This window comes from Melitaea cinxia, chromosome 30 (assembly GCF_905220565.1).
Source record: "Melitaea cinxia chromosome 30, ilMelCinx1.1, whole genome shotgun sequence".
Classification (NCBI taxonomy): Eukaryota; Metazoa; Arthropoda; class Insecta; order Lepidoptera; family Nymphalidae; genus Melitaea; species Melitaea cinxia.
In genome coordinates this window covers 1,012,383-1,293,874 of record NC_059423.1, presented here as the reverse complement: position 1 = coordinate 1,293,874, position 281,492 = coordinate 1,012,383, and the positions used below count along the sequence as shown (strand labels likewise).

Below are 281,492 nucleotides of genomic sequence, written 5' to 3'. Positions count from 1 at the left end.
CTTAGTTTTGCTTTTTCCCAAGACCAAGACTGCAAGACCAAGGCAGATTTTGCTCATCACCACAACTAGGCTTCAAATGGACTTTTGTATCATCATTATTACTGACGCTACCGTTCGAAACGGTAACAGTTTCATAAAAGTGGAGGCTAGGTTTTAGATTAAGAACTTCATTTTGAAATTAGATAGGTTAGGGTTACTTTTTTTTTGTAACCAAATTATGTCTGATTTGGTAGTTAGATAGGTTAGGTAGAGTTTATTTTGTAACGAAATTTTGCCGATAAACGGTCAAATTTGGAGCTTTATAGATAATTTGACGGTTCTTAATCTAAAGCCTTACCAAAGTGGAAAAAAGAAAAATTATATATTCACATAGATATGGAGTCGTTATGGCGTGACTAAAGGAAATAGGGATTCATTTTATTTATTCGAAAATATCATGATATGTCATTTGGCAGTTACCTAAAATATTTAGTTGCCTACCTAAGTAACAGACGACTCTGTATGTGACAAAATTAATTGTGTTTGCTCGCAAACGAAAAAAACCGACTTCAATTACATCGACAAGTAATACAACGTAGGTAGACGAAAAATAGTCAATTAAATACGCACTATCAGAGATTATTTAAAAATTAGTAATCAGATCTCGATGAAATTTAAATGGGACTACAGATCAGCTTTAGAATAAAACTAGAATAATCAAAATCGGTACACCCAGTGAAAAGTTATGCGGTATAATACAACGTAGGCCGACGGTAAAATAGTCAAATAAATACGCACTATTAGATATAGCTCGAAAAGTACTTTTAAAATATCAATTAGATTCAAATGGGGTCAAATCACGCACGCACCACCTTCGACCAAAAAAAAAATCATCGAAATCGGTCCACCCAGTCAAAAGTTCTGACGTAACATAAATAAAAAATAAAATCGAATTCAGAACCTCTTCCCTTTTTTGAAGTCGGTTAAAAAAGATATAATATGACCCATTTGCAATACGTTTTTACGTTCGGACATATGTGTTTACGTTTCAATTGTTCGATTGCGCATACGACTGTGTCAATATTACCGTATACAGAATTGTATTTTGCATTAATTAACTTTGTTACACTAATGACGTAAACTCTACGTATTGTTTACAAATTAAATACTTTTCAAATTCCTAATTTACATATTTACAATAGATTATTAAATATTAAAGAATTAAAAACATAAACAAGTGTGCTTTAGACCACACGACTGAAGTAAAAGTTCTTTAGCTAAATCTAACTTATGATATCTCCCTCTCAACTTCCGTTCGCCACGCCCGATCACACTTTTCGTAATGCTCTCGTCACGCATTCACCAGCTTACTCCCCAAGTCAAGCACGCGTTAAGAAGTTTTACTTCAAAATTACTTTGTAAAGTTAAAATACATATAATCATGCCTTTTTCCCGTAGGTGTAGGCAGAGACCACTTCTTTCCACTTGCTACGTTTCTTACATACTTCTTTCACTTCGTCCACTTTCATTATTCCCTTCATACATGCTCTTCGGCTCTTGACCTGGCCTTTTATAATATATATATTTTAATTATATAAGTTAAAATATATAGGTTTTTTCCTTTTCTTATATAACTATGTCGGCAAACAAGCGTACGGCTCACTTGATGGTAAGCAATTACCGTCTACAACACCAAAAGCATCGCAAGCGCGTAGCCGACTCTATCCCCATTTCCCCCCGGGAGATTTTGTCACCGTACTCACCACAGGAACACAACACTGGTTGAAAGCAGTATTATTTAGCTGTGGGCTTCTGTAAGGTCGAAGTACTACCCTAGTCGGGCTGCTCCATATTTTGAGCAGGAAATTTGCTATTGTGTCCTACCTCAGAGCCTGTGGTCTATTGAACGTAGTTATCTAACGAATAAAATAACAAAACGAGACCTAGAAACCTCTAGAGGCCTTCACCTTCGAGAACGAGGAGTTCTTACTAACATAGATCGTAAGTTATAAAAATTTTGTATACTTATTGTTGGATGTTTTTGGTAAGAAATATAAGGCTTTGTTTTTTTTTTTTTAATCTAACGAATAGCAATCAACAATCAAGCATCAAGTTATTCACCTTGAACGATGATATGTATATAAATATTTATTAGTTTTAATTGCTACAATTGTAGTGCGTCTTAGAATACATCGTATGAAGTTATTTCTATTTATAGTAAATTTCCTTACTCGTTTGAGTAGGGAAGTTATGTAACTCGTATTGTAGCACTGTGCCAAGTTCTGTTTCTTCTCCTCTATTAGGAGCAGGACTTTTGTCCAGCAGTGGGATGTTTACAAGCTGATTTATCTAAGTTCTTTATTTGAAAAATTTCTTTTTTTTTTGTCGTATATACAACAAATGTGGTAAACAGGGCAAAGGTAAGCGAATACCGTAGCATATGGGCGCCTGTAATAGTAGAATTGTAGGCCCCCATATGCTACGAAGAAATATGAAGGTCACGGCTAAATAACAAAATCATCAAGCAGTGTCGTGTTCCTGTGTAAGGTGACCAGAGCTTCCTGGAGGGCAGGGGTGATTTAGGCAACGAGCTTGTGTGGCTTCTGGTGTTGCAGGCGTCTATAGACTACTATAACCAGTCACTATCAGATGGGCACTACTAACACAGTTCCACTACCACCTTGGAACTTAAGAAGCCGACCGATGGCGGGATAACCATCTAACCGCTGGTTTTGAAAGACACAGGCTGAAGACGGGCAGCAGCGTCTTCGGTGCGACAAAGCCAGCCCTGCGGTCACCAACCCGCCTGCCCAGCGTGGTGACTATGGGCAAGACGCATTCACGACACGAGCACACGAGTTCACGCATTTTTGGCGCGAACTTGTTGAGGCCTATGTCCAGCAGTGGACTGCAATAGGCTGAAATGATGATGATGATGATCAGACGGGCAGTACGCTTATATGCCATGCATTTTCGTATAGAAAAAATGAAACCCAGAGCGAAAACTCCAGTCACTTTATATTAACGTCATAACGTATTATCTAAGGAAAGTTTCACCTTTTATTTCCGTGTACAAATATCATATTTAACGGCATTGTAAATTTTTAGAGTAGTACTCTTTATGGGCAATAAAATGAGGTTATGTCTTTTGAAGTCATAGAAATGTCTGTTAACCTATTTTAGGAATTTATGTGTTTAGGAAATATTTAGGTCTCTCAGAAGCTTGAAGCGTTTCCTAGACTATTTGGTATGTTTCTGTACTATTTTATTGGCACGGTTTTCTCTTGCTTTATTTTTATAGCTCTGCATTCAGATGTAATGGTGTTAAATCTTGTAATATTTGAACAAAAAGATAGCGAGAAAGGAGCGTTCTAAACATTAAAATTTCACACGTAAATGAGGCTTAGGCGATATTTTTTTATGCCATTATGATGGCAAACAAGCACGTGATCCACCTAATGGTAAGTGGTAACTGTAGCTTATGGACGCCTACAAGATGGGAGTACCACAAGCGTTGCCGGCCCTGCTCCTTTACTTAGGTATATTATTAAGGTGTGATCCTCTGTCTGTCCACCAATAGCCATTGAAGCAGACGTGTCCTGGAGTGGTGACCGCGTGTTGGCAAACGCAGTGTGGGACGTAATCCGACCCGCTGGATCGACGATCTACGTAAGATCGCTGGTGGAAGCTGGATGCGGACTGCGGAGAATGGAAAAGTTTGGCTCGAACTTGGGGAGGCCTACGTCCAGAAGTGGACTTTGATAGGCTGAAGCCAGCGATCCCTCTATCAAGCCCAGTAGAGCTATTCCAAATTACAAGCCAGATATTTACTACTGTGCCTTACCTCAACATAGACTAATGGCAAAAAATACATAACTGTTATGTATTTCAATATTTGTGACCGTAATATTACTAGTACCGTTAAATTACACATCATTCTTTATTAGTGACCTGTACACAAATTGGGCTAGGTCACTGATGGTGATATGAGACATGGATGGCGACTGTTGAATTCCTATGGCAAAATTTTAATACTCGTTCTGACCAGTTTTGGAATGGTCTAGAAAACGAAACTGCAGGAAAATTTCAAGTTGAATTTTATAATTATACAGCTTACGAGTTTTACCACAAATTATGTGGTGAATTTTTAAGCAACTTTTTTTAGCATCCTTGTCTTGCTAAGACAGATTTTAAAAACAGATCTGATGAAAATCCTTACTGAACTTTTAGGAGTATTTCATTTATATACATGACAACGTAAAGAAAATATTCTGCAAAATTAATCTATATTTATTAACCGATTCCACAAATAAGGAGGACATTATCAAATCCACTGTATTTTTTTGTGTTACCTAATAACTTTTTACTGCTTATTGGAGCTGATCCTAGAGAGGAGACCGCGCCTTGGCAAACGCAGTGTAGATAAGATTGCCGGTGTGGGCTGATTGAGGATTGCGGACAACCGGGATGTCTGGCGCGAACTTAGGGAGGCCTATGTCCAGCAGTAGACTGACTTGTTCGAGAGCTGATGCTTATAAATTAGCATCGGTCTTTTTATTTCACATCAAAGTCAAATATTTATAATAAAATAATACGGAGGTATTTTGTTTCCAGAAGATCTAAATTCTAGATTTTTTTTTCAATCAAAGACATTGGCAACCCTAGTCAAGACCCCATTACAAATTACAATTAAAGAAAGTCCAAGGTCATCTGGTCCTTATATAAAAAGCGGTATTCATTGTATGTTAAAATTTAATTCAATACAGTCGCAACAAGCTGGACTGAAATCTGACATACAAATTGTCTGTTTTCTATACAAATAAATATAATTGGAGTGTCTGTTTGTAATATTAAAATAACCGCTTTTGACTAAATGCATATTGATGTATTAAAGGGTGCATATACTAAAATAACATTTTTTACAATTTTTGTCTGTCTGTCTGTTTGTTCCGGCTAATCTCTGAAACGGCTAGACCGATTTTGACGGGACTTTTACTGGCAGATAGCTGATATAATAAAGAGTAACTTAGGCTACTTTTATTTTAGAAATTTGTTTATTTAATAACTCTGCGTACTGAAGGATAACTTTTTTGTTAAATTGCACGCGGATGAAGTCGCGGGCACAGCTAATCGGATATCGGAGTCGAGGCTTAGTCACATATCAATTTGACAAAAATGAATTTTATAATGAAGCCATGTAAATTACTATTTTTTTTTCTGTTTTAAATAATTATGTGAGTGTAGTGGTTACAGCGACCGATACATGTGCTTGCTGTCAGTTCAATGTCCGCACATGACAAATGTTTTAAGAGGGCATACAAAAGTTTGTGTATTTGGTCTGGTCCCTCGTCATTTATTGTGTTTCCGGAACCCAACATAGGAATCAAATCCTACAGTTGTTGAGTGTAAAATGTTTATTTATTATTTTGTAAAACATGTATTTTTTGTTATTGTTCATTTCCAGTATTAAAAGATGAACTATGAAATATGAATCAACATCAACAACTCTTCGGTAAGAGATGTAAGGACATATCCACCAGGCAATCATAAAACTAAAGACGTAGTAAATACTACAATATACTTAATACTTTATTCGCTTCAGCCTCTAATATCCCACTGCTGGACATAGTCCTCTTTGCCCATGTAGTAGAAGGATCAGAGCTTAATCCGCCACGCTGCTCCAATGCGGGTTGGCGGATAAACACTTTATTACTATATAATAAATTAAAAAATATATAAAACTACTAGAAAATAGTAATAGTAATAGTGAGTACAGTTAAAAATACTAACAATTAATAGGTTTTGAGAAGTAACGAATATAGAGATATGTTTGTACAATGACATGAGTGATCATACAGTGCATATGTGCTGCTACGGTTTAATTTTTTAATGGATGGTGTTGCATTCGAAGGGGTGAAAATTTTGCATGTACACGTATTAATCAGAATTCAAAGACTTTTAAGAGATCTGGTTTATTAAGTTTTTTAGATGGCCGACACGGGAGGATTCTCGTAACCATGGTTGCTATCTGCTGCGAACATGGTTGCCATCTGTTACTCCATGTGAGAAGAGAATAGGAAAAAGTTGTTTCATTATAATGAATAAAATTCGCGTAAACATTAGAAAAATATTAATAGTGGAAAAAAGTAATAACTACACAATTTTTTAAGCCCTTACCTAAGTCTGACGATAAAAATTAATAACTAATTACTGCAATGAAAATTGAATTTCTTAGTTCATTTTAATTGATTTTTCCTTGTACCTTAGGACATATTTCCCATGATTATATACAAAATACTATTCCACATTCACTGTCTATGTTTACAGCATGTTGACGGAACATGACCCTGCAAATAAGAAGCTTTTACTGTGGCTGAATGCAAACCAAAAAAATATGTAGTAACATATTTATACTTAGGTTTGCAGAACATCGAAAAAGTTTTTTATACCACAGGCAGGAAGGAAATGTATGGCTTGATGAGGATTGTTGAAAACAGGGATGTCTAGCCTAAACTTGGAGAGACCTATGTTAAGGCGTGGACTGCAATAGGCTGAATTGACTGACAGACTAAATATTTTACTGAAATTTTGCCAAATGATATACATATCATTCGGCATTTACCCAATACAGGCACTAATGTGCCTTCCTTAGGAAGGTTATAATTTTATCAGAAGCTTAAGCGCTGTTAATGTAGATTTATTTAGCACATGAATCATACAATCTCACACACAATATGTTACAAATAGAAAATAAAGCCTGCCTGGAGTCTTTAGTACACCTTAATAGCCAGTATATTCTTTTTCATTTTATTGTGACCAAGTTAGGGTTGCTGCATAACACTGGGTATATTACCTAAGTTTGTAATGTACCCTATGTTAACTTAAAGCCTAACATCAAGGCATCAGGCGGTGATAGATTAAGATGTCGCAATTTTTTAATGGACTTTTTTAATTCATGCTATTTTGAATTTTTGTTTTGTGTTAGTTTTTCGAAAATATGGATATATTTTTGTGTCAAAATAAATATTTTACTATCATGACGAGAAAATAAAACAATTATTCAAATTAAAAACTTCTGAAAAGATGAAGATGTTTATAAAAATATATATTAATGTGTCAATATAAGAAACAAACAGACAGATGCTACTTAACTTTAAGCATGCAACATCTTCCAAAAAAAAATAAGGTTCTGATGGGCAAAATGGGTTGTTTAAAACAACAATTTGTTTATATACAAACATTTTTTTAAAATAAATGTTACTTAAAACCTATTTATACTAATATAATAAGCTGATAAGAGTTTATTATAGGAACTACCAGTTCAAATGTTTTTTTTTTTGTTTGGATAGTCCATTAATGAGTCGGGCTATATATGTGTTCAGCTTCTAACTGCATCATTCAAATGGGGATTCTGTAGGTGTCATAGATCAAGTTCCACACCGAAAAAAAAATCCTTTTAAATATTACTTTGGCTTAATATTCGAGTTCCTCTGCTTACATACTTCTGCATAACCAGCGAATACAATTTTTCTTGGCTCTTACAAACATCGATAAAGTGAAATATAATATAAATACAAATTGCTGTATTAATAAATTATATTATAAAAAGAAGTCAATTTAGATTTTGGTCTCTATAAGAACATTAACTGCCACTTTCAATAATCTATCTAGCTCTGATTTTGCCTACTGGCTTGAAACTGGTCGTAAATACACTATAGTCACCCCATTGTGCCCTTCAGCTCCTCAAACACTCTTATTTTAATATACAATATTAGTTTAATATAAAAAAGGGTAAAAATCAAAAAGGGTTAAAAAAATAAAAAAGAAAGACGAACAACATACAGGCAACAATAAGACAGGCAGCTACTAGCCGCTCACATTCTGTCTGCAGAGCAGCCAGCCATCGGAGCACACGCCGAACACCTTCCTCATCATGGAACAATCGCACATTTTAATAAAACCGCCATTTGACTATTTAAATAATCATTCAACACTTTACACTTATATACAAATAATTTTAATTATTGCTTCAAATACACACAATCACTGCACATTTCCTTATAAACATTTTAAAACAATTTCGTAAGCGTATCGATTTCCATTCACGTTCTATTGGCACTGAAATGGGATTTTGGTGGCACAAAAAGTTTTCATTCCGTAATATTTTGCAACTTCACGCTCGAATAACACTGCAACTGAGGAAGAAGTAAAAAAAGACTAGCTGCATCAACAGATTTCGACACGAAAAATAATATTTACCGTGCTATATACGAAAATAGCTTGCCATAAGGACACACGCGTCGAATATGCAGACGTGAATTGAATATCTTCGTGTTTCGACGTCGTTCGATCGATTTTTAATGCTAATATCTAGCAAATTAATTCACGAAAAAGCTTTTTTCCAACGAAATTAACGCGAATCGTAACTCAGAGACTTAATTCGATTTGACAGCGCGCCCCTCCGTCCCGCTAGCAAATCTGCCCGAAAGCGGTCGATGGCGGTGTCGCCAGCGTAGATTTTTACCCACATTAAGTGAAGCTCACTTTTATATTGATTGGTTAAGTTACATTATTTAATTTTCGGTACTAAACAAAACAAATTGCGTTATTGATTTAGCAATATACGGATAGTCTCTAAGAGACCTTTAAAAATAAACAAAATAAGAAAGAGAAGCAATTTTTTTACACCGCATCGGTCATCATTTCCTCTTGGAACGGCTGACAATTGACGTTGATATAAAGATAGACAGAATAGATAGATATTCAAAAAGGTCTAATCGAATTTAAAACCTCCAACTTTTTTGGGAGTCGGTTAATAAATAAAAATCTTGCTTCTAATTAAGTCGGATTTTATTTTAATTAATTTATTTAATCTACCAGTGGCATATACATCGATACAGAGTAATTAATATAAATACAAAACAAAACTTAAATGTGCTGCCTTTAGGGTCACACGGCATTCATAACAATAATATGGATGTATAAATTAAAAAAAACTTTAATTTTCTTTTATTATTGAAGTAAAATTTCTTTACGCACGCTTGCGCGGGGAGTAAGCTGGTGAATACGCGACGAGTGTTAGAAAAAGTGTGATCGTGTAAAGCAAACGCAAGGTTAGAGGGAGATATAAGTTAATAAAGATAGAAAGAAAGAGAGTTACGTTTCGTAAATTTTACTTCAGTCGGTAAATGTGATCTAAAGCACTCGTTTCTTTTGTATTATATTGTTTCTTTTTTATTAGAATTTTTTTTATATAAAAAAAAAACTTCTTATAAATCGACAAGATAATCACTATTAGGGATAACTTAAGTACTTTTAAGCTAGTAGTTTTTTTTTCATATATAGAAAAAATACAGTGCCATTGATTTTGGAAAATCTCCTTTTTTTGAAGTCGGTTAAAAGTAAATAATATGTCAAGGGATTATTTATTCATTTTTTTTAAATATAAACAACAAAACAAGTAATGTAAAGGACGCACGAGTGTCTCGAGGCCTCGGCAGAGGAAATGAAATAATTAAAGAAAACAGGTTCGATATCCGTCGCCGTTCGAAAGCAAGCTAATTTGCAATCAATGACTTACCAATAATGTTGCCGTTAATAAATATTTCATTTGTTTATTGCGATTTAATTGATATAAATGTAGATAAAATTGTACTGGTTAAAAAATTATGCATACGCCAATTAAATAGTAACATAATTGAAGCATCATATATTTTTTATGATATATTTATGTAATAAAAAAATGAAGGTATTATGTATAGTGCCCCTTTAAATGTGCCTATCTTAGAAATATAAAGGTATTATAACAGTACATTTATAAAAACATAAATAATACATACTTAATTTTATATACAGCATTTCATACGCTTGATTAGTTTTAAATGACTGATTTTGTCGTGAATATGTCTCTCTGTTCATATAGAACTGTGGCGACATCTATCGCGCGAAATACGAACGACTACAAACTACGTAATTAGAGAAAAACTGACGTATGCTACATCGCGCTATCAGAGTTTTCAAAGTAAATAAGTATATATACAAGATCCCGACAACAACCTTTGGGGCGCAGTAGCCCGCCAGACTCAACCTCCGTCTGGTCGGAGGATCCTCCCTTTGCGATGGCGGACGAGGGACTCAACACCTTGTTCACACGCATCGCCAAACTGGTGACCCCGACGTGATCATCGGCGCAACCTTCATCGTCATCATCACTTCCTCAAGCTTTCGAGCAGCGAGTAGCATCCAGCATCTACGGCTTCAGCCAGCCAGTATTTACGGCTACTACGGGTATCCTGACTACCAGCATGCAGCGGACGCGCATTCCTGGTCATCGCCTACAGCCTTCTCAGCGACTTTGGCATAGCACACTGCACTTCGGCCGGTCAGCAAGCAGAGACGCACTTCTCTCCTGGTCGACGCAGCAGTCAGCCACTACGCAGCACTGCACCACTCCGACTCACTGGAGCATATGCAGCGTCACCGCAGACAGTTCCGACTCACCGTGAACTATGCGGCATCTGGTTCCGACTCACTGGAACACTCCACTGGCCCGGCAAGCATCACAAGATGAATGGACGACTTAACCTACTATCGACCTCCGGTCTCGGAGGGGAGTGATGTGGCGACATCTATCGCGCGAAATACGAACGACTACAAACTACGTAATTAGAGAAAAACTGACGTATGCTACATCGCGCTATCAGAGTTTTCAAAGTAAATAAGTATATATACAAGATCCCGACAACGACCTTTGGGGCGCAGTAGCCCGCCAGACTCAACCTCCGTCTGGTCGGAGGATCCTCCCTTTGCGATGGCGGACGAGGGACTCAACACCTTGTTCACACGCATCGCCAAAGAACTTATGCCAAAATTATATATTGTATCATGGGAGAAGTTGACTTATCATCCTTAATCCTTAACACATATTATACCATTTAAGATGTAAGTCTGAATTCATTTTTTTTCTTTTTTCCTTTTTTTATTATTAAACCCCTTGCATAAGTAAATTATGTAATAGATGCAACTTGTTAAAAATGTTTATTAAAATAAAGCTTATTATTATTATAATCAAACAATAAACAACACTATTTATTAAACAAAAAAACTATTTCTAATATAACAGTAAGACAAATACTAATGCATTTACGACAACTTTACAAAAATAATCAAAAATAAAATTTACAAAAATCTAAAAACGTAAGCGACAACCAATATTTGAAAGAGTTGTTGAGTTTTATCATTTATTTACATAAATGACGGAAACAGCCGTCTCGAATATCGAGAAAACTTTCAACATCGCTTCCTCTCTTGTTTTACAAAACGAACAAATAAAAGTATTCGGGTAACACGTAAAATACTTCGAATGTGAACATTTTACAATTAATGTGTTAAGGTTATGATTAATGTAAAAGAACAGAAATGGGAAAATGCGTTACGTTATTATTATTATTGAGATATTTAGAGGATTATTTTGAAAATTTACATTTGAATCGTAAAATATTTTGAATGTAGATTACTCGAGAAGTTTCTCTTGGAAGTCTCTAGAAACTAGGCATTTTTCCAAAATGTAAGGTAAACATATAACGGCCCCTAGTAGTAATTACTTGTGTGTCGGGGGTCCGGAAACAGAAACATAACACAAGCACAGACACCCAGACCAAAGAAAACATCTGTATGGCAAATAAAACGTTTGCCATGTGCGGCTAAACCCGCAGCCGCTAGCGAAACAGGCGCAAACAAAAACTCGGTACTCTTATATTTAATTTGAGGACCTAAGTATGATCGCAAATTTCATAAAGATCGGTTGAGCCGAAAAGAAAACAAATGAACTTACTTTCAATTTCATAATATTACTATCTTTTGCCCGCGGCTTCGGTCGGATTGATTTTTTTTTTAATATAAAGTATCGTATTTTACTTCTAATACCTCCAAGAATATGTGTACAAAGTTTCAAGATGATCGGTTAAGTTGTTTTCGCGTGAAAGCGTAACTAACGAACTTAAATTCACATTTATACAAAATATTAATAGGGATTAATCTGCTTTCAATTTTATAATATGATTATTATTTGCCTGTAACCTTTTCAGGTGTTTTCACGGGATAAGTTTGCTCTTTAAAGGTAAGTTTCAATGACGAATCTTCTTTATAATTATATAAAAAGACAAGTCCTGACTCACTCATCAACGCCCAGTCCAAACCCTTGGACCTAAAAAGCTGAAATTTTGCACAGAGTTTCCCTTTATGATGAGTACAAGGAATAAGGAATGATATTTCGAAATTCAAACCCTAAAGGCGTAAAATGGTGGTTCAAAATTTGTATGGCGAAACAATATTAAATAGATATTTCGATATCGAAACTTCGTAGGAGTACTCCCATAAATAAATAAGTAAATACGTCTGTCGTGATTATCAGCAAAATCAACCCCTTAGGGGATGAAATGGGGTAAATAAACCTAATAATCGACATGGGTGTCGTTATTTATGTTTTTTGGAACGTTGAATGGGAAAATGGTAGTTATTTCGAAGTGTAAGACGGCGGACATGATATAAAATTAATTTCAGCATAGATTAAAAAATAAAGTCTTTAACCCTTAGGTACTTCCTTAGGTAGGTTTTATTATTATTATTTTTTACATTATTTATTTGTCTAAATATATTGTATATGTTGAGGTAAAACTGTACACCTAAACTGTCTACATACCTATATACCATTTCCTTTACCCAACGGTTGCCTGGAAGAGATTGCTCATTAGCGATAAGGCCGCCTTTTGTACTTATCTCCTGTTTTTATTTTTGTATTTTTGCTCACTCTTGGTGTACAATAAAGAGTTTTTATTATTATTATTATTAGGTTTCCTGCACGAGCGCAGCCGCGGGCAAAAGCTAGTATTTTATATAATTATTAACGTATAAATTGTTAAATAAAATAAAAAATAACGATTACGTTTATCATAATAGAACACTATATTGTATCCATCGGTATGTTGATCACATATGCTTGACAAACGTTCGTAATGACGCAATTGTGTAATTGTCTGTGGGATGATTCTCGATGAGGATGCTTCAAGGTCGCGTGAATATGAACTTTGATGGCATATACTTAAGGACATATACTTATATTTCTTACATACAGTTATTTAGCGAACGAGTTAACTTTATTTATTTTTTTGGGTTATCTAATGTTCCATTAAATGCAGATGGTTACCATCTAATTGATTTCGAGTATAAAATAGGTATGTATTAGTTTTTTCTAGTTATAACAAGTCTTTTAAAAGGATGCAAACAAATAGCAAATCATAAAAGAAAAAACGAAGATGTTTTGGAAGAATAAGTATAATAATAGTTAGAAAGAAAAAGAATTCATTTTTTCAAGTAGGTTTAAAATCACTTTTGTATTGTCATTTTAGAAATTAAAATTATAATAATTGTTTTAATTAATTAATTCGTTGAGTGATGGACTGGCGAATTAAGCTCTGATCCTTGTCCTACACGAGGAAAGAGGCCTGTGCCCGGCAGTGGAAATTGGTGATGCCGTATATCATGCAATATCATATCAGCCTTTCGCAGTCTACTACTGGACATAGGCCTCCACAAATTCACGCTAAAAATGGCGTGAACTCGTGTGTTTTGCCCATAGTCACCACGCTGGGCAGGCGGGTTGATGACCGCAGGGCTGGCTTTATCGTACCGAAAACGCTGCTGCCCCTCTTCGGCCTGTGTATTTCAAAGCTATTCAACCAAAGTTGGATGGTTATCCCACCATCGGTCGGCTTTTTAAGTTCCAAGATAGTAGTGGAACTGTGTTATCCCTTGGTCGCCTCTTACGACACCCACATAAACGCACACTCTATAATAAAAACAATCTCGAACCTACAAAATACGCTGTAGCTATTAAACACTTTTTAATATAAAATTAATATTTCAATCAATTATATAAATTTAGAAGCATTAAGTAACAATTAAAGTTATCAAAATACGTAAATAATACACTGGACGAATACAAGTGATGGGCATTAAATGAAACTACATAATATACTCAAAATGAAACATCTAAAGTACTGCTGCTGGTTCTGGCTGACTGGTTCTTTGGCGCAGTTGGTAGTGACTATGCTGCAAGACGCTTTAGCTGTTTGGTTACGGTAGCAAAGAATATAGCCACCGAGTCTCTTCCCGTGGGTGTCGTTAGAGACGACTAAGGGATATCACAGTTCCACTACTACCTTGGAACTTAAAAAACCGACCGATGGCGGGATAACCGTCCAACTCCTTTGAAATACACAGGCCGAAGACGGCCAGCAGCGTCTTCGGTGCGACTTCGGTGGACTGTGATAGGCTAATGTGTGTATGTGTGTGTGTTGCATAACGTAGTTCGATTCCCGTCCTAAATATATTATTTATATACGTATTGTGTATTTAGTTTTAGAAGACTGTGTGTGTTAAATCTCTTTTACTGAAAAAAAGAAACTCGAAATATATGTGTAAACGTAATTTCGGGCAAGAACCAGTGTAAAATATGTGATACGTGACCGTCATCGTCAGCGCAATAGTCAGAGCAGTGACCGAATATATACAAATATTAATACATATGTAAATATTATACACAAACAAACAAAACCTTGACAAAATAAACGACAGCAAACTAAACTTGAACGTAAGATTAATCTTTTTTTATCATCAATTTGCCACCGGGTACACTTGTTAATTCCGAACCCACGCAGAGATACATCTCGAGATTTGTGAATTCATAAATTCTAAGACGCCCGTGACCTCAAAACAAGTCAAATATAACAGAGATGTTTAATGAAACAACTTTTTTCGGATTTTATCGCGGTTTATTATTATCTTTTGATTCCCGACGTTTCGGATACTTTACAGCAACCATGGTCACGGGGGGACTGAGGTGTCAGACGTCCCAACGTTACAAAGTTATTCGAAACTACCCGACATACATCAATATCTTATACAGTCCTATCTACGCAGAATGTGCTAATTGAGTCTTTAATCTGTGGTGAATTATGCTTGGTTTTTGATTTAATTATATTAATAATGGGGTCCCAAGCAGGTGGTAATTGCCAGCCATCTTCTCTATTGAAATTTGGATGTTTTTTAATTTCAATAGCCTCACGGATCATCCTTGGTTGGAATCGGTGTTCTTTTGCGAGGATCTGTGGTTTATCGAATCTAATATAATGGCTAGCTGTGTCTAGACTGTGTTCACAGATTGCGGACTTAGTATAGCGACGATGTTTTAAGTCAGCTATATGTTCTTTAACGCGAGTTTTAATCGATCGTTTTGTTTGTCCTATATAAGAGAGACCACAGTCACAATCAAGCTTGTATACTCCTGCATCTTGTAAGGGTATATGACACTTGACAGATGGTAAAAATTGACTTATCGTTTTTGGCGGCTTGAAAAAAGTTTTTATAGAAGCTCGCTTTAAGATGAAGCCAATCTTGTCAGTGACCCCTTTCATAAAAGGTAGCACAGCAGGTACTCGTTCGACGGTGGCTGGTTTCACACGTTCACTGCGATGAGGACGCGGTACCCGAAGCTTGTTGTCTCGCAGTACTTGCTTGACATGTTGAAGTTCGGTCTCCAAGTGTCGCTCATCGCAGATCCCTCGTGCTCTCTGAAACAAAGATTTACCCACGGTAGCTAACTGTGTTGGATGATGGTGTGATTCACCGTTTAAGTACCTATCCGTATGGGTATGCTTTCTATACACTGTATGGCTTAAGGTATTGTTGGGATTACGGATGACTAATACATCTAAGAAAGCTAAAGATTTATTTGCCTCTAACTCCATTGTGAATTGAATTTTGGAATTTATGGAGTTAAGATGGTGTAAGAATATGGATACTTTATCAGATGGTAATATTGTGAAAGTATCATCTACATACCGTTTGTAGAACCTGGGTGTTATGGGCGAGGTACGCAGTGCAGTCTCCTCGAAGTCCTCCATAAATATGTCGGCAACAACGGGGGATACTGGTGAACCCATCGCTACGCCATCTACTTGCTTGTAGAACTGATTATTCCACAACATGTAGCCAGATGTAAGGCAATGCTTGAGAAGGTCAGCATATTCTATCGGCATGTCATTTTCCTTCAACAACAACTTCGGGTACCGCGTCCTCATCGCAGTGAACGTGTGAAACCAGCCACCGTCGAACGAGTACCTGCTGTGCTACCTTTTATGAAAGGGGTCACTGACAAGATTGGCTTCATCTTAAAGCGAGCTTCTATAAAAACTTTTTTCAAGCCGCCAAAAACGATAAGTCAATTTTTACCATCTGTCAAGTGTCATATACCCTTACAAGATGCAGGAGTATACAAGCTTGATTGTGACTGTGGTCTCTCTTATATAGGACAAACAAAACGATCGATTAAAACTCGCGTTAAAGAACATATAGCTGACTTAAAACATCGTCGCTATACTAAGTCCGCAATCTGTGAACACAGTCTAGACACAGCTAGCCATTATATTAGATTCGATAAACCACAGATCCTCGCAAAAGAACACCGATTCCAACCAAGGATGATCCGTGAGGCTATTGAAATTAAAAAACATCCAAATTTCAATAGAGAAGATGGCTGGCAATTACCACCTGCTTGGGACCCCATTATTAATATAATTAAATCAAAAACCAAGCATAATTCACCACAGATTAAAGACTCAATTAGCACATTCTGCGTAGATAGGACTGTATAAGATATTGATGTATGTCGGGTAGTTTCGAATAACTTTGTAACGTTGGGACGTCTGACACCTCAGTCCCCCCCGTGACCATGGTTGCTGTAAAGTATCCGAAACGTCGGGAATCAAAAGATAATAATAAACCGCGATAAAATCCGAAAAAAGTTGTTTCATTAAATGAGTAAAATTCGCGTAAACATTAGAAAACAATATAACAGAGATGTGTTTATTTATAAACGCCAAAGGTCGATACACTTAACTTATTATAAGAAAACACATTTTTTTTTTAAAAGTAACTTCGGAGTTTCTTGCCGGATTCTTCTCTACAGAATCTACATTCTTCAATCATAATTAATTAATTAAATCGGTGATAAATATTAATTTTTGGATTTGGAACTGAATCATCCTGTATATATATATCCCAGCGCTAGTCAAAAGCCGTTTTCGGTGCGACAAAGCCAGCCCTGCGGTCACCAACCCGCCTGCCCAGCGTGGTGACTCTATGGGTGAAGCACATAAGTTCACGCCATTTTTTTTGGTGAACTTGTAGAGGCCTATATCCAGTAGTGCACTGCAAAATACTAATGTGACGATGATGTGATGAGTCAAAAGCTTTCTCTTTATATATATAGATGAAAAGTTGGAGCTGCATCCAGGGCCGTCTCAAACTAGGCTGGGGCCCTTGGGCACACACGAATTTGGGGCCCTTTTGGAAAGCAAAAAAAGCGAATTATAATAACATTGTTTTTATTGACCATTGATGTAATAGCGTAGTATATATGCCTTGTAAATATCTTCTGATAAGATTACTGATCTGTGAAAAAAGTGTAATGTGCCCGACAAAAATGTTTTGATAATAAATGTGTAAGAGAAATTGTCAGTCCTTCGGGGCCCCTTGAAGATTGGGGGATTTATGTACTATTACTAACAATCGCTCTTAGGTGTCTACGATAACAACCGGTAACAACGGTTTCACGCGCTTTCTGATGCACTATAAAGAGACCCACAAAGACATGTACAACCATAACAGAAACGACTGTTTCTACAGATATAGATATAGGATACTGCGAGCGGAAATCAAACTTAATCAAAAATCAATCATAATAATTGTGTTTGTGAGAAAAAAACCGACTTCAATTACATCGACAATTAATACAACGAAAAAAATAGTCAAGTAAATGAGCGTTATCAAAGACTCCTCAAAAGGTAGTTATCAAATCTCGAACAAATTCAAATGGGACTACAAGACAAGCATCTGCTTTCGATTAAAACAAGCATCATCAAAATCGATATACCCAGTGAAAAAGTAAATACGCATTATTAGATATAACTCGAAAACTACATGTCAGATTTCAATTAAATTGAAATGTGACCACATAACGCGAACCACCATTCGATTAAAATAATTGTGTTTGCTCGCAAACGAAAAAAAACCGACTTCAATTATATCGACGAGTAATACAACGTAGATAGACGTAAAAATAGTCAAGTAACTACGCGTTATCAAAGATTACTCAAAAAGTAGTTATCAGATCTCAATAAAATTTATATGTGACTACATGACAAACATCAGCTTTCGATTAAATTAAAAATTATTAAAATCGGTACATCCAGTAGAAAGTTATGCGGTATAATACAACGTAGGTCGACGAAAAAAGCGTCAAGTAAAAACGCATTATTAGATATACCTAACTCGAAAAGTAGTTGTTAGATCTCAAATAAATTTAAATGGGACTAATTGACACACACCACCTTTCCATTAAAAAAAAAATTGTCGAAATCGGTCCACATGGTCAAAAGTTCTGATGTAACATACGTTAAAAAAAAATACAATCGAATTGAGAACCTCCTCCTTTTTCGGAAGTCGGTTAAAAATCGGTTGAGTCACCGACCATACACGAGATTTTTATACACCAAAATTAGATAATGAAACTAATACTTGATACCACTAAACAAATTCAATGGTATACCGTTAACAGTCTTATAAAGACGTGTAATTTTAACTGTATGTCTATTACGTACATTTACCGTACATGACATCGCAAGTTCAATAATCATTGACACATAATTTACGCTCATTTAGTTAATTAAGACATTTATCAATTGGATAGCTCTGTCCGCCACTTTGTCCGAATGATGGATATTTACATGTTCAACGTGATTCTTTAAATTGGCATAACTTTTTTATTTATGATCCGATCGACATGAAACAAACACTAAATATTAAGTGAAGCTTACTACAATGTATTAGTGAAAATTACATCTAAATCGGATAAGCCGTTTCTGAGATTAGCATGCACAAACGCACAGACAAACAGATAAAAATTCTAACAATAATTTGGGTCCTATTTGCGTTGCATTATTTTTTTACATTTTTATTATATGAATTCATGATGACTAGTTGACTTAACGAACGTCATACCGACATATTTTTTTGTGAAGATATCGATTTTTTTTCTTGTACAAACCGTTTTCTGTAAATAATGTAATATTAATTGTTTTTTTTTTTTCTTAAACGAAAAAAAACGACGTCAATATTTATCGACGAATTTAGTACAATTGGAAATAGGTAGCTTACAATTAAGGATAACAAAAAAAACTCGTCAGATCTCGCTTATAATAAAAAATAATAATAATCAAAATCGATGCACCCGTAAATACAATAGATATTACCTAAAGTAAGACAAAAAAAAGTGTTTGTAGTTAAACTCCTCCGAAACGGCTTGACCGATTCTCATGAAATTCTGTGTGCATATCGGGTAAGTTCCCCTAAGTTATAAGGGGGGGGGGGGGGTTGAGAAGGTTAATAAAATATATGACAAAACAACGATTGCGGGGTCAGCTAGTTGTACATATATAAAAAAGGAAACATCATAGAACAAAGAAAACGCCATGCCATTCGTATTATTACAAGTATAGAATCGATACTCATGGAAATGCCGCATGAGGTATGTAATTGCTTGGAAGCGAAAAACCCAAAGATCCCTAACAACGATTAGAATCAAATGGGGTGGTGACAGAAGTTATAGGACAACGAAATATATTTTAAAGGTTTTTCAAACGACTTCAAAAAAAAGTCGTTCCCAGTTCGATTGTATTTTTTATGTGTATGGCGATTGTTTTTAACCGACTTCCAAAAAAGGAGGAGGTTCTCAATTCGACTGTATTTTTTTTTGAAGTAAAACTTCTTTACGCACGCTTGACTCGGGGAGTAAGCTGGTGAATGCGTGACGAGAGCGTGACGAGAGCGTTACGAAAAGTGTGAACGGGCGAGGCGAACGAAAATTGAGATTGAAGAAAAAGAGAGTTAAGAACGTTTCGTATATTAATGTAAGGACAATTAAAGAAGTTTTACTTCAGTCGTGTGGTCCAAAGCACTCTCTTTTTTGGTTATCGAAAGCTTGTACCTGTCGCGTGATCTTATTTAAATTTGACCGAGATTAGATCTTACATAACTTGTCGATGTAACTTCAACTTATCTTTTTTTCGTTTGCGATCAAACACATTTAATTATAGGAGACTAGTTTATTCATAATTTCATTACTAGTTCATAAATAATAATAATAATCATCATCATCATCATCATCATCACTTCAGCCTATCGCAGTCCACTGCTGGACATAGGTCTCCCAAAGTTCGCGCTAAACATTATGGCGCGAACTCATGTGTTTTGCCCATAGTCACCACGCCAGGCAAGCGAGTTGGTAACCGCAGGGCTGGCTTTGTCGCACCGAAGACGCTGCTGCCCATCTTCAGTCTATGTATTTCAAAGCCAGCAGTTGGATAGTTATCCCACCATCGGTCGGCTTTATACGTTCCAAGGTGGTAGTGAAACTCTGTTATCCCTTCATCATTATTACAGCCTGTACAGTCCACTGCCGGACACAGGCCTCCACAAGTTTACGTCAAAAATAACGTGAACTCATGTGTTTTGCCCATAGTCACCACGCTGGGCAGGCGGGTTGGTGACCGCAGTACTGGCTTTGTCGCACCAAAGACGCTGCTGCCCGTCTTCGGCCTGTGTATTTCAAAGCCAGCAGTTGGATGGTTATCCCGCCATCGGTCGGCTTCTTAAGTTCCAAGATGGTTTTGGAACCTTATTATCCCTTAGTCGCCTCTTACGACACCCACGGGAAGAGAGGGGGTGGCTAAATTCTTTAGTGCCGTAGCCACACAGCACTTCATGAGACAATACTATTAATACGTAATAGCGGGTCCTGGTGACAATACAATGGCAGGCCAACGACCTCGCATCCCGATTAGCGCTATCCTATAAGGATTGTTAGCCTTATTCTATACTAAAAGACGCGCGATTACTATACTAATGCTAGTTGACATTTATTTATTAATTTTATAGATATATTTTTGATGGATTTAATGTTCTGAAAGCCCTGTAACCACAAAACGGAGAACTTTAATGATTTAATATGATAAAAATAAAAAAGTAAAAGAAGAAAACATAAATAATTATTTTTAAAACAGAAATTGTTTAGATGAAATTTAGATATTTTATCAGATTTAGAAACTACCGTATTTTTTAGTGAGTTACATCATAACTTTTTACCGGGTGTAAAATATCGATTTCGATGATTTTCTCAAACGAAAGGTTCGTGCTTGTCGTGTGGTCTCATTTAAATTTAATCAAAATCTGACGATTACTTATTGAGTTATCCCTTATATGCGTGTTTAATTATTTTTTTCGACTACCCGCGTTTATCTTATCAATGTACATTGAAGTCGGTTTTTTCCGATTGCGAGCGAGTACCCGAAAAAACTGATCAAAAATTAATTAATGCCCATCTCTTTAGGAGTGTGTGGGTTCTTTCTGTTATTAAACAAGAATGCTCAAAATATGGAGCAGCCCGACTGGGGTAGTACCTCGACCTTACAGAAGACCACAGCTAAATAATACTGCCTTTCTAACAGTGTTGTGTTCCTGTTGGTGAGTAAGGTGACAAGAGCTCCTGGGGGGATTGGGGATTGGGTCAACAACGCGCTTGCGATGCCTCTGGTGTTGCAGGCGTCTATAAGCTACGGTAATCGCTTACCATTAGGTGAGCCGTATGCTTGTTTGCCGACCTAGTGACATAAAAAAAAAGAAAGTATCGGATATATATCGTTCATAGAATAACACTCAAATATGATTAAAAATCCTTCTCTTTCAGAAACTTCTTGGCAACTTCTAAACGTCTAAGAGGTTACAAGGGTTACCGTGTAAGTACTCTTAGGGCAGACACTTCGAATGCGAGGTGCTGTCGGCGGATGTGAGCGTCTTGAGGAGTTGGAGAGCAGCTTGAATTGAGATCTTTTTGCTTTGAAAGTTAGAAATACAGAATTTTTTACGGAGTTAAATTTATAGACCACAAATAATAAAAAACTTAAAATGTGTAAAACTGTCAACTTAAAAAGGATTGTCAGTTCGAACCATGCATAGTTCCTGAGATTAGCGCGTCTAAACAAACAAACTTTTCAGCTTTATAATATTAGTACAGATAGCATACATACTCATATACATACATACAAATTCACACTCAGTTAAATAATAGGAAACAATCTTCAATCCTACTTTTCTTAGATTGTCAAATAAAAGAAGAAGAAAAAAACGTAAATTGACTAACAATTGAAAACAAACAGCAGCAATATCGCATCGCAGTTGCAACGGCAACCTCAATCGCTTCACCGATGCGATAAGCTCATTTCATTAAACAATCGCTGACATAACGTCTAGTCGGACAGGTTGACTGAACAATTAAAACAATGCCTCTTTCATCTGTGACAAAACACAATATTATCTATACTAATATCATAAAGAGGAAAGATTTGATTGTTTGTTTGTTTGCATTGAATCGGCTCCGAAACTGCTGAACCGATTTGACAAATTCTTTCACTGTTGGGAAGCTATACTGTCCGCGGGTGACATCAGCTATATTACATTTTCAAAAAAATTAGATTTTTTTTATATTTTTGTTAAATACCTGTGCGAAGCCGGGGCGGGACGCTAGTATCATAACAAAAAAAATGCTGTCTACCCACGACTTCGTTCGAGTGAACTACACTAACCCTCTTGTTGACCTTACTTTACGACATCAAAAAGGAGGAGGTTATCGATCAATTCGACTGTATGTATTATTTGTGTGTGTTACCTCAGAACTTTTTAGTGGGTACACTAATTTTGATAAGTCGATAAGAGTTATATTCAATAACGCGCATTCACTTGAATATTTTTTTCATCTACCCACGTTGTATACTAGTCGTTGTTTTTCAAGTAGATTTTTTTTTCGTTAGCAAGCAGACACAATTATTACCCACTCATGGCAGATTTCAATAATTTTGATCTGGTTTTGTCTACTAGCGATAGTTTTAAAACAATTCGTATGGAACTTACGTCAAATTTCAATCTTTAGTAAGTAAATTTAATAAATAAATAAAATATTACAACTCTTTTTTTAGTACAAAAAGATCGCGCGCTCCCGACCCTACCCCCAATGGCCCCAATCCCTTAGGAGATTTGGTTACCTTACCCACACAAGCACACAACACTGCTTGAAAGCAGTATTATTTAGCTGTGATCTTCTGTAAGGTCGAGGTACTGCCCTACCACAGTTAAATTCGATAAAATTTGTCTCAATCAATCAACCTCCATTACATGTCACAATGTTATCATACTTTCAAATCTTTTCTTCCGTTCGAAACAATGTACAATAGATTACAAACACTTAAACGTAATGTAACCAATATTCTACAGAGCTAAGTACATGAGATACGTCACGTAGATACACGTAGGCAGTATTAACGCACGTTGTCAAGTTGTGAGATAAATGGTAAAGTAATTATTAACCAAACAAATAAATAAAATTGGAGTGTCTGTTTGTAATATTAAAATAACCGCTTTTACTAAATGCATGTAGACATATACCAAAATTACATTTTTTACAATTTTTGTCTGTCTGTCTGTCTGTTCCCTAATCTCTGAAACGGCTTGACCGATTTTGACGGGACATTCACTGGCAGATATTTGATATAGTAAGAAGTAATTTAAGCTACTTTTATTTTATAAATTTATTTTATATATTTTATTTTATTATTTTGTTTTTGTTAAATTCCACGCGGACGAAGTCGCGGTCACAGCTAGTTTTAATCTAAACTATGTAGGTAATTACTTGAACACGCAATAAATGTAATTTCCTGATAATAAATTCTGATTATGGCTTTCACTTTTTTATATCGTTATGGTGGCAACAATAGGGTCCACCTGATGGTAAGCGGTTACCGTAACCTATATAGTTCGTTTGTTTGAGCGCGCTAATCTCAGGAACTACTGGTTCGATTTGAAAAATTATTTCAGTGTTAGATAGCCCAATTATCGAGGAAGGCTACAGGCTATATATCATCACGCTAAGACCAATAGGAGCCAATGAAGAATGTTTCGAAATTGGGGTTTTTTTTGCCTTCCCCAGTTAGCCCAAACAAACTAGTGATTTATAAAAATATACAATAACTAGCTGACCCCACAAACGTTGTTTTGCCATATATTTTATTAACATTCTCAATCCCCCCCCCCCTCCCTTATAACTTAGGGGAATGAAAAATAATGTTGTTCGGTTCTCAGACCTACCCGACATGCACACAAAATTTCATGAGAATCGTTCAAGCCGTTTCGGAGGAGTTTAACTACAAACACCGCGACACGAGAATTTTATATATTAGATTATCGAATGATATAATAATAATAGCAAACTACAATAACAATCATAACGTACACTATACATTAGACACTGTATAGCCATCATACATAGACTATACATACAAGTCTTACGCTTTTTTGTTTAACGTTATGAACATTTTTACCGGCTAGGGAACCCCTCCGCAACGCCCCATAAGGAACTTCGTTCCAAAAAAGAAATTCCAAAACCTTTTTTATAGAAATATACCTGTAATATACTGTTACTTATACCAAAGTAATACAGAGTGAAAAGTAAACAACTTGGTATGTAAAAAAAATGTTTATTCAAAACCGTTTTAATTGTGCAAATTTGATTAACATAATACTACACTAGTTCTACTTAATTTTAAAACTAACTAAAACCCGTAACTTCGTCTGATTTACTTATTATATTATTTATCGCGTTATATAATTCATTAAACCACACGACTGAAGTATGACTTCTTTAGCAATAGGCCTGCTCTGTGTCTTAGATAAACGAAAAGAAACTGGCTATGAGAGAAAGGGAGAAAGAAACTTTGACTGAGGTAGGGCACAGAAGGAATTTCCTGCTCAAAATGTTGAGCAGCCCGACTGTGGCAGTACCTTACAGAAGATCACAGCAAAATAATACTGTTTTCAAGCAGTATTGTGTTCCTGTTGGTGAGTAAGGTGACCAGAGCTCCTGGGGGGGTTGGGGATTGAGTCGGCAACGCGCTTGCGAAGGTTCTGGTGTTGCAGGCGTCTATAGGCTGCGGTAATCTCTTACCATCAGGTGAGCCGTATGCTTGTTTGCCGACCTAGTGATATAAAAAATAATAATAATAATAATAACTTCAAAGTTAGAGGGTGTATCAACATAAATCTACACCAGATATTGGGTGAGACCCTCAGGGTCACATTTCCGGAAACCGCATTAAAGTTCATTTTATCGATTCTGCTTGATACCGAGACAAACAAAGAAACGAAACACAACGACTCTTTTTTTTTGTTATCGCAGGGGAACCCATTTACGGGTGATATCCAGGACGCCCGGGTAGGCAGTCCTAGACGGTATGTCGGCTTCAACACTTGGGGGTGTACTACCGACCAAACCCCTGCGGGAACATTCAGCCGCTTTAATTGGAGGGTCTCGGATCTGCAGGCAACAGGATCCCTCCAGCGACAGGCTGGCCTCGGCGAAAAGGCCAGACTTCTCCTCCATGGGGACTGTCCGGCTCACCTCTGAACAATCCCGACGACGCCATGCCTAGCACGACCGGGTTCCCATGCCGGCCCGACACGAGCACAGGGGCGTTACTGGAGGTGCATTAAGTAGCGCCTCCTACGCACCCCCGTAACACAGCGATTCTTAATAAGTTACACTAATTGTGTAGACTATAGCCTTACTCGGCAAAGGACTATCCAACACAATAATTGTGTTTGCTCGCAAACGAAAAAAAAACCGACTTCAATTACATCGACGAGTGATACAACGTAGATCGACGCAAAAATAGTCAAGCAACTACGCGTTATCAAAGATTACTCAAAAAGTAGTTATCAGATCTCAATAACATTTATATGTGACCACATGACAAACATCAGGTATCGATTAAATTCAAAATTATCAAAATCGGTACACCCAGTAAAAAGTTATTGCGGATTTTCAAGAGTTTCCCTCGATTTCTCTGGGATCCCATCATCAGATCCTGGTTTACTTATCTTGGTACTAAACTAGGGATATCTCCTTTGCAACAAAAAAAATTATCAAAATCGTTACATCCAGTATAAAGTTATGTGGTATAAATACAACGTAGGTCGACGAAAAAAGCGTCAAGTAAAAACGCATTATTAGATATAACTTGAAAAGTAGTTGTTAGATCTCAAATAAATTTAAATGGGACCAATTGACACACACCACCTTTCGATTAAAAAAAAATTTGTCGAAATCGGTCCACACGGTCAAAAGTTCTGATGTAACATACATAAAAAAAAATACAGTCGAATTGAGAACCTCCTCCTTTTTTGGAAGTCGGTTAAAAAAAAATTTCAATTCGTATCATCAGTTTCTAAAATTAGCGCGTTCGAACAAACTCTTTAGCTTTATAATATTAGTATGGATTAGATAGAAGTCATTAGCACGTTTCCGCACAGTTAAACAAAAACACAAAAAGTAGTTTTCAACATTTACCGTGTTAAAGATTTAACTGTTGAGTAATAAGTTAGGATGCTATCCAGTCTTGTCGAGAGGATATGGTCAGCCGCTTGAACGTCGCCCTCCAGGCAGTCTCCGAATGGGGCGATGCCAATCTGGTCACGTTCAACGCTACAAAAACACAGGCGTGTGTGTTCTCCTCTAAACGGAGCCCTTTACACCTGGCTCCGACTTTCCGGGATGTTTCTGTGGAAATTACCGACTCCCTACAGCTCCTCGGTGTAGAGCTATCGTCCAATCTGAACTTTGGGCAACACATCGAGTCCAAAGCAAAAACTGCAGCAAAAAAACTAGGTATTCTCTCTAAGGTCAGGCGATACTTCACTCCAGAACAGCTGCTCCAACTATACCAAGCACAAGTTCGGTCTTGTATGGAGTATTGCTGCCATCTTTGGGATGGATCCGCCAAATACCAACTGGCAACTTTGGACTCGGTGGAAAAACGAGCTAAGAGACTCATAGGTGACCCTACTCTGACAGACACCAAGTTGCAGAGTCTCGATCATCGGCGTAGGGTAGCTCGTCTGTCGGTGTTCTACAAAATATATTTCGGTGAGTGTGCGAAGGAATTACACGATCTAATTCCCCCAACAACCTTCCGCCATCGGGACACTAGGCGCGGTCGATCGTTCCATCCTTATGTCATCGATATGCCACCTACGCGGACAAAACGCTTTGGCTCTACTTTCCTGATGCGTACAGCTAAGGAATGGAACTCGTTGCCCGCGTCTGTGTTTCCCGAACGATACAATCTGGGTGCCTTCAAGGCCAGAGTGAATAGGCTGTTATTAGGCAGGCATGCTCCACCTTCGACCGCATCGTCACTTAACATCAGGTGAGATTGTGGTCAAATGCCTGCCTTTTTGTCGTAAAAAAAAAAAAAAAAAATAAGCGCTATTATACGCCGCAAAAACAAACTGTTCACACATTACCACACGCGGTTATTGTTGGTAAGAAAAGGGACGATTATTGCATTAAGTTGTTTGCACACGATTGAGGAAAATGTGTTTCCTGGCATCCATTTTTGATTCGGTTTCCAAATAAGCGTACGGTTCGGATGATAAGCGGTTACCGTAGGCTAATAGACACCTGCAGCACCGGAAGCATCGTGGGCCATTTGCCGACCCTACCCCCAACCCCCTCAGGAGGTCTCCACCTTACACACAGAGACACAACATTGTTTGAGAGCAGTGATATTTAGCTGTGATCTTCTGTAAGATCGAGGTACTTCCCCAGCCGGGCTGCTCCTCGTTTAGAGCAGGACATTCCTGCTATGTCCTACATCAGTTAAAGTTGCCTGGCATGAATTTAAAGTACCTATAACATTTATACAATTAATTTTGATTGCAAACACTTGATGGAAACTTGACTTGATGGAAAGCGGTTACCGTATGTATGATTGTTACACCAGGCCCCTATAGTCAATACAGTGCATCCCCAGGCCTTGGCCTTCTTCAGCACAGGAACGCAACCCTACACGAGAGCAGTGTTATTTGGCTGTGATTTTCTTTGAGTGTTCTCCGTCCCAAGTCAGTATTTTTAAGAAATTAAATCTATCAATATGTCAGTCAGATTTTGAGCAACCCAATTACGTCTTAGCTTTTGATACTATTATTTGGGAAAGGAATTATCTGCATTCTCTACATTTTCATGCAGTTTCGGGGGTTAAGAAATTGTAAAAGTATTCGGTCCAAAATAATTTATTTTCAGTTTTATGACACCAACCAATTTTAAACAAAAACTTCGAAATTTAAAACATTGCATCTTTTAAAACACAACACGATACAAAATGGACACAGACATAACGACCCTTCACTGGGAGTCGGTTAAACAACAGTTCGACATCTACCGCTGGTCGAAGATCAATGATGCTGAACGTCGATTCATCGATGCGTGGACGAGATGTGAATGAGACGTTATAGTTCCGCAAACACCGGGAAACTTACAACTAGACATCTATATAAGCAAAAACTTTGTACCCCTTTTTACGAAAATTGCGCGGACGGAGAAGTGTGTAATTTCGCACACTTATAGGTTATATAGAGGAGGCGTGCAGGATGCTAATATTTTTTTTTTAATTTATGCATAAAAATATATTAAATCAATTAAAAAAAAAAACATTACACACACCATGTATTTGACACACACACACGCATATATACTCTTTTGCTTATTGTTAAAGTCTGTGGTCAAATTGAGATAGATTATAAATTAATTAATTATGGTCGAATTTCGACCTCTGCGCGACCACTAGTAATAATATATCTCGAATAGAAAAAAACCGACTTCAATCAACGTAGACAAGTAATACAACGTGGGTAGTCGACAAAATAATTAATTAAATATCCATTATTAGAGATAGCTAAATCAAAAAGTACTCGTCATATCTTGGTTGAATATAAATGTTACCACACGACAAGCGCCTGCTATCGATGAAAAAAAAATCATCAAAATCGATACACCGAGTAAATAGTAATAAGGTACACATACTTATGAGGTAGAACACTTCGCTTCAGCCTGTAATATCCCACTACTGAGCATAGGCCTTTCCCATGTAGGAGAAGGATCAGAGCTTAAACTACGCTGCTCCAAATTCGGGTTGGCGGATATATTCCCTACTATGAGTAACGATCGCTATCAGGTGTACATGATAACAACCGGGACCGACGGCTCAACGTGCTCTCCGAGGCACGGTGAGGAGACCCACAAGGACTGCACAAACACCTAGACCACGGCAAACACCTGTATGGCCAAAACAAATGTTTGTCATGTGCGGGCATCGAACCCGCAACCGCCAGCGCAACCGGCACAATCCATGGCTGTGACCATTGCATTGCGTAGAACATAAAAAAAATTCAATTGAATGTAGAGCCTCCTCCTTTATCTCAAGTCAATGATAATTGTGTTTGCTCGCAAACGAAAAAAAAACCGACTTCAATTACATCGACATGTAATACAACGTAGATCGACGAAAAAATAGTCAAGCAACTACGCGTTATCAAAGATTACTCAAAAAGTAGTTATCAGATCTCGATAAAATTTATATGTGACCACATGATAAACATCAGCTTTCGATTAAATTAAAAATTATCAAAATCGGTACATCCAGTAGAAAGTTATGCGGTATAATACAACGTAGGTCGACGAAAAAAGCGTCAAGTAAAAACGTATTATTAGATATAACTCGAAAAGTAGTTGTTAGATCTCAAATAAATTTAAATGGGACCAATTGGCACACACCACCTTTCGATTAAAACAAAATTTGTCCAAATCGGTCTACCCGGTCAAAAGTTCTGATGTAACGTACATAAAAAAAAAAAATACAGTTGAATTAAGAACCTCCTCCTTTTTTGGAAGTCGGTTAAAAAATAAGGAAATTCGTTTCATGTTTCCTTGTGTATATCTATACTAATAAATGGAGTCGGTTTTTTTTGTTCGGTTGTACTGCGAAAACTACTGAACCGATCGGAATAAAACTTATACCATAAGATGCAGCGTGTTTCAACACATACCTATTGGCAAGAGACTTGAAACACACAGTACCATTTTAATGCCAATTGACTTTAGCTTTCTTTAAAGATTAAAAACGTACGGTTTCACTGCACGCCGGAGAAATTCAGAACGAAACCTGCTATACTAGCTGTACCCGTGAGTTTGCCTGCAGTTATAATAGTTGTGTTTGCTCGTAAACGAAAAAAAACCGACTTCAATTACATCGACAAGTAATATAACGTAAGACGACGAAAAAATAGTCAAGTTAATAAGATCAAAGACTACTCAAAAAGTAATCATCAGATCTCGTTTAATTATTGGGATCCAATTTAATTGGAACTACAAGACGAATATCAGCTTTCGATTAAAACAAGGATCATCAAAATCGGTACACCGATACGGAATGATGTTCGCCGCGTGATCTAGATCGATATAAAAATATATACGGCTTTTAAAATTAACAATCATTCTATGCAGTCCTAAAGAAAACTCTTTCCGATTTGATTACTCCTTAGATAAGAGCGAATAAATAGACAAACAGATCATCTCATTAGTTAATAAGAATTTATAACATGAGTTCACGTTCAAAAATATAAATACCATTTGCTAAGATACCAGCTAACAGAGACATAAACACACCTTTATATTGGTATCCACTCACGCCAAACCTTTCAAAAGACATATCATTTCCTGGGATACAAGCGAGCAGAGAAACAAATTACCTTATTAGTGATAAAGACTCATTCCCAACCTTTCTATGACATACCACTTGCTCCTAACCTTATTGTCCAATGACCTGACTCACCTGACCTTCGGGGGCCGGTAAAAGTAACTTGACCCCGATGTATTTGTCATACTCTCCGCTTTAGACCCAACGCATTTAGAAGAATTTACTCCTGTGTCAGGAACACAAACAGTACACAAGCACAAACGCCCAGATCACAGCTAACATCTGCATGGCCCATACAAATTTTTGGTATGTGTGGAGATCGATACCACAACCGCTAGAGCAACCGTCACAAGTCAGTGCTGTGACCGTTGCGCTAATGCTTCGTCGATATTAATAACAATCACTTTTCTATCGTCATCCCGCATGACGTGAACATTCGAAAAGTCGAAACAGAGAAGAAATTTTCTTAAAGTTCTGAAAGACACATACATTTTTACAAAAAAAAAATGTCCATGGCCTCCCGTTGTGCAATCATTGCTCATTTAAAAAATATTTGTATTCATTTATATATGTACTAGCTGTGCCCGCGACTTCGCCGCGTGGAATTTAACAAAAAAGTAGTAAAGTATTGTTCAGTTTGCAAGGTTATAAAATAAATAAATTTCTAAAATAAAAGTAGCCTAAGTTACTCCTTATTATCAGCTATCTGCCAGCGAAAGTCCCGTCAAAATCGGATTGTTATTTTGATATATGTACCCTTTAATACATCCATATTTATTTAGTAAAAAGCGGTTATTTTAATATTACAAACAGACACTCCAATTTATTTATTTGTATAGATGTATAGATTTTTTCTATGTATATTTATCAAACATAATGTAGCTATAACAGTCGACTGTTACCTATAACACAAGCATTAATTTGCTCACCATAGGAACAGACCGTGAGTGTATGTCATAAAAAAATTATATAAATCAACTAGCTGACCCCGCAAACGTTGTTTTGCCATAACACAAAATTTCAAATATTTTTCTCAATTTGATCGCAGCACCAACTGTCGGGACAAACTGAAATTAAAAAAGAATAATATTTAATATTTGTATTGTAGTTTGTAATATATTTGATGCTGCGATGGTAGCGCAGTCTACCGGATCCAATGTAAAACATTCCAAAATTAACAACTACTTATACTTATAAATGAAAAATTAATTAAATAAACATTTTCCAATGGACCAAATTGTGAATCAAAACCATCCTCGAATCCCCTTGAACTCACACAAAAAATTTCATCAAAATCCGTCCAGCCGTCTAGGAGGAGTTCAGTGACATACACACGCACACAAGAAATATATATATAAAGATTAAGCTCAAAAGTGAAGCCACCACCGATTCGTAATAAAGATACCGCAGAGAAGAATCGACAATTACAAAGTAATAACCGAATCCCATTCATCAACGGAGAGATATTAAAATCGCAATAAAACGGCGAGTGAAGTCGTTACCCAATCGTCTGTTGCAAACGAAAACAAAAGTGTTAACGATCTAAATAATCGACTCTCTTTGTTTATTTATGTTTATTTAATTCTATATTCACTTTTCAACTGAGTTTTACAGCAGGAAATGTTATGCTCAAAATCTGGAGCAGCCCAACACTGGCGTAGTGGGGGGGGCATCATGCTCCGAGCAATACTCACCACACCCCCAGTCGAAAACATTAAATGGTTTTCCAAATGGGGCTGCTACTATTACTACAGCTAAATACTGCTTTCAAGCAGTGTTGTGTTCCTGTGGTGAGTAAGGTGACCAGAGCTCCTGGGGGGAATTGAGGGTAGGATCGGCAACGCACTTGTAATGTTTGTATTATTGCTACGATATAGGCTACGATAATCGTTTACCATCAGGTGAGCCGTACGCTTGTTTGCCGACCTAGTTGTACAAAAATAAAAACGGCGTTTCTGATTTCCCTTTTATTGGGAGAATTTTACGACATGGCTACACTAAATATCCGTTACTAGCTGATGAATGTAGATTATGCAAAGAATGACAGTTATTCTTCAAAAAAAAAGAAGTGTGTGTGTGTACTTATGTACGCACGTAAGAAGTTATACTTCATTGGCTAGCTAACTTCACGTTGCTAACTTCTTCTTTGTTGACTTGCTAACTTCACGGTGTCATATTTTTTGTGACAATTTACTCTAATCATTTTTCCCTAGCGCGCCAATAGAAGTATAACTTCGAAACTGTTCTTTATTTTAAAACTAGTAATATCTTGCCTGAAATACACATAACGATACTAAATATTTATACAAATCTTACAACCTTCATCATGTGAATATAGATGTATTCTCAAAAAAAAAAAAAAAAATGGCGCTACGAAGTTCCGCCGTTTGAAATTTCGGATCAGCTACAGTTTATAACACACAGACCATTACCAAAAATACCCCGATAAAATGACATAAATCACCTTTTACGTGGGGAAGATTAGAATATACGCTGCCAACACCGTGACATTTAATTTCACGGCCTGGTCATGGCGAAAGTGAACGTAGCGGGTCCATGGCGCGTTCGTTAATAATCAACACCTTGCAAAGAGCGTAAATTTGAAATGTACCGTAGCTTATATACATTGTCTCTGTTTCAATAAAACACTAATTAGTTTAAGTTCTGTTAATTATACTTTTAAATTAAAATTATAATTATGTTTTGTATAAGAATCTGTATTTTTAATATTTTTAATCATCTATTGCAAATATATGTGTGTGGTATTAGAGATTTAATAATTATCCTAAGAATACATCCTAGATGTCATATAAGTCCCTGGTAGTCTTAGGAAAGACTCGTAGTACATTAATATCACTTTTATAAAAAATCTTATCAACCGACTGCCTAAAAAGGAGGAGGTTCTCAATTCGACTGTATTTTTTTATGTATGTTAACTCAGAACTTTTGACTGGGTAGGTTGACGATAGTCGAAAAGTGGTGGTTATCTTGTGGTCTCATTTGATCGAGACCTGATGACTACTTTATGAGTAAGCTTTGTTAACGCGTATTTACTTGATTATTTTTCCGTCGACCTATGTTGTATAATACCTTATAACTTTTTACTGGGTGTACCGATTTTCATGATTCTTGTTTTTTAATCGAAAGCTGATGTTTATCATGTGGTCACATATAAATTTCATCGAGATCTGATTAAAACTTTTGAAGTAATCTTTGATAATGCGTATTTACTTGACTATTTTTTCGTCTACCTACGTTGTATTACTTGTCGATGTAATCGAAGTCCTTTTTTTTTTCGTTTGCGAGCAAACACAATTATGTACATATTTTAGAACTTATTCAAGAAATACGTTTTTGAAGTATATTTTGACTTTTATAATTTATTGAAAGAGGTGCGACATTATTCTTAAAAACATTCTAATCATTTATGATTTCCTGGTACCTAGGTACTATGCCTACGCTTCGAATTGAAACATGAATAAATATCAGTACGCTTTAGCCTTTTATATCCCACCGCTGGGCATAGGCCTCTTTCCCCATGTAGGAGAAGGAAGAGAGCTTCAACCACCACGCTGCTCTAATGCGGGTTGGCCAATATACATACCTAATTACTATATTGAGAAGATATCGTAGACATTTTTTTTTTGTAATACACACAGACACACATGAAGTAAATTATGAATGAATTACTTTAACTGTTGTTATAAACCATTAATTAACATATAAAGTTTATTTATATTCAATATTAGCGACCTCTTTCCATCCATATTTTTTTACACGATAAGTGATCACCAACATATCATACACTAAAACCTTCTCCGAAACACGCTGCATCTTATGGTATAAGTATTATTCCGATCGGTTCAGTAGTTTTCGCAGTACAACCGAACAAAAAACCGGCTTTTCATTTATTAGTATAGATTGTTTGTTAATCGAGCTATAAAAATACAGTAATTACACGAGAATTACCTCAGTACTCACGCAACAGACGCTATTTCGCTACGGGTTGCAGGTTCACTTCCCACTCAGAGCAAATATTGTTACTGTACATATTGTATTTTCTTAACACAGAATTCGTAATCTTCTGGAATCCAGAAAAACAAGCCAGCCTACATCGTTACGCAAACTCGAAATCAGACAAAACCAGATGAACGATCTAGTCAAAATAAAACTCACTCAATAATTATACGGAAGTCGGCACCATTGATAATAATATATGTAACAGACGCATAAAATTACGTAATTATATTTATATGTAACGACAATCATTTATCTGACTACGAAGACGAAAGCGAAGTTACGTGTTTTACATAACATAACCGGTGCGTACTGCATCTAGTGTATAATTTATGACAATTTATTTCTAATTTAAAGAAAGTAAGAGTCATTTCGAACTAGCTTAATTGCCCTCGGCTACTACGCATGCGCAGAACATAGTCAAATTAATATGCGCTAATGTTATGCAAGAATTTTTACTAAGTACTAGCGACCAGCCCTGGCTACCGGCTTCGGGCGGAAGGTACGAAATTAGTTGGGTACCTTCTTGGGCGATCCCATAGAACATTACATAACAATACCTACCGCAGCTGTGTAAGCTGTATGGTTACGGCAGTAAGAATACAGCCACCCCCTCTCTTCCCGTGGGTGTTGTAAGAGGCGACTAAGGGATAAAACAGTTCCACTACCACCTTGGAACTTATAAAAGCCGACCGATGGCGGTATAATCATCCAACTGCTGGCTTTGAAATACACAGGCCGAAGACGGGCAGCAGCGTCTTCGGTGCGACAAAGCCAGTACTGCGGTCACCAACCCGCCTTCCCAGCGTGGTGACTATGGGCAAAACACATGAGTTCACGCCATTTTTGGCGCGAACTTGTGGAGGCCTATGTCCAGCAGTGGACTGTATTAGGCTGAAGTGATGATGATGATGATGACCTACCACAGTTACATAACAATCTGGTTGTTTCGGAAAGCTAAAGCAAAATTTAAAGTTTTTTCATTCAAGTAGGCTTCGTAGGTAAAGTTCAAATACCGATTTCAAGTTTGTTTTAAAAGTTTATTGTGAGTTTGGCGACGATAGTGTTTCTGAGAAATGTACAACTACACTTAAAAACTAATTCCTTTGGAAAATACGCCTTTCATTAGACTTTTATATTCAACAAAGTGCGAGTCGCACTGGCGCACTGAGGGTTCCGTACAAAAAAAAAATATTAAAAATATTTTTATTTCATGATGTAACTAAAAATTTATGCTTTTCGCAATTTTTCCTTTGTCTGTGCTATAAGACGTTGCTTCGTGCCATATTTCAAGATTTTTAATTCACAGCAAGTACCCTGTAGGTTTTCAATCATTAGAAACACTACATATTTACCTCAAAAACTATACCAGCACAGATTCGAACCGTTTTATTAATTAATCCAACTGGGCGATCAGGATTTGTGTTAAACACATAATTGCGTCAGGTTTGTGTGTCAGTTGGTCGCACACCGTTGATCATCATCAAGTGGCATGTGATGATTGGGTATGGTGTTTTTCTTAAAGCTAGTAGATTAATACATTTGAAATCAAGACTACTTTTTAACCGACTTCAAAAAAAGGAGGAGGTTACTCAATTCAACCGTATATATAGTTTTTTTATGTATGTTCGGGGATAACTCCGTCGTTTATGAACCGATTTTGATAATTATTTTTTTGTTGGAAAGGAGATATCCTAGAGGTGATACCATGATATGGAAACTAGGATCTGATGATGGGATCTCCCCACCGTGCCTCCGAGAGCACGTTAAGCCGTCGGTCCCGGTTGTTATCATGTACACCTGATAGCGATCGTTACTCATAGTAGGAAATATAACCGCCATCCCGCATTGTAGCTAATATCAGTAGATTACAATAAATTAAAAACACATTAAGACATTGCGGTTCCGCTTGTAGCATGCCTACTGCCTCCTGCTTGGGGCATAGGCCCCATTCTGAATATAGGGAGAAAGATTAAGGGAACTTAATCCAGACTAAGACACTACAAATAAAAATGTATATATCATTAACTAGCGCTCCGCGCCCCGGTTTCGCAAGGGGTATTTAACAAAAATTTCAAAATCTTTTTTTCTCTATTTTAAAAAAAATATAATATAGCCTATGTCACCCGCGGATAGTGTCGCTTCTCAACAGTGAAAGAATTTTTCAAATCGGTTCAGTTCGGTTAGTTTCGGAGCCGATTCGGATTTCGGATTCAATGCAAACAAACAAACAATAAAATCTTACCTCTTTATAATAATAGTATATATTAATTAAACGAGTAAAGACAGGTAACGTGGGTTAGTATCGTTATAGTTACGACTCGGGATGAGTGCATTACCGGTTGTGTTAAACGGCAAACCGGTCCGCTTTCTACTATAACACTGTATTTCGAAATTAGTTTTTATAACATAGCCGCTGACCGTAGCTTTGCGCGGATTTTGTTTGTGCAAACGCTAAAAATCTTTATACTGACTTTCTGAAGCCACATGGACGCCTGCAAGATCTGCATACCTCTGACTACTTCTACAAAACAAAACTACTTCATTCGAGCAGAAAACAATTCTACTAGAACGAAGTAGTCTTTAGTTTATTCATTACTAGCATCGCGCCCCGGTTTCGCACGGGTATTTAATAAAATAAAAAAAAAATATTGTTTTTATTTTCTTATTTATATTATCTGAGGATTGATTGGTACACTGCATTATATATATTACTGCATACATTATGTAACGAAAAGTAAGCTGTTACCTATATTTATCTTGCATTAAGTTCCCTACCTTAGGAACAGACGACCGTATGTGTTATAAGATATTTATATTTATTTATATAATATATAAATTTATATCAACTATTTTTGCAATAGAAAAAAAACATTAATATACAGGATTAATTACTACATTTTTAAGTTATGTACAAAACATCAGTCAAATCGAAGCAGGAGTCACGGCACAAGATATGTATATAATTGACAAGTTGTAACTGAAAACAAAATTCCTTCTATTTAACCGATATTTTGTATATCTTAATATATATATAAATTACGCGACACGTTGTTTGTTCGCGATGGACTCCTAAACTATTAAACTATTTAACCGATTTTAATCAAATTCGCACACAATGCAGATTGATCCAACTTGAAAGATAGGCTATATTTTATTTCGATATATGTAACTATTATATTAAAAAAATAATAATAAGGCGGTACGAAGTTCGCCAGGTCAGCTGGTATCTTATAAATGATATGTGGTATATGTCATTTTATTTAATATCACTCGCTTGTATCCAACTTTCATACATATAAAAAATTATGTTAATTCAAACATATTAACTTAAACATAAATGAAAGTAATATGAATGATATGTTATTTCATAATATGTTAATTTTATTATAATTTAAAAACAATAAATTATAGTTTAAAAAAACTAAAAAAAAGAATTTATAGGTAATCGAATAAAAAGTAGAAAATATAACTTTATGCAACGTCGTAGATAATATGCAGTCGGAGGCATGAAATTGAAGGATAAGTCAAATCATTCTCTCTTTGAAGTAAAGTAAAGTTTCGAAGGACTACCGTATTAATATATTTTAAATGTACAGCACAAAATGTTTGATATTGTTTCTATTTATTTCGCTGACTTTGTGTGCATATTGAATTTTTATCTTGTTCCAGCTTTTTCAGTTGATTTTCTATTAGTTGTTCTTCACGCAGGTGGGTTTTTTTTTTAATTATTATTTTATTTATGTCTTTTTAGTCAGACAAATTACGTAATCGGTTCAATTCATTAAAACAGTCATCAATTAAAATCATGTGGTTGATTAAGTAATTTTTTAGGGTCAAGAGAACTGATAGCAAGCCCGGAGAAAGATCTCACTCTGCTCAAAGCAACGTAAGCCTGACCTTTAGCAAATAGGTGACTACTTAAGTCAACAACTATTAGTTTTAATATAATGAAATTATTATTAAAATTATTTGTTTGTATTTGGTATTATGTATTTGTTATTGATTTTATTAATGTAATTGTAAATTGGTGTGACATTTATTAATTTTTATTTGTAATTTTAATTTTATGTTTTTTTTTAACCATTGTACTTTATTAGAAAGGCTACACCCCGAAGTTGATCGTCGCCTAGGAGGCGAGTTTGGCATGGCATAGGCGTGGGAAAGAGCAAAGTCCACATTTTTTAAACTTTAATATTGTATTTCTTTATTAGTATTACGGTAATAATAATCATGATATACCTTTTTAAAATCCTTGTATTGTGTCCTTCAATTTGATAACCATATTGTAGTATTCGAGAAAAAAAATTTCTTTTTTCATTAACTACAATGGCTTCGCGCAGCCGCCATGTTTGATTTTTTTTTAATGTCACCTATCTAAGAACACTTGGGCAGCTAAGACGAACCTAACGATACCTCAATTATGTAAATCCGTTCAGTGGTTCTGGAAATATGAGGTAGTAAAGAATATTACATACAAACATACATACATACAAGATACGCGCGAAAAACATAACCCTTCCTTGGCAGTCGGGTAATTACAAAGAGTTTATATTACAGTAGTAGAAGATCGAACAATCAATCATAATTAATTACTTCAAAATAAAATTTAAGTTAGTAAAAATCGTGGGGTGCATTTTACCATATTTTCGTAACTTTTTTCAATGTTTTTATAACTCTCCGCACACAGATAGTTGCAAGTAGAATAATTATTACGTTTAATATACCAAGCATTAGGTGAGCCATACGCTTGTTTGCCGACCTAGTTGTCTAAAAAAAACCCACAATTTTATACTTTAATTTTGAGTGTTTCTTTAAGAGTACTGTTATTAAAAATAAAAGATAAGAAAGAGATTAGACCAAACGAAGTTTGACCTTTTGTTGTGACCGTTACGAGAAAAAAAAAGCTAGGTCGATGACCCTTTCATTTCACTACAATATACTCAAGTATGCATTTAATGTATAGCAGAATTGTAATGTTTACTTACGCCAATTATTTTGTACTTGTTAACAATTAGCCTTAGTACTGGTATAAATTTATTTAACCGACTTCAAAAAAGGAGGAGGTTACTCAAATCGACCGTATATTTATTTATATTTTATGTATATTCGGGGATAACTTGCGTCGTTTATGAACCGATTTTGATAATTCTTTTTTTTTTGTTGCAAAGGCGGTACCAATGCCCAAGGGTGGTACCATGATAAGGAAACCAAGATCTGATGATGGAATCGCAGAGAAATCGTGGGAAACCCTCGAAAATCGTAGTGATGACTAGTGCGTTTGTTAATTTTTTTCGTCTACTCACGTTGCATTATTTGTCGATGTAATTGAAGTAAGTTTTTTTGGTTTGCGAGCAAACACAATTATAAATGCTTTAATACATGAATGAAAAGAGAGATGGACGCTGCTATTGCTTATTATTATGCTTATTATTAGTAAACTATTAATTGTCTTTGCTCGCAAACGAAAAAAAAAACCAACAAATTATTATGGGTGCGTTCAAGAAAGTCTTTTGTCCTTATTTTTCACAAACGTACATATGTGGTCGTTACGAAGTTTACCGGGTATTCAAATATTATATTCATAGAATTCACATGACATTTATAGACTTGTTTTGAAAGAACCCAAATTACCTAGTTTAAATACTCAGTAAAATAGAATCATTTGAACTATTTAGTTAAAAAACGAGTGTGGTTTAGACCACACGACTGAAGTAAGACTTCCTTAGCAATAGGCCTGCACTGGGTCTTAGATAAACGAAACGTTACTGGCTATGAGAGAAAGGGAGAAAGAAAATGTGTCCTAGCATCTCTCTTTCTTAACGTAACTCTCTTTTTTTCTATCTTCAGTAACTTAGATCTCCCTCTCAACTTCCGTTCGCCTCGCCCGATCACACTTTTCGTAACGATCTCGTCACTCGTACATAAGCTTACTTTTCAAGTCAAACGTGCGTTGACTAAGAAAGAATGAAGAATGAAGTTTTAACTACAAAAAAAATTAATTTTTAAATGATCACATTTGAGAACTATCCCCTGTATCCAACACTTTATATATCAGTCTAATTATAAGTGACTGTTTCGCCGGTTATGGATACAGTTAATCCTGCATATAAGTCACGAATAGACTTTAACAGCAGAAGGCAGAATAGGCATCTTATAAATATAGTTGATTTTTTTTTTTTTTTTTTTTTTCGAATTGAAGAGTGCTGTTGGCCCTAGCGGCCTTTACAGCGTCACCGGTGAGAGGGGCCGGGCACTTAGGCAAGCCGGCCGCGAAGGAAGAATGGGAGCCCTCTGGGAGAACTCGGGAGGAAAAAAAAAAAAAAAAACGCCCGCCCTAAGGGTGTCTCCTAGCGAGATCGCACCTCGGCTTAGAGCGTCGTCGGAGTGGAAATATAGTTGAATGCGACGGTAACTTTTTACCATCATATTCCTCTAATTCTATTGTTGTCACTGTTACGACGCGTTGGCGCAGCGGGCACAGCACTGGCTGTTGCACTAACGATCGCGAGTTCGATCCTCGCACATGGCAAACATTTATTGGCCATATAGATGTTTGTCGTGGTCAGGGCGTTTGGGCTTGAGTGTTGTGTCTGTTTCCGGACCCCCAACACAGGAGAACATCCTACTAAGGGTCGCCGAATGTGAAGCGTTCTTTTTTTTCACTAATACAATGTAGACTATCTGTAGGATACCGTCACCTTTTAAATAGCGTTATCCACAAAGGTTTAAACGGCCCTAAGGATCTCTATCCGAGGTTTCCAAACCAGGTCGAGAGCCTTCGATATAACAAGTGGCACGGCAAGTACCTCGATAACTTTACGTTAAGCGGGAACCCATCGATCCCAGTGCTCCCAGTGCTCCCAGTCGATCCCTTTGTATGAGAGCCACAGCCTTACTGCCCTACATAAGGTCCTGATACATCTTTTCTACGTTCGAAATAAATGTGTGTGTACTTATGTGCGCACGTAAGAAGTTATACTTCATTGGTTAGCTAGCTTTACGTGCTAACTTCTTCGTTGACTAGCTGACTTCAGGGTGTCGGCTTTTTTCGTCACATAATTTTTCCCAACAGCGCCAAAAGGAGTATAACTAAAAAAATATTTCATTTAAGTAGGCTTCAAAATTTTTTTGTCTTTATAATCTTAGTATAATATTTCAAACTCGCTGTGCCTGCGACTTCATCCGCGTGGAATTTAACAAAAAAAAAGTTATAGTACAGTTCGCAGAGTTATAAAATAAATCGATTTCTAAAATAAAAGTAGCCTAAGTTACTCCTTATTTCATCAGCTATCCGCCAGTGAAAGTCCCATCAAAATCGGTCCAGCCGTTTCAGAGATTAGCCGGAACAAGCAGGCAAACAGACTAAAAAGAAATTGTAAAAAAAATTTTTGGTATATGTACCATCCATCATACCATTGTATGTATACATCCATATATATTTATTATTTTAATATCACAAACAGACACTCCAATTTTATTTATTTGTATAGATGGTCGAAATGTTCTCAAAATTTACGACAAGTAACAGTCGACGCAGACAGTTAGACGTACGTGTCATCTAATATGTGCCTATTGTGAGATGATGACTGTTGCTTTTTGCTACTGTCACAGCGCGGGAACTTAATGAACTGTCACAACCTGACTGGCGCAAACTTTTTTTTTTTAATTTACAAGCTGACCCGACAACTCACTTAGGACTTAGGGTTTTTCATATTATAGAAATTACTATAGATGAATAGAAACCCCAAAGGTTGTCTGGAAGAGATCGCTCTTTCAGCGATAAGACCGCTTTTGTACATCTTTCATTTTATGTTATTATTATTATTATTATTTTATGGTGGACAATAAAGAGTATTATTATTATTATTATTATTATCAAACACAGTGGACCCACAACGTATCATTATTAATTCATCGACACCTCCGAACACAGCAGCAGTAGAAAGTGTCTGTCGATGTGAAAACGTTTAGTTTCTAGTTTAGAGTCTGTTCGTATGTGAAACGTTTTTAAGAACTTATTTTACTTAAAGCCATCATGCGCAAGAGGTGCGCGTCATTACTTAAGCGTTTCCGCGGCAGCCACAATAGTATTCTGAAAGTGTTTGTAGATCGATGGGAGAGTCCTATGCTGCGACATTGGATAAAGCTCCATGTAATAGAATGTAAATATAAAAATGTTATAAATTTTCAACCTTAAATTTTCTGAACTAACACTAGGTTATAAGAAATATTGTTACTAACACTATATGGGCTAGTCCTGAAATAAATGTTATTATTATTATTATTATGTATTTTTTAGTTATTTACACTACACACATCATCATTTCAGTCCGTTACAGTCCACTGCTGGACATAGGCCTGCACAACTTCGCGCCAAAAATTGCGCGAACTGATGTATGTTGTCACACCACCACCACGCTGGTCACCACGCCCACCACGTTGGACAGGCGGGTTGGTGACCGCAGGGCTGGCTTGGCACTACATACACACACAGTGAAAAATTATGTGATAATACAATGAAAAATGCAGTCGAATCGAGAACCTCCTCTATTTTTCGAAGTCGGTTAACTAGACAAACGTGATAAAATATATAGGTTTACGCGAATAACGTAATAATCATTTATTTTAAATGTATTATTTACCTTATTAAAAATTATGATATATTAGATAAATAAAAAATAACAATTTTTAATGATTTATAAGTAAAGAAGAAGCTATACGTAAAATTGGCACAATAATTAATAGCCCGGCTAGCTCAGTCGGTAGAGCATGAGACTCTTAATCTCAGGGTCGTGGGTTCGAGCCCCACGTTGGGCGGTAAATAATTTTGATTTTTTTTAAAATTAAGATTGATTTTTCATGTTTTATTTTTTTTTCTTTAAAATAAAAAAAATGTTTATAGTTTTATTCTGTACTTGTTCTATACTAATATTATAAAGAGGTAAAGTTTCTAGCTTTATTTGTTTGTAGGGGGTAATCTTCGCAAATACTGATCTAATAATGAAAATTCTTTCACTAACAGAAAGCTACACTATTCAGAAGTGATATAGGCTATATTTTGTTGTGATTGAACAAAAAATTCAGTGAAAAATAATAGTATATGTAAATCAAGTCGGATAAATACGAGCGAGACGAAAACTTTACTATACATTTGCATTACAAAAATAATTAACGCCAAGCGAAGTGGGCACAGTTTTAAATAAATTAATATAAACATAATAATAATAATAGTCGACATTCAAGACGAGAACACAATTTTAAAACCTCTTTTAAATACTCCAAGGGGGTGTTTTTCTTTACTGTATAAAACAAATAAATATTAACAGCACACGTTTAACAAAACACCATAAACCCCACTTCAGAAAAAAAAATATAAATGAAATAAATAAAATATGTTTTCAATTCGCAAAAAAAAAACACGAAATTTACAAAAATACATACAGACTGACAACCTTTTCTTTTATATTATGTCGATTTTATATTATTTAAATTATAAATAACCTAATTTCGATTAAAAAGTCTCTGATAACCAAAGTATAAATTAATCGGCAGATGATTACGTAAATAAAGATAACGTGGTCTATTAGCGTTGGCTTTCAACAGACTTTAAGAGGTTCTCGATTGGGTTTTATTTCTTTAATGTATGTTATCTCAGGATTTTTGACTGGATAAACCGATTTTGATGGGTTTTTTTATTCGAAAATTCGTGCGTGTCATGTGGTCCCATTTAAATTTAATTGAGATCTGTCAAGTACTTTTCGAGTTACATCTAATAATGTGTATTTACTTGAGTATTTTTTCGTCAACCTACGTTGTATAATACAACAAAGCATTGTACAATATAAAAAACAGCACATATCCTATTTAACCGACTTACAAAAAAAGGAGGAGGTTGTATTTTTCGATTCGATTGTATTTTTTTTTACGTATTGTTAGTTACCTCAGAACTTTTGAACATTAACATACATTAAAAAAATGCAATCGAATTAAAAACATCTTCCTTTTTTGGAACTCGGTTAAAAATAATCATTCAAAAGCTGCTTTTGAAACCGACTCAAATCAGTTTTTTTTTTGTTAGAAAAAACGCACTTAACACTTCAAAGCCAGCTTGTAATGTCAAGGGCTCTTACTCAAGAGATAAGCGGGGGGTTATGCGTAAGTGTGAAATTAGAAACGGTCAAAGCACGTGACTTTACTTAACAAGAGATTCGTAAAATTTTATTTGAACGAGTTTTGAATTGGGGTATATTTTTTGAAGTAAAACTTCTTTACGTACGGGAGTAAGCGAAGTTACGAAAAGTGTGACGGGCGAGGCGAACGGAAGCTGAGGTCGAGATATAAGTTGATGAAGATAGAAAGAGAGAGAAATAATGTCAAAAAAATAATATTCTTACCGGGTAACATTGATTAATACAGTGTACGGTGAGAAATGATTGACAACTATAAAATACAAAACAGCACTTTATATCACCGTAATAAGACATATAATTGATAAATAAACAATTGTAAACATTCAAAATTCAACCCCATCTCCTTTTTAATATGTCTCACATTCCTGTGTCCATTTTATGTAACATATGGTTAATGTAGTAGTATGTTCCTTTCTTGCTGACCATAATATGTGAAGGATGTTGAATTGGGCAAAAAAATAATAATAAAAAGAAATTATAATGTTTTAGATCGATATGTGTTTAAAATTATCTATAGGTATTTATATGTTTTTTTTTTCTTTAATAATTATATAAGTCTATCATATCGTAGTTTTTATCTATTTATTATTGATTTTTCCTCCTTAATTTGTGCACACGTCTAACCGCTGCTACTGTATCGTGTCCAGTACCCAAAGGTTATCTGGAAGAAATCGCTATTTAGCGATAAGATCGCCTTTGTACATCTTGTATTGTATCTTTCTTTATATGTGTCTGTATTTTGGTGTACATTAAGAATAAATAAATAAATAAAAATATAGGTATTTGAGATTTTACCACAGATGAAAAAAAAGGCAGATGTTATTTCCCTGTAAACTTCTGTAAGGTCGAGGCACTTCCACAGTGTGACTGCTCCAGATTTTGAGCGAGATAATCTGCCTATTTGAACTATTAACCACCGACGGTTACCAAAACCTGCCTGCCCTATGACTATGGGCAACACGCATGAGTTCACGCCATTTTTGGCGCGCGAACTTGTGGAGACCTATGTCCAGCAGTGGACTGCGATAGGCTGAAGTGTGCCAGAACTATTAAATGGTCTATTAGCAATTTTTATTAGAGTAAATTGGATCAATGCAGGGTTGATTGGGTCATTAAGGACCACAAAACCACAAAAAAAAAAAAACGAAATATTCCTATTAAAATCCTTTCCTTGAACAATGCTGTGTAGATTATTATTAAGCTCTAGAAACACCTAATATGCAAATTTAGTGTTTAATTATACTTACAGAAACTTTAAATCAAACACCATCATAATCGTTTCAGCAATTATTAACTGAAAAAATATAAAAAATATATTTTAGTTATTATACAATACACATATTAGTTTTAAAATAAAATAAATATTTTTCTTAATGGTTTTTCTTTCAATGCGAAAAAAATAATTAAAATTCAGTCAAATTTTTTAAACTTAAGATAACAAAAAATGCAAAGTTAGTATTATATCGATTTCAAGATGGCGTACGACCCAGCTTAGGGGTAAGCCATTTGGCTGGCATCCCATGGGGGAAGGGGATGTGATTCCATCCGTCTGGATGTCGCGACAGCGCGGCGCTGTTTTACGTATAATTTAAACATTCCCGGAATATTCGGGAAGGCTTTTAGTTCATTAATTTACTATGACACGTATATTATAGTTCAATTTAATTTTTCAGTTAAATCATCTTTGTAATACATTAGAACAATATTATTTACACAATTGTGTTTGCCAATTTATATCGACAAGTAAAGGTTAATAACATATATGGCAAAACAATACGTTTGCGGGGTCAGATAATACATAAATAGAGCAATGTCTCCCCTTAAGTACCAGGAGCCCTTAGGTGACTAAGAGTTCATTTATACACACATATATAAAATACATAAATAGTGAAATGTATGTTCTAAAAGTACCAGGAACCTATTGGTGACTAAGATCTTTTTATAAATAATCTTTACCCTTAATAACTAACTACATACTACCAAAATTCCAAGCGTAGTTGAGCAGTTTTATTAACAGCTCTTTGGTTATGAAACCCTTAAAATATGTTCTAACCTAATCTAACCATGAGACATAAGAATAGAAAAAAAAATCCATATAAATACTGCGACATCTCCCCTAAAGTACCAGGAACACAGAGGTGACTAAGATGTTTTGAGGATAACCTTTCCCCTTTACAGCACAGACGTCGTAAATTTACGAACTATTCATGACTCAAATGTAAAATTATACATTTACAGCTGAAAATAAATAAATCGCGAAGTAATTGGGATATCTTAAATTAATTTTGTATACCTATTTGTTATTCTTTACAATGATTCCTACTTAAAATTCTATTAAAAAATGTGTGTATGAGTCCGCTCCGTATTGCGAATGCCGTTTGCTCCTTATAGAATCAAATTATAATAACTCATTAAAATAATAAAATTTATGCTTGTATATCTATACAGTAGTGCTCTGACGTCGGTACAGTAAATGCTGGTATACTGCTGTCTTACGTAAACAGCTAAAACATTGTAAAACCTCGTTCTCATCGTTTCACATGATTTCACACACCCCATATAAGTAAATTCCAGTTAAAATATCATTCTAGAAAAATTACACGTAAAACCTTATTAAAAAAATAATTTGCGTTACATAAATGTATCATAACTGTACTTTCTCACGGACAATTTCATAACGGTATGTTACATATTAAATCAAATTTAGTACATAGTGTTTTAACATCATTACAAAACAAACAAACAAAATTATTCTATTTAATAAAAGTACATAAGTAGATAAAAATTTTAAGTAATTTTACTATCCCTAAATATCTATCCATCAACTGAGGTAGGGCACGGCAGGAAATTTTCTGCTCAAAATATGAAGCAGCGTGACCGGGGTAGTACCTCGACCTTACAGAAGATCACAGCTAAATAATACGTTTTCAAGCAGAGTAAGATGATCAGAACTCCTGGGGGGAATAAGGGATAGGGTCGGCAACGCGCTTGCGATGCTTCTGGTAATCGCTTACCTTCAGGTGAGCCGTACGCTTGTTTGCCGACCTAGTTATATATATAAAAAAAATCTGAAATACCTAATCATCAATCACTCAAATTTCCAGAAACAACATTATAATTATAACAATACAATTAAATAACAGGAAAATAGACCAAAAATAAATAAATCTCCTTCATTCATACATCTACTTCCCTTCCTTGACCTATAAACGAAATTGGCGCAATGCGTAACACAATTATGAACTTCGTTACTTGCCAAAGCCGTGCCCTTGTGTAATTTCAAGCGAGTTTTGAAAGGATGAGGTTTTCAATTTGACTGTATTTTTGAAGTGTATGTTTCTTTCTATATTTTTATCCGACTTCCAAAAAAGGAAGAGGTTCTCAATTCGACTGTATTTTTTTTTGTATGTATGTATATTTTGATGTGACTATGTATGTAGTTAAGTATATATATATACATATATTATATCACTAATAATAAATAACAAAATAAGTTTTGTGCGTTATTATTAATTTTAACTTTTTTGTTCGTTTCTTTTTTTTACTTTATCAGAATATATATATTAAAAATTACATTACAACAAAAAAAAAATATAGGTCGACGTCCCCATGAAAGTACCAGGAACCCATAGATGACTAAGAAGTTTCAGGATAATCTTTTCCCTTAATGACACACAGACTCCGGAAATGTATGAACGATGGATGTGTCAAATGTAGGAATACCTATTTTTACTTGATAGTTAGTGAAAATATATTTATAAAGTTACTAGCTGTACCCTGCGCGCATTGCTATAGGCTCTTTTTTTATGTCGTATCAACCCAGAAACCTTTGTGGGCTCATGCACAACACTTTGCTGAAGATCATGACATGATCAAATGCATATTTTACGATTCTATAAAGGACATTATTTATATATATAAAGAATTGTATTACTAACTGACATGACGTGACATTGTCTTGCGGATTGTCACCCCTTTCTGAAATTTTAGTTTTCATACCGTAAAATCCTTCAACAGTAAAAAAGTATAAGAAAAAAAAAACTATAGTTGGTATGACCATTCTCGAGTTTAGCGCTTAGCACTACATCTAGGGCGGGTTCCACCAGTTGTAGACAAACTGTTAAAGAATGACCTTGACCTATATTTTGGCGCATTGCGAAAAATTTACCGTCTGAGCTCCGAGCCGCTGCGAAAAAATACACTATTGTTCATATCACACACTAACGTTACCCCACTTTTATAAGATGAAATCTCTATACATCAAAATGAATTGCCGAAATGTATGTACTTGCATAACTTTCGGTTGACTGCGCCGAACTGGATTATTATTTTATTAGTGTTCGTTATTGTCACGATAAGGGTTGACCGATTCAGCCTGAAGCATCCCACTGCTGGGCATAAGTCTCTTTCTACATGAAAGAGAACCATTAGAACTATAAAAGAATTTTATTTTTAATACAACAAGGTCGGCACAAGCTAGGGTTGCCACCCGTACTTTATAATAAAGTATTGTATGTTATTTTAGCAAAAGCCAAAGATAGAAAACTTTGGAGTAAAATGGAGGAGGCCTTTACTCGAAAAGAGGTCCTTAATAGAGAAAGAATGGTAAAGCTTTAGATTAGGTAAAACCGAATTTCGGGACCGTGGGGGGATGGGGGGGGAGAGGGTGGGGAACGCTACCCCTGGTACCACTGTCACACCTCGGAACCCCATGGTTATGGAGATATCCATGGTTAAAGTTTTGAGGTTAGAAGAAGAATTTCGAAAGTTAGAGGGAACGCTTGGCTCCGGCGCTGCGGGAAGTGCAGCCCTTCCTCCGCGCCTCCGCGGCACAAAAAAAACACTCTAGGGGTAGGACAGACCAAGACCACGTGGACAGTGGGGTGCTCCGATTCGGTTTTGGGTATTTTTCGAATTTCTAAACCTATATTCTAGCACGCAATGTTACTAATTTTATTAGAATATTATGTCTGACGCGTTATTTTGTTTAAAAATGTCGATTTGTCAGTCGTTAAGCGTCAGTTCGTATCGTTTGTTGATCTTGCAATCGAGATCGTTTTTACGTAAATTTGTTCGAAAATAAAATGTGAAAGTTGGTGAATGGAGCATATGAGTGCACTTCCCGCTGCACCGGAGTTAAGGTGGAGTCAGACACGGAGCTCTAAGGTATTGTAATATCTCTGAATCACGTAAAGTTAACCCCAAAACTTCAAACACGATATCTTCGAAACCACGGGGTTTACGCGAAACGCACACTACGGGGGGCTAAAAAACCCACCCTCCCCACCACCCTTTACCCTCCCACCCCCATTTCACCCCGTAAATTGGAGGCCACTTAACTAACGATTGACCAATTCTTCTTCTAACCTCAAAACTTTAACCATCGATATCTCCATAACCATGGGGTTCCGAGGTGTGATAGTGGTACCAGGGGTAGTGTTCCCCACCCTCCCCTCCCCCATCCCCCCACGGTCCCGAAATTCGGTTTTACCTAATCTAGATCTTAGCCGAAAGAATAACTACATTTGCATGATTTACTAACAAAATTACTTATTGTATGTTAAGGATAAATAAATGGCTTAATAATAATAATAACGTTATTTAAGCTAAATGTACTTTATACTTTATGAGAGCAATAAAGTACAAGAAAATACTTTATTATGCATGATTTGATTAGGATGATTTAGGATTTTAAAAAGTGTAGCTGTCGTAGATGTCGCTACTCGCCAGCACCACATTACCTAAACACTCATTTTTGAAATATCTGATCTTTATGGAGAAATTGTTTTATTAAACCAACTTTATAATCAGATACTAGCTGACCCGGCGAACTTCGTATCGCCTAACACAAACTTTATCGTATGGTATTAAAGTTCAAATTGACTTTTAAGTATTATCACAAATCTTTTGTATATAGAAAAGTGTTGTTTTTAGACTTTTTCAGGAAATTTAAATTTTTTTTTTTAATTTTTCTCTCCGTAAGAACCATCCTCGTACTTCAAGGACTATTTTAAAAAAAGAATTAGCGAAATCGGTCCAACCGTTCTCGAGTGTTGCGCTTAGCAACACATTCAGCGACTCATTTTTATATTATAGATGTACTTCTGAGGGTTTTGCAGAACTATCGACTGCAAAAAAATGGCAGCAAGTATTTAATAAGAGTGATGACAGTTTAATAAACTTGTATAAAGTAATTTCATTCTTATTATCTATTCCCGTCACGTCATCATACACATAAAAAGTTTTTTTTTTCTGTGATGGCGAGACGAACAAAACAAAGCGTCAAAAGCGAACGAAAAAAATAATTTTATAAAAAATGAGTTACTTATTTATTTTAATTTAAATATATACTGTAAAAATGTAGTGCAATTGTTTAGTGGAGATACAAATTTGATACAAGCTGTAAAAAACAAAAAAATATGTTTTTAAATTTAATAAAAAAGAAAAATAATTTGTACATTATGTTGATACTGTATACTTTTTTTTCTTAAAAAAAAGGTGGCAACCCTAGCACAAGCGTACAGCTTATAAACGCCTGCGAGATCAGAGGCATCGCAAGCGCGTTGCCGACCCCCAATCCATCCTAGGAGCGTTGGTCGAGTGACTCACACAGGAACACAACACTGCTTGAAAGCAGTACTCAAATTAAAAAAAAATTAGCGTCTTATTTGCGTTTGACAGAGTGTTAATTGAAGAAGGTCAGTAGCATAGCAACTATTGTGGACGAAACATGCGCGATATATCTACAAAAACAAAAAAGTTTTATTCACTTAGTCACTTCCTAAAATTATGGTTAATATGAAAGCTATCGCCGATTCGGACTGCAGATTCTGCAAAGATTCGGCAAGAGAAGCCGCAGTTACAGACTTTTGAGATAAAGCAGTAAACTTTATCTTAATTAGACGTAATATTTTACAACGTAACCCCGCCCCACTCCTGTACCCGGTTTGTTTATAACGATCTATTTAAGACTTAGCTGCGCGTGCGCATATGTAAACAAGACGCGGAGAAACGTTGAGGGTATTTCTTTAAATTTGATTATTTATTCAAGTTTGTTAGATGGCTTTGTTTATAGAAAAGGTATTTACTAAAATATTAGAAATTTTATAATATTAATCGCTTTGAAAACCCTTTTTTATATAAACTGAGTAGGCAAACAAGCGTACGGCTCACCTGATGGTAAGCTCCAGGGGGGAACTGCGTCGACAACGCGCTTGCGATGCATCTGGTGTTGCAGATATCTATAAGCTACGGTAATCGCTTACAATCAGGTGAGCCGTACGCTTGTTTGCCGATCTAGTTACATAAAAACAAAAAACCTTTACCGTAGTTTAAGTTTTGCAAGCGCACAGCCGATCCTACCACCGATTCTCACCACGAGCTCTCACTTACTGACCCAGAAACACAACACTAGTTGATATTAGTATTATTTAGCTGTGATCTACTGTAATTTTGAGACACTTCCCCAGTCGGGCTGCCTTAGATAATGGAACCGGGCAAAGATGGAACCTGTGACCGCTAACGTCACAGCCAGTTGGTCTATCTAGTGTACCAATGCGTCTTTATGATCACTTTAACCGATGATATGATTATGGCATTATTTATTAACTGAGTGTTTTTTCAATAAATCGTAATCAGGTGAACTCACCCTCATTTTAGGGCGAGTCATAACAATCAGGGTGTGTGGCGTGAGTCACGTGACCTTTCAAGTTTTGTGCTTTAGGATAATAGAGTACTGCGAGCTATTTCTACGCGAGATTATTTATATAATACAAGCTAAATGAATTTAAATATAAAAAAATAATACATATTATCAAATTTTGTGCCTTAGGATAATAGAGTACCGCGAGCTATGTCTATGCGAGATTATTTATATAATACAAGCTAAATGAATTTAAATATATAAAATAATACATATTATCAAATTTTGTGCTTTAGGATAATAGAGTACCGCGAGCTATGTCTATGCGAGATTATTTATATAATACAAGCTAAATGAATTTAAATATAAAAAAACAATACATATTATTTCTAAAATATTAGTAAAAATAATTATGTATGTATATATTTCTACTACACTACTACAAACTACAAAGAGACGACACAAGGTCATCATAGGGTCATCATAAATGTGACCACATTTATGATGACCCCCCGTACCTTATGTGACGTCACACATTTTGCAATTTTCAAAATCATCATCAATTTATTCTTATTTTTATTATATTAATACTAACAATCATAATTATAAATTATATTTTGAAACGTCATGTAACAAAATTATTAATAACTAACCTATCCCCACCCCTTGACACACAATGTCACTTAGTGGACTCCCTGCCCCCTCACCTTAAGGTGTAGCTTATGGATGGTCCCTAAATAAACAAACAGTGTAGTACTAGCGCGGTAGTGGGGTTAGAACCTAACCGTCACCACACTCAGACCTTTTTTATACAACTAGGTCGGCAAACAAGCGTACGGCTCACCTGATGGTAAGCATGTACCGTAGCTTATACACGCCTGCACCAGATGTATCGCAAGCACGTTGCCGATCGCATCCCCAATTCCCCCCAGGAGTTCTGGTGACCGTACTCACCAACAGGAACACAACAATGCTAGAAAGCAATATTATTTAGCTGTGGTCTTCTGTAAGGTCGAAGTACTACCCCAGTCGGGCTGCTCCATATTTTGAACAGGAAATTTCATGCTGTGCCCTACTTGAGTCACAGTGTATGTTGACGGGGTGTAAACATGGTGGTACATCACGATCAGGAACCTCTTACTTTGCTTTGCTTTTTTTTACATTGCGCTCTAGGCAAGTATCCAAAGAACCGCCTTCTAGTTCCTGCCTGATCGATAAATCCTTAAACTAACCAATATTTCAACCAAAATTATTTGGTACAAAATTGTATTGATGAAAATGGTGTGTGTTTAGTGTATTTAAAGCTTCTTAGCGATTCTCCTCTGCAGAATCTGCATTTCGAATCTGTGGTTTCACCTATAATTATTTCAATAAAGCAAATATAATTTTAATTTGTAAAATAACGATTTAAGAGTGCTTTTAAATCCTACATTATTAAAGTAATTATTGATTTTGAATATATGACCACTATTTTATGAAAATCCGCCTATAAGTAACTATAATGTCTATGGGCCCCATTACCCTAAGTAATCCCTTGTCTGTCTGACTAAATACCTTGTCCCTCTATCTGTCTAAATATCGTGTCCCTAGGGTAAAGTAAAAGTCGGCCGCGATCGTGAAACAATTTCAGGGAATTGAAAGGTAAATACGGCAGGAATTTCCCAATGTGTATAAAGAATAATTGTGTTTGCAGGCAGGAAGAAAAACTGACTTAAATTATATCGACAAGTAATACAACGTAGGTAGACGAAAGAATAGTCAAGTAAATACGCATTATCAAAGATTACTCTAAAAGTTGGAATCAGATTTCGATGAAATTTAAATGTGACCACATGATAAACATCGGCTTTCGATTAAATTAAAATCATCAAAATCGGTACACCCAGTAAAAAGTTATGCGGATTTTCGAGTTTCCCTCGATTCCTCTGAGATCCCATCATGAGATCCTGGTTTCCTTATCATGGTACCAAACTAGGAATATCTCCTTTCCAACAAAAAAAGAATTATCAAAATCGGTTCATAAACGACGGAGTTATCCCCAAACATACATAAAAAAATATATATACAGTCGAATTGAGTAACCTCCTCCTTTTTTGAAGTCGGTCAAAAAATGAATACCGAACCGAAATGTATATAAACGCACAACTTTAGAACGACTGCACGAAATGTTTACTTTTTTGTTATTTATTATGTATTTTACGAAGTTTGAGAGGTCAGCTAGTAAAATTATACCATTACCCTCGTTTTCGAACAATCGGTTCGTAACTGTAATTTGCGCAATATTTCAATAATAAAAAAATAGAAATCCGATCAAGGTCGCGGCTATTCGATTACATTGCGAAGCCAGATAGTGTTCAACTCCGAGACCTAACAAACAAGACCTATCTCTCTGTTAGGATACCCGATCTGACCGCAATGTGGTTAAATTGTATATATGGTTGCATGTGCTGTTTTAATGGCTTCGAAACGGAAAATATCTTCTCGAATGTTCGTTGCAAAACTAAAGCAGAATTTTTTTGAAACGACTTGGGTGGCAAACATGCTTTCCACCTTTTTTTTACGTTGGGAAAATCCTCATGGATACCCTCTGGCGCGGGGGCACCGGTTTTTTATTCACAGGCAAGCGCGAATTGAACATTTAAACAAATTTGACACTTGTAAATTAGGTTCCATACAGATATTTACCGTGGTCTGAGTGTTTGTGCAGTCCTTGTAGGTCTCCCCGCCGTGCCTCGGAGAGCACGTTAAGCCGTCGGTCCCGGTTCTTATCGTGTAGCTATATTGCAATCATTACTCATCGTAGGGAATATATCCCGCAACCCGCATTGGAGCAGCGTGGTAGATTAAACTCTGATCCTTCTTCTAAATTGGGAAAGAGGCCTATAGGTACCCAGCAGTGGGATATTACAGGCTGAAACGAAATTACGGTGTAATAAATAAATAAATAAATAAAATAAATAAGAAAATATTAAACTAATTACGTACAAGTCAAAAAAAAAAACTATTTTGTATATCGGATGAGATTCTAAAAACTAAAGTAGGGCACGGCGTGACTATCCTATGTTAATTAATATAGTTGTACAGATTTGCATGCATGATAATATCGATTAAGAACGTGATTTATTATCAGCTGATAGAAAATTGATCGTGTTTTTGACTGCTGTCTGAGTAGTTTAATATTTTTCTCACTACAAAATTTACAAGTCTTCACTCCAAGATTCAAAGAACAGTTATTACAAATTAAATATCACCTCTGAGTGGGAATGTACCTGCGGCTATCTGTGTAAGCAGCTTCTCACCATAATGGACTACAACGGTTCATTATAACACAATTACTATAATTATATTGTCCATTACCAAGTTTGCAAGAGATCGCTCTATTAGTGATACGATCGTCGACTGCGTCTTAAGTATCGCTTCTCTTTGTTAAATTTTATTATTGATTACTAATTGACTCGGTGCCGTTGGCATACAATCGTCGAAATGTATGTACGATAACTTCCTGATAATTATTTTTCAGCGTTCATTACTGTCAGACAAATTCCATATAAGAAAATTTTAGGAGTAAAAAAAAACAATGTATGAATATTCATAATAATAATTTTAGTACATCGGATTTTATGGGTTTAAAATTGCTGTCAAAGATGTATTTTCCAAATGTTCTTAATATTTATGGTATGAAATTCGCCAGTATAGATATCTAGTAGTAACAAAATAATATGTGCCTACTATAAGACTTACTAAACGCTAATCGCATTTTTATTTACATACCATAAGATAGCACCATAGAGTACCCAATGCCCTAATTTCGGCTACTTAGTACATTAGCATTGACCAAGGTCCGCATTGAGAAGTCAGGCAGTGCGTCAAACACAAAATTAAGAAATGATTCACGGCGCGTTCATAGTTTCACTCACGCACCACTTTCTACTCACCTACACTTGCTACTGAAGGTCAGTCAGACCTTGTCGAATTGGCTTTTCGAAATTCTAGAAATCATCGATTCGGCCTGCAGTATTCTACTGCTGGGCATGGGTCTCTTTCACCATATAAGAGAAGGATTGGAGTTTAGTCCACCACGCTGCTCCACTGCAAGTTGGCGGATATATTCCCTACTATGAGTAACGATCGCTATCAGGTGTACATGATAACAACCGGGACCGAGAGTTTAACGTACTCTCCGAGGTACGGTGGGGAGATCGACAAGGACAGACACCCAAACTGGAAAGAAATATTTGTCGAATACAAATTTTCCCCCTGAGCGTGAATCGAACCTGCAATTTCCGGTATGTGAGCGACCACACGGTGCACGAGCCTCTTATAGGCATCCAATCTTGTAAACCAATAACAGCAGTAGGATGGCAGGCTGCTTCAATTTAGTTCGGTACAGAACAGAAGAGCAGAACGAAATAGCCTTCAAAATTTACGCCCAACTTTACCAGTTGATGCCAAAGTTAGATAGACATCCGGCATAAAATGATACATAACGAATAAAATTTCCTAGATATTTTCTTTTATTCCACCTTCTAACTTATCTTCAAGAGTGAGATATTTCTAGTAACCCACCAATCAAGTTGTAGTTTATCAGTAAAGTATGATAATTTTCAAATTTGATCAAATCAGGGAACCGTGAACCTAGAAACCTTTTAAACGTACCCATTTGTTGGTATTTGTACAAGTGCTACCTATTTACTATTATTTTCAAGATTGCATTGGATATGACTTTGGCGTACTTATACTTAAGTTTACCAGCAAAATCGTTTGCTTGGAATTTGACTTTTACTTACAACTAACTGTGCTCGCGACTTCATCCGCGTGGAATTTAAAAAAGTTATTGTTCAGTTCGCAAAGTTATAAAATAAACAGATTTCTAAAATAAAAGTAGCCTAAGTCACTCCTTATTAGATCAGCTATCCGCCAGTGAAAGCCCCGTCAATATCGGTCCAGCCGTTTCAGAGATTAGCCGGAATAAACAGACAGACGGACAAAAATTGTAAGAAATGTTATTTTGGTATATGTACCGTGTATACATCTATATAAATTCAGTGAAAAGCGGTTTTTTTAATATTACAAACAGAATTTCAATTTTATTTGTATAGATATACCAACCACACTGTAAAACCTATATTTTTTTCTCCTCCAGAACTCCGACATTCAATTTATTTTGACAAACATTACTTACATGATCAAAATTGACCAGACATTTATTAATATTTAATTTCATTCTCAAAGGATTATAGGTACTCGTAGCTATAATATATGCATTAAAAGTCCTTTGAGAATACATTATACGTATTATATTATCAACGTTTACAAATATTACGCGTACTTAATACAAATAGTTTGTTCGTAATATTTTAGGGTGTATCCATCAACGTTTAACTTACCTTGATGATAAACATGTCATATTTTACGATGACGAAAAATTATTGTTAAAATTTTTTAACTTTTGATTTAGTTCTCTCATTATATGGATTTTATAGCCTAATATATTATGGCCACATTTATGAGCAGTTTAGATCAAGTTTCTTTTAAATACTTTTAGTAGTTACGCGTCAATAAAAATTCCGCGAAAAACTATATATATATATATATATATATATATATATATATATATATATATATATATATATATATATTTTTTTTTTTTGCGTCAGTAACATTAGAACAATACAAAAATGATTCAGAAAGATTTTTCGATCAAACCACTCTTCATAATAACTTTTAGATTATGAAGAAAACTTTTCTTTCTTTGGGTACAAATGTCATCCCTTAACTTATAACATTACGATAATATAATTATATGGGCAAAACACATGAGTTCATGCCATTTTTGGCGCGAACTTGTGAGAGGCCTATGTCCAGCAGTGGATTGCGATAGGTTGAACTGATGATGATGATGATGGTGATGATGATAGAGTACAGTAATAAAAATACGGAACACGTGACTTATTTTTTTTTTCTAATAAACTGTTCTATGTAACTGTGTTTATGCTAATTTTGGAGAATGTAATTGTACCTACTTTGGCAACACTAAGATCTACTTCATCAAAGAAATTGTATAAATTGGTGGATGCAGTTTTATCAATAGTATCTTAAGATGATATTATGTAACTACATTAAAATGAACGTATAATAACATTGTCGAGTTAGAAGCAAAGAGAGCAAGAATGTTCCTTAAAAAAGAAAAAGAAAACTTCAAAAATATTCAATGTACAGAAGCCATCCGAAAAATATAAAAAATTAAATAAATCCACAAATTATTCGAATATAAAATTTCACACTTCAAAGCGAGCGACTCTAACCAACATTTCTATAAAACAATGGCATTCATTACACCAACCCATTGATACGTGATCGATTTAATGATTTCGTTCCTTACAGGACGAAAGAACGTGGAGGCAATACTTAATGACATCGATCATAAGTGTCATACTGTCATGTTGTGTGGCTTTGACAATAGTGCACAGATGCAGTGCAACAGGACGCTGGGTTTTAGGGGATGCCAAATGCGGAAGGGGCGCAAAATATATGTAGAACAAAGGTCAGTTGAAAACGCGACGAATCGTCATTAGAGCAGAGAAGTATTAATTTCATATGGAAGATATTTAATTCTGAACCGCCCTTATTCAACTCTGGTTTTCGCTTGTCAAAACTACCATAACGGAAACATATAATGGAATGGTCATTGGCCAAACTAAGGAACATTCCATCACCAATAATATTAACGGTTTGTATGGTTCAAAAACAAACAACTCGGGAACGCTCACGTATCAACAAACAAAGGGCTGACTTATCTAAGCATTACAATTGAGGGCAATTAGTGTAACGACTGCCGGAGATTAACAGAAATAACTAGGTTCCGTTTGTAACCACTGGAGCCCCTTGAAATATTACGAGATAATACATAGGATTCTAGTTTTGAATTGTTTGAATTATGTCGCACACTTTTAATGCCTTTTTTAACTTTTGGGGTAGTAAACAAGGACACAATCCAGCTGATGGCAAGCGGGTACCGTACTTAATGAGTTTCTGTTGCAGCCATGAGCGTTACTTGCGCTTGGCTGATCCTATCCCTGACCCTCCCCAGGAGCTCTCCCCCTTACTCACACAGGAACAGAACACTTGGGAGCAGTGTTATTTAGCTGTGATCAATATTATTTGCTTGGAATAAGAAGATAAAAATCTAATTGTGCAATCGCGAATCGCGCGAACTAAACTATAACATATATTTCTAAGAATGTATATATACAAAGGTTTTTTTTTATTAAATTAACATACTTCACAAGCGGTTACATACAATGCACATTGAATAACAGAACAAAAAATATGTATGTAAGTGTGACTAGACGTATCCCTGTGGTTTCACACGCTTCGTCTTGGATACTACGATCGTCGAACACGATTCGGGCTCTTGCGACCAAGTGCTGGGCATAGGCCTCTTTCTCTATGTAGGAGAAGGATCGGAGCTTAATCCACCACACTGCTCCAATACGGGTTGGCGGAGGAGGTGGCTACTATCACACATCAGCCTATCGAAGTCGACTACTGGACACAGGCCTCCACAAGTTCGAGCCAAGAATGCGTGAACTCATGTGTTTTGCCCATAGTCACCACGCTGGGCAGGCGGGTTGGTGACCGCAGGGCTAACTTTAGCCCAGTAACCACACAGCATATTACTACTATAGCCGAGATCAAATATAGCATAAATCTATATTAATAAAAAGTAGGTAATCGTCGAAATGTAAGAACGCGCATGTGATCCAAATGATCGCACAAATTAGAATATTTTTATAAGTCACGAATATTTTTTTTGAGGTAAAACTTCTTTACGAACGCTTGACTTGGAAGTAAGCTGGTAAAGGCGTGACGAGAGCGTTACGTGCGATCGGGTGGGGCGAACGGAAGTTGAGAGGGAGATATAAGTTAGTTTAGATAGAAAGAGAAAGAAGGAGTTACGTTTCGTAAATTTTACTTTACTCCTGTGGTCTGAAACACACTCGTTTTTTTTTTTTAACGTAAAAAACATTGACGCGGTCCGAAGTTCGATGGGTCTGCGAGTATAAATTTTTCAACATACAGATGGTCCGTTACTAAAGAATGTAATTTAATGCCTTTTAGGCAAGCCAGCTAATATAAATAAATAATAAATGTCTTAGTGGAGTGTCCCTTTTCTTATTAACTTATTCTGTATTTTAAATTATTTTTTTATTTTCTTTTGGATCGGGGGTATTACAGACAATATATTTTTTATGTATGTTACATCAGAACTTTTGACCGTGTGGACCGATTTCGACAATTTTTTTTTTTAATTATTTAATATTTGAGATCTAACAACTACTTTTCGAGTTATATCTAATAATGCGTTTTTACTTGACGCTTTTTTCGTCGACCTACGTTGTATTATACCGCATAACTTTCTACTGGATATACCGATTTTGATAATTCTTTTTTTGTTGGAAAGGAGATATCCCTAGTTTAGTACCATGATAAGGAAACCAGGATCTGATGATAGGATCCCAGAGAAATCGAGGGAAGCTCTTGAAAATCCGCAATAACTTTTTACTGGGTGTACCGATTTTGATATTTCTTTTTTTGTTGGAAAGAAGATATCCCTAGTTTAGTACCATGATAAGGAAACCAGGATCTGATGATGGGATCCCAGAGGAATTGAGGGAAACTCTTGAAAATCCGCAATAACATTTTACTGGGTGTACCGATTTTAATAATTTCTAATTTAATCGAAAGCTGATGTTTGTCATGTGGTCTCATATAAATTTTATTGAGATCTGATAACTACTTTTTGAGTAATCTTTGATAACGCGTAGTTACTTGACTAGTTTTTTGTCGATCTACGTTGTATTACTCATCGATGTAATTGAAGTCGGTTTTTTTTTTCGTTTGCAAGCAAACACAATTATTTTTTTGCACATGGTCATTTAATTTTATAGAAAGCAACTTAATGCTTGTGTTACCTAATACATGTGATGACAAATACACACATTACACTCAGGGGGCAGGAAAAGCCACAATCCTCAAAGCAAAGTGTCACTGGACACTGTGTTATTGGGCTAGTCTAGTCTAATATGTATATAAAATTCTCGTGTCGCGGTGTTTCTAGTTAAACTCCTCCGAAACCGCTTTACCGATTCTCATGAAACTTTGTGAGCATATTGGGTAGGTCTGAGAATTGAACCACATCTATTTTTTATCCCCCTAAATGTAAATCGTAGTCCACCCCTATTTTTTTTTAATTTTTAGATAAATTATTTATTATTTTTTTTTATTATGATGTGGCATTGAAAAATACATACAACCCTAAATTTTCACCCTTCTACCAACCCCTATTTTCAAATAGCGTTTAGCGGCAAGACAACGTTTGCTAGCTAGTCAATATATATTTATTCATTTTGTAGCAAATTTGAAAATTTTAAAAAAACTACAAAAAATTGATCCACATGAATTATCTAGGCGATCCGAACATTCTTAGAGTTTAAGTCGAGTCATAATTAGCGACTAATTAGTCCTAATTCCAGTAAATAGTTCATACGTGAAACAGATACAGGAGGTTACATTAATTAGAAACATTTCTATTAGCCTTTCGATTTTAACTCGTAACCTAAACAGAGTTTTTTTTAATTAACACTCTATTGATAACATTTCTAGGCAATTTAGGTTTTCAAATTTCTTTTTATGCGTTTTTGTTGACCCGGTGAACTAATTGCCATTTTTTTGGTGAATGTATCATGATTCAGCCTGTAACGTACCCCTGTTGGGCATAGGCCTCTTTTTCCATTTGGGAGGAGGGTCGGAGCTTGATCTACCACGCTCCACTGCTGGTTGATAGATGTGAAGATACAAATTTTTATTAAATTTTTCATTTATACACACCCTGTCCTGACAATAAGAAACTCAATAAAAGAATTATCCAGTGTAGTTCTTCAAAAGTTATGAATATAGGTTTCGGCAATTCATTTTTATTACTATACATTATATGTAAACACGTGGTCAGCTGTTTCTAAGCTTAACAAAAACTACTAGAAGTCCGGGTGATAGTCAACTGTGGGCCAAAGAATTTTTTTTTTTTAGTTAAATTGATAAATAGTTCCAAAACAAAAAAAAAAATTATTTAAAAGATCCACAGTTTATATACTATTAGTTTCTTTCTATATAATTTATTTAACATACTTTATTAATTTAAAACACACTTTATTTTAAGTAGGCTTTGATCATTTTTTTTTTCTTCTTTATTGGGAAACAAACAGCACAAAGAATATAATTCGTTCATGAGATACAAAAAAAAAAAAATAATCAAGCCAACAAAGTTTCCACTTAAAACGTCATTGATGAAAAATGTCTTAAAACATCATTTGATGAATATTTAAATTGTCAAAATAAAATTACCCTAGTTACTGCCTAAATACTTCTATCCTTAGGCATATTTAAATACATTTTTTATATTCAATATTTTACCTAATTGCATGAAATTTAAAAACCATGTAGGTTTTTAATTCTGATGCCATTAAATAATATATTTAAAAATAAAAAAATATTCGCATTATTTATTCTTATTATTAATATATCATAGTAAAAAAATATGAAGTCCAAATAATAATAGAAAGTAAAAAAATCTTAAAAAAATTATTCAAAAATAATTTTTAATATACATATTTAAAGCATTATACTAATAGAATTAATAGTTAAATAATCTAATATGACGCAGTGATATTGAAATTATTTTTACACCTACCTTCTATGCGGGGGGGTATTATTAACCACGCCTATGCGGAAAATCCATCACACACACACAACACACATTTTATTTCACACAAGCACTGCAGAAGCACATTCGTAATTTTGATTATAGTTAATTATTTATAAACAGAAAATAGTGAATGAAAAAAATTATCAGCAGTTCTTAACGCGTAAAAAAACTAATGAAAAGTTAAGGAAAACGACGAAAAGGTGTATTGCTCTTTTAAAAACAGGACGTAAGAAGCAAAACAAGGTGTACGTAAGATTCACGCATCAATAATTCTGTTTTTACGAACTAAGTAACTCAATAACACTGTATCCTGTTACTGTTGTAATTTTTTTTATGGCGCTGAACACTTTTAAGTCACTGACAACACAACATTGTGCCAATGAATGAATTATTGACATTAATTTGTTGTTATTGACGATCAAGGGAAGAGGCCTGAGAATTGAGATACCGTCGCAAGTCAACAACCGTTTGACAGCTGCCGACTGCCGTAGAACTTGGGTCACGGACGCGACGCCACAATGAAAAAGTTATTGCCACTATTATTAAATATTTTTCCCTACTTCAGTACAATTTATAAAACAACGAAAGTATTACATTATAAATTTAAATTGTGTTAATTTAATATCTACTTAGTTCTCGAGTTAGTTTATTTTAATTATTTTATGCAATATATGTATTTGTTTCTTACTATTTCTTTAATTAGAGACTTACGATTTTAGGAATTAATTTCGATGACAGATCATAGATGTCAATCACGCGTACGTGACTTAAAAATTACAAGTATTAAACATAGATGGCGCTTAGCAATAAATTGATCATCATAAGATTTTTATTAAAAAAATATATATATGACATAATGGTAACTACGTTCTAAATTAATGTTATAACATTCTGTATGTCTTGAAGATATGCGATTTGCCAATTATTGTTGATATAGTGTAGAATATCAGCCCATTCGATAGATAAGACTGATATTCTATTTGATTTCCTATGAAATTTTGTGTGAAATGCGATTCCCATATGTATATAAATAGTTTCTCACTGTTTGTAATAGTCTGAATTGTATCTCACGTGTCTCGTTTTAACTGAGTTAGGGCACAGCGTGAAATATCCTGCTCAAATCTGGATTAGCCTGACTGGGGAGTACCTCGACCTTACAGAAGAGCACAGCTGAATAATATTGCTTTCAGAAAGTGTTGCGTTCCTGTGGTGAATAAGGTAACCAGAGCTCCTGGTATTGGGGGTAGGGTCGACAACATAATTGTGATGCTTCTGGTCTTGTAAACGTCTATAAACTACGATAATCGCTTAAGTACCATCAGGTGAGCCCTACGCTTGTTTACCGACCGAGATCTATATCTATACATATAATAAAATGGTAGGAAAGTCAAAACTGCACATTGAATATTTTTTTTAAAAGAATACTTGGGGTTTGAGCAGCAATCGATACCGAAGCCAAAAATATAGTTTTTAGAATTTTTGTCTGTTTGTCTGTATGTATGGCCGGGATAAACTCAAAAAGGACAGCATGGATTTACTTCAAATATTGCACGAATATTATTAGGAAGTCGGGTCGACATATAGGCTACAAATTATCACGCGATCACCTACGGGGATCGAGCAGTGAACCTTTATTTCTTCAACGCATTCTGTAACAACGTGTAATCTAACGACGCATATTTGAATGTTGTTATTATGTTAATAACCATGCTATATAGCTAGCTTCACATGATAAAAATCACGCAACATAAGTAACTAAGCCGATAAACATAATTAAATGAATATAAGTAGACAAGACAATTTTAAAGCAGCGCCATCTATGAGTGTTTTCTGTAGATATGAAATGTAAAGATGAAACGGGTAAATGAATGTTGTTTTAAAAGGTATAATCGTAGGTATTTTTGGTGCTGTATAGCGTTCACGCAGACGATGTCGCGGGCAGCAGCTAGTATATAATATAATAATAATAATAAAAAAAAAAAACAAAGAACCCGCCTGCATGAAGAGCAACTAATAGAAAATCAACTGAAAAGGCTGGAACAAGATAAAAATTCAATAATTACACAAAGCCAGCGAAAGAAATCGAAACCATATCAAACATTATGTACATTACATTTAAAAATATCAATACGGTAGTCCTTCGCAATTTTATACATTGTAGGTACATAACATGCAGTCGGAGACTTGCACCAAGATAGAATGATTTGACTTATCCTTCGATTTCATGTAGTTGATTAAGTAATTTTTTACCGACGAAAAAAACAGAGGAGGTTCTGAAGTCACCACGTATATATTTTTTTATGTTTGACCATAGTTACCACGCCGTAACACAAGAATCCAGCTTACTAAGAAAGAATGGATGGAACATGGGAACAATAGAATAAGGGATTCAGCATTTTGATTGTTTTAGAATTTAATTACTAAAATATATTTTAAATCAGTCTTGTATCAACTATCTCAAAGAACAGTTACTTTTATTTTTAATTTAATTGTAATTTCATTTTATATTTTGAATTAATAAATATTGTGAATTTAAATAAAATTGTTTTTAAAAAGACTTTCATCGGTCGCCATATCATAACTGGCGCAGTCGGTAGGATTTGCGGCAATTGAGTGAATATAATCTTCGGTCAATTGAACGATTTTGATCGTTAAAACCGCGACCTTCTCTACAACGAATCTACAACGGCGGCATCGGTGAAGTCTTCAAGAGAAGATACAAGACCCGGAGAGGAGATGCAGAAGGCGCTTTGGTGAGTACTCTCTCAATTTCAAGTTCCTTTGCTATATTTCCTTCCGTATATGGGTCAAACACAAAAACGTTAAAAAAAGTGTTCAGGCTACATAAACTATAGATATTAATTGTTTTATCGTGCAGGCATTTTTTAAATTCAAGGTAAAACTTTGGACGATTTGATTTCTAAAGTTTTTCAGATCTGATGACTAAAATATTAATTTAAGGATCTCTTTAGAGCGAAAATGTCCCCTTCTGTGGACTGTTCGGATAAGACGTCCTTCAGTTTGACAGTGATTTAAAAATATTTAAGGATCGATTAGTATCTTATTTGAATTAAAGAAACATTTGGAAACTAAGCAATAATTTAAATATGTGTTCTTTAAAAAATCATCGTTCCTAAATTACGAATAAAAATATATAAACATGTTGTTCTGATATTTATAGTCTGCTTCTGTAGACACGTAAAATAGACAATGTTTTAAAAATTTGGAACCCATCCGATATTTATTTTTTTTATCGTATTGGCATTACTGTCTTCTCCAGTAGTCATTTCTTTGTAACTCTGATAAACGATTTTGGTATCGATGAAGAATATTTATTTAAGGAGTTACACAGGATTTTGGTCGAGTTTGGTGAGTCTTTCCTGTACTGCGTGTATGTTACTAAGTAGACTCTTTAAAAATAAATGAGACCTAAGCTTCTATGCATATTAAGTAACTGATTGCAAAATATAAATTGTTTTTATTCTAACTTCAATATGTAACACGCCATCTTTAATATATTTACAATTGTCTTTCCTGTAGACATATTTCCTGTAGATAAATTTTGCACATTTTAAGCGATGGTCCCTTAACTCCGCAACAAGTCTATGTTTTTTTTTAACTCGCTACATTATTAAGTAAAGAGTTTTCCGTTACAACTATTAATTGGCATTTTACTAAGCGAGGTCATGGAAAAGGTGCACGTGATGGTGTTGGTGGGTGTATCAAGCGCATTTGTGACAGTTATGTTGCAAAGAGAAATGACGTATCGAATTTAGATGATTTGATGGCATGTTTAAGCTTAAATTGTAGAGGTATAGAAACTTATAAGATCGACGAGTCGAAGTTTCCTGAAATCGATTAGGTTTTGTATGAGATTGCTTACACGTCCTTTTAAAGGCACGCTCGAAATACATCAAACTTTGTGCAGCAGAACTCAAATATTATCCGTGCTAGATGACTAAGCTGTTTAAACTGCACAGCCCATGAAGAATGTTCGCATTACGAACTAGGATAAATTCAAATACAGTTTAAACTCCCAAATTCCCTTACTAATTCTGTGTTATCTGAGCCTCATTTGGCCCATTTTTCGCCTGTTTCTTCTGAAGCAGGACCCTGAATCATCACGATAGTCCTGCTGGAGCTCACTTTATTCAGTATTCTGGTAGCCCAGGAACTAGTGAAGCTACTACTGAGTCAATAACACCCGGTTACTTTGAAAGATTAACACCTGATAACTTAATTCAAAACTTAAATTTACCAAGCCAAAGACCCCTAAATAGAGTACGTCGCTTCGTTTCAGAGACTTCCAATTCTTCCGTAGAAATAAAACCAAAGAAACGACGCCAGCCTATCATATCAGACGATTCTGACGATAAAAATATATATTTTTTTCTTTAATTTTTACCGGAATTTGTCCTTTGTGATGACATGACATGTGATGATTATTCATTATTTTCTAATATATACCAATTTTATAATATTATTTTCTTTACTATGGGCAATGACTTTATTTTGAACATTTGTTTTCAAGCGCACGATAACATTATTATTATGAAACGTTTATTTTTAGAAAATTAGATTTTTCTGTATAATTTCGACAGGAAAGGACAGGTCCCTTCTGTGGTTAACTTTTGATTATTTTTTAATATCTAAAATACACGTATTATCAAATGTTAACTATTTAGTGATGATAGCGAATATTGTTTTGAGCACATTTAATAAGACTTTTCAAATGAATCGTAATAATGTAAGTGCTTAAATAAGGTTTATGTTATCAACTGTAGACAAGTAAGTCTTTTCTGTGGACAGATAAAAATAAAAACTGTGATTCTTAGCGAAAGTGTGTAAGACTGATCTGTATCCATATTATTAACAATGATCAAAGAGTACAATGTAAATAAGGGCTGATTTTCAAAACGAAATTCGATGTTTTAATTTTAGGAAATTATGGACTACGCAATTTGTGTTTGACCCATATTTTAATTATACTTTTAAAGGTGTTTTTGTCTAAAGGCTAAAATCGCTGTAGGCATTTACTTCCTATTAAAATAAAATAGGTATTAATGTTAGTTGAAATAAATAAACACTATATTTTTAGGGTGTATATCTTAAATGTTAAAATCGCTATAGAGATTTACGTCCTAGTATAATAGTAATAACAATTAATAAAATAATGACTTTATTTATACAAAATATTATACATATTTACAATTCACAACTTAAGAACTAAATATTTACAGATAGTTTTGGTTATAAATCATGTCCGCGTGGAATTGTGCCAAGAATGCTGGCAGCATTTCCCCGTTGAATCGCTATGCCGATTCTCTGGGCAAAAAATGCACCAGCCCTCTTGTCACCAGTGGAGGCAATAAGGCGAGGTGCTATCTCATTTAAAAAATTTTTAGCACTGCTACTCCAAGGTCCAAGTGTTTCGACTGCAAACGGCACAAAGATGTAATTTGGAATTAGTGACGAATATTTGTGCCGTTTAGTCGTTTCAGCTTTTTCCGCTGCGGCTCCCGCTTTTAAGGCTGTTTCCCTGACATGAGACGGAGCAAGTGTGTCAACGCAGGTTGCGTCCCACAAAAGCGCCCGTCCCCTTTCCCAGGGAACCAACGTCAATTCATCAGGTCTCTTGCCATCATTGCGACTAATTCCAGTTGGCTCGATAAGAGCAGGAACGTCGATGGTAGCAAGAGCTCTTTTTATGGTATCGTTTAGGGAACCGTGGCGGGAAAACCTACCTGAACTCTTGTTACAGGAAAGGCCGTGTAGTCCGAAAGAATCGACCTCGTTTCCGCACGGACATCTGTGTTCAAAGCACAGTGGAGCTCCCAACCGGAGACCGAGAGAATTCTAAAACTTTCATTGTCTAAAAGTGTCCCAAGATTTCTTGACGGCATTGCGTGTAACCAGTGACCTGACTCTTTATTTGACACAGCTAGAAGCCTGGCATGGTTTTTGTCACTTGTAAGATTTTGCGTCAAACTTATATGAGTATTGTGAATTATTGGTATATCCCAAAGTTTTTGTAAATAACAATTTTGTACCACAAAAAAATAATTTGTCACCTGAGCAACGCCAGAAATGGGTTCAGTCCATGTTACCATGGAAGAATCACCCTTCATCAGGCAACTATAGACCACCAGCGGGAGGTTTTCAAAGAAACTTTCCCCAACAACAGGTAAGTCAGCCTAAGCAACAAAAAGTTTCAGACGTGACCATGAGATCAGTCAATATACCTCAAAAGCCACAGTTTGCGGTGGAAGAGTTATACTACACAAGTTCACACGAAGAACAGCCAGAAAACGAACAAGGTATATGTACCATGAACATTATCGATAGCGTATTGAATGAACAAGAATCATATTTAAATGAAGAGGTAAGTGACCAGCAGGTTTTTACGATAAGCCCAGACCCAGGAGAAGAGAAGTAATAAAATTAAACAACCAAGATAAAGACCATCTGCCTTATATAGAATTATCGGAATTTAAAGGTAAGTTCCTAATAGATACTGATGCTTCTAGATCATTGATATCCCCCGAGGTAATTATAAATTCTATCTTTCAATATTGTGTAGAATTTGAACCGTTCGAAATAAAGACAGCACATGCAACCACACAGCATAATTATGTAGCTTATTTACCACTACCTTTTAACACAGATATAGTTCATAAATTTCTAATATTTGACTTTGACCCGAAGTACAAAGGACTGGTAGGTTTAGACTTACTTAAAACATTATGTAGTAATATCGACTTAAAAAATAAGGTTTTACATACATCGACAGCAGACTTACCCATTCATTTTGACCATCCTAGTAAAAAATTAACCATCGAACCCAGATGCGAAAAAGTTATAACTGTAAAAACTAATTATTCTGACGCGAGTACATTTAGTCTAATGGTTTAAAATCACCCGCAGCAATAGTGCAGGTTAGTAGAGGAAAATTCAAAACTTCCATTATTAATTTTAATACAGTTAAGAAAGTAATATGTAATACGGAGAATATTCCTTTAGAATTCTGTAATAGTAACTTGAATATAACTCAATGTAGCTTGAATTCTCATACAGTGAACCCGGACTTAGACAAAGAGTTGTGTAATAATTTACGAAAAATACGCACAGACCACATGAATGACGAAGAGCGTCGCGAAATCACAAAGATTTGCTATCGGTACAGAGACATCTTCTACTCTGAAAATATTCCACTTTCTTTCACGCACGATGTTAAGCATAAACTTAGACTGACTGACCAAACCCCAATATTTGTTAGAAATTACCGACAGGCCCCACAACAGCGTAAGGAAATACAACAACAAGTAGATAACTTATTAAAACAGTGTATTATACGTAAGAGTATATCTCCATGGTCTTGTCCCGTCCATATTGTTCCAAAAAAGGCAGACTCATCTGGAAAGGTGAAGTGGAGGCTAGTCATCGACTATCGAAGACTCATAGAGGACAAATATCCCTTAACTAATATTAATGACATCTTAGACAGACTAGGACGAGCACAATACTTCACGACGTTAGATCTTGCTAGTGGGTATCACCAAGTGGAAATGCATCCAGACGATATCGAAAAGACAGCTTTCTCTACCGAGAGAGGACATTACGAGTTTCTTAGAATTCCGCTTGGTCTGAAAAATGCACCTAGCACTTTTCAAAGACTAATGGATCACATCCTTAGGGGTATAGAAAACGTTTTCACTTATTTAGACGATGTCATAATAATATCAACATCATTACAAGAGCACATTGAAAAAATTAAACAAGTTTTTGATAAGTTTAAGATTCACAACTTAAAAATCCAATTAGACAAATCCGAATTTTTTAAAAAGCACGTCAAATTCTTAGGTCATGAACTAACAGAACAAGGAGTCGTTCCAAACCAGGACAAAATTAAAGCCGTTTTGAACTTTCCTTTACCTAAAACCCCCAAAGACATTAAAAGTTTTTTAGGACTAGTAGGGTACTATAGAAAATTCATTAAAGATTTCGCAAAACTGACCAAGCCCATGACCCTATGTCTAAAGAAACATAGTAAGGTAATACATTCACCAGAATTCGTGGAATCCTTTAATAAATGCAAACAAATCTTGACTAATGCACCTATCTTACAATATCCAAATTTTGACCAGACTTTTATACTGACAACAGTCGCATCAGACGTAGCCCTTGGTGCAATATTATCACAAGGACCCGTAGACGCGGATAAGCCCGTAGCATATGCATCTAGGACTCTTTCTGACACCGAGACTCGCTACTCAACAATAGAAAAGGAATTATTGGCTATAGTATAGGCAGTTAAATACTTCAGACCATACCTTTACGGTCGAAAATTTATAATATATACCGATCATAGGCCCCTAACATGGTTAATGTCGTTAAAAGACCCCAACTCTAAATTAACGCGATGGAGATTAAAACTAGCCGAGTATGACTACGAGGTTATTTATAAAAAAGGACGACAAAATACAAACGCAGACGCTCTCTCCCGAGTAAAAATTTTCCATAAAAGCATCGATTCTCTTGCAGTAAATCTAGATGACAATGACGATGACGAAATAATAAATAGGATATTTGAGAATGTACGCCGAGAAGAAGAGACCGAAACGGAAACACAAGAAGAAATCCCTTCTGTAGGTAATAATACTAACATTGACGAGGACACAACACTTAGACATGACGAACGACCTCTTAGCATAGAACCTGAATCTGACAGTATGAGTGCAATTGACCCTGACAATCTCGTTTCGACCAATCATACCCAACCCGATAACGAAAACCAAGGAATACCAATTTTAGAAGATGCCATAGAAAGGTAACAACCCTGGTTCAACTTATAGGGTAGACTATAGATCAACAAGTTCTCGTAAAATTATTAAGGATGTATTCATCCCAGTGAATAATACTGAAAAAGAAATTATACAATTTTTAAAAGAGCATACCATAGCCGATCGAGTATTCCATTGTTATTTCTATAATGAAGATCTTTATCACGCATTCTCTAGATTGTATACAACGATATTCAATGATAGAGGCTCTAAGCTATTGAGATGTACTACACGCGTTACTTTGGTAGAAAATAAGACAGAACAACAAGAAATAATTAAAAAGTATCACGAAGGAAAGACGATTCATCGTGGTATCCAAGAAACGTACAAGAAAACCCATAGAAGTTACCATTGGCCTAACATGTTACTCACTATTCAAGCATTTGTCAATCTATAATATATATAAAAGCGAAAGGTCATTCATCATGAAATCTCCGAAACTATAACACCTAAAAACTTGAAATTTGGCAGGTAGGTTCCTTATAGAGCGTAGGCATCCGCTAAGAACGGATTTTACGAAACTCGACCCCTAATGGGGTAAAACGGGGGTTGGAAATTTGTATGAAAGTCCTATGTTTTTGAAGTAAGAGACTTGACATTTAAAATGTATGCTCTATAGATCACCATCTGATTGACTGGTGATAAGGTGTCCAAATAATGTATCTATAAAAATCAACTCCCTTTTGGGGTTAAAACGGGGGATGGTAGGTTGACTCACTCATCACAAAATCTTCGAAACTGTAACAGCTACAAACTTGAAATTTGGCTGGTAGGTTCCTTATAGAGCGTAGACATCCTTTAAGACCGGATTTTACGAAATTCAACCTCTAGGGGGTAAAACGGGGGTTGAAAGTTTGTATGAAAGTCCTATGTTTTTGAAGTAAGAGACGTAATTTAAAATGTATGCTCTATAGATAGTGAAAAGGTGTCCAAATAATGTATCTTTAGGAATCAACTCCCATTTGGGGCTAAAACGGGGTATGGTAGGTTGACTCACTCATCACAAAATCTCCGAAACTATAACAGTTACAAACTTGAAATTTGGCAGGTAGGTTCCTTATAGGGCGTAGACATCTGATAAGACCGAAACTCGACTCCTAAGGGGATAAAACGGGGGTTGGAAGTTTGTATGAAAGTCCTATGTTTTTGAAGTAACAGACTTGAAGCTTAAAATGTATGCTCTATAGATGACGAAAAGGTGTCCAAATAATGTATCTTTAGAAATCAATTCTCTTTTGGGGTTAAAACTGGGAATGGTAGGTTGACTCACTCATCACGAAATCTCCGAAAATATAACACCTAAAAACTTGAAATTTAGGAGATAAGCTTTATAATAGATTGTAAACACTCGCTAAGAACGGATTTTACGGAATTTGACCCCTAAAGGGATAAAACGCGGGTTGGAAGTTTGTATAAAAGTCCTATGTTTTTGAAGTAAGAGAGTTGAAATTTAAAATGTATGCTCTATAGATGGTGAAAAGGTGTTCAAATAATGCATCTTTAGAAATCAATTCCCTTTTGGGGTTAAATGGGGGATGGTAGGTTGACACGAAATCTCCGAAACTATAAGAGCTACAAAGTTGAAATTTTGCAGATAGGTTCCTTATAGGGCGTAAACATCCGTCGAGAATGGTTTTTACGAAATTCGACCCTTAAAGGTATAAAACGGGGGTTGGAAGTTTGTATGAAAGTCCTATTTTATTAAGGTAAGAGACTTGAAACTTAAAATGTATGCTCTATAGATGGTGAGAAAGTGTCCAAATAATACATCGTAATCTATATATATATATAAAAGAAGAAGGTCATTGACTCACCCATCACGAGAACTCAAAAACCGCTAGATAGTCCATCCATTCAAGATGGACAAAGATGAAATTTGGTAGGGAGGTAGCTTATATTTACTAGACGTCCGCTAAGAACGGATATTGCGATATTCTACGGCTAAGCGGGTTTAATTGGGTTGATAGTTTGTATGAAACATATACAGCAGCTATAAGTTCGCCTGATAGGTTATTTATACTGCAGCCTGAAAATAAAACTAAAAATGTGGTGTAGAGAGAGGTTTTATAAAAATAACTATTAAATTATACTAAATTGTGCCTTTTAAAAATTACTCAGCGTGATAAGCATTTCAAGTGACTGAAATAAAAAAATAATTTTCGCTAAGCATCTTAATAGTAATGCATATCTTCATAACCACGCGGACGTAGTCGCGGGCAACAGTTAGTGTATTATAAAACAAAGTCCCCAAAAGCGTATGTGATCGATTCCCTCAAAATCTACTGAACGGATTTTCATGCGGTTTCACCAATGGAGAGAGGGCTTCAAGAGGAAGGCTTACGGAACGGCTAAGCCGATTATGATGAGAGTTTCACTGGAAGTTTGCCGGAAAAACTTTGTGACAAACCGATTTCAACGCGGGCGAAGCCGCGGGCACAGCTAGTCAATGTAATATATGTTTACAAGATAAGTATGAAAGAAATCCCTTAAGACCCCCATTAGCCCTAACAGAAACCCCAACTAAACCTATGCAGCATCTATTCATGGACTTATATTCCACGGAAGGAGCTACTTTTCTTACTATCATCGATAATTTCTCAAAATATGCTCAGGCAATCCCTTTAAGTGCAACTTCTAGCGTACATATAGCAGAAGCCCTATTTGATGTTTTCTCAGTGTTAGGAACCCCTTTTAAAATTACAACTGACTCTGACAGTAAGTTTGATAACGATGTCATAAAGGAGATGTGTGCCTTACATGATATCAATATTCATTTCACAACTCCATATAATCCAAATCCAAATTCACCGATAGAGCGTTTTCATTCGACAATAGGAGAAATAATTAGGATTCAAAGAATGACTAATAAGGACGACCCCATACAATTAATCATGAAATTCTCTGTTATTGCATACAATAATACTATTGTTTTGAGTATGGGGAATGTCAATGAAATAGCCAATAACAGAGAAGCTCAAAACGGGCCTACGATCTGACACAGATATTTTAGTTCAGTATTATTTTATTATCATTTCAATTTATCAAACATACACTAAATCACATCTTATTATTATATATCTTCTATGTCATTATATAGTTTCATCTATCTTATTCATCTATATCATCTTATATCTATCTCATATATTTATCTTTTGTGTAGTTAATTATCATTTAAAATTTATAAGTTGTATATTATGATGGCACCGAGAAAGATTAGGATTGGTTTAATTAATCCTCGATCATTGAGAACTGGGCATGAGGAGTTTGTTGTTATGCTGATGAAGCATGACATAGATATTCTCGCAGTGAATGAGACGTGGCTCAAGCAGGGAGAGGAGGAAACCGCTCCGATTTTATTGGGTTATCACCTTCGTCACGTACCTCGTCCTCCAGGGCTGCGTGCTCGTGGTGGAGGAGTGAGATTTTATATAAAGCGTGATATATCTGTACGTGTACTGAAGCATCCTATTGCAGACTCTGTGGAGCAAATGTGGTTGGGTATAACTGTCCACTCTAAAAAGATCGCGATCGGTACTGCATACCGGCCGCCCTGGCTTAGCATTCAGGTATAAATGCGTTGAGTGATACAATCAGCTCGCTCTAATGGTACGACCATGTCATCCTATTGGGTGATTTCAATATAAATTGTCTCAACTCTCTAGATAACAGTTTTTTAGTGCTTGAGGATTTTTTATCTAACTTTGGCCTTCGTCAGCATGTTGCTGAGCCAACACATTTTACTTCAACCAGTGACACCTTGCTCGATCTCATTTGCACCGACGCAAATGTCTGGGTTGATCACACACCTTCACTAAGCGATCATGCGCTGGTTGCATGTGAGCTAAATATTCCGAAACTTAAAAGTCGACCTAAATCTGTATATTTTAGACCTATCAAAGATATAGATCCAGTTCATTTCAATGCTGTAATGTCATCTATTGATTGGAACGCTTTGAGTATGGGAAATGTCAATGAAATAGCAAATAACCTTACATATAATTTATTAGAAGTTTTTGATTACCTCGCACCGAAAAAACTAGTCTTTATAAAACATAAAAGTTACCCATGGATTACACATAATATTCGTCTAATGATAAAACGTCGTGATGAAGCCTATCGCAAAGCCCGCTCAACTAAGCGTCCCGCCAAGGTGGCGTACTACAATGAACTTAAGTCGATTGTTGGTCGTGCCATCCAAATTGAAAAGGCACATATTTTAAAACATATGTCAGCTCAAATGTACGAAACCCTAGAACTATGTGGAAACACATTAAAGAAAACGTTAATTTCAAACGAACCAATGATACACTGCCCACTAGTTTGTGTGATCCGGATAAGATGAATAGACATTTTCTCAATGTACCGGGGGATAATTCCGTAGCAGACTCACTTTTAGACTATTTCAATAAAAACAAATTTGGTTCATCTACATTTAAATTTCAATTTGTGACCGTAAGAGATGTAACTCAAGCTATGCGAGAACTAAGATCTAATGCAATTGGTATTGATGACATCTGGCTAGATATGTTGACTCTATCGTTCGATTATATATCGGGTACACTAGCAACACTTATAAACAAGAGTATATCGTCTTCCATCTTTCCGAGTATGTGGCGTGATGCTGTGGTGCGTCCTATACCAAAAATTTCTAGCCCTCTAGAGTTTAAAGACTTAAGGCCCATAAGTATCTTACCATGTACTTCTAAGATACTAGAAAAGGTTATCTGTAGGCAATTAGTGGACTATCTAGAGCGTAACGACATATTGCCCAAACTGCAATCGGGGTTCAGGAGGCACCACAGTACCGCTACGGCTCTTGTGAGTGTGCTAGATGATGTAATTCACGCCCAAGATGATGGAAAGGTAACCATAATGGTATTACTCGATTTTTCTCGCGCCTTTGATGCCATTAATATAGGCTTGCTTCTAGCAAAACTACGGTTTTATGGACTGGAGGAGGCCGTTGTCTCATGGTTCGCAAGCTATTTACAAGATAAACATCAAATCGTAGAAATTAGAAATGAGAGGGAGAATGTGATTTGGTCGCAGCGCAGCCCCCTGGTTAGAGGAGTTCCTCAGGGATCCATACTTGGACCCATATTGTTCAGCATATATTCGGGAGACGTAATTAAATCTATACGTAACTGTAGGTATCACATATATGCTGACGATATACAAATCTACCTATCGTTCAAGCCACATGAGTTGGAAAAATCATTGGAATTAATTAACAGTGACCTAGAACGCATTTTTGACTGGTCGAAATCCAATGCGCTGGTTTTGAACCCAAATAAAACAAAATACATAGTCCTTGGCACCCGTCACCAAGTGCAGTTAGTGAAGAGCAAAGCCCCTACTCTCGAAATAAACGGTAGCAGGATTGAGGGTGTATGTGAAGTACGGAACCTTGGACTATTGTTGGACGAGAATATGCGATTCGAATCGCACGTGTCTAATATAGTACGAACTTGTTTTTATAGGCTTAAAGTTTTATATCGCATCAGGGATTCTCTCAACGAAAAGCTGCGCATAGCACTATGTGAGACACTAGTACTCTCTAAGTTTAACTACATAGATGTCGTTATAGGGCCACGACTACTAGAGAGAACAAAAAAGTCCATACAAAGGGTTCAAAACGCCTGTGCACGCTACTGCTTCTGCATACCGCGGCGAGATCATGTCACTTCTTACCTGAATCAGGCGTCCATTTTGAAAATGGAGAACCGTAGGCGATTGCACTTAGCCACAATGTTATTTGGAGTCATTAAGCATGGCGTACCTACGTATCTGGTTGACAAACTTGAGTGGACACGCAACGTTAACACCGCGCACTGCACAAGGTCATCTCAGTATGCCCTGAGCTTGCCCATGCACCGTACAGCCGCTTTTCGCGGTAGCTTTAAATATGCTGCAACTAAGTGTTGGAATAACTTGCCACCACCGCTACGTAATTTAACAACCAAATCAAGTTTTAAAAAAGTCAATAAAAGAATCTTATTTCTAGGGCAACAAAATATTTAAAATTATAGTCTGATCATGGCAAACGTGATAAATTATATATATTCATTATCAATTTAGCAGCATTCGTTGATTTGGTCACCTGTGTTCAGTACTATTGTGTGCCATCGTATTATATAATTGTATGTGTGTGTGTATGTGTTCATGAATATGTGTATTGTGATGTAGGTTATATTTTGTCTTTAATATGTCACATATTATAATTTATTGTTTTCCTTAGTGTATTTATTATATATTAGTATAATTATTAATAATTAATATTTGTTTAACTTTAATTTCGCATTATTATTCAATTATCCTTTTTACTATTGCCGCCAAAATGGGAAAACGAATGGTGGTCCTGAAAACCAGTGTCAGGGCTTTTAGTCCTGAGAATAGCTGAGGTCCCACCTTTTTGTGAGACACACTGTTGCCGCGCTACTATCTTCTTTTATCGTATATTTTTTATTTTATTTATTTATTTTTTTTTTTTTTGTTTTCTTTATTACTCACATATTGTATTAGACCTAAGACTTTGATTGTAATGCCTGCCTCTGATGTTATATGTATATGCATATATTGTTAGGAACAGTGTGTTTTGCAAATAAATTTATTATTATTTCACTGAATGTCTGTTATTTCACTGAATGCACGGAGGCCTTACTGTCCACGTGTGGTGCGTGAAGCGCCTTGTAGAACCGTCCATGCAGTTCCTTCTCCATCCATACGGTCTCCCGGTCAGAGGTGCTCAGTACGACCGGTTTCTGCCAGTTCTCTTTGGCCAAGGCTAGGGGGGTTAGTCCTTTGTCACACATTGAAACGTCGCCATGCAAAGCGCTGTCCCGTCTCGTCTCAAAGTAAGCCCTGAGGCTGCACACCTCGCGGTTATGCATGGTCTTAGCGCTTAACATGCCTCGACCACCACACTTCCGCGGGATGTACAGTCTCATGACCGACGACTTAGGGTGATGCACGCGATGGTACGTCATAATTGTGCGGACTCTTCTGTCCAGGGCGTCAAGTTCGGTCTGAGTCCATCTGAGTATGCCAAAGGTGTACAAGAGAGTGGGCATGACCCAAGCGTTATAGGCTCGGACCTTGTTGGCTCCAGACAAGTAGCTCCGAAGAACTTTTGTCAGTCGTCCAAAAAAGATTTCACAAACTGCCTGTTTCATGTCCACTTCCTTCACCCCTATGCATTGTGACATGCCCAGATACCGGTAAGATTCAGCTTCGGAAAGGGTCTTGAATGATGTTAATTCGAGACTAAGCTGCGACGATTGAGTCACCTGACCCCTGTCCACATGCACGACCGCACACTTATCCACTCCAAGCTGCATCCTGATGGAACTGCTGAACTCCGTAGTGATTTTCAGCAGTTCCTGCAGGCGTGCAGCGTTAGGTGCCAGCAATTTGAGGTCGTCCATGTAGAGAAGGTGGGAGACTTTAGTACCTCCTCTCCGAAACTGAAAGCCTGTCCCCGAACGCTCCAGCAGGGTGCTTAGAGGGTTCAAGGACAAGCAGAACCATAGTGGACTCAGGCAATCACCCTGGAAAATACCCCTCCGTATCCTGATTGGGTCATCCGCACCCGTCAGTCGCTCGCCCTGGAGACATAGGATCGTGCTCCATTGCCCCACACATACTCCGAGGAAGTCTCGAACTGCCTGGTCAATCTTGTACAGCTCGAGGACCCTCAGGAGCCATGAATGAGGCACCGAGTCGAAAGCCTTTTTGTAGTCGATCCAGGCGGCCGAAAAGTTCCGACGGTTGCGTCTGACAAGCTGGCCCGCCACAGAGTCGATGAGAAGGAGCTCCTTTGTACCGCGACCGCCTCCACGACATCCGTTCTGAGCTGCAGACAAGATATTAAACTCACCGATATGTCGTGAGATCTTACAGCTCAGAACGGACGTCAGTGTCTTGTAGATGGAGGTCAGACACGTTATGGGGCGGTAGTTGGTGGGATCTGCGGTGTTGGTGGACTTAGGAGCTAAGTGAGTGATCCCGGTAGTGAAAAGGTTCGGGAGTGTCTTCCGATCTATTGCCTCTTGGTATTGTCGAGCCAAGGTCGCATGGCAGACCGAGAGCCCTTTCAGCCAGTAGTGATGCAGACCGTCGGCCCCCGGACTTTTCCAGTTCGGAGCCCGCCGGACCGCACCACTGACGTCCTCCGTAGAGATGGCGATTGGGTTCATCGGTTCGATTTTAGCACATGCGTCCTGAACCGCCGCAATCCAAGGGCCCTCCTCGTGCTCCACCTCCCCTGACCATATGTTGCGCCAGAAGGCGACGAGGTCAACCGTACTCGGTTTGAGGGAAGCAGAGCCCGATATCGGGTTCTCCAGCATTCTATAGAACCTTTTCTGATCACTCACGAAGAGGCGATTTTGTCGAAAGCGCTCAACTCTCTCAGAGTACCTGCGAATGCGCTTTCCCCATGCCGCGATTCTCTGCTTCAGGCCGTCGATGCGCTCCGTTAGTTTATCGGCTATGTCAGGCTGATCGAGGCTGATGCCTAGCCCGTCGAAGGCCATTCTAACAGAGCGCACAATCCTTGGCCTTGTGTTGCCCGACCTGAAAGCTAGCAGCCTACCAATGAGGGCCCTGGCCAGGTTGATACGGCGTTCTATTCTCCTCTTCCAGGCTGGTACGTCGCTATTCTTATGAGTAGCGCGTCCAGACTCCTGGGTCTTGGCTCCGACAAGGCGGTGCACCGCTAGAGCGGCGCCGAAGAGAATAGAACCCGTATCCTCCAAGCTGAGGCTGCCTTCCAAATAGGGCGGCAACAGTCTGTTGGCTGCCTCAATGGCATTCTGCGTCGCGGCATTGAGGGGGAGGCGAGAGAGTCGCGGTCTCATTTCCAGAAACGAACGCCTTCTTGTTGCGTCGACACTTCGTTGCGCACCGTGGACACGGGTTCGACTTCAGGAGCAGCCTCACGTCGAAATCGTTCGAGCTCGGCGGCGTCAAATATGCCCTTTCGTTGGATGTACCGAGCTCGATCTGCCAGGTTCTGTTCCGTAACAGTTAGCGTAGGCTCAAGCAGTAGGAACTCGCGGTGCATTACTGCCCGGTAGCCAGTCCGCCCGGTTTCACGTCCTACAGCCCTATAGTACGCACGCATGACACTCTCGTTCATTTTCGGTGTCCATCTCATGCGACGTACTCCACCAGCGGCGGGCAACGAATGCTGAGTCCCTTGGGACTCTGTCGTATATTATTATTATTATTATTATTATTATTATTATTATTATTCATTCAGCAACAGAATACACCCCACATGAGTTACTTTTTGGACATACTGCATCTCGAAACCCCTTAGAGCTTCATTATACTAAGCAATTTTACCAAGATTATGTACTTAAACATCAAAAAAACGCTGAAGTCGTACAGGAGTGTGTTGCAGCAAGCATGTCAAAGCACAAGGGACAAATCATAGCAAAACGTAACCAGACAGCAGAGGAAATAACATTTAAGGTAGGTGAAACAGTTTTCAAACAGGTCGCCAAAACCGCGAGAAACAACAAAACGAAGCCGGTATTTAAAGGCCCGTATAAAATCATCCATCTTCATCCCAATAATGTAGCAGAAATTATAGGTAACCATCCTAACTCTAAGTTTATAAGAGTTCACTTCAAACTTCTACGTAGACCTCATCTTGTTCCAGGGTCATCATCTTCATCACCGGATCCTTCGTGTTCCAGTCAAAATCCGACGTAGCAATACAACCCATTGATAACATTAACGAAATTCTACTACTTAAACAAGGTCATATCATTAAACAAATTGATTCCTTTAACCTTGCCTGCACTTACAATATAACTCATCTACATGAAGTTTCCACTAAACTGATGTCCCTATATGCAAGTACAAAAGCAGCCGAAAACATGACTCCATTAGTAGACCTACATAAAACCTATAGGGATCAGATCGAACACAATCTGAACCTTATTGACAAAAAGTTAAGTTTCATGGCACCTAGAAATAGAGTCAAGCGCGGTCTCATTAACGGTTTAGGTTCCTTAGTAAAAGTTATCACTGGTAATTTAGATAACGAAGACGCGATTCGTATAGAAAATGAAATTAATAATATCCGTTCTTCAGTCAATAAAATTAGCAACTTCCAGAAACGAACAGTGTCATTAGCGCAGGATACTATTAATGAATTTCTATTCAGGTAAATAAGATAAATGAAAATGAAAACCGAATAGCTTCTATGTTAAAAAATATTACCGTAAATGCAAACACTGTTATAAATCAGTTGCACTTTTTAGAGATATACGTACAAATAAGTTTTAGTTTGTAGTTAATTTTAGATAAGCTAATGTTGTTAGAAGATGCTATGTCATTCTCGCAATTAGGCATAATGCATCCTAGTATTATAAACCCACGAAATTTAATTTTAGAAATAAATAATTTGCAGAAAATTTCATCTTTCAAACCAGTTGTAGAGATTTCTATGGAAAATATTCATAAAATAGAAAAGCCTATTGTCGTAAAAGCCTATAGTACAAGACATTCTTTAACTTTCATATTGGAAATCCCATCCACCGATGATAATATATATGATTATATCCATATCTATTCCATCCCTAATAAACAAAACCTTACTATAGTAAGTAAGTATTCCTAAGTCCAAATTCCTTGCACTTGGAAGAGATGAGTACGCATACTTAGAGGAAGATTGCAAGAAGATCTCCGATGACACCATGCTTTGCAAATCGTTGGACACAAGAATAATAGAAGATTGCATCATCTCTCTTATCAGACAACAAGCTGGAAACTGCACGCATGCTCGTCTAAACTTGAAACGGGGAAAGCTTCAGAAGATATCAGAAACTACGTGGCTAACAATATTAACTGCACCTGAAATCTTAATAATTCAATGTGGACCCAAAACAAAATATTTGAAAACGTCAAATGTCTTTCTCGTCACCGTCACAGAAGATTGCCAAATTAATTTATTGAACAGAACGTTGAGAACACATAAAAATATTATCAATATCAATGAAGTTATCCCGTTACCTAATCAAAACATCATACATGAAGAAGAGGTCAAGTACGATTTACATTTAGACGACCTTTCGTTGGACAGCATCCATGAACTCATGAATAAAGCAGAAGACATTCAAGAACTAGAAGAATCCAATTGGCTCAATACTATGCTAATTCCGAGTTGGTCTACACTACTCCTCTATGTCTTGATAGGAGGCGTAGTCGCGTGGAAAGTATAGCAGAAACAAACAGTCAGATGTCAGAACAGAAAGATGTCGCGAGGACGCTCCTGGAAGCTGCATTACTAGCTTCCATCTTAAGGAGGGAGGAGTTACCACGCCGTAACACAAGAATCCAGCTTACTAAGGAAGAATGGATGGAACATGGGAACAATAGAATAAGCGATTCAGCATTTTGATTGTTTTAGAATTTAATTATTAAAATATATTTTAAATCAGTCTTGTATCAACTATTTCAAACAACAGTTACTTTTATTTTTAATTTAATTGTAATTTCATTTTATATTTTGAATTAATAAATATTGTGCATTTAAATAAAATTGTTTTTAAAAAGACTTTCATCGGTCGCCTTATCATAACTCCATGTATTACTTTTTACAGAGTAGTCTAAATTTGATAATTCTTACTAAACGACTTCAAAAAAAGAAGGAGGTTACTCAATTCGACCGTATTTATACACATTTTTTTTATGTATGTTTGGGAATAATTCCGTCGTTTATGAACCGATTTTGATAATTCTTTTTTTGTTGGAAAGGAGATATCCCTAGTTTAGTACCATGATAAGGAAACCAGGTTCTGATGATGGGATCCTATAGAAATCGAGGAAAATTCTTAAAAATCCGCATTACTTTTTACTGGGTGTAACGATTTTGATGATTTTAAATTTAATCGAAAGGCGATGTTTATCATGTGGTCACATTTAAATTTCATCGAGATCTGATCACAACTTTTGGAGTAATCTTTGATAATGCGTATTTTCTTGACTATTTTTTCGTCTACCTACGTTGTATTACTTGTCGATATAATTGAAGTCGGTTTTTATTCGTTTGCCTGCAAACACAATTATTTTATTAGAAAGGCTACACCTTGAAGTTGATCGTTGCCTAGGAGGCGAGGAAGAAGTGCGGCTCGCAGTTTGCTTGGCATAGGCACGGGAAAGAGTAATTCCACAACATGTGAACTTTCTTATTATATTTTTTTATTAATATTACGGTAATAATAATCATGATATATCTTTTTGAAATCCTTGTACCGAGTCCGTTATTTAGATATCCATATTGTAGTACTAGCTTCTGCCCGCGACTTCGTCCACGTGGAATAGTTACTTTGGGCTAACGCTAACTTTAAACTGTTTACGCAGTGCACGAAGCGGAAGCTCTAAAAAGGTAAAAAACCCGCCTTTGATACATTCTTTATGGGTGCTACGCTCCTATTGGTCACAGCGTGATGATATATAGCTCTACAGTTCTAACTCTTCAGCTTTATAATATTAGTATAGATTATCGATAACTACAATGGCTTCACACAGCCGCCATGACTGATTTATTTTTTAACGTCACCTATCTAAGAACACTTGGGCTGCTATGATGAATCTAACGAAACCTCAATTATGTAAAACCGTTCAGCGGTTCTGGAGATATGATGTAATAAAGAATATTACATACGTACAAGATAGGCGCGAAAAACATAACCGTTCTTTTGTAGTCGGGTAAAAAAACAACCATCAAAATGGGAAATTGGTAATGAAATACAAGTCTTACATATTAACATAAGTTATAATTTTTTTATTTATGATAGTGGGAGATTATATAAATATTATTGTTATTTAGTCATAAACTAACTGTACTGTGTGGCTACGGCACTAAAGAGTTTAGCCACCCCCTCTCTTCCCGTGGGTGTCGTAAGAGGCGACTAAGGGATAACACAGTTCCACTACCACCTTGAACTTAAAAACCCGACCGGTGGCGGGATAACCATCCAACTGCTGGCTTTGAAATACACAGACCGAAGACGGGCAGCGGCGTCTTCGGTGCAACAAAGCCAGCCCTGCGGTCACCAACCCGCCTGCCCAGCGTGGTGACTATGGGACAAAGCACATGAGTTCACGTTATTTTTGGCGTAAACTTGTGGAGGCCTATGTCCAGCAGTGGACTGTATAGGCTGTAATGATGAGTCATAAATAATAAGACAGCTAAAATTGAAACAAACTGTGAGTTGCGAACTTCTTGGTATTTATTTATAGCCACAGTTTTGGATTTCGCCAGTTATGGATAACGCTAATTGGAGGATGACAGTATCCGACAGTATAAAGGTTTTGATTCATTATTCTTTCTTACCATCGAATTCTACTATGAGTGACTTACACGTAGTAATTGGAATCAATATAGCGATAAATGTATACTATACGTTTACGTTATGGCACTGAACACGATTACAATTAGTAAGTAACTAAAAATTTTATCGATCTTCAGTTGATGTTCGGAAAAAAAAACAAAAATTATTTTTGTTATACGGTGAATAATTTTGTCTTCAAATCTGTATATCTGTGATTTCAGCTACATTTTCGTTGTAAATTAGAAAAAAGGCCATATGATTTTGATTTATTTTATATTTGTTTTAATAGAATATGTTTAATATTATTTTTTGATATATTTGTGATTTCTAGGAATTATCAATCAATAAAAATGTTCGATATAACGTAGTTAAGTATTTAATTTGTGTAATTTGTGTTTAAATTGTAAAATAATGTGTGTATCAAGCTCTGATCACCGTGATATTTAAAAATTTTAATTTTAATTGTAAAGAATCAAATTGTAAACTGTAATTGTAGTTGCTGTTACAAATATTAAGTGTCGTTTAAAAAAAGTCTTAACTCTAAAATTGAATGAAATCTTCGATCAATTTTTTATTCTTATTTTAATAGCTTTATAGAGCGCTTAATATACTAACGCATACTACTTTATCATTAGAGTATTAAATTTGATCAATGTGATCAAACTGTAGGTGTATTAATAATCGATATTTTATTTATGTTACTATGAAAATAAAACAAATCAGATCAGCATGTTTTTTTTTTTTTTTTGCTAAGTAAAGTCTTTTTCTACAAGGCAGTAAATGTCTAGCGTTGAATGTCTACATAACACACAGTCACATTTTGCTTACAAAATAAAATAATAATAATAAAATATACATGAAATAAATAGGCACTTACTTAATATAATATTCCGTAACATCTTTGATTTAAATAATGTGATTACATTGTAATCGTTCTAATTGAGAAGAAATAAACAAGGAACTTACTACATTACACATCATTACTCATCATTCATTTATAACAAAACTTATAATAAATTAAAATATCAAATGGCCACTTATTTTATAAGAAAATATATAATAACACATTAAGCAGGCGTTGAAGAGGTATCTTGAGGCATATGTAACCTGAGGTAGGGCACAGCGGGAGTTTCCTGCTCAAAATATGGAGCAGCCCGACTGAGGTAGTACCTCGACCTTACAGAAGACCACAGCTAAATAATACTGTTTTCAAGCAGTATTGTGTTCCTGTTGGTGAGTAAGGTGACCAGAGCTCCTGGGGGGGATTGGAAATAGGGTCGGCAACGCACTTTCGATGCTTCTGGTGTTGCAGGTGTCTATAAGCTACGGTAATCGCTTACCATCAGGTGAGCCATACGCTTGGTTTCCGACCTAGTGACATAAAAAAACCTCTAAGATAGATCTCTGAAATACTCGTTTTATAGGTACATGTCTTTAATCAGTATTATTACATCACTTTAAACATTACTTGTAACTATTGAATTGAAGAAAAATAATTTGGCACAATAAAATTCTACATTTTACTTCGAAGCTCTATCAGAACTAATTCTAATTATGCCAAAAGGCTTAAGGAATTTCCAAAGCCATCAATTTAGAATACTTTGTGTCTTGCTCTACGCCAGGAAATCTGAACCCTTGTTTAGCAAGATCTTCATAGGATATCTTGAACAGGTCTTGGAAACCGGCCTTCTTAGCGACGGCTTGAGATGCTGCGGCGGTGAAGACTGTAGCTGTTACCTTTATACCGAGTGCCTTGCAGAGAGGAATTCTAAATGGAAATCGAATGATTTTAGTTAAAAACTTTTGCACGTAATGTTTACCTGTTAGATATCGATATAAGTCAGGAAATCTTTTCAGCAAGCAGTGAAGTGGTACCTAAATAATTGTGTTTGCTCGCAAACGAAAAAAAACCGACTTCAATTACATCGACGAGTAATACAACGTAGATCGACGAAAAAATAGTCAAGCAACTACGCGTTATCAAAGATTACTCAAAAAGTAGTTATCAGATCTCAATAAAATTTATATGTGACCACATGACAAACATCAGCTTTCGATTAAATTAAAAATTATTAAAATCGGTACACCCAGTAAAAAGTTATTGCCGTTTTTAAGAGTTTCCCTCGATTTCTCTGGGATCCCATAATCAGACCCTGGTTTCCTTATCATAGTACTAAACTAGGGATATTTTCTTTCCAACAAAAAAAGAATTATTAAAATCGGTACACCCAGTAAAAAGTTATGCGGATTTTCGAGAGTTTCCCTCGATCTTTCTGGGATCCCATCATCAAATCCTCATCATAGTACCAAACTAGGGATATCTCCTTTCCAACAAAAAAAGAATTATCAAAATCGGTACATCCAGTAGAAAGTTATGCGGTATTGTATTATACGAACGAAGGTCGACGAAAAAAGCGTCAAGCAAAAACGCATTATTAGATATAACTTGAAAAGTAGTTGTTAGATCTCAAATAAATTTAAATGGGAACAATTGACACACGCCACCTTTCGATTAAAAAAAAAATTGTCGTAATCGGTCCACACGGTCAAAAGTTCTGATGTAACATACATAAAAAAAAAAGAAAAAAATACAGTCGAATTGAGAACCTCCTACTTTTTTGGAAGTCGGTTAATAAAAACCAAAGTGCAGTGTACGATTATATCTCAATTGAATCGATTTCCTTTTAGAAATAACTAAAGTAAACAAATTTCACAACAAAACTATTCTTTTATTAATTAAAATATTCAAAACTCAATTAAATTAATATCAAAACTTATTTTTATCCGTTTTATCAAGTCTACGCCTCTGTTTACAATCAACTTTCACATTTTTTTCATCTGGCAACACATTTCTCTTTATATGATATATTGGTTGCGGGCAACCGAAGTCCATTTCATTGTAATATAGGTGTTTATTCCGATCTGCGGGGTTAGGATAATAAGCTGCATGAAGTACACCGTCTATTTCATATAGTTTAACATCAATCGTATGTTGAAATAAAGCTCCACTCGCTAACATCCGCTCTATAACCTCGCAACTCACATGCCCTATTTTATTACCCCATAAATTCAAAAAACGTAAATAATACGCCTTTTTTAACGTATTTAATAAACTGATAACACCTTCATCCGTAAATTTATTATTACCCACATCTAGGGCACGAACTTTTGAATATGGCAGCCCAAAACTTAAGGCTATTGCTCCAGTGTCGTTAATGCTATTTCCGGCGATATTTAGTAGTATTAGCTGTGGATTTCCCCTCAAATATTTTCCTAATAACTCCGCACCGTAATCGCCAAGTTTATTGTAACCTAAATCTAAGTATAATAAGGTTTTATTGCATTTTAACCCTCTTACAAAGTATTCCATATCATGGCCAATCAGTTCATTCTTTTGCAAGTGCAATTCTATTATAGTTGAATTCCTTTCCAACAATAATTCGATATGATATGCCAGCCATTTCGTTTCATACGAGTAACGATTATAAAGAGGTATAATACGGCTCAAATCAATTATTTTTAATGTGTCATTCCCGCCATAATCGCTCCGTAGAGAAGCAACTATCTTAACCATACTAGTCAAAGTCTGATTAGTTTCCCCTAAATCGCAATATTCGATACTTTTATTATATTTAAAAAACTCAGCAAAATTTTCTCCACTCGATTTTAAATCGTTACCGTTCATTCTTAAACATTTTAGTTTTAAAAATGTTGAATACTTCGACAGATTCAAAATTGACGCATCTGTCAAATTATTATTCATAATATTTAAGTTAATTACGCTCGAACGGCCTTTAATGAGAACTTTCTTTAATAAAACAAAAAAGCCTTTGTCTGTGATATTGTTGTAGCTCAAATCGAGAAGGATAATTCTTCTAGAAGATTGTTGTATATACTTGCAAATAGCTTGTATGTCTCTGTCAGTGATGCGACGCTGATATTTGTCATAAATATCTTTACCTTTTAGAACCAAGCAGGCAGTTTTGTTTGAATTTCGTTCAGTGAATAATTCTAGACGTATTTTGTTGATTTCATCTGCTTCTAGAGGTTCAGGTTCGCCTGTGATCTGCTGTAAAAGTATTATTTTGTTGCAAATACATTTACGAGACTTCTTCATTTTCTTGTTGTTGATATATGATTTACAAACGTTGATATTCAATATATTTTAGATTTTAGTATTATACGCTACATATAAATAAAATTTAGATTTATTGTCAATTAAATAATTTAAATTATTTTACAAAGATTAAATTGATAAACATTATAAAAATATGAAATCTATCAAATTGACGCTGTCAGTTTTATAAATTATAATACCAACACATAAATAAAACTTGAAAATGCTTAAAAAAATAAAAAAAGAACTTGTACCTATTTACATTTTTGTATAACGCTATATTGATTACTTATAATTTTAAATATTAATACTTAATTCTAAGCAAACTATTATTCTGTTTCCATACGAAATAATTGTGTTTGCTCGCAAACGAAAAAAAAACCGACTTCAATTACATCGACGAGTAATACAACGTAGATCGACGAAAAAATAGTCAAGTAACTACGCGTTATCAAAGATTACTCAATAAGTAGTTATCAGGTCTCAATAAAATTTATATGTGACCACGTGACAAACATCAGCTTTCGATTAAATTAAAAATTATCAAATTCGGTACACTCAGTAAAAAGTTATTGCGGATTTTCAAGGGTTTCCCCTCGATTTCTCTGGGATCCCATCATCATATCCTGGTTTCCTTATCATAGTACTAAACTATGGACATCTTCTTTCCAACACAAAAAGAATTATCAAAATCGGTACATCCAGTAGAAAGTTATGCGGTATAATACAACGTAGGTCGACGAAAAAAGCGTCAAGTAAAAACGCATTATTAGATATAACTCGAAAAGTAGTTGTTAGATCTCAAATAAATTTAAATGGGACCAATTGACACACACCACCTTTCGATTAAGAAAAATTGTCGAAATCGGTCCACCCGGTCAAAAGTTCTGATGTTACATAAAAAAAAAAAAAAAAAATACAGTCGAATTGAGAACCTCCTCCTTTTTTGGAAGTCGGTTAAAAATCCGGCTTCAATTCCATCGAGAAGTAATAGAACGTAGGTGGACGAAAAAATAGTTAAGTAAATACGCATTATTAGATAAAGTTTGAGTTGTTATAGCAGCAAAATACATACATAATTTGTGAAAATTTAAACTGTCTAGCTATCGCGGTTCTTATAGCCTGGTGACAGACAGACGGACTGACGGACGGACGAACTGATAGACAACGAAGTCTTAGTAATAGGGTCCCGTTTTTACCCTTTTGGGTACGGAACTCTAAAAATACCAACGAATTATGAACCTCCTTCTTTTTTAGAAGTTGGTTAAAAATTGTGTCAAAATAGTACGGATGATAACAGGGCCAAATTTGAAATTTCCTTTTGAATTTGAAACATTGTTGGCCACAAGAGGTCGTTAATAAATTACTTTACACATTAAGGGAGTAAGGTAGTAAGGAGTATGATCTGAGTTTACCTTCATTAAAATAGTGTAATTAGAAGTAAGAAAGACTATGCTGATTCATAATATTAACTAACTAGCTGTGCCCGCGACTTCGTTCGCGTGGAATTTAACAAAAAACCTATTGTTCAGTTCGCAGAGTTATAAAATAATTAAATTTCTAAAATAAAAGTAACCTAAGATACTCCTTATTACATCAGCTATCTGCCAGTGAAAGTCACGTCAAAATCGGTCCAGCCATTTCAGAGATTAGCCGGAACAAACAGACAGACAGACAGACAAAAATTGTAAAAAATGGTTTTTTGGTATGTTGTATACATCCACATGAATTTAGTTAAAAGCGGTTATTTTAATATTACAAACAGACATTCCAATTTTATTTATTTTAATAGATGTAATGTATAGACCTAGAAGAAAGTTGTGAAAAAAGTAAAACCAGCTCCAAAAACGCGGTATTTCCTTATCGTAGGTAAATACTTAAAATCTTCAAGTAAATTATAATTAAGCTAATTAAAAGACAAAACAATAAATAAAAATAACAATTTTATTAAATTATTATTTATTGTAAAAAAAAAATCTGAAAATAAAAAGAATTTTTATCAAAATAACATAAAACACAACATAGACAAAAAAAACACAAAAAAAACTAACATAACTTTACAAATTAAAACATGTATCAATCTACTTTTTTGACTGAATCTGGAATCTAGGGCAGCCCGACTGGGGAAGTACCTCGATCTTACAGAAGAACACAGCTAAATAATACTGCTTTCAATCAAGAATGGGCAATGCTTCTGTTGCTGCAGGCGTCTATAAGCTACGGTAATCGCTTACCGACCTAGTTGTATAAAAAAAAATACTGAAGTCCGGCGATAAATACAATTCTTAATTAAATATTTTACAGAAATAACATAAATTCACTCTCAATTACAGAAAATAACTTCTACAATATAAAATAGGAATCACTCAATATATAAAATTCCCGAGACATAATCGACTTGAGATATGTCAGACGCGACGCGGAGGTATGCCCATTATCCAACAGCAGATATTTCCAATTTTCTATCCAACGGAATTCTATTAAACGGGAAATAGATTTTCAATGGCGTTTAACAATTAGTATGAGATTCTGAAACGGTTTTCGGAATCACGGAAGCGGTTGAGACGAATATTTCAGAATGGGTTTAAATTTTTTTTTATAATAAATGTATTAAGGTCAAGTTTATTTTGTTGATACTTTTTATTTAGCAAAGAAATATAAAAAAAAAACTTATACACATTGACCTGATGGGTCTGTCCGTCTGTATAATGTATTTTGAAGTAATATTTCTTTTGAAACTTTAAGGAAAAATTATGATAGTAAATTTTTACGACACGCGCGCACATCGTCACATAAAACCGACACCCTGAAGCTAGCTAATCAACGAAGAAGAAGTTAGCAACGTGAAGTTAGCTAGCCAATGAAGTATAGCTTCTTACGTGCGTACGTAAGTAGACACAAACTTTTTTTAAACATTGCATGATGGTAAGCAAATACCGTAGCCTGTGGACGAGTGTGACACAGGAAGCGTCTCTAGCAGATTATCCACACTACTCACGACCAACCTCAGCAGCTTTGGACACCTTACTAGAGATACTCTTAATACTTGTGAACAGTATTATTTGGTTGTGTTCTTCTGTAAATTTGAGTTGTCAAAAATATCCATTCTGTCCTTGTCCAAAAGAATCGTGTTCTCTTGTTTGACCTTGACAAGAACTTGATAATTAAATATGAAGTAAAACGTGTTAATAAATTATGATTTTTTTTGAGAACCTTATTTGCTTTTTTTTGAACTACTCGTTGTGTAGTATAGTCTTTCTAAAACTGACTGTTTGAAAGATTTCATTAAAATATAAACAAATAAATTATATCAGAAAACATTAATTAATTCAGGATACATTAAACATTATTTTGTAAATACAGTATTGGCATAGGAAAGTTACATCAACCATTTTGTCTTATGCATAATAGTACCGTCTTTCATCGTACTGTCCCAGTTACATGCCAAACATCTAATATACCTTGCCAAAAGTATCTCTTTTCCGATATTACAGCCTCTCCACTTCGGGTCCACAACCAGACCATACGCTGTCAAGTACTGTTCTACTCCAAACTTGGAAAATATGTCCACACTGCGCGTCACAAAATCCACAGCACCAAACAGCTTCGCCCAAATTTTGTCTTCCGTCTAAAAATATAGTAAAATAATAATCATGATATACCTTTTTAAAATTCTTGGATTGTGCCCTTCAATTTGATACCGATATTGTAGTATTCGAGAACAAAATTTTTTTTTCATTAACTACAATGGCTTCGCGCAGCCGCCATGTTTGATTTTTTTTAATGTCACCTATCTAAGAACACTTGGGCAGCTAAGACGAACCTAACGATACCTCAATTATGTAAATCCGTTCAGTGGTTCTGGAAATATGAGGTAGTAAAGAATATTACATACAAATATACATACATACAAGATACGCGCGAAAAACATAACCCTTCCTTGGCAGTCGGGTAATTAGGTTTTCTTGGGAATTAATAAGAATTAGAAGAATGGTTTGTGTATATATAATTCAATCATCATTACAGCCTGTACAGTCCACTGCTGGACATAGGCCTCCACAAGTTTACGCCAAAAATAACGCGAACTCATGTGTTTTGCCCATAGTCACCACGCTGGTATATATAATTCAATATTAATTACATATTAATGTCTGCAATTAAATGGTTTTGGTTTTTCAAAGTTTTGTTGATAAAACGTAAAAATTAATTAAAAAACTATTCAAAATAAATAGTCACATGAGCGTAGCGTAACATCCATTTTACAAATCTCTTTAAACCTACTACTAGGTACACTATGTTGTCATCGACTTGAGCAAAATGTTAAAAAAAGGCCTGTGAGTGAGCTTTTACCAGAGCAGGGTGGTAAACAAACTTACGACTCACTCAATGGAAGTAGTTACCGTAACCTATAGACGCAACACCAGAGGCACCGCAAGCGTTGCCGACCCTTACCTGGAGAGCCCCTACTCTGGCCACTTTACTCATCAGAGACAATACTAGTTGAGAGAGATATTACTTTTTTTTATTTTTTATTTTTATTTATTCGGAAAACAAACAGTGTTTCATTACAAAAAAAACACATCCAAATTAAAACAATACACCAATTACATGTTTTCACAATTAAATTACAAAAGCTTGTTTACTTGATACAGTTGTATTAAAATAATAAATGCCACCTACGGATCAGTTCGAGAGCCGTCAAACCAAGTGTTCGTCAAAGTAGTTTTGAAATGAAGTGTTGAAGAAGTAAAGAGATCAAGCTGAGTGGATGCCACCACACTGTTTAAATTGGGAACTTGACCGAAAAACAAAGCCCATAGTTTTTTTAGCCTTTTTACAGTAGTACTTTGTTTGTGATCTTTCCAGACGGGCTGCTTCAGTTTTAACACGATATTTCCAACTGTGCTGTTGAAGCCGCTAACCAATATTGTGTATAAAACAATATTGTGTTGTAAAAGTTGTCCAACGCCCGACAGATGTATTGTGGATCAACATAGATCGCATTAAAAAATGATTTAAACGATTTAGTACCTGTGTAAAGTTAATGATTTAAATAAAAGGTCGGTGTTAGTCGGTGTCGGGGGTCGATAAGTAGATCAGAATACCGCCGTGGTTTTATTTATTCAACCCTTCAAGTAGTTCACAACTAGATCAAAACTCGACTCGTCAGATGCTATACACAACTTACTTACCTACCTCAGAATTACTGACCTGAGATTATGATACCATAATTTGGTCATCATGGTGATTTATAAAGCTTAAAGTATATTTATCAGATTACTTAACCTGATGAAAGCAAATGCCAACCTTAAAAACCTCTTCCTTATCAGTGTTCGCGACAACAGTGAGAACATTGACACCAATTATCTCCGTGGCATCGTCTCTGTCCTCCACGCAGACGACAGAAACTCTATCTTTAATCGTATCTCGCCAGAGTTTCTCCAGCTCAGCTAACGCAGTAGGGTACTTTTTAATTTCTGTTAAAGAAACACAAGTATTAGAAAAGTTAATAGAGGCAGAATCGTACCATATTATTTTAAAACTTTCCTTCTTATGTTGTGAATTGTAAATATGTATAATGTTTAATTATTATACATTTTTGTCATATTAAAAAAAAGAAAAAGAAAAAATATATTTTGTCTTTAAAATGGTAATAGCGTGTATAGAAGATAAAGATTGTGGTGAGAAAGCTCATTTAATATAGGTATTATCATCGCATCCACACGTTTCCAGATTAACCCAGGTTAACCAGATCAAATAACATTTGATCCTTCGAGCCTGGATTTTTCGGAACTAACCACGGAGACTTATTTTAACAAGAAATAAAATTAAGAGTATTTAGGATTCGTTATCAAACAATAAGCAACAGTATTTAAAATTAAATAATATCACACCTATAAAAAGTTTAGTAACATTTAGAGAAATTATAAGTGTTTTTAAAGAAAATTAAAATTTAAAAAAAAAATAAAAATAATTTGTCTACTCTATAGCACACATAAGACTAAAATTATTGTATTTGAAGTAAAGAAACAGAATTGCAAATTATAGGTAGTCGAATTTTAAATGATATCTTCCTCAATTTAAGCTATTTATCTATACATATAATAAAATGGTAGGAAAGTCAAAACTGTACATTGAATATTTTTTGTAAAGAATACTTGGGGTGTGAGCTACAATCGATATCGAAGCAAAAATATAGTTTTTAGAATTTTTGTCTGTTTGTCTGTATGTCTGTTTGTCTGTATGTATGTCCGGGATAAACTCAAAAAGTACTGCATGGATTTACTTCAAATTTGGCACGAATATTATTAAGAAGTCGGGTCAACATATAGGCTACATATTATTACGCTATCACCTACGGGGAACGAGCAGTGAACCTTTATTTCTTCAACGCATTCTGTAACAACGTGTAATATAATTATATCTATATTTCTAATATATATATAATCAGTATTTGGTTCAATCATGTTCCTTTCACGAGTAGTGCAAGAAATTTTTGCGGATCGTATAATAAAGAATGTTGAAATCGAAATTAGGCTGTCGTGAGATTGAACCATGAGTAATAATTATTATAACGGATATAAGCACTAAGCAACTTAAATAAAATTAACTTTGGTAACAGTTAAGTAGGGCTAGATAAAACAAAATTATTTAGGAAACAGTTGAGTATAAAATTAGAAACAAAATATCTACTATATCTTACCTATATACTTGCACGGTGGCTCATCAGCTGTAAAATACTTGACAAGGAGTTGGACTGCCGGTTCCACCTGCTCCTCAGTAAGATCTTGAACCCGCAGCTTAGTGCCTCTTGCGATGAAGCGGTGCCATACCGTAGGGAAGGTGATACTGGAAGGGCGGGTGTAGACCATCTGAAAGAGGTTCAGATCTGAAATATCTGAAGATACCTCGCTTGAAAAAAAAAAACGCTTATAAAAATGAACTAAATTGAAAAGGCAAAAGCACAGCGGTCATTTTTCCACGTTAAAGAAGAGGAGACCTAGCTGTTTCATTGTGAGGTGACCATCACTATCTACATTGCGTACTAGCTACGTTTTTTGGGACTTTACGTGCTTTTTAACCGACTTCAAAAAAGGAGTAGGTTACTCAATTCGACCATATATATATGTATTTTTATATATTATATATAATTATATATAATACTAGCTGCCCGGATAGACTTCGTTCTGTCAATAGTAAATTTTTTTTTGTATTAACACCTTCCGTGGGCCTTAAGGAACATACAAAAAAATAAATTAGCCGAGCCATTCTCGAGTTATGCGCTTAACAACATTCATTTTTATTTATATAGATAGCTTCCGCCCGCAGCTTCGCCCGTGTGGATTTCGGACTTCAAAAATGGAGGAGGTTCTCAATTCGTAGGGATGTTTTTTAATATATGGTGCGTATGCAGGTGGTCCCATTGTCCAGTTAGGATCTGATGATGGGATCCTGGTGAAATCGCAGGAACTTCTTAAATATTATTGGCAAACCTATGACGATTTTGGTATTTTTATGTGTAACTTGTTTGTCTGTTTTTAAAAATACGATGATCAGGTATATCATATCATCGTCGAAACTCCGCAATAATGACTATGTTTCCCTATTACTTCGAGGCCAGTGTATCGACTTGGATAGTTCTTATTATGTTTGAAAGAGTAAACATTGCAGCTGGTCCTATAGTAACCAGGTCAGGATGTGGTGATGGGAGCCTAGAGTAATTGAAATAACTCCTCGCATATTATAGACACATCCAGTGTTTTAGGTATAGATAAAGAAGTATATGTGATGACAAAGATATCTACACATTGTTGATGATGAAGCTGTAAGGTAGGCACCGGATATTTAAAAGTGAATACTTTTTACTTGAAACGTTGTGTATAAGGAATATTTCTATTGAAATATTTCCTTATACACAACGTTCATTACTTCTGACGGATTGTTAGTAAACACAAACAGATTATTTTTACATGTCACCCTTGAAAGGGCAACATATAACTGGCCGTGAGAAAAACATTGATCAGTTAAATCTATTCCTGCAACTTTTAAAGTTTGGCCTTGTGCCTTATTAATAGTAATACCAAAGGCTAATTTGATTGGAAATTGCAGTCTTTTGAATTGGAAGGGTAATTCGGAGGGAATCATCGGTATTCTGGGAATTAAAACAGTATCACCAGTACCACAGCCAGTTAAAATAGTGCATTCGATTAGAAAGTTTTTTAATTTAACTATTTTGAGTCTCGTGCCATTACACAATTTTGGGGGATTTAAATTTCTAAGTAATATCACTGGTGAACCCACTTTTAATATTAACTTGTGTGGAGGAATTCCGGGAGGAACTAAAGAATTCAAAAATTCAGTTGGATAATGTACTGCCTCTGCGGTATCCAAAACTGTATCAACTGAATAGTATATCTGTGATGGTGCTTCAAACTTGGAAATAATTAAATGATTAATTTTATCAACCTGTTCATTAGTAGGTGCCAATATAGCCCTTTCCTTAAACCAACATAAAGTCTTTGTAGTTATATTAGTAATATCGGGATATACGGTCTCAACCAATTCTTCCACATTTTGAACCAAAGCACATAGGTTACTAAGATTGATTTTAACATTTCCGGATTGAAATGCACCATTACCTATTTGAAGTAAGTTATTTGAAAATTGTTTATTGTCTTCACTGGAGGACAAAATTCTCATATTTGTATTAAGTTCACATTTTGTAATATGTGGCCAAAGATAAGATCTTTTGAGTGATGCATTGACTTCGTCAGCTCTAGTCCCCCTTGCTATGACTGGCAAAATTTGACGAAAGTCTCCAGAAAACAAAACGGTGCAGCCACCCATTGGGCAATTTCTGTTGCGTAAATCGCGCATTGTCCTGTCTAATGCCTCAACTGATGCTTTATGGGACATGGAAGCTTCGTCCCAAATAATCAAGCTACAATCCTGCATTAATTTACCTGTTTTACTCTGTTTTGAGATGTTACAAACGCTAGAGACGTCGTCACTGCAAATTTTTAAAGGTAGTTTGAAAGTGGAATGTGCAGTTCGCCCGCCTTTCAAAAGTGTGGCTGCAATACCGGACGACGCCACGGCAAGAGCAATTTTTCTGTCAGACCTTACTTTTGCTAATAATAAATTAATTATAAATGTTTTACCCGTGCCCCCGGGTGCATCTAGAAAGAACATTTTCCCTTCATTACTATTAACTGATGACAATATTTGGTCGTAAACAATTTTTTGTTCTGGATTTAAGCGATGTTCATCTTGAATTGTCTGTAAGAGTTGGGTGTAATCATAGTCAGTCTCTCGTAAATCCTCGATGTTGTTCATTGCATAAAGATTTGAATTTAACGGCAAGTTAAAACCAAAATCTTTTATACTTTTACCTGATAGAGATTCGACCTCTTTATTTAATTCATTTAAAGCTTCATCAAAAATATTTTGGTCGTACTCTAAATCATCTGATGACAGTTCTTGTCGTCTGCGTTGCAGTATATCTTCGGACATACTTTCCTGATAGTTTTGCCAAAGAAGATGCGGGTCCGTGATTTGGCAGAACGATATCATAATGGCAAAAAGGCACCTAAGTGATTTTGGTGAACAGCATATGGCTGCTTCAGAGAGCGTACTCTCCCAGTGACTGTCATCTTCGAGGAGGCCCATAGCTTTGCAAGCCCCTTGGAATGTGTCGTAAGTTACACCTTCAAAAGTGCGGAGACTTCTAAACGAAGTAGGGCCTTTTATAACGTGGAGTAACAACCGCAAATGAAAACATTCTGCATTATTAGGGTGTACCACGTACACCCTTCCAAGAGCATCTGTTTTTCTCACGCCAGGGTACCCGAGAACTACCGCCCCCTGCTTTCGTCGTTGGAATTTTTTCGTATTTTGATTCCAGGTATAATAGGCAGGCACCTTGTCGTAGGTCAGAGTTTTTGCGAAGTCGTCCTCTGCACATAGTTTGAAAAACGCTGTTAAAGTAGTATCTCTTGGATTATTCACAATGTCATTTACATTATTTTCAGTGAAATACACCCGCTGTCCGTTTTCTAAATGAACAGCGAGGTGTGTGACAGTTGGTGCTCTTTCATGAATATTGAAGGACATAATCCGCCATAGTGCTTCAGAACTACAAATGTAGCGGCCAGATTGAAATTGTTCTACTTCATTTGTAGAATGTAAACTAAACGTAGCCTGGTTACTTCCTTTATTGATGTATTTAGTGACATATTTTATTGATTTCACGGAACTGCAAAGTTCTACATAACATGCGCCTCGAAAATTTTTAATAATAGTTTATTGTAAGGCACTACCCATCTGTTATCAATTTCGTAATTACGAATAGCAGCCTTGCGTCCTCCTTCCTCTGGTGATAATCTTCTATACTTTGGATAGCCATCATCACCAGTTGAAGTTTGACTCTGATATGGTTTTGGGAATTTTTTTGAACATTTTCCCTCATGCATGCATGGCGAGTTAGGGTTTAAAGCTCCACAGGGTCCGTGAATCATGTTCCTTACCACGATGTCATACAATGTTGGGTCTTCGTCTTGGTCTGGTAATTCTGCCGTTATAACTGTGTCAATTTGGTCGGGCCTGATTTTATTTGTCAGCCACAAAAGCAAATGTATATGTGGCAGCCCACGTTTTTGCCACTCCACCGTATACATGTGACAGCGTGTCGGACCAAATACGTTTACCTTATTTATTAAGTGTAATAGTTTTTGTACTTTTAAATGAAACACACGATTTAAAATGTCATATCGGTCTTGAGGTGTTGCGGTGGAATGTAGATTATCTTTTATTTCTTTCCAATTAGGATTACAGGTCATAGTAATGAAGAGGTCAGGTTTCCCGTAATTCCTGACATAGGTCATGGCATCTTGAGTTTTTTCGTGTAAGTATCTTGGTCCGCCAGTAAAAGATGACGGTAATATTACCAGCTGCCCAATATTGTTTGTCATGTGTTCATTAGAATGTAAAGCATCCTGTAAGTGTATATAATTTTCTGCGCGTAATTGTGTTTGGTTATTTCGTATAAAAGCTAAACGTTCTGATTCTAGTTTAGCATACTGATCTACAACATATTGATTCAGTAACATTCCGTACCTTAGTAAAACATTATAATGATTATGGCGTTCCATTAAACGATAGCAATAATAATTCATACATGAAACTTTCTTCTGTACTCTGTCTCCTGTAGAAGGATTAACTTGGGGAATATCAATTGTGTATCCGTCTTCACCTCGACAAAACATCAATGGATATTGAAGACTGTCATATGAACGATGTAGTTCGGAAATTTTGTGGAGATTTTCGTCGCGGCTTCGAAGAACGATATCCCTTTTGTCAAATTGTTGTCCAGCAATGACAACTGCTACTTCACTGGTAGAAGGAGCATTATACCGTCCACGGTGTTCACCGTCAGGTACCCTGCTGGCATGAATTACTACATTGTAATCTGGGACATCGAGAGAGATACTTTCCATTGCAGTTTTAAAAGATTGTACGTATCTATTATGCAAATGCAACATGTTTTGCAATGACCTGACTATAGAGTTATCAAGTGGTGTTCTTGAATTACTATTACTAATATTACATCGAGTCGTTGCTTGAACTTCAGGATCGGAAATAAAATATATCTGCAAAAACTTATGGTCGTCAGGAACTTGTGGAAGAAGACTACCTGCAAGGTGGTAAACCTGGCCCTGGACTTTAAATGTTGGCATGAAGCCGTTTTCAACTACTCGTTGACTTTTGAATGAAGTCATCTGGAACGCATTATTATACCGCCGAATATGACGCATAAATTCTGTATGCTTTGGATGACTTTCATCAAGTAGAGAATTTAAAGGTTCAGGTGGAGCACCTATTTCATCTAATTTTACCTTACCATTTGAACAACATAAACCTTTTGACTCATCTTTCCATCTCAGTGCCGAACAGTATTGACAAACAATGGAAGGAGAACCTATACAAACAATACGATAATTTTGATAATCAATTGTTGTACTGCAATTCATTGCCGAGTACTCTTTATTGGACCATCTATTATTATTTTGTGTTCCATTAGTTGGCATATTATTCCTAAAATTTATGTGCCGAATACGATCGTTTTGTAGTCGGAGTTGTCTTCTCTCAGATGTTTCAGTTTCCATTAAAGCATTGTGTCTATCACGATCTAAAGATAAACGTAGGTTACGTTCAGCAGAGGATTCGCGTAGCCTCTGAGAAACATGTCTTTCGCGATCCAACGACAAACGTAAATCACGTTCCGCCGAGGATTCGCGCAGTCTTTGCGAAACATACCTTTCACGGTCCAATGACAAACGTACGTTACGTTCAGCAGAGGATTCGCGCAGTCTTTGTGAAACATGTCTTTCACGGTCCAACGACAAACGTACGTTACGTTCAGCAGAGGATTCACGCAGTCTTTGTGAAACATGTCTTTCACGATCTAACGAAAAACGTACATCACGTTCCGCCGAGGATTCGCGCAGTCTTTGCGAAACATACCTTTCACGATCCAACGACAAACGTACGTTACGTTCAGCAGAGGATTCGCGCAGTCTTTGTAAAACATGTCTTTCACGGTCCAACGACAAACGTACGTTACGTTCAGCAGAGGATTCACGCAGTTTTTGTGAAACATGTCTTTCACGATCCAACGACAAACGTAAATCACGTTCTGCCGAGGATTCACGCAGTCTTTGCGAAACATACCTTTCACGGTCCAACGACAAACGTACGTTACGTTCAGCAGAGGATTCGCGCAGTCTTTGTGAAACATGTCTTTCACGGTCCAACGACAAACGTACGTTACGTTCAGCAGAGGATTCGCGCAGTCTTTGTGAAACATGTCTTTCACGATCCAACGACAAACGTGCGTTACGTTCCGCAGAAGACTCTCGCAGTCTTTGCGAAATATGTCTTTCACGGTCCAATGATAAACGCAGTTCTCTCTCTTCATTATTTTCACTATTCCGATTCAAACGAAGTCTTTTAGCAGCAGACGTAATGCGTCCTATATTTGGCCTTCTTCTCGGCATGATTATCTACCTAAGTTTAATAAGAAATTGAATAAAGAGGTACTTAATAGAAACAGTTTAATGAATCTAAATAATATTTATTTACAACAACTTCCCTACAACACCCAAGTAACAAAAAAGTAATATACATGAACTTAAATAGACTCACGAAAATTATTTACAAAAATCTATTTATAACAACTAAGTACGGAAAAGTAAAGTACTTGGTTATTTAAAAAGTAACGAAAGAACCAAACGAAAAGAAGAAAGTAAACTGAAAGGTTTCTTACACCACCTACTAAGTATGAAAATAATTAATTAAGGAATATACATGAACTTAAATAGACTCACGAAAATTATTTACAAAAATCTATTTATAGCAACCAAGTACGGAAAAGTAAGGTACTTGGTTATTTAAAAAGTAACGAAATAACCAAACGAAAAGAAGAAAGTAAACTGAAAGGTTTCTTACACCACCTACTAAGTATGAAAATAATTAATTAAAACTAACAATAGCATAATAATAGGAACCAATAGCAAGATTTAATGCCGAACAGCAATACCCGTAGTAAGCCGATGACAGTCGATATACGCAATGCGTTCAGTTGCTACCAAAGTCTGTTTACTATGGCGGATCGCGCGCTACATCGCCCGGTTTATATAGCTTGAGCAGGCGGTCGAGCGATGCGGGGCAGAGGGGATGGACTCGCCGTAGGCATCTCAATGCTCGCCAAGCATTAAAAATGTTTCGCTACTAATTACTTCTAACAACGATATCTCAAAAACTATTCATCTGATTGATTTAGTGTAAAGAGCAATTTTAATCTGCATTAAATGACTAAGCTAACTAACATATTCATTTGGATAAGGATTAATACCGAACTAAAGAAAATAGCTTTGAAATTAACGTAATGTTTTTAATTAAAAATGTTAACATAAAAGTGGTTATTGTAAGTCAACCGTAAGAGATAGAGATATGCTATCGCGGACTTTTTTGTAGCATTTTTATAGATTTTGAATTCTCTAGTACATTACTTAACTGTATCTTTGCTAGTTTACGCGGCGTTCGCGTGGAAAGTTCCCATTTGGCGAGATTTTTTGCGACCTCTTCAACATTTGTCGCCGTATTTCAGCAAATTTACATAAAAGCATAATAAATTATATACCTAAACCTTCCTCAAGAATTACTCTTTCTATTGTTGAAAACCGTATAAAAATCCGTTCAGTAGTTTTCGAGTTTATCGCGTTCAGACAGACAGGAGGACAGACAGGAGGACAGACAGGAGGACAGAAAGACGCGGCCGGGGGACTTATTTTTATAATAAGTATAGATATAAAAGCGAAAGGTCATTCATCACGAAATCTCCGAAACTATAGCACCTACAAACTTGAAATTTGACAGATAATTTCTTTATAGGGTGTAGACATCTGTAAAGAACGGATTTTACGAAACTCGACCCCTAAGGGGGTAAAACGGGGGTTGGAAGTTTGTATGAAAGTCCTATGTTTTTGAAGTAAGATACTTGAAATTTAAAATGTATGCTCTACAGATGGTGAGAAGGTGTCTAAATAATGTATCTTTAGAAATCAACTTCCTTTTGGGGTTAAAAAGGGGGATGGTAGGTTGACTCACTCATCATGAAATCTCCGCAACTAAAACAGCCACAAACTTGAAATTTGGCAGGTAGGTTCCTTATAAGGCGTAGACATCCGTTAATACCGAGTTTTATGAAACTCGGCCCCTAAGGGGGTAAAACGGGAGTTGGAAGTTTGTATGAAAGTGCTATGTTTTTGAAGTAAGAGACTTTAAATTTAAAATGCATGCTCTATAAATGGTGAGAAGGTGTCCAAATAATGTATCTTTAGAAATCCACTCCCTTTTGGGGTTAAAACGGGTGATGGTAGGTTGACTCACTCATCACGGAATCTTCGAAACTATAACAGCCACAAACTTAAAGTTTGCAGGTAGGTTCCTTATAGGGCGTAGACATCTACTAAGAACTGATTTTATGAAACTCGACCCCTAAGGGGTTAAAAGTGGGGTTGAAATTTTGTATGAAAGTCCTATGTTTTTGAAGTAAGAGACTTGAAATTTACAATGTGTGCTCTATAGATGGTGAGGAGTTGTCCAAATAATGCATCGTGATCTATATATATAAAAGAGAAAGGTCGCTGACTCACTCATCACGAGAACTCAAAAACCGCTGGATGGTCCCATCCACCCAGGATGGACAAAGATGAAATTTGGCATGGGGGGGGGGGGTAAATTATAGTTAGTAGACTTCCGCTAAGAACGGATTTTGTGATGTTCCACCGCTAAGGGGGTTTAATTGGGGATGATAGTTTGTATGAAACGTATACAGCAGCTATAAGTTCGCCTGATAGGTTATTTAAAAAAATAATTTGCGTTAAAAATCTTAATAGTACATATCTTCATAACTATGCGAACGTAGTCGCGGGTAACAGTTGTAGTAACAGGTATTATAAAACAAAGTCCCCAAAAGTGTATGTGATCGATTCCCTCAAAATCTACTGAACGGATTTTTATGCGGTTTCACCAATGGAGAGAGGGCTTCAAGAGGAAGTTTTACGGAACGGCTAAGCCGATTTTGATGATAGTTTCACTGGAGGTTTACCGGGAAAACTTTGTGACACACTGATTTCAACGCGAGCGAGGCCGCGGGCACAGCTAGTATATATATATATATATATATATATATATATATATGTTCGGGGATAGCTTCGTCGCTTATGAACCGATTTTGATATTTCTTTTTTTGTTAGAAATAAGATATCCCAAGTGTTACCACACCTGGAAATAGGATAATTCCATGATAAGAAAACCAGGATCTGATGATGGGATCCCAGAGAAATCGAGGGAAACTCTCGAAAATCTGCATAACTTTTTACTGGGTGTACTGAAAATCATTAAGATTTTTGATTTAATCGAAAGCCGATGTTTATCATGTGGTCACATTCAAATTTCTTCGAGATCTGATTACAACTTTTGGAGTAATCTTTGATAATACGTTGTATTACTTGTGGATGTAATTAAGTTTTTTTCGTTTGCCAGCAAAGAAAATTATCTAACCTCTAGCCAGGGTGTATGTCTTCTGTGACTCCACTCTATGCTTTGGTTATCATAGACATCTTATTGCAATAATTACTCGTTATAGGGAACTTATCGATCACCAAACTGCAACACGCTACGGCAGTAGAGCAGCGTGGTGCATTAAGCTTCGATCCTTCTCGTACACGGAATAAGTATAAGACTTACGCCTAGCAATGGGATATTTCATAAGTTATATGTACTCCAATCGTTAATCTTAATGAAAAGGCCTGAAGGCTACCTTATACCAGCTGTCGGACGTTACAGGCTGAGTATATGAAATAATCAAAATCAATACATATACCTAATAATAAGTTCGCTGTTTGTACATGGAAGGTATATGAGAAAAAATATTATTGGATTTTTTATCAACGCAAATAGCACCCAAAACAATGATTGTTAGAATTTTTATCTGTTTGTTTATGCTTTTGTGCACGCTAATACGACTTATCCGATTTATATGTGGTTTTTAATGATTTATTGTGATACGCTTCACTTAACATTTTATTGTTTGTTGCATGTCAATCGGTTTTTAAATAAAAAAATGCCAATTTAAAGAATCACATTCAAGTTCATTCAACATGTAAATACCCAACGACGACGGTTATAATCTAAAAAATAAACCAAAATCATCCATAAAATGCTGTTTAAAGTTACTATTCCACACGGACGAAGTCGTGGGCTTAGCTAGTAATATAATAAAATAATATTCCGTATTTATTACGTTGACGCCCAAAATATGAAAAGGGAACTAACGTTCCCTTATTCGTTAATTCAACTAATCTTAATAGAGAATCACATATAAATTAAAACTTGAGATTGAATTTCATTGTTTAAACTTCGTGTGCGTTTGGACAATAATCGAATCACCCAATTCTCCTAGTATATAGGTATAAAATCAAGATATAATATTATTTTATTACAAGTAGGCTTCAAAAGCACTTCTGAATCGTCAATTTACAATTGTATTAATGTTAGTACTAATTACATTTTATATGAAATTGCACATTGGTAATGTACTGCAGAGAATAATCGCCAAAATACTCCACGGTAACTCTTTAAAAAAATGTTAATAATATTATAAATTTAGTAATATATTGCATGAAATACAGCGTCACTAAATCCAAACATTTAATATAATTAATATAATGCTAAACCGAATAACATATAGTTATTAAATTATTTTAATAGCGACCTCTGTCTGTCTATATTTTTTTACACAATAAGTAATCACCAATATATCATTATACTAAAATCTTCTTCGAAACACACTGCATCTTGTGGTATATATATATATATATATATATATATATATATATATATATATATATATATATATATATATATATATATATATATATATATATATATATAGAATATTAGTATAGATTAAATTTATTTTCAAGCTTACCGTAAAGTTAGTGCTAACTTGATTTTCTTGAACCTGTCGACGTGGCTCCTATCCTGAGACTGAACGGATAGGGGATGACGCGGCGTGTGGCACACTCGGAGACGTGTTAAGAGAAATATTCAAGATATTCGCCTTATTACCGATATACCCTTAACTATTCTTATATCTGAGGGGTAAAGAATTTGAGCTTGGAGTTTTGTGGTATTTTTATAGGAATATAAAGACAGTTATGATATAAAAGTTTTTGAACTATTAGGGGCTATACATTAATTACGTAAGGATGATTTTGGCAATTTTTGCCCTCCACCGGGTGGTGGGGTAGTAAGGTTTAAAGTAAGGTTTTTTTTTATGTCACTAGGTCGGCAAACAAGCGTCCGGCTCACCTGATGGTAACAGATTACCGTAGCTTATAGACGCCTGCAACACCAGAAGCATCGCAAGCGCGTTACCGACCCAATCTCCAATCCCCCTAGGAGCTCTGGTCACCTTACTCACCAACAGGAACACAACACTGCTTGAAAACAGTATTATTTTGCTGTGATCTTTTGTAAGGTTGAGGTACTACCCCAGTTGAGCTGCTCCATATTTTGAGCAGAAAATACCTGCTGTGCCCTACCTCAGTTCAAGGTAAGTGAAGGTAAGTAAGATTTTTCGAACCCGTTCCCCCAATTCTTACATAAGATTTCATTTCGTTCAAAGTAATATAATGTTTTTAGAAAAGCAAGTCGTGGTCATGGTCAGGGGTGCACATGTAATTTGCAACGACGAAAATTGTAAAAATCCTGTTTTGCAAATAGGTACGTCATAGAGCTTGTGTCCCCGACTCACTCTTTTGTATAATTTTCTTATAAATAGACTACTGCATAGTGTATACCTTGACTATTAGCTGTTGAAATTTTTTTATTTTAGGTGTTTGCCGTGATCTGGGTGTTTGTCCAGTCCTTGTGGGCCTCCCCACCGTGCCTCGGAGAGCACGTTAAACCGTCGGTCCCGGTTGCTTTCATGTACACCTGATACCAACTCATTTTGTAACAACGTGTAATCTAACGACGCATATTGGAATGTTGTTGTTATTATGTTAATAACCATGCTATAAGCTAGCTTCACACTATAAATAAAGACATTCTGTAGTATATTTAGTAAAAGCATTGCACCCGTGCGAAGCCCGGGGCGGGTCGCTAGTATATATATATAACTCGTTGTGACCCCGACTCTACGGTAATCGCTTCATAAGCTAATCTAAACCGCTAAGCGAAATTTAAATCCAACTTAATCTATACGATTTGTCGTAACGTTGTTTTAGAGACAATCTTAACAAATGTGAATAAAACTGAATCTACAATTTTAAGGCTACAGAATTTTTAGGGTACAGAAGGAAAATTTTGCTCAGACGCTGGAGCAGTTCGTCTGAAGAAGTACTTCCACCTTACAGAAGAGCATAGCTAAATAATATTGATCTCAAGCAGTGTTGTGTTCTCAGAGTGCTTGACTCTTGGGAATGCGTTGTGTCGACAGCGGGGGATGTGATTGTGATGGTACTTGTGTTGTAAGCCATATGCTACGGTGACTGTCTAACTTTAGGTGAAACATACGCTTGTTTTCCACCCTAGTGGTATAAAAACCAATAAAACTAATTAGCCATAATTGTCCACTGTCTGTAACTATCTTTATGCTTTGTTTGTAATCTATTTGTGGTGTGCAATAAGGTATAAAATGTATTCATCAATCAATCAGCCTGTGCTGGGCATAGGCCTCTTTCTTCACGTAGGAGAAGGATCAGAGCTTAATCCACCACGCTAATCCAATGCGGGTTGGCGGATATCAGGTATAAATAAAATTTACGCTGATACGATATCTTTTAATACTAAAACTGAGGTAAACAAACGCACATTAAACTTGACGGCAAGCGTTTGCAGCAGCATATGGACGCCTGCAATACCAAAAGCATAACAAGCTTTGGCTACCTTACTCACCAAAGGAAAACAAACTTGCTGTATTATTTGTCTGTGATTTTCTGTAAGTTACTTCCATAGTCGATCTGCTCCTGATTTTAAGCAAAATATTTCCAGTTGTGTTTTTCCTTTAATAATGATGACGACGTACAGAACAATGTCTGCCGATGTCATGATCTGCCGATAATTTCTATCGTATTGTACTCGAAAAACCAAATATCATCAAGCCCCACAAAATCACAGGTACTAATTATCGGAAGCCGTTATATGCACGCTATGCCACGCTACGCATGCCTATTAACTTATAATATTCTTACCGTGACTTATATTGGCGTGCCAATTATGTATGTCGATACAGCAAAATATCTGGGTCTTCATTTTAGCCGTGACTTGTCCTGGTCCAAACTATCAGTGAGATTAAATAATACTTTCACTAATCCCTCAACATGAGCCCGAACGCTATCAGGAAAGAAAATGACCTAGTCTGGTCTTCCCGCGTATATATTTGACATTTTTCTCGTAAGATCCAGTTTAAACGAACTTTTATTGAATACCCGTAATGGGATCACCAGGTTTTAGCAAATCATAACAAACAATACTCTTTTTGTTCGACCAGATAGATACACAATATTACCTTAAAAACGTTGATAATTGGTTTTGGTGCTGATATTGGAGCTGATAACAACGATTAAAGCCCTTAAAGGGTAAGTCTCTAGATTATGACACGTCGAATAAAAATATCTACCCTAACCTATCTAAGCTAAAAAGCTGACCATTTATCGGCATAATTTCGTTACAAAATTAATTCGACGGCTCTTAATCTAAAGACTAGCCCCCCCCCCCTTACTAATCTTTTTCTTCTCAATTTTAGATTTAATTTTTCGTCACAAGCAAATAGCCAAAACCTTTCTTTTTTACATTTGAAGCATTTGTTCACAAGTGCAAAATCTCCGCCCTACGAATCTCTTAATCTATCTTCTAAGGCTTCAGTCAATAAGGCATACGTTACCTTACTTTTAAATCATTCCCATATATTTTTCAGACAATATACAAGGTTTCATCTACATATCTATGTAATTATATAAAAATCTCGCGATATGTTCGTCCGGGCTAAACTCCGTAACTACTGGACCGATTTTGATAAAATTTCATAACTATCTGTACTTTACCCAACTTAAAAAATAGGATAGCTTGTTTCTATATTATTATTATTATTCTGAGGAGGTACGAAGTTCACCGGGTGAGTTAGAACAAGTCAGACAAGTAAAAAATAAATAACTTTTCTTTCAAATATTCAAGCTATATAGCTGAAGCGTATCAACACAAAAATCCACGCCGAGCGGGAATCGAACCCGCGTCCGTCGGTCTTTTGGCACCATCGACACGACACACGCACCATTACACCAGAGCGGTCGTCAAATATATTAAAAAGTATTTACTTGAGATACTTGGAAGCAATAAAAATAAAACCAACAAAATGTTTACGACACCAGGTCATGTTCAAATGTTTACTAATATCGTTATGGTAAATTTTTGTTTGTATATCATGTTTAATTGTTATTTAGTGAACAATTGTTTTAACTGTTAATTACTGTTTACTTTATGTTTAGGTTTTTTGTTTTTATCATGGATTGTCAAGTGTTTGTTATAATTTTATGTGGAAACTTGATTGATATGTGTTATTCTTGTATTGGATTTATTAAAGAGTGTTATGATAATTGTTTCCCAAAAAAAAAAAAATGTTTTGGTGTGTATTTTCGGATTAATGCAGGTAAAACAGCAAGGCTAGTTATAGAAATAAAACAACAACCATACAAAGTTTAACAATTTTTATTACATAGCAAATCCCATATCACAATCGCTTTGGGCTCGACTGGACGCCGACGACGCAACTGGTTGAGCCACAGGCTATCGTACGAGACGAGTTACAAAAATTAATCAATAACAAAACATTTTCATCCCTATTACGAACTAACTGTACACATTATATAATAGAAACATAAAAATAGGAATGTATACGGTCATACACTTGACATTTTGTGACAAGCTTTTGACGATCCTTTAAGCTTTTTCACGTGAAACGCATTATTTACCACGTTTGATGTTGGTATATTTTTAATTCCCCGATAATTTATCAATATTAACATTTCGCAAATGCACAATTTTTATATAGTATTAAAAACAAAAAACAAATATATTTGTGATATGTTACAACTACCCGCGATCCTGTACAAACAGAAATGCATAAATTTTGTGCAAAAATAATAATACGAAATCAGAAATATACAATTATCTTTTAAAAGTTAATATATAACAGAGTTAAAGATAACATATCTCACTTAAAAGATGAAGTTATATTGAAAAAAGCCTCAAATTTGAATGTATAAATATATAATTTATATAAAGACCAACATATACATCTGATTTCCTATTAAGGCTCCTATGTACATACATGTTAGTTATAAATCAAATTCCGCCAACCCATAATAATACAAAGTGATGGTTTTAGCTCCAATTGTCCTTATTAAATGCCCAATAGTGGGACTAATAAAGTAAGTTAATACAGAACAGTAACCATATATTCATATGTTAGTTTAATAAATAGCTTTAAACAATAACAATTATTACATTTCTTTGATAATTTTTCTTGGAAAAATAATTATAAATTTTTAATTTGTTTTCTGATCTTCAATTACATATAGTCACTTTTATATGTCTATATAAAAAATATATCCAAATAACAGAATTCACTAACAAGTATTATTTTATTTTTTGTGATAAATTTGTAATTGGAGCCTTTATAATATTCTATACAATTCATTTTAAACATGATCAACTAAAATATATGATATTTATTCGAATAAAAATGCAATTTTAGCGGAAACTCATTCCTAACGTACAAACAAAATGAAATTAAAATTCCTAATATAAATAAAAAAAATTACCCCAAATATTGACTATCACACAGCGTTAAATAAATTAATTATTAATTTTATTCGATTTTATCCGACTATATATTCTTTAATATAATTATAACAAAAAAAAAAAAAACATTTTATTTGTAAACAAAAATCTTGTTACAACATGTTAAATCATCGGACGGACCTATATTGATGTAACGTTTACATTAAAATAGGCAGCGCTTAGAGCAAAGGTTCCCAAAGTAAGTGTACTTTCCCATTCAATTTCAATTCCAAGGGCTTATTAGGATAGATTTTTGATAAAGATTAACTTTAGAAACTGAGATATAGCAAAATACATTTTTTAAATTAATATTTTTTTTTTCATATAAATTAATATCAGTCATAAGAAACCATAATATCACGTATTTTACCCAATCAACAGAAATTTAAGCCCACGTTTCACTGACTTGAAGTTATGCGTCAAATATATAGTCCTTTACAGGAAGCCAAATATATAGTAATTTTTAAATATACAAAATAGCTTAGAAAAAAACATTGGATGTCAAAAGCACGTTTTTGGGGGAAAGCATCACTAAGTTTGAGAACCAGTGGCTTAGGTATTGTCTACTTATTGTTACGTAGATTGTCATGGTATAAACAACAGGTATAGCCTTACAGCGACTAACAATAACACTAACTAAAAATAATATTTCTTATAAAAATCAACAATTTTGAAATCATATTTTTCCGTCATTTCAAATAAATTTAATTGTTCATCATTGCAGCCTTTACAGTCCACTACTGGACATAGGCCTCCAAAAGTTTACGCCAAAAATAGCGTGAACTCATGTGTTTTGCCCATAGTCACCACGCTGGGCAGGCGGGTTGGTGACCGCAGGGCTGGCTTTGTCGCGCCGAAGACGCTGCTGCCCGTCTTTGGCCTGTGTATTTCAAAGCCAGCAGTTGGATGGTTATCCCGCCATCGGTCGGCTTTTCAAGTTCCAAGGTGGTAGCAGAACTATGTTATCCCTTAGTCGCCTCTTACGACACCCACGGGAAGGAATTTAATTATTCAATCATGAATAATATTAACTTTTACAACTTCACTCGAGCATCAGTAAAAAAATGTACTTTTACAAGTCGTAAAAAAAGTTTCTCATATTTCTTAATATTCTAAAGAGTATTTATTTTGAAAAAAAAAAATACAGTCGAATTGCCAACCTTCTTTTTCTTAAAGTCGGTTAAAAATACAAAGTACCACTTTATAACGAGTAAAGTCACAAAAAAACGTAATAAGTGAACTAAATAAAAAAATAAATAATTTTATTTTATAAATTCCCACGATCCTTTGACGATTCAACTTATACTAAATCATGTATTTTACACATTTAAAACTAATATTCGTAAATATAGGATCAGTTTTTGAAGTCCTGTTCCATCTCCAAGGCCGTGATCTTTCTCACAAACTCAGCGCGTTGGGACGGCGTTAGTTCCTGAGGGGGAAAAATACGAGCACATTTATTATAAAAAAAAATGGAACGATGTTCACGGTAGCTTTTTATATGAACACGAAAGCAGGCATCTTTATCCATGTGTTTTAGGCTTGATTTATATTCACTTTTTTTTTAAACGGATAAATAAGAATAATAAAACATAATTAAACACAGATTCAATGTGAATCCATTAAAGTTAATTGTATCTTAATTATAAATATAAAATTATTCCTATAACATCTTTTTTTTAAATGGTTTTCTAAATTAAAGAAAATAGATAACTGGCGGCAACAATTTTACTAGATTATGTTTATTTTGCTGATAATTTAACACGTATGCAGGGTTCATATACTCAAACAACGATTAGTTTTATTAACGAACCGTTTTTTTAATATAAGAACCAGACATACATGTATATAGTGATAGACACACTAACCATAACAAGTCGATTGACAGTCTGCAGCACAGCATCCTGCTTGATCGCTCTCAAGTTCCTCTCGAGCACAGAGTCGTTGTCGTCCGCCTGGGCCTCCAGCCACTTGCAGACGGCTTCGTTGTCGTGTTCCCACTGGTGGGACTGGGGCCAAACGCATCTCGTATTAAAAATGATACCAGAAACTTTAAATTGCATATACTGTGTATTTTTTAAGTAAATACAAAAACCATCAATCAAATTAAAACATGCCACGCTGTGGTTAAATCTGTTATTATTTTTTGTTCGTTCTAAATTTTCGAAATACGATACCTGCTTTAGCAAGCTATAATAACGAGGCATAATGGAATTTTTTTCGAATTTTATACTTCGGGGAACTTTGTACACAATCAAAAGGTGTCTTTCGATATAGTTTGAGAATAGCTGGATTAATAAACAAAATAGCTTTGTTTTAAATCACCAACTGCAATTTTAATCCAGACTAACAGCAGGCTGACCACTGTCTAAGCCCTGATTTAGGGGGTGGGAACGTTGTTCTTTAACGTTCTCTGTGGGTAGTCCACAAATCGATTATATGTGATTTTAGTTTTACTTGACGGTAAGCGACGGTCTGCCGTTATACGTAACTTATACGTAACTCGATGTGACCTGTCCGTGACTCGACGTGACCGGTTACCTGCGTCTCCTCCTGGTCCTCGCCGTCGTCCGAGCGGCTCTGTCACTGCAGGTTAAGTAGCTCGATGTGACCTGTACGTGACTCGATGTGACCTGTACGTGACTCGACGTGACCTGTCCGGACTCGACGTGACCGGTTACCTGCGTCTCCTCCTGGTCCTCGCCGTCGTCCGAGCGGCTCTGTCACTGCAGGTTAAGTAGCTCGATGTGACCTGTACGTGACTCGATGTGACCTGTACGTGACTCGACGTGACCTGTCCGGACTCGACGTGACCGGTTACCTGCGTCTCCTCCTGGTCCTCGCCGTCGTCCGAGCGGCTCTGTCACTGCAGGTTAAGTAGCTCGATGTGACCTGTACGTGACTCGATGTGACCTGTAAGTGACTCGACGTGACCTGTCCGTGACTCGACGTAACCAGTTACCTGCGTCTCCCCCTGGTCCTCCGCGAACCACCGCCGCAGTGTGGCGGCGGCGGCGCGCTGTCCGAGCGGCTCGGGCGCGGCGGCCGCCTGTACTCTGCGCTCTTGAGCATTCTGGCGTAGAAGACGTTTTAACCTCCAGTATAGCATCTTGCGTGATTGGCGCCACGGAATTATATCCTACGCGACAGAGAAAAACACGTAAATATAATACACACCAGAAAAAACAAAAACTAAAAGATTAAACTGATATTATATATATCCTGCTCAAGATCTGGAGCAGCCTAACTAGGGAAGTACCTCGACCTCATAGAAGATCACAGCTGAATAGCACTGCTATCAGTAGTTTTACGAGTGAGATAGGAGCTCCTGGATAGGATCCAGGTGGGGTCAGCATAGCACTTGCGATGCTGCTGGTGTTGCAGGTGAGTCGTACGCCGAGGGCTTTGGAGAGAGTGCAAGCAATGTTGTGTTTCTATGATGAGTAAGGTGACCAGAACTCTTGGGGGGGATTGGATGTAAAGTTGGCCACCCGAACGTCTCCCCAGCCGTATTCTTGTTTGCCGGCCTAGCTGTAATTTAAAAAAATATAAACAATTTTAGACATGATTACTTACAAATATACAGCCCTTTTCTAACATCCTCTCGGCCGTGTCGTGTAGTTCAGCGAATTGGACGGCAATCTGTTGGAAAGACAAATATAAATCTAGGAATCAAGAGTGCCAAAGTCACACATCATTTCTCATTTTCGGAGGTGGAACAGATAACGAAGAGGTTACTTTTAGCCAATAGGCAGAAGCGTCTATCTATTAGAAGAAAACAGAGATTGCTAGAGTCGAATGTAATCGAGTAACGGAACTGGTGAAACATTTTTTATTTATACAAACAAGTCGGCAGTGCACCAGTATTTTAGTCTACGATATATCTATGGAAGTCACCTCGTGGTATATCGGCGCCAGTTCCTTCTCTCTCTTCTTCATGGCCTTATCTGCAGCTACCAGCTCGCTCTCCAACTCTCGGACTCGAGCTTCAGCTGAAAATAATAATAAAAACATCATATTATATAAATAACATTAAAGTTTACTATGTACTAGTATACTACATACAATGTGAAATTATGAATAAACAAGGTTCTAAACTGGACCGCATAGAATAAGGGTCGGTTAGAAAACCTTTAATATCTTCAAAAGTACCTGACCAAGATTTATGAAATAAAGAGTAAATTAAACAATATTTTAATGTGCTTAAATGATTATTAAAAAACCAAGCTTTTTAATTTTTAATAAATAAATGTGTAATAAATAAAAAGCGTAGTTTTTTCAGTTTTTTCGTAAATGTAGATTCCGGTTGTAGATTTGCCGCTTTCACGTATTTTTGTACTTTACGTTGCCTCCGTGAGCTCACACTACTGTTACGCGATTTGGCATACTTTCTACTAGGTTTTTGAGGCGATGCTGCGGAATATTCTGCCATACCTCTATTAGAGATTATTTCATTTCCCGAAGCGTGATTGGCGGTGACTTCCGTTGACGTACACGTCGTGCCAGTTCGTCTCATGCATGCTCAGAGGGGTTTAAGTCAGGGCGGCGTTCTGGCCATTCCATGTGTGTGATACCTATTTCTTGAAAATAGGCAAACACTATCTGAGCGGTATACGGACGGGCAGTGTGCAGTACATTAAAATGATAATCTCACCCATGTCCACTAAAAATGGACCAACGTAGTCATTTCGAATTTTAGTGGCATATCTTTCTGCAGGTAAAGTTCTGTTTTCTATCAACACTAGTTCAGTACGGCTTTTGGAAGAAATTCATGCCCACACGTGAACAGAGCCTCCGCCGTATTTTTTCTTTTATACAGGCTTGGTTATAGCGCACTCCCGGTCTCGTATACAGTCTTTCCTTGGCCAGTCATTCATAGTCCAATTCTCGTGTTCTATACCATGACTGAACCTTGAGTTTCTGTGGTGCCTTTCTAGTTTTGGCCCATTTGCAGATCTCAATAGCTTTAAATTTGCCTTATCGAGACGCCACCTCACTGAATCCGTACTCAGATTGTTTCCTCCAGCTCGTAAATGATGATTCTTTAATTCAAGAGCCTTTATAGAGCGAATTCTCAAAATTTTTGACACCATATAACGATCCTCCCACGCCGTCGTACACCTTGCTCGACCTGTTCCTGGTCTTTGAAGATTGGATGTAATTTCATGACAACGCTGGAGTTCTTGCTGAACTGTTGAAAGAGTCACACCAACAGTTCTCAAGCATCGTCAGGATCCTGGTACATTCTTCAGGGGTTAACAGCATGTGGACTTCAGAATAATAAAATTTATAAGGCAAAGACACCATATTTATAACTATTCATTGCAAAACAAAACGAACGCGAAACAAGTTATTTGAATTTTGTTGGAACTAAATCCCAAAAACGACCATTATTTTACATTTTCCTATTTGTATATATATATAATAATCAAAAATACATGAAAAGATTTTCTGTATTATTTTATGTGGCATTGAAAAGTCTTTAATTTAGTCTTTATTTCATAAAGCTAGGTCAAGTACTTTTAAAGATCCGGGGCGAGGTGGCGAATGCTAGCGCGACTCCATCTCGCCCCACCCAGGCGGACGACTGCTCACGCGTGGTGATTTTTTAGTCAGTAGGAATCTGACACAACCCTCTGGCACCCCCGCGCCGGAAGGTATCCATGATGGATTTTCCCCACGTTAAAAAAAATACTTTTGAAGATATTTAAGATTTTCTAACCGACCCTATTTCATTGCGGTCCAGTGTATATGTAACGGGTTTTATGACAGTGAATGAAGTGGCGCAGGTGCATTCTAGACAATTCTACTTGGAATAACTACTTTCAAAAGCTATATAAAAATAAATGAGATTCATTTCTGATTTCGTTTGCAACAAATGGATGGATGTCCTGCCCATTAAGTGCTGATTGTCAGGTTTTTTCTAAATGAAAATTATCCGCGCCGCTGGATCGGTCGACAAGGACTTGTTGGGTGGCCGGCGCGTTCCCCCGATCTTACCCCTTTAGATTATTTTTTTATGAGGAACAATGAAGCAAAGGGTGTACAGCAGTCCCATAAACAGTGAAGTGGAAATTAAAGAAAGAGTTTTGCGTGTTGCAAACGAAATCAGAAATGATCCCGAAACGATTCGTAGGGCATAGCAGCAAATTGGGCTTCGCGCTACAATGTGTTTGCAACAACGGGGTGGTCATTTTGGACAATTGATGCATTAGGTCAAAATGATAAGCTTATTGGCAAGGCTATTTGATTTTAATTTCCTAAGAATAATAAATGATTTATGTAGATACATACTTTTGTTTTATTCCTACTTCGGTGTTTAACTGTGTTAACTGCTTTATTTAAACGCTGATTTAAAATGTTATATTTGAGTAATGATTGTGCAATTTTTACTTTTAGAAAGCTAATACCATGTATAATAACTTAGAAATAAAAAAAGTAGGGTAATTAGGACTATGTTTTAAGAAATTTTAAAATTAATGTAAAAATGACGAAAAAAATAACAGATTTTCATCAAATTCTTCTTTATTCTAAATTTATGGCATTAAATTTCTAGGATATTTTTACTTTATGAGCATAGCCTATTATTAGCAAACATTATAAAATTTACTCCATCGTGATAAGACATTTAATTTAAAAGCTACACCGATTTATTTAAATAGGGCAAGCAGCTGCAATTAATTTTTTAAAAATATTCATTAAAAATCAAATATTATTATTATTATTTTTTTGATATTTTTTTCATCGATGAAATAGGGTGTAGTTTCTCTGATTTTGATATGTGCACTTTATGAAGACTCACCCTGTATAACTATATACATAGCTTTATATGTACACACGTTTTGCCTTAGCGACTGCTTCTAAGGACTGATATCTTGTACATATGTTTTAAATGGTATGTAATGTATGTGAATTAATTAAATTCCTCCCTTGTGTTCACATCTAATAAATACTATTGATATAATTGGTTTCTACTCCATTGTATAAACTTATTACCATGCAGTTCCTATGAAAATTCAATGATTTTTCTAACACAAATGAATGAATGCTACGTATCAAACTACACGAAATTGTGAAACTGAGTATGTCAAACTATTATTTTGATAATATTAATGATTATGTCCAAACATATTATCATATTTCAATATTACTCACTTGCTACTGAATCGATCAGCGTTGTAAAAAGAAATTATTATTATTTATTTTTATGGATTGATCAGAACATCGCAATAGAACATTTAATATTTCTACAAAAAACGAGGGCACTTAGACCACATGACTGAAGTAAAACTTACGAAACGTAAGTCTCTCTCTTTCACTAACTTATATCCAACTTTCGTTCGCCTCGCCCAATCACAGTTTTCGTAACGCTCTCGTCACGCATTCACCAGCTTACTATCCAAGTCGGCGGTTTTACTTCAATAACTTCCTTATATATATCGAACTCGTATATATACAAAGATTCAAGTACTTGGTATCAATATTATATTGTCTGTAATATATTGGTCCTTCGGAGCCGAATTATTTCAGTATTATCAATAATAATAATTTTGGTAGTTAATAATTGTATTACTCTTGATAGAAACACCCATAAGAATTTTTTGCTGGTTTAAAAAGAAAGTAGTTATCAAATGATCTGAATTATTTTCTGTCACGTGACGCTATTACGAATTTTGGATTAATTAGTGTATATCCTATGTCTACTAATTCCACATAAATATTGTTAAAAATACTATTAAATAATTAAAAGGCTTTTGTTTTTTGTGCTAACCTTGACGACCCGCTTCGGTTTTGATGAGAACGTCGTCTATAGAGCCTCGACGATCTAAGTTCTTTGAGATATCCTTCATTTGATCCTTGAGTTCTGCAACAAAATATACAAAACATGTAAATAAACGTTGGCGCAGCGCTCACGGTGTTTTATTGTACTGGTGGTCATATGTTTAATGCAACCTGACAAATCTATGTATTAATACGTAAAGCGAAAACTTTGTACTCCTTTTCACGAAAATTGCGCGGACGAAGGAGTATGAAATTCGCTTCGCTTCAGCCTGTAATATCCCACTACTGGGCATAGGCCTCTTTCCCCACGTAGGAGAAGGATCAGAGCTTTATCCACCACGCTGCTCACGCTGCACGCTAATTATATTCCTAGATATATTTATATTGTGTTGTAATGTTTTTCTTATTGATTTAATGTCGTTTTTACGAATAATTTAGAAGAAATATTAGCATTCTACACTCATTCTCTATCTAAACTTTAAGTGTGCGTAATTTCATACTCCCGACGCTCTCGACTCGACGCCGCGTTGGCGCAACGGTCACAGCCATGTATTGTACCTGTTGCGCTGGCGGTTGCGGGTTCGATCCCTGCACATGACAAACATTTGTATTGGCCATACAGGTGTTTGCCGTGGTCTGGGTGTTTGTGCAGTCTTTGTGGGTCTCCCCACCGTGCCTCGGAGAGCACGTTAAGCCGCCGGTCCCGGTTGTTATCATGTACACCTGATAGCGATCGTTACTCATAGTAGGGAATATATCCGCCAACCCGCATTGGAGCAGCGTGGTGGATTAAGCTCTGATCCTTCTCCTGCACGGGTAAAGATACCTATGCCCAGCGGTGGGATGTTACAGGCTGAAGCGAAGGTAAATAAAGTCTAGACTCACCGTTAGCCCTGGCGCTCAGTCTGAGTAGCTCGGGGTCCAGTCTGTGCATCGTCTTCAAAATGTCCCTTTGTTTGAACTTAACCTCGACAATACCCTCGGCTTCTAGGACTCCGCCTCTGTGGACAATGTTCCACGAGGTTAGTTTGGGAAACTTTTAATGAATACGGAGTACAGATATGGGCACGGATGTTGAGCGCTCGGCGATAGAGTGGGCTCACATTGCCCATCATGCAGGGGTCGCAAACATTTAATAGTTTTGTTCAGTAAAAAACTAAAAAACTAAAAATAAATAAAATGTAGCAGTATTTGGTGCTCATTAAATTCCCATTACTCATAAAATCAACATCCATAAAATTTTAATGAAAAGTTGATGATTATCGCTCAATATCAATGCGATAACTATAATATTCTAACGACTAGACCAAACTCAAGGATAAGACAATTGATGGTACTCCAAGCTACACCCACCTCGCCTCTGGGTCCGCGTACATCTCCATCCTCAGGTTGTTGACGCTGGGGTCCACGACGGCCCAGGCCCCCCCTCGAAGCTCCGCTCCCGGGGGGATGTATACTAAAACAGGGGCGGTGGCGCCTCTTAACGCTCTCACGATTTCCGCGCCGAATTTCAGGATTTGTTCATACATATCTATAATAAAAAAATATGATACTTTAACTGCGTAAATATGGGCCATACTTACTATAAATAATAATATCAAAAATATTGAATATGCTTATAACTCATCGAATGCAAACCGTAAAAATATGCATTTTTTATATCACGATATTGGTAAACAAGCGTACGGCTCATCTGATGCTTAGCGGTTACCGTAGCTTATAGACGCCTGCAACACCAGAAGCATCGCAAGCGCGTTGCAGACTCAATCCCCAATCCCCCCAGGAGATCTGGTCACCTTACTCACACAGGAACACATTTAACTAAATTTAGCTGTGATCTTCTGTAGGGTCCAAGTACTTCCCCAGTCGGGCTGCTCGAAATTTTGAGCAGGATATTCCCTGCTGTACCCTACCTCAATGAATGTTCAGCTTGTTATTTTATCTTATTCTCATAAAGGGATACTCACCCTTCTGCCCTCCACTGAACCCTCTCCAGTTGGCAAAGATCAGGATAGGGAGGTTTTCTCGCGAAAAGTCATTGATGGCCTGCGCTGTCTTGTACGCTGAGTCAGGGAACCAGACCTGTAGGCAATATTGTTACAACAGGCTTTAGTAAGTGGCATTGTTAACAAAAAAAATCTGGAAAAAAGTAAAGTCAGGGCTGAACATTCTAGAATCATTACTCCCTTTTATTCTGAAGAAATTTCACCAATATGCAGTACACATCTATTTTTTTTCTGTATTATCCAAACGCCGCGTTGGCGCAACGGTGACGGTTAATTTGATGTCTCTCGCTTGTGTCCACAATCCACATCTAAGATATAAAAATCACGTGATAGTGTCTTTCTCACCGAACTCCCCCAAACTCTGATTGATTTTTAAGCTTTTGTTTGTGGACATTTGATAGGATCAAAGATAGTAGATTATTTATTATACCCCAAGGTGATAACGGTGTCTCTATTCATATGGCAGAACAATGTTTCACTGCTGGACATAGACCTCTTTCTCCATATAGGAAGAAAGGCTTAATCCATCACGTTGCTCCAATGCGGGTTGGCGGATATATTCCCTACCATGAGTCACGATCGCTATCAGGTGTACATGATAACAACTCCGGTTGTTATCCGGTGTTGGGACTGTTGGGGAGACCCACAACGACAAACATCCATACCGGAAAGAAATAATTGTACATATACAAATATCCATCCCGAGAGGGAATTGAACCTCATACCACCGGTGTTTAAGGAAGTACATGGCCGTACAAGAGCAGTTGTTCGATTACCGGGCCAGCTATTAATAGTTAAGTCTTTTTCCTCACCTGTCCAGCTTGCTGTATGGTCTTCGCTTCCGAGTCGTAGTTGGCTGGATCAGCTGGTAGCGTTATTTCGACTGTCCGCGTTTCCACCGCTATCACTCCCACTGGTATACCACCGAGTCGACCACGACCTATACACATTTCACGTTATTTTAAAAATTTATAACACTGTCAAATCATCATTACAGCCTATACAGTCCACTGCTGGACATAGGCCTCCACAAGTTTACGCCAAAAATAACGTGAACTCATGTGTGTTGCCCATAGTCACCACGCTGGGCAGGCGGGTTGGTGACCGCAGTACTGGCTTTGTCGCACCGAAGACGCTGCTGTCCGTCTTCGGCCTGTGTGTTTCAAAGCCAGCAGTTGGATGGTTATCCCGCCACCGGTCGGCTTTTTAAGTTCCAAGGTGGTAGTGGAGCTGAGTTATCCCTTAGTCGCCTCTTACGACACCCACGGGAAGAGAGGGGGTGGCTATATTCTTTAGTACCGTAGCCACACAGTACATTGTCAAATAATTTCAACTGAAAAAAAACGAGGTCCAGTTTAGGATTGAAACGGAATAAGGTGAAAATTTTGCAAAAACTTTTATTTTGAGGGACGATACGATATCTCGATTGAGCTTATAACATCCCACTGCTGGGTATAGGCCTCTTTCATCATATTGGAGAAGAGTTGAAGCTTAATACACCATGCTGCAGCACTGCAGCTACTGTATGTCTGGATTAAAATAAGTTTGTTCTACTTTAAAGGTAAAAATTGTGGAAACCATAATAAAAAAATTGTTTGAAAATTGACTAAACTTTGTCAATGCGATGCTCGACCGATTCAATAAAGTAGGAATACAAATAAATGAAGAGTACTTTTTTTGGGTGAAATTTTGAAATATTTTTTTTAATGTATTCAGCTTTTTCCAGCTTTAGAAAATTTAGACGATGTCCCAATACTTACCAGTAACAACAGTCTGAGCCCAAGGCTTCATGATCTCGTCAAAGGAACCAGCATCCAGGAAGCCAGATCTGAGATTGTCTCCAGTTAGCATCAGGCGAGGGTCGTGGGCCGCACGGGGGGGTATCCAGTCCACGGGGCGGTCGACGGGGTCCGCGCATTTCATTATGGGCACCATGCTAAGTTTATCCTGGTGTCAAAATTTAGGGGACCGTTAAAAATATAAACGCCTCAGCCTGTAATATCCCTACTACTGGGCATAGGCCTCTTTCCCCACGTAGGAGAAGGATCAGCGCTTAATCCACCACGCTGCTCCAATGCGGGTTGGCGTATATATTCCCTACTGTGAGTAACGATCGATATCAGGTGTACATGATAACAACCGGGACCGACAACTTAACGTGCTCTCCGAGACACGGTGGGGAGAACCACAAGGATTGCACACCCAGACATCGGTAAACATCTGCAAAGCTAACACAAATGTTTTTCATGTGCGGTGATTGAACCCGCGACCGCCAGCGCAACAGCCACAAACCAGGGCTGTGACCGTTGCGCCAACGCGTCGTCTACTATTGTTTGCGCGTCGAGTAATATTTACAAACACATTATTTTTCCATAATAAAATTAATATTCATTCCTACCAATACATTTTTACAACTGTCTAAGAACAGTTAAGAAGTACCAACTTTGGAAACAAAGGAGAGTCAGCTGACGGCAGTTCTAACTGCCTCCAGGTCTGTGGGGGCCACATCAATCCACCCGTCCATCAGTGCCAAAGAACACTTGAAGAGTACCAACCTTGGGCACATAGGAGAGCCACCTAACAGCGGTTCTAATCGCCTCCAGGTCCGTGGGGGCCACGGCGTGGGTGACCCCATTGTTGTGCATGATCTGAACCCCACCCAGCTGGTTGTTGCTGGCGTACACCGCGCGCCCCAGCACCTTGTTGAGCGCTGCGTACCCGGTGAGGATTATGTAGGAGGATTCCACTTGAATGACGCGGTGGCCCAATCTGGGGATAAAGGATTGTTAGCGTTATTACCCGATTTCGCAAATTACGTAACACTATATTTTTCGTTTTTGTTAATTAATCGTCTTTTTTTTTTAATAAGCACTTACATGTAATGTCTAAAAATTGATATTAGGCCATCGGGGGACATTGAATTACTTTTTTTAAATATACTTTTAACTATAACGTTATACTAATGACACAAATAGGAAAAGAGTCATAGTAAAAATGTCATATTTGAGAATACTGCAGAACAATATCGACAGAATACACAACAGTTATGTTTTTCAGCACAAAAGCTCTCACCTGACCACATAAGAACCGATGCCGATGGCTCTGCAGGTGACCACGGATATGGTGACCACGTCCTCGTAAGCTTGAGCCGTCTCCCCGGCTATCAGCCCCGCGTCCCTGAGGCACTCAACACCGAGGCCGTCCTCTTTGCCTGTGGAGAAAGTTTTATATTAATTTACATGAAATACAGAATGTGTTTGAGGGCGTCTTTAGCAATTAGAGGCGTGCGGAAGCGCTGCTTATGAGCATTATAAGTGTAAAGTTACAAGTAGAGGTGCTTATCTAAATTTTTTAAGAGAATTAATGACTTCACAGCTTAAGCGTGGCCGAACAAGTAGCGGAACAGGTAGAGGTAGGTCCTACGGTACCTATGATGTCGGTGATGCGGTAGCGCGCCTCGCCCTCGTCGTCGATGAGCTCGGTCTTGACGCAGTTGAGCGCGGCGAGGCGCGAGTAGGCCTCGGGGGACAGGTAGAGGTAGCGGAACAGGTAGAGGTAGGTCCTGCGGTACCTATGATGTCGGTGATGCGGTAGCGCGCCTCGCCCTCGTCGTCGATGAGCTCGGTCTTGACGCAGTTGAGCGCGGCGAGGCGCGAGTAGGCCTCGGGGGACAGGTAGAGGTAGCGGAACAGGTAGAGGTAGGTCCTGCGGTACCTATGATGTCGGTGATGCGGTAGCGCGCCTCGCCCTCGTCGTCGATGAGCTCGGTCTTGACGCAGTTGAGCGCGGCGAGGCGCGAGTAGGCCTCGGGGGACAGGTAGAGGTAGCGGAACAGGTAGAGGTAGGTCCTGCGGTACCTATGATGTCGGTGATGCGGTAGCGCGCCTCGCCCTCGTCGTCGATGAGCTCGGTCTTGACGCAGTTGAGCGCGGCGAGGCGCGAGTAGGCCTCGGGGGACAGGTAGAGGTAGCGGAACAGGTAGAGGTAGGTCCTGCGGTACCTATGATGTCGGTGATGCGGTAGCGCGCCTCGCCCTCGTCGTCGATGAGCTCGGTCTTGACGCAGTTGAGCGCGGCGAGGCGCGAGTAGGCCTCGGGGGACAGGTAGAGGTAGCGGAACAGGTAGAGGTAGGTCCTGCGGTACCTATGATGTCGGTGATGCGGTAGCGCGCCTCGCCCTCGTCGTCGATGAGCTCGGTCTTGACGCAGTTGAGCGCGGCGAGGCGCGAGTAGGCCTCGGGGGACAGGTAGAGGTAGCGGAACAGGTAGAGGTAGGTCCTGCGGTACCTATGATGTCGGTGATGCGGTAGCGCGCCTCGCCCTCGTCGTCGATGAGCTCGGTCTTGACGCAGTTGAGCGCGGCGAGGCGCGAGTAGGCCTCGGGGGACAGGTAGAGGTAGCGGAACAGGTAGAGGTAGGTCCTGCGGTACCTATGATGTCGGTGATGCGGTAGCGCGCCTCGCCCTCGTCGTCGATGAGCTCGGTCTTGACGCAGTTGAGCGCGGCGAGGCGCGAGTAGGCCTCGGGGGACAGGTAGAGGTAGCGGAACAGGTAGAGGTAGGTCCTGCGGTACCTATGATGTCGGTGATGCGGTAGCGCGCCTCGCCCTCGTCGTCGATGAGCTCGGTCTTGACGCAGTTGAGCGCGGCGAGGCGCGAGTAGGCCTCGGGGGACAGGTAGAGGTAGCGGAACAGGTAGATGTAGGTCCTGCGGTACCTATGATGTCGGTGATGCGGTAGCGCGCCTCGCCCTCGTCGTCGATGAGCTCGGTCTTGACGCAGTTGAGCGCGGCGAGGCGCGAGTAGGCCTCGGGGGACAGGTAGAGGTAGCGGAACAGGTAGAGGTAGGTCCTGCGGTACCTATGATGTCGGTGATGCGGTAGCGCGCCTCGCCCTCGTCGTCGATGAGCTCGGTCTTGACGCAGTTGAGCGCGGCGAGGCGCGAGTAGGCCTCGGGGGACAGGTAGAGGTAGCGGAACAGGTAGAGGTAGGTCCTGCGGTACCTATGATGTCGGTGATGCGGTAGCGCGCCTCGCCCTCGTCGTCGATGAGCTCGGTCTTGACGCAGTTGAGCGCGGCGAGGCGCGAGTAGGCCTCGGGGGACAGGTAGAGGTAGCGGAACAGGTAGAGGTAGGTCCTGCGGTACCTATGATGTCGGTGATGCGGTAGCGCGCCTCGCCCTCGTCGTCGATGAGCTCGGTCTTGACGCAGTTGAGCGCGGCGAGGCGCGAGTAGGCCTCGGGGGACAGGTAGAGGTAGCGGAACAGGTAGAGGTAGGTCCTGCGGTACCTATGATGTCGGTGATGCGGTAGCGCGCCTCGCCCTCGTCGTCGATGAGCTCGGTCTTGACGCAGTTGAGCGCGGCGAGGCGCGAGTAGGCCTCGGGGGACAGGTAGAGGTAGCGGAACAGGTAGAGGTAGGTCCTGCGGTACCTATGATGTCGGTGATGCGGTAGCGCGCCTCGCCCTCGTCGTCGATGAGCTCGGTCTTGACGCAGTTGAGCGCGGCGAGGCGCGAGTAGGCCTCGGGGGACAGGTAGAGGTAGCGGAACAGGTAGAGGTAGGTCCTGCGGTACCTATGATGTCGGTGATGCGGTAGCGCGCCTCGCCCTCGTCGTCGATGAGCTCGGTCTTGACGCAGTTGAGCGCGGCGAGGCGCGAGTAGGCCTCGGGGGACAGGTAGAGGTAGCGGAACAGGTAAAGGTAGGTCGTACGGTACCTATGATGTCGGTGATGCGGTAGCGCGCCTCGCCCTCGTCGTCGATGAGCTCGGTCTTGACGCAGTTGAGCGCGGCGAGGCGCGAGTAGGCCTCGGGGGACAGGTAGAGGTAGCGGAACAGGTAAAGGTAGGTCGTACGGTACCTATGATGTCGGTGATGCGGTAGCGCGCCTCGCCCTCGTCGTCGATGAGCTCGGTCTTGACGCAGTTGAGCGCGGCGAGGCGCGAGTAGGCCTCGGGGGACAGGTAGAGGTAGCGGAACAGGTAAAGGTAGGTCGTACGGTACCTATGATGTCGGTGATGCGGTAGCGCGCCTCGCCCTCGTCGTCGATGAGCTCGGTCTTGACGCAGTTGAGCGCGGCGAGGCGCGAGTAGGCCTCGGGCGACAGGTAGAGGTAGCGGAAGCCGCGGTCGGGCCGCTCGCCGTCCAGCCAGGCCACCTGGAACTCGCTCTTCACCTCCTCGGCCACCCCGATGCGCGCCCCCGAGTTCACGCTCACGTACAGCTGGGAAAGGGGGAGGTAAATTAGAACAGCTTATCCTTAGTTTTTCCAAAGAATCCGCCACACTGCCATAAGACAGAAAAGCAAAGTCATCGACGCTCTCAGTTACTTGCAGAAGCTGAAATGGCGATGGGCTGGACATGTAGCCAGACTTACTGACAGTCGCTGGACCAAAAAGACTACATCATGGTTGGGACCATCGGGCCAAAGAAAAAGGGGTAGACCAATTACACGCTGGGCAGACGACGTTACAAAAATAGCTGGTAATCAATGGATGCACGTAGCAGGGGATAGAGAATATTGGTCATCTCTGGAGGAGGCCTTTACCCTCCGTTGAGAGGGGTTCTTGCTTTTGTACATTTACATCCAAAATTCAATTTAGAATATTCACATAATTTATTAAAACACTTTTAAAAGACTTTTTTTTTATGTTTATAGCATTGTTTAAAATTAATTTTGCATGCACGCTGTCTTTTTAAATTGTAAATATTTACTGTAATGCAGGAAATAAAAGGCTTATTTATTTTTATTTTTTTTATCCTTAGTTTTTATGTCAACTTTTGAACACCGTTTTTGTAGTCCATGGATCAGATCTGATTTTTGACTCATAGCGCCCTCTATGGTTTTTATCCTAACTTTGTTCGTCGTATTATTGTTTGTCTTATCACATATTAAATTTACATGAAATAATCGGCGTCAAAACAAGAATATCTGTACTACTTTTGGAGGGGAGCGGTGAGTTAGAGAAGAATTAAAAATTAGTAAAGGAACAAAAAAAAAGGTAGGAACTTTGGAGAGAATGCAAGCAGTATTATGTTGCTGTGGCGAAGTAAGGTGAGAGCTCTTGGAAGGATTCGGGGTAAGGTCGGTAACGCGCTTGCGATGCTTCTGGTCTTGCAGACGTCTATAAGCTACGGTAATCGTTTACCATCATGTGAGCCGTACTCTTGTTTGCGACCTAGTTGTATGAAAAAAAGATGAGAATTTATGAGGTATTTGGTAGCGAGCGTTTTCTTCACTAAAAACGAACTATTACGTCACACAAACGTTCACTTTAAATGAAAATCTGTAGAACTAAAGAAATGAGCAGAGCTTAAGTGGAAAAAATGACCTTGTTAGGATTGGGGCTATTGGAGATCAAAAATGGTAAACGTAGAACCAGAGAAACCCCCTCATATGTACGATTTTATTTTTGTGTTACCCACACATTAGGAATTCTAAACATTTTTGAATATCATATCAAAAATCGACCGCTCCAGCGGGGTTCGAACCCGCGTCTCCGACTGACCGTGTCGGCGCTCTAGCCAATTAAGCTACGGAACGATGTACCCGCTAGAGCGAAATTTTTGATATGATGATTTTTACTTTCGGTTTAAGCGTCCCTTATTCATTGCAAGCATAAAGGCGTGATTAACAGTAGAAGGGTAAGGGTATTTGTGTCAACTTACCCTGGGTATTTTCAACTCCCGAGCGTATTCAGACGCGCGGTAGTACAGCCAGTCTTCTTGAGGGCCGAAAGAGCCCATGTAGTGTGTGAGGTCGTTGGCAATCAGGATGATGTCTCGGCCTTGTGGGCACTCGGGGGTATAGAGTGTTAACCGCCACGCCACCATACCCACCTGGGGAGAAATATACAATATGTGATTTTTATTTTGGCGCTGTTTATAAACTTATTGAGAAATTAATTATATACAAAAAAAAGATTAAACAGAATTGGATGTAATTGTCTTAGCAGTATTTAGAGAAATTATAATAATGATAAACGCTTCACACTCAACGGCCCCCAGTAGGATTTTCTCCTGTGCTGGGGCTGTATTGGTTCCGGAAACACACACAATACACAAGCACAAACGCCCAGACCACGACAAACATCTATATGGCCGATACAAATGTCTATCGTGAGCGGGGATCGATCCCGCAACCGCCAGCGCGACAGCCAGTGCTGTGACCGCTGCGCTAACGCGTCAAAATTATGATAAGCGGCTGGACATGGACCTCTAGCCTGGACTACTCTATTATCAGGAAGTGTGATCTTCTTATGGATCTTAAGGATGAAATACTTATTCAGTCAGACTGCTCCAATTTTAGAGCAAAAATTTCTATATCTTACCTTGATCAAAAGCTTGACATATTATTGCAGATTTTGCACCATGTTCAATTTGGAAAAAGGAGAAAATTAACTAAACCGTGCCATTTTTATCTTATGCACAAAACGGTAAGTCCTATGAGCCCATCATGCCGTGACACTTACAGTATTCTGCCCCGGTAGTCTGGTCACCTCCACGACTTTTCGTTCACCGTCTGCCTCCATGACCAGTTCGACACAACTCATTACGTTGTCTGGTGGGGGACCTGGGTACAATAACTTCGTATTACTTTTAATTCAATCAATATATTTTTATGTTAAAACTGTACACCTAAACCATCTACATATATACCATTTCCTCTGCCCGAAGGTTGCCTGGAAGAGATCGCTCATTAGCGATAAAGCCGTCTTTTGTACTCATCTCCTGTTTTCATTTTGGTCATTTTGCTCACTCTTGGTATACAATAAAGAGTTTATTATTATTATTATTATGTTTTATCTTTAATTTTTAGTGAAACTTTTACTGACTAAAATTTATTTGATTTGCCGTTGACGCAGTTTCTAGTGACCCTGCTTTACTGCTATACCAGTCGGCTGTTACCTATAACACAAGCATTAAGTTGCTTACCTACTTTAGGAACAGACGACCGTGTGTGTGTTGTAGATGTTTTTTTTTTTACAATCATAAACATAGTGATTTTAGTGTAACGGGTAGATTAAAACCTCACAGACTATCACCAAGGGGTAAAAGCATCAAGTGATTAAGGGACGACCCCTTTATAGAAGAAAAGGTCATTCTAGCCGTGGCTGTTCAACTCACCATCAACGGTCCCCTCGTCGATACACTCTCTCCACCGTTTCTCAACAACTTGTCTGAACATGTCGGGGATGTCGTACACGTATGTCGTGCCTTGGGAGGTGGCCTGTGGGAAAAGTGAGATAATACAGCCTGTTGCCAAAATTTAGCCAGTTTAAAAGTTAATAAGTCACTGAGGAACATGTGTATTTAGTTTTTTCAACTAATGTGGCAAACCAGCTACGGATTTAAGGTCCTGTTTTACCGTTAGCTGATAAAGTTTATTTTGCATATAAGCTGCTGATTGACTATGCAATTATTTTGCATATTCCTCAGGACGAGTATCACCATAACTAACAACTGCAACTTTTGGATTCGTATGTTGGGATTAGAAAGACTTGACATTCTTTGTCTAAAGTACGGTTTGATGGAGACTATCGTAAATATCTGTTAGATTGGGTTATACGTCAGATAGCGTTATCAGTAAACGAGTAAAAGATTCTAAAACTGCGCACTGTGTCATTTTTGACTTACCAAGAACCTCTTCTGTTGCAAATAGTCCTTTGTGACGTAGGGCGTCGATATTGGTAGACCGTGCATTGGACCCTGCTTCGGTCCAAACGACTGGAATATTATCTGAAAACAAACAATTATGTGAGTATAAAATTTACATTTCTTAATATGTACGATTTTATTTTTGTGTTACCCACACATTAAGAGTTCTAAACATTTTTTGAATATCATATTAAAAATTGACCGCTCCAGCGGGATTCGAACCCGCGGTTTACATTTCTTTCCATATATTCAATAAATAAATATCTTATAATATTCACACACGGTCGTCTATTCCTACACATACGAATATACATAGAAATAATTATTTTATAAATACACCATTACAGACCGCGCCAATTGGCTATCCTATATATTAAATAAACTTTCTAATGAAACGGAACCGGTGACCTTCCATTACCATGGTTACTGTAAACTATACCAAACGTCAGGCATGTAAAAATATTTTTAATAAACCGCGACAAAATCCGAAAAAGTTCGCGTAAGCATTACAAAACATTAAATGCCGAACTGATTACTCACCACGCCAGTCCTGGGGTCGATCACCTCCTCGTACGTGTATATGTCCAACGAGTACCCCGAGCCGTTCGACAGACACAGGCGCACGTTCTTGGTCGGCGCTCCGGGACCTTTGGACATAATAACATTCACTTTTAAACAATAATTGAAGGCCTAATTTAAACTTTGACTTGGCAGTGTTCTTAACCATTATGCTGTTCCAGAGTTATCAAGGTGGGTTCGACTCCTGCTCCCAGGTTTTTGTGTAATGTATATTTCAAAATCAAAATCAAAAATAGCTTTATTCAAATAGGCTCCAAGAGCACTTTCGAATCGTCATTTTACAAATTAAAACTTTAGAAATTAATTATTATTTTTGTAAAAACGAAGCTACCACCGATTCGGAATGTAGATTCTGCAGAGGAGAATCGGCAAGAAATTTACTTATTAAATTAAAGACACTAAAATTTCTCTATGTGTATGTACATTATCTGTTGTCTGTTACTTAACACGGAACTTCGTATGTCGTGCGCGAGCGTGCGTATGCGTATGTGTCTGTGCGTACGTTTATTTGTGTATTGGTGTGTTACTGTTATAATAAGGAATATTAACACTATCTTATGTACTACCGAATGGTCATCATAAGGCAATATAAAATGCCTCAATGAACTCACCGATTCTCAAAGTAAATCTGATCTCCGCCTGCAACACCCTCAGTTTCCAGAGACGAGGCCCGTACCTCATCACCATGCCGAGGACTGACTCCTCAATCTACAGGAACAAACATATGTTAGAACGTTTCCCTTTTATGAGTTCGTCCCTTTGACCAGCAGGTCACTTGTGGGTCCTTTAACATGACCACTATAATTAGAAATTATCTAAGAGAGCATCGCGTGCAACAACTGCTAGTTTACCGGCTATTCCAATTCACAGATACTAAAATGCAACTACTTTTCTGACTATTTAATAAAAATGAATACAGAGTAAGGTAAAATCCACACTTCAATTTAAAAAAAAAAATTACGCCACGTATAATCCTATAGAACCATATCTATTAGTAACCTAAGACTTACTTCAATTTAAAAACGAATAAAATGTCATGTAAAATCCCACAGAACCCCATTAAATAGTCACCTTAGCGGTGTCCATGATAACAGTGGGTCCGAAATTCAGGAATATATGGTTGCAGTCCGTCCTCTTGGCGAGCTGGTGGGAGAACGCCACTTCTAATTCGTCCATTGCTTCCAATAACACCCTGTAGATAAAAAAAAGAATGCGCTTTAGACCACAGGACTGAAGTAAAACTTCGTAAAAACGTAACTCTCTCTCTTTCTATCATCACTAACTCATATCTCCCTCTCAACTTCCGTTCGCCTCGTCCGATCACACTTTTCGTAACGAATTCACCAGCTTACCCTCCAAGTCGAACGTGCGTAAAAAAGTTTTACTTCAAAAACAAAATTAATTATGTTGCTGGCAAACGAAAAAAAAAACCGACTTCGCTTACATCGACAAGTAATACAACGTGGGTAGACGAAAAAATTGTCAAGTAAATACGCATTATCAAAGATTACTCAAAATTTTTACCGATTACTTTTCGAGTACTTTTTGAGTAATCTCTAATAACGCGTATTTACTGTCTTGACCATTTTTTCATGGACGGTTGTCATATACTTCTACTACTATACTATACTATACTACCTCATAACTTTCTATTGGATGGACCAATTTCGATGATTCTCATTTTAATCATCGATTAAATTAAATGTTTTTTTAATACTATTATTACTATTAGACAAGTTTCAAGTGCATTAATGATACGGTTCTGAAAATTACACAGTTACTAACAAAAAAGCAAACAAACTCTCATCTATACTAATATTATAAAGAGAAAAGATTTTATTGTGTGTTTGTTTGCATTAAATAGGCTCCGAAACTACTGAACCGATTTGAAAAAAACTTTTACTGTTGGTAAGCAACACTATTCGCGGGTGACATCCTTAAAAAAAAAATTAGGGAAATTACTATATTGTCAAAAAAAAATTTTTTTTTTTTTTGAAATGTTTGTTAAATACCCGTGCGAAGCCGGGGCGGGATGCTAGTGTCCTATAAATTTAAGTATCGGCTTACCTCTCTCCCTCATTCTGTAGGTATTCGAAAGACGCCTCCTTCGTGATGAGATCTTGATGCCTGATGATGGAGCGTATGAAGAACCGGTAGTCCGTCACCTCTTGACCCTTTTTGACCTGTCACAAAATATTATAACCAAATTGTCAATATTACATTGAATTAAAAGTATGTTCTGTTTCACCTTGGACTTCCCAAGGTACAGGTGAATTTTCTGGTCGCTGGTTAGCAGCGGTTCCAAGTTTACCACACACCAAAGACCATTCTAGCTACTGCTTAAATGATTCAGGCGGTAACATCCCACGGCTGGGCATAGGCCTATTGCTCCATGTACGAGAATTATCGGAGCTTAATCCTTTTGCAATTTATCTGGTCTAAAAATGTCTCTAGAATGAGAATAAGTCACCTTGGCCTTCCCGAGATAGAGATGCATTTTCTGGTTGCTCGTGGGCAGCGCCTCCAGGTCATAGCTCCGCATGCGGTACAGTTCCAGCTGGAAGGCGGAGGCCGGTTCCAGGTGGCGGTAGATCGTGTCTTCCGTGAAGTCGTTTCGGGCCCGGTATGTGAAGAACTTGGGGAACTGACGTCTGTAAAGCCACATGAGATATTTATAATTTATATACTATTATGATGTAGTCGTATGTATGCCGTGTGGTGGCCGAGTAGAATAGCACCACCCCCTTTCTTCCCGTGGGGGTCGTAAAAGGCGACCGAGGGATAAACCTGGCTCAAAATCATCAGGGTTCTGGAGAAGGAAAACTTCGTTTGAAACCCCGGAATGGGGTCTCCGTCAAGCATTCGTGGCATAGCTCTAAAATGCGAAAGACTCCTGCAGCCGAACTGGTTGCACACGTATCGACTCGTCGTTCCTGTGGGCCTAGCCAGTGAGATCGAGAGGGTGGCGCAGAGCTTAGGCAACTCTGCGTTTCCCTGAAGAGTGTCCTAGGCGACACAGTGTCTGTCTGACACTGTCTAAATCGTCTGCAATAGACGGATTAAGGCTAATGATGATGATGTAGTGGGTTTGCTTGAAGATAAATTGTTACCGTAGCCTAAAGACAGCGACACCAGGATATCTAACCTAACTCAAGGCCACCTTACTCATCACTTAACGCAAAGTGTTGTCATGTAGTAACTTGGGGTGATTATTATTTGTTTCTAATCTTTTGTAGGGTTGAGGTACTTCCTCGGTTGAACTGATTCGGTCTAGCACTTTAAAAATTACGAAATGGATGGACATACCCAAAAAACGATCGTGCTTTTGACCACACGACTGAAGTAAAACTTCTTTAGTTCCTCCTACAGTAATATACGAAACGTAATTTTCTCTCTTATATCTTCACTAACTTTTATCTCCCTCTCAGCTCTCGTTCGCCTCACCCGATCACACTTTTCGTAACGCTCTTGACATGCATTCACCAGCTTACCTTCCAAGTCGAGCGTGCGTAAAGAAGTTTTACTTCGGAAATTTTAGATTTGATTTCCAAATTTGTTTAAGATCAATGATAAAATATTTCACGCTGTGCCCTACCTTCGAAGAGTTCACAGTAGTAGACACAACGGTCTGGGGTGCTCACTTGATTAGCAGCATGAAGGTGATCCTCCGGATCCTCTTGAGGGTCAGCTCTCTCGCGTGCACCCTGCAGAACTGTCCGAAGCGACGGGACACAGCTCCATCGTCATTGTCCCCGTTGTCCCGGATGCCGATCATCAGGATGTGGATAGGCTCTAGCGGCTGATCAAACAAACATTACTTATTATTGATTGCTATAATAACTTAAAACTAATAATAAACACAAAAACCAATTAATAGCAAGCACAGTATACACAAATAACTATAATTAAGGTGGTGTGTTGTTCTCAATCATTAAAAAACTTAAAATATCGACAAGTATAGTACAATATAAATTAAATAGCGATAGCTCAAAATTTACTCGTCGGATCACGCTGAAATTGGTGGAAAAATACGGTAAACATCAGCGTTTGAACAAAAAGAAGAATCATTAAAATCGATACAGTAAAAAGTTAAGAGGTAATACACTGAAAAACACAACCGAATCAAGAACCATAACATAATATAAAATTTGAATCGAAATGATAAATTCCTAAATAGAAAAAAATCTTGAATATAATCCCATTATAATTATATAATACGATATCGTTAAGGGTTCTTTCGTCTTTTAAGATTTTACAGTGAACACAGAACCTGCACCGCATTTGAAACAGCATTTAAACACTCTTCAGGATTTATACACGCCTTCCGTAACGCTCTTCACCAGCTTACAAGAAGCATCAAGAAGATTGCTACATTAATACATTGTGGCACATACTACAGGCCAAATTTTAATTGTAGAAAACGAACAGCCCAAAATCGTTGAATCCACGCAGGCAAAGGCCCAAGCGGAGAGCTGGTCTCCTATATAATTCAGTTAGCAAGTTGAAGCTGTATCAGTCCACTCACCACATCCTCTTCGATGTTCGGCTTGTAGTCAAGTCCAACGTTGATACTAGTGCTGTCCCTATTCTCACTGCCATCTTGAAGCGCTTGTAAATCCTACAAATAAAACTCATATTACAGGAAAATAATTTAAATCATTCATCATCATCATTCCAGCCTATCGCAGTCCACTGCTGGACACAGGCCTCCACAAGTTCGTGCCAAAAATAACGTGAACTCGTGTGCTTTGCCCATAGTCCCCACGCTGGGCAGGCGGGTTGGTGACCGCAGGGCTGGCTTTGTCGCACCGAAGACGCTGCTGCCCGTCTTCGGCCTATGTATTTCAAAGCCAGCGGTTAGATCGTTATCCCGCCATCGGTCGGCTTCTTAAGTTCCAAGGTGGTTGTGGAACCTTGCTATGCCTTAGTCGCCTCTTACGACACCCACGGGAAGAGAGGGGGTGGCTATATTCTTTGGTGCCGTAGCCACACAGCACATAATAATTTAAAGTTACGGTGTAAACCACGTCGACACGTACTGTGTGTAATTTTAATATTGGTTTATTAGTAATAATACCATTCTGTAAATTGACAGTTCAAATGTGCCTTTCAACCGTAGTTTTGAATAAATAAATTATTAAATTGATTTTGATTATTATTATCTAATCTAGGTCAAAATGGACAAAAAAAATAATTTAATATTTAAATACAAAGACATGTGTCTTACATGTCACTTTTAATTATTCATTTGTAATTCCCCCCCCCCCCCCCCGTAGCTCTGCTACCTTAGTCATACAGGAACACAACATTGAAAGTAGTATTATTTAGCTTTGATCTTCTGTAAGGTTGAGATCCTTCTCCAGGACTGCTCCAGATTTTGAGCAAAAAATATCCCGCCTCCCTACCTCAGTAGTGTCATCATTTCTCTTAGAATTTAATATCTATGTTTCAGATTACATCATGAATAAGGGAATAAGGCACATCTATGACTTATACATGGGTCAACCAAACTTACCTCTTTCCTTACAGTAGCGGAACTGGCGAAGTCGTGAACCAGATCCAATAACTCATCAGCGTACTCCACAAACTGCTCAAAAGAGTTAAAAGCGGCAAGAGCTCCAGTACGGTGGTGACATTTCCTCATCGCCGCGGTGGACAGTTCAGCAGGAACGCCTTCTTGATCTTGGGCTGATGCTAGTTCGATTTCCGACTGGCTGATTGGTATTCTAGGGACATTAAAGTAAGCTTTGGTCTCCAGAAGCCTAACTGTACGTTAAATAAATAATGACGCTTTGGAGCGGCAGCGATAGCACTGGCTGTTGCACTAACAGTCGCGGGTTCGATCCCCGCACATGACAAACATTTATATTGGCCATATGAATGTTTCGTTTGTACTTGTGTATTGTGTGTTTGTACATGGAGAAAGTGTTCTATGCCCAGTCAGTCCATATCACTATTTAACAGGGAATTACATAAGACAAAAAAATGTATCTACTCGTTTCTACCACCATAAAGTTGGCCAAACATCCCGCCAAAACTTCGACCAGAACACATACCTGTTAGGGTGTCCAGTGGGCAGTACGAATTGGAAATGGACAACGCCCAATTCTCCAGACAGTGCCAAATGTTGCAGACATGTGATATCGTAAGACGTGTACGCACGACGCACGTACACTTCTAACGCTGCATTACACACCTGGGGCAAAATTACATTAAATTAATAAAAGGATGGAAAAAGAATCATCAAAATCGGTGCAGTGAGTAAAAAGCTATTGAGGTACCACAAAGTATTCGGTTTCAATTTACATCGGCAAGTACAGAAACAATACACATTATTAGGTTTAACTCTAAAACTACTCGTCGGATCTCAAATTAATATGTGACAATACACCAAGCACCAGCTTTCTAATATAAAAAGAATCATTAAAATCGGTCCACCCAGTATAAATCTGTAGCAGAACTGGGGAATTACCTCAAACCAAGGGAATTGGGGATAGGGTTGGCAACGCGCTTGCGATGCTTCTGGTGTTGCAGCTGTCCAGAAGCTACGGAAGTCGCTTACCATCAGGTGAGCCGTACGTGAGGTTTAAAATAACAGGTTCAGTACTCACCGCAGCGTTAGTGTGATAGAAGAAATCATGAAGAATGTCGAATATCGAAGTTTCCGACAGGATTAGCTTCTGAAGATTCTCCGGATGGAAGTCGTGTCCGTACATGTCCACGGCTGAGAGGAAGATCGACTCCATCTGGTTGTGGCGCAGCTCGTAGGCGGGCTGGTGGGCTGCGATTAGCACCTGGGGGATGGGGCACAATGGTGTCGATTAAAAAAAATGTTTGGCATATAAACACAGTCGTCTGTTCCTTGGGTAGGCCACTTAGTGCCTCTGTTAAAGGTAACAGCCGACTGTTATAGAAACATATTTTTGAAGTAGGATGATATAAGTTAGATGGAGCTAAGGAAATTTTAATTCAGTCGTGAGGTCTAAAGCGCACTCGTTTTAATTTTTATTTTGCTGACATACATAAATAATATAAACATATTTTTTACACTCAGCCATGTGGCGGGAATCGAACCTACCAGCCTTGAACCAAAAAGCAATTGTTATACCCATCACATAGTCCAAATAAATAATTTTTAATATACATAACACTGTCAACTTCTTTTCTCTCATAGTTAATTCAATATTAATTCTGATTCTGACTTGTGTATATTATTAGGCGAAAATCTATCGATAAATGGGTTTCATAAGATATTAAACAGTAAGTGTATTGGAGTGCTACCCACCTGCCTAGCCCGTAAGGCGACGCGGCTGTGCTCGGCCCTGTGCAATGAAGTCAACTCGTTGAGGGTGGCCGCCAGCTCGTCCGTGAGACCTGGCTCGTTTGACCACAGGTGGTCGATTAGCATGGTCACCTGGAAAATATTATATGTCTTTAAACCCGGTCGACTGTTCCTGAGATAGGCTTGATGCCTGTGTTGTAGGTAGCATTTGGCTGATATACATATTTTCTGAAATAATTTAAAATTCCTTTTATCTAACAGATAATTTTATTGGAAACATTTAAATTCAGACAGTTTATTAGTTGAGACTAAACTGGCTCTATTACCTATTATCTACTAAATTATTCTAAATCCAGCCGAGAAACCCTATCAGGAGCTTACGTGCGAGATAGACTTTATCAGCAAGCGGAGAAGAAACTTTTTCAAAAAAAAACACGAGCTCAAACGCCCAAACTTACTGATAGGCTGCGACCAAAGCGCCCCAAAAAGGCAAAAATTGAATCAAAAGTTACTCACCAAGAGATTCTTCTTAGCGACTTGGTTGTGGGAGAAGATAATGTTCGCGACTACTTGCATGTTGTCTTTATAGCGGTCTCGGAGCGCCATCACACACTTGTCGTACGACCCTGGACACACAGACCCAAATATAGTACTGGATACCCAGAACTTTAAAGCGATCATTATCATCCTATTAACCGAGTTCAAAAACGGAGGAGGTTACTCAATTCGACCGTATATATTTTTTTTAATGTATGTTCGGGGATAACTTTATCGTTTATGAACCGATTTGGATAATTCTTTTTTTTTTTGTTGGAAAGTAGATATCCCTAGTTTGGTAACATGGTAAGGAAACCAGGATCTGATGATGGGATCCCAGAGAAATCGAGGGAAACTCTCGAAAATTCGCATGACTTTTACTGGGTGTACCGATTTTGATGATTTTTAATTTAATCGAAAGCCGATGTTTATCATGTGGCCACATTTAAATTTCCTGGTGATCTGATTACAACTTTTGGAGTAATCTTTGATAATGCGTATTTACTTGACTATTTTTTCATCGTCGGTAACGTTGTATTACTTGTCGATATAACTGAAGTCGGTTTTTCTTCGTTTGCCTCCAAATATAATTATTGTTGCTTTTTTTGTTATTTTATTTATTGTAAATTGTATAAAGAAAACATTAGCATCATATATATTAGGAGTTATTACAACAATGTATACAAACGTCTATTTATAATAACAGACACACGATTCAATTCAGCCTGTAACATCCCACTGCTGGGCATAGGCCTCTTTCTCCACATAGGATAAGGGTCGGAGCTTAATCCACCACGCTGCTCCAATGCGGGTTGGCGGAAATATTCCCTACTATGAGTAACGCTCAGGTGTACATGATAATAACCGGGATCAACGGCTTAACGTGCTCTCCGAGGCACGGTGGGGAGACCCACAAGGACAAACATCCAAATCGGAAGGAAATATTTGTGCAAATAACAAATATCCGTCAAAAGCGGGAATCGAGCCCGCAAACCGTCAGTTCTATAGGCACGCACCAGCACACCAGAGCGATTTTTATCAAAAACACATTCAGCCATAAAGCGATCGTTGGCTAGCTTTCACATTATTGAGAAAAATGTAACTAATTCCGTGTATCTATTTGGAGTTGTTACAACATTTTTTAGCTAAATTTAACACAACACACACACACACATTCAAATATTAGTCACCATCGTAAAGTCACAAACTAAATTAATTTTTTGAAATTTTAAGCACATAAGCCAATTCAGTCGCCATTAAGTTAATCAGATATATTTGTCAAGTTGACAAGTTTTTCAACGCGCTTAACTTGTCAAAGACGCACGCACACGCACACACACACATACGTACACTCGCACGCAGGCACACACCCACGAGAGCGCACAGCTTCATTGTCTAAAAAGTACCAATATTATATCACTTACAATTGTTTAATTAGAACTTATTCAAGAATAAAACGAAATTTCAGACACATTGTACGTTGATCATAATTAACAGGACAACTATCAAAAACTTTGAATGGTTACGGGTTTCTGTAAAAAACTCACTATAGACGGCGCCACGGTTCACTTAAACCGAATATAAAATCATCATATCAAAAGTTTCGCTCTAGCGGGTACATCGTTCCGTAGCTTAATTGGCGAGAGCGCCGACACGGTCAGTCGGAGACGCGGGTTCGATCCCCGCTGGAACGGGCGATTTTTGATATGATATTCAAAAATGTTTAGAATTTCCTCATGTGGGTAACACAAAAATAAAAATTGTAAAACTTATACACTATCGTTTTCTAATGTTTACACCAATTTCACTCATTATAATGAAACATATTTTTCTGATTTTATCGCGGTTTATTGAATTTTTTAGATGTCCGACGTTTCGGATACGTCACAGCAACCATGGTCACGGGAGGACCCATGGTATAAATATTGGACACCAAAAAAAAAACGCATTCAGAATAACAGTGAATATGTACAAAGGGTGCTTAAATGGTTTAAGATCTATCAAAGGCGAGGAGATCTATCTATTACCAATAAGGTAAGGTAAGGTAGATGTACTCACCTAATTGGAAATTACTTTCAACTTGATAGTACTGTTTGAGTAAATCGTGAACCGCCGCCTTCATACGACCACGGATACCGTTCCTGTAAGTAAATATTAATTAATACATAACAACGTAGATTATTAAGGGTCTGTTAGCCCAGTTGTCAGTAACGCTATTTGACGGTTGACGATACAAATAGACTTTGACAACGGGACGTAGAATAGACCAATAAGATTGCAACTATAAGATTAATATATGCGAATAGAGATATCTCATAAATAAAGTATAATTCGATGGTAAGAAAGAACAATGAATCAAAAACTTTTTACTGTCGGATACTGTCATATCTACAACTACCCGTAATAACCTTAATGTTATTATATTAATACTAGCTGACCCCGCAAGCGTTGTTTTGCCATATATGTTATTAAACCCTTATTCTCCCCCCCCTCCCTTATAACTTAAAGGTATGAAAAATGGATGTTGTTCGATTATCAGACCTACCCAATATGCACACAAAATTTCATGAGAATCGGTCAAGCCGTTTCGGAGGAGTTTAACTACAAACACCGCGACACGAGAATTTTATATATCAGATAGTTTTCTTTTTGTTTAACTAGGTCGGCAAACAAGCGTACGGCTCACCTGATGGTAAGCGATTACCGTAGCTTATAGACGCCTACAACACCAGAAGCATTGCAAGCGCGTTGCCGACCCTTGAAGTTTTTTCTTATTTTTTAAGTATTTTTTGTTTACTTTACTTGGGGAGTAAGCTGGTAAGTTCGTGAGAAGAACGTTACGAAATTTATGATCGGGCGAGGCGAACAGAGCAAGAGAGAGAGGTGCACACATTTTTTCTCTCTTTCTCTCATAGTTACGTTTCGTATATCTTAGACACAGTGCAGGCCTATTGTGCAGAAGTTTTACTTCAGTCATGTGGTCTAAAGCACACTTGGTTTTTTTTTTTTAAATAATGGATCAACTTTAATATACACAAGATGTTCGACTCTTTACTACGTTTCTTCAAAGGAGGGTTCTGTGGGTGTTATACATCAATCACCCTGACGTGTATCACGTATATATGATTTTAAATTTTCTTCATCAGAATGTTATCACTCAGTGACATAGACTATATACATGAGAGAACAAAAGTGCCAACACCGTGTAGACCACGAGTGAAGCCACAGCAGTAAGCTAGTTTTCTTATATTATTTTTCGTATACATAACACTTATATAAATATTACACCCAGACTTAAGATAGGAATCGAACCTATCTCTGGAGCGGAAAGGACAACACTGCCAACTTTATCAACGAGCTTTTTAGTCAATCAAAATATCAATATGTATGTCTATCAACTGACCTGTATCTCTGCACCAAGACGACTAACGCTTGCGTGCTCATGAAGAACACATCTCGGTCTGATCTCTTCGCCAGGGAGGCTGCGTGGCTGTAACAAATTATAGGAATTAGTTTACACCATTATTTGTATAAATATACAAGTTTCAGTTAGTCCGTTAGCCTTTTCCATAAGCTCAAGGTCACTTTCAGCTAGCGATGGAGAACTTTGCTTGGTATTTCTCTACATGACAGAGTCCAGAATGATGAAATATGGAAACAAACGAACGCCAACGACATAGTTCTCAAAATCGGCAACCTGAAGTGGCAATTAGCAGGCCATATTGCAAGGAAAACCGATGACCGATGGGGATGGAAGGTTCTCGAATGGCGACCACGTATTAGCAAAAAGACCTCAGGCCACCCTCCGACCAAAACTGACGACCTTAAGAAGACAACAGGAAGCTGCTGGATCCAGAGGGCGCAGAAACCATTAGGGGAGGCCTGTGTCCAGCAGTGGACTGAAAGGCTGATGGGTGATGGATGGATATAGATTTTAATATGAAAAAAATTCACACCACGAGTTGTTATACATTGTAAGAGTCTACAACTAATTCGCGATTGGCAAACAATATCTTTTGAAGTGGACAAATTAGAACATGGTTCATTATGTTATCTGTTCTTAAAAATTTAAATCATTATCAAAATTTACCTTCAATTCAAATGGGCTTCAAGGTGCTTCGAATTTTAAAAAATATATTTATTTTATTTATTTATTTTAATTTAATTAATAATGTTACCGGTTTGTTATGTTGATTCTGCAGAGATTTTGAAAAAAAAAAAATTGTGTTGTTATAAATTTATTCCTTCTATATGTAATCTGTGTTGATCTTCCATGTAATATGTACTCTGTGGTATTGTGTCTCTTCCTTATTCTACTCTGTGACTATTACCGATAGGACAGCCTGTCTACCAATAATGCTCACTTATATTTTGCAATCGAAATGATATTTTCACTCATAAATACAACAACATCTTTCATCGTTATTCATCGTTTTTCAGAGTTTTTACTTTGTTTCCTCACGCACGTAGCGTGTGCGTATGTGTACGTGCGTGTGTTCATGTGTGTGGTTGTATGTTTGTTGGTGTACGTGTTCGCGTGTGTCTATCACTCACTGATCTATGACGCTGGCGATCTGCTGGCTCGGGAACTGAGCCAGTACGCTGGTGATGTTCCGCTCGTACAGCGCCATCAGCTTCCGCACCTTCTTCTCCACTGACAGCGGGATACGGCCCGATGTTGATGATAGCACCTGTGCAGGGGGGGGGGGGTGATAAAGTGGTGATGACACGATGAAGACTATAATAGAAGAGTGAAACTGATGATTCGAAATCATTTTAAATCAATATGTTTATTTTCTGCTTTAATAAAAATTGACATCTAGCGTTGTTCTAAACTGTAAAATTACATTTTATATAAGGACATTTTGTGGTTGAGGTGTAAATAGGGGGGTGTAAGGTGTGGTGTACCTCCTGTAGCTCCAGCAGCGGTAGCGAGGGGTCGCGAAGACTCTGCATGAATTTTTCTACAACCTCGCGTAGACGCGCCGTGTTGTACGGGTCGGGGAGGCAGTATCCTGGGGGGAAGGGGGTATTAGCACATCGCTGTACCAATATTAATGACTGCTACGAGTGTGTAACAGCACTAATCGTAAGATCACATCTCTAGTAATCAGTGAACGTGTCATGTATGATGGCGTCTCGGACCACTACTTGATGAATACAATTGTTTTTAACCGACTTCCAAAAAAGGAGGAGGTTCTCAATTCGACTGTATTTTTTTTTTTATGTATGTTACATCAGAACTTTTGACCGGGTAGACCGATTTCGACAAATTTTGTTTTAATCGAAAGGTGGTGTGTGCCAATTGGTCCCATTTAAATTTATTTGAGATCTAACAACTACTTTTCGAGTTATATCTAATAATGTGTTTTTACTTGACGCTTTTTTCGTCGACCTACGTTGTATTATACCGCATAACTTTCTACTGGATGTACCGATTTTGATCATTCTTTTTTTGTTAGAAAGGGGATAACCCTAGTATAGTACCGTGATAAGGAAACCAGGATCTGATGATGGGATCCCAGAGAAATCGAGGAAAACTCTCGAAAATCCGCAATAACTTTTTACTGGGTGTACCGATTTTGATAATTTTTATTTTAATCGAAAGCTGATGTTTATCATGTGGTCACATATAAATTTTATCGAGATCTGATAACTACTTTTTGAGTAATCTTTGATAACGCGTAGTTGCTTGACTATTTTTTCGTCAATCTACGTTGTATTACTTGTCGATGTAATTGAAGTCGGTTTTTTTCGTTTGTGAGCAAACACAATTATTTAATTAGATGTCATTAAATATATTCATTGTACCAATAATATTATTTATTTAATTGCGTCTCGCTTTCCAACACAATACATGGTGTCAGGAGTGAAGAGAAGTGGACAGAAGTAATTGAGTTCTTAATTCGTCGAGTTGGCGTCATGTTTGAAGAGAATCAAGAAGCCCAAGAAACTTTCTGGAGTGTCCAGTCAGCATCCCATGGCGGTGAATGGGAACTTGGCTCAATCGATGGGCAAATGGATGTAATCATTTAAATTTGACTTGCGTTCGTCGGGCGACGAAAGTGAAGGCGGACATGTAGCTTTATTTTTACACGTCATAAACAGCTGTTTCTCCATCAAAATACATACTTAGCGAATGTCAAAATAAGCAACTAACAACAAACCATTGCTTCCATCGCTTTCTACACTAAAGTCCATAAGTTACTCATAACTTACCCGCGAGAGTATTTTCCAATATAGCTCTGTATTTATTATGCGCGTGATTCAATTTCTCGGAAACCGTCGGATTATCCTCCAAGGGAAACTGCCCTTTGTACGGTTGGGCCGTTGTCACCAGGGACGGATCGTCGAGTTCTGAAATAGATTTAAAATTGTTCAATAATAATATATCTTTATTTTCGTTGCAATACAAGTCTGTCTCGAGACATTCAGACGAGGATATCTGACAGTAGTCTCGCATGAGTTACAAAGCAATTAGATAAGAACTAGTTGTCGCCCAGTAGTCAAAATTCGACCATAATTAATTTAAAATATAAGTTCGAACGTTATTAAGGTTCCGTTGTTAAAGACTATCTGATATATAAAATTCTCGTGTCGCGGTGTTTGTAGTTAAACTCCTCCGAAACGGCTTGACCGATTCTCATGAAATTTTGTGTGCATATCGGGTCTGAGAATCAAACAACATCTATTTTTAATACCCCTAAGTTATAAAGGGGGGGGGGGGTTAAGAGGGTTAATATAATATTATGAAATTTTGTATGCATATTAGGTAGGTCTGAGAATCGAACAACATCTATTTTTCATTCCACTAAGTTATAAGGGGAGGGGGGGGATTGAGAAGATTAATAAAATATATGGCAAAAAAACGGTTGCGGGTTCTATAATAATAAACAAGAGTATATGTGCGTGTGTGTGTGTCAAATCCATGGTAGTATGTAATGTTTTCTTTATTGATTTAATGTATTTTATATGCATACTTTAAAAGAAATATTAGCATCCTGCACTCCTTCTCTATATAACCTATAAGTGTGCGAAATTACACACTCCTCCGTCCGCGCAATTTTCGTAAAAAGGGGTACAAAGTTTTTGCTTCGCGGAATAATATATAGATATGAAAAGTATAATACTAACCCAACGTTCCTATAAGAGATCCCATATCCAGAACGGCTCCGGGACGTAGGTTCCAGGTCACGCGACCTGCTTCTGGGGCAGCCAGAGTCATCACCATTTTCATCACCTGCGTATATTCATCATCTTATGCTCATAAGGGTATTTGGTAAATTATTATTATTATTGTCCTTAAGTGACGCTGTATTAAATGTAAAATATTACACCTTGTATATGTATATATAGGTATATATATCTCTCACGGTCAGTTTTGGACTCACCATCGAATTAGAGAAAATAAGCTTTAGTTCGTAATTTGAAGCATGCAATATTGAAAATAATACGCCTCAACGCTTGAAAATTAAAATGTAAATAAAAAAGGCATGGGCACTCAAGAGCCTATGGAAGTTAAAACATATTACACCTGTGTCAAACACGGTTTATACTTTTTTTTAAATATTAACTGCAAAGTTTCTTCCCAGTTCTTCTGCAGAATCTGCATTCTAGCTACGCTATCGCTATTATCCACACGTATATATCCTAGTTATTGACGAGGTACCCCCAAAGGCGTTCTCTTTTGCCTTTTTAAGTCTAATTTTCTACCCATAAAGTTAGTGCGTACCTATGCACGGCAAAGTTATTAATGAATCACCCCATCATCGGCGTAGTGTGGCCGGCCTGTCGGTTTTTTATCGGATACACTTCGGAGAGTGTGCGCAGGAACTCCACGACCTGATTACCCCCTGCCCCCTCCATCTTCGGACAATCAGACGCATTGCGTTACCCTTATATGGTTGACATACCCACTATACGTACTAAGCGATTCGCTAGTACATTCTCGATGCGTACGGCCAAAGAATGAAACTCTCTACCAGCGTCTCTGTTTCCGGAGAACTATAACTTGGGGATCTTTAAGTCACGAGTGAATTGGCTACTTCTAGGTAAGCGTGCTCCATCCTAGCCCGCATTCTCACTTAGCAGTAGGTGAAATAATGATCAACCGCAAGCCTATCTAATTATGAAAAAAAAACCCCAGAGGGTGTTCGTTTAAAACGGCACATCTAGCTATATATATACTTCTGTCTCCACACATATACACATATACGCCTTTTGGGGGCCACATATTAATAATATAAGTTAAAAAGTCACCCCCAAAAGCTCTTTTAGCGGTCTACGTTGACCCTATCTCTCTCACTCACCTCTATTTCCGCATAAGGCTGTCCCTTATCGACGTGGCCGCCATCCTCAACCAGCGTATTGATGAGCTTGCCCGCAGAGGGCGCTCGTAGTTTAGACGGGTCTTTCTCCTTCTCGAAGACCACGGTTTGATTCCCGATCACGATACGATATTTGTCCACTTCGTCCTTTAAATATGTCGTGTACGATGCGCCATCGACGGACAATAATGTACCTGGAAAATATTTAAAATGAGATTGAAACATAAGAGTGACCAATCTACTCGACTAGCTCGTTGGCTCGTGGTCGGGTTACGTCTTTGATTTTCGCCTGAGTCTAGGTGTAATATTTGTGTTTATATAATTATCAATGTATTACTTCTATGTGTATTTATCTAAAACATATTTACCTATACCAGTCGGCTGTTACCTATAACGCAAGCATTAAGTTGCTTACCTTAGGAACAGACGACCGTGTGTGTGTGTAATAAGATATTCATTTATTAGTGACAAAATCAAAATCTGTTTTTTTTTAATGGTCTTCAAAAGCACTTTTAATTCGTTTTTAATTTTTTTTTATCAATGTTTATGTTACAGCTGCAACATTGTACGATTAAAATGACTAAATTTATAAATTATCTATATAGTTTTTAAAAAGAGGGGAGATTCGGTGGTATCTTCACATTAACTACAGTTAATTGATGTTAGTCAATTACAAATTGCATAAGATGACGATTTAAAAGTACTTTTGAAACCACTTGAATTCAGAAATTTCTTATTTCATTTGATTGTACAAATCTAAAAATTCACACAGAACGAAAGAGAATTGATAGGATTTATAAACAAGTTTGAGACGCCTCTGGTGTAGCAGACGTTTATAAGCTACGGTAATCGCTTACCATCAGGTGAGCCGTACGCTTGTTTGTCGACCTAGTTGTATGAACTGATAACTAAATTGTAACTGAGTTAGGGCACAGCAGGACCTGCCTGCCTGCTGTAATCTGCTCAAAATATGGAGCCCGACTGGGGAAGTACCTCGACCTTACAAAAGGTAACAGCTAAATAATACTATTTTTAAGCAGTGTTGTGTTTCCGTGGTGAATAAAGTGACCAGAGCTCCTGGGAGGATTGGGGGTAAGGTCGGCAACGCGCTTGCGATGCTTCTGGTGTTGCAGGCGTCTACAAGCTACGGCAATCGCTTACCATCAGGTGAGCCGTACGCTTGTTTGCCGACCTAGTTGTATAAAAAAAATGAAATAAAATTATAAGTAATATTTCTACTTACCACCATCAGTAAGTTTATGCACTTCCAACTCCTTGAAGCTCCCGTTCAGCGACAGGAAGTACGACGTCGGTCCGGACTTGGTCGCTTGGACCTTGTACTTATAACCGCTGTGGATCAGCTCCACGTCGACACAGTTTGACAACTGACTTGATCCTTGGATTTGACCTCTGTGAACAATATTAATTTTATGTGTTAATTGATGGTAAAAACGCATGGGATACTCTGGTATCGTATATTATAAAAGGAGTTTGTGAGAATGCATGGCAAGAGGGATGTTTTTTAATACACACAAAAACTAGTTCACCGATTCTAATTAAACTTAGATCTTCTGTTAAGAGATCAAGACTAATACTGTTTCCGATATTACACCACTAGGTGACGCTAGTAACAATACAACTGTTATACCAAATACATCTATGCTTTTCAATGAAGCTACAAGTTAAAAAAAAATTTGATATTACGATTTTATATTCGGTACCCGCATTTTTCTTTTTTGTAGTCAGTTAATAAATAGAACTTACTTTTCCAAAGCGCTCTTGAATTCTTGCAAGTGTGAGGTTATGATGTTGTCGGCTATGAGGATGGAACCGCAGAGGACTCCTAACATTACGTCTGGTTTCTCACTTTGTACCTGTTAAATTATAATTATTGATTATTTTTATTTATTTATTTATTTTTATTTGGGAAACAAACAGTACAATATAACACAAAGTAAAAAAGAACAGCAACAAGATAGTGCATAAACCAGTCAAGTTTCCACTAACAACTAACACATATAATAAGCAGAGCGCAATATTAAAACCAAAAAAGTTTATAATTAGAAACAAAATATCTAAAACAAGAAACAAAATACAAATACAAAATTTTCGAAATCGGTACATCCAGTAGAAAGTTATGTGGTATAATACAACGTAGGTCGACAAAAATAGCGTCAAGTAAAAACGCATTATTAGATATAACTCGAAAAGTAGTTGATAGATCTATCATCAAATACATTTAAATGGGACCAAATGACACACACCATTTTTCGATCAAAAGAAAATTTGTCGAAATCGCTCCGCCCAGTCAAAAGTTCTGAAGTAACATACATAAAAAAAAAATACAATCGAATTGAGAACCTCCTCCTTTTTTGGAAGTCGGTAAAAAATCACATTACAGTACAAAATTGAAGCTATAGACACAAACATAATCTACTAAGTATGAACGGGTAAAATCAAGTGGAAAATAAGATATGGAACATCAAAAAATTGGAATCTTTAATTAATCTATAAAAGTACTCTAAAATGTTATTTTTATTTACAAGTTATTGGGTTGTAAAGTTCATTGAACCCTTTATAAAATTTGTATACCTATAAATACATTTAAAAAAAATACAGTCGAATTGAGAACCTCCTCCTTTTTTGGAAGTCGGTTAAAAACAAGAACTAGAAAATATATATAAAATTCAACTTTTTTTTCATTGTGTTGCTTCTATACTATCCGATTTTTGTGAAATGGCTCTTAACATATGTTGCAAACGTTTGAAGGGTCAGCTACTACAAGTATAAATTAAGCCCTTTTAATTTGTTTATCCTTATAAAATACAAAAGACATTATGGACCCCACAGAGGCATCAAATATTTAGGTAGAGAGGAAACGCTTTGTTACGTAAATATAATAATGGTAATTTATGTTAGGGTAACATTTACATTACTTTTAATATATATAATAGGTACTTCTGGTAGTGCAGACGTCTCTATAAGCTACGGTAATCGCTTACCGTCAGGTGAGAGTAAAAAATATATATTTATATAACAAATTAGGAATTTTTCCTGAGTCGGGGGTCTGGAAAAACGACAAACACTGTATAGCCTATGAGCGGAGATAGAATCTGTGACCGCCAAACCGTCATCAAACATACAATGTACATACCCTCTCAGCAATAAGCGCGTCCAACCAGCTCGTATCAATATTGTTTTCCTGAAAAGCCGGCGTCTCCAGCAGTGTGATTAAATACTCCACTGTAGTTCTGAAGTCACCGCGGATGCTCAATTCTTTGAGAGCTATCACCAAGTTTCTAGAAAAAAGCATTACAAAATTAATGTTTTTCTGGGGCAGTAGTCTGATTAATGTGCTATTGGAGAATGATTCTTCTAAATAGGTTCACTATGTAGTAGAATTCTACTACATTTCGACTAGGACGCATTTCTGCTATATATCTACGGTCACCAACCCGCCTGCCCAGCGTGGTGACTATGGGCAACACACATGAGTTCACGCATTTTTGGCGCGAACTTGTGGAGGCCTATGTCCAGCAGTGGACTGCAATAGGCTGAAATGATGATCTACTGGGGCATAATTCTAGAACTTTTGGTTTATTTAATCTCTCGGTCTATTTGGTCTTTTGGTCTACTTGGTATTTAGCCTACTTGGTATTTAGGACTACTGTGCCTCTAAGTCTACTTGGTCTACTGTTTAAGATCATTTTATAAAGCTAATTTTGTATAATTTTTTTCTATTCGTTAAAAGAGGGCGTTACTTGTGAAGTAAATTGAGTTATAAGTTTGATATATTATTAATTTACATAATTTTATTATTTACTACAAGATGGCGTTAGTAGTAGAATAAATCGCGCTATCATTTGTTTTATATTATACCATATGAAGAAACGAAAATTTGTTTTGGAAGAGACCAGGCCGAGCGAGAGGTCAAGGGTGACTAGTAGGCCTTAACCGTTAGTTTAAATTAGTGCAATAAATCTCGTCCGAACCACAGTTCAAACCCGGTAGTTTTATTTAAAAAGTTCAATCAGTGCAATGCTACCGGGCCCCTTAATCATTGGTCCATCGAGATCGGATAATATCGGGATTTTTGAGTTCAACGGTTCGGCCGTTACATGTACCTGCAGTGGATCGCTGCAATAAAGGGTACATGCCAGTCACCTAAGAAGCGGTGACAAAGCAGAAGCAGAAGCATCAGCAAAGTAGCCCAGCATTGGTGGGCGGACGCAGCAACCCAACGGCGGACTCGTGCAACTGGCCACCAGAGGGCGCCACAAGCAGATCATCATATTGAGTTTGTGTGAAGTGCAATTTTGTGAGTACATTATTTTGAATTATTTAACTATTGTTTGGAAGTTAATTTGTCAAGCTAAATTGAACTTAATTTATATGAAGATTTCAACTTTAAAAAATTCGAAGAAATTTGGACTTATATATTTGTGATCATTCTTAGACTTAGAAAATTATTGTTTTAATTTAAAATTAACTTAGTAACTGTGCATGTTAATTAAGGACTTAGAATATTTTATAAAAAACGGGGGAACGAGAAGTCTATGTCCGATTTCCGTCAAACTTTAATGTGTCTAAAATACTTGTAAAATTTTAAACATTTTTTGAGACTTAGAAAATTTTATGATATTTCATTTCATTTAACTTGTAATATTTATACTAACTACAATCGGGTCTTGCTTTATAAATTGTTTAATAACTTAGTGTTTTTCTTTTTATATCAATATTTACTTTGAGATATTAGTTTTTTTTTGTAATATTAATTGAAATAAAAATATATTATAAGTCATTATAAAAATGGACGGATTGCTTAATGTTTTAAAGGATTTACAAAATGTTATAACTAGAGGATTGACTAACTTTAAAAAATGTAATAAAGATAAATTAACGGTCGAATATATAGAAGCAAGACAAGAATTACTAGAGAAAGATTGGTCTTTATTTAAAGATACTAATACTAAAATATATGAAAAGTTTAAAATAGAGGATATAGGTCAAAAAGTTGTTGATATTTATGATGGGGTGGAGGACACTTATATAATGTATAAAAGCCTTATGAAAACAACACTTAACAAAATTCGTGTGAGCAAGTGTTCTGTACAAGATGATAGTAATTCTAGTTCAACTAAGTCACCTAATTCTTTTGTTAAGTTGCCAAAAATCGCTATACCAATATTTTCTGGCAAATATGGTGAATGGACTACGTTTCATGATCTTTTCATATCATTAGTTCACAAAAATGAGTCTCTTGATAATGTACAAAAGCTCCACTATCTAAAAAGTCACCTGTCTGGTGAAGCTGAACAGCTTATTCGCCACACTCCAATAACTGATGCTAATTACAGTGAGTGTTGGGCACTGTTAGAAAAACGTTATAATAATAAAAAATATTTAAGTAATTGTATTTTAAAAAGATTGTTTGGTCAAAAACGCATACATACGGAATCAGCAATGTCGTTGAAAGAATTGCTCGACACCACATGTGATTGTTTAAATGCACTTAAAAATCTAAATATAAATGTGAGTACATGGGATGTTATTATCATACATATTGTTTCATTTAAATTAGATAACGAGACGCGTAAACAGTGGGAGTTATATATATCTAATAGCGATTCCAACAACGATCTGCCAACCTTTGACCAATTTAAAGTTTTTATTGAAAAACGTTTTAGAGCTTTAGAGTGTATGGAGCCAAAAAATGTCACTGTTCATCGGGCCAATAAGAGTGCTGATGGTTCTCATAGTTCAAAGTCAATGTTAGCCACGAGTTCACCTATGCGCTGTGAGTACTGTTCAGAGTTCCACAAGCTTTGCTTTTGTAAAAGGTTCGCTAAAGAGCCAATTGAAACAAGACGTAATTTTGTTAAGAACAATAGTATTTGTTTTAACTGTTTGGGTAGTAATCATAGCGTGTATAATTGTAAAAGGGACGCGACTTGCAGAGTTTGTAAGAAGCGTCACCATTCTCTGCTTCATATAGATCATGAGGCAAACCAATCCAGTTCGGCACAACAATCTAGCCCTTCAACTAATTCACCACCAATAGTTTCTTGCTTGTCTACGGGAGAGGTGACTCGTCCCAGTCAGGTTTTATTAGCCACTGCATTAGTAAAGATCGAGTCTAGGACTGGTGAATATTATTCCGCCCGTGCCTTGCTTGATCCGGGTTCGCAGGCTTGCTTTGTAACAGAGGCCACTGTGCAGTGTCTGAGACTGAAAAAGATTCCTATACAAGGTCTTATTTCGGGTCTTGGAAAGGATGAGTCAACCGTGGTAAAGCATATGGTGTATTTGACTATACAGTCCCGAATAGACCCCGAATTTGTAATTAAAGTGAAGGCGTATGTATTAAAGAGAATAACATCTTACCTGAGCGCAGCATCGAAACCACACTGAATTGGTTAGATACAACGAAAGTATTTCTTGCAGATCCTGGGTTTAAGAACTCTAATAAAATCGATATATTGTTGGGGGCGGACGCCTATAGTTACATCATAAAAAATGGCATTATTAAAAATCCTTATGGTAATTTGATTGCACAGAATACTACTTTAGGGTGGGTTTTATCTGGAACAATTTCTACAGGAAATATGGAAAGGTCACAAAAAATAAATGTAATGCATGTACAAGTAAATGAAGATGATATCCTCAAGAAATTTTGGGAAATAGAAGAGCAAAGCGGTCAAAAGAAAATACTCACACCTGAAGAGAAACAATGTGAAGAATTTTATAGTTCTACAACAAGAAGAGATGAAAACGGAAGATACATTGTTCGGTTACCTTTTAAAGAAGTAGATCTATCTTGCAAGTCTGGAAATTCACGTGCTATAGCTGAAAAAAGATTAATCTCATTAGAAAGAAAATTAAGAAATGATAAGGATTTAAAGGAAAAGTACAGTGAAGTAATACATGAATATCTAGAATTAGGACATATGAGACTTGTCGAAGCGAAAGATTTGAATAAAGAAGCAGCTGTCTACTTACCTCATCATGCCGTGGTAAGGGACGATAAATCTACCACAAAGGTTCGGGTTGTGTTTAATGCTTCACAAAAGAACAGCAACGGAGTCTCACTGAATGACACTCTTATGGTTGGACCGACACTTCAAGCTGACTTAAGACACACTATATTAAGATGGAGGGTGTATTCCATAGCTCTAGTTGCAGATATTATTAAAATGTATCGTCAAATCAAGGTACCTGAAACGGATGTCATGTTTCAACGTATACTTTGGCGAGACGATCCTGAAAAGGAAATAAGGCACTATGAATTGACAACGGTCACCTTTGGAACAGCTTCTGCGCCTTACCAAGCAGTTCGAACACTTCACCAGGTAGCTTTAGATGAAGGTGAAAATTACCCACTTGCAAAGGACAAAGTTCTCAGTTGTTTTTATATGGATGATTTAATGACAGGATGTTACACCGTAGACACGGCAATAGAAATATATAAGCAAGTGACAGGGCTATTAGGAAAAGGTGGATTCGAATTGCAGAAATGGAATAGTAACAATCAAGAAATAATAGACAAAATAAAATCAATGGAATGCAGTAACGGACAAATAAATAAATATAGAACAAATATAGATATTCATAAGGACATAGATATAAAAGAACACTCAAAAATACATAAAATAGACAGTGAAGAAAAAGGAGTAGAAATAAAAATGGATAATATAATGAAAATCTTAGGACTTACCTGGAATCGCAAGGATGACACTTTCCAGTACACCGTGAATCTTCCTCCACCGACGACTGCACCTGTAACCAAAAGATCTATAATTTCAAACATAGCTCGATTGTTCGATCCTTTGGGCTGGTTAGCTCCAAGTGTGATACTAGCAAAGGTGTTCATCCAAAAATTGTGGCTTGCAGGTGTGGATTGGGATGAAAAACTTTCAACAGAATTGGTTGAAGAATGGAATATCTATCATAAAGAGCTATCACTACTTACTTGCATAAGGATACCTCGTTGGCTTGGTACTAAATTGAATGATGAGTTGGAGCTTCATGGGTTTAGTGATGCATCTAAAACAGCTTATTCAGCGGTAATTTATTTGAGGATCATGGATCACAGAGGCGAAGTACATGTATCACTACTAGTTGCAAAAACCAGAGTAGCACCTGTAAAACAAGTGAGTATTCCTCGCTTGGAGTTGTGTGGCGCAGTTCTATTGGCACAACTGTTAAATGAAACAGCTGAAGTCCTGAAAATACCTAAAGACAACATCAGAGCATGGACAGATTCTACAGTCGTACTAGCCTGGATAAATAGCCACCCAAGTAGATGGAAGACTTTTGTGGCCAATCGAACATCTGAAATTTTAAATAATATAAAAGCATCTCAATGGTTTCACGTTTCCACCAAGAATAACCCAGCGGACATTGCATCAAGGGGAATACTACCAAGTTCATTACTTACCTGTGATTTATGGTTTCGTGGACCGGCATTCTTAAAAGCGACTAAATTAGACTACAGTAGACCAACTTATAAGACTGAAGTTAATGTAGATATGGAGGAGTCAGTGAAGACTCATGTAGCCTTAGTTCCTGAAAGCGGATTATTTGAACGATTTTCAACGTTAACGAAATTACTCAGAACAATCGCGTACTGTCGAAGATTTCTAAAACAGAACAAAATATATCACGGACTATATTTGCAAAAGGTAGAGTTAGACGGTGCGTTAGAATGCTGTATAAGACAAACACAAAAGGAAATATATACAAAAGAATATACACAATTAAAGGATAAAGGATATTTACAATTAAAATCAAGTTCATTAAAATCATTATGTCCATATCTTGATGCTAAGGGCATTATCAGAGTTGCAGGTAGACTAGAGAAATCACAGTTGAGTGACCAAATGAAACATCCAATACTTTTGCCGCACTCTAGTCATTTAACTCGTCTTATCATTGATGATGCTCATAAGAAAACATTGCACGGAGGTCTGCAATTAATGATAAATCATTTGAGAACAGCTTACTGGATTAGAGGGGTCAGGAATCTAGTTAAATTTCAAGTTCATAAGTGTGTTAAGTGTGCTAGGCAGAGAGCTAAAATCCAAAAGCAATTTATGGGATCATTACCATCTGTTCGATGCACTCCAGCACGACCGTTTTTACACAGTGGAGTGGATTATGCGGGACCCATAAATATTAGGACAACGAAAGGTCGTGGTCACCGGTCTTATAAGGGGTACATTTGCCTGTTTGTATGCATGGTCACTCGTGCCCTGCATTTAGAAGCAGTGAGTGATATGAGTACGCAGTCATTTTTGGCTGCATTTAGAAGATTCGTGTCTAGGCGAGGCCACTGTGCCAAGCTATGGAGTGACAATAGTACAACGTTTGTGGGTGCCTCTAGGGAATTACAGGACTTAGTTTCGATTCAACCATCAATAGCAGAACACTTGGAAGCTAACGGAACTGAGTGGCACTTTATTCCTCCTCATAGTCCTAATTTTGGTGGTCTTTGGGAAGCAGGAGTAAGGTCTACGAAATTTCATGTAAAACGGGTGATTGGTGATGCTACTCTCACGTTTGAAGAGATCACCACACTTCTTAGTCAAGTAGAAGCTTGCTTGAACTCGCGACCCATAAGCATTATTCATGTGGATGAGCCCGGTGAACCGTTACCTTTAACACCCGGACATTTTCTAATAGGGGAACCCTTAGTTAGCGTACCAGATAATCAACATGAAAGTCAAAATTTAAGCTTACTATCGCGTTGGCAATTTGTTCAGGGGATGGTACAGTCGTTTTGGAAGCGTTGGTATAATGAATACCTCTCAAATTTAATGAATCGGTATAAATGGTCTTATATTGTTCCTGAACCTAAAATTGGAGACATTGTCTTGATAAAAGAAGATGATTTGCCACCTAGTCGTTGGTTGTTGGGTCGCATCTTGGAAAAACATCCAGGTGATGATGGCATAACTCGTGTAGTCACATTGCGCACAAAATCATCTACTATTAAAAGACCAACATCAAAAATTTGTATTTTACCTGTAGCAGAATAGCATAGTTTTATCAATTGTTTATAATTACATCTTATTGTGTTATTTTAAGTTAAGTAAACCATTGTCATAGTAGTTATACCTAGTTTATTAAGCATAAATTTAAGGTTCAATTCATCTTTATATTGTAATAACAATGTGATATTGTTATTATTAATAACTCTAATTATTGTATGCTATATTTAAATCCAAATCTTATATTTAAAGGATTTGATAGATTTTTAGTTTTATATAAGTTCTGAATTATTTTAAATTTTGTTATACTAGTAACAGTTGATGCAGTTCAAGTTCAAATATTTTCATTTATTTAAATTTCGTTTCTTTGATTTATTATTGTATAAGGATTGTATTTTTTTTTCTCAAGATCAAACTTAAAATAAGATCAAATAAGTTATATATGTAGTGTAAGTCTTTTGTAACGTAGTACAACTTTTATCAAAATTTTGAAGGACGTCCCCTCAGTAACGTCCTTGGTGGGCGGTATGTTTAAGATCATTTTATAAAGCTAATTTTGTATAATTTTTTTCTATTCGTTAAAAGAGGGCGTTACTTGTGAAGTAAATTGAGTTATAAGTTTGATATATTATTAATTTACATAATTTTATTATTTACTACAAGATGGCGTTAGTAGTAGAATAAATCGCGCTATCATTTGTTTTATATTATACCATATGAAGAAACGAAAATTTGTTTTGGAAGAGACCAGGCCGAGCGAGAGGTCAAGGGTGACTAGTAGGCCTTAACCGTTAGTTTAAATTAGTGCAATAAATCTCGTCCGAACCACAGTTCAAACCCGGTAGTTTTATTTAAAAAGTTCAATCAGTGCAATGCTACCGGGCCCCTTAATCATCTACTAAGGCTACTCGGTCTCCAGGTCTATTCAGTCTCTGACTCTAATCGATCACCCGGTTTACTCTATCTACTTGATTTGACAGCTTATTTGGTATCTCAATCATTTCGGTCTACTGGTCTACTCGACACCTCAGTGGACTCACTCTCTCGCCTGCTCCCTGGTCTCCCCCCAGGAGAAGCAGTGCCCGAACTGCGAATCTGCGAACTCGTGGAGGCCGCCACTTGCAGCGACGCTGAAGTAACCCCAGACATTCTTCGAAGAGCGGAAGTTGAGTTCTTGTACCGTACCGGAAGATGGTTTGAAGCCTGGAATATATCCACGTGTAAGAATACTATATTTAAATCAGTATAGAACGGATAACTGCATTTTTATAGAAATGTGTTACTGGTCTATTTAGGTCTACTGGTTTACAAAGGTCTACTAAGCTACTAGTCTACTAGTTTACAAAAGTCTACTTGTCTAATAATCTACTCAGGTCTACTGGATTCTCAAGATATTCTAATTTACTAAAGTCTATTGGTCTACTAACCTTCATCAGGATTTTCGGACGTGATCCTGGCCGCGATCACGTGGCCCCAGGGCGATGGCCTTTGCTGCGGTTCGTCAAAGTCTATTTGGGTCATACCCCATGGTGACTCCGCGTACAACAGTCTGATGTCTTTGATGTTATACAGAGGGAGACCCATAGCAATCTGTTAGAGAAAAGTTTTTGAATATTTCTAATTTTTTTTCTCTACTTCGCTTCAGCCTGTAATATCCCACGGCTGGGCGTAGGCCTCTTTCTCCATGTAGGAGAAGGATCAGAGCTTAATCCACCACGCTGCTCCAATGCAGGTTGGCAGATATATTCCCTAACATGAGTAACGATCGCTAAAAGGTGTACATTATAACAACGGGGACCAACGGCTTAACGTGCTCTCTGAGGCATGATGTGGAGACCCACAAGGGCTGCACAAACACCCAGACAACGGAAAACATCTGCATGGCCAATACAAATGTCGCCAGTGCAACAGAAACGAACCAGTGCTGTTACCGTAACGACAACGCGTCGCACTTCATCATTCATCATTCATCATCATCATTACAGCCTATACAGACAGTCCACTGCTGGACATAGGCATCCACAAGTTTACGCCAAAAATAACGTGAACTCATGTGTTTTGCCCATAGTCACCACGCTGGGCAGGCGGGTTGGTGACCGCAGTACTGGCTTTGTCGCACCGAAGACGCTGCTGCCCGTCTTCGGCCTGTGTATTTCAAAGCCAGCAGTTGGATGGTTATCCCGCCATCGGTCGGCTTCTTAAGTTCCAAGGTGGTTGTGGAACCTTGTTATCCCTTAGTCGCCTCTTACGACACCCACGGGAAGAGAGGGGGTGGCTAAATTCTTTAGTGCCGTAGCCACACAGCGCACTTCATAAACTGTTAATTTTCGTTGTAATATTGAATCTATTTTAATATCAAAATATCTTGAAGCTCAAGGTCAAAATGTTATGTGCAATGTTAAACAATTTTAGTTAAGTAAATAAACGCTCCTGAAGTTTAGGTTAGTACAAATATGTCAAAACCACCATTGTTTGTAATTTATAACATCATTCGTTTGGTGCAATATTTATATTATTTTTCCCACCAGGTGATAATTCACAGTTTACAGATTATTGTTTAATGAAAATATTCTAAGTTACCAAAATATAAGGACAATCCTATCAGTAATAGCGGCTATGACTTGACTAGCCCATATGAAATAATTAGAAGTCGCACGCTACCTGCAGTTGCGCGGCGGGCAGGTTGACGTCTGCCACCATCTCGGTACAGGGATGTTCCACTTGCAGGCGCGGGTTCAATTCCAGAAAGTAGTAGCTGCCCGTCGTCGGCTCGTACAGGTACTCGACGGTGCCTGCACTCACGTAGCCCACCATTTTTGCGAGACGGACTGCCGCCTAGAATAATATCATGAGGATCATTTTCAAAGTATTGGGGGGGGGGATAGCTCTAAAAATAGGAGATTAAAAATTTTGTTACATGGGTACCAAAAATTAGACTTATAAATATTTAAAAACGCAGCCAAGTTTAAAGCTTTATAGGCTATATAACATCAGACTATGACATAGAAAAACACAACACACAAGCGAACTAAAATGTCCTATTATGGTCATTTATTGAAGTGAAGTGTGTCATCAACACATCCCTCAACACAAGCGACTCAACTGGGGGCCAGTGTGCCGTAGGCGTTTTTTTGGTCTAAATACGGCCATACCTTCTCCATTTCGATGAAGACGTCAGGCCTGGCGATGGCAGCCGGCGCTTCTTCAATGATCTTCTGGTGTCGACGCTGGATTGAACAGTCGCGGCCGAACAGGGATATAGCATTACCTAGAAAAAAACACCAAATACGACAATGTATATGTATAGGCACGGATGGTGAGCGTCGAAAATGATGGAAGGCTATAAATGATCTTAATGCGATTGATCGCAAAATGTGACAAATATTGTAGATTATAATGTTTTTGTATAAGATTCATCCCTAATCTTATATATAAAATTCTCGTGTCACAATGTTAGTTACTATACTCTACCGAAACGGCTGGACCGATTTTTATGAAATTTTTGATGCACATCGGTTAGCTCTGACAATTGGCAATACCCCTAAGTTACAGGGGGGGGAACATATTATGGCAAAACAACGTTTGCGGCGTCAACTGGTAATATTATAATTGTGAATGTAAGTTTATTTGTTAAGCTATCACGCGAAAACTACTTAACTTTGTACACATTTTCTTATAAACCCGCGAATAAAAGCTAGTAATTTAATAATTTTGTCTAAAGTTTTGCTTTAAAATTTGCTAACTGCACGAACACATCTGATATTGTAATTGCGTCACAATATCTCCATATAAACCAAAAATTTTTTTTATACATATTCTGATAACCTATTAACTGAAAAATGATACCATTAATTCAATGTTATTACATGTAATAAGACCATAATCATACCATCTAAATCTACTATAGCTATAATATTTTTTGAATATCATATCAAAAATCGACCGCTCCAGCGGGGATCGAACCCGCGTCTCCGACTGACCGTGTCGGCGCTCTCGCCAATTAAGCTACGGAACGATGTACCCGCTAGAGCGAAATTTTTGATATGATGATTTTTAATTTCGGTTTAAGCGAACCGTGGCGCCGTCTATAGTGAGCTCTTTACAGAAACCCGTAACTATTCAAAGTTTCATATTACAATGAAAATCTTTGACAGGAGACGACACCGTGCTATTTTTAATATCTAAGATTTTATTTTTTGTGTTACCCACATTAGGAATTCTAAACATTTTTTGAATATCATATCAAAAATTGACCGCTCCAGCGGGGTTCGAACCCGCGTCTCCGACTTACCGTGTCGGCGCTCTAGCCAATATAGCTATAATTATCATAATGATATTATTATCACTACAAATTTAGCCCTCACCGTACTGATCAGCCAGGAGTTGTACTTCCAAATGCCGAGCTGATCTCGCCAGTTTCATCACAAATATTGGAGATCCCGGCACTTCAGCTTGCACCTGTAAACAATATAAAGTTAATTAGACGCAGAACGTGTGATGTAATACTTTGTTGAAGTAAAACTTCTTGATACACGCTTGACTTGGGGAGTAAGCTGGTGAATGAGTGATGAGAGCGTTACGAAAAGTGTGATCGGGCGAGGCGAACGGAGTAAGAGAGAGGCGCGAGCACACATTTTCTCTCTCTTTCATATTTAGAACTAGCGACCCACCCCGGCTTCGCACAGATGCATAGTATGGTTATTAACATAACAACAACATTCAAATATGCGTCTTTAGATTACACGTTGTTACAGAATGCGTTGAAGAAATAAAGGTTCACTGCTCGTTCCCCGTAGGTGATAGCGTGATAATATGTAGCCTATATGTTGACCCGTCTCCTGATCCTCGGTCACCAACCCGCCTGCCCAGCGTAGTGACTACGGGCAACACACATGAGTTCACGCATTTTTGGCGTAAACTTGTGGAGGCCTATGTCCAGCAGTGGACTGTATAGGCTGTAATAATGTTGACCCGACTTCTTAATAATATTCGTGCCAAATTTGAAGTAAATCCATGCGGTACTTTTTGAGTTTATCCCGGACATATATACAGACAAACAGACAAAAATTCTAAAAACTATATTTTTGGCTTCGGTATCGATTGTAGATCACACCCCAAGTATTCTTTGAAAAAAATATTCAATGTACAGTTTTGACTTTCCTACAATTTTATTATATGTATAGATTATTAATTTAATATACATATAGATGGAGCTAAAGAAGCTTTAGTTTTTACAAACTCTTCAGCATCTTATTAGTACAGATTAAAACCAATCAAAACGAACCTGTCTAAACATGTTGTTGAAGTCATCGGGATTTTCGACTTTACGTATACCCTTACCGCCGCCGCCTTCTGATGCCTTTATCATTACAGGAAAACCTGGAAACATACGCATATTTAACTTATATAACATTATCTATATAAATATATATCCTTATGTACAGTACAATAGGGTAAAATGTAATGTTGTTATTGTTAGCAAGACTAATAAAATATTTAAAAACATCAAGACAATGACACATACGATAGAAATAGTAATACTAATAATACGAAGAATATTGAAGTTATGCTTTTTAGGGGCGTTAGAGAAAAATTATGTCAATTAGTCACGGATAAACCGATAGGTACCCTAAAGCTAGCTAGTAAACTAAGGAGTTTTGTGAAGTTAGCTAGCCAATGAAGTATAACTTCTTACGAACGTGCATGAGTACACGTAAATTTATTATAGTTATAATATATTTTAACCGACTTCAAAAAAGGAGGTTTTCAGTACAACTGTATTTTTACTGGATGATCTTTTCAAATTGAAAAGCTGGCTAGTATGTCATGTCCTATTTAAATTCGAACGAGATCTTATGAATAATTTTTGAGTTATCTTAATGATGCGTTTTTATAGATAAATAAATAAAAAAATTATTCACAATTCCACATTCCACATACACAATTAAAATAATAAAAATAAAAATAAGAAATTAACAAATAAAATACCAAATAATTGTGTTTGCAGGCAAACGAAGAAAAACCGACTTCAATTATATCAACAACTAATACAACGTAGGTAGACGAAAAAATAGTCAAGTAAATACCCATTATCAAAGATTACTCCAAAAGTTGTAATCAGATCTCGATAAAATTTAAATCTGACCACATGATAAACATCAGCTTTCGATTAAATTAAAAATCATCAAAATCGGTACACCTGGTAAAAACTTATGAGTATGAGTTAATCTCCTCCTTTTTTGGAAGTCGGTTATGAAATAAAGTCGATGTATGAAATGAACATCAAGGGCACTAAACTAAACTAAATAATTATCGTCATTTATGTGACCAGGCAAACGTTTTGGTATAGTTTTAAAAAAAACTATACCAAAACGTTAACCAGTAAAAAGTTATGCGGATTTTCGAAAGTTTCCCTCGATTTCTCTGGGATCCCATCATCAGATCCTGGTTTCCTTACCATAGTACCAAACTAGGGATATCTCCTTTCCAACAAAAAAAAGAATTATCAAAATCGGTTCATAAACGACGAAGTGACGTGTGCTGCAGCGTCGCAAAAAGGTATGTAGCTCAGTAGCTCAGCTCTGATTTTCAGTTATTACCTGTTACGATAAGAGCACAATGCTTTACTTGAATATTACTACAAGAAGTGGGTTATTTTTGCAAGCTGCCAATTCTCTTTGCACGAATACCCTATTATATGCTATGCTGTCTAACGATAGTGAATCTCACCAATCTTGTGTGCGGCCTGCAAGCCCTGCTCGGGTGAAGTGACACAGCCCCTCGCAAACAACTCCGAAGATATTTTGATCTTCTTGCTGTTGTATTCCGCTTTCAATTCTGTAAATGATTATTTATTAATAATAATAATTTAATAATAACAACCGCTCTGGTGTAGTGGTACGAGTCGCCTAAAACACCGACGGTTTGCAGGTTCGATTCCCGCTCGGAATATATTTTTGTATTTGTACAAATGTTTTTTTCCCGTTTGGATATCTGTCTTTGTGGGTCTCCCCACCGTGCCTCGAAGAGCACGTTATATAAATTATAATTAGGAAATTTGAGGAGCGTGGTGGATTAGGCTCTGTTTCTTCTCCTACATAGGAAAAGACCTATGCCCAGCAGGCTGAAGCGTATATTACACCCAGACTCGAATCGTGAATCAAACCCACAACCCCTGGAGCAGAAATCAGGGTCACTACAAACTGTACCAACGGGCTGGTCGTAGGACTAACCATAGTAATAATAATAATAATGCTGTACTTGACATGTCATGTATTATGTCAGAAGCACTCACCGCTGCCGCTCCAAGGCAAGGTAGGTATATCCGCCGTCTGTGCCACTATAGACGAGGCTATCTTGTCTCCCAGGGCCCACATAGCCTTCTCTGGAGGCCCGATGAAGACCACACCAGCTCGGTGCAGTAATTCTGGGAGCTTGGGGTTCTCGGAAGCGTGGCCCCAACCTGCCCATACAGCCTGGGGATATAGATAATGTTGTTATTATATTATTAATGACAATTTTAGTAACTTAATAAAGGCTTGGCAAAAGCCATAACAACCATTCAGATGTCACTATTCTATAGGGTATGCTTTATCGCTGAAACGCCGGTTGTGGAGGTTTCGATTCCTGCTTGGGTAAGATATTTCTAATAGTTTCTATATTAGGCATGACTATATTGGAGGTGAGGCAAAGCAGGAAATATATTGCTCCAAATCTGAAGCAAAACTGGGGAACCTCAACCTTACAGAAGATCACAAGTAAGTAACACTGCTCTAAAGTTGTGATGTGTTCATGTGTGTGTGGAGGAGAGCTCCTGGACAGGGTGGGGGGTAGGGTCGGGAAACATTGTAATGCTCCTGGTGATCCATCAAGTAGACCGTACTCTTGTTTACCACCATTATGATATATAAAAGATAGTGTTAAAATATTCCTATCCTTCTCATACATGAAGAAAAGGGCCTATGCTCAGCAGTGAGATGTTACAGGTTGAAGCTGCAGCAGCAGTGTTAAAATATTAGAACTCACCTGAACTTGAGTTCTAACGGCGATGTCCACAATCAGCTCAACGTTGGCATAATTGTTGTTATTGGAACCCCCTGGCACGGGGACGTAGTGATCAGCCATTTTTATATACTCCGCATTTGCTTTCAGATCTTCCGGTGTTACCTGTGGTGAGAAATGTTTTATTAATTTTACAGTACATTGAATCTCCCAGACATAAAAACTCAATACCCTATATGACAGACTGAATCAATGAAAAATCAATTGAAAATGTATTGACAAAAGCCGTTAGTTAAGCCGTCGATCCCGGTTGTTATCATGTACACCTGATAGCGATCGTTACTCATAGTACGAAATTATATATCCGCCAACCACCACAGAATACGGTAACCGCCTACCGTAATTCGACCCATGAGGTTTGCCATCATAATGATAATTAAAACTAATAATATATATTTTTATATCATACCATAACAACAAATCTCACTGCTCTCTCGTTCTTGAACATCTCGTACGACCATCTTCGTATTGATCGCATGCATTTTACCGCTCCGATACCGTTGTTCGCTATCAGCACCTGAAACATTAATTTAACATCATTATACTACAATGCATGTCAATGCATGTACAATGTTATTATGATACGAGTGAATGTATACACCATTTCTACTAAGTAGGGCACAGCAGGAAATTCCTGTTCAAAATATGGAGCAGCCCGACTGGGGAAGTATCTCGACCTTACAGAACATCACAGCTAAATAATACTGTTTTCAAGCAGTGTGGTGTTCCTGTGGTTAGTAAAATGACTTTTGCTTCGGAGAGGGGGGGGGGGATTTGGGGGTAAGGTCGACAACTCGCTTGTGATCCTTCTCGTGTTGCGGGCGTCTATAAGCTACGGTAATCGCTTGCCATCAGCCGTCCTACTCACTATCTATTTTAACATTTTAAAGTACACATACAACATCAAACAGACAAGTGAAGATCGTCTCCAGTTCGGATCTCCTACTGCATATAGGTGCGAAAAACTATTTGTCAAATGAAACTTCTTTAGAAGCGAGATTTGACACTAGAGGAAACGAAAATGCGTCACGATAAACACGTACATGTACAGAAGAGAACGAGATAGAGGACATTATTGCTCTAATCGCGTAAGAGACGTGTTTTCCTTGGCACTTACGACCTTTTGCACGAGACCATTATCATCGTCAAACTAACATGCAACATGTTACTAATTTTATACTAAATAAAACACAGTTTATACATTATGTTTCAAAAGAGTGACTGCGGAGTTTCTTGCTGATTCTTCTCTGCTGAATCTACATTCCGAATCGGTGGTAGCTTTACTTCTACAAATATAATAATTGATTTTCAAAGTTTTAATTTGTAAAATGACGATTCGAAAGTGCTCATGCGAGGCGGCCTATTTGAATAAAGCTGTTTTTTATTTTGATTTTGATTTTGATTTTGTCGGTAGAACAAATAGCAACGGCCTACCGTGTGGAAAATGCACACACACACACACACACACACACGCACGCACGCACGCACGCACGCACGCACGCACGCACGCACGCACGCACGCACGCACGCACACGCACGCACACACACACACACACTTTTTTAAAGCTATTGTTAAAGTTTTTTTTTTAAGCAGTTGTAAGTTACACCTAACTTATTTTTGTACCTTATTGATAGGTTTGGTCCCTTGGAATCGCCGCACGAACTCCTCCGGTGTGGCTACAGTGAAATCCTTCTCTTGAAAACGCTGGTTGTGTACGACAGTGCCTTGCGACATAGACGGCCTGCGAGGATTAAAAAAAAAAGAATATTCAAAATTGGAACATCTAACAAAAATTTATGAGGTAATACATACGCTTCAGCCTGTAACATTCCACTGCTGGGCATAGGCCTCTTCCTCTACGTAGGAGAAGGATCAGAGCTTAATCCACCACGTAGCTCCAATGCGGATTGGCAGATTACTATAAGTAACGATCGCTATCAGATGTACCTACATGATAACAACCCGGACCGACGGCTGAACGTGCTCTTCGAGGCACGGTGGGGACTAGGACTAACAACCAGACCAGAAATATTTATATAAAAACAAAGAAAAAAACTATTATCTGTAGCTTAAGTACAATTGGTTTTTACATTTGTATTATGGTTTTAGATTTCCATCGCGTGTTTCATTTTCGCAAATCTAGTGTACGATTTAATTTAATGGTAATATGATTTCATTTAACGCCTCTCGCCATTCAGGCCATATAATAAATATGTAATATAAAAACTAGCTACGTATCGCGAGTACACCCACTTATTTGTGATAATATACACCAATACCGTGCTAAATTCAGGATAAAAGTAGCCCAGGTTTTATTCTCGTAGTGGGATATTCTCCCAGTGGGATATTATAGGCTGAAGCGAAACCATTCCATGATGGGTAACAGTTAACGGTTTTTTATAATTACATGAACAGTAATTTTTCAGATATATATCCCAAGAATGAATCGAACCCGCGATGGCCAATTCTATGAACACTCACACAGTAAGCACACCACTAAATCAGATCCATGTCTGTTGTTTATACATCATGTATCTTAAAAATAATTATTTTGTTCAGTATTTTACTGAACCCTGGAACCCTGACAAAAGGTTCACATTGCAGTGAGAGACCTTGAGTGTGAAGAATTTATTTATATCATAAAGAAAATAAAATCCCAACAATAACATACAAGAACTGTGTGGCTACGGTACTAAAGAATATAGCCACCCCCTCTCTTCCCATGGGTGTCGTAAGAGGCGACTAAGGGATAACACAGTTCCACTACTACCTTGGAACTTAAAAAGCCGACTGGTGGCGGGATAACCATCCAACTGCTGGCTTTGAAATACACAGGCCGAAGACGGGCAGCAGCGTCTTTGGTGCGACAAAGCCAGTACTGCGGTCACCAACCCACATGCCCAGCGTGGTGACTATGGGCAACAAACATGAGTTCACGCTATTTTTGGCGTAAACTTGTGGAGGCCTGTGTCCAGCAGTGGACTGTATAGGCTGTAATGACGAATAACATAGAAGTATGAATCAAAATTATGATCCTTTTAATTAACTAGTTATAGTTAAATACAAGCTACCGCCAAACTCAGAATGTAGGTAGATTCTGCAGAGATAAAACAACAAGAAATCCATAGCTAATAATAAATAATTAATAATAAAAAACTGCAGGAAGTGGATTTAATCTACATATTTGTAAACAGTTTGAAACAAAACACCTTCTTTATTATTATCGTTTCAAAGGTTATGCTGATATAGACGTTTAGCCTTCAATCAAATATTTTTTAGGAAACAGATATAGCTCTGGAGTGGAGACGGCGTCTTGGCAAACTCAGTGTGGGACGACCTCTGGCCTGATGGACTGGATGAGGATTGCGGAAAACCGGGATGTCTGGCACGAGCTTGGGGAAACTTATGTCCAGTAGTGGACTGCATTAGGCTGAACTAACTAAGATATAGCAAGAAAATAAATAAATAATAAAATACCCCATATTCAGCAGTTCTCCTAAGAGGTCCCCAACTTTGTATATTTATTTATTTTTTTTTAATAGAAAGATAAGGGGAGATATCGCTGGCCCCGGGCAATAAAGCGGTATACGCCGGTTACACCCTTTTTAATGTTATTTAATTTTTGGCTTCTCTGAGTATCAATCTATCACTCTTATTTTTTTCAGTTTTTTTTATTAATATTTCGTTAGAATAAATGACAATAACCGTTTTATTGCATAGATAATTATCTTACGACTAAGCTATGTATTATTGCATTATTCTTAAGAAAAATAACACAAAAAACCGGTGAACATCTTTACAGTAATTGTTAATGATCTTGCAATTAAAATAGTATCATCTATGAATTGTATTATACATTTTTTTAATTATTTCATTAAAAAAATATATGGTTTGTTTTTAAAAAAATATTTTTAAAAGCTTAAATTGGTAAAAAAAATAGCTTTCATTTGACATATTGAACGTCTGTTTTGGATCACTGTACACTGCACTATAAACAAATTAGCTTCTTTTATTTCTCCTGTAAAATTTGATTTTTGATATTACCGCTTTATTGCCCGGGGACAGCGATATAACTATTATATTTAAACAATTATCTCACAAATATATAAAAATGTACTAATATCTAAATGTTTAAATAAATAAAACTATTATATATATATAACAGATATTATTAAAGATAGTATTTTTATTTCCAGAAAATATGTTTTCTATTTTAATTATCTAACTTAAGTTTAACATGACTAGTTATGATTATATGAGAATATAGTAATTTTAAATCACTTCAAATTATTTAATCAATAAACTAAATGTTTATCAATTAATTTTATATGAATTTTATGTAATTTTGCTAGATATACATAATCAAAATTTTTAAAATAGGCATTCTTGATTTATTTTTAATGATACACTTAAGCGTAATGTTTATTCATTAAGTAATTTAACGGATTTCATTTTTTATTATAATGTAAATAGAAAAAGGCTATTTTTTTTTTAAATAAGACAAAGGAATCTCTGTTCATCCTACCTCTACTTTAAACTGCTACACGCTGTAAATCCACGTGAATGTGCATAAAACAATTATATTTCTAATAAATGCGGTAATTATTAAAAAAAAATGTTCTAACCTGTACGAGTTCTCCAAATAAAATCCATTCATTGAGGGATACATGATTCACGAAAACTACTATAAATCACACTTTTAAATATAATATATATTTATACTATATATTAAATCGTAAATACACGAAACTAACATCTCTTCGCCGACAGCACCGATACAGTTTGTTTTCGTACACTTTCTGTAAGTGTAATAATGACGTTTATTTCGCCAATGAACTTCAAATGACTGATCATACGATGCATCTATCTCTTTCATACTTATTGAAAAAATACCGTATGAAAGGGAAGGAAGATCAATGAAATGGTATGTAATAGTATTAAAGTTGCATAAAGCTGTTTTTTTTTCTACTTGCGCAGTAATTTAGTAATGTGAAAGGTCCTGTCAACATTTATCGATAAAGTGTAAAAACAAAACCTCTTACATTTAGTTTATTTTAAATGAAAATTAACTATAATTTATTCAATAAAATCTTCTACATAATAAATATGTAAGTATAATTAATATCTAATAAGACAATACATATAAAAATAAGATGTAACTTTGTTGGTTATAAAAGAACAAAAAAATATACGGAAATGGTATTATTTCATTTAATTGTTATACGCACACATCATACCTGTTTTCCTTGCAATCCCGGTAAGGCCTATTAAAGTAATAACCAATCATTAAATGGCATTTAAATGTTATTCTTGTTATTTTTCTTATCTTTACTAATATAGGAGGTTTTTAACGCTGGGTTTTTATATTCATAGAACGATTCGTTTTCGTTCCCGATACAAGATATTTGAAACTAAACGATTCTCGAGCAAAACTTTTCTTTTAGCAGGCCTAAAATATTTTACTACTTAGTTATTACCAGTCCTGGATTAGCTTCTAAGCTATTTAAGCAATTGCTTAGGGAATGTCGTCTAGTGGGGCCGAGAAATATTACTAAAGATGAGCGATAAAAAAAACGACCGCAAGAAGGTTAAAGCAATTTCAAAGAATTCTTTGTAGTTTACTTAAGGATAGGGAGGGGGGCACAGAGAAAGATTGCTCAGGGCATCAAGTTACCTTAATCCAGCACTGGTTATTACAGATACGATATTTTTTTCTACATTATTGTCCAGTGCAGTGGAATAAAATAAATTGACAAGTACTTCAATATCAAGAAAACCTTAGTCTAGAATTGAAAATAAAAGTCATAAAGGAAAAATGAAAACATAACCAGGACAGATGCATTCAATCAACAGTGGTGCGAAAAGAAACTGCTGGCATAAGTAGGTAAATAAATTATGTTTTTGAGTGTTTTTCTCTATCTGTATGATCTATGTGAGATTGCCAATGAAGGCTGAAGCTGTGTGTTGCGTATATTTAAAATTTACTAAATACAATTTATGATATTAAGGGCCTGTTTCACCGGTAGTGGATAACGTTATTTAATGGATCAGGGATAAAGGATAATGTTTATGACGATTCAATTGGATGGAGTAACTCCATCCATTTTATTCGTACCATGATGTTTATAATATGGCCTTCCTCAAATGAAACTCTGACGTGATCTGAAGTCTAAAATATCTTAATTAAACTTTATTAATTAAACTTAACGTGTTTCTTGTTTTTGTTTTGGGATATTTTGCTTAAAGTTTAATGTATCTAAAAAAACTTCTCTTATAAAAATAGTTTTGACAAATTAACACTAAAATGAAAATTTGGATACTTTGTTACCTTGTGGAAACCCTGATTTTTTTAGAAAGACACATAGATCTAGACATAGAATCTAGACATAGATATATACAACTAGATCGGCAAAAAAGCGTACGGCTACCCTAATTGTAAGCGATTACATCAGTCATCGATTCAGAGTGACCAACGATATCATGATTATTATTATATATTAAACATGGTCAGTATCACATTTTACTTGTAAAAAAAATTAATACTTTTAGAAACTTAAAACAAGAACAAAGGGGTCGTCTATTCATTACGTGAGTCTCGAAAGGAAGGGCGGGGGAACCGCGGAATATCAAAAGGAATTAAATGAGGCTGTAGTACTGAGGAGTATTAGGGGTCAAAATGATACTATTTCCGTTCAAATGTCATAATTTAAAATTGTGTTTGCTTGCAAACGAAAAAACCCATCTTCAATTACACCAACAAGTAATTAAGACGGAATGATAGTTAAGTAAATAGGCATCATTAGAGATACTTCAAAATCATTTTTATATGACTAAATGATCAACTTCGAACAAAAAAATAATCACGCAAATCGGATTAGAAATCTTGAAGTAATCGGGGTACATATAAACAAAGTATCGCGAAATTTTACATCGTGGAAGTTGACAAAAATGCTCATAAAATGAAAGTCACTGAGCCAAACTTAAACTAAATTTTTGTAGGACTAAATGGCAACTATTCCGTAACAAACAAAAAAAAGAATCACGTAAATCGGATGAGAAATTTTGGCTACATCGGTGTACATAAAAAAAAGTAACCGAATAGTTTATGTCCTCTTTGTGAAGTCGGTTAATCAATGGAACAGTTTTGCTTGACAGAGTAATAAACATCCATCCTCAGTGACTTTTGTATTTATAATATTAACAGGACGTCAAAATGTTTTTACCTATAAATAATACATGGCATATTTATAATACTTATTTATCATTTTAACAACATGTTGCATTTCTAATCATTATAAGGTGCTTAGTCACCAGATTCATAAAACGTTAATCCGCACGAAATTTTAGTGACTTTCACTATAATTAATACTAAGTAATCTAGTTATCCGATATGAATCAAAAAGATAATGCTACTTAATTATCTAATTTTTATTTTGCGTTATGTCATATTAACTTAAAAGTAGCTAACGTGGAAGACGTTGTTTTATCTTCTGTGTAATGTATAAAGCTTAAATAATCAATAGGATTTCTTAAATTTTCAATTGTTTGCTAGTTTTTCTTTGAATTCTAGCTTTTTTGAAAGTAGAGAAGAATTTAAAAAAAAAAGAGAACCGAATTAGAACTTAAGTTTTTGGCTAAGTGAGACACTTAACGATTTATTTTCATTAATATTTAAAAAGTTTTAGTGCATCTTGACGCTGTGATTATAGCGATTTTTTTGTTCTGCCAACATTGCTTCAAGTATTACAGTTTAGATGAATAACTTCTGATTTATAGGTACTGTTTCGTAGCTGTCAGTTACAACTCATACGTACTACTTAGTTTATTTTTTTAATACTGGACAGTATATCTAATGTCTAAAGAATTGTTGATATTGGTTACGTAGTTGACGGAGGATAAAGAAATAATAACTGTATATAATTATATCTTGGCTATTCTTGTTTTGATAAAAAAAAAAAACAATAAAATGGATAAAGAATATCAATATATGTATAGAGGCAGTTTTGAGTAGATACTTTCGACAAAACAAACAAGTACTTGAGGTGACAATATGATTAGCTATCAGAGTACGAATCTCTTGATAAGAACTAAATCTTATTTTCCCATAAAATAAAAATGAAACACTTTAATTTCTAGTCATCTATATCGTGATAAACCCTAATATTTAAAGATTCACTAGGCAGCTAAAAGATTACTATTCTTTTTATCGATATCGGTATTCAGATATTTCACATCACTTGTTCATTTTCATATTGCGTTCGTTCGGAAACTTAAAATTATATTTAAACTTGTTGAATTACGTTAAGAAATACAATACTTACATGTTTGTTGTAGATGTTTATAGCACAATGAAAAATTTTGAAAATTGCGAAGAAAATTGACAATCTCCAGATAACACAAAGACAAGAAAACTGAGGTAAGGCACAGCAGGAAATTTCCTGCTCAAAAGATGGACCGGCCCGACTGGGGAAGTACCTGGACCTTACAGAAGATCATAGCTAAATAACACTGTTTTCAAGCAGTGAGACACAAGTAATCACCAAAACAGCACACGTACAAAGCTCTTTTTTAAAATTAATTGGGATATATTTTTGACTATAACGAGGTTGGCTATTGTTATTGATGTTTTGTCGCTGATTTTTGTAATGACTATCATTCAAATAGCGTCTATCCCGGGTGCTTTATGAGTATTCTGCTTCATAAATATTTTATGCACTTTAGCTGGAGTAGCTTTTACGAATCGAAAGCATGTAAAGGGTTTACCCATAGAATTATAATCAGGTATTAGTTTCGAGTTAATACCTGATTACAAATCTATCATCATCACTTTCATCACTTCAGTCTATCGCAGTCCACTGCTGGGCATAGGCCTCCACGAGTTCGCGCCGAAAATGGTGTGTACACGTGTGTTACCACGCTGGGCAGGCGGGTTGGTGACTGGGACAAACCTATACAAATAAATAAAATTGGAGTGTCAAACAGTTGGTAATATTAAAATAACCGCTTTTTACTAAATGCATATGAATGTATACATGGTATATATACTAAAATATTTTTTGTACAATTTTTGTCTGTCTGTCTAATAATAATCTGTGTTCCGGCTAATCAATGAAATAGCTCAACCGATTTTGACGGGAATTTCACTTGCAGATAGCTGATAATAAATACTTCTTGCTCTGCTTGCCTCGCTATATGAAAAACTTTCTCATGAACATGGGTTGACTGGAAGAAATCTCTTTCAGAGGTAAGTCCACTTTTGCCATATATCTATAATGTTTGACAAACACACACGGTCGTCTGTTCCTAAGATAGGTAACTTAGCGCCTATGTTGTACAACTGACGCTAGATGCCTTACACTAAACAGCTCATAGTAGTATTAACTTCTATGCTGGGGATTTGAAAACGCACAACAATATCACAGAACACTCAAACCACAAAAAAATATATTTGCATCTATGGTCTATACACATGTTTGTAATAGTTGATAATAAAACCACGATCGCCAACGCAAAAAAAATGCTGTGTTTATCACGGCAAAATGTCGTATTATTAAAAAAATTCCAGCCATTATTATTATTTCAATATATAACATTATATAATGGAAATAAACAAGATCATTGCCAAGTACATATAAAAATATTCTATTACGATTGACAAATTAGCAAGTAAACAAGTTGGTTGGTGCATCATTTGCTTATTTACCTACTTGTCAACAAGACCAAATACAATATTTGTAATTAAATTAACATTCAAATTAGACTCTATGCGTTAGGAGATAAAATGAAAAAGTAATTGACATACTTAGTTTCGTTCTATACTGACGACTACCGCGACTTCGTCCGCGAGGAATTTAACAAAAAAGTTATTTTTCAGTTCGCAGCGTTATAGAATAAATAACTTAGCCTAAGTTACTCCTTACTACATTAACTATCTGCCAGTGGAAATCCCGTCAAAATCGGTCCAGCCGTTTCAGAGATTATCCGGAACAAACAGACAGTCAGAGATAAATTGTAACAAATCTTATTTTGGTATATTACAAACAGACATGTGCGTGTGTATGTGTGTGTGCGTAATTATATGCGTCCTACCTGTGTTAACATACGGATCGGAGAGGTGGACACCGACAAAGGGACTGGTCCACAAGCTTAAAGTCGCTCAACGAGCAATGGAACGGGTTATGCTTGGGGTTTCTCTCGAAGATAGGATTAGGAATGAGACTATCCGCGAGAGAACGAAAATAACCGACATAGCCCACAGAATTAGCAAATTGAAGTGGCAGTGGGCTGGTCATCTGTGTCGCAGGACCAATGGCCCGGAGTGGAGACCGCGTCTTGGCAAACACAGTGAGACGTCCTCCGCCCGCTGTACCGATGATCTACGTAAGATTGCCGCTTTAGGCTGGATGAGGACTGTGGAAAATTGGAACAACAATAGACTGCAATTGGCTGAACTGACTGTCTGAGGTTTCATTGATACACGATTTAGAAGTGTATTTATTACTCTATAAACAATTGTAGTGAAATTATTTTACACAGCTACTTTCTACGAGTAAGACCGCTGGCAAAGCTAGTAATTACATTACGTAATTTTAATCAATAAACCTGTCGTGGCAATGATAATTCACAACCGGTTTTTATGGCTTATAAGGAAAAGTAGGTGAGTAGTTAAGAAATGGTGCAAGACGTGATAATCTCGCTGGCCCTTAGCGCCACAAGTACAGACGCGGCATTCCTCAAGTATAACCAACGTGGAAGTTTTATGAGATTATTCCTTAGTACAAGTTTATATGATTGAAAAAGTTACGTCGGGGTTAGGAGCGTTGGCTTTCAGATAGACGTATGACAGACGTATGACTAAATTTAATTTGTTGTAATTAGTTAACAAAAGTGAATTAAGCACGTAAATACTAAATGAAACGTGTTAATTACTGATTTTATAGCAATTTGTGTGCTAAATTTGTTTAAAAAGTTGTCAAGAACCTAAATACCGCGTAATAAAGCATTCTTTTTAACCGACTTCCAAAAAAGGAGGAGGTTCTCAATTTTTTTTTTTAATGTATGTTACATCAGAACTTTTGACCGTGTGGACCGATTTCGACAAATTTTGTTTTAATCGAAAGGTGGTGTGTGCCAATTGGTCCCATTTAAATTTATTTGAGATCTAACAACTACTTTTCGAGTTATATCTAATAATGTGTTTTTACTTGACGCTTTTTTCGTCGACCTACGTTGTATTATACCGCATAACTTTCTACTGGATGTACCGATTTTGATAATTCTTTTTTTTTGTTAGAAAGGGGATATCCCTAGTTTAGTACCGTGATAAGGAAACTAGGATCTGATGATGGGATCCCAGAGGAATCGAGGGAAACTCTCGAAAATCCGTAATAACTTTTTACTGGGTGTACCGATTTTAATAATTGTTAATTTAATCGAAAGCTGATGTTTATCATGTGGTCACATATAAATTTTATTGAGACCTGATAACTACTTTTTGAGTAATCTTTAATAACGCGTAGTTGCTTGACTATTTTTTCGTCGATCTACGTTGTATTACTGGTCGATGTAATTGAAGTCGGTTTTTTTTTTCGTTTGCGAGCAAACACAATTATTTTGTTCTGAAATTAAAATTGTTCTTGCATTTAAATGTAACAAAGCTTGAACGTCGCGATCTCCCAGTCAGATTTTTTTTTATCGTAGAATATGGGTCATAAAACATCATGATACGACTTACAGGAGCGGAGTAATTATTGAAAATATCACAATATTTACGAAGTATAAAAAACAAATTGGAAATAAAACCTTTAAGACTAATTGTCTACACATAGGTTACCGACTTTTTAATTATTTGTAATTATTTAAATAAAACGGAAATACGCAGTTTTAATTAATCACGATATAATATAGAATCTATTGAAGATTTTGAATATGGATTTTAATTTGACTCAAAGTAAAGACGTAACCGTCGTAAAATACAAATTAAGCTTGGTTTCTACGCATAACTATTATTTTTGCTTATGAACCGTTATATTTCGTAAACAGCAAGCTCGGAATTGAACGGTTCATGAGCAAAACGTATAGTTTTCTGAATATAGCAACTAGATTAAGATAAATATGCGTAATACCGTAAAAAGTGCTCATGGTGATTAGTGAGGTGTTTTGTGTAAATTTGAGATATTATTTATTTTTGGAAAATAATTTCTTTACACACGCTTGACTTGGGGAGTAAGCTGGTGAATGCGTGACGAGAGCGTTACGAAAAGCGTGATCGGGTAAGGCGAACGGAAGTTGAGAGGTAGATATAAGTTAGTGAAGACATAAAGAGAGATAGTTACGTTTCGTAATTGTTACTTCAGTCGTGGTGTCTGAAGCACATGCGTTTTTTCTTTTCTTCCTTTATCACACATTTTACGTATAAAACTATTTTCGTGAAATACATAATTATGGAAATTTATTAACTACTTTTTCGATTTTACGTGTGGCAAGTTAGCACAAACGATTTCGCCAATGGTAATATTTATACTATATATGTATTACATATTCAACTTACTGCAAAGTGGGACTCGGTAATCTCAGTAACTTTCCATCCTGCTGATTCGTTGCACATGTATCTTCTTTCTCCGTTTTATCCGGATCAGAATCGAGAGTCATTTGGAATTTCTGAATCAAACTCGAAGGCATGATATCAGTGGCTTCATCGTCATACTTCGTCTCGTCAACCGACGTATCCCCCAAAACGAACCGTTTCGATGTCCTTCGTTTCAACATATCGATGAAATTCCTCAAACAACTCCCAATAGTGACGAACGGTTTCACAAAACTCGATATATTCATACACGTAAAATGCACATCACTAGACACGCTTTCACTTTTGACGGTTTGTGGTTTATCGGTGTATTTTTTTGTTATTTATATTTAATGAAGGTTTTTAATGTCTAAAATAATATCGATATGATGAAAAAGTTATTATTGAGTAATTGACGTTGTTTTATACTTTTTTGTTAATATGTTTAACCTACGCGGTCGTCTGTTCCTAAGGTAAACGACTCAATGCCAATGGTTTAAGTAAAACTCGACTGATGTAAGTATATATATATATATATATATATATATATATATATATATATATATATATATATATATATATATATGTAGGAGAAGGATCAGAGCTTAATCCACCACGCTGCTCCAATGCGGGTTGGCGGATATATTCCCTACTATGAGTAACGATCGCTACACCCACGCCAATACAAATGTTTGTCATGTGCGGCGATCGAACCCGCAACCGCCAGCGCAACAGGTACAATCCATGGCTGTAACCGTTGCGCCTACACGGCGCCACTCGTAAATAAACGTGTCATTGTTAAAAATATACGTCTAAATCCTTTAACAATCTGTAACGTATTTTTGATACAAAATTTACATTTAAAGCTTAGTACCCAACAAACATTTTGGTTATATAATCAAACAATTATATGACTTTGAGTCCTATTAAAGTGATATTACAGTATTTTTTTTAACTCTAAGTCATGTTATGGTGCATTATGTGTCCAAATAGACATATACATTTTTTGTCGTATAATATTGTCGTATAGACGTTATTTCGACATTTCTATACAATCGTCATATAATAGCGTCTATGACGACATCTATAAAACTTGCATATACAACTTATCGTCGTGTAAACGTTTTCGTAGTATAAACGTCATAATACTATTAATTTTGTCATATAATTGCCTTTTAAACATCTGCTAAACGAATAGTAATTATTTACACGTAGTACTTGTAACCATTATATATAAGTCGAATAAGTGTACTAGTGTAACTTGTATACATCCTAAAGTATTACAAAAATGATAATACAACCGCTATTTAATTAATACTCATATTAAAGGGTTATAATAACCTTGTAAACAACTTCCACCATTTTGAAATCAAATTTGTCATATTAAAATTTATTTACTTGTTTGGTACAACATGGATCGAAAAAATTGGAATAGTATTAAAAGAAGTGGTGAATTCAAAAGAAAAGTTAAAAACAACTATCATTCGCTTCAAGCACGTACTTTCATACAAAGTAATAAAGCTCAAGCTCAAGCTGTGAGTGAGGAAAATGAGAAGGGTTCCGTGTCACAGGTAAACGCAAATTTAACCAAAATACTACGAGTACACCCCGCAGTTCATTTGCCGAAGTTCAGGACTCTTGTTCATATTCTGAAGTTGAAGACAGTTATTCAACGTCCGAAAATGAAGATAATACTTATCTTTTGAAAATAAATTAAGTTCAATAAAGAGAATGATCAGAAATGGAAATCGGCCACTTCAGAAAATTGCTAATAGATTAAAAGAGAGATATAATATTGAAGTAGAAAACTTAAGAAACGATACTACAACGAAGGATCGTTATGAACTATCCTTCGATAAAAAGTTACAAATATGGAAGTAAATTCAAGACAGTGATTCAACTTGAAACCTTTATCCTCTCAACTGATAATGGAAATAAGTGGTTTTTGACTAACAACAACCACCTTGTTGAATTGCGTTCTGCTACCTGCAACGAGGGATATATTCAAATAAATGGAAATCGAATTTTAAACTTAAGGAATGATGTTTATAAAATGCCTATGAAATCTTCATATCTTAATATATTTATGAAATATGAGAATGAAATTTCGAAAACTGAAGCCAAATATTATATTACTGATATAAAGTGTAAATTGGTTAGTGTTTCATACAACTCAAATATATATTATGTTCCGCTTATTCAAACATTTAAGAAATAGGTAATAAAAAAGGTAGTAAAAATTGTTTAATTTTTTATTTATCCCCAAGAACGTTATTAACATTTCAAGTTAGTCAAAATGTAACACTTATTTGAAATCAAAATTAAGCAAAGCTTTGAAATATTGCTAGATTTGGAAAAACTGAAATCGCTTTTTGGTCCACAAATGTAAATTAACAAACTAATACCTTCATTTGGTTTGCCATATTGAAACATCTTATGTAGCTAATAATCTCACAATAGAATATACAAAATTACTATACAACAGGCAACATATAAATATATTTCTTGGAAACTAATAATAAGACTTTGGTAAAAGTTTTAATCACGTTTAAACGCGTTAATGTGCGTTAATCGATACAAACCTTCTCTTATATATTTTTTTTATATTCTCTTTATTACTTTTCTTTTATATTATCTTAATTATCTAATAACATCATCAAAAATTACAAAAAATAAAATGTCACAAAAAGAACATAGGTACAAATCGCAACATAACACAACAAATAAAATTCAAATTTGTAATCTTTTTGCTTGCTAAATAATTCTATAATTTACAAGTGGAAGGTTTAGGTATCACACCTACCCACCTACCACATTATTGACTAATTACAATATTTGCATTCGTCTTCTGGAAAATGATTATAGATAGCAAAATACTTGCAGTCGGGGCACCAAAATAAACCATAACGTAATAAATTATTTACATTTTTGTCTGTTAAAACAAAATGTAACGGTCTATTTCCACGGGCTATCTGGAAACCACATCCATAACAACGAGAACAAAATATAAAATGAGTTAATGACCACGGCTATTTCAAATGTGCGCATATCATTTCGATGAAGTCCATCTTCGATAAAAACTTATCAACATCCACATAAATATGGATCATAATTGTGGGGTTTACCTGAAAAAAAAGTATTATTCAGACTTAACTAAGTTATATGTCTCGTAAATTCTTCTGTTTTGAAAATATAAATTATTTGAACTAAGTTAGCTAGGCGTTTTATTATTTTATTATTGATCCCTAAATCAACTGTCATGGCGTACACATTTACAATATGTACGCAGTATATACGTCGGGAAGTTATATAGTTGTCATATAACGCAGTCACTTAATAAATTATTAATAAAAATATACGAAAACATTAAAATTTTAAAAGCGCATGAAAAATTTGTTACAAAGTTACCTCACATTAATCAGTAAATTTCATTGCACAATGGTTTGTAACTGATGAAATGGTTTTATCACCTCAACAAAGTAAAAAATACAATATTTTAACTCAGCTGTCAAAAAAACTGCCAAATTCAATTAGTGTGTGTTATGTTTATAATCTGTTACAATTTTTCATTCGTTCAATATAAAAGTATCATCTTTAAATGACAATAATACAACGAATACGTTAGATAAACGTCATATTGTGTGCTATTACTCGACACGAAGTCGAATACACGCCGCGACAGCTATCATTACATGACATGTAGTCAAATCGCCAACGTGTATATGACTCCTATGCGACTATATAGGTATTTATATGACTGTTACACGAAACTCTTAGCGCCTTAAGTTGTATAAAATGGGCCCTAATGCCGTCGAGTAAACGTTCTAATGTCGTTTATACGATTATACTAAATAACATTAAGTTGTCACCAAAACGTCTACTCAACGTCGTAAATGTTTGTTGGGGTAGGTACTAAGTACGTAAAAAATAAATAAATAAATAATACACAATATTTTAATTACTTCATTGTTAACTTAGAATATATATTATATAAAACACACGACCTTTTTTCTTAAGGAAAATAATTTTAAGGTTACACAAACAAACGCCCAGACCACGACAAACAGTATGACTTATACAAAAGATTATAATATATCTTAATATTTATAAATTACGCGTCAAGTTGTTTGTCCGCGACGGACTCCTAAACTACTCGAGCAATTTTAATCAAATTTACACAGCGTGTGCAGTTCGATCCAACTTGAAAGATAGAACTTGAACAAGCCTACGGCTCACCTGATGGTAAGCGATTACCGTAGCTTATAGACGCCTGCAACACCAGAAGCATCGCAAGCGCGTTGCCGACCCAATCCCCAATACCCCCAGGAGCTCTGGTCACCTTACTCACCAACAGAAAAACAATACTGCTTGAAAACAGTATTATTTAGCTGTGATCTTCAGTAAGGTCGAGGTACTACCCCAGTCGGGCTGCTCTATATTTTGAGCAGGAAATTCCTGCTGTGCCCTACCTCAGTTTTTATTTCGATATAAATAATTATACAGCCAGTTAAGTAGGCCTATTAATAACACTGTATGCTAAGAACGTTGCGCCAACACTGAAGGATGTTGTGTTCTAACGTTATAAGGTATAATAACGCTAAAACTATTCAAAAACGGGATATTTACAATGTTTTTTAATTTCATTTTTAGGAGCTCGATATTTCGACATTATTTACGAATGTCTTGTTATCGAGTGAAAGTGAATGATCCATGTTAATTTAAAATGTTATATATAGTATATCTTGTAGTTTGAAATGTCTATAAAATTCAATGATTAGTTTATTCAAGTTGGCAGTGCGTAGCGGGGGGGGGGGCAAGGGTAAATTCATGCCTCGGGCGCTACTCGCAAAGGGGCGCCAACTGTTGGACATATTATAAGATTTTCGAATAGGTGGGGGCCGCTAAAAAGGTATTGTGCCCCGGTCACCGCAAGTAGTTTACAAAAGACTTGAAACGCCATTTTTGTACAAGACATAATAATAGTCTTTAAAAATTTAATCGCGGTTGAATTAAAGCTACCACCGAAAAACACCAATGTAAATTATGCAGAGAAGAATTAGCTAGAAACTTCGCAATTAGTCTTTTAGAAAACCGTCAATGATTATAAATGTAACCATGTCTTACAGGAAATACAGCGGCACTAAAATTACAAATCTTTATCAATAATATAATCTTGAACCGAACAGTCCTCCCGTGACCATGGTTGCTGTAAAGTCTCCGAAACGTCGGGCATCTAAAAAACTTAATAAACCGCGATAAAATACGAAAAAATTGTTTTATTGTAACGAATTACTTACTGTGCTTTTGTCAATTATAAATTAGTTTTCTGGTAATTGTAAAATTTATTTATATTATTATAATATATTTGAATTAAACTAAATATTCCTTAAGATTGTTAAGGTTATTTGTCCTTAACTGTAAGGAAATTGGATTTTCTATAAATGTAAATTATAAGGATGGTTACAAGGAGAAAAACAAGTGTTTATATACGCGTTTCCTTGTTGCATAAGTAATTAAACAGACAATGCGGTCACATATGTGTAGGCATATATATTTAGAGTTCTAAAGTCACACAGTCCATACATAAATAATTATGTTTGTCAGCGAATAATCAAACCGACCTATTTACATCAACAAGTAATTACAACGTAGGTAGTTAAAAAAATTGTCAATTCAATATGTATTTAATAGAGATGGCTCAAATATCGATGGGATCACACGACAAGGGTGCCTATCAAAGATTATAATAATAAAATACGGAGATGTCTATAGTACCAGCCCCTCTTACCGGTGACGTTTGTAAAGGCCAGTAGGGCCAACAGTAACAGTCATTTCAAAAACAACAAGCACAGTTTTTGAATAAAGAATCTGGATGTATAACCAACCACCTTTTCTATATATCGTTAGTCAACAAAGAATTTTATAATTTTTTAATAACAATACTAAAAATTTAATTTATCAATTTTCATCCTACTATTTAAAAATATAAATATATCTAATTATTTAATGAAATATTTTCAGTATAAAAATAATTAATTCATTAATTCTTTTCTTTTTTTTTAACATATAAGAACGTCTAAAAAAGATTTACCGATTAATTACTACCGATTAAAATATGTAATCGTAACAAAATTCGAAAGTAATAAAATAAAATTGAAACAAAGTGTAGTATTGAATTACAATTTGTTCAATGAAGATACGTATTCTGATAGTGTATTTAAATATGTGTCGACACGGTAATAGTTACGTAATTATAGTCAAAAAATTGTGACGTGAAAACGTTTATCGATAAATTTAATTTTTTTTTGTATCTTGTTGAAAACGATTTCACTGTCACTAGTTTGTTTACCCACGCGTTTTTACCCGCATTTGTAATACTACTCATATGGTTATAACATGTTTTCTTGTAATCTGAAGAATTTCTCAATAAGCATATTTTCTGATGTTACTACTATATAAAATCATCATTACAGCCTATAAGTCCACTGCTGGACATAGGCCTCCACAAGTTTACGCCAAAAATAACGTGAACTCATGTGTTTTGCCCATAGTCACCACGCTGGGTAGGCGGGTTGGTAACCGCAGTACTGGCTTTGTCGCACCAAAGACGCTGCTGCCCGTCTTCGGCCTGTGTATTTCAAAGCCAGCAGTTGGATGGTTATCCCGCCATCGGTCGGCTTCTTAAGTTCCAAGATGGTTGTGGAACCTTGTTATCCCTTAGTCGCCTCTTACGACACCCACGGGAAGAGAGGGGGTGGCTAAATTCTTTAGTGCCGTAGCCACACAGCACACTATACTATATAAAATCGATACTCCAAAATTTCTATTTTTACCATTCATTTGATAACAATTTAATTAAATGACATAATGACATAAAAATTATTTCACGACTGTTAATAAATCCTGTTGTAAGAGGATTTAAACAAACGGACGTTTCTGCTTCTTTATATTTGTGTTGACACATAAACGTGAAATAAATATTAGCTAATGCTGTCATTGTCCAAGCAATGTAACTGAATGTTTGTTACTTCAAGCCTTTAGAGGTTAGTTGACTTAAACGACTGAATTAGCCTTAGGTTTACAACAAAGTGTTTGTGTTCGTTTACATATATATATATATATATATATATATATATATATATATATATATATATATATAATATGTAAATGAAATAGAAATGTTTAATATTTTAATATCGCCCAGCAACAGTATTGTATTTTTGACGTGACAACGTCTAATAAAACGATGAACGACGGTTGCATACACTAAAAAGGATGACTCATTGGCCCGTTACGCTCATTGTACGCTTGCACCGCATCTCTCTCTCTTCCAGTCGATTGGCATATGCGTCTGAGGAGATGTTTTGTTATGACGTTGTCATATTAAACTATCATCCGTAAAAAAAACTTTACTGACAACCAATTTTTGTATTTTAGTATCTCATTTGACTCAATTTTATCGATAACTGTACATTTTCAAAAATGGTCAAGTCGGTCGCCTGCGAGTCGCCATAAATATTGCTTTTGAAAACTCTCTATTTTTGTGATTTTTGTGCGAATTGATAATAATATCTACAGACAATTTTAGCACTGTTTTAGGGTTCCGTACCCAAAGGGTAAAACGGGACTCTGTATACTGTGACTCCGCTATCCGTCCGTCTGTCACCAGACTGTATCTCATGAACCGTGACAGTTAGACAGTTGAAAATTTTACAGATGACGCTATGACACTAGACTGATGCTGCTATAACAACAAATACAAGACAAGAAAATACAAACGTGATACTGACTGAAGTTTTTTAAAAGTATTAATTTTAATAATTCACATATTCTGACATAATCGCTTCAAACACTCAATGTCATGAGGACAAACTTACGTGGATTAACTAAGCTATACAAGAGAGATATATTTTAATATAATAAAATGTTTAAAATACACAATATAAAATATATGAACATAAGTAATACCATCATCATGGATTAATGTTTAGAATTTTATATTTTCATCAATTTAACCGATTTTCTCAAATAATTTTATATATAAAATTCTCATGTCATAATGTTAGTTACAACACCCCTCCAAAACTGAACCGAATGTTATGTTTTTTTTTGTGTGCATATCGGGTAGGTCTGAGAATCGAGCAACTTCTAGGGGGGGGGGGGGGGGGATTACGGTGTATTATTCTGTTTTCATCGATTTTTTTTATCGATCAGGATAATATAATATATATAATATAATAATTATACTTTCAAATTTTAAATCTCAACAAATTTTAAATTTAGCCTTGGAACCTAGAGAATTTCCTTGATAACTGAAATGGGAATTCAAGTTCAAGCAACAAGCGACTAAGCCGTGTCTAGCATCCATATAACCTGTATAATCATTTCACGAGCGGGATCAAATCCGCGTTCGCATGACAATAGGCCCTTAATATAAAAGTAATATAAACTAAAAAGGAAGTCTTTTATAAAATCATGTAACCGCGTTCACTTGATAGTACTGTAACAGTTTTAAAGCGCGTACGAACTATCTTTACTAATATTATAGCTGAAGAGTTTGTTTGTTTGAACGCGCTAATCTCAGGGGCTACTGCTCCCGGTCTAGGAATGCCTACCCGGGCATCCTGGATATCACCAGAAATGGGTTCCACTGCGATACCAAAAAAAGGGACTACTGGTCCGATTTGAAAAATTCTTTCAGTGTTAGATAGCCCATTTATCGAGGAAGCCTATAGGCTTTATATCATCTCGCTAAGATCAATAGGAGCGGAGTCCACGCGGACAAAGTCGCGTGCAGAAGCTAGTGCTTTATACACGTGTAAAATTGGATACGAAAATCAAAATAAAAAAAAACTTTATTCAATTATTGTGTGGTTACGGCATAAAAGAATATAGCCAGCCCCTCTCTTCCCGTGGATGTCGTAAGAGGTGACTAAGGGATAACACAGTTCCACTACCTCTTTGGAACTTAAAAAGCCGACCGATGGCGGGATAACCATCCAACTGCTGGCTTTGAAATACACAGGTCGAAGACGGGCAGCAGCGTTTTAGGGGTGACAAAGCAAGCCCTGCGGTCACTAACCCGCTTGCCCAGCGTGGTGACTATGGGCAACACAATGAGTTCGCGGCATTTTCGGCGCGAACTTGTGGAGGCCTACGTCCAGCTGTGGACTGCAATAGGCTGAAATGATGATGATGATGATGATTTTTATATCTATTATTTCTATGAATATTTATAAAAAATGGCTATAAATTGCTTACCATAGGAACAGATGACCGTGTGATTATATTATATTTATTTAACATACCATTATCCACATAAATCTTGGTACAAGTGACCTTGATAGTCTAAAAACTGTGTCACACAATATCATTATATGTATTATACTATTAAGAATAAAGTACCTATTGAACTTTGTGTCCATATTAAAATGTTAAGGGTATTGTTTTTGTGTTTATCATTGATCATTTTGAAATACAAAAGAACCTAGTAAATATCTCCATATGTATAATACATTTATGACTATGTTAGTAATCATAATACTTCAACATTTTTTATTCGGTTATTCAAAACGCCATTTTTTTCTTACCTCGCCATAATAATTTACACACAAGTAACGGAAATTCCAAAACCGTTTTTGTCCAGTTTCTTCTGTTTGAATTTTTATGTTTCAATTTTGTTGTTATTTTTTTAACTCACAACTGAATTATTTTCGTTAAATACTATTCAGGTATTTACGTCATACTTTATTTATGATTGATCATAATTTGTTCTACACAGGTAATGATTTATTAATTACGCCAGTACCAAGGATGTAATTACTGATAGAAAAAACTTTATTGTACGACATTGAGTAAATGTAAAATAAGTTATTTAATATACAGTAGCGTTGGCGCAACGGTCGCAGCACTGTTTTGTAGCTGTTGCACCGGCGGTTGCGGGTTCGATCCCAGCACATGACAAACATTTGTATGGGACATGCAAATGTTTGCCGTGGTCTGGGTATTTGTACAGTCCTTGTGGGTCTCTCTACCGTGCCTCGGAGAACAGTCCCGGTTGTTATCATGTACCTGATCGCGATCGTTACTCAGTAGGGAATATATCCACCAACTCGCATTGGATCAGCGTTGTGGATTAAGCTCTGGTCCTTCTCCTACATGGGTAAATAGGCCTATGCCCAGCAGTGGGATGTTACAGACTGAAGCGTATATATTTATACAAAAGCTATGTTTTATGGTTTCACTCGCGTAACTTCCTATTATCTAGGAATTTAGAGAAAATATAGCTTACGTTCTACTGGACCTCAAGCTATCTACGAGTACGTACCAAGAGTAACAGACACCCACTCATTTTCACAATCTTACTCATTTTTAACATTAATAAAACTAGCTGCATAAAAGAAATCTATTTTAACACATTCTGAACCTAAAGCTGTTTATGTATCAAGCTTCATCCATATCCATTTAGGTGTTCTGGATTGACTGAATCCACCCATCAAAGTTATTGCATTTTCAATGTTAAATAAGATAATTGAACAAACACATTATTTCATCGCTGTTACGTCAATTTTCCTTAAATCTCAGTCAGTATCTCCTTTGTCATTTTTTTTTATTATTTTCCCCAATCGAACAATACCGGTTTTTTAAATATCGCTAATACAATCGAACATAGCAATTGTCACACAATTATCGTAAATGCGGAGTGATGGATGGAACATTTTTTTTATTCAATCATGCTCAAAGATTGATCGGATCTGGATGGGATTGGGGATTGAAATATGCTATGGTATTTATGAACACAGGCTTTCTGCTCTCGAAAAAAGGAATAGTGAAGTTAAGCAACTCATGACATACTCGTATAAGTTCACATTTTCATTTTATAATAGTAGACAAAATATGTTGAAATTTGGTTTGGGTTAAACATACTAGAGACGTAACAAATTTATCTAAGTATATCATCTGTCATCAATTCAGCCTATTGCAGTCCACAGCTGGACATAGGCCTCCTCAAAACAAGTCACGATACTTTATCTATATACTCTGACCAATTCAATAAATAACAGAATATTCGCAAATTAAATCAATAATGCGACTATCGCGCAATCACCGCACGATCATTGCTCTACATCACTAATTATCGATCGCATTCTTTTTTTCATTAAAATTAACGCTTAAAAAAAGAAATTCTGCCGTATCAAGTTACACAACATGCTGGCTAAAATATGTAAAATATGCAGAAATATAATATTGTTGTACGTAAACTAACATTTTTTTTAATTTAAGAAAGTAACAAGCAAACTGGTTATACAATCGTGTTCACTGCATTTTCTTCCGCGGCCTCTCATTACATGACATTAACAGTAAGTATTTCAATCACTTTACCGACTTATCTTAAGAGGTTGTTTGAAAGGTTTACTATTTATGTTATTAAGGGTATGTTTCTTATATTGCTGATTATTATCTGTCATATACATAACGATATCTAATAGATAAAGGGTTATGATATATCCTTCTATTTTCCGTAATCACTACCAAAGTTATCAATGAAATTCGAAAGTTAGAGTTTATTAATTGAAGTGAAATATACATTAAATGCCCTGTGAAAGTGCCCTGTTGAAGTGAAATATACATTAAATGTGCTGTGTGGCTTCGGCACTAAAGAATTTAGCCACCCCCTCTCTTCCCGTGGGTGTCGTAAGAGGTGACTAAGGGATAACAAGGTTCCACAACCACCTTGGAACTTAAGAAGCCGACCGATGGCGGGATAACCATCTAACTGCTGGCTTTAAATACACAGGCCGAAAACGGGGAGCAGCGTCTTCGGTGCGACAAAGCCAGTACTGCGGTCACCAACCCGCCTGCCCAGCGTGGTGACTATGGGCAAAACACATGAGTTCACGTTATTTTTGGCGTAAACTTGTGGAGGCCTATGTCCAGCAGTGGACTGTATAGGCTGTAATGATGATGATACATTAAATGCCCGTTTCTTATGTTGCTGATACGGCTAATTGGCGTATGACGGTGTTTAATAGACAATTTTATGATGTTTTTCTTTTTGATTATTAAAATCCACTTTACCTATCAGATATTTGTATTCGCAATTAGGTAGAGATTTTAATTAATGTGAAACAGACACTAAGGACCAATTTTTCTTCCTGCTAATAAAGCCTTAGTAACTTATACACGAGATAAATTTTATCAAAAACCTGAATAACCAGCCCTTATAATTATATATTAAACTAGCTGAGCCCTGCGGTTTTACCCGCATTAAATTGAATATTATATATATTTTTTTTTTATGACACTAGGTCGGCAAACAAGCGTACGGCTCACCTGATGGTAAGCGATTACCATAGCTTATAGACACACCTGCAACACCAGAGGCATCGCAAGCGCGTTGCCGACCCAATCCCCAATCCCCCCAGGAGCTCTGGTCACCTTACTCACCAACAGGAACACAATACTGCTTGAAAACAGTATTATTTTGCTGTGATCTTCTGTAAGGTCGAGAACTACCCCAGTCGGGCTGCTCCATATTTTGAGCAGGAAATTCCTGCTATGCCCTACCTCAGTTGAGTTATATAGCCTATAGCCTTCCATGGTAAATGGAATATCAACACAAAAAGAATTTTTCAATTCGAACCAATAGATACTGAGATTAGCGTGTTTAAACAAACTCTTCATCAACATCATCTCATCATCATCATCACTTCAGCCTATCGCAGTGCACTACTGGACATAGGCCTCCACAAGATCGCGCCATTTTTGGCACGAACTTGTTGACTTGTGTGTTTTGCCCATAGTCACTACGCTGGGCAGACGGGTTGGTGACCGCAGGGCTGGCTTTGTCGCACCGAATACTATTCGGCCTGTGTATTTCAAAGCCAGCAGTTGGATGATTATCGCAACATTGGTCGTCATTTTAAGTTCCAAGGTGTTGGTGGAACTGTGTTATCCCTTAGTCGCCTCCTACGACACCCAAGGGAAGAGAGGGGGTGGCTGTATTCTTTACTGCCGTAACCACACAGCACAAACTCTTCAATTTTATAATATCAGTATCTATGGGTTTTTCGGTTTATTTATTAATAAACCGAATTATTAATAATTGTGTTGGTAGGGGTAAGTTGTAATTAGGGTATTATTACTAGTGGCAGTCCCTCTTATTTGAAAAAATGCGTTGTTTGTCTGATTATGTTTAGTAAAGGTACGTACATGTTAAATCAAAACTCGTTGATAAGATAAGGTACTTTTGGTAAAATGTTCATTAGTTGTGGGAAACTAAATTAATGTTTTTATTAAAACTGAAGTTAGTATTTGTTTCAATTACATTTTCGTTTCATATTCTTGGTTAGCCATTTTTATATCGTTCAAAACGACTACATTTTAATCCGTTTACATATAAATGGATCAATTTCACTCATTATTCAATACTAATGGTCACCCAGATGTCGAAATTAGACCATTATTAAAAATTTAAATAAAAGAAAACCAAGATATTATGAACCTACAGAACCGTTTTTTTTTTAGTTTTGAATTTTACTACAGACTGACAATCAACAAAAGAGTATAATATGCGTGTGTGTATCAATTACACGGTAGTGTGTGTAATGTTTTTTTTTTATTGATTTAATGCTTTTATGCGTAATTAAAAAAAAATTAACATTCTGCACTCCTTCTCTATACAAACTACAAGTGTGAGAAATTTCATACTCCTCCGTCCGCGCAATTTTCGTAAAAGTACAAAGTTATTGCTTCACGTATTATAATATAATTATAGATTAATGAAAATTATATCATAAGAGGTCAACCTTCGAAAAAACTTATCAAGGTTCTCTACAAGCTGACCTTCATTACCTACGTTAAAATTCTGAATAAGTTTAAATAAAAAACTCAAGTTAGTTTAAAATAGAAGTTAAAAAAAGTATGAACATCAGTAACGGTGCTAAACATTTTAGGTAAATTTAAAACGTTCGCAGTTTACCTAATCTATTATACTATTGCAAATATTTTAATATCAATAGGATGTGCCTATGTATGTTACGTTTTTATAAATATCACAATCGATATTGACATTAAGTCATCATCATCTCCCTGCCCGTATCCCACTTATGTGGGGTAGGCACAACATGTTTTCCTGTTCCATTCCTCTCTATTATTCGTCACTTCAGCGCTTTTCTTTCTCATATCCTCACACACACAATATATTGATTTGCAAACCGAATTTTTTTCTTTTTTTTTGGAGATTCATAGGAGTAATGTAGTAACATAAAAATGCTTGCAACTTACTTGCAAGAGTTCTAAAATTCAATTAGTGGTGTCATTTTTTCAACATTATTGACAATGTCTTCGCAATAATGTGGCTTAAGTTACGATGATTTATCAGTAATAACGTTGTAATGCAAGGGAGGTACAGATAATATATAGTATATGTCACGGTCGCTTAGAACTGTATATAAAATCATCATATCAAAAATTTCGGTCTAACGGGTAAATCGTTCGGAGATGCAGGTTCGATCACCGCTGGAACGGTCGATTTTTGATATGATATTAGAAAAAATAATAATAATTGTATGTATGTTTGTTGATATCACAATACTTTACAATCTAATAGACATAATATATTACTTAATATGTAATGTTGTCTTGCATATCCCACAATAAGTGAGATTTTTTTTAAAAAAGTAATAAATGATTCATAGTATAAACATAACCTAATTATCTTTGCCGCAAACAGGAGAATACCAAAGATATTGAATTTTTCTAACTTCGAACGTAACATATACAAAAAATATTAATTTTTTCATTCGTTTTTCTAACGAAACTCCAAACACAAATAGTTATAATCCACGAAAATATTATATATAAAAATCCTTAAAAAAATCAAATAAAAATTAAATTATCTAACGATATTAAATTATACTTACTCCATAATAAATTAAGTTTTAACATGAATTATCACTAGAAATATAATAGAGCACAATAGGAAGCGATTATACCAAACAAATAAATAAAACTGTTAGAACATAATAAGAAACTTTATGTGATAGATATTTACGTGATAACATATCAACAATAAATATATAGATGCAATTTGCCTTATCAGTTATAATCTGGCTTATCGTACGATATTTAACAAATTATAAGCATTTATACAGGAATGCTTCATCATATCGATATTATTTATCGACAATCACTGTACATCACTTGAATATTCACAGAGGTTAAAAAAAATTAACAGCACATCTATAAAATAAAGGACAAACCTTAATTATACTTAATTTTAAAATTTAAATAACGTTTAATTTGTATTTTTTTACAAACAACTTCTTCGTAATTGTTTTATCAATACATCGAGCGTCAATGGTGGACGCTAGACACGGACTGAGTTTTATTTTGACACTTTTCGCGCCATTTGTGACATCACCTCATCGTAGTCGTACGAGATATTATCCTCACAAATTAAGAAGTTAAACTTTGACCGGATAATCATTAAAATGCGTACTTTTAAACTTAGCGTTATAATATTTGTTTCTTACGCTTGTATTTTGTAAAAAAAAAAACTTTATTTTCCTTAATATTGGAATTGTCATATTGTATTATTAATTTAAATTTATTTTTACGTCATTTTTAACAGTGAGAATGTTTTCATCTAATTTTAATAATAATAAAATTAGCGTCGCTGTAGTTTGTTTACTTTTGCAGTCGTGACATTAGACGGATTATATACTTATCTATAAGAATGGATTGTTTTGTTAAGTGCTACTTCATAGGTAAGTACATACTTTGTATACATTATACATACATATATATATATTCTTTAATGCTCTGAAAAGACACATACAAAAATATTAGTACAATGGCAGTTAACAACAGCAAACTTATTTATGGTGTTATTGCGGGGTACAGAAGTCCGAGAGCACAAAAAAAAAACCAAAAGGCAAAAAATATATCTGGTAAGTAATACATACACTACTTACTTTAGAAAGTAGGTTATATATTATACGTAACAATTATATTGCCTACTAATTTTTGATTTTATAATAACAATAATAATAAACGGTTTACACACAACGACCTCCAGTAGGATTAAGGGATAGAGTTATGGAAGATTACGAGATCTATGAGAATTTGGTCTGCATTTATCCATATTTTTTATGAGATTTAAGTAATTTTATTCATAGTGTCCATAAGAGTAATGGAAACTGAGGTAGGGCACAGCAGGAATTTCCTGCTCAAAATACGGAGCAGTCCGACGGGGGTAGTACCTCGACCTTACAGAAGATCACAGCTAATTAATACTGTTTTCAAGCAGTATTGTGTTTCTGTTGGTGAGTAAGGTGACCAGAGCTCCTGGGGATTGGGGATTGGGTCGGCAATGCGCTTACGATGCTTCTAGTGTTGCAGGCGTCTATAAGCTACGGTAATCTCTTACCATCAGGTAAGCCGTACACTTGTTTGCCGACCTTTGGATATGTTGAAACATGGAAGGAATCTTAACTATCCATGTAATACAATGTGTTTAACACACAAGCCGTGCGCGTCCTTTGGTCTACTCATTCATCACCTGTCACTTGTAAGGCTAAATTGCAATGGAAACATTATTGTGGAGTTTTATCGCAATTTTCTATATATGTATCAGTGTAACATCCCACAGCTGGGCATAGGCTTCTTTCTCCACATAGGGGAAGGATTGGAGCTTAATCCACTACGTTGCTCCACTGCGAGTTGGCGGAAATGTTCCATACTACGAGTAACGATCGCTATCAGATATTTATGATAACAACCGGGATCGACGGCTTAACGTGCTCTCCGAGGCACGGTGGGGAGACTCACAAGATCAGACATCCAAACCGGAAAGTAATGTTTGTAAAAATACAAATATCCATCCCGAGCGGGAATTGAACCCGCAAACCGTTGGTGTTTTAGGCGAATATTCGCACCACTACACCAGAGCGGGTTTTTTCATAAAGTACTAAGATTAAATATTATAACAATTCATCACTCGGTTTCGCTCCAAATAATAAAAATAAAATCAAATAACAACATGTTTGGCTCCTCGATTCTAATAACCGCAATCGAAACTATTCGTAACTAACGGATAATCCGAAATTATTTAATATCCGTGTCAACATCCGTAACGAAAACACACACAACATAATCACCCACAGACCACGACATACATTTTTATGGCCTACAGGTACAAATATTTGCTGCTAGCATATTAGCGAGTTGATGTGACCACTGTACCAACGTATCTTCAAATATAATTATATTACTAAGTCATCACTCCAAATCATCATCATAATCATTGTCAACCGATGGACGTCATCCACATTTCGCGATCTAGCGCCGCTTGCATCCAGCAGCTGCCAGCGGATCGTTGGCTGTCATCTGTCTACCTACTGGGCTCCTCCAACGCTGCACTTACCTGTGCGAGGCGTCACTCAAAATATAAACTTAAATTACATAAAAAACGATAAATACAAACTATTCCTACCTGAGTTTGCTTCTTTTTTCGGCGAGTGCCAGTTGTTGAGCGATGGTCATCTTAGGACGTATATTTGGGGGAGGTGCGTTAGGGAAGAAGTCTCCCCCCTCATTCGCTGGTCCATCATCCCCCTGCTCGTCTGATGCTTCGTCGCCGACCACGAAGCGTGAGCCCTGGAAATAAGCAGTATATCATCAGTTTTAATTGTTTTTATGCAACAAGTGATGCAAGTTTGAAAAGTTAATTTGTATAAAGATGATTGTTTTAAGGCCAAAGACGGGCAGCAGCGTCTTAGGCGCGCCAAAGCCAGTCCTGCGGTCAACAACCCGCCTCCCCAGTGTGGTGATTATGGGCAACACACATGAGTACATGCATTCTTGGCGCGAACTTGTAGAGGCCTATGTCCAGCAGTGAACTGCAATAGGCTGGAATGATGATGATGATGATGATTGTTTTAAGCGTACGCCTGAAGGTAAGCGGTTACCGTAACTTATAGACGATTGCAACACAAAAAGTATAGCAACCGCGTTGCTAACGCCGCCCTCAATCTCTCCCAGGAGCTCTATACCTAACTCACCACACGACGGGCGACCATTACTTAAAATAGTTACACATTCGTAATCACGGTAATATTAGGCATAAAGATAAGACCTACCTCTTGATTTAGCATGACTTTATTTTCTGCTTATACTGCCTGGAAGAGATCGCTTAGCAATAGGATCACTTCATGTCTTCCAGTCTTGTACATTTGTCTTGATAACATTTCAACTGTTCTATTGATACAAGATTTCAGAATTTTAAGATTTAGTTTATTATTAATTTCAAGATTTTGTTCACACGAGTCGACACGAGGAAGGTTTTAAATATTTTATTTAATGTTAATAAAAAAAATATGGTGTACAATAAAGAGTAGTTGTTTGCGTCACGGTTGAAGAAAAAATGCCTATTACTATCGTATTAAACCATGTGTTAAAGATAACAAATATGTTGATAATTAGGTTATGTACTTACGTTATCTGGTTTAGTTTCATCTGAATCGATCTTCTCGAAGTTATCACTCTCGCTCGACGAGCAGCGCACCTGCTCCTGATCAGTATGCTCCATATCTTAAAATAAATAATAATTTTGACATATTTTTTTTTCGTATAAATACATACTTATGTAACGATATATGCAAGAGATAAAACAGCGCCTGACTAAATATATTTAGCAATTTGTTCTGATTGTAAAATTGCTCTAAGAATAAGCCATTTATTATTATTAGCGAGCATCGAGTTTTTTCTGCGGGTTTCGTTCCTCTTAGCCAACACTAAGTTCCATTAGGTTAAGTAAATGGTTGTAATGTTTAATAACTAGGGTACATTAGGTTAAGGAAGTGGTTGTTATATTTAATAAAGACGATGAAAATGACGTCTACTAAGACTGTTAGTTGATTTCGGTACCATGACTCTGTCCGATTTATTTTAAGTGTTTTTTAAATCAAATTTTATGCCTGTCCCACACCAAAAGGTGGTCTGGTAGAAATCGCTGTTAGCGATAAGGCCGCCTTTGCACATCTTTCTTTTTATGTATCACTCTTTTCTTACGTTTCTTTATGGGATATAATAGTGTTTCAAATCAAATACAAAATAACTTAAATAGCACTTTCGAATCATCATTTTATAAATTAAAAATTTGCTAAATTAATCATCATTTTATAAATTATAAATTTGTAAAAGTGATTATTATTTTTAAATGTCAAGCTACCGCCGATTCGGAATGTAGATTCTGCAAAAAAGAATCGGTAAGAAATTCCGCAGTTACTACTTTGAATGTAATACATAAACTGTGTTTATTATTATTAATATTATTATTTAGACGGTAATACATGAGCACGATACGTAAGCATGACATTTTAATCCTTTTGAATAAAATTTACTTCATCGTCAAGACCATTGTATTCATTTTATTCGTACAAAGAAAAATTTATCCACAAATAGTACCTACGTTTAATCACATGATGTAAGAAGGAAGATTAACCAGGTTATAAATTTATTTATTGGTTTTAATTTAATTTATTTTATTTTTTAATGAAAATTATTGAAGTGATGAAATTATTATAGTTTTTATTAATATAGATTATACAATTTAACTATGTATTGCGAATTTTAGTAATAGTTTTGTTTTGTTCTGGTAAATGAAATTATGGAATTGAATGTGATATCAATTTTTGTATTTTTATCTTCATATGACATGTATGCAATACGACAACGACACTAACGCATTAGGATAATATCCTGTAATGCTAGATGTAAGATGATGGAATAAATAAATAAATAAAGATCAACATAAACATAAGATACACTGCCTTTGGACAGAAACTGTAGTTGTTGATCGTCGCAAACGAAACAAAACCGACTTCAAGTACATCGACACCTACAGTAATACAACGTGGGTAGACAAAAAAATAGTCAAGTAAGTACGCATTATTAGGGACTACTCAAAAATTACTCATCAGGTCAAATTTAAATGTAACAACATGACATCGGTTCACCGGGTAAGAAGCTATGAGAAAAGACTCATAAAAAATAATGTTGAATTGAGACCACCCCCCTTTCTTTGAAGCCGGTTAATAAACTCGGAATATTTGTATAGTGTGTAAGAGTTTTACGACCAGCAGTGTCCATAGGTCAGCTAGTATAACATATATTTACTGCTGAAAGTTTGTTACCAATTAGAAATTCAAATTCGTCAAACACCGAATTTTTACTCGTCATAATTATTTTACATGTAGTACACAACACGCTACATACCATTTCTAAGCTGTATAAAGAAAAAACAGTCAAATAGAAGTGGCTTAAGTTCAATTTTAAGTCTGTCTTGTGCCTAAGCTTTTGTCTTGGATACCAATATATTTTCATTAACCTTTTATTTTGGTCATAATTATGTTTGGAGCAGGGTTATTTAGCTGTGATCTTCTGTAAGATGTACTTCCACAGTCGGGATCTCTGTCCTAGATATTGTATGAGATATTTCGTACTTTACCCTGACCTGTACTATTATCTATTTATAATTTAAATAGGTATTCATACATTTTTAATATTGAATTTATAAAGGTGAGCAAAAACCTATTTCTCGACAATGAAGAGAGTTATGACCACAGAGATATTAATGGTAGAGCAGACAATCTCGAAAATTAAACAAATATAACTAATTAAAAATGTTGGTCAAATTTTAATTTATACATTTACTTGATAACAAAAAAAAATTTAAGAGGAATATTTTTAGAAACAATTTGTCTGTCTAAAATCAAGCACAAAAAGTATTTATTATTTAAGCTTCCCCAGTTGCCATAATTTTGTATACCAATACAAAAAGCAACAAAATATAAAATTAAAAATAACAAAGTCACATCAGTTGCAACAGGTGACCTTACCGATGATAAATCGACTTCTCCCAAGCAATCTATGGGCAGGGGACTGGGCTTATGGTAACGAGACCTAATTGGGCAACGCCGGCGGGATCGCGGAAGCGCTTAGCGTCCTCGTGATCCCGCCCCAGGCGAGCGAAGAAACACCCCAGAGGTTTTAGTCCGTGGGCAGAGGACTGGTACAAAAAGAGCGGACCCCGTTATTTAAGAATTCTGACATCAATCAATTATAGGGTTGTTTCTTAGGAAACGTAATAGGAAAACGGTCAGAAATGCGATTGAATTGTCTTGCAGACGTACGCTACGTAAGGGATACAATATTTTTTTTACTCGGAGTTTTAGTCCTATTAAACCGGTTTTTTATTGATTGTTTAGCGAAGTTGGCTACAGCAACAATTTGCGTTCCATGACAAATGTTTGTATACGTATAGAACTTAGAGAAGTTTTTCTCGGATTATGTTTATTTTCGTATTTCCTGAACGCTAAATTTGTTTTTTTTTTATTCTTTAAAAAAATAGGAGGTATTGTCACACAGTGACCACGTCACCTCCATCGTTTTTAACTAAATCAACAACGTCTCTTTAAATATATTAGGACTCATTTATAAACATTTCTAGCCTCTTCAGAAGTTGGTGCAGCCAAGATACTGTTAAATACGACAGTAAATTTCATCTTTTATTATTATTGAATAGCAAAGTGCCAAGAATAGATGTAAAATACCGAAAGTGCAGCAGTGCCAGCAGCGTGCACAAAATCGGTACTTCCAGCTATAACAGTTAACGAAAAATACATTTGCCGCATTTACACCTAAGTAGCCAACGAACCGCAACATTTTTTAAATACATTCAGACAATAACAAATACAAAAAAAAAACCTTCGTAAGTTATACACGTTTCAGAGATTTAATTTAATTAATATTTATTTTACCAAGTAATTGTTCGTAGTACGGCAATAGTATAGTTAAATGACGACTTAACTAAGCTTGTGTCACATTCGAACCTTTTTCTTTATTACGAAAATGTACATCACACCCCCCAAAAAAAAAAACGATTTTGTGATTCACCTTAGAATTTTCATTGCAATAACTGATAAATAATTTTACTTCTAAGCCCCAAATTATAATGATCTAAAATTACTGACTTACTAACGCTTTTAAAGGTATATTGTAGTGCAATCAACTCATGGAACTGTCTTCCGAAGCTTATAAAATAAAAAGTACTTAAAGATTTAATGCCCGAACTAACTTATAGCAAGTCTGTGGTAACAGACCCATTACTGCAAGGAACCGAGGAATGTTATAATAAAATTCGTGCTCATTCCTATCCTTATTGGAAATACCTACGACAGATTCCTTTTATACATTTATTATAAACTAGCTAGTACCCGAGACGTTACCCGCTATTTTAGTGCCTTTAATTTTAAGGGTTCCTTTCTACACTTTCGGTGTAACAATCTTCCGGCGTGGCACAGTTTCAGCACGACACGTTTTCAACGCAGCACGTAATTGGATCATGATCATTGTCAGACCTTACTATTGCTACCTTGTTATTTCTGCCTTGCTATTATTACCCTGTTATTGCTACCTTGTTATTGCTACCTTGCTATTGCTACTTTGCTATTGCTACTTTGCTATTGCTACCTTATTATTGCTACCTTATTATTGCTACCTAATTCAGGTCAAAGATATTTATTCTCATAAGAATTAACAATTCACTTATATGAGAAATACATTAGAAAGAATACATTTTTAAATATCTACAAGTTTACGATAATTCTAGCCGAGCGTGTCGGTAATAAACAAAGTTCATTATACAATATCGTCACAAAAACCAAAAAGTGGGTAGAAACGCATTACATCAATGGTAAGACCGGTCACTATGTGGTAAAAAAAAAGCAACAAAAGCAGCAAGCGACGAAACACAAAACAAATACACAGATCTTCAAATGTTAAACTAGATGCGGCCAGGCGAAATATATATTTACTCGTATGTGTGTGATTTTAAAATTATATAATTAAGGTTTTTATTTATTAATTACTTTATTTTTTATTGAGATTTTGTAACCTATTTCCTAGTTATTTTAACGTTATTACTTTGATTTAAAGTGAGAGTCTTTTAAACATATACATATGTAAATAATATTAAATTGACTTTGTTTTTTAATAATATTTTTTTTTGCAGACTAAGAATTTTATTTTGATATTTTGTAGGTATATTTTTTTATGTATAAATTTGTAGTTTTTTTTTTTTATTGTTTTGCAACCTATTTCTTAATTATTATTATTTATTTATTTATTTCATTTACGTTATTACTTCCACTCATTATTTTAGATGATAATTTTTGTTTGTAGTTGTGATAATTGTTTTTATTATATTTTTAGATTTTGTAAATAATTTTTTAGCAATTTTTTAAACTTCAGGATGCTTTTAGCTTCTTTAATAACTGTGGGTATTTTATTATATATTTGTACACTTTCATATGTAATGTTCCTTTTCCCGTAATTTGTTCTCGGTGGGCGTAGAACTAGGTCATTAGAACTTCTCAACATTTTTGTTTGTATAGTTTTCTTTTTAGTAAAAGTTAAAGTGCTACGTACATCTTTATTTATAATTTTTCTTATAAGTATGCAAGAATAGTATTTGTATGATTGTTCAATGTTAAGTATTTTCGTATCTTTATATATTTTAGTTGAAGGTGTTAGGAAATCGTAATGAAATAGTAATTTAACCAGTTTGTTTTGAGCGACTTGAAGAGTGTTAAGATTAGTTTTAGCAGCTGATCCCCAGATCTCTATCAAATAGTCTATGTGTGGCTTTGCCAAAGAGTTATAAATAAAGTGGCGTACTTTTTGTGGTAGACAGTGAACAATTCCGCGTAGTGCTCCAGTAAGTGATGTTAACTTTGATTTTACTTTTTCCAATTGTAATTTCCAAGTCAGCTGATTATCCAAAATTAGCCCTAGATACTTTTCACTAGTAACTCTTTTTATTTCAAAATCATCAATTTTCAAAGGTGCGAAATTAGGTATTATTTTATTTTTTGCTGTAAAAATGACATAGTTTGTTTTCGATAGGTTTATAGTTAGTAGGTTAGACTGAAACCACGTTTTTAATATATTAAGATCACCTTGCGCGTCTTGAATGATTGGTTCAATTTCGCCACCGAAATAAAACAGGCTTGTATCATCCGCATATAGTGATAGATCACCGTTGAGTCTCAATCTACTTAGGGAGTTAATATAAATTAGAAAGAGCAACGGGCCCAAAACTGACCCTTGTGGCACACCGCACGTTATTATTTTTGGGCTACTTTTATATTTTGAAATTTGGACTACCTGGTAGCGATTAGAGAGATATGATTTAAGCAGTTCAAAAGCTTTACCTTTTATGCCGATATCGCCTATCTTGTTTAAGAGAATTTTGTGGGAAACTGTATCAAACGCTTTCTTTAAATCAATAAAAATACCAATGGCGATTTTTTTTTCATCTATATTATTTTTTAATTTTGTAACTAGATCTACAGTTGCTGACAGTGTGTTAGATTTAGGCCTGAATCCATATTGTTTATGATAAAGAAAATCAATAGAGTTTAGATATGTTTCAAGACGATTATAAATTACCTTCTCAAAAATTTTGGACACTACGGGAAGTATTGATATAGGTCGGTAATTGCTGGGGTCAGTTTTATTTCCAGATTTATAAATTGGTGTAACTTTGGCGATTTTAAGATTAGCAGGAAATGTGCCTTGTTCTAGACAGTTATTTAAGCATCGAGTCAGCTCTGGGGCAATTAGGTTTTTTAAACATTTTATCGATTTAGTACTGATGTTATCAATGCCTGAAGTAGTATTAGAATCCAAGTTATTAATTATTTTAATTATTTCACCTACCGTGGCCGGTTTCATATTTGTTAGTATATCGTCACCCGCATCGACTTCAGTAATAGTGACAATCTTATCATCATGGTCCTGAAGAGCTATTTTCTGTGCTAGTTCCTCTCCGATGGTCGAAAAGAATAAGTTGAAATGTTCACATATCTCTTTAGTTTCAGTTATTAAAGTATTTCCTATGAGTAATTTTGGTGCTGCCAAAGATTGCTTAACTTTGTTATTAGATAGATCATTTATAAGTTTCCACATCTTGGATGGTTTATTTTTATAGTCTGTAAATTTCTTGTAAAAATACTCTTTTTTCATTTTTTTTATTTCATTAGCAACTAAATTTCTTTGTTTTATAAAATTATTTTCAGTGATTTTATCCTTAGGATTGTGTTTATGTTGATGCCAGAGTTTGTTTTTATAGTTAATTTCTTTGATTATCCCTTTGTTAATCCATTCTTGCCTTGGTGAGTTTATAATTTTGACTTTTTTTATTTTACAATCCTCAATAGTTTTTATTAGTTTGTCTTCAAGTTTTTTATATTCATTGTTTTTGATGTTTTCTAAGCTTAATATTTTAATTGTTTCGTACAGTTTATTATAATCGAGTGCTTCATATTCAATTCTTCGCTTAGGTTTTATTTGTTGCTTCTTTATCTCAAAATACATTTGCTTGTGGTCCGACAATGATGATTCAATAATTGCCAAATGAAAACTATTTTCTTTGAGGTCTGTCGATATATGATCAAGAAGAGTTTTGCTTTTTGAGGTTTCACGTGTGCAGTACTCAGGGCAAATTTTATTGATTACTGCATACCCATTTTCCAGTAGTGTATCTGTGTACGCTTCAACAGTGCTATCAGGGTTTAGTAGATCCAGGTTAAAATCACCAAATAACACGGCCCTTCTTCTTTGATTCAGTTGTAATGCAAAAGTTTCTAAAAAGTTTTTAACGTTAGTTCTGCCAGGTTTATATATTGCACCAATATCGATTGAGAGTTTTTGTAAATGGATCCACAGGTAATGATTTCCATCCTTTTCCAGTTCCTCAACCTTATAATGCTTCAAACAATCATGAACGAAAATTGACACTCCACCACCAATAGCATCCTGTCTATACTGATAGTAGTGCGTGTAGCCGTTAAATTGCAATCTATTGGCTTCGGCATCAGATTTAATCCACGTTTCTGTCAAAACTATCACATGTATTATGCTTTTGAACGATTGAACGATACATTTTAATTCGTCAAATTTTCCGGGCGTCACAACACTGCGAATATTTGCGTATAGGAACTTCAAGGATTGTGTGTTGATTACAAGATTGTCGTAATTGTTTGTCACTTGGTAAGTAATTTTGTCTTCGTCTTCGGTATTGTTTATGCTTAGGCTTTTATCAGGTAATGTCTTTACTATTGTATGCTTGCTTGTAATGCAATTAATTTGTATATTTTTGGAGTTTGAAGCTTGGTGTGCTGTGTCTTGGATTTTTTTAGAGTGGTTTCTTAAATCGTGGGGTTTTTTGGAGCAGAGGTAACAATTTTAGGTATGCCTTTTATGTGCTTGATTTGTATATTTTCTTCTCCATTTGTTATCCGACGGTTTAGTTCATCTTTTAATTTTCTGAAACGTGTTTGTTGAAATGGCGTTTGATCTGGGAAAATTTTTATTGTGCTTTCTTTAATTTTTTTTCTGTTTTGAAGAATCATCTTGGCGGTTTGTTCTAACGCAAAGTGAACCTTAATAGCACGATTATGATTGGCTTTGTATTTGCCAATTCTGGTAACTTTAGTAGGTTCGGGGCAATCCTTTGATAAAGACGTAATAACCTTAAAAACCTCTTCTTTATCTTGCCTACGCCGTTCCTTATAATCGTTAGACTGTGGTTCTGGGATCCCAGATAATATGATATTATTTTTTCGAAGAATTTGTTCCCTAATTTCTGTCACCATGCTCTCGTGCATTGTTTCATCTATTTTATGCGAATCAATGTGGGATGTTTCTAATTTTAGAACATTAGATTCTAAAGACGCAATTCTTGCCTCCATTTTTCCTGTGGCAGAAGTAATATTTTGAATATCGGCTTTCATCTTTTCGTGATCTGTGTTTATGGTTGACAGTTGCTGTTGCGTCTTCCCAATGCTGGATTTGATTTCGAACATTTCATTTTTGATAGAAGCTATATCATTTGTTATTTTTGTTGAACATTCTTTTTGTGTGCTTATAGATGTTGTTAAGAGGGCCATCATTTCATTAATTTGTTTTTGAATATCCCCAAGTTGATTATTCACATCATTGTCAGGACAATATTTTCGTTTGTTGCGTAGAGTAGTTTTAGGTAAATCCTTGGAAGTTCTTCCTTGCATATCCATAGTAGACAAGTTTGGTTGCGATCCACTACGCTCGATATTTTGGCCGTTTCCAGTAGGTGAGTGTACTATATCCATGTTGTTTTTGTATTCGATTACGTATAAAACGTTATGGACGTAATTGACACAGCACTAATCAATCGACTATAGTCACTAAAATAATTGTAATTCGGTCGAAATTAGATTGACCAAACTATTATCTCTTTAAATGTTTTAAAACACGTCCGCTTCGCACGCACGCTCACGCTAAACTCTAATTATTGCTAATTATTGCTACCTTACTATTGACACCTTGCTATTTCTATCTCGATAATGATACTTTACTATTGCTACCTTGTTATTGCTAACTTTCTATTGCTACCTCGTTATTGCTACCTTACTATTGCTTCCTTGCTAGTTCTATCTCGATAATGCTACTTTACTATTGCTACCTTGTTATTGCTACCTTTCTATTGCTACCTTGTTATTGCTACCTTGCTATTGCCATCTTGCTATTGCTACCTTGCTATTGCTACCTTACAATTGCAACCTTCCTATTGCTACCTTGCTATTGCTATTCTGCTATTGGTATTAGGTACAATTACCTTTCATTGCTTACAAAATGAGGACAAGGCGCTAAGAATGTGCAAAATGGGAGACGTTGAATTGTTTTTAGCTTTCTCAATGAACAAAACACACTCACATTTTATACGCTATAAATATATCAATGGGCCAAATCTATTTTATTTGTGTTTTATAAAGGAATAAATTAGCAGAAATATCCAGTTCATTCCTCCATTGAGGTTTAGTGGTTATACGTCTTAAAAATTATCAAAACAAAAAACAATTTTATTAATTTTAAAATAAAAATAATTTTTAGAATTGACTTACATCATGGTTTACATACGTATCATAAACACTAATGGCATATGTATCTCTTTATACTCGTAAATTAATGTTTCGAAAAACACATAAAAATTTAACACTCATTATAAATGTTTTATTTACATAGCAACATTATCAAGTGTTTTTATAACTACATTTAATACTTTTAATAAAACTTACCTGTTTTCAATAAAAAATAACTTGTTTTAGTTAACGTGGTATATTAATCATTTAATTATCTTTTTCTTTTATAATAATTGTGTTTGCTCGCAAACGAAAAAAACCGACTTCAATTACGTCGACAAGTATATAATACAACGTAGGTAGACGAAAAAAATAGTCAAGTAAATACGGATTATTCGATATAACTCGAAAAGTACTTGTCAGATCTCAATTAAATTTAAATGGGACCACATGACTAACATAAGTTTTCGATAAAAAATATTCATCAAAATCGGTACACCTGATAAAAACTTATGAGTATGAGTTAATCTCCTCCTTTTTTTGGAATTCAGTAATGAAATAACGTCGATGTATGAAATGAACATCAAAGGCACTAAACTAAATAATTATCGTCATTTATGTGACATGACAAACGTTTTGGCTTAGTTTTGGGTTTAATTATAATAGACAAATAATTAAAAATATTATTATTGTTTTGTTTCGAAATTATATTTATAATTTTATATATAAAATTCTCGTGTCACAGTGTTAGTTACAATACTCCTCCGAAACGGCTGAACCGATTTTTATGAAATTTTGTGTGTTTATCGGGTAGGTCTGAGAATCGGCCAACATCTATTTTCATACCCCTAAGTTATAAGGGAGGTGCATTAAGGGGATTAATAACATATACGGTAAAATAACGTTTGCGGTGACCTAGTTATTTTATACATATTTACAATTCACAACTTAAGAACTAAATATTTACAGATAGTTGGGATTAAAATCATGTCAAAGTGTTTAACATACAAACACATACATTACACCTAGACACTGGGCAGGAATTTTTATTTATTTTATTCTATATATTAATCGAATCCACAACTCTTGGAGCAGAACGCCGGATCACTACACAGCGCCAACGGGCTAGTCAACACTCTCTAGGAGAAAATATTCGTATTCATACAAATATTTGTACTCCTAAGAATCAACAGACAAAATACACAAAACAAACCGTTTTTTGAACATTAGAGAATCGAGCATTAATCTAAATTACTATTATAAAGAGGTAAAGTTTCTAATTTTGTTTGTATGTAGGGGGTAATCTTCGCAAATTGTGATCCGATCACGAAAATTCTTTCACTAACAGAAAGCTACACTATTCAGAAGTGACATAGGCTATGTTTTATTGTGATTGAACAAAAAAATCAGTGAAAATCTAATATATAAAATTCTAGTGTCACAATGTTAGTTACAATACTCATTCGAAACGGCTGGATTGATTTTTATGAAATTTTGTGTGCTTATCGGGTAGGTCTGAGAATCGGTCAACATCTATTTTTCATACAGCTAAGTTATAATGGAGAGGGAGTTGGTAAATGGGGGTTAATAACATATAAGGCAAAACGACGTTCGCGGGGTCAGCTAGTTAATAATAATTTTATTCTTCTATTGTTTTATTACCTAATAGAAATGCAAATGAGACAAGCTTGGTAACAAATGTACCTACTTAATTATATATAAATTGAGGAAGTGAATTTATATATAACAGTAGATTAAGAAATAAAAACATTTTATATATAATATGTACAAAAAAAGCAGTGTAAAATAAATATTGAGATAATTAAGAATCACATACTCACGTCAATACTTGTGATAACATTAACATGCACTGAACACTTGTTTATAATAGATAATATTTTATTAATCAATTGATGGGTATTTTAGGAAAGGTTTTTATTCAAAGTTAATAATATTATCTTTAAGCTATAAACTGGTCTTACGAGCGTAAAGTTGTAGTTAAACAGCATTACCATATTAATAAATAACAAAACCACTAAATAACACAACTTACTCATGACGTATTTGATCTCGTCAGTGCATAATATTTGACACTAGCCGACCGAGCATTATATTAAACAAATAACATACTTTAAAGAACAAATTTTATAGCACTTAAATAAATAATATGTTGCTCCATCGCCAACTATCAAAAATCGAGAAAACGTCGTCGATAGATTAAAATAAGAATAAATTAATAACGTGGAAAGACTAATAAATTGTTTTCTAATAGCGATAGATGGCGCTAGTTTATTTACCATTTTGATGTTATATTTTAATCTTTTTCTTATTTACTGAATTTTTTGTTCAATTACAATAAAATATAGCCTATGTCACTCCTGAATAGTGTAGCTTTCTGTTAGTGAAAGAATTTTCATGATCGGATCAGTATTTGCGAAGATTACCCCCTACATATAAACAAAGTTATAAACTTTACCTCTTTATAATATTAGTATAAATTATTATCAAAATTTATTTATCAAAGGTTGCGATTTCTGTTTTAATGGACTGATTTTATTATTTTTGCTGGGAGAAAATTAACAGTCAGTTATTATGTCCGCCGGACTATTACCGGTTATAACTAGCAGTAGCCAAGTGACAGCAACAATTGTGCAATTGATGCTTTGAGCAGTTATACATAAGTGATAATTTATTAAGTACGAGAAGAATATTTGAACACAAATTTGGCCTTTCAGATTAGCGATGTTACTCCAATTTTGAACTGTGATTGGGCAGCGATGCCATCCAATATTATGTCAGAACACGTGTTTGTGAGCGTGAATCGACATCAGCTAGGCCATCATATTGACAATGTTCACCGTGATGACCTAGTCGATAAAAGTAACTTCCATTCCCGAATTTCAAGCAATTATTATTAGATAGTTACGAAGAGGAAGGAATCAAGAAAACTAGATTATTGGCCATCAAGATGACAATATTAACAAATTACTAGCTGCTGCCCGCGACGTCGTCTGAGTGAACGCTATACAGCACCAAAAATACCTATGATTATACCTTTTAAAATAACATTCATTTACCCGTTTTTCTTTACATTTCATATCTACAGAAAAATCTCATAGATGGCGCTGCTTTAAAATTGCCTTGTCTACTTGTATTCATTTAATTATGTTTATCGGCTTAGTTACTTATATTGCGTGACTTTTATAGTATGAAGCTAGCTTATAGCATGGTTATTAACATAATAACAACAATCAAATCTGCGTCGTTAGATTACACGTTGTTACAGAATGCGTTGAAGAAATAAAGGTTCACTGCTCGTTCCCCGTAGTCGATAGCGTGATAATTTGTAGCCTATATGTTGACCCGACTTCTTAATAATATTCGTGCCAAATTTGTAGTAAATCCATGCAGTACTTTTTGAGTTTATCCCGGACATCCATAGAGACAAACAGACAAACACAAACAGACAAAAATTCTAAAAACTATATTTTTGGCTTCGGTATCGGTTGTAAATCACCCTCCAAGTATTCTTTTAAAAAAATATTCAATGTACAGTTTTGACTTTCCTACCTTTTTATTATATGTATAGATAGTTTTATTTTTCACATAGGAAATGCCTATAACTATTTTAATATTATAAACATATATTACAGAGGTATCAATCATGCTAAAAGCGTTTCTCCGTTGAATCGCAATTCGATTATTTAGGCAAAGAATAATCCACTTGTGGAGTTACGAAACGAAATCACTTTTTTTTTAACCTTGTTTTTGAAACTATGGGTCATCATAGCTCTCAGGGTATATAAATATAGGATATATCGACCCTCAGGTCGTACACTCTTAGTCGGGAAAGGGGCGGCCTTGGCAAAATATTAAAAAATGTAATTGCAGTGAAAGGACTATTTCCACCTCATCTATCAGTATCATAAAACTTTAAAATCACTGTCATTTCAGCCGTCAGAACTTTACAATACAAAAATAGGTCGCATATTCGAAAAGTTATTATCCTGATTGAGATAACGTTCTTATTATTATTTATTAATGTTATGTTACGAGTATTCTACTTAAAATATCATGGATACGAAAACAAACTGGTTCTTAATATTATACTAATAGAATACCTAATTTATTATAAGTAACAAACTTTTGTTTATTAAACTACTAATATATAATCTTTTATGGGGTAGTGACAACAGGCAATATTTTGCTCAATGCAAAAGCAGACTGGAGAAATTTACACCTATAAGACTAGCGACCTCTATTCGTCCATATTTTTTACACGAAAGTATCATTCCGATCGGTTCAGTAGTTTTCGCAGTATAGACAGAATATAGCAAATGATATTCCTTTCAAATAGTATTTACTAGGTACATATTATCTTTATTGTGTTAATAAGGCAACCGATACAGTCAGCAACGCGTTTGTGATTCTCTTGATTTATAGGCAGCCATAGGCCAAGGTCAGATTAAGACAGCATAATCAGGCGAACTGTAGATAGATAGGTTGCCACACTCGTGTCTCGTGGTACTTATAAAAAGTACATTATTTTTTAAATTATCAATTTTTAGTAGCTGACAAATCAAATCGGATATATTTTATCCAAAACAAAATAAATATAATTGTGTTTGCAGGCAAACAAAGAAAAACCGACTTCAATTATATCGGGTTTCGAAGAATTATCAAAATCGGTTCATAAACGACGAAGTTATCCCCGAACATACATAAAATAAAAAAATAAATATATACGGTCGAATTGAGTAACCTCCTCCTTTTTTTGAAGTCGGTTAAAAAGAAATATATAATTCTCATGTTTTTACAACTTAATTAACCGACTTTCAAAAAAGGAGGAGGTTCTCAATTCGACTGTATTTTTTTTTATGTATGTTACATCAGAACTTTTGACCGGGTAGACCGATTTCGACAAATTTTGTTTTAATCGAAAGGTGGTGTGTGCCAATTGGTCCCATTTAAATTTATTTGAGATCTAAGAACTACTTTTCGAGTTATATCTAATAATGCGTTTTTACTGACGCTTTTTTCGTCGACCTACGTTGTATTATACCGCATAACTTTCTACTGGATAAACCGATTTTGATAAATCCTTTTTTGTTGGAAAGGGGATATCCCTAGTTTGGTACTATGATAAGGAAACCAGGATCTGATGATGGGATCCCAGAGAAATCGAGGGAAACTCTCGAAAATCCGCAATAACTTTTTACTGGGTGTACCGATTTTGATAATTTTTAATTTAATCGAAAGCTGATGTTTATCATGTGGTCACATATAAATTTTATCGAGATCTGATTACAACTTTTGGAGTAATCTTTGATAATGCGTATTTACTTGACTATTTTTTCGTCGATCTACGTTGTATTACTTGTCGATGTAATTGAAGTCGGTTTTTTTTCGTTTGCGAGCAAACACAATTATACAGTTATAATTTAGATAATTTCAGTATAAATCATGTACTTATGATATGGTACTAAGAAAGCTTGCGTCATCGTTGCCAGACAAATTCGGCCGTTTTCATGTGCTATAAAGTATACGTTAAAGTTACGTTAAAAATATCAAATAAATATATGTTGTAACTCGGATTCAGTTTATTAATGTGATTGTAAGAAAATTGTATAAAACTCTCTAAATAAAGAGAAATAATTGTTTACCTGGACCTCCTTTCGCGTACAAAAATCGTATAGGATTTCTAATTTTACTACTTACCATAGTGAATATTTTTTTTATTAATTAAGAATCCTGTACTTAATAATTCTACAAAAGGGTTTTTTTATTAAGAGCCATTTCACAAAAATCGGTAACAATCCGCGAAATTGTAATATTTTGACGTCGTTAATCTCAGTGTTGGATGCAATAATGTAATTTATATTCTTGAAATATAATAGAGCAACCTTTGTTGTAGTCGATAGTCAGATCAGAATTTTGATTTATATTATGTGTATAAAATTATTAGCCTTTTCATCAGCCTCCTCCCTGGGTAAACGGTCGCAATGTATACTTTGAAGTCCTACTTTTCAATAACCTCTACGTTGAAACCATTTTTAAAAAATACGTAATATGTGGAATATATTTTTGTTAAAAAATAGAACAGAGTTTTATTCCATTTGTATTTCTATTAATCGATAAAAAAAAATTAAAGTTACGAATATTTTCCAAATAAGTATAATTTTAAAAGCGATATTTTTCTTAGAAAACTAAAAAATTTTAACGAACTATCTTCATCAAAGTAAACTTACATCATTAAGGAATACAAAAAAAAAATAATTAAAGATGTAATCATTTTTAATACATTTTATATTAAATAATAAAAAGTTAGTATATATTACCACGCATCAAGCCCAGTAAATCAGTCGAGCGCTAGCGCTCTTAGAGCTAAGGTCCACGCCAAATTCTGCGGAGCCATCTTTTTCGCTCACACGCGGCAAGCGCCTGTTGTTATAGCGGATAAACCGCATTTGATACTTTTATAATAAAATATAAATAAAATAAACATATTACGAAAATGACTGTAAAATAATATAATGATAATTTCAGTAAACAAATGTATAATTTAATTTTCTTTTCTCACACTATCAATACAAATAGGCATTTCAATCTGTTTGTCTTGTTATTTGTTAATTAATATGTTTGTCGGTGTCGATGTCATAAAATGCTATTTTATTCATATCGTAAATATTAGATTCATTCGTAAACTGAAAAAACTAAATCAATTTTAAAAATCCACCTAGTCCAAGCTTACCCAGCTAGTCCAAGAAGCAACACGAGTACCCGACGTTGACAACCATACACCTAATTGTTTGGACCTTCTGTTGACAACTGACCCAGACCGGTCCTCGGTATCAGTTGCAGCTCCCCTGGGCACATCTGATCACTGTGTGGTAAAGTCAGTATCTAACTTTCACCCTCTACATACAGGTCCTACCGGAGCCAGACGTGTGTGGCGATATAAGTCGGCAGATTGGGATGAGATGCGACACTTTTTTGCATCCTACCCTTGGCGGCGGACTTGCTTCTCTTCCAGTGATCCGTCGAGTTGCGAACAAGAAATATCGGAAGTGATACGTCAGGGGATGGAGTACTTCATTCCATTTGCTGATGTATCACTAGATGGCAAGATCCCTAGGTGGTATAATGCAGAATGTGCCGAAGCTGCAGCCCGTAAGGACTCAGCGTTTGCAGCGTGGGCTGAAGCCCGTACCCTTAAATCTCCGGACATAACTACGAGGAAGAGAGCGTTCAACTCGGCTGCCAAGTCCTACAAAAGGGTTCTTAAAAAAGCTCGTTTCAACCGTATTAAACGCATCGGAGCCCAACTAGCTTCCCATCCGCGCGGTAGTAGAGCATTTTGGTCACTCTCTAAGTCGGTTGAAATGAGCTTCTGCCGTCCCTCGCTGCCTCCTCTGCTTAAACCAGATGGATCGCTGGCCTTTACTGCGACAGACAAGGCTAACCTTTTAGCGAATCTGTTTGCAGAAAATTTGCTCCTTGATGCAGGTAGTGCCTCACCGCCCAGACATCCACCTTGCGACTCTGTTATGTCAGAACTACGCATTCGCCAAACTGAGGTTTTGAGAGTACTCCGTAACTTGGACGTGAATAAGGCTAGTGGTCCTGACGGGATACCAGCAAGAGTACTTAAACACTGTGCTCCTGAGTTGTCTCCTATTCTCACGCGCTTGTACCGTCTCTCTCTAAAATCCGCTCAAGTTCCTAAAGCATGGAAGATTGCCAACGTACAACCTGTACCTAAAAAAGGTAGTCGTGCCGACCCGGCTAACTATAGACCTATCGCGATCACCTCCATACTGTGTAAAAGTTTGGAGCGTATACTGAATGAAAAGCTCCAAGCATACCTTGAGTTGAATGACCTCCTGTCGGACCAGCAATACGGTTTCCGCCGTAACAGGTCCACGGGGGATCTTTTAGTGTACGCCTCGCACATCTGGGGCGAAGCCTTGGACAAGCACGGAGAAGCGCTAGCTGTCTCACTTAATGTATCGAAGGCATTTGACCGGGTCTGGCACGAGAGCCTATTGAGCAAGCTTTCAGCTTACGGAATACCCCCGGGCTTGTGTGACTGGATATCAGATTTCCTGAGTGGACGATCATTCCGGGTGGTCTTAGATGGCTCCTCGTCTGACTTGATGGCGGTTAATGCCGGTGTCCCTCAGGGATCAGTTTTCTCTGCAACCCTCTTCTTGATTCACATAAATGACCTCCTCAGGCCTGGTATCTTTGGATACGCGGATGATAGCACTGTTACGGAGAGATACGTGTCCGGTCCCCGAGCTGGTGGGGCTGAAACCCATGAGCATAGAGAGGCTCTGGTTGAACGCATGAATTTGGCTTTGAAAGAGGTATCCGATTGGGGTGACGCCAACCTAGTCAAATTTAATGCTTCCAAAACGCAAGCGTGTCTTTTCACCGCTAAACGGAGTCCATTCCCATTGGCTCCGACTTTCCGGGGTGTATCTGTACCGATCACCGATAGTATTGATCTTCTAGGCATAAATATTTCGTCTAATATGAACTTCGGACAATGCATAGAATCCAAGGCAAAAATTGCTGGTAAGAAACTTGGTATCCTCAATAAAGTCAGGCAGTACTTCACACCGGAACAGCTTCTTACTCTCTACCAAGCACAAGTTCGATCGTGTATGGAGTACTGCAGCCACTTATGGGATGGCTCTGCCAAGTACCAGCTCGCTGCTTTGGATTCTGTGGATCGACGCGCCAGAAGACTCATCGGTGACAAATCGCTGGTTCGCTCTAGACTTCAAATTCTCGAACATCGGCGCAAGGTTGCCTGTTTGTCGGTATTTTACAGGTTATATTTCGGAGAGTGTGCTCTAGAACTATACAATTTGGTTCCACCATCACCTTTCTACCACCGAACCGCAAGGCATCGCATGAATCTGCACCGCTATGTGGTTGAAATCCCACGATCTCGCACTAAACGATTTGCTTCCTCGTTCCTAATACGCACCGCAAAAATTTGGAATGCCCTTCCGGCTTCCGTTTTTCCAACGAACTATAACTTGGGTATCTTTAAATCAAGAGTGAATAGGCATCTTCTAGGCAAGCGCGCACCACCTTAGGCTGCATCTTCACTTGACTTCAGGTGAGATCGCAGTCAAGCGCTAGTCTATATATTAAAAAAAAAAAAATAAAAAATAAAAAATAAAAAAAAATTGTTCCATAAAATTGATTTTTTATTTTTATTTTAAATTTATTGACTGTTGTTATATAACATACTTGAAATTTTTAACAAATTAATTATGTAAAAAACATTTTATACCATAGTTATTAATTTTTATTATACATTAGAAAATGATCGAGATGGTCTTTTGGTTGTCACACTATACTTACTAGCACAAAGATCGCGCGGCTCGTACGACTCGCGCGATGCGACCAAATTTACCTAAACTTGCAGAGCGTAAAATTGTGAAATGGCTCTTAAGTGTTGTATTTTATTAGAAAATCGTAAAAATATAATTTCTGGTTATTTGCCGGGCGACGGGCGGCTCGCGGCAGACGGCCAGAGGCCTTTGTACGGTGAACTTGTGTCGCTCGCCATCGCACGCTGCTCTTGCTTACGCGCAAATCTATTTACTTTTTTCAATCCAAGATAGGCATGAAAATGTAACAGACAGACAGACTTACTGTTGAATTTTGCAATTGTATTTACTTCAAATAAAAAAATAATTTAAATTATTAATTTTGAGCTGTGTAAAATATAAATCTGCTTAGTTTGTGGTCTAAGATCCGAACCTAAAGTCGATCTTCACCGAGCCGATAATAGAATAAAATATAAATTTAGTATATCTATACAAATAAAATTGGAGCCGCTGTTTTTAATATTAAAATAACCGCTTTTTACTAAATTCATATGGATGTATACACGATACATACACAAAAATAGCATTTTGACAATTTTTGTCTGTCTGTATGTCTGTTTGTTCTGCCTAATCTCTGAAACGGCTAGACCGATTCTAACGGGACTTTCACTGGCAGATAGCTGATATAGTAAGGAGTAACTTAGGCTACTTTTATTTTAGAAATTTATTTATTTTATAGCTGCGAACTGAACAACAAGTAACAACTAGTAATTAATATAATTTTATAGCCTAAATGATCGACACGACAAGAAGAAAATCAAATAATAATTATGGATGATCACAACTTGTACGCAAGCTCTTGGTCTAGGAAACGGATCAATCGCATGTCCTAGTAGTACAAGCTAGAGCCGGTAGATGGTCGAGTTTAATAACCTTTACGTAATACTGATCAGGTGAAGTGCGGGTGGGTGGGGTGTGGCAAAGTCTAAATGCTCAAGGTCATTGAGAAGGGGGAGCCTCTTAAATGCATCAGTCTTCTTGTCACCAGCGGAGGTAATAAGACTAGAATCAAATATTTTAAGATATTTTTAGCACTGCAACTCCAAGGTCCATGTGTTTCGACTGCGAAATACTCAAAGATTAAAATTCGGAATTGTATATTTAATTTCAGTTGACATGTCATTTCAGCTTCTTCCACAGCTCTCAAGATTGCTTCTATTAAATTGCGTTAAATTTTATAACTTCCAATAGTGCAAAATACTAGACGTTGTTATTACACTACCACAGATGTTTAATAAATAAGGTAAATATCGTAAATTATTCTTTCTATTATTCTTTGTTTAGTACCAGCAGTCATAATCCGAAGAAAATGTGGAAAACCATCAATAGTTTAGCATTAAATAAGAGTAAAGAAAGCTGTGCTCCCCTCAGACTCGTATTGGATTCTGGACCTGTTACGGAAGGCAATGCGGTTTGTAATTGCTTTAATGATTTCTTTTCTTTAATCGGCGTAGAATTGGCAAGTGCAATACCTAACGAATATCACACTAATAGTGATGACATATTAATGTATGACCGTAGGTATAAGCATAATATAACATTAAATGAGTTAGCACCGTGTAGTAGTGAGGAAGTATCAAACATAATTGATAATCTAGATAGCAACACAAGTACTGGGATAGACGGAATTAGTACCAAAGCTATTAAATGTATAAAAAATATAATATCTCAAAGATTAGCTGATTGTATAAACAAGTGTTTGTCTGACGGCACCTTTCCCGATTCGCTAAAGATTGCAAAAATTAGTCCCATTCACAAATGTGGTAGTAAAAGTGATCCAAATAACTATAGACCCGTTTCCGTGTTACCAGTGATATCCAAAATATTCGAGCGAATACTGTACAAACGCTTAAATACTTACTTGTCTGAAAAACAATTTCTCATTAGTCAACAATATGGTTTTCGTTCAAAATCGAGCACTCTTACTGCCGCCATAGACTTAGTTACAGAAATAAGGTCCCAAATCGATAAAAAAAATTTTGCTTTGGGAATCTTCATTGACTTGAAGAAGGCTTTCGATACGGTAAGCCATGGTAAACTATTGTTGAAATTAGGGAATATCGGTATCAGGGGCAGGGCTTTCAAAATCTTTGAATCATACTTACAAAACAGGACGCAAGTTGTAAAATTAGATAGCTTTACCAGTTCTGTTAAAAATGTTACGTGCGGAATTCCACAAGGCTCCATAGTTGGTCCATTAATGTTTTTAATTTACGTTAACAATATTATTAACATTAATCTAATTGGAAAACTGACACTGTACGCGGATGATACATGCCTTTTTTATTACGGTAGCTCTATTCAGGACTTAATAAGTAAAGCTCAAAATGATCTTGACAGGCTAAGTGAGTGGTTACAGTACAATTTGCTTACAATAAATATAAATAAAACGTCCTATATGATTTTCTGTGCAAAAAATAAACATATACCTAATTTCACACCCCTTACAATTAACAATAAGATCATACAATCCTCAGCAAAAGAAAAATATCTGGGATTATGGATAGATGATAAGTTGACTTGGAAAGGACACATAGAACACGTTAGAGCCAAACTGCTACCTATACTGGGCGCATTGAGAAATGTATCAAACTGCATTCCTAATAAAGTACGAATGATAATTTATAATACCTTAGTTAAATCTAACATTGAATATTTAATAGAAGTGTGGGGAAGTGCCGCTAAGACAAATTTAATGCCATTACAAAGAATTCAAAATAAAGTTATCAAAGTGCTATTTCGCTATCCCTATTTTACATCAACCAACAAATTGTATCAAGAAACAAAATTGTTAAATATCAACCAATTATACACCTATTACACCTGCATACTAATTAAGAATATTATCAACAATTCAATACACTCAAACATCAAAATTGATAAAAAAATAACTAAACACAACTTAAGAAACAAGGATAAATTAATGCTGCCTAGTGTACGTACAAAGTATGGTCAGAAAACAATATTGTTTGAGGGAGTGCAGCTATATAATAATTTACCAAATCATATTAAAGGTTCGGACAACATAAATATTTTTAAATCAAAATTAAAAGAACACGTTTATACATTGTAATTATAAATATTTCGATTAAGCGCTCCAGAGGTAAAAATTGTTACATACTACTATTTATATTGATTGTATCTCATTATAAGTGAACGTTATGTTTTTATGAGAAATAAATTCTTTAAACCTAAATATCAATTAGATGAAAAAAAATCTTGATACTGTTCCAAATTTTTAACAATCTTATATTTAACTTGTTTTTTTCCTGTGTTTGTTTATCGCGTGTTCTCTACGCCAGCGCGTGTGTCATTCTGGAGACTAGACATCAACATTCATGTTGATCGTGATATAGTCAATTACTTTTAGTGAAATCACTTTTTAACCGACTTCAAGAAGTAGGAGGTTCTCAAATCGATTGAAGCTGATGACTGACTGCGTGATTGATTTCGATGATTCTTTTTTTAACCAAAACGTGATACTTGTCATGTCATCATCATCATCATTTCAGCCTATTACAGTCCACTGCTGGACATAGGCCTCCATAAATTCTTGCCAAAAATGACCCGAACTCATGTGTGTTGCCCATAGTCACCACGCTGGGCAGGCGGGTTAGTGACCGCAGGGCTGTCTTTGTCACACCGAAGACGCTGCTGCCTGTCTTCAGCTTGTATGTTTCAAAGCCAGCAGTTGGATGGTTATCCCGCCATCGGTCAGCTTTATAAATTCCAAGGTGGTAGTGGAACTGTGTCATCCCTTAGTCGCCTCTTACGACATCCACGGGAAGAGAGGGGGTGGCTATATTCTTTAATGTCGTAGCCATACGTGTTATGTAGTCCCATTTAATTTTAATGGAGATCTGACTAGCACTTTTTGAGTTGTCTCCAATAATGCGTGTTCACATGACTATTTTTCGCCGACCTACGTAGTAGGTATTATATCTCATAACTTTACCGGGTCAAACGTTTTCGATAGTTCTTTTATTAATCAAATTCTTTTTGCTTGTCATGTGGTTCCATTTACATTTGATCGAGACTAGTATATTTTGACGCTGCATTGGCGCAGCGGTCACAGCCATGGATTGTACCTGTTGCGCTGGCGGTTGCGGTTTCGATCCCCGCACATGACAAACAATTTGTATTGGCCATACAGGTGTTTGCCGTGGTCTGGGTGTTTGTGCAGTCAAAGTGGGCCTCCCCACCGTGCCTCGGAGAGCACGTTAAGCCGTCGGTCCCGGTTGTTATCATGTACACCTGATAGCGATCGATACTCATAGTAGGGAATATATCCGCCAAGCCGCATTGGAGCAGCGCAGTGGATTAAGCTCTAATCCTTATCCTATATGAGGAAAGAGGCCTATGCCCAGTAGTGGGATATTACAGGCTGAAGCGAAGTATATTTTGAGTTATATCGAAGAATATGTATTTACTTGACTATTTTTTTGTCTACCTACGCTATGTACTGGTCGATGTAATTGAAGTCGGAAATTAGTTCGCAAGCAAACAATAATGTAACATCTGTATCACTTTCGTCCGTGATCCGATCACGTGTCAACTTCACAGAGATACTCTTACAGTGCCATATATACATATAAAAATCTCGTGTCACGATGTTTGTCCAGGCTAATCTCCGAAACTACCGGACCGATTTTAATAAAATTCTGCATTGAAATGTAACTTTGTCCAAATCAAAATGTAAGCTTTATTTTATTTCGATTAATGACGCGATATTTTTATTAAACTTAATAAAATATGGCGGTATTAAGTTCGCTAGGTCAGCTAGGTAATATCATAAAAATGACGCGTAATTTATCCTAATACATCTACCACAATTTTAGGGTATGTTGAAATCGAAATGTATGCAGGTACATGAATAACTTTCGAATGACTACGCAACTGTCAAGACGAGATTTGTATGTAAAATAGCCTAAGTTACTCCTTATTACATCAGCTATCTGCCAGTAAAAGTCCCATCAAAATCGGTCTAGCCGTTTCAAAGATTAGCCGGAACAAATAGACAGATAGACAAAAATTGAAAAAAATGTTATTTTGGTTTATGTACCGTGTATAAATCCATATGCATTTAGTAAAAAGCGGGAATTTTAATATTACAAACAGACACTCCAATTTTATTTATTTGTATAGATATATAAATAGACTAGCAAAACTGTGCGCATCATTCGCACTAAATAAGTATAAGAATTATCACTTTACAAAATTACAAAAAAGTATTTACACGTGAGTTGATTTGAAATTTAACAAAAAATTTACCGACCGTCAACGATGTTGACGTTGTTTCAAAATTAAAGTCGTAATATATATAATTTTAATGATTAATTAATTTACCAAAACAAAAGCAATTATATTTTTTTTTGTTGATGCCGGTAGAACAAGCAATTTTCTATAAAATGATATATAACTTATGTGGACTATTTGTGAGATGTTTTCTAAAAAGTGAGGCAAACATCTTAACCTTAGCGTATTATATACTAGTGGTCAATCAGAGGTCGAATTCGACCATAATTGAAAATTTAAATTTAAAAAAAAAAACCAAAAATTATAGAAATTCAATTTTCAATTTGACTACATACTTTGACAATCAACAAAAGAATATAATATACGTCTGTGTCAAATACATGGTATATATAGTATGTGTAATGTTTTTTTTTTTAAATTTTATGTTTTCAAGCATAATTTTTGAAAAAAATATTAGCATTCTGCACTTCTTCTCTATATAAACTATAAGTGTCCGAAATTTTATACTCCTCCATCCGCACAATTTTCGTAAAAAGGGGTACAAAGTTTTTGCTTCACGTATTAATATATAGATGATAGTCACAGTCACAAAAAAAAATTCAGTTACGAAGTTTGCCGTGACGGCTAGTTTGAAATAAAATCATAAACAATATAAAAACATTTCTAAACGTGCTAAATTAGTTACTAGTGCTGTCGAGAGATGTTATCGATAAACAGCAACTAATTATTAGTTATCTGTAGTTATCAATGTCAAGTGTCAAGTGTCAAAGAAACTTGAAGTTGAAGGTGATTTAGGACGCGCTTCGGAAGTGAAATAGAGGGCATGAATATGCACGCGAATTTATAGTGTACACAACATGATATGCCAAGTTATAGTTAAGCTTTTTTACATCAGTTTACGACTAAAATTATGAATTCGAAAGTTTGGATAGGTGTTTTTTACTCTCACGAACAAACTAATTAATGAATAGCAATGAAACTTAAAATGTAAATAGCTGGAGATCCAGGATAACACATAGGCTACACATAGGATTTTTCCGACATTTTAATGAAATTAGAAGTTTTAAGGGGAAAACTGTAGGTCGCAGATGGAAAACTACAAATAAAATAGTTTGCGAGTTCTGATAGTTGTGTTATTGGATGAATTCGTGGTTTTTATTCTTTCTGTTCAAAACTTTCAAGTCTTTTGCTATGGAACTTGGTATATAGATAGTTAAAGCCTAGATTAATTATATGACCTACTTTTTGTCTCAAAGTTTTTGTAATATACGCAAAAACCATGCAGTTTGTATTTTATAGTTTTTTTTATTATTATTATTAAATGATAATAAGTAACACTTCATTTTCAACCGACTTAAAAACAAAGAGGAGGTTCTCAATTCGACTGTATTTTTTATGCTTTTTACTGGGTGTACGGATTTTAATGATACCATTTTTAATCAAAAGCTTGTAACGTCGTGTGTTCTCATTTAAATTTGAGCGCGATCTGATGAATAATTTTTAAGGTATCCCTAATTATGCGTATGTAATAGACTATTTTATCGACTACCTACATTGGTGATGTACCTTCTTATTTTATTACTTATCGATGTGAATTGGACTCGACTTTTTTGTTTCATAATATGTATTTTACCTCAGAATCTTTTGTCTGGGTGGAATGATTTCGATACTTCTTTTTTTTAATCGGAAGCACTTTTTCAGTTATATCTAACAATGCGTATTTACTTTACAATTTTATGTCGAGCTACGTTGCATTATACTATAGAGCTTTTCACTGGGTGTACAGATTTTGATGATTCTTGTTTTAATCGAAAGCTTGTCTTGAGGTGATGTAAATTAAAGTCGATTTTTTTCCTTGAGAAAAACACAATTATTACAAATACTGCTTGTTTTTTTTACATTAATCATTGTTCTGTTTTTTATATTCAATTGAGAGAAAAGTGCGATCATCCTGATGATTAAAACGCCGCAACAACTATAATAGGATTATTTTAACATACGAGTACATTTATCTAGCAGATTTTGATTTTAATAAATTTTGGTATATATCTAGCCTATGGAAAAAACCTCATAAACCCCATAAAATTATGGACGAATGCAGAGCAAAGCATCATAGATCTCATAACCTCTCATAATGAGAAATTGGTCCAGATTTGTCCTTGTTTTTACGAGTTTGGTGAGAATTTTACCACACGGTACACGAAAACTTCAATTCTCTCATAATTATTTCCAAGTTTATTACTATGTTGAAGCACAAATTTGAATTTTATAACATATCAAAAAGATTAATGTATTTATCAATAAAATACATAATATTTGTTTTTAAAAGTTATGTTCTTAATCTTATCGAGCGAAATGTGTGTTTTGATTTGATATCTTCGATCCTAAGAGGCTTCAAGGTCTAAATTACTGTTTGCAGCATCTACTCCGTCCTTTAAAATATATTTTAATAATTTTATATTCTTGCAGAATGCAAATGTTTATTATAAACGTTTTAGTTGTGAAGGTTTTTGATCATATATAAATACATCATGCATCTTATTTTTATTTTTTATTTTATTTTTACATTATTTATTTGTCTAAATATATTGTATGTACTAAGCGAAAACTGTACACCTAAACCATCTACATATATACCATTTCCTCTGCCCAAAAGTTGCCTGGAAGAGATCGCTTATTAGCGATAAGGCCGCCTTTTGTACTCATCTCCTGTTTTTATTTTTGTAATTTTGCTGACGCTTGGTGTACAATAAAGAGGTTTTATTCTTCTTATTATTATTATTATTATAAATATTTAGTTCTATAGCAATCGAGGTCTGATATGATGAAAATATAGATAACAAATTTTCCAAGACAGACCTTGCTAGATATATGTTTTACCTCCGTAAACTAATATATTTCTAACTGGCTACGCGTCGCAGTTTCACCTGCGTAATTTAAGATCCCGTGGGAGTGTTAGAATTAAAAGTAGCCTATGTTTTATTCCGGATAACCAGTTATCCACCTGCCACGTTTCATTAGAATCACTTCAGTAGTTTTTGCTTGAAATAGTAACATACATACATCTCACAAACTATCGCATTTATGATATTAGTAGAATTTTATCAAAATCGTTAAGCCTATTTTAGAAAAGCTTAAAACAATAGAGAAAAATATTGCTCCTTTAATATAATATAATTTGTTCCCAATAAAATCTATAAATTACTTTATTTCATAATCCTTAAAAAACTAAAACTAAACATTGTACATTGACACTTGTATTGGCCATGCAGATGTTTGCCGTGGTCTGGGTTTTTGTGCAGTCGTTGTGGGTCTCCCCAACGTGCCTCGTAGAGCAAGCCGTGTCGGTCCCGGTTGTTATCATGTACACCTGATAGCGATCGTTACTCATAGTAGGGAATACATCCGCCAACCCGCATTGGAGCAGCGCGATGGATTAAGCTCTGATCTTTTTTCTCCTACATGGGGAAAGAGGCCTATGCCAAGCAGTGGTATATTACAGGCTGAAGCGAAAAAAAAATATTGTACTAATGAGGAATTTTCTTTTTTAAGCGCTTCACTCAATACTATATATATATATATATATATATATATATATATATAAGTTAATATATGAAACCATATATTTTTATACATTTTGACACAATGTTGAAAGGACCTTACGTCGTTAATTATAATAATAAATTTTTATGTCTCCAATCATTAATCTCGGCGTATTTTATAAGTTTTTAAAATAAACATTTGAGAATTTAAATATACAATGTTATTATAAATTGTGCCAAAGGTAAACCCATTCCGTTGAAGATAACGTAATTACAAACATACAAATACACAAGTACTGAAAACACGATATTCTTATTATTTAAATGTATATTCAAATTAAACAGAAAACATTTTTAAAAAACCGGCCAAGTGCGAGTCGGACTCGCGCACTGAGGGTTCCGTACAAACAAAATTACTAAAAATATTTTTATTATACGACGAAAATTTATGCTTTTCTTATTTTTCACTTTCTCTGTGCTACAAGACGTTGCTTCGCACCAAATTTCGAAATTCTGAGTTCACAGGAAGTAATAGTTGACTGACCCTATAGTTTTTGATTCTCTTGCGAGTGTCGAAACATTGCATCATAAACGGCTGTACCTTTTGATTGCATAGGCTTAGAAGTTTGATTTTTTTCACAGCTCGACGTGACAGTAAATTTGAATATTTGGTATAAATTTCAGCTTGATATCTCCACGCGTTCAAGAAAAAAAAACGGTTTTGACGGATAGACGGACAACAAAGTGATCCTATTAGGATTCCGTTTTTCCTTTTGAGGTACGGAACCCTAAAACAGTATTTAAAATCTATTTATTTGAGAAGTGTCATCATTCATCATCATTTCAGCCTATTGAAGTCCACTGCTGGACATAGGCCTCCACAAGTTCGCTCTAAAAATGACGTGAACTCATGTGTGTTGCCTATAGTCACCACGCTGAGCAGGCGGGTTTGTGACCGCAGGTCTTGTCGCACCGAAGACGCTGCTGTCCGTCTTCGGCCTGTGTATTTCAAAGCCAGCAGTTGGATGGTTATCCCGCCATCGGTCGGCTTTCCAAGATGGTAGTGGAATTGTGTTATACTTTAGTCGCTTCGTACGACACCCACGGGAATAGATGGGGTGGCTATATCCTTTAATGCCGTAACCACACAGCCGGATTATAAATTCTCTTTCAATTAAAACATTGGGATTAAGTGTAGTAAAGCTTTTGAGAAGTGTAAAGGACAGAGTGATATATAGTAAGACAGATTTAATTTATACATAAATATTATTTATGACATGTGTACATAATTTTTTTTTTTGGGTAACTGCGGAGTTTCTTTTCGATTCTCCTCTGCAGAATCTACATTACGAATCGGTAGCTTCACGCCTCGCCTCAAAGTGCTTTTGAGGCGTCCTTGGATAAAGTAGTTTTTGATAATTTGTATTTTAATGTAACAAAATCATCTCAAAAAATGTTATAAGTATTATGTTATATATAATATAATGTTATATATATGACGAAATTGAACTTCCACCCTAAAAATATACTTCCCTGTCGAAAAATAATTAAATTGTACTAGTCATTATACCAAAATCCCTAATTCAAATTAATTTATTCATTATTGAATGCAAATAGTCAACTATTGTCGTCAAAAAGTTCAACAGAGTCATGTATCGTTTCGATTAGTTTTTCGAATTAGTTTACATTTTAAAATATAAAATAAATTAATACTTTATAAATTTAATTTAAAAAAAAGTTATCGATAATTTCCATCTCTATAAAAAAAAAGAATGAAATAAATTATTACAATTAAAAAAATTCACTCACCTCGCGTATCACCCTCCTTATCCATGATTTTGAACAACCTTAAAATATAACAGAAAAAAACAACGCCAGCAAATATAGCAATCGTCAACATCAAAATATAAAACCGTAACACAACACAACACTCATCGTAAGAAAAACTAAATTCGATTTCAAAACGTCTTCCCGCCAACAACAAACGTCGCGAATGTCACATACAATCGTCCGATAAGCAACGGAATACTTTTTAACTATCAATAAAGTCCAATCAGCGTTGTAATTACGTCACATTACACGGAAAAATTGAATTTATATTTCCTTTTCAAGTATTCCGTGGGTACTGCGCACCAATTTCATTTGAACGCGTAAACGTACACGCGGTGCTATTGTACATAGTTCTGCTCCATTCACGCGGCTGACAGTGTAGCCGAAATGTGCCACTGAGTAGACAACAAGCGCTCCTGTCCTTGCTTTATATTTTCGTGTTCAATCGTATCATACCAATCAGCGCTTTTATAAGCGCTTTTTTTGCTGTTTTGTTCGCTGTTATCGTACGATCCCGATGAACTCGGTATAATTATTATGTATGATGACCTTGTTAACGTTTTTAAACAACTTGCTAACCGCGATTTTCGCTAACCGTTGTATGGAATGTAGCTTATGATATTGTTATTCATTTTCCGCTTAAATTAATAAACTACGTCACGTATTAATTATACATGTAAACAATTTGAAATGTTATAATATTTTTTACGTTGACTGCGGCAGACAAAATAGTGTACTTATTAGGTAGTTGTCGCTGTATCAGGTGTTCGTGTTCTGTATTTATACTTTTTTAACCGACTTCAAAAAAGGGAGGGGGTTACTTTTTTTTTAGGTTCGGGGATAACTCCGTCTTTTATGTCCGATTTTGATAATTCTTTTGTTGTGAAAGGAGATATCCCTAATTTGGTACCATGACCAGGAAACCAGGATCTGATGATGGGATCTCAGAGAAATCGAGGGAAACTCTCGAAAATCCGCATAACTTGTTACTGGGTGTACCGATTTTAGTGATTTTCATTTAATCGAAAGCAGATGTTTATCATATGGTCACATTTAAATTTCAACGAGATCTGATTACAACTTTTGGAGTAATCTTTGATAATGCGTATTTACTTGACTATTTTTTCGTCTACCTACGTTGTATTACTTGTCGATATAAGTGAAGACGGTTTTTCTTTGTTTGCCTGCAAACACAATTATTATAGGCATGTATTCGAATAAAAATAACCTGTTTATTTAACTTCGGTATACTCTAAATATTTTTTTAATAAAATAATGTAGGAAGTCTGTATCTTCTTATAGTATTACATTTTTAAAGAATTATTTAATAAATTCAAATTATTTTTGGAAATGAAATTCAAGTTACAGCACTACCCTTATTACAGGAAGTTAAGCTCCTTTTTTTATCTCGATACCGTAACTCAATGTGTTTTTTTTTTTATGTCACTAGGTCGGCAAACAAGCGTACGGCTCACCTGATGATAAGCGATTACCGTAGCTTATAGACGCCTGCAACACCAAAAGCATCGCAAGCGCGTTACCGACCCAATCCCCAATCCCCCCAGGAGCTCTGGTCACCTTACTCACCAACAGGAACACAATACTGCTTAAAAACAGTATTATTTTGCAGTGATCTTCTGTAAGTTGTATGAATAAATTGAAATACTAATATTATAAAACTAGCGTTTTTTTTTTTTTCAATACGCTAACTCAGAAACTAGGTACCTACTGGTCGAATTGAAAAATTCTTTTTTTTGTGTTTGATAGTCGTTTGGAAAGCTATATCATAGTTAAGTACATTTTTTTCTCTAATTAAGGCGGAAGAAATCGCTAAAATAGGTACCTAGTAAAAATAAAAACACCTACTCAGATATACATACCTACTATAAATATGTACATTCAATAGAAGTCTAAGATATGTGATACTGAGATTGGCATAAGGCCTTATGTGTTTGTGGTGAAACGTGCACTTCGATACCATCTGATGTATTATATCTTGGTTCATCGTAAATCTACATATAATTATGTAACATGTGGTTAGCGTACAGAGCCTTATTTAAGCATTGGCTCTCGGGCCACAATGAAAATCCTTGGGCGTATAGCTCCGCAGAAAGTAACAGTCCAATAAATTCAAATTCATAAATAAAAACAAATCGTTAAAAATAGATAAATATGAATATCTTATAACATACACACACGGTCGTCTTTTCCTATGGTAAGCAACTTAATGCTGGTATTATAGGGAATAGCCGACTGTTAGAGCTAAATTTTTTGAAGTGTAACTTGTTTAGGCGCATGATGGTAAATTTTTTACGGATGAAACGGCAACGTTTTGATAAAATGGCAACGTTTTTATCGATGGCACTGGAATGGAAATCTATACCTTTAGATTTATATAAATATAACCGACACTTAAAAATTAGTTTACCAAATAAGTTTTACTTCTGACATGTGTACTTTGTACGCACGCACTTTTTTTGATAATAATACATAAAAATAATACAAGTATAAATACAAATATTACATACAGACTCAGATGGGAATCGAAACCGCAACCCGCGGAGTAGTAAAGCAACACACAAACTACAAACTGCACCAACGGGCTAGTCAAAATGGGTTATGGAAAGAAAAATAAGCAAACTGTTTTGTTATTTAATTGTATAAGAATAAATTATAATCTAAAGGTAAACCACTACATAACTACGAGTATACTACCTATCATAGATACCTATCATAGTTGTATTTTGGATAGACAGATTTCGGTTTATAACCGTACGTGTATATTTGACCTAATATTTAACAGATTTCTCAGTTTTTATCTATCGTTAGTTTGGTAAAAAAGTTGTATTAAAGATTGTCTCGGAAATGTTACAAATTATTCGGTTTTCTAGTTTAGAAATTATAGATATTATAGCCTTCAGTAATAATCAGTTCAGCCTATTGCAGTCCACTGCTGGACATTGGCCTCACCAAGTTCATGCCAAATTTCAGTTATAGGTACCTATATAAGTATTTTTGCTCGCAAGCAAAAAAAACCTGACTTAATTACGTTGAAAAGTAATATTAACGGATGTAAACGAAAAAATAGTCAAGTAAATACGCGTTATCAAAGATTAATCAAAAAGTAGGCATCAGATTTCGATCAAATTTAAACCTCAGTTGGTGCATCGAAGACGCTGCTGCCCGTCTTCAGCCCGTGTATTTCAAAACCAGCAGTTCGATGGTTATCCCGCCATCGGTCGGCTTTTTAAGTTCCAAGGTGGTAGTGGAACTGTGTAATCCCTTAGTCGCCTTATACAACACCTACGGGAAGAGAGGGAGGGTGGCTATATTCTTTACTGCCGTAACTACACAGCATATAATGAAGATAATATACAGATCCTTTTTTACATATTATTTTTATTTCGAAATTTTACAATATTATATATCGGAATTAGTACTGTCGTAGGCAATTAGAAAGGAATTTATAAACAACAGATACACCGATCACGCCACCTAGCACATCGTTCGATAGTTAACTACCCTCACTCATTATTTTACTCGAGTTATTCTGACGAGTATAAAACAAACGGTGCAATCGCGGCTAAGGCAGTCTAGGCTCTGGTTTGCCACGATGTACCTGTTGTATCCTGTTAGTAGCTTAACCTAGACTCATTCATTAGATTTATAATTAATTTGTGCAAACGAATTAATTGTTACATAACAATCTATAAATAATTTGGCTAGGCAGGGCGGACAACTTAGCAGCAGTGAAGGTGAGCGTTGATGTACATCTCAAAGAGGATCTCCTTAAACCTACACCTAGGTCGCAAGTCCTAGATACGGCTCTGAACTACTCCCTCCGCCACACGATGGACTCAGCACCCGCAAAGTGAAACCATCGAATACTAAGAAGTGCATCTTCCCCCCGTTAACTAATAACTATTCCGCTCCGTGTTGCGTTACCCTTCTGTTAAGCGATTCCTGTGTCATAATAAATTGGGGACATCATAAATTGTGGTTACTTGTGCCAACATTGACCACTGAAGCTCACAGTAGACGGAGTACTCTGAGACGATGAGCGAGAGAGATCTACATTCATCTGACATATATATATATATATATATATATATATATATATATATATATATATTTACAATTCCCAACTTAAGAACTAAATATTTACAGATAGTTGGGGTATAAATCACGTCCGCGTGGAATGGCACCAAGAACGCTGGAAGCATTTCCTCGTTAAACCGCTATGCAGATTCTCTGGGCAAAAGAATGCACCAGCTCTCTTGTCACCAGTCACACGTTACAGATACTTGAAAAGTGACTTTAAACTAATTTTAATGTACACCTAAACATTGATAGTAAAATCACATCCAAAATCACACCAGACCATATCAGGGTCTCACTTGATTACACCGAGGGTTGTCTACGATACGTTCGCGCAGATTCATACATACATTCATACATAATTCTACAAAAATAAACTATCAAGTTAACATTAAAATATTATGCGCCTTAGCATATTATTTTATTCATTTCAAATTGACATTTAAAGGTGTTGAATATACCAAAATTAGAAATTACTGAAAATTTTATTTCATTTTAAGGGGCGCCGATAACCCAGATACAGCTCTGCCTGAGCAAATCTAGATTAAATAAGATTAAAACCTATATTTAACGTCGTGTACTTGAAAATAAGACAGTTATCTAAAAAATTCTAAAGATTTTTTTTGTTTGCTTAGTCTATCCTCAAGATCCACGCGTTCAAAAAGTTGATCTTAATTGGATTGTTTGACATTCAGAAGAAAATGTTTCGTAAATGTTTGGAAAAAATTAACTATGGAAGATTCTCGGCCTTACAGACGATCACAGTCAGATCCTACAAGTATGGTTAAAACTCCAATCGGCCAAGCTTTGATTTTATTGAAGTGGACCCCCAAATACCCTATACAAGTCATTCCATAATTTTGATTATAGTCGTTACAAAATAATAGGCCCGTTTGGACATTTGTTGCTTCAGCCTGTAATATCCCACTAATGGGCATAGGCCTCTTTCCCCATGTAGGAGAAGGATCAGAGCTTAATCCACCACGCTGCTCCAATGCGGGTTGGCGGATATATTCTCTTCTATGAGTAACGATCGCGATCAGGTGTACATGATAACAACCGGGACCGACGGCTTAGGAGATTTTGTCAATACATTTTCAATCGATTTTTATTGATTCAATATGTCCTATAGAGTATTGAGTTTTTCCATGTGGGAGATTCAATATACTGACCAACCGGGACCGACGGCTTAACGTGCTCTCCGAGGCACGGTGGGGAGACCCACAAGAACTGCACAAACACCCAGACCACGGCAAACACCTGTATGGCCAATACAAATATTTGTCATGTGCGGGGATCGAACCCGCAACCGGTAGCGCAACAGGTACAATCCATGGCTGTGACCGTTGCGCCAACGCGGCGTCGTGGTCATCGGGACGTAAATAGCGAAGTAACCATACGACTCGGTATTCGATACTCACGATAAATCGATTCAAGTTTGAATAAGTATTTGATCGATTTGATTATGTAATGAAAAGTGCATTTGATTAAAATTTTGATCAGAAATTTAACGTAAACTTTAATATTGTAGGTAATTTGAAATAATACAATGATACAAAAGGTCAATATAACTTTCTTTTATATTTTTATAATGTTTTCTAATATTTACACGAATTATAATGAAACAATTTTTTTCGGATTTTATTAGTAGTATTCGGCAGCTTATTAGCCAAAACAAAATTTTATTGACGGCTTTGAGCGCCAATCTCTTTTTTAACCGATTTCAAAAAAGGAGGAGATTACTCAATTTGACTGTATATATATATATATATATATATATATATATATATATATATATTATGTATGTTCGGAGATAACTCCTTTGTTTATGAACCGATTTTGATAATTCTTTTTTTGTTGGAAAGGATATATCGGTAGTTTGGTACCATGATAAGGAAACCAGGATCTAATGATAGGATCCCAGAGAAATCGAGGGAAACTCTCGAAAATCCGCATAACTTTTTACTGGGTGTATCGATTTTGATAATTTTTAATTTAATCAAAAGCCGATGTTTATCATGTGGTCACAATTTAAATTTCATCGAGATCTGATTACAACTTTTGGAGTAATCTTTGATAATGCGTATTTACTTGACTATTTTTTCGTCTACCTACGTTGTATTACTTGTCGATATAATTGAAGTCGATTTTTCTTCGTTTACCTGCAAACACAATTATTTTCAATAAAGATTACTACAAAATATTCAATTACGATTGAAATCGAATGAAGCTGGTGAAATTTAGTAATAAATTAGTTACGCACGTTTCGTAAAAATTAGATTTAAAGATTAATTAAATATAGACTTGCGCAAAACAGTGCTTTGAAAAGTAATGTAATATTAGATTACATTTCGTACTGAGTAATATGGCATCACACCATTACATCGAACATTACCTGAAATGTGTACGGTTCGGCGTGACATACCTGCGGTCACCAACCCGCCTGCCCAGCGTGGTGACTATGGGCAACACCCATGAGTTCGCGTCATAGTGCCTGGCACGAACTTGTGGAGGCCTATGTCCAGCAGTGAGTTGCGATAGGCTGAAGTGATGTGAGTGATGATGTGATGCATTATATGTCGATAATTGATGTCGGTTCTTTTTCTTTTGCTAGCAAACACAATTATCTTCCATTAATACCATCGAAATTGGGATTGCTAATTAATAAGGGTAGGAGTCACCTTTCAGAGTCAGAGGACGAAAATACGAAAAGATCGACTTTAATTTATATCAACAACGAATCAAATGATAATATCATTACATAAAGATAGTTACTCGTAAACTCCTTATGAGATATGGCTGAAGTTTAGATGGGACAACAAGACAATCAAATTAGGATAAAAAATTTACCATCAATATCAATAAAAAGTAAAAAGTTCTGAGGAAACATCTAAAAAAAACATATTATACCAGTCGAATTTAGAACATCCTCATTTTTAACCAGCTTCAAAAAAGGAGGAGTTGCTTAATTTTAGTATATTTTTTTAACAAAACAAAAAATATAGCAATACCCACACGTGGAATGATGGCAATAATGCTAGCAGAAAATTCGTCAATTCCCTGTTTAGTTGCAATAATAATTTTATGGGACAGTAATGAAACTCCTGTCACTAATGAAAGCTATATCGTTAATAAAATAGCACGTTATGGTTACACATCTACATTACTCATATGGACGGTTATTTTTATTTTTTTCATTTTTTCCTCATCTTATTGCCGCCACTGCCACTGGTGACAGGAGGGTTAGTCACAGAGTACAGTAAGTATAACGGGGGTTAGTGCATTTTTTGTGTTTGAATGTTGCCAGCATTCTTGGCGCCATTCCTCGTGGACGTGATATATACTGTAACGATTTGTAAATATTAGTATTTCTGTAAAAAAATGTTACTTCTTTTTAGGCGTTCCACCTTGTACAGTCAGACGGATAATAGTTATCCGTGCTTATATTAGAAATCCAAAAGTTTGTGAAGATGGTCCCCAAGATGTTTCTTACTATTTCAGGCAATAACTACTTAATAAGAGAGATCTAGAGATCCAAAATAACACACGTCTTGTTTCACCAGTTGTGGATAACATTAAAAACGACTCGTTGGCACACGGGTTCGATACCCGCATGTGACAAACATTTGAAATGGGCATACAGATGTTTGGTGTTGGTGAGTAAGCTGACCAGAGCTCCTGGGAGGGACCGGGGGGCTGGCAACACGCTTGCGATGCGTCTGGTGTTGCAGACGTCTATAATTAGACTATATAAATTATCCGAATATCTTGTCTGTGTCATCATCATCATTACAGCCTATACAGTCCACTGTTGGACATAGACTCCCACAAGTTTATGCCAAAAATAACGTGAAATCATGTGTTTTGCCCATAGTCACCACGCTGGGCAGGCGGGTTGGTGACCGCAGTACTGGCTTTGTCGCACCGAAGACGCTGCTGCCCGTCTTCGGCCTGTGTATTTCAAAGCCAGCAGTTCGATGGTTATCCCGCCGTCGGTCGGCTTCTTAATTTCCAAGATGGTTGTGGAACCTTGTTATCCCTTAGTCGCCTCTTACGACACCCACGGGAAGAGAGGGGATGGCTATATTCTTTAGTGCCGTAGCCACACAGTATTACTGTGTCTGTGTTTACAATTGAGACGAAATATTTGTAAATTTTTAAGTTTTCTCATATTGTTGGGGGGGGGGGGGGTTTAAGACAATATCCTACTGTTATTTGTTTTTAATTAAGGATCCCAGCTAACCAGCAACTTTTATCGTTATCTGTTTCATTCTACAAAAAATATTGGTTTGTTTACGTGTCCGCTATTTCTGCATAATTTTATGGTAATATACTGAAAATGTTAAACATTTATTAATTAAAAAATCGGATCTTGTATCTATGTTGATCGTGTATCCGTTGTTTAAAAAATAATCATAAATTGCACTTAAAAATATTATTACTCCCTTTTTAGATTAATGAATAAGCCATAAAATAATTTATATATATAAATAATTATTACATAAAATATTTTATTATTCCAATAGAAAATTAAGATAATTTTGTTAGAAGACTGTGTATGAAACAAGTAGCTTATATAAAACTTATAAAAGCTTTCTGGTTTGAAACCAAGAGTATGAAACCGATTAGCTTTCATACAAAAGAAAAATAAAAAATTTGATATGAAGCATTTTTGTAATTTTATATTTATTTAATACCATACAAAGCTATAAATAAACCACTTTAATACCTATGGATTTGCTATGAATTTTCGCAATATAATTTTCTATTTTCATTAAATTGCCATATAAAAAAAGAGTTCTTTATATCTCGCCAAATTGTCAACATTCAGCATTCCACAGACACAGAAACAGAATTGCCTTGACAACTGTCGAATACAGACGATTAAAAATAAAACTTTGGAAAGTTATTCGCGTGATACCTGAACTAGCTGTGTAATTAACTTTTCGTATGGTGTTTAATTTATTTTAATTTCGAGTTGAGTGTTTTTACATGGATTTTATGTGTATGTGATATACTTTTATAAAATAAAACATGATTATTGAGAACCCAGACGCGTTTAAGAGTTGGTTGACGTCCATATTGGAACCCCTGTGAGTACATTTTGCAGCCATATTTATTTCTAATATCACATTACAAAATGTACTTAAACTCAAAATTTCTTACTAAATTATAATGTTTTAACATACAAATGATCTAAAAATTGATTATATGAGTAAAAAAAATATGTTGAGGTGTCATTGCTATTTCGTAATACTTACTATCAGTTTGTTACAACTTTTCTGCATTAGCAAACTTTTAAGGCACATTATTCACATTGGAAATACTTTAAACACATACAAACCACATAAAATTATCAAAATAAAGTTACTTTCAGTAAGTTTTGTGTTTTAAAATACTTATAATGCACTTAGTTATTCTAACCTAAATCTGTCATTACAATAAGTTCATAAAAGTTGTGATAATAACGTAAATATTAAAAACCGGTGCTTGTTTTATTCTTTTGTTTGCTAATTATACCTTAACAAAAGAAATTTTAACATCGTAAATATTCTTTAAATTTAGTAAATTAGATTAAAATCTCAATTTAAAAATATGTATATTTTTTTTATAATTTCTTAGTAAAGCTTTAGATTAGGTAAAACCGAATTTCGGGACCGTGGGGGGAAGGGGGGGAGAGTGTGGGGAACGCTACCCCTGGTACCACTGTCACACCTGAGAACCCCATGGTTATGGAGATATCCATGGTTAAAGTTTTGAGGTTAGAAGAAGAATTTCGAAAGTTAGAGGAACGCTTGGCTCCGGCGCTGCGGGAAGTGCAGCCCTTCCGCCCTTGCGTGCGAAAGCACGCTCACTCATGCTCCGTTCCGCAGCGGAGGCTGGCCTTTGGCGACCAGCCTCAGCCGCTCCTCTACGCATTCGTTCGCGCGCTTTCGCACGGCGGGCGAGGGCTGCCCTCCCTCCGCGCCTCCGCGGCACAAAAAAAACACTAGGGGTAGGACAGACCAAGACCATGTGGACAGTGGGGTGCTCCGATTCGGTTTTGGGTATTTTTCGAATTTCTAATCCTATATTCTAGCACGCAATGTTACTAATTTTATTAGAATATTATGTCTGACGCGTTATTTTTTTTAAAAGTGTCGATTTGTCACACAATGCAAACAGTATGAGCTCAAAGGTATTATAATAGCTTTAAATTCTTCTTCTAACCTCAAAACTTTAACCATGGATATCACCATAACCATGGGGTTTTGAGGTGTGACAGTGTTACCTTGTATAGATTCCCCTACACCCTCCACCCTCCACACCCAAAAACCCCATAATTCGGTTTTTCTAATTCGGTTTTACCTAGTCTAGATCTTCGCCAGAAGTCATATTTTTTTGGTAATAATGTACAATCGAGGAGTGTAATTTAACCCTAACCTATCTAACTTAAGAAGTACAACGTTTAATGACAGTTACGTTTAACAAAAAAAAAAAAAAAAAACCCTAACCTATCTAACTTAAAAAGTACAACGTTTAATGACAGTTTTGTTATACAAAAAAAAAATAACCCTAAACTATCCATACACTCCTCGATTGTACATAATATCCTTTTTTTATAAATATACATAGAAATTATACATGTATAAATACAAATATTACACCCAGACGCAGACGGGAATTGAACTCGCAACCTGCGGAACAGAAAGCAGGGCCACTATAAACTGTGCCAACCGGCTAGTCGAATACTATTCATAAAGCCTATATTATAGTGATTTATCCTGTTAGTAAGTTGAGATTCTTTTTTATATATAATTAGTTTGGCCAACAAGCTTTACGCTCACCTGATGGTAAGTGATTACTGTAGCTTGTCTGCATCAACAGAAGCATCACAAGCACGTTGCCAACTCTATCCTCCCTAGGAGCCCTGGTCACCATACTCACCAACAGGAATACATCACTGATTCAAAATGTGTCTTCCATATTTTCAGCAGGAAATTACATAGATAAGTAACACAATGTAAGTAGACGAAACTGATTAACAAACACACTAGTCCTCACTACGATTTTCGGGGGTTTCTCGCGATTTCTCTGGGATTCCATCATCAGATCCTGGTTACCTTATCATGGTACCATCATTGGGATATCTCCTTTCCAACAAAAAAAGAATTATCAAAACAGGTTCCTAAACGACGAAGTGGCTAAGACCGAGACTAGGAAAAACCGAATTATGGGATTTTTGGGTGTGGAGGGCGGAGGGTGTAGGGGAATCTATACAAGGTAACACTGTCACACCTCAAAACCCCATGGTTATGGAGATATCCATGGTTAAAGTTTTGAGGTTAGAAGAAGAATTTAAAGCTATTATAATACCTTTGAGCTCGTACTGTTTACATTGTGTGACAAATCGACACTTTTAAACAAAATAACGCGTCAGACATAATATTCTAATAAAATTAGTAACATTGCGTGCTAGAATATAGGTTTAGAAATTCGAAAAATACCCAAGACCGAATCGGAGCACCCCACTGTCCACGTGGTCTTGGTCTGTCCTACCCCTAGAGTGTTTTCTTTATGCCGCGGAGGCGCGGAGGGAGGGCAGCCCTCGCCCGCCGTGCGAAAGCGCGTGAACGAATGCGTAGAGGAGCGGCTGCGATCCGCTGCGGAACGGAGCATGAGTGAGCGTGCTTTCGCACGCAAGGGCGGAAGGGCTGCACTTCCCGCAGCGCCGGAGCCAAGCGTTCCTCTAACTTTAAAGGTGGTAGATTAATTTGAAAAAACGCGTGTGAAATATGAAAATAACGTGTGAAAGCTACGAAATTCTTCTTCTAACCTCAAAACTTTAACCATGGATATCTCCATAACCATGGGGTTCTGAGGTGTGACAGTGGTACCAGGGGTAGCGTTCCCCACCCTCCTCCCCCCCTTCCCCCCACGGTCCCGAAATTCGGTTTTTCCTAATCTAAAGCTTATCCTTAAATTAGCCACGGTTTAACTGTTGTACTGTTAAAACCGGATTCTGTCTCTGCTCTTTTACATTTCACTTGTCACTGGAAAAATCATCGGCGAAAAGCTGATGGAGCGATAGTCTCTAAACAAGAAGCGATAGGATATCAGAGTTATAAACGATAACTTTTGTTTTTAAGGGTTAAGAATAGAAATATCTGGTAGATAGAGCAGAATTTCATCGTAAAATAATATCAAATTTTTTTTAACTTTGGGTCTCATTATAGGTCAGTTAACTATTTAAAACTTATCAATAATCAATGAAACAGGCCCTTAGACAGAATTTGTCATACAATATCAAAATTTCTAAATAAACTTTTAACCCATATGACATTAACTGATTAGTTTTGTCCGTTGGATACTATACATCAGATAATTATCCGAAACTTAGCGACCTCTGAAATAGGCCCTAAAATACATTAATCATATAATTAGTTCTACAAAGTATGTCTTGACAGTAGGTGGAGCTATAAATATGCATTGACTCAGAAGTGGTAACAGTACACAATCAAAACATCTATTTTGAGCTGTACCTCCACTGTTCATTACAAATTTTATTACCACATGCTGAAATTAAATATAGATTAATCTCAGTATGTTTTTATTTAAGTTAGTCTTTGATTGTTACAGTTTTTGATTAATATATACTAATATTATAAAGCTGATGAGTTTGTTTGTATGCATTAATTTCAGGAACTACTTAATTTATTTTTATTTTACTGGCAACTTTCGTTTACTGGCAATACAACGTTTAATAGGTCAGCTAGTTTGTTATAAAAATGAATTAATCTGTTACCTAAAACTTGGAGTCAATAATTATAATCTACTAGCTGACCTGGCGAACTTCGTATCACCTTATTTTTTTCTGAAATATAATAATAACATAATATATCAAAATAAGATATAGCCTATCTTTTAAGTTGGATCAAACTGCACACGGTGTGCAAATTTGACTAAAATCGGTTAAGTAGTTTAGGAGTCCATTGAGGACAAACATTGTGACACGAGATTTATATATATTAAGATAAGATATACATATAATAAAATGGTAGGAAAGTCAAAACTGTACATTAAATATTTTTTAAAAGAATACTTGGGTATGGAGTGTATTACTGTAATTTTTTTTTATGTAAAATGAGTAAAAATCTGTAACCATCTTAAAACCATGTATTTGTGGTTTACGATAATGTAGATTAAAATAAATAACTCTATACTAATATTATAAACCTGAAATATTTCTTTTGCTTAAATGTGCCAATTTTAAGAAGGGGTTCGAATTATAATAAATAACCCACAGCCTTTCTCGGGAAATGGACAAACCAACACAAAAATAATTTTTGAATTCGCCGCCACTAGGAACATTTTATATTGGCCCCTCCACTGGCACAACTGAAAATCATTTAACCAATCAATCAATCTTTTTGTATTGGAAAATTAAATTGCAGCGCCACCTAACGGTTTCAATTGAAATAAAAACTACCCTATCTCCCATGTTAGAAAGAAAGAAAGAAAGAAACACGTTTATTCGGAGCATCACTCAAAAACGCAGACAGTTTTTACACAAAAAAGACACACTTAAATAGACAATAATAATGTTGGACCTACCCTAGCCCCTATAGTATATCCTGGCCCAAATAGGGACAAAATAATGTGACCCCGGAGGTGAACCTTCGGAGAAGAAAGCCCGGCTAAAGAGGGCAACCTCGAGGCCCGTACCCAGACAGACCCTCGGGCCTGTCAGGAAGACCCACACACACACACACCATGTTGGACCAAATTACAGATCCTTACAAAATTTGATAAAAATTGGTCCTGTAGTTTCGTAGTTATATATTTTGTTATATTTCGTAGTTTATAGCCCACATACATCGTGACACGAAATTTATTTATATATAATTATATAGATTTTCGTAACCGATATAATAACCTTTTTTTCGCAGAAATCTGAATTATCTTGAATATAAAATTTAATTTTAATTTTTTTTTTTTTTTTTTTTTGTATAAAAATTATTCTAATACTCGTATAAATACGATTCTCAGATTGAAAGGTACCTTTTTTCCCCCCTCAGTATTTTGATGATATAATTAGCAAACATTGTTTCATTAGTTACAACGTTCTCCGTATCAGGTGTCGATATGTGTTTTTTGCTTTTTTATCATTATGCTTTACTTTTTCTGTCAGCTATTACAATTTACAACTTGTGAGTTCAGAAGCTGTAGTTAAATAAACAAAATTTGAAATTTGGAATGTTGTTCTGATAATAGCCAAGCCAACGCAAACGTTGTTTTTCTATATATGTTAAAAACCTCTTTAATCCCTCTCTTATAATTTAGGGGTATGAAAAATAGATGTTGGCCGATTCTCAGTCCTACCCGATATGCACAAAAAATTTCATAAAAATCGGTCCAGCCGTTTCGGAAGATTATGGTAACTAACATTGTGACACGAGAATTTATATAAGATTTAGTGAGAAGGGTTTAACAGAAAACTACAAGACAAATCACCTATTACAAAAACGAGTGTTCCTGAGACCACACGACTGAAGTCAAACTTCGAAACGTAACTCTCTCTCTTTCTATCTTCACTAACTTCTATCTCCCTCTCAACTTCCGTTCTCACTTCCGTAAAGACTTTACTTCAAAAAGTGTGTTTGAGCAATTCACGCACGGCAGAAGTGAAACTTCTGAAAAGTCGTAGGAAGATAGGTCTTTGTCTATTTGTTCTATCGACGATGATCACGTTCTTGTGAAAAATGTCGTAAACGCCATGAAAAATGCGTCACGCCTTTTGAACAGGAATGTATTTAGTATTATTCTCTCTTATACATGTATTTTTCGATTATTTTAAAGATATTTCACTTCAATAATATAAGTAAAACATTTAATTGGATTGCAAACTGTTATATTGTTATCTGTAGAAGATAATTTATTGTGTCACAGTTATCGTACTGATAAGAATTTATTACTCAAACAGAAGTTGATAAATATATTGAAACTTGAAATAATGAAACATCATTAGAGGTTTCATCCTAGGACTACTATTTCACAACTACGACTGTCAGACTATATAATTGCGTTTGCTCGCAAACGAAAAAAAAACCGACTTCAATTACATCGACGAGTAATACAGCGTGGATCGACGAAAAAATAGTCAAGTAACTACGCGTTATCAAAGATTACTCAAAAAGTAGTTATCAGATCTCGATAAAATTTAAATGTGACCACATGATAAATATCAGCTTTCAATAAAATTAAAATTTATCAAAATCGGTACACCTAGTAAAAGGTTATTGCGGATTTTCGAGAGTTTCCCTCGATTTCTCTGGGATCCTATCATCAGATCCTGGTTATCATGGTAAAAAATTAGGGTTATCTCCTTTCCAACAAAAAAAGTATTATCAAAATCGGTACATCCAGTAAAAAGTTATGTGGTATAATACAACGTAGGTCGACGAAAGAAGCGTCAGTAAAAACGCATTATTAGATATAACTCGAAAAGTAGTTGTTAGATCTCAAATAAATTTAAATGGGATCAATTGACACACACCACCTTTCGATTAAAAAAAAAAATTGTCGAAATCGGTCCATCCGGTCAAAAGTTCAGTTCTTTTAAATCAACAATGTATTTAAGGTATTTAATTAGATAAGGATTAATGCTGTATTGGTTAAAATCGCTTTGGAAATTAGCCATTATTTGTCGTAAAAAGTAAATGACAAAAAAATGTTATTGTGGGATATCCATAAGAAATAGACATATACCATAGCGGAGTTTTCTGTAAACCTTTTCAATGTGTACAATACTTAGTACAGTATTTTGATAAATCTCGTAGGGTTCAAGCTGCGTTTACAATGTAAGCGGAAAAAATGTAAATATTTACGACATCACATTAGAAACCTCAAAAATAAAAGTATTTCTCCAATATTTAATGGATGTTATTATACATATAAACCTTCCTCTTCAATCACTCAATCTATTAAAAAAAACCGCATCAAAATCCGTTGCGTAGTTTTAAAGATTTAAGCATACATAAGCACATACGGAGAGAGAAAGCGACTTTGTTTTATATTATGTAGTGATAATAAGCTCAATTTGATTAGGACAGAATGAAATATTTCAGACAAATGACGAGTTATTTAACTGAGGTAGGTCACAGCAGGAAATTTCCTGCTCAAAATATAGAACAGTCCGACCGGGTCGGAAAGCCTAAAGGTCGTGAAGCCTAACTTGAGACGTAGGTGATAAGACAATTATTTGTTTGTCCCATACAAAACAGCTGGGAATAGGCCTCTTTCCGCATGTAGGAAAAGGATCAGAGCTTAATCCACCACGCTGTTCAAATGCAGGTTGGCGGATATATTTACCTACTCTGAGTAACGACCGCTATCAGGTGTACATGATAACAACCGGGACCGACAGATTAACGTACTCTCCGAGCCACGGTGGGGAGATCCACAAGGACTGTACAAACACCCAGACCACGGTATGGTCAATACAAATGTTTGTCATGTGCGGGGATCGAGCTCGCAACTGCCAGCGCAATAGCCACAAACCAGTGTTGTGACCGTTGCGCCAACGCGTCGTCATTGAAATGTAAATATCACTGAAAAGGCTGTAGGGGCTTAAGGGCTCACGTGCACAAAAATGTTGAAAAACACTCTGTTAACATATCCATCAGTGCTGTGAGTGCGTTAACATAACGTCTAGTTTTCATATAATATTATATATTAATACGGAAAGATGTTTGCCTCACTTTTTAGAAAAAAACTCCCAATTAATCCACATAAATTATATATAATTTTAAAGATAATTGCATGCTCTGCCGACATCCACATCTAAAAAATTTATTATTGTTATTGTTTTTTTGAAGTAATTAATTATTAAAATTATTTAGTGCGAATTAATCGCGCAGGTATTCCTAGTTATTTAATAATAGTATTATTTTTCTTCACAACAGTTGCGATGCAGACCCTCCGGCGCTCGCTAAATACGTGTACGCTCTCGTCAAGAAAGACAAGCCTCTCGACGAGCTCCGAGAAGGAATGTTGGATCAGCTCGACGTGTTCCTTCAACAAGGTGAGAAGTTTTACCCAGTGCAAAATTTAGAATTTCATGTCAAAGGACTCTTTCATCCAGATCATCAGGTTTAAGACATCTTACGCATTGAGAAGTTCATTAAGTACTAAGGTTATCATCATTATCATCATTACAGCCTATACAGTCCACTGCTGGACATAGGCCTCCACAAGTTTACGCCAAAAATAACGTGAACTCATGTGTTTTGCCCATAGTCACCACGCTGGGCAGGCGGGTTGGTAACCGCAGTATTGGCTTTGTCGCACCGAAGACGCCGCTGCCCGTCTTCGGCCTGTGTATTTCAAAGCCAGCAGTTGGATGGTTATCCCGCCATCGGTCGGCTTCTTGAGTTCCAAGATGGTTGTGGAACCTTGTTATCCCTTAGTCGCCTCTTACGACACCCACGGGAAGAGAGGGGGTGGCTAAATTCTTTAGTGCCGTAGCCACACAGCACTAAGGTTAGGTGTAAATCAGTTACAAAGGAGCGGTAGTTTACACACTAAATAAATAAAATACAAACCTTGTAGTGGTAGACATCAAAGTCGTTTCGTTATATGAAAATATTATCGCTTCAGCCGCTAATATCCCATTGCTGGGCAAAGGCCTCTTTCCCCATGTAGGAGAAAGATCGGTAAAGTAAAAATAACTCAATTTTATATCGAAGTACCCGCAAATTAAACACCTTTTCCTTTGTTTACTATTCTGAAGTCTATAAGCGATCCTTTTAATAGTTACTCGTTCTTTCGATATTCTCAAAATTACATCCATATTTCGTTCTTAAAATTATAAATTAGTTTCTCAGTTATTTCTACGTATTTTATGTTAAGTGAAATATACGGAGCGGTAAAGCTTTAGATTAGGTAAAACCGAATTTCGGGACCGTGGGGGGATGGGGGGGGAGAGGGTGGGGAACGCTACCCCTGGTACCACTGTCACACCTCGGAACCCCATGGTTATGGAGATATCCATGGTTAAAGTTTTGAGGTTAGAAGAAGAATTTCGAAAGTTAGAGGGAACGCTTGGCTCCGGCGCTGCGGGAAGTGCAGCCTTTCCGCCCTTGCGTGCGAAAGCACGCTCACTCATGCTCCGTTCCGTGGACAGTGGGGTGCTCCGATTCGGTTTTGGGTATTTTTCGAATTTCTAAACCTATATTCTAGCACGCAATGTTACTAATTTTATTAGAATATTATGTCTGACGCGTTATTTTGTTTAAAAATGTCGATTTGTCAGTCGTTAAGCGTCAGTTCGTATCGTTTGTTGATCTTGCAATCGAGATCGTTTTTACGTAAATTTGTTCGAAAATAAAATGTGAAAGTTGGTGAATGGAGCATATGAGTGCACTTCCCGCTGCACCGGAGTTAAGGTGGAGTCAGACACGGAGCTCTAAGGTATTGTAATATCTCTGAATCACGTAAAGTTAACCCCAAAACTTCAAACACGATATCTTCGAAACCACGGGGTTTACGCGAAACGCACACTACGGGGGGCTAAAAAACCCACCCTCCCCACAACCCTTTACCCCATAAATTGGAGGCCACTTAACTAGCGAATGACCAATTCTTCTTCTAACCTCAAAACTTTAACCATCGATATCTCCATAACCATGGGGTTCCGAGGTGTGATAGTGGTACCAGGGGTAGTGTTCCCCACCCTCCCCTCCCCCATCCCCCCACGGTCCCGAAATTCGGTTTTACCTAATCTAGATCTTAGCCTACGAAGCTAATGTGACGTTACAAGCGCCTGTCAATATTGGATTTTCGTACAAACTTACTAAAAGTGTTATTATTAGTGTATGTATGTACTAGCTTTTCGTTCGTGGCTACGCCAGCGTCGGTTACTGTTGCTTTTTCTACCATTAAAATGCTTATGTCGTTCAGTGATAACGTAGCATTCTACCGGTAAAATAATTTTTGAAATCAATCGGAATTGAAATGTTTAATTTCAACATATTGGGTTACAAGTCTGACCTTTTTTTATTGATATTTTTGAAGTGAAAACTATTTTACCTGCTTTGGGCACTTTTTGATAGGGGAACATTTTATGAGTTCGCATCACCGACATGCTCATGACTCGCGCGCAGCGGCTGTGTGCTGTGCGCGTTTTGGATGGCCATTTATATTTTTGGATAAGTTCTTCAATAGCAAATTAATAAATATTTCTTTCCGCAGAGACAAAACCTTTTGTCGACATGCTGTTCAAGACTCTCGAAACTCAGGAGTACCTCAAGGAGGTCGATGTTGAGAAGAAGGAACCGTCTCCACCCCCAGAACCAGTTGTGTCAGCAGAGAAGGAAAATGAGGAGGAAAATCATGGTATGTATACTGTGTTCTTTATTCACGTATTAATTTAAGTTCTTGTAGCTTTTAACAGTTAGCACACGATAGCACACGTTTTCGCCAATATTTTGTATGATTGATGATAATGTTTATAAGTTCTTGTTTGTATGGATGCGAAAGTTTGAGTTGAAATATCGATGTTTGTTATGTATGATGCATTTTTGCTTGATCAAATTAAAAGATGCGAAAAATGAGTAGGTTTGAGGTAAGCTCTGCTTACAGATTATATAAATTAAAATATATATGATATGGTATATGATTGATATGGTATATGATTCAGCCTGCAATATCTCACTGCTAGGCCTCTTTCTTCATGTTGGAGAAGGAGCCTAGCTTAATCTACTGTGCTGCTTCACTGTGGTTTAGCGGATAATAATGGTAAAAATAGTATTCCAATACTATACGCAAGAAAAATTTAATATCCATTAGCTTTTTTTAAAGCCATAATATATGTCGCATATATAGTCGAACCGTTTATTGTATATTTATAGATAATACTTTCAGTATAATCTCAAATCTCGATATAATATTTATATATTTAATCTATAATGCTTAAAACAGCCGCTCCGTTATAGTGGAGACGCCTAAAACACCCACGGTCTGTAGATTCGATTTCCATTTGGGACGGATATTTGAATCGGTACAGATGTTTCTTTCCAGTTTGCATGTCTGTCCTTGTGGGTCTCCCCATCATGCCTCTGAGAGCATGTTAACCTTTCGGTCTCAGTTGGTATCACAAATACCTGATAGCAATCGTTACTTAATAGTAGCGAACATATCCACCAACATCCAAATCCTATTCTTCTACATGGACAAAGAGGCCTAAGCCCAGCAGTGGGATGTGAGAAGCTGAATATGAATGCTATAATGTTTTATATATTTCAGTCCCCGTGTCTGCAGCGGTGCCAGCAGAGAAGCCGGTAGCGCGGCCTCGGGCAGACAGCGCCGGACACCGCACCGTGGTGCCACGGTCCCGGGCCCACACCGAACAAACACTCGTTAAGGTACTAACAATCACTGATCTAGACCTGGTATAGATATTGAGTGCATGGTACAGTGGGAACGCTTTGCGCATCGTGCAGAGGTTGTATACAGAAATTATTGACGCGCAGCGAAGACCTGCTCAAAATCTGAAGCATCTAACTGGGGAAGTAGTGAGAAAGAAAAAATAAACAGATTTTGTTTGCATATAAAAATTTAAGTGGAAAAAAAAATATTATAGTAATAATAGAAACATACAAGAATACATGAAACAAATGGATAGGTAACACAAAAATAACAAAAAGGAAGAAAATGCCAACTAGGTTCCTATCTCAGCATTGTTTTTGATAGCAAAAATCTGTTGAAAAAAATGATGTTTTTCTGGCAGAAAGTACCTCAAACCTTACAGAAGATAAATAACGCTGGTCTCAAGTTTAGGTGTGATCGTGTGGTTAGTGAGGTGGCCAGAGCTCCGAGGTTAGGGTCAGAAAAACCATCTGATAGCAATTGTTACTCAGAATAGAGAGCTATCAAGCAGCTGTGGAGCTGTGAGGTAGACTAAGCTCTACTCTTAATACAGAAGTTTAGATGTGATTGTTGCTTTTTTACTCAAAAATTACTGAACTCATTCCAGCACATTCTGCTCTGAGAATTTAGCTTAGTCTGTGGATAAATATTTATGGAAATGAAAAACAACATGATAACATATTCAAAAATACAAAATATGTTACAGGTGTTGCCAACCGAGCTTCTAGAAGAACCAGTGGATCCTCCCCGAAGAAGAGACAGAAGGACTGATTCGGTTAGTCTTATTAAATGAATAATGCTAACATGATATTCTTATACAAATAATCAATTCAAAATGTCCTCAAAAAATGTTTATTTTGAATATTTGAATAATTCTTCCCATGGTTTTTTTTTCTCTCTTTTATTATATCCTTTTTCTCAGTTTTATTTTTTCTTTTTTAGCTTATTACATAATAAACAAAAACAATGTTGTTCTTTGTTTATACATTTATGTCTTCAGATTATGTTTCAATTTGGACGCATCTTTTTGTGGAGTATGGTTTAGAATCTTGTTTACTAATTCGTGTATATTTCTAGAACAAACAAGGTAGGGGTTCGAGAAAACAGGGAAAGGTGGGCTAAACGGAGACTAGATTAGAGATCTAAACCAATAAAAACAGCCAACAAACACTCAGCAAACTCGATGCCTGTCTAGAAATTTATATCAAGATGCTCAATTTTCCAGAAATGTAACGAGATTAGGTTCTTACCCCTCCCCTATATAGAGGAGAAGCCTATGCCCAACCGCGACATGCTAACGGCCAACGAATGTTCCCTTTGCAGGGCCGCGACAAGGACGAGCGCCGCCGCCGCCGCTCGCACTCGTGGGAGCGCCGCGGCCGCGCGCGCCGCCCGCCGCGCGCCGAGCACGAGCGCAGGTGCGGCAGGTACTCCGCACTAACGCGCGCCGTCTGCGGCCGGCTGCTCCGGCGTGCTCTCGACTGCTCTGTAGCGCTTCGATGTGCTCTTGACTGCTCTGTAGCGCTTCGATGTGCTCTTGGCTGCTCTGTAGCGCTCTCGATGTGCTCTTGACTGCTCTGTAGCGCTCTCGATGTGCTCTTGACTGCTCTGTAGCGCTCTCGATGTGCTCTTGACTGCTCTGTAGCCCTCTCGATGTGCTCTTGACTGCTCTGTAGTGCTCTCGATGTGCTCTTGACTGCTCTGTAGCGCTCTCGTTGTGCTCTTGACTGCTCTGTAGTGCTCTCGATGTGCTCTTGACTGCTCTGTAGCGCTCTCGTTGTGCTCTTGACTGCTCTGTAGCGCTCTCGTTGTGCTCTTGACTGCTCTGTAGCGCTCTCGTTGTGCTCTTGACTGCTCTGTAGCGCTCTCGATGTGCTCTTGACTGCTCTGTAGCACTCTCGATGTGCTCTTGACTGCTCTGTAGCGCTCTTGTTGTGCTCTTGACTGCTCTAGACTGCTCTGTAGTGCTCTTGTTGTACTCTTACTGCTCTTTACTGTTCTGGTTGGTTCACGACTGCTCTATAAGTGTTTTTGAATGTTCTAGACTGCTCTCAACAGTGCTCTGGTCTGCTCTCGAATTCTATTGACTGCTCTCGACTGCTTAGTAATGTTCTCGATCTTGACTCTTCTACGGGTGATCCAGAGTACTCTCAACTGCTCTTTAGTGTTCTAATTGTGCTCTCGTCTGTTATCTACTGATTCCGATTAGTCTCGTCTATTCTTCTCGGCCAATAGCTTCATATTAGCTATCATTTATTCATTAGAAATAGACTTACTTGCCAGTACTTCTCTGCAAAATTTACATTTCTAATCGGTAGGAATTTTAATCAATTGTAATTGAAATTTCAAAGACAAATTTAATTTTAATTTGTAAAATGACTGATAAAGTAATTTTTGGTTTTTATTTCCCAACTACTGTACTGACTGACTGATTTGGACTAATTTTCAGTATTATAGACTTCTCTAGAACACTTTCGTATACTTTCCAGTGGTGTGCGAGATATTTGAAATTATTAAATATAATTTTTTGAAATGTTCTGAGTATTCATGTTGAAAGTTTTGTGAATGAAATAAATTACCTCTAGTCTCGCCTACTACAATTATTTGCATGCACTATCGACTGCTTCACTGACTTACTAACCTAAATAGTTTGGTAATAAATGCATGGTATTTATAATTCATTAATGCTATCAACAATAATCTGCATTGTAGGTTATTGTTGATATTCATTGATATTGTTGTAAAATATTTATTACCGTCCTAAGATAAAGGCATAATGGTTTTGTACTAATTTTGTAAAATTTTAGTGCTATTATGTTTCTTTTATGATTAATGCCATATAATTATTTCGTTTGTACAAATCTAAAACTTGGAACAAAATTTTCTCAAATTTTAATATTTTATGCCTTTTTCCTAGCCTGTATTATTATATAGTCTATTTGTCTTAAGGAAATAGTGATTCATTGCTGTCACTCAACTTAACTAATTATAATCGCAGTAAATTAGAACGCCGTCTTCATATTAAAATAAACCACAGAGTACAGTTGACTGAGGTAGGACACAGCAAGAAATATCGTGCTCGTACCTCGGCCTTACGGAAGATCAGTTCTTAATAATACTACTTTCAAGCAGTGTTGTGTTCCTGTTGGTGAGTAAGGTGACCAGAGCTCCTGGGGGGGATTGGGGATAGGGTCGGAAACGCGCTTGCGATGCCTCTGGTGTTGCCAAGTGAGCTCTTTAAGTACATTCTTTCCTTAATTTGACGTGGGTAAAACTGCGGGGGGCGGCTGTTAAGTGTATAAAGTAACGATGTCATGACTTGTACAGGAGGATATCGCGATCGCCGTCGCCTCGTGGCCGCTATCGCAACCGGAGCCCGCCCGCCGCCGACAGACACACGAGCCGGTCACGGTGAGCTCTATACGATAACACCCTGTATAGATATATGACTATTTCTCTATTGTTGTGAGAGTACAAATAATAAACTTTAACTCAGAAACTATAAAAACGACATTTAAACCTTGGGGTGTGAAGAATAACGCCCGTCATTGCAAAGGGAGGATCCTCCAACCAGACGCTTGTTTTGTCTGGCGGGCTAACGCCCCCAACGGTTGTTGTCGGGACCTTGTATATATCACTTTGATAACTTTAATAGCGCGATGTAGCTAGCATACGTTAGTTTTTCTCTAATTACGTAGTTAGTATTTTGCGCGATAGATGTCGCCAAAAAACTTTATTAGTCTATAACTTCACTCTTCTTCACAAATTCTAATAGTTATAAACAACTAATTAAATTTTACATCATTCGTTCTGACATCGTTACTAGCCAGTCACGGCATAATTCAACTAAATTCTATAGGAATTTCTTTATACGAATGAAGACGACTGCTCAGGTGTGGTCTGCTGGCTCGATTCCCTTTCAGGGTAGATGTTTGAATTAATACAAATATTTATTTTCGACCTGGTTGTCGGTCTCGGCTTTATCATATATATCTAATAGCGATAGTTATTCGAGAAGTCTCCCCATTGAAACATTGCCGAAGTATAGGGACCTCAACAAAACAATAGACGTGGTAAGCAACCAAACAAAAAATTAAATATTTAAAGTTATCAGGCTCACTTAAAACAATATATTATCTTCTTTTTAATCATTCGATCACACTAACTGTAACGCTCTCGTCATGCATTTACCAGCTTACTCCCCAAGTCAAGCGTGCGTAAAGAAATTTTTCTTCATAAATTATGTAATCACAATACTCTGGAACGCATGATGGGATCACTGGCAACAGTCCTAACCGTGAAGGCGGATTACTAATTACAGTAAATCTTTACATATAATAAAATGGTAGGAAAGTCAAAACTGTACATTGAATATTGTTTTTAAATAACACGGGGTGTGATCTACAATCGATACCGAAGCCAAATATAGTTTTTAGAATTTTTGTCTGTTTGTCTGTATGTATGTCCGGGATAAACTCAAAAAGTACCGCATGGATTTACTTCAAATTTGGCACGAATATTATTAAAAAGTCGGGTTAACATATAGGCTACATATTATCATGCTATCACCTACCGGGAATAAGCAGTGAACCTTTATTTTCTCTACGCATTCTGTAACAACGTGTAATCTAACGACGCATATTTGAATGTTGTTGTTATTATGTTAATAACCATGCTATATAAGCTATAAAAATCACGCAATATAAGTAACTAAGCCGATAACCAAAATTAAATGAATATAAGTAGACAAGACAATTTTAAAGCAGCGCCGTCTATGAGATTTTTCTGTAGATATGAAATGTAAAGAAGAAACGGGTAAATGAATACTATTTTAAAAGGTATAATCGTGGGTATTTTTGGTGCTGTATAGCGTTCACGCAGACGACGTCGCGGGCAGCAGCTAGTAATAAATACATTGCTCTTTCCAGGTCAAGATCACCAGCCCTCCGAGAACGAGAACTGGAGAGGGAAAGAGTACGGCCTCAGAGAGAGTTAGAGAGAGATAGGATGTCGAGGGATAGAGAACACAGGGATAGGATATCCCGCTCGAGGGATAGGGAACGGTAAGTGGTTGTGATTTTTTAAATCTAATTATATGTATAATATATTGCATTGTATGTTAATGTAATCAAACTCAAAAAATAAATAATAATTATATTAGGTTTTATAAATTAATTATCATAATGTAAAGTTATCACAGATTTGAAATGTCTCAGAGAAGAATTGCCAAGAAACTCAGGCAGTTACTCCTACAAAAATTGCCCTAGGCAGGTAGTAGGAATGGGTATAATATAAAACAATTGTGTCCGCAGGTCTCGCGACCGTTCGATGTCGCCGCCTGGAACACGCCTGGAGCACGCAGATTCGTACCGACGCAGGTGTAGGGATTTCGACGGTAAGATATACGTACCAACTATTTATTTGACGATATTTTTATATCACTATGGGGCAAATCCCTCTTTTTTCCCGTGGGTGTCGTAAGAGGCGACTAAGGGACAACACAGTTCCACTACCACCTTGGAATTTATAAAGTCGACTGATGGCGGGACAACCATCTGACTGCTGGTTTTGAAATACATAGGCCGAAGATGGGCAGCAGCGTCTTCGGTGCGACAAAGCCAGCCCTGCGGTCACCAACCCGCCTGCCCAGCGTGGTGATTATGGGCAACACACACGAGCTCACGCCATTTTTGGCGTAAACTTGTGGAGGCCTATCTCCAGCAGTGGACTGCAGGTAGCGTCGGTAGGGAAACCAAAGTGCACTGAGCAGCGTGGTGGATTAAGTTCCGAGCCTTCTACATGGAGAAAGAGGCCTACGAGCGGCCAGCCCCGCTACGAGAGGCCGAGCCGTATGGTAACGGTGCTGTGTCCCGCAGTGAAGGGCTACTGCATGCGCGGCGACCTGTGCGAGTGGGACCACGGCGCGGACCCCGTGGTGCTGGAGGACGCCGCGCTGTCCCGCGTGCTGGCGCTGCCGCCCGCGCCGCTGCCCGCGCCCGTGCCCGGTGAGACACTCGACCGTTCACCCTCGACCGCTCACCCTCGACCGCTCACCCTCGACCGCTCACCCTCGACCGCTCACCCTCGACCGCTCACCCTCGACCGCTCACCCTCGACCGCTCACCCTCGACCGCTCACCCTCGACCGCTCACCCTCGACCGCTCACCCTCGACCGCTCACCCTCGACCGCTCACCCTCGACCGCTCACCCTCGACCGCTCACCCTCGACCGCTCACCCTCGACCGCTCTCACTCGACCGCTCACACTCGACCGCTCACCCTCGACCGCTCTCACTCGACCGCACACCCTCGACCGCTCACACTCGACCGCTCACACTCGACCGCTTACCCTCGACCGCTCTCACTCGACCGCACACCCTCGACCGCTCACCCTCGACCGCTCACACTCGACCGCTCACCCTCGACCGCTCACACGACCGCTCACACTCGACCGCTCACCCTCGACCGCTCACACTCGACCGCTCACCCTCGACCGCTCACCCTCGACCGCTCACCCTCGACCGCTCACACTAGATGACTCGCAATCGACGACCCACACTCAACCACAAGCAATCGATGGCTCACATTAGATGACTAGCACTCGACGACTCACCCTCACGCCATGACTCGCGCTCGACGACACATTCGACGACACACTCATATATTATATTAAGTAATTGTGTAACATTTACTACTACGAGTAGCCTGTTGACGCAGTTTGTAGTGCTGTATATGTATTATTTATATGTATGTTTATCGAATAAAATATATATGTAGCTACACCAGGCGGCTGTTACCTATAACACAAGCATTAAGTTGCTTACTTTAGGAACGGATGACCGTGTGTGTATGTTGTAAATATTTATTTATTTGTTTTGCGTACTTGTATGCATGGGCGCATACGTGTGTGTATGTGTGTACATGAATATCAAGTGATATATAAACTGTATCGTATATTACAAGTAACGACCTTGTTTCGATGTAATAATCATTTTAAATTACTTTCACAGAGTACAATCCCGCGGCACCCGACATCTGGGGAGGAGGCGTAGTGGGTTACGCTCCGCCCGCGCTTCCACCTCCTAGAATGGCGACGAGGGAACTTGTACCCATACCAAGGTATGATTAAAGCATTAATTGTTATGTATTTTATTTTACAATACTACTATATACTACATCGATGCTTGAAGTCCCCAAACATAACACCAAATTCCTCCTCAATTCATTCACAATACGCGCTGCAAAACTTTGGAATCATTTACCGAGAGTGATCCAAGACAGCACTTCAATTTATGCTTTCAAGGACGGGCTAAGAAATCATCTTCTCTCTGAAGCTATGAACCTCTCATAATTGTTGTACTCTCAATATATATATGTATGTATGTATGTATTTATTTATTTATGTATGTATGTGTGTATGTATGTATGTATATGTGTATGTATGTATTTATGTATGTATATGTGTATGTATATATGTGGGTATGTATGCATGTATATGTGCATGTAACTGTGTATGTATTTAAGTATATATGTATTTTATATCACTAATTTTGAATGTATATATTGCAAAATAAGTACATGGCTTTTTTTTATTAATTTATAAGTTTTTGTTCAGTTTTTTTTCACTTTATCACAAATGCGCTTATGAGTCCCGCGATAACATCTTCTCTCACCACCATGGGTACACTGGTAGAGATCTCTTACAGAGATAAGTTCGCCCTTGCAAACATTCTTTGTAAAAATGACTTGTAATTATGTTTTTTTTTAAAGTGCAATAAAGAATATATATACAAGTTATAGTTTTTTAGGCCTTTTTATTTGTACAAATTATATGCATTTTCCGAATCGGTGGTAGCTTCATTTATAATAAACTTAATTCACTTCACACACTTCAGCCTATCGCAGTCCACTGCTGGACATAGGCCTCCACAAGTTCGCGCCAAAAATGGCGTGAACTCATGTGTATTGCCCATAGTCACCACGCTGGGCAGGCGGGTTGGTGACCGCAGGGCTGGCTTTGTCGCACCGAAGACGCTGCTGCCCGTCTTCGACCTGTGTATTTCATAGCCAGCAGTTGGATGGTTATCCCGCCACCAGTTGGATGGTTATCCCGCCATCAGTCGGTTTTCCAAGTTCCAAGGTGGTAGTGGAGCTGAGTTATCCCTTAGCTTAGCTTAGTTATCCCATTGCCTCTTACGACACCTACGGGAAGAGAGGGGGTGGCTATATTCTTTACTGCCGTAGCCACACACATATTTAATTTACTGCGAATCCGCATTGATGCAGCATGATGGATTAATCACTGATCCTTCTCCTACATGGGGAAAGAGGCCTTTGCCCAGCAGTGGGATATTATAGGCTAAAAATGACTATTCAAAGTTTCGATTTTTTTTTATATTTTCGTTTCTTATCTATGTTGGTTAATTGAAATATTTTTTACGGACATAATTATTAAAATAAAAAAACTCGTGTCTTGAAAGTAATCGGAAACACAGAGGGCGCTGTGCAGATGCTTGTTTGTTTTTAATGTGATGAGATAGTTTTGAAATTTACGTAATATAATTATTGATGTAGAGCGCAGCAGAAAATATCTTACTCAAAGTTTGGAGCAAACCCAAGGAATGATACTGTGCTCGAGTAGTGTTGGTTCCATGTGGTGAGGAAGCCAGAGTATCTCTAACGCGCTTGTAATGCACCCGAGTGTTGCAGACGTCCATAGGCTACGGTGTCTGCTTACCATCAGGCTGACTGCACTCGCCACCTTTGTTTTATACAAAATAGCATAAGTATGGATTCTGAAGTATGAACTGTTCCAGGGTGAGGCACGAGGCGGGCCCCCCCCCTCCGCGGCACGCGCCCCCCGGCAAGAAGAGCTTCGACTACAACAGGCTCGGTGAGCGATGCTCTAATAACTGTTACACTAGGGACACCATGTCAAACTTCGTCCAATTTCTCCTAATGTGACTTTTATATCATAGTATTACTGCACATCAAGTAAAATTCATAACAGTTACATATTTTTGAAAGAAAAAATCGATATTTTCAAATTTCTAGACCAGAATACCCCCTTAAAAGAAACAGCTTATTTTTTCAAGCGCTTCTCGTGTTCTTTTGTTATCATCCGTGCTATATATTAATATATATTGTTTTTAACAGGGACAACAAGGCCGCCGCTACCCGCTAACGCAGCGAATTGCTCGCTGGAAGTAAAGAAAGTACCTCGAGGACTCAACGATATCACACATCTAAATAATCACTTCAGCAAGTTTGGGAAAATTGTTAACATACAGGTCAGTGGTCACACCTCACCACAGGAACAGCACTACTTGAGAAGCAGTGTTGTTTATTTGATCTTCTGTATAACAATATGGAAGTAAAAAAGTATAGTACGTCTGATGATAAACAGCTATCACGTCAATGCCTTCAACTCCAAGAGCGTTACAAGTGTCTGGTCACCTTACCACAGGAACAGAACACTGCTTTGAAAGCACTATTATTTAGCTTAAAGGACTTCAATTCTTTTATGTATGTTCGGGGATAACTTCATCGTTTATGAACCGATTTTGTTAATACTTTTTTGTTGGAAAGGAGATATCCCTAGTGTGGTATCATGATAACGAAACCAGGATTTGATGATGGAATCCCAGAGAAATCGAGAGAAAACCTCGAAAATCGTAGTGACTACTACGTTGTATTACTTGTCGATGTAATTGAAGTCGGTTTTTTTTGCATTTGCGAGCAAAAACAATTATCATTTTTATTATTAAATAATGTATTTTTAAGTACCTCAATAAAAATAAAAAACAAAATACAGCTTGAAATGAGACATATTTTAAATTTTTTACTTGTCTTCATAGCAGTGAAAGTAATATTCAATTTTTATTACATTTCCAATTGGTTTTTCTTTTTAATACTACAAAATAAATCTTAGAATAAAGTAAGCTAATTTATAATCTTTGGATGTTTAGTGTTTAATCAAAATTTGATTACCAACGCTGCTACTATTACCATTACTACTACTACACTTATAAAAACATAGATATAAAAAAGTTTGTCAAGTTTATTGTAGCTATATTGTAATATTCACATACGAATTTCTTAACAGAATTATTGATATTTGATTCTTATTTAATTAATCCACTGAGAGTAATGTATTTTTATTGACTTTGTAAATTTTAATTATTGTATTTTGATACGATTTTATATTTTTATATTTTGACATTTATCATTGAATCATTGTCATCAAATGAACGAAATCATTTGTCATACCTGTGTTTTTGCAGTTTTTTATTTTGATTGACTTACTTGTGTCTCGAGCAAAGCTCTGTAAACTTGTATGTACAGAGAAATAAATAAATAAATCTAATATATAAAATTCTCGCGTTGCTGTGTTTGTAGTTAAACTCCTCCGAAACGGCTTGACCGATTCTCATGAAATTTTGTGTACATATCGGGTAGGTCTGAGAATCGAACAACATCTATTTTTCCCCCTCCTAATCCTCCTAATCCCCCTAAATTATATGGAGGGGGGGTTTAGGGGGTTTGTAACATGTATGAAAAAACAACGTGGGGTCAGCTAGTAAGTACTATAAAAAAGTAGTTAGGTGTTGTAATTCGTTAATAAAATCTTTGTTTAAATTAACAGGTGTGCTACGAAGGAGATCCCGAAGCAGCCATCATAACATTTTCAAATCCGACTGAAGCCAACGTAGCCTACAAGAGCACCGAAGCTGTGCTCAATAACAGATTTATCAAAGTTTTCTGGCACAACCCCGAGGTGAGTCACATTGAAACATGGTTAATCTGTTTTTCACCGACCGTTGATAAGGACGGCTTGTGTATGTTTCTTAATATCTATATTTTGACATTTTCTCCTAAATTCTTTAAATAAATAGAGGCATTCAATTAGTCTAATATATAAAATTCTCGTGTCACAGTTTTCGTTGCCATACTCCTCCGAAACGGCTTGACCGATTTTGATGAAATTTTTGTGCTCATCCGGTATCTATGAGAATCGGCCAACATCTATTTTTCATCCCCCTAAATGTTAGGGGTAGTCCACCCCAAAAAATTTTTTTTTATTTTTTAGACAAAATTTTTAATTTCTATTTTTTTATGATACAACATTAAAAAATACATACAACCCTAAATTTTCAACCCTCTACCATCAACCCCTATTTTTAAATAGCGTTTAGCGGCAAGACAACGTTTGCCGGGTCAGCTAGTATGTGATATATTGCCATTTCAAAGCTTTGTATACACTATTTTCAATTTGTTTTAGAAACTAAAATTCAATATCAAACTACCGTTTCAGCTTTACTAATATTTTATGTTGTATAAAATGTATAATAACTATAGATTTTGTAATGTATATTAGATTTTGTTGTACAGTTATAATTCTTGAGATGAGCTTTGATTTAACTAAAAGTGTTGTTTTTTGTGTATAGAATAAACAAGAGAATACGGCGCCGGGCGGCCAGCAGCCGAACAAACCGACCGACAGTCAGAACCACCTCATGTCTCACAACAAGGTCCTCATCAACAGGGAAAACATCAAAGCTACCGCCGACATCAAACAGGCCGAAAAGGTGGGATTAGACTGTAATAAAAAAAAAAAGTGCATAAAAAAAAACAAATTATTAGGACTAAGTGAATGAAACGGTCGTATTTCAAAAAATATTTTAACACTAATTGGCTATAAAAAATCATACTATGACTCATAGAAACTATTTAATGCCTAAGCAGTAATAATACCTGTATTATCTAGTATCGGTTACAAATAACAATGTTACTCCAATCAATTTATTGCGAACACAAAGATCAGACGAGTAGAATTGAATTAGTTTTGGAAGTAAAACTTCTTTACGTACGCTTGACTTGGGGAGTAAGCTAGTGAATGCGTGACGAGAGCGTTGCGAAAAGTGTGATCGGGCGAGGCGAACGGCGCAAGAGATCTCTCTCCCAGAGAGAGGTGCGAGCACACATTTTCTTTCTCCCTTTCTGTCATAGAAGGTTACGTTTCGTATATCTAAGTCACAGTGCAGGCCTACTGTACAGAAGTGTTACTTCAGTCGTGTGGTCTAAAGCACACTCGTTTTATTTGTCAGTCTAAGAAGTCTTGCTTCAGTTGTACGGTCTAAAGCAGTCTCGTTTTTTTTGTCAGTCACATGCAGTGTATAAATGTGTGTCGTCATGAAACAGGCCAAGGAGACGTCCAACGGCCAGCAGCCGGCGCTGGTGAACAAGCCGGCGGTGAAGGCCGGCAACAAGCAGGTGGTGGAGGTGCACCGCCGCGCGCAGGAGCTGCTGCGGACCCAGCTGCAGCAGCAGCGGCTGCTCATCCAGCGCCTGGAGAGCGGTGAGGGCCAGGAGATCTGCTGAGTAGTACTACTCTCGGGTGGTGTTGTGATGTGAAGGGAGGTTGTTGGAGGTGTACCTCTCCGATCATCCTCCCGCAGGGATCCTGTGAGACATCGGGTACGACTGGGTCCAGCGAAGCCGTCTGATCCCCGGGATGGGTGTCATCTGCTACGCTGATGACCACCTGCACCTTTCCTGGGTGTCAATTTTTTTAAACCAGGAGCTTTCTACCTTACACAGGAACACAACACTGCACACATGCACTTGACCCCAGTGTATTTAGTCGTGATCTGAGTGTTGAGGTACATCCCCAGACGGGCTGGTCCAAATTTCAAGAAGTTCAAGAATTTCCAACTGTGTCTCTACCTCGATGGAAAGTTGGTCTTAGATCAGCGGATGTGTAACAATAGTTTTATGATGTTAATTTGATATTTTCTTTCAGGCAATGTGACAGAACAACAAAGGGACGCTCTGCTGAAAGCTATTAACGCGGCTCAAGAGGGCATCGAGAAACTTAGCAAGGAATTGATTGCCAATAACGGCATGCTGAAGCAAATACAGGTCTGATTTATTGTTATATGCTTTCTCTATACATATTTAATATCTTATACATAAAATTCTCATGTCACATGTTAGTTAAAATACTCCTCTGAAACGACTGGGCCGATTTTTATGAAATTTTGTGTGCATATCGCGTAGGTCTGAGAATCAACCAACATCTATTTTTCGTACCCCTAAGTTATAGGGGGTGGGGGGGGGATAAGAGATTTTATTATTAATTAGCATATAGTATATATATTTATACTGTCATGCTGAGGTAAAAGGCAGTAGTATAAATATGGAAATCAAGACAAAATTTGGGTATTGGATCAAGGTTTTGGACTTATTTTACCTTAGTAAATGATATTATAATCATCAAAATGTTAATTTAAAATTTAATGTATTCAAATAAGTTACAATTTTTTGATAAAAATTAATTATAGTCAATTTAAATAATATATAAACTAAGAACATTAAAATAAGTATGAATTTTAAATTTGATTACATATTTTTTGTTGATTTTTTTTTTTAAATTAAAAAACAAAATAAAACAAAAATGTATTTAGTAATAAGAAGTTTTTAATAAAAAACAGGACGAGTCGGTGGCAAGGTCGATGTCTCGGCTCCAACTCGATCAGGTACCGACCGTTGCGTGCGCATGCGCCCGCGTGACATGCACATGTTACATGCACATGTTACGCGCTCCTTACATGTCCATATGCTTGACATGTTTCTATACTCATACATGCATTTGAAGTGACTCTTCTTACGATATATTTGAAAGGCGTTTGCAAAAATACATTTTTATGCATGATATAAAACAACATGCACATTTTAATATTTCACATGTTGAGTACACCATGGGATATACGTACAAAGAACGCTGAATTCATCATTTATTATATTTATAATAATTACTCGGAAGTTACTAGAAAGATTTACAAAAATATAATGCATGTTGCTAATTTCACGTTAAAAATTGAATGAAATTAAGGGAAAAAATACAGGCACTTACATTTTTTTATATTAATGTCACTTCTAAGCAATAAATGTTGTAATGTTTGTAGTTTTTAAATAAAGGTATGAAAAGAAACGAAATGTAAAAAAAAACATACCTAATGACCATTTCACATAAGTTTTATAAAAAAATACATTTTCTCTTTTGTGTGTTATATACACAAGAAACGCCTCGCTTGAATGCGGAGTATTATGTTTTGACAACTATCACGTAGAGCTTTAAAATATTTTCAAAATAACAGGCTATAAAACCGCGTGTGCTTTAGACCACACAAATTGACTCTTATGAAACGTATCTCCTCTCTCTTTCTACCATCACTACCTTATATCACCCACTCAACTTCCGTTCGCCTCGCCCGATCACACTTCGTAACTCTGCCACGCATTCACCAGCTCGCTCCCCAAGTCAAGTGTGCGTAGTTTTACTTCAAGGCGTTCATAAAATAAATACAATAGTAATTATTTATCTTTTCACAGTTGGTAAACTTAATTACAGAGTTTTTTTTTGTAATTTTATTTCTGTCTTGTGTTTAAAGAGGGTTTGTTCAAGGGTTGAAGATGACACCCTCGTAGAACCATCTTAAAACTACCTTCGCTTACGCTAAGCTATAAATATAATATAGACATTTTGCTTCTGACGATAGTGGATGACCATAATATTACATTAACCATAGCTATGTTTCATTTCTTTTCTATTGCCTTGGAGTGCTGTATTTTTTTATTTCTTACGCTTAAAATTTTAGTCGCTTTGTTATTTTTTCGAGTTTTTGTGTGTTTGTATGTCTTATGTTTTTCGTTTTTATATATTTTTTCATTTATTACTTTAAAAATAAAATTACTTAGAATTTTATCTCATTCGGTTAACTCAATGTTAAGTTGTCAAATATAATATTGTAATGAATTATTTTAAATATACTGAATATTTGATATTTTAAAACAAAATATAAATAACAGTTACAAAATATATAGACCCGCATTGGAGCGGCGTGGTGGATTAAGCTCCGATCCTTTTACTCCCTGTAGGCATGGAGAAAGATCCCATGCCCAGCATTGGGGCGTTACAGGCTTAAATAATTAATCTATTAATAAAGGCGCATGCGCAGCAAGCAACGATCGTTTTATATAATATAAAAACGCACTCGCTTAGACACGTATTACGTTAAAATACATTTACATATTGTATATAATATATATCACTAAATGTAACTAATTGTCTGTCGGTGGAGAGACGCTTAAAGGTCATTAAATCATAATATACATATATAAAATTCTCGTGTCGCGGTGTTTGTAGTTAAACTCCTCCGAAACGGCTTGACCGATTCTCATGAAATTTTGTGTGCATATCGGGTAGGTCTGAAAATTGAAAAACATCTATTTTTTATCCCCCTAAATGTTAAGGGTAGTCCACCCCATTTTTTTTTTAATTTTTAGATAATTTTTTTTTTTTTTTTAATTATGATTTGGCGTTGAAAAATAGATACAACCCTGAATTTTCACCCTTCTACCACCTATTCCTATTTTTGTATAGCGTTTATTGGCAAGACAACGTTTGCCGAGTCAGCTAGTATACATTATAAGTGTACGTCTATATATTAATACGTGAAACAAAAACTTTGTATCCCTTTTTTCGCACACTTATAGTTTATATAATAAAAAAATATGATTAAAAATACATTAAACACTATTATGTATTTGACACACACACGCATATATACTCTTTTGTTTATTATTACAGAAGTATAGTCTCTGACAACAGAACCTTAATAATATTTAAACTTATCATTTAAGTTAACTATGGTCGAAATGTGACCAGTGGGCGACCACAAGTTTATAATTAGTTTACTGATTTCATCTTTTATTATCTCTTAATGGAACTATTGAACTTCGTTATAAATAATATCAAGCGCTTTAAAATTTATATTAACTCTCATTCAATTCAAATCAAAACAATTTCATTCGAATAGACTTCAAAAGCACCTTCGAATCGTCATCTTACAAATTATAATTTTAAGAGATTACAATAGTCAAAAGTGAAGCTACCATCAATTCGGAATGTAGATTGTGCAGAGAAGAATCGGAAAGAAACTTCGCAGTTACTGTTTTAAAATGAATAAACTGTGTTTTAATATAATATTTAATTGTGAAGAGTGCAGTTTTTTTTTATTACTTGTTAAGTAGTTTAGTTATTACGATTCTCTAATTGAACGTACTGAAAATTAAGTAGTAATAAAATAGTTATTAGTTAGTCAGTAGTAAATAGAAGTATCATTACAGAAGTTATTAAATAACTCCTATAATTAGCGGTAGTTAAAAATTGTATTATCTCTACCCATTATTAGTACACAAAAGTAAGTAAAATATTATATTTACTAACTTGTATCTCCCTCTGAACTTCCGTTCGCCTCGCCCAATCACACTTACTGTAACGCTCTCGTCACGCATTCACCAGCTCACTCCCCAAGTCAATCGTGCGTATTTTTACTTCAATAAATGAAAGTAGTCGAATTGATAACCTCCTCCTTTTTTGAAGTCGGTCGAAAAGTAAAGATGTTATGTTAACTTGAGCGCTTTTATTGTCGTCTTCGTACAATCTCTACACAATTGTTTTAGTAAATAAGGCAATGCAAATATTACTATTTCATAAAAATAAAGTTAATAATATTTTAATATTACCATCGCTGCCTGTGTATATGTATATAATAAAGGCTTGGCTTGTCTGTAAATATAAAAAAAAAATAGAACAATGATTTAATCCAAACTTAAACGATATTTTTAAACCTTATAAATCACAATCCATAAATGAAATTAAATCCAATTTAAGAGAAAAAAAATGCTTTTTTAAGCTTATCCTTTGATCGGAAAATATTTTCATAACAAAAAGTACGCAAACATCAACAACTAACTGTTTAACAGATATACTAATGATTAATTATTATATTTGAAATAATATACTCATAATGTGAACGATAAATAAATAAAAATATATTATTAATAAAAATTTTCTTTATAAAAAAATGATTTTCCCAAAATTTTGAAGAAATCTTCCAAATTCCATTTTCGGGTGACTACTCCATAAAGCTTACAAAAAAAATAATTGCCTATTATGTCTTAATTATAACCAATAAGCGTACAAATAAGATTCGGTAAAGTTAATAATAATAATAATAATAATAATAATAAGATTTATTTATTTTCTCACCACAATATTGCTAACAGGACATTAGATGGGTACATAATAACATGAGCACTAATATTGTGGGAGACTGGTGCCTAAGCTAGGCTCGAGGCCTGTGTTTCAGGACACCGGTAATTAATAATATTTAAATAATAATTAATAAATTTAAAACGTGATAAAATACATAGACTAGACATATTCCTAAACCCCCTTTTTGGTTCGTTGTTCTATTAAATGCTTGTGTGTTGTCTAAATCCTGATCTCTATATTGACAATACGATTCGTTTTGAAAATTTAATGTTTTGTAAGCAAAACTAACCGTTTTGTGAATATAGAAACGGGGCTTAGACGTATGTTTCTTGTAAAAAGTGCTGTAACTAACTGCGTTTTAAAATTTATCTATGAACGTAATATTAATTGATCTCTTTGTCATCAGGTGAACGCTAAGAAACCGAAAACGTTGCAAGAGGTACAGAAGGACATACTGGACGCCGAGTTAGATATAATAACGAAACAACAGGTAACGATGACTATCTTTGTTAATTTCTAAAAACTTTTGGGCAGTGCAAAACTGCAAATACAGGCAAAGGGATTTCAAAGTTTCATATAAAGGGCTTTAGTCAACACCGTTTTGGTGTAGTCGAGCGGGTAGTCGCTTTAAATACCGACGGTTTACGGGTTACATTCTCGCTCGGGATGGATATTTTATTTGTACTAATTTCTGTCTGGTTTGGATGTCTGCCCTTGTGAGTCTCCCCACCGTGCCTCGGAGAGCACGTTGAGCCGTCGGTCCCGGTTGTTATCATGTACACTTGATAGCGATCGTTACTCATAGTAGGGAATATATCCAATAACCCGCATGGGAGCAGCGTGGTGGATTAAACTCTGATCCTTCTCCTACATGTAGAATGAGGCCTATGCCCAGCAGTGGGATATAACAGGCTAAATGCTTTAGCCTACTTTTTTTAAGAATCAATTAGATGTTATTAATCGTGAATAAAAGCCGATTTTAAATTGCGAAATGACTAATTCAATCGATGACTTTTTCCAGGAGGGTCAGGATGTGACGGAACTGGCCAAGAAGATAGCGGATATGAGGCGTCAGATGGCGCTCCAGTACCCCACGTTCCCGACCCCGAGGAGGGCGCACTCCAGGTGAGTTTGATAGATTAAAACTAAAAAAATGACATCGAGAAGCTATTTAAATATAATAATATGCGTCCTTAGTACATTAAATTATATATGTAGAATAAACATTTTTGAATATCATAACAAAAATCGACCGCTCCAGCGGGATTCGAACCCGCGTCTCCGACTGACCGTGTCGGCGCTCTAGTCAATTAAGCTATGGAACGATGCACCCGCTAGAGCGAAATTTTTGATATCATGATTTTTATATTCGGTTTAAGCAACTAATATAAAGCAGTACTTACTGCTTGATTATATTGAATCTTTTGATATTATACTTCGGCTTTGCAATAAGAATAGTAAATTGGATCTAAATGTTAAAAAACGAGTGTGCTTTAGCCCACACGACTGAAGTAAGACTTCTTTAGCAATAGGCCTGCACTGTCTTAGATATATAAAACGTAACTGGTTATGAGAGAAAGAGAGAAAATGAAAATGTTGTCCCCAAGTCAAGTATGCGTAAAGAAGTTTTACTTCGGTAATAATTGATAAAAGGTACAAGGAAAGCACAAACATTACTTGGTCTTACTCTAAATGTATATAAATAAAAATAAATCGCCAAAATATACTTCCAAACGATTGCTTCGAATCGAATGAATGCTTTTTTTTTAATTTTTAAACATTGATTAAATTGTATTTATATTGTAGATGTAAAAGCAGTCTTGTTTCTAGGATATTTGAGTTATCTGAGTCGTATTTGATTTAAATAATAGCTAAGAAAAGTAGTCATACTAAAGAAGCATCGTGAAATACTAACAAAACAATAATATTGTAAAATTATTTAATAATAATATTAGATATTTATATTTTATTCTTTCAAGCTACCGTATTGTGAAGAGAAAACTTCGGTAAGATGTATTTACAGTAATATTAGTTTAAAGAATGTTGCCACACTATAAGAAAAATCGATATTGAGTTGCCATTTTTGGCCATAGTTCCTCTTATGTCCGAATTAATTATGACTTTAAACCATGTATGTTATTTTAAAATCCATGTTACTTTAAAAGTTCAAAAAACGATTGTGCTTAAGACCACACGACTGAAGTTAAACTTCTTTAGCTCCATCTAACTTATATCTCCCTCTCAACTTCCGTTCGGTTCGCCCGATCACACTTCGTAACGCTCTCGTCACCACCAGCTTACTCCTCAAGTAAAGCGTGCGTAAAGAAGTTATACTTCTATAAATAGCTTATGTTATTAATAGTCAAAAAATTATTAAAATCGACGTTGTAGCCAATGATGATTATCGCTTCGCTAAATAATGTGTACCTTTGTTATGGAAGGAACAAGTAACGATATAACATGGGGATGTTATGACACATGGGGATGTTATGATAACTTCATAACATCCCCATATGTTACGAATCTCTTTAACAAAAATAAAACAAATTAATAATTGTGTTATACTGTGTGGTTACGGCAGCAAAGAGTATAAGCCCTTTTTCCGTGGGAGGCGACTAAGGAATAACACAGTTCCACTATCACATTGGAACTTAAAAAGCCGACCGATGGCGGGATAACCACCCAATTGCTAACTTTGAAACACACAGGCCGAAGACGGGCAGCAGCGTCTTCTGTGCGACAAAACCAGCCCTGCGGTCACCAACCCGCCTGCCCAGCGTGGTAATTATGGGCAGCACTTGTGGAGGCCTTTGTCTAGCAGTGGACTGCGATAGGCTGAAGTGTGTGTGTCAGCGTGTGTTTGCTCGCAAGCGAAAAAAAAAACCGACTTCAATTACATCGACAAGTAATACAATGTAAATAGACGAAAAAATAGTCAAAGTAATTACGCGTTATCAAAGATTACTCTAAAAGTAATGATCAGATTTCGATCAAATTTAAATTAGGTTACATGACAAGCATTAGCTTTCGACTAAAGTAAGAATCATCAAAATCGATAAACCCACTAAAAAGTTAATGCGGTTTAATACAGCGTAGGTCGACGAATAAATAGTCAAGTAAATACGCAATATTAGATAAAACTCTATAAGTACTTCTCAGATATCCATTAAATTTAAATGGGACCAAATGACACGCACCACCTTTCGATTAAAACAAAATTCATCGAAATCGGTTCACCCAGTCAAAAGTTCTGATTTAACATTCATAAAAAAAATACAATTGAATAGAGAACCTCCTTCTTTTTTTGTAGTCGGTTAACAAAATGAGGTATTTTCCATACTGTTGCTGAAGGTTTAAGCGCATTTTAAATATATAAATTTATTTACTACTATCCGACCCGTACCCACCTCGTTGGGCGTTAATTATTATTTTGATGATGCAAAAATAAAGTTTTCATTTCGCTCGTATTTCTCCGACTTGATTTACATATACTGGTATTTTTCACTGAATTTTTTGTTCAATAACAATAAAATATAACCTATATCGCTCCTGAATAGTGTTGCTATCTGTTAGTGAAAGAGTTTTCATGATCGGATCAGTATTTGCGAAGATTACCCCCTACACAAACAAACAAAGTTCGAAACTTCTTTATAATATTAGTTTACTATATGCGGGGTAGACGACCGTGTGTATGTGTATCAAAAACAACTATTCATTTAAACATTTATAAACATTTTACAAATGAAAAAATTTAAAAGATTATTATTTTTAAAACTAAAGTTACCACAGATTCGCAATGTAGATTGTGCAGAGAAGAATCGCAAAGAAACTCCGCAGTTACTCTTTTGAAAATAATATATAAACTGTGTTTTGAAATACGGCATCGCTAAGTCCACACACCTATCATCTATGACTAGCCCGTTGGCGCAGTTTGTAGTGACCCTGCTTTCTGCTCAGGTGGTTGTGGGTTCGATTCCCGAGTCTGGGTGTAATATAAATATTTATTTATATATGTATAATTTATAAGTATGTTTATCGAAAAAAAAAAAAAAATAGGTAGCTATATACCAGTCGGGTGTAACCTATAACACAAGCATTATGTTGCTTACTTTAGGAACAGACGACTGTGTGTGTATTGTGTAAATATTTATTTATATATTTATCTATCATCATTTAAATGTCAATTTACTTGTCACTTATTGGCCACTGACTGTGCAGGGGCGGCCGCTTCAGCGCGTCGCTGCGCTATCAGCGCGGGGCGAAGGCGTACAGCGTGAACCAGTCGGTGGACCACCGGCCGCGCACCCTGCTGGTCTCCGGCTTCGAGCCCGAGGAGCTGGACAGCGTCACGGCGCACTTCGCGGTGAGGATCTACACGGTTCCTGTGCGCGGACACGATTCGTGAGATGATGAGAAGTTTCACTTCTGTCGTTTGAGAAGTGCAACTTCTACAATCGTAGGAAAGTAGGTCGATGCGATTTGTTATATTGATCATTGAAAAAGGTCGTAAGCGCTATTCAGATGTTTGAGTAGTAATGTATTGTATTTCATTCTTTCCTATACATTTATGTGTTTGTTTTTTTTATCGTGACGTATTTTCGTTTCATTGAGTTTCAAATCAAGCTTTGATTCTTTTGCATGAAGTTTCTATATTTATAAAAATGATTGTTTTTGAAACTGGGTGATTAGGTAACGAACTGTTTTTGAAATTATCATTTATCATTGATCGTACATGAATGCACGATTTCTATATAAGGAAAGATGATTCGTTCGCAAACGAGACTCGTTAACAAACAACGGCACTCGTTTGTTAGTTGCGTTTAGTGATGTATGTTATACAGATAGTTTAATTTGGAACGTGTCTCGTTTCGAAGTAGCACTTGTGAACGAAAACGTATCATTTCTACCGTATATCATCTACACTTGTAGAGACGACGCGTAAAGCCGCCGACCGAGCGAGTGGTGTATAAAAGCTGAGGTAGGGTACAGCGAGAATTTCCTGCTCAAAACCTCGACCTTACTGAAGATCACAGCTAAATAATACTGTTTTCAAGCAGTATTGTGTTCCTATGGTGAATAAGGTGACCAGAGCTCCTGGGGGAGGAGGGGGGGTGATAGGGTCGGCAACGCGCTTGCGATGCTTCTGGTGTTGCAGGCGTCTATAGGCTACGATAACCGCTTACCACCAGGCGAGCCGGACGCCAGTTTGCCGAGCTAGTGATATGATAATAAAGTGTGTGCCGTTGCAGCAATTCGGCGAGATCGCGGCGAGGCAAGCGGACGCTACCGTGCCACAGCTACTGCTGCAGTTCCGAGCGCGCGCCGGCGCCGAGCTGGCGGCCGCGCGGGCGAGGCTCTTCGGGGACCGCACGCTCTCGGTGACTCACCACTAGTCCACGGCCCACTGCTGGGCACAGGCCCCACCGCGCCGGGCGGGCGGGGCCGCCTAAACAGTCCACTGCTGGACACAGGCCTCCACAAGTTCGCGCCAAAAATGCAGTGAACTCATATGTGTTGCCCGTAGTCACCACGCTGGGCAGGCGGGTTGGTGACCGCAGGGCTGGCTTTGTCGCGCCGAAGACGCTGCTGCCCGTCTTCGGCCTGTGTTTCAAAGCCAGCGGCTAGATAGTTATCCCGCCATCGATCACTTTTTTAAGTTCCAAGGTGGTGGTGGAACTGTGTTATACCTTAGTCGCCTCTTACAACACCCACGGGAAGAAGGGGGTGGCTGTATTCTTTAGTACCGTAGCCACACAGTACTCGCTGACAGCTGTCGGTGACTGCCTGGTGTTAGCTAAGATAAACATTGTTTGTTTTGTCTTGGGAACTACTGCTCCGTATTGGAACATTCTTTTGTCTTGGCTAGCCTATCTACCGAGGAAAGCTATAGGATATTTTTTTTTCTTTAAATTATCATATATATAATTGCGAGGCGCAGCTAGTAAATTACAAAATAATAGTCATTGTTCCCTAATGAAGAGAAACCAACAAGTACCCAAAGATAGATAAATAACATATTGATTGCAGTCACTACGTATACAGTGAGTAATAAAAAAAGGAGAATACAAAACATCCACTAATAAAGTTCGTCAAAACGGCCTTATTGCCACTAGCGGCCTCTACCAGACGACCTTATTAAACATATTTAAGGTACTCGATAAAACTGGCTTTCGGTAAATCTTTAGATTAAGGACCGTCAAATGATCTATACTTAAAATTTGACAGTTTATCAGCGTAATTTCGTTACCAAAAAAAAAAATACCTTAACCTATCTAACTTCATAATGAGGGCCCTTAATCTACAGAGTAACCCGGCTTTCTACTAAAAAATAAAAATAAATAAAAATCAATACACCCAATAAAATGTTACTAAATAGCACATATTAAAAAAAATATAATGAAGAACCTACTTGTTTTGAAATCGATTAATAGTTATACAGAATAGTACAATAATCTATATGGAAAATTCCTGTATTACAGATCACATGGGTATCGAACAACAAGGCGCTGACCGCCGCACCCGCACAGAATGGAGACTCCGCCGAACACAAGGACACCGAGGTAGACACACACACGCACTTGAGACCACTGATGTACTTCCTTTTTATTTAAAAGTAACGTCAAAGGCTGTTTCAGTTGTCGTCTTAATCGCATGTTTTATTATAAAATCTATTTTACGCTTCAGCCTGTAAAATCCCACTACTGGGCATAGGCCTCTTTCCCCATGTAGGAGAAGGATCGCAGCTTAATCCACCACGCTGCTCCAATGCGGGTTGGCGGATATATTCCCTACTATGAGTAACGATCGCTATCAGGTGTACATGATAACAACCGGGACCGACGGCTTAACGTGGAGAGCACGTAGGGGAGACCCACAAGAACTGCACAAACACCCAGACCACGGCAAACACCTGTATGGCCAATACAAACGTTTTTCATGTGCGAGCATCGAACCCACAACCGCCAGCGCAACAGTTACAATCCATGGCTGTAACCGTTGCGCCAACGCGGCGTCAATTTCTCTATCTTCTCGGCGCGGCGTCTAATTTATTAGTCTCAAAAGTTTTAAAAACACCTCTTAATAAAATACGAGCCAATATCTAGTAATAAAACTAACTTTACAGAATCAAAAGGAACCGACTTCCGACCCGCTCCGTTTCGACGAGGACGAAGAGGACGAAGAGGACCGCTCCTGGAGGCGTTGACGACACCCCCCACCCCACCCCCCGCCTGTACACACCTCGCGAGCACCCTGTACCAACTCTCTACACTTTACACGTGTACCATATATGTCCATATCTATTCGAGAGGTCGAGTGTATAATTCTGTATAGCTATATATGTACGATGTACCAGCTTATTTGTAGACTGTACAGTTATACATGTACCGTGTATGTTCACCTTAGTTCGAGAGGTCGCGTGTATAATTCTTTGTAGCGTGTATAATACGTATATTTTCACCTCCATCCAAGAGGTCGTTTGTATATATCGATTTGAAACGCTTAAATTTCGAATTGTTAAAATCGTACACGAGGTGTCTTGTATACAAGGGGTCTGTTGTATGATATGTAAGTTAACTGGCGAATGAAAGCATTAAATTTGTTTTGTATAATATCGTTTTTGATTAGATGAAATTAGTCACTTAAATTGAAATATTTATTTAAATTTTTCGTTACACAATAATGCCTAACCGAAGACACGTAAAAGTTTTTGTTCGCCAGTTCTTACACAATAAATATATATATAAATATCGCCTATTATACATAATACGGATTTTGACTACTATACAAACTAATATAAGAGTTTGAATGTATAATTCGTCGTAAATTTTCATTATGGACTCTGTAATGATCGTAATCATTCCGATCTCATAGGAAACGTTCGAAACATCAATACGAACAGCTTCGTTGAGGTTTTATACTAATATTTTGTAATGAACGGCTCGATTTATACGGAATGTTCCGAGATAATGTACTGTTTAATAACATAACATAACAATACACTTTATTGTACACCAAAACAGAAATAATACATATTATGAACTTAAACAGAGTATCATCAGGCACAAAGGGCGGCCTTATCGCTAAAAAGCGATCTCTTCCAGGCAACCTAGGGGCAGAGGAGATGGTATTGTGTCGGTGTTGGTGTACAAATTGAGACATAAACGTTTGAATATATTTACTTATTTACATACATACATACATACACATATACATACATATATACATAAATACGTATTAACATAGGCTTTAAATCAATCCACAAACACTACATACCATTTATAAGATATATATGTTATATTTTAACACGTTGAACGCCGCCTTGATATTTTAATTTTTCTGGAACACCATGTAGTCGACACACAATTGTTCCGTTGGTGCCGCGGGCGACACCACGTGACCGCGAGCATGAGTCAACTTAAAAAAATATCTCTTGGAAATATAAGTCAGATAGTGTAAGGAAGAATAGGTAATATCTTTAAGAATGGAATGTAAGAAGAAAAATGGTAGTGTAATAAGAAATTTTCATAATTTTTTTTAAAATAAGGACTTAATCTGACCCCATGGACTCAATAAGTGTGGCTTAACTGGTGTCCCCTTGGCGTTCAACGTGTTAAATAGCAGCAGTGGGCACAATATAGATTTACAAAAGTAAATTTCTTGCTCAAAAATTACTGAATGGATTTTCATAAAGTTCGCTTTCGCGTTCGCTTAAACCGAATATAAAAATTATCATATCAAAAATTTCGATCTAGCGGGTACATCGCGGGTTCAGTCGGAGACGCGGGTTCGAACCCCGCTGGAGCTGTCGATTTTCGATATGATATTCAAAAATGTTTCATAATGTTTTCATACAGGGACCGAGTGGTTAATGAATGATTAAGTGTATAATTTGTTAAAGTTTTGTTTAGAGCTCCTGGTGGGATATGGGGGGGTATTGGGGGTAGGGACGGCCACGCGCTTGCGATGCCGTATACATATGTTATTAAAAGTTTGCTTATCAATCATCGTGAAACACAGTTTTTAAAATATAAATAATTTAAATTCGTACATTGTCCCCAGAACATTCTGTATAATACACAATAGGCTCACTAAAATGTAACACCAGTACATATGTAGGCTATATATGATATAGGCTATAAAATAACTTGTCAAATAGAATAAATTATATACCAGTAATTTCTACTGTAGGTTCGTTTTGGTGTTGAACTGATGAGGATGTTTCGGTGTGGTTAGAGCTCTGGTAGTAATTTTAGTTTCCTTAAATTATCTCGCTTGAGCGCAGAAAGTAAGGTCTTTCAAACTCAAATTATGAGTATTGATAGAGATAGTCTCCGTTATTAATTTATTTTTATTTTCAAGATTTAATTTAATTCTGATAGTACGCTATATTAATCGATCAATAGAACTTAATTCCTATTTTGAAAAAGATTACCTACGTTTACAGTTATTCCATATAAATAAGATATAATGTTTATAGAAAAATCTGAATATAGGACACTAAAATAGGCCAGCAACGAACCCGCAACTAAAGTTACAAATGTCGAATAGCAGTAACCACTTAACGTCAGGTGATACTGTCTCTTTGTTTAACCTGATTTATATAGACAATGGAAAAAGACACAGTATAAGGCCAATTTATGTAAAAAAGTTGAATATTAACAAAATAAGGTTCTATTATACTTAATTTATTAACATGCGTTGTGTTTTCTCAAAGTAAGCACATAAGTAGTTAAACTTACGCGACCTATTAACTTTGACGGCCACTAATTAACGCTTTCGCTTATATGGGATTCAATTTACTTTGTCACTTTGAAATTTCTGAAATTTCGACGACGCCTGTGACCATTGTGTCCGCAACTTCGCCGATATATCGCAAGCTGTAAAATAATGATCCCGATAAGTAGAAAAAAATTGAAAACGAAATTTAACCTGGCTACACGAATATATGCCACTTGTACATCAAAAAAACTTAATAAATAACTCGTCGTTACGTTAACATAGTAGTGACGTCATTAAAATCCAATATGGCCGACGGACGCCATATCGTATGACGTGACTTGTCAGTGTTCTCTTGAGTAGTACACGGGCGGCTTCACTTCCTTATATATGAATAATTAATATAATTTATGTTCTGTTTCAAGTGCGACGTGCATTTGTCATTTAAATTATTTGATTATTTAAAATACTGTAGTTTTTATCTTTTATAGTTTTTTGTCTCGAAGTAGGGACAAAGAAAAACAGACAATTTGACCGTACAGAGGTGTATTCTGACCGTTCTATCAATCTGTACAGACAAACATGTCTACTGTTATCTACTGTTATCTATCTACTCTCTCTTTCTTCTCTTGTTTGTAATCCTATAAAAAACAAACTCAAGTCTACCCTAATATTATGAATCTAAAGAGCTTTAAGGTCCTAATCTCAAGAACTACTTCGAATTGCATAATTCTTTCTATTTCAGTATGCTTTCCTTTATCTAACGCGGGTGGAACCGCGTAGCACAGTTAGTTTTGATATCCCTCGTCTCGAAGTATGGTAATGAAACATAATTCGATCTTAACATCTCTATCTACATTTGCCTTTTCTCTCTTTTGTATTGTCGTCTCTACTCTCTTGTTTTTTCTTTCTCTTTTTTGTCACATATCGCGGTCGACACCTCTCATAATAATAACTTATTTCATAACGCTAAGATACTATATGTTCTTGATTCTCATATTGGTCAAAATTACTATTGTTTTTTTACTATTTACGAAACTACTATTGAACAAATATTTGAACCTTGTTTTACCTTCATTTGCTAGTATCGTAAATTCTATTCAAACTTTTAAAACTTACGATTTGAATATAATATAGTAGATATATAAAATTTTCAATTTTACATTTATTTGATAAATTCGTAATTTGATAAATTTGTTCAAATTTTAAGTGTATAATCTATATATAGAATGTTCGACTCCCTAACTGCGTTCCTTCAAATGTGGGGTTCAGTAGGTCTTGTTTCATGTAAAAAAAACCCTCGAGCGCGTAAGCACGGTTATAATTTACAATAAAACGTTCTACGAGAAGACCAATTCGTTACAATATGCGGTTCTTTAGTTGTATGAGGTAGTTTGTATTAACATTTCATTTTATCGGACATTTGTTAGGACTAAGAAAATAGTATTGGACGGTAATGCAGAACGTTGCCAGCGTAGCTCGTGTATTAAGACAAAGTCATTACACTATTACACCTACAGAACCCCCCATTTGAAGGAACACAGGATTCGAACATCATGTATATATGAAAGGAAGTGATGCCGTCCATAATTATGTATGTATGTCGGAAAGTATGGCTTAAAAATTATGTCTTTAAATAAATTAGGATAATCGATTGAAGTGACACGACACTTGTATGGGATTATTGTATGGTGAGTAATTATTTTGAGCTGTTACGGTAAATCTATAATAGACATTAAAATTAGTGATTAGAAGTGTATATTCTAAAACAATAGTAAACAGCAAAGGTCTGTATTCTCATTATTATAAATATTATCTAAAAAATTATTATTTTTGTAATAATTTCTTTTTTCAATACGTAGATGTATATGCCTACGGCATTGCCCGAGGTACTGCATAATTCTCATCAAAATTACAATATAACTTTAAAATAAAGATACATTATCGGTTATTTGAAATTGGTTTTCTAATTGAAGGCAATTTCTCCATACTAATATTATAAAAAGAAGGGATTTGTATGTTTATATGTTTCTAATGAATTAACTCGAAAACTACTGGAACGATTGTGAAAATTCGAAAAAGGAAAATGCTAAGTTATCGCTGAGTGACATAGGCCATATTATAACGGTCAGAAATGGAACAGACGAAATGGTCGAGTCGTTAATATGACAAACATTAGAACGAATTAACGTCGAAAGTAGTAAAACCATGCAAGTGTCGGTATAACTGATACCTCAAGTAAAGCAATATTAGGTCTACGAGTATAATGTAACGTTAGTTAGGCGTCAGCGGTTTTCTGTATTCCTTTGTAGCCAGCTAGATGTAGCGTATTGTTCTTTGATTTCTATAGAGATTAACTCGCGGATGTAAAAATTACCAAAAATTTAAAGTAAGTCTATGTGAACGATGTAGGTTAAAAAGAATATAATGTAGCTTAGGTTCGTAGGGTGTAGGTGTAAGGTGGTTGGACTGTTTACTGGATTCGTTGAATTCGTCTTCTAATATATAAAATTCACGTGTCATGGTGTTACGGCTCGACCGATTTTAATAAAATTTTGTGGGCATATCGGGTAGGTCTGAGAATCGGCCAACATCTATTTTTCATACCCCTAAGTTATAAGGGGGGGGGGGATTAAGCGGGTTAATAAGATATATGGCAAAGCAACGTGTGCGGGGTCAGCTAGTATTATATACAGAGTTTGGCACAAGCAAGCGGTATACACTACATAGGGGCCCTCTTTAACATACTTGGCGCACTATTTTACAATTTTGGACCCCTCCATCCCCATTTGTCACGCTATGTCACATTTTCAGTGACTCACACTCCCCCAGTGACTATTACGTAACAGCTTGGTAAATAGGTGTACGGGTCGACACACATTGAGCAATATGATTGTCTTACAAACTAATAACCTCCTTAATTTAGCTTATTTACTACGAAATTATCATTTGCCTGATGCAGATATCAAAAAAAAATTTTTTATTTGTTTGCTGCGGCTGACGTCTGTACTCCTGCCTATATATACTCAAAATAATAAACATAGTGTTAGATCGACTTTCATTTGGGTTCGTGGGTTCGGTTTCCCTCGTGACCTTCCCTTAGATGTCATCTCTTACCCAACCAGAGACTAAGTTTTCTAAGTAAATTCTACCGTGGGCGTCGTGAAAAAAAGGTAAAACCAAATGATAGAGGCGCGAACTTCACATCTCCTTAGACACCCCTCCTTCTCTGTTGTCACATTTTGTCCTGCTAAGCAAATCCCCCCTCGCCCCTTATGTGCGAACGTTTTTATGGAATACCTTACCGGATGATATCTATTCACAAGAGAAACCATATTCTACTGATATATCTTAAAACGTATCCAGTAAACAATCATACCTATTAACGCCTAGTCTGTCAGCGTGCTAATCCTTATTAAATTAGAATTAAATGAATTCTGCAACTAATTGTTCATAAAAATGTACGTCCCAGTAACTAGTAGTCTAAAGTAGCATTTTAATATTTAAAGTTTTAAGATAATTGGTTTTTTACGCGTTGTAATAATATGGAGATTCAGTCCAAGACGTTTCGTGAAAATTAATCAACCTATCCCGTTCCTGTATTCATAACTATTCGTTTTGCAAACGAGATCGAAATGTAAATTATTTTATTCGAGTACCCATCAAAAGTACTTTACAATGACCATTATCAAATTCAAATTATAATAATTTGATAAATTGTAGTTAAAACGAAACTAGCACCAACTTGGAATGTATATTCTGCTGGGAAGAATTGGCAAGAAACTGTGGAGATACTCTATCTTTATACATAATAGTTGTCATAAAATATAACGCCACTAAAACCAAATTTTTATCTTTAAGGCGACAGTGAAAACGAATCGTTTTATGATTATAGGAACTGGGCGTTAGTAAATGTAAAATATTACGCTTGCGTTATAAAAGTTTGTCTTATTGAAAATACGCATTTTTACTATAGACGCTACGTGTGTGTGTAAGGTTTTCATCGTTTTTCTATTATCGTTAAATACGGAAAGGTACAAACGTAACATATTTAATATTTAGAAATTGATAACGCTTTAAATATATTATAAATCGCGAATAAAGAAAAATAATTTTCGAAATCCATCTAAAATCAGACTTGTCACTAACTGGCACGTTTTTGACCTTTTTGTTATTAATTTGGGGGTCTTAGCCCAGCTGTAGGATGTAAAACTTAGGCGTACGATTATAGGCTGATTTAGTTCAGTTTGTACATTGATTTCTGCAATTTTATTGGAAGCAAAATATTAAAAATACGTTGATTAAGAAATATATTGTTTAATATATTCTGACAAAGAAAGCGTTGACTTCTTCCCGGTTATTATTTTCCAGAAAACGGCTCGTTTTGTTGACTAATTGTTAATAAAACGGTCCTAATGGCCTTTTCTGCATCCTGCTCTTAAATTCTATTCGTAACTTAATTGCAGGATAGACTTAATCCACAACTGAGACGGACCCTATATCTCGGACGTTATCATATGAATCGTGTGATCTTTTATATAAAGTTTGGTAAATAACTAAAATCAATTTAAAACGGACACAAATTCACTTTCTCCGGTATAAAGACTTATATACTGTAAATATAATATTAATACGGTTATTCGGCGAAATATAAAATAAATATCTATAAATATGTGACCATCTGTTGAACTAAATTAAAATCAGTTTCCTAAAAAGTTATAAAAATATATGAGTTTTTAGACGAGTCAAACTGTTATTACTTATTTTGACAAATATATCATTCTAAGTAAGTGTCAATGACTTGTATAATTTGTCAAAATTGTATAACTTTGTCTCGAACATCAACATATGAAATGTAAGGCCGTAATTATATCAATGAAGAATCTTTAAAAATCTACATAAATGTGTCATTTCAAGTTTTATATTGTATAATTTTATTTTTACTATATTATGAGTTTTTTGTTAGTTTCGTGTGATCCTTTAAGTTAGGTTATATTACTTATATATTTGTAAATTAGATATTTTTTATGTAAACAACGAAGAATTGACTGCATTTGTGATTATAGAGATAAAAAAAAATTATCGACTAATTCGAGTAAATTTTGGCATGCCAGCGGTTGGCACGAAAGTGTTTTCAAGTTACTGGCGTGCCAGTTAGAGTAACTACGAGTGATTGTTAGTCAAACTGTAATCGTTTTTTTTTCACGAATGCAGTCAGTTCGATTAACGTTTGTACAAAGTTTGTTGTTCTTTTCATTTGTAATTAGTTAAGGAGTTGTATATTAATAATTACATAGATGTGTTACTGACTTAGATGATAAAATGTAACAGATATTGATGAAAAGAAAAAAATAAATAAATAAAAGAATTATATCCTTAGCCCGTCAGAAAAGATTGACTAAAGACGGTAAAAAAAAAATATTTTTCGACAAAGTCAGTGCATATTTTACTGAGAGGCGGTTGCTTTTGATGTTGTAACACAAGAAAAGATTGACTTGTGGCGTTATTTTGTTTTGTTTTTGTAAAAAAAAATGGCTGTTAATAAAAAAAAATGCGACCGCCAAAATAAACATTTCAATGTTTCTCGAAAAGACGTCACTTCCGGCTTCGGCTGGGTTACAAATTTACAGGTTGCAAGAAATGAGAAAGAAAATCAGAAGTATTAAGAAGAATTCACAGAAGAGTACCCAGGTTGAAGATTACATGTCTATAAATTACATTGTATTGTATTATGTCGTGCGAAAAGGAGGAATGTTTAGATTGACAACACAAGGGGGTAAGTGGTAGGGGAGTTCATTCATTCATTCAGCTTAATGGCTTCCAACAGTGCCAAACTAGCACAGATGATTTCGCCAATGTCACGTAGAATGGAGAAGACACGAAGGAGATTAATCGGTGCGGTTGAGAATACGGCATCAATAGACTATTGAAGGTCGTAGTAATAGTAGGTATTTAATAGTTAGCCCGTAACCTAAAACGACACAAACATACAGAGTACAACAAACACATCCAAACATTGTTAGTAATCTATGTATAGTTAAGTAATGTTAGAACCATCAACAAATATTTACAGTTTAATTTTATTTCGTTTAATATATTTACATAAGAAGGGACAAAAAGGACTAAACACGAGCATTAGCAGACATTCAATATTTACAGGACGGGGGATTTTGCAAGGAAGGACATCATAGATGGGACAAACGAGTTTTGGACAGTTGAAAAGGATATGGGATGGTGTACCTTCGTGTAGGCCACATTCACACAGGGAATGATCACGCACCCTAATCTTAGCCAGATGAACTGGAGTGCACGAATGTCCAAGACGCAAACGGCAGATTGTAGATGTTACCCAGCGATCTGTCTGTCTATGAAGAAAAAACCAAGGGCGTCTTGAAATAGAAGGTTGGATGGAGGCATAATATTTGCCTTTAACCAATTTTGACTCAGCCCATGATGTATTCCACGATTGGTTCAGATGAGTTTGCGCCAGAGCCCGCAGGTCTAGACATGTGTTATAAAAATGGTCTAAGGAGCCAAGATGGATTGCTGATTTAGCACAAGAGTCAGCAGTCTCGTTACCTGGAATACCGGAGTGACCTGGGATCCATATTATGACAACTTGTAAACCATTTTGATAACATGAGAGTAGAGCCTCCCTGATCTTAAAAATGATGGATATTCTAAATTTACTACGGAAAGGGTTATTTTTAATTGCTAACAAACAACTTAAGGAATCACTGCAAATAATTGTTTTCAAAATGTTATGAGAAAGCGTATAACGAATTGCTTCTAATAAAGCAACGGCTTCTCCTGTGAATACCGAGGTTAGAGGGGGACATTTGTACAAAAGTATAATTTTATATTTAGGTATCCAGCAGGCACCACCGACACAGCTATCTGGGGAGAGCTTAGATGCATCTGTATAGATGTGGAGGAAGTCTGACCAATTTTGATGGACCACATGTTGGAAGTTTATTTTTGTTTCAGTTGCACCTTTGACTAGACCAAGATCTGTGATAACAGGAGGGATGTAAACTAGGGCTTGGAAAGGAGTGCAGAAAAGAGGATTTAAAGGGAATGATGTTAAGGGATGGGAAAGACTGGTGAATTTAAGAAAGCTGTCTAAAAGGAGGGAAGGGGATCTTTTCGTGCGTTTGGGGCAAAGAGAGGATAATTCGATAAGACGGGACCACAGAGGATGGGACGACAACTGCAGAGCTTTTATGACAAA

General features: G+C 36.4%; 5 protein-coding genes, 1 long non-coding RNA gene and 1 other non-coding gene across 8 annotated transcripts; 2 read left to right on the top strand and 5 right to left on the bottom strand.

The window, feature by feature from the left end:
* Positions 1 to 15,311: 15,311 nt before the first annotated feature.
* On the bottom strand, positions 15,312 to 16,118 carry LOC123668061 (the record flags this gene model as incomplete). Its single annotated transcript, XM_045601855.1, has 2 exons — positions 15,880 to 16,118; positions 15,312 to 15,696 (listed from the first exon to the last, which is right to left on the bottom strand). Coding segments are annotated over exons 1-2 (624 nt in total), but the record flags the coding sequence as incomplete, so codon positions are not given.
* A 27,380-nt stretch (positions 16,119 to 43,498) lies between these two features.
* Trnak-cuu lies at positions 43,499 to 43,571 on the top strand. Its single transcript has one exon. It is a non-coding gene; the product is annotated as a tRNA-Lys (tRNA).
* A 43,535-nt stretch (positions 43,572 to 87,106) lies between these two features.
* On the bottom strand, positions 87,107 to 96,529 carry LOC123668060. Its single transcript, XM_045601853.1, has 4 exons — positions 96,361 to 96,529; positions 94,965 to 95,134; positions 93,119 to 93,285; positions 87,107 to 87,308 (listed from the first exon to the last, which is right to left on the bottom strand). The coding sequence occupies exons 1-4, from the start codon at positions 96,527 to 96,529 to the stop codon at positions 87,107 to 87,109; spliced, it is 708 nt and encodes a 235-aa protein (XP_045457809.1).
* A 1,021-nt stretch (positions 96,530 to 97,550) lies between these two features.
* On the bottom strand, positions 97,551 to 101,901 carry LOC123668059. Its single transcript, XM_045601852.1, has 5 exons — positions 101,866 to 101,901; positions 100,411 to 101,434; positions 100,003 to 100,227; positions 98,621 to 99,868; positions 97,551 to 98,296 (listed from the first exon to the last, which is right to left on the bottom strand). Exons 1-5 carry the CDS (start codon positions 101,899 to 101,901, stop codon positions 97,551 to 97,553), a joined length of 3,279 nt encoding a protein of 1,092 aa, XP_045457808.1.
* Positions 101,902 to 113,363: 11,462 nt separating this feature from the next.
* LOC123668303 (acetyl-CoA carboxylase) lies at positions 113,364 to 227,077 on the bottom strand. 2 transcript variants are annotated; one of them, XM_045602062.1, is made up of 54 exons: positions 226,898 to 227,077; positions 197,412 to 197,506; positions 196,410 to 196,573; positions 167,971 to 168,088; positions 166,756 to 166,863; positions 166,311 to 166,451; positions 165,580 to 165,760; positions 165,015 to 165,122; positions 163,570 to 163,664; positions 162,650 to 162,743; positions 161,438 to 161,553; positions 160,947 to 161,120; positions 159,713 to 159,875; positions 159,326 to 159,488; positions 151,451 to 151,595; positions 150,061 to 150,170; positions 149,540 to 149,706; positions 148,279 to 148,490; positions 147,104 to 147,209; positions 146,189 to 146,326; positions 144,878 to 144,984; positions 144,524 to 144,660; positions 143,373 to 143,459; positions 142,028 to 142,110; positions 139,949 to 140,058; positions 139,436 to 139,564; positions 138,762 to 138,944; positions 138,207 to 138,346; positions 137,666 to 137,876; positions 136,676 to 136,768; positions 135,792 to 135,949; positions 134,621 to 134,801; positions 134,218 to 134,333; positions 133,222 to 133,342; positions 132,762 to 132,858; positions 132,112 to 132,218; positions 131,551 to 131,652; positions 131,041 to 131,143; positions 130,386 to 130,486; positions 129,583 to 129,753; positions 127,918 to 128,137; positions 124,988 to 125,126; positions 124,471 to 124,684; positions 123,676 to 123,862; positions 122,728 to 122,855; positions 121,877 to 121,991; positions 121,263 to 121,440; positions 120,795 to 120,910; positions 119,899 to 119,991; positions 116,025 to 116,119; positions 115,704 to 115,769; positions 115,090 to 115,266; positions 113,996 to 114,136; positions 113,364 to 113,559 (listed from the first exon to the last, which is right to left on the bottom strand). In XM_045602062.1, the coding sequence occupies exons 1-54, from the start codon at positions 226,986 to 226,988 to the stop codon at positions 113,482 to 113,484; spliced, it is 7,173 nt and encodes a 2,390-aa protein (XP_045458018.1). In that variant the 5' UTR covers positions 226,989 to 227,077; the 3' UTR covers positions 113,364 to 113,481. The 2 variants fall into 2 exon arrangements, with proteins under 2 accessions (XP_045458018.1, XP_045458019.1); XM_045602063.1 differs by lacking the exons at positions 196,410 to 196,573; positions 197,412 to 197,506; positions 226,898 to 227,077 and adding an exon at positions 178,898 to 179,428.
* Positions 153,226 to 153,939, bottom strand: LOC123668305. Its single transcript, XR_006745561.1, has 2 exons — positions 153,750 to 153,939; positions 153,226 to 153,666 (listed from the first exon to the last, which is right to left on the bottom strand). It is a non-coding gene; the product is annotated as an uncharacterized LOC123668305 (long non-coding RNA).
* An 8,796-nt stretch (positions 227,078 to 235,873) lies between the features above and the next one.
* On the top strand, positions 235,874 to 271,748 carry LOC123668058 (RNA-binding protein 26). The gene is made up of 24 exons (XM_045601850.1): positions 235,874 to 236,109; positions 243,961 to 244,079; positions 246,248 to 246,391; positions 247,265 to 247,419; positions 248,130 to 248,198; positions 248,747 to 248,850; positions 250,754 to 250,834; positions 252,352 to 252,486; positions 252,736 to 252,818; positions 253,300 to 253,428; positions 254,433 to 254,541; positions 256,239 to 256,315; positions 256,579 to 256,712; positions 258,068 to 258,199; positions 258,870 to 259,010; positions 259,624 to 259,780; positions 260,225 to 260,343; positions 260,916 to 260,960; positions 264,951 to 265,034; positions 265,566 to 265,669; positions 268,763 to 268,907; positions 269,794 to 269,922; positions 271,024 to 271,104; positions 271,668 to 271,748. Exons 1-24 carry the CDS (start codon positions 236,051 to 236,053, stop codon positions 271,746 to 271,748), a joined length of 2,616 nt encoding a protein of 871 aa, XP_045457806.1. The 5' UTR covers positions 235,874 to 236,050.
* The last annotated feature ends 9,744 nt before the right edge of the window (positions 271,749 to 281,492 follow it).

Bases quoted from the DNA above. Each gene is read 5' to 3' on its own strand.
- LOC123668060 (XM_045601853.1), bottom strand. From the start codon at position 96,529: ATGGTCTACACCCGCCCTTCCAGTATCACCTTCCCTACGGTATGGCAC. The intron at 95,135-96,360 runs GTAAGATATAGT...TTTCTTTAACAG, and splicing joins GCCACCGTGCAAGTATATAG to AAATTAAAAAGTACCCTACT. The intron at 93,286-94,964 runs GTTGGCATTTGC...CTATATTTTTAG, and splicing joins ATAAGGAAGAGGTTTTTAAG to ACGGAAGACAAAATTTGGGC.
- LOC123668059 (XM_045601852.1), bottom strand. From the start codon at position 101,901: ATGTTTCTCAGAGGCTACGCGAATCCTCTGCTGAAC. The intron at 100,228-100,410 runs GTGTGTTTCATT...TTATAACGGCAG, and splicing joins CCGATATGACATTTTAAATC to AATTACCAGACCAAGACGAA. The intron at 98,297-98,620 runs GTAAATTAATGC...TACTTCAAATAG, and splicing joins CTCAAAACAGAGTAAAACAG to GTAATGGTGCATTTCAATCC.
- LOC123668303 (XM_045602062.1), bottom strand. From the start codon at position 226,988: ATGTTGACGATTGCTATATTTGCTGGCGTTGTTTTTTTCTGTTATATT. The intron at 139,565-139,948 runs GTGAGTAACTTT...AATATTTTCCAG, and splicing joins TCGCTAAGAAGAATCTCTTG to GTGACCATGCTAATCGACCA. The intron at 138,347-138,761 runs GTGAGTACTGAA...ATTTTGCCCCAG, and splicing joins TCTATCACACTAACGCTGCG to GTGTGTAATGCAGCGTTAGA.
- LOC123668058 (XM_045601850.1), top strand. From the start codon at position 236,051: ATGATTATTGAGAACCCAGACGCGTTTAAGAGTTGGTTGACGTCCATA. The intron at 250,835-252,351 runs GTGAGCTCTATA...TGCTCTTTCCAG, and splicing joins AGACACACGAGCCGGTCACG to GTCAAGATCACCAGCCCTCC. The intron at 252,487-252,735 runs GTAAGTGGTTGT...TTGTGTCCGCAG, and splicing joins CGCTCGAGGGATAGGGAACG to GTCTCGCGACCGTTCGATGT.